Source organism: Anomaloglossus baeobatrachus, chromosome 6, assembly GCF_048569485.1.
Source record: "Anomaloglossus baeobatrachus isolate aAnoBae1 chromosome 6, aAnoBae1.hap1, whole genome shotgun sequence".
NCBI classification, from domain to species: Eukaryota; Metazoa; Chordata; class Amphibia; order Anura; family Aromobatidae; genus Anomaloglossus; species Anomaloglossus baeobatrachus.
The window spans coordinates 467547937-467822167 of NC_134358.1; the positions used below are offsets into that span (position 1 = coordinate 467547937).

Genomic DNA, 274231 nt, shown 5'->3' on the forward strand with positions numbered 1-274231 from the left:
ATCCAGGCCAGTACTTCTCCCTCTAGATGGGACATCATGAACGCGACCTTGGCTTGGTCAGAGGCAAAAAGGTGCAGCAGCAGCTTGAAATGGAGGGAGCATTGATTTATGAATCCCCTGCAGGTCTTGGGATCTCCGGCGTACCGGGGTGGTGAAGCCAAACGAAGTTTGGAAGCATCCGAGGAGGCTGCCACGGGAGCTGCGGCCGTGGATTGTGCAGTGGAAACCTGAGATGCCAAGGACGTGGCCGTTGCTTGTAGCGTGTTCAGGCGGGCATCCACAGAAGACATGAAGGACAGCATGCGGGTCTGGGTCTCGCGCTGTCGTACGAGTTCCTGCTGCAAGGCCGCTAGTGCTTCGGCGGGATCCATGGCCTGTTCTAGCTGTTACGTCCGGGTGGTGGAAACTCTGGACCGTACACCGGTTTCCCCTGAGGAGGCAGCCAGGCCGGTCACCCCGCCAGAGGGTCTTGATGCACGGCAGCCGAAGCACTATTGGTAGCCAGACAGTCCGTAGGGGAGCTGGAAAGGTGGATGTTGCTGAACACACGGAGTTCTGGACGGTAGTCCGGGTGACGAGGCTCAGGGTCCAAGGCCGGGTTGAAGGGTCAGGCGGGATCCGGAACCTGCTGAGCGATGGGACGGGTCACCCAACGGAGCCAGGGACTGGAGACTGGCGGAGCTGCAGAGGTGGTGGAACATCCGCCGAAGTCACCGTCAGGGTAGTGGCACGGACGTGGTTCGGAGCGGCTGGCGTGGCAGGACAGGCTCTGCGAGACAGACAGGGTTAATACAGGGCAAAGCAATACGGGGACCTGAACTCCTAGCTTACTAAACACGTAGAACAGGCCCCGCCCACCAGGAAAGAGAATCCTAATATACCCTGTACCTGTCTATGCAATTTCCTGTTTGAAGGTGCTGGCCCTTTAAGAAAGGGTCAATGACCGCGCGCGCGCCCTAATGCGCATGCGCGAGGCCCGTGTGCCAGAAGCCAGTCCAGGGAGCGGTGCATAGGAAGCAGGGGTGCCCGGCAGGGTGTCCCACGTCGATGAGGAGCGCCGGGAGAGGGGAGCTGCAGGCATGGAGGGCGCAGGCGAGGAAGAGGGGACCGGGACCGGAGTGATGAGTCGGGGACGCCGGCTGGAAGCGGGGAGCGGGCCACGGGGACCGGGAAGCGTGACAGCTGGGTACGTCATTTGGATCATGTGACATGTAATATTCTGTATATAATAGGAATGTTATGCAATGAATTCGAACTTCCACTATTTTCACCATATAACATTACATAACCTTTATATTACAGTATGTTCTGTACCTACAATATAAATTTATAGAAAAAGCATATCAGGATTTTGTTTATAGCATCCTATTTACCTGCACTATAGCTGTTATGACTGAACTCTAACACTCTCATGGGGATGGACAAACCAGGGGAGATGTAAAAACTGAAATCCACAGGTCCCAAAACAGGCTAGTACTTGCCCTAGACCTGACCCTGGTTTGTCCCTGCCTGAAAACTAAGGTTGGTACCCTAAGATCACATAATGGCTCTTACACTTGTCGACGACTGACCCTGAGTGTCCTTAACTGCACCCTAAACTATAATCCAAGAGTAACACAAAAACAACACTAAACATAAATGAAGTGCACACAAGCAGAGGGTGAGACACAGGGATAGGAAAGTGCAAACACAGTTGTAAAGGAACGATGGAATAAAAGAAACCAAAAAGAATACCAGAATATGTGGAAACCCTCCTAAACCTAAATGAAACAAAATAGAAGAAAACTGGGAAAGGATTCACACAAACAAACTGCAGGGAATAACAATAGAAGTCTCTCAGGAAGAAAACCTTAACGAAGGAGCTGGGACTCCAAACAACCATCCATCAAGAAATATAGCCAGCACTGAAATATATGAGTAGTAAGTATAAAAAGCTTGTCCCAAAATGTGATTGGGCAAACCAAACAAAAAAGTGCACAAACGTGAATAGAAAGGATACGGGAAAGCAGAGAATTAGAAAGACAGATCAACATAAAACAGGCTGTGGTCTTGTAGGAGGTGGTCCAATTACTCCCACTCCTATTGTGTTTACATAATGTCTAAGTGTTGCTGCTGGAGAATATGGACTGGCTATGTAACAGAGCTGAAGCAGTGTAATGGTAGGCGCCATCTAACGGCCAAGAGTTAAAAGTGTTTTTATGGAAGAATGTGTTTTATTATAATGTTTATTTTATAGTAATTTCATGTAATATATAATCTATTATGTGTAATTAATGTATTAATGGTGTAAAGTAAAGTATAAGAATGTTCAATAGGAATGTAAGCCGGATAGGTATTAGCGTAAAAGAAGGTTTTAGTATGTACAGAAAATAGATACTTCCTGGTTGCTGAGGAACTGAGGGTCAGGATAGGAGGAGTGTCTTTGAGCACTGGGCTGGCTGGGGAGACAGGCAAGAGAGTTAGTTCTGCAGAGAACTTCCAGGAGTGCAGATGGTGCTTCATAATTTGGGCCCATCGGGGAACCCTGAGGTATCCCCCATTGTGTCCGGAGCCTAAGGCTCACCTCAGGATGGGCTTGGTGCAGCCTTCTGAGGCAGCAATTGAACATGGGAAGCTGCAGAGACAAGAGTGGGGAAGAATAGGGGTTTAGACTCAGCCACTGGAAGGCTAATACCCATGGCGAGGGTTAGATAGAAGAAATACCCCAGAGAACAGCGGCAGCAGAACGGGATTGTACTGGCCATGTATGTCAAGAAGGTTGAAGCACGAACAAACCAGTTCTTGTTGTTTTGTAAAGAGACTCTTTGTGTCATGGGTTGCCCCGCCACATCTACGATGGTGACCGGCTGCGGGATGGTGGATGCACCTCTGAAGACCAAAGTAAGTGTTGCATCCCCCGTCCGGCACAGATCACAAACACATGTTAAGTCCAACCAAAAGAGAAACTGACCAACAAGAGATCACTGATTAGAACCCCAGAGTGGAGCCATGACAATAGGACAGACATTACATTGACATGCAGGAAATTAATTCTGTATTAAAGAAATTGCAGTGTGGCTTGTAATAATTGGATGTTGGGGCAACAAGATCTGCCCGATTTTGATCTGATTACATAATGTCTTGGCCCTATGTTTTCTGTAAGTGTCAGGAAAGGTCCCAGTCAACATATTTAAAGAGCTCAATTCACCATAGTGAGGCTAAAACAAAATTGGGTTATATGCCTAATGTCTAACAGTGGGCTCATTGAAGAGGTGAACATAGCCATTTGTTGTTTTACCCTTCTTTTTTTTAACACGTCTAACCTATTTTGAGATTTTAGTTGACTATACTAATGTGTTCCACAAAAAGCGAGACACCAACAGAAAGGAGATCAAGGAGAAAGGAAATCAAATGTCTCTCCTGATTTCCCATCTGGAGGAAGAGATGGCGATTTGGTATTTGTCATACAGTCTTTAGTCTCTGATGGATTAAACAGTTATTTGTGGCGCCCCTGAGGCTTCAGTTGCCACAGGATACTGCATTTACTTAAGATACAGCTCAGTTTTTTTGGTGTTTTTTTGTAACAAAAAAAAAAAAACAGTAAAGATGCACGTTCCAAGCATGTAAATGGCAGCCTTTAGACAAGAAAAAAACAAGGAGAAAAAATGTATGAAAAATACCCTGAATAATAATGAATAAAATGCAAGTGCTTACTAACAGGGTACTTAGTATATACATTTTTGCAAAAAGGTAAGAAGCCGTCCCACCTCGTCACAGTGTACCCATCTGGGACGGTCCCTAACCAACTAAAGTTAAAACCATTATATATACCTGACTTGTGTCTATCAAACCTCCAATGTGGATGGTAACAAGTGGTCAGCTGGGTCCCAGATTAAATACACAACAAAGTGGGAAGCAATTGGTTGTTCAGCCTCAGTATTAGGAGGGCTGCACCCCCAACTTGCAGTAAAGCAAGATAGCAGACAAAAAGACAGCAAAAAAACTGAGCTGTAACAAAAAAAAAAAACAGTAAAGATGCACGTTCCAAGCATGTAAATGGCAGCCTTTAGACAAGAAAAAAAAGAAAGAGAAAAATTGTATGAAAAATACCCTGAATAATAATGAATAAAATGCAAGTGCTTAATAACAGGGTACTTAGTATATACATTTTTGCAAAAAGGTAAGAAGCCGTCCCACCTCGTCACGGTGTACCCATCTGGGACGGTCCCTAACCAACTAAAGTTAAAACCATTATATATACCTGACTTGTGTTTATCAAACCACAGGGTACTGGGTACTGCATCTCACTTAAGATGTAGTACTCATCCCAGGTAAGGAGAGGTTAATCGCTGGTGTTTCTCACATACACACGCCAAACACAGTTAGGTACTTTCCCACTAGGGGGATGGCCTGGGGTAGATAGGGAGGGTGGCCATCAAGAGGCATGGGACTTTCCCAGTCACTAGGACAACCACCTGGGGGGCGGGCACCATTTGGGGAAAAGGGAAGGAGCATCTTCACACTTAGTCAGTCAACCCCGGGCACAGCTTGAGGTGAGGGACACAGTTAGGACCTCGGTTCAATTTACTTTTACCTCACACTTCTGGGAGCGCCATAGGACCCGCGGCTTCAAGCAGAAAGTTCAGCCTGGGTTCTCTACAGCTACATGGGATTCCATGGTCTGCGGAGAGTGCAGGAAACACCCGCAGCCTATTCCACATTCCACATACACCAGGATTGGAGGGACCCTGACCAGAAAGGACTCACAGTGGGAACACCAGTGGTGACCTCGAATTGCTTGGGATCGACTGGGGCCCAGCACGGTGGAGACCGGTACTCCGGGAATGTGAGTAAAGAAACCTTGAAACCGCAGAGACTGTCCGTGCTGTCACCATCGCCCTGCGCTTCGGTGCCAACAGCCACAGCTCCCCTCACCATCCTCCCCGGGGCCCGCTCCTTCTTGGGGAGCAGAAACATCTTAGCTGCTACAACCAATCGCCCTGGAGGACAGCGACTGGCTGTGTACCGCAGGTGGCGTCAAGAGACAAACATCCTTCTTCATCATCCCCTCTTTTATTGTACGCCTGGTGGTGGAAAAATTAAAACTATTATTTCATAGTGTTGTGACAAGCTACTACTAACATCACTTTTGATCACTTTCTTTTAAAGGCTGGACAGCAAAAGACAATTTTGTTGTATATAAATAGCTAAGTCAGCTCCTTTGTCATGGCCAACTCCTCTGAACTTTGCATTGGTGGTAACAAAGAAGGTGGTTGACTTAATGATTGAAATGAGCACTCATCCAGCCCTCATCACTCACAGTTCTGGTCAAGTGCTGGTGTAGGAAATGCTGTTCTGTATTAAGCATAGGGCCATAAGTGGAGCTGCCAAATGTGGGACTAGAGAGGAAAGCTAAACATCAAGGCACCTGTGATAATAGAAATATGTTAGTAAATTGCAGAACGTGCTATTTTAAATGAAGTTTGTCATCTCTAAAATCCACCAAAGCAAGCATATATTTGTAGGTGACCTTGCACTAGGAGGAGCCATACATTTAGTTTAAAAATCTGCTGGATAGTTTTAAAGGAAACCTTTGCTATATTCATGTTTAAATGGCGTGCTCCAGTGGATTTTTAAAATAAAGGTATAGCACCTCTTAATTGAAGTACCCAAGCAACAACTTGCCTTTGTTTGATGCAAATTTCCTAGCTTACTCCTTTTAAGCTCATTTAAGAATATCTTTATACACTGGACAAAACTTTTAAATGTAATAAAACAGGGCCATATTTCACTGGTGTTTTTGTAGCAAAGTACCACTGTGGCTAGATGATGGCTAGAAGTCACTAGGGAAATATACAAAGCATTACAAATTATGTTTTTGTGTTTGTTTTGTTATTTAGTTTCCTATAAGCAACAACTTGCTATTCATTGGTTCAGGCTTTTAAATCACTTTAGGTATCTAAAAACACCAAGCAATTAAAAGAAGTGACATGTCCATTCTTCTGGCAGTTTCTGCTCGGAAGATGCTCTGTAGTTTAGTGTGTCGCCCAGGGATAAGGGGTACTCAGATCCAGGCCAAGTGGTGCTGGATGAAGCTGGATTGATGTGGAGGGTCAGGAACGCAGATGGAAGAAATATTCAGAGTCTTTTGTAAACCAAATTGCTGGTAACTGGTGCCCACAGATGCTGTGAGGACGGGTCCCACACCCGTGCGTGTAATTCAGGTGTTGTTCTCCTGCCTGATGTCTGTGTCTGTTTTGTACACAGGTCCGGACTGGGTCCCGACAGTCGGCACCGGGTGGCCACTACCCTCTCTTGGTCCACTTCGGGTCCCACAAGCGGCTGGCCTATTCCTGAGGCTCTTACTGCCACTTTTCCTAGCTCCCCACAGGGGCTGCTTCCAGACCGCTCTCCTCCTGCAGACTGACCACAGCTCAAACTCTGCTCTGCTCTTTCTAAGCTCCTCTCGCCCCCCTCCCTTTTCCTGGGGAGGGGGCGAGTGGGGCCTGATTAGCTGGTGTGAATCTGTGTGGGAAACTCCCCAAGGGAGAGTGAGATCTGCACCAAAAAGATGGATGCAGACCTCTGTGACACCCTGCTTTTGCCAGGGCGGCACACTCCCCCTTGGTAAAACACAGCCCGTCCTCAGGCTGGCCAGCTACCAACATTTATTTATTTTTTTTAACGGGAAAGGAAAAGTTAAAACATTACAATCATACATCTTCCCACATCGGGAGGTACATTTGCTTAAACATTACAAACATTAACTCTGCTGCCGGCGCAGCCTCCTCCAGCCACTTTCCCACAGTCCACCACAGGGCAGCACGGGTCCCCAATGCCACATTCACTCACGGTGACACTGTCCAGAAAGTCCCCATCTTCCACTGCCTGCAGTGCGGGTACGGTAACTGGGCTCTGGAACGGGAACTGTCCTCACTCCTTTAACTCCTTGCCGTCCTCCACCAGGGGCTCCGACCCCTGATAGCGCCCTCTGGGACTCCAACTGCAGCGGCGTTCAACAAGTCGGACAAGGTCCTCCTCCTTCCACCCGTGTGCAAGATGGCATATCCCAGGAACATGGGGATGTTCAACAAAGGCAGGAGGTTACTGCAGGAGCGGGTCCTTTAAACTTTCTTAACTTCAACTCTTAACTTCGGGGATCAACTTACAGATGCGGCTACCACTGCTGCGGCTACCGCCACTCCCAGTATGGGGCACGGGTTCCGTGCTCTGCCTCCTGCTCAGGAGCCAGGGCCACTCGTATGCCCTCAGCGTCGGTTACAACCGGCCTCGCTAACTGCCGAGGACCCCATCGCTCAGTGGTCCGCTCCTCCTCTCTGCAGATGCACCCCGGCTGCTCCACAGGCGGGACGGGGTACCTGAGAGCGGCTGGCGCCACATCTTGGGCAGACTTCCGGTCGGGTGCTGCCGACGTTGCGGCCAGGCGGACTGCCGGAGCCGACGTCATCTCTGTTGAGGCCAGGGATGATGTCATCGGGGTTGCGGCTCACTTGTCCAGGAACGAAATTAGGCAAAGTCCTGGTGTCCCTGCCTTTACAGTCCTGGTTACATTTCGCAGTCTCCGCCTTCTTGCTGCTCCCCCTTGGTACTTGGGAGCAGTCCTTCTAGCAACTTTTAAAGTTTTTCTTTCGCTTCCGGTCCTCCGGAGCTTCACTTCCGCCACGTTCCCAGGGGGGCGGAGCCTCTTTTTCGCGCCCACCGCTCGGGGAAGAAGGCGCCAAGCTGTTGTTTTTGGCACCTAAAATGGCAGACTTTGGGATTTTTTTCTCAGCGGGACGCAGCTGACGGACGGGACAAGGCGCACTTCCACCAGTAAGTGGATGGGTTCAATCCTGTTCATGACGCCAATTTGTGTCGCCCAGGGATAAGGGGTACTCAGATCCGAGCCAAGAGGTCACTTCTGTGAGTCTCACTGTGGCGTGACCCAGTCTGTGATCCCAGGCTCCACAGCAAAAAGGGGATTGGGTAAGGGAGATTGTCCGTGATGCCACCCGTGGGTTGCGGTGATGAGACGGTGGCACCGCCGCTGCCTCTGGGGACCGTACCCGGGACTGATGGTGTGGGGCAGCAAGGTGGGATCCCCTCCACGGGTAGGGGAGGTGTAGTCCCGGGGCTCAGTTGGGAGTTGTGGTGGTGGTAGGGATTGCAGGGAATAGTACACTCACAGTTTGGTTATCGTGGTGCTGGATGAAGCTGGATTGATGTGGAGGGTCAGGAACGTAGATGGAAGAAATACTCGGAGTCTTTTGTAAACCAAATTGCTGGTAACTGGTGCTCACAGATGCTGTGAGGACGGGTCCCACACCCGTGCGTATAATTCAGGTGTTGTTCTCCTGCCTGATGTCTGTGTCTGTTTTGTACACAGGTCCGGACTGGGTCCCGACAGTTGGCACCGGGGGGCCACTACCCTCTCCCGGTCCACTTCGGGTCCCACAAGCAGCTGGCCTATTCCTGAGGCCCTTACTGCCACTTTTCCTAGCTCACCACAGGGGCTGCTTCCAGACCTCTCTCCTCCTGCAGACTGACCACAGCTCAAACTCTGCTCTGCTCTTTCTAAGCTCCTCTCGCCCCCCCTCCCTTTTACTGGGGAGGGGGTGAGTGGGACCTGATTGGCTGGTGTGAATCTGTGTGGGAAACTCCCCAAGGGAGAGTGAGATCTGCACAAAAAAGATGGATGCAGACCTCTGTGACTCCCTGGTTTTGCCAGGGCGGCACATTAGCATAGAAGTCAATGGGATAGTTCAAAAGACGCCTGGACGTCTTTTGGAGAGTTTTGCTTAAGAAACTCATAGTGTTTGCTTCATTAATCAATAGAGTGAAAAGAAACAATGTAAAAAAAGATTTTACAAAAACAATCGAAAACCATTCCAAAAAAACTTTGAAGGTCAAAATAATTGAAAATGTGATCAAGACATAACCAAAAAAAACGGATACAAAGTACGCCTCAAGATAAAAAACCTCTGTCCTAAAAACACTTTTCTGCTAAAAACCCTGCGAACAAAATCACCCTAAAGTTTTTTTTTCTTCTTTGATGTGGTGTGTTTTTCATGTGTGAATCCATAGCAAGCCATTTGAAATAGAAGGGGTTTTCTAAGCTTATTTATGATATTGATGCGCTATCTCTTAGATTATCTAAGGACAGTTCATCATAAATATTGGACTGATGGAGGTCCGATACCCAGTACCGCCTTTGATCAGCTGTTCACAATTCTGGTGTCGGCCGGATGTGTACAGTGAATGAAGCCAGACCCATACTCTTATTCACTGTGTACAGATTGTTCCCGTGAATGTCAGCTTAGCACCTATTAAAGTCAATTAGAAGCAGAGCTGCAGTTGGGGTAATCACCATTAGGGTAGAGTGACACTAGGGTATGGCATCCGATGCAAGAGCAGCGACTGCTATATACTAATGACCCTCGGCTCCCGCTTTGCTGCGAGCATGAGCCGAGTGTCATGCGACTGTGATCTGATCTTGCAATCGGATCACAGCAGCAGAGGAGAGGGAGGGATTAATTTATCCATCTCCTCCATTGTCAGCTTGTGCGTATATCGTACTGCACTTGGATGTCATCCAAGTGCAGTCTGATGTTTCACTCACACCCATAAACTTGTATGGATACGAGTGATGAGAGACTTGCAGACAATCACAGCATGCTGCAGTTTTTTTTTCCTCAGTCCAATTAGAGCTGAGGAAAAACTTGCAGATGTGAGCTGCAGCATTGTTTAACATGGGGTTGAGTGCAATGCGAGAATTTCTCGTATTGCATTTGTGCGAGTCATACACCAGTGTGACTCTAACCATACACAGTAAATAGAGCACTACAGATCCAGTTCTGGTCCTATTTACAACTGGCCGGTGGCGGCGCTGCAAACAACTGATTGGCGGGTGTTGGACCCATTCCCCCCTGTTTTACTAATATTGATGACCTAAGTCATAAATATCATAAGCCTTGGTAACCTTTCAAATTTCTAAGGATACTGCAGAAAGCCACTATTAAGAACGGTCTTCAAAGCAGTCTCATACAGGATAAACAAGGACCAAACCCTAAATGGTGCCCTAATCTAAGAAATGCTTTTTTAGGGAGAAAAACTTGAGGTTCACATGAGCAAAAAACCACAAGGTAGCACAAAAATACCATGCCAAGAGCATTCTGTGATACAGGGCAGGTGACAACTGTGTTATATCCATTCTAACGAATGATTACAGGACATGTGAACTGCAAAGACCGGAGTTAGCTTTGATTGCTGCTGTTTAACCATTTAGGCTATGTGTCCACGTTGCTTTTTACCTGCTTTTTTGCTGCTTTTTCAACTGCAGCGTTTAATGCCAAAATGGATGTGTTCTGCTTTTCAAGCATAGTCTATGGGAATTTGGGTTTCTTGTTCACACTATGCTGTTCAAAAAGGTGCCTTTTTGTGGCAGAAATTTGGGCAAAAACTCTGCTTTTCAAAGAAGCAACATGTCAATTGTTTTTGCCATTTGCGTTTTGAACTGCAAAGCAGAGGTTTTGTCCAAATTTCTGCCACAAAAAGGCACCTTTTTGAACAGCATAGTGTGCACAAGAAACCCAAATTCCCATAGACTATGCTTGAAAAGCAGAACACATTCATTTTGGCACTAAACGCTGCAGTTGAAAAAGCAGCAAAAAAGCAGGTAAAAAGCAGGTAAAAAGCAAAGTGCGGTCGCACCCTTAAAATGGCTTTCCCAGTTCTTCACAATGGCATCTAAATGGTATGATCGTATAGCGCAGTCATTCCAGTGTTCATTCAAGTAACCGGGATCAGATACTAGGAAGCCGATGGGTTGCCATGGCAGCTGGAGGCCTACTACAGGCCCTGCCATCTTGGTACTCGTCTGAAGCCCAGCCACTGATTGAGTGTCATAGGCAATTGTTAACTTTACTAGAAAATACAATACTGTCGTCTTGCAGTATTTTGCAACTATGATGAAACAATCTCGGTAACATATGTTTGACTCTGAAACTCTGTGGTGTTTCATAAAAGAACATTGTTTTGTCTTATGATATAGTTGAAGGTTTTTTTTACCAAATTCTTAAAGGGGTACACACAGTTCATGAATTTTTAAAAAATAAAAAAAATGTCTTCTACTTTACCTTCTTTGATACTTTTTAGCACAAAAAAAGTCATATATTTCGCAAAATAGCGAAGAGATTACATAAAATACTCCAATGGGGGACCAAAGTACATTTGCAACAAATTTTTCAACTTTTCAAAATCTTGCAAATAATGAATTAGGCTATGTGTCCACGTTGCTTTTTACCTGCTTTTTACATGCTTTTTTGCTGCTTTTTCAACTGCAGCGTTTAATGCCGAAATGGATGTGTTCTGCTTTTCAAGCAAAGTCAATGGGAATTTGGGTTTCTTGTGCCCACTATGCAGTTCAAACTGCAGCCTTTTTCTGGCAGAAATTTGGGCAAAAACTCTGCTTTGCAGTTCAAAACGCAAATGGCAAAAACAATTGACATGCCATTTGTTGTTTTTTTTTATACAAAAAAAAGTCTGGAAAACACTGAGAGAAATATTGTATCTTATGTATTAAAGTTCATGTTCTTGTACAGATGATGGACAGACAGGTATTGCTATATAAAAAGGGGACATACTGCTGGCGCAACCTTCGCAACATGACAGGGTCAGGATAAAAACTGTTTACTATTAATATATTGCATGTAAGGCTTTGAACTAATAAACTTCATAGCTCCCAATAACCGGAGGATAGTTAGAGAGAGATATTTAGGTCTTTTTTGCCCAGCTATGGTATAAGAGAGGCACATTTACATTTCTTGCACGGGCCCACTACCGTCTGTGTCTGCCCAAACAAGTAGGCAGAACTTTAGCCAGTTTTTTATACAAGGGTCACAGCTTAGGTAATTAGTGGTCACCTTCCTGTCACGTTATTGAAAATTAGCCATTTTTGATGAGGACAGCTGGTCAGGGGCAGACATATCATTGGTGCAACCTGTGCAGCCGCACAAGGGCCCAAGAGGTGAGCGGACATATTTACACCTCTAAAGTAAGTATAATTGTGCATTATAAGGAGCTATTGGATTACAAAGGGCCCAATTACTGTTCTTGCACAGGGGCCCTCTTCCGTCTGCAGACCTGGTTATTTCTGACAGGATTTTGTAGGTGACGCAGACTCCTCAGTCAGCCCGGTGATCATGGCTGCTGCTTCCTATTTTGTATTACCTAGACGTGAGGTAAAAATACGTTTGTGCTCGTTGAAGGGGTCCCCTTTCTGAGCCGTAATTCAATAGACAGCCGAGCTGTGTGAGTTAAATATATCAGCAGGCTGCCTCCTGAGGGATTGCCATTGAGAGTGTCCTCACTGCGGACAGACACACACACAGGAGGGTCACACTGACAGCACAGCGGAGACTGAACAGGAGCAAAGCCTGGCCACAAAATATAGACCCCCTGACAGCAAGTGACACAGTGAAGGTGGCAGAGCCAGCAGGCTGCACTCATACACACCCACTCTGGGTGGAGGCAGCAGGGTGCACACAGACACACTGGCACATACAGTCACTCCTGCACACACAACCCCCTCAGCCTGGGCTCAGGGGCTCTTCCTGACAACATGCTTGTGCTCAGACTTATGGCAATGGGATTTTACATCCAGCTCTTTTTCTGTTTCATCCTCTCACAGACTTCCTTCATTGACAGTGTCTTCCCAATTCCTGCAGGTAATGAGCAGTTTTCTGTTCTTATGCATGTGCAGCCCCCTGAATGATATCATAGGGCTGCATTATCACTGGGACCCCCAAGGTCTGGGCAGGAGAGCTGTCTGCATGTTTCCTTCTATTTTGGGCTGGGGTAGCCAGAGATCTGAATGAGGAAGGACAATTATCTCTATTAATAAACCTATTACAAGACTCAATGTGAAGTGTATGGGCGCTTGGAAGAATAACCTGAATTTAGATAAGGCTTATTTTAGGCAAATCATTCATTATAAGCCATGCATGGGAATGTGGACCAAGGGATCAGGCTTATATGCAATATGCAGTGTAATCTATGGAGTATGAGCTGCTGTGTATCTGGTCATCTGTATTGGTATACTATACTGCAGTGATTATCATATTGGGATGATTAAGGCTGAAAAAGCCACATAGGCAATTAATCCAAAATATAACTTTATTTAACCCCAATTTTTTTCCACTGGACTGAAATGTATTTGATTGCGATAAATAATGTAAAATCTAAAAAAATAACCTTATATATGTATATTTAAAGATTAAAGGTCCTGGGGTGGAATAGATGCTAAATATTTCAGTCCAAGGTATAAACTGGTTCTTGTCTGCAATGAAAGTTCATTTTGTCTTAGGATATATTTACCCCTCACGGATACATCTGCAATTAAATAAAAATCCTTACAATTCATCTGAATGGATTTTTACAAATCCCTTTTAATTTAATGGACACTCATCGACATTTGTGCAACAAACTTAGGAACATAGTGTTCGTTGGTTGTCCCTAGGATGCCCTTATCATAGTGACTTTTGTGAATAGGGGCCGACCTATTGATAAATGATTCTAATAATCCCCATTATTATTTTTGGAGCAGCTTTCCATTTTTCTAATGAACTGTGATTTTGACTTTCCTTTGTGTACAGTGCAGACGAGAATCCTAATAATAAATATTCAGCCCTTCTATATGATTTGGATGGAAATGATAATGGTGAATATGTAATATCACGCAGGGGTAGATTTACTAAACATCATTTTGATACTGGCTGCACAAAAAATGGAGTATGCCAGATTACTGATATGTTTTAGACACTTTTTTTACATCTGTACTTACAGTTTTTAAATAATTGATGAAAACAGTAAATTTAATAAAAGGTGTGTGCATTTTTTTTTACATGAACTGGTATATAAAAGTACCAGCAATTAAAAAAAATAGGCTAAATACCTTGCACAGCACATTTAGGATGACGTCCACCATTTGTGCTGACTCGTAAAATGATGCACCCAACAAACGGATTAAAAAAAAAAATCCCCCCCCCATTGTCTTATTGGTCCTGGCCGATGGGACATCAAATCTTGGTGATCATAGATGTGGCTGTATGAATGACACACAGTAGAATGGTTACTTTTGTGAATTGATAACGTTAAACATTTTATGTCTTTTGCAAAAATTGTAGCCGAACCGGAGAGGTTTATACCTTTACTAGATTTCATCTCACTGCCATAATGTGATCATTGATCCTGAAACTGATGACATTTGTCTCCCTTAACTGGTTTACTGAGTGTAGATTGTAGCAATAGGATGTTTTGTCTTTGGGTTGTAACATTGTTACTAAGCACCGGAAGCTTTTTAGATTTTATTTTTGGATAATGAGTTTCTTATGAAGTCCTAGACTTGGGCGTCTTGTTTTGCAAGCAGTATTCCTAGAAAGTAAAAATATTTTTGGTACACACCAAACAATAATATTCTGTGGTTTATGCTTTTAGTTACTTCTAGTAAAAACGTCCTTCATAACTCACTGACTTTTATTACGGACAATTTAGGCTCGTCTGCTTTTATTATGTTTATAAAATGTTAATATTTAGTGTTTTAAGATCTTTTAAGATCTTAGATTTATTGTAGGTGTTAATAAATAAATTATTATAGACCCTGACATGCATTATTTATTTTACAAAATACCAAAATACTGATTAAGTACCACCAGTAATACTAAAGTAACACTAAAGAATAAAGAATAGAAAACAGCACTGGTACTGCATTGGTGTCCAGTGCCAAACAGCAGCCTCCAGCTATAAGATGAGGGTTCCTAGACCAAAGCTAATAGTGAATTTCATTATTTTTTAATTTAATTATTTTTAACATTTTTTGTTGGTTGATATTTAAACAATTAGTGTGTGATATATTATATCTTTCTATGTTTACTAAGCCTGTACTTACACTTGCAGATTTTTGGGTGTGCATAAGCCTTCCCTAGTGGTGGATATAAGACGTCCTGCAGACCCTGGTTTATCAGTAGAAAATATATTTGTTTTTTCCCTTGGAGAATGCTCATTTTAGGCTATGTTCACACTTGCAATTTGACATTATATTTTGCTTTTTTGTTATTAGTAAGAAGCAAAATTAATCAATGTCAACAATAGATCTTTTTCATAATAGATGAAAAGAAAGACAGAGGCACTCTAATAATTACTATGTTGTTCATCCAGTCACCTATTGCTGCATTGGAGAGTACACAGTTCAGGTCAGAGGCAAGACAATACCGCTGGTCTGATCTGCCAATCTTGCAGGAGCACTCCGCCCCGCAGCTAGCAGGGGGTCAGGAGACTAAAAATAAATTATGGGACAACTACTTTAAGTTACCTAAATTTCCCTAAATTATGTCATTATGACATGTAAAAGGAAGATCAATGTTTGATAAAAAGCATCCCAATTGTATATCTAATGTCATAGCCCCTTAAATTCCAGCAAGCCTCAGCCTACAGCTCCCTAATACCCTCACAGTTAAACAAACATTATGATACCCATTAGTTCCTCACACAGTATGATACCCCCACAGCCCCCCACATCTTGTATAATGCCTCCACATCTCTCCCCATACTGTATGATGCACCTCTACACACAATATGATGGCCTCCACAGCTCACACCTCTCCCCTTGCCCACAGTTTCCACCCACAATTACTATAAAAATAGCAACAAAAAGAGGATAATGTCCTCCAAAAATCAAGTATTACTCACAGCAAGTTGGGCTGCAGTGTGTACATCGCCCAGGCCAAAAGCTAATGCTCTACCAGGATACAGCTAAACCCCCACTAATGTGGAAGCGTCACAGGTGCAGGAGAAGCAGATCACACACACACCTCCATGGAATGGAGGGGAGGCAAATGCTAGATGATAAAACTGCACACTGGTGACTTGCATAGAGCGCTGTTCACATGCAGATGACACAGTCACAAACCCGCAGCCTATTAGGTGACGCCCTTCTATTAGATCAGGCGGGCTGCCAAGCCGTACCCCACTGTGTATCATGCACGGACAGACACTCTACAATGCAAGGCCCAACAGAAAGGGGCCTGGCTGTATCCTGTACAAACAAAAAAATATGAGGTTTTTGTTGGTATTTATGGCCATAAAACGTAAGCCTACACCCTCGTCACGGGACCTCATGTCTGTAGGTCCCTACACTAAATATAAAAATAGCAACAAAAAGAGGATAATGTCCTCCAAAAATCGAGTATTACTCACAGCAAGTTGGGCTGCAGTGTGTACATCGCCCAGGCCAAAAGCTAATGCTCTACCAGGATACAGCTAAACCCCCACTAATGTGGAAGCATCACAGGTGCAGATGAAGCAGATCACACACACACCTCCATGGTAGCTGTATCCTGGTAGAGCATTAGCTTTTGGCCTGGGCGATGTACACACTGCAGCCCAACTTGCTGTGAGTAACACCCACAATTACTAAATAAAAAATAAAAAATACTGTGTTTCAGCGAAAATAAGACAGCATCCTATATTATTTTTAAAGGGAACCTGTCACCACTTTTTTGGTGTATAAGCTGTGGCCACCACCACCGGGCTCTTATATACAGCATTCTAACATTCTGTATATAAGACCCCAGGCCGCTGTGACAACATACATTTTTTTTTATAATACTTATCTAAAGGTCGCTCTGCGGTGGATGAGGGCCTAATGGGCGTCTCCATTGTCCGGTGCGGGCGCCTTCCCTTTCGGCCATCTTCGGCTTCTATCTGAAGCCTGTGTGCATGACGCGGCAACGTCATACACACTTGCCGGTCCTGCGCAGGCGCACTACAATACTTTGATCTGCCCTGCTCAGGGCAGATCAAAGTGCGCCTGCTCAGGACCTGAATGCCGGCGAGTGTGTTTGACGTCGGACCCGTCATGCACCACGGATAGAGAAGAAGGAGAACAAAGATGGCCGAAAGAGGCTCTGGCACTGGACAACAGAGACGCCCATTAGGCCCTCATCCACCGCAGAGCGACCGTTAGGTAAGTATTATAAAGTGTCTTTTATGTTGTCACAGCGGCCTGGGCTCTTATATACAGCATGTTAGAATGCAGTGGATTGCTTCCCCTGGTGACTGGAAGCAGTATCACTCTCGCGGAGGGTTTCTGGTACCCGATCTGTTTGCGAGAGCTGCAGTGCAATACAGCTGCTACGGTGTGGGACCTTACAGCAACGCAGATCTCTGTGTGACAACCCATGCACCATCGGCACTTGCCAACTGTAATTGTTTGGGGTTTGGTGAGTGCAATTTTTTAGGAGGGTTGTCTGCTTTCTTTTGGGGGTGTCCGCTCTCTTTGATGAAGAGTCCTACTGTATTCTTTAACTAATATAACTCCTTGGACACTTCCTTATGTAACTGCAACTAGGGCTTATTTTGGGAGTAAGGCTTATATTTTAAGCATACTCAAAAAAGCTCTAAAAAGCCTTCTAGGGCTTATTATCAGCGAAACAGAGTATTGTACTCACTTTGCTCTGTTCCCCCAATACACTTCCTTAGGCCTCTGCCACACTCACGTGAAAATCACGCACGTGCCGAGAGACACGTATTTCCCCTGCGTGTTGCGTGCAGGTAAGTACGTGTCTCTGGTACGTGCAGGCCACGTGTGTTCTACGTGTGTTATCCGCGATAGCACACGTAGAACCGGTAATTAACATACTCACCTGGTGCTTCCTGATGTCCGCGCTGCTGTCCGTGGTGCTGATCCTCGGTCTCCAGCCCTGCCGTCTCCACGCTGCTGCTGCTGCCAGGCAGTGAAGTGAATATTCTATGAGATTAATGAGCGGCGGTCGGCAGCAAGAGGCAGCAGTGGCAGAGACAGGAGGGCAGGAGAAGGTGAGTAAATGTTTTTTTTTTTTCTCTGACACGTGTGTTTTCTCCGGCGCGTGTCACACGGAACCGCATCCACACTACACGTGTGGTACGGGTGCGGGCCGTGTGACACCCGTGCTGCGGGAGAAAACACTGACATGTCAGCGCTTTGAAAAACGCACACACGTACAAACGCACACGGACACACGTTCCGTGTGGTTTAACATGTGTGTGCCTGCTACAATAGGGTAGCATTGCTGAACGTGTCTCCGTGCTGCCGGTACGTGTAAAAAATGACAAACACGTGCCGGTGGCACGGATGTGTGTCGCAGGCCTTAGTCTGTGCAGCATGTGGACTGAGGTGCCGCTCATTAGGCCTGATCTAGTGATATCAGTTCAGGTCTGATGAAAAGGACATTGTGCAATTAAAGGGTTAATCCTCCTTGTCGGTGTGGTTGGATCTGTGCAGCACCTGGATTACCGCCCTTTTTGTTTGAATCTACGTGTGCTATTTAAAGAGAATTTGTCAGCAGGTTTTTGCTATGTAATCGGAAGACATCATACTGCAGGGGTTAAAACATTTTTATCAGTGATGAGTCTCTTTTCACACTGTGGGCTGTTGTTTACCTGCAATGTTTGTTTTAATTTCAGAAGGTTATTATTGCTGGACTACGTCATCTAGAGGTCAGCTAGTCTGACGCCCCCTGCTGGGATTAGTACTTTCTATGGACATTATACATACAGATAGGGTCCCGTCAAAGAAAGGTCACCTTTTCACCGTTGATGAGCTCACATGAATTGCCCAATTCATGCGTTAAGTACCTTCATTTTCTAAGTATATTCCATATAGCATTAATGCAGTTTAAATTTTATATATTCTATAATTGCATATATCTTAGCGCTTGCAGAGTGCTGCTGTATTCTTTTGTTTGCATTTCGTATAGTTATAGCAGCTGGCACCTGCTCACACTTGCTATGTTCTAGTGGAGATGCAGGTTTTTGGGGTTTTTTTTGCATTACACATACACAGCCTGGTGTGGGCAGGGGCAAATATCTAAAAACTCTGTGTTACAACTGCTGCACCTGGTAATCTAAGTGATACATTGTTGGATTCAGGGCAAAATTATGGTGACAGATTCCCATTAATTTTATAAAATTAAAAAGTGCATTATCTATATATATATATATATATATATATATATATATATATACAGTGCCTACAAGTAGTATTCAACCCCCTGCAGATTTAGCAGGTTTGATAAGAGGCAAATAAGTTAGAGCCTGCAAACTTCAAACAAGAGCAGGATTTATTAACAGATGCATAAATCTTACAAACCAACAAGTTATGTTGCTCAGTTAAATTTTAATAAATTTTCAACATAAAAGTGTGGGTCAATTATTATTCAACCCCTAGGTTTAATATTTTGTGGAATAACCCTTGTTTGCAATTACAGCTAATAATCGTCTTTTATAAGACCTGATCAGGCCGGCACAGGTCTCTGGAGTTATCTTGGCCCACTCCTCCATGCAGATCTTCTCCAAGTTATCTAGGTTCTTTGGGTGTCTCATGTGGACTTTAATCTTGAGCTCCTTCCACAAGTTTTCAATTGGGTTAAGGTCAGGAGACTGACTAGGCCACTGCAACACCTTGATTTTTTCCCTCTTGAACCAGGCCTTGGTTTTCTTGGCTGTGTGCTTTGGGTCGTTGTCTTGTTGGAAGATGAAATGACGACCCATCTTAAGATCCTTGATGGAGGAGCGGAGGTTCTTGGCCAAAATCTCCAGGTAGGCCGTGCTATCCATCTTCCCATGGATGCGGACCAGATGGCCAGGCCCCTTGGCTGAGAAACAGCCCCACAGCATGATGCTGCCACCACCATGCTTGACTGTAGGGATGGTATTCTTGGGGTCGTATGCAGTGCCATCCAGTCTCCAAACGTCACGTGTGTGGTTGGCACCAAAGATCTCGATCTTGGTCTCATCAGACCAGAGAACCTTGAACCAGTCTGTCTCAGAGTCCTCCAAGTGATCATGAGCAAACTGTAGACGAGCCTTGACATGACGCTTTGAAAGTAAAGGTACCTTACGGGCTCGTCTGGAATGGAGACCATTGCGGTGGAGTACGTTACTTATGGTATTGACTGAAACCAATGTCCCCACTGCCATGAGATCTTCCCGGAGCTCCTTCCTTGTTGTTCTTGGGTTAGCCTTGACTCTTCCGACAAGCCTGGCCTCGGCACGGGTGGAAACTTTCAAAGGCTGTCCAGGCCGTGGAAGGCTAACAGTAGTTCCATAAGCCTTCCACTTCCGGATGATGCTCCCAACAGTGGAGACAGGTAGGCCCAACTCCTTGGAAAGGGTTTTGTACCCCTTGCCAGCCTTGTGACCCTCCACGATCTTGTCTCTGATGGCCTTGGAATGCTCCTTTGTCTTTCCCATGTTGACCAAGTATGAGTGCTGTTCACAAGTTTGGGGAGGGTCTTAATTAGTCAGAAAAGGCTGGAAAAAGAGATAATTAATCCAAACATGTGAAGCTCATTGTTCTTTGTGCCTGAAATACTTCTTAATACTTTAGGGGAAGCAAACAGAATTCTTGTGGTTAGAGGGGTTGAATAATAAATGACCCTCTGAATAAACGTTTCACAATTTAAAAAAAAAATAAAAAAATAAATAACATTCTTTTTTGCTGCAGTGCATTTCACACTTCCAGGCTGATCTACAGTCCAAATGTCACAATGCCAAGTTAATTCCGAATGTGTAAACCTGCTAAATCTGAAGGGGGTTGAATACTACTTGTAGGCACTGTATATATATATATATATATATATATATATATATGGTATTAAAATGTAATGGAACATAAGACTTCTAAAGCAAATTGTACAGTTTTGGCAGGTGATTAAATCTTTTAAACCTTTATTTTTTTTTTACAAATCCTTATTTGTGCCAGCAGCAGATGGCGAGATAATTTTCATCTGCATTAGCAGCCATTGCACAGAAACTCCTTTTGCTAATTAAATATGTTTATAATAATCATTATAATAATAATGAAAGCATATAAATATAAACAGTATAAACTAGAACACTGTCTAAATACATAACAATGATTAAATCAAATATGTCTGCTTTCTTAGAATTATGCAGCCTAGGATAACATTAGGAGAATGAGAAAGATGATTGGATCTAAAAATAGTATGATAGGGAACTTCCAGTGAAAAAAAAAATAAATTGCTTATTACAGTGTTTCAATGCCTTAGTGTAAGTGCACGTTGTAAAAAATGTGTGCTGTCTGTATTTGATGTTACAATAATTAGGTATTTCTAAATTCCCATTATACAATTTTTCTTGGACAATCTGGTGTTGTAGAGGTGTTTATTTCATTGTGAAGAGGATGGGTAAAAACAAAATAATTAAACACTTGATTTATGAATACTAAAGGCTATATGCACATATTGAGTATTTGGTTGCAGACATTTCTGCACCATTTCTGCATGTCTTAGCAGGAAAAAAGCAGCAGTAAAACCCGCGTTTTTTCCCCTTTTTTATGCTTTTTTGCATGTGTTTTTCAGTTGAATTCTATGAGTGAATATCGCTGCAAGCATTGACATGTTACAGATTATTTTCTGCACCACATTTCCAGAAGAAAATACATGTGCATTAAACTTCAGGATTCTCATTGACATTGATGGCATCAGGATTTGCATGCAGTATCGTGACAAAACTGCACTCAAATACATATTAAAAAAACACAATAAAAAGCAATGTCTGCACACAGTATAAGGCCCCCTTCATACGTCCGTGAAAATCACGCACGTGTTTCACGGACGTGTCAAAGGTGCGTTTTCCCCTCCGTGTGCTGTGTTTATGGCACTACGTGTGTTCTCCGTGATACCACATGGAGAACGAGAACTTTCAACTCACCTGTCCCTGGTGTCGCTGTCCCTGGTGCTGATCTTCGGTCTCCAGCCCTGCCGACTCCTCGCTGCTGCTGCTTCCGCCGCAGTGAAGTGAATATTAAATGAGCATAATGAGCGGCGGTCGGCAGCAAGTGACAGCAGCGGCAGAGACAGGAGGACAGGAGAAGGTGAGTAAAGATTTGTTATTTTTTTCTCTGACACGTGTGTTTCTCCGGCGCGTGTCACACAGGACAGCATCCACACTACATCCGTGTGGTACGTGTGTGGGCCGCGTGACACCCGTGCTGCCGGAGAAAAATGGACATGCATCCGTGTGGAGCACACAGGCTCACGTCTGCTCAACACGGAGGCACGGACCAATGGCTGCACACGTGCGTGCACATAAACCCATTGATTTTAATGGGTTTACGTGTGCCCGTATCTCCGGTACATGCGGGCACGGACCTAGCACGTACCGGAGACATGTGCGTGTGAAGGGGGCCTAAGGGTGGATGCACAAGATCAGGACACACTGTGTTCAGGATGCAGCATGTCTTCTCCTGTGGGGCCGTGAGTGCTCTCCACAGAAGACCGCAGCGGTCTGTGCCTACGATCAGTGTTCGGGGCGCTGCAGACTTTGTCTGTGTTCTCCCTGCAGAGAACACTCGCATATCCACAGCATAAATTGACATTGTCCAGCACGGAAAGCCGTGCCGCATGTCATTATACGCTGCCAAGCAAAGAAACACAGTGGACATGGATTTCTTTAAGGCTCGAGTCACACTTGCGATTGGAAAATCGGACCGATTCTCATGCTAGAAAGTAGCATGAGCTCTGTCCGAGTGTTGATGCGTGTGCAATGCAACTGCAATGCGATTCTGTGATTTTTCTCATGATTGTAGTCCATGTGCAATCCGTGTGTGATCCGTATGTGATTCGTTTTAATTCTCAGCAGCTATGTCATCTGCCATTCAGCTCTGCTACATGGCCGCTGACAGCAGACACAGACAGAGCCACGCGATCAGAATGAAGTCGGATGAACTACACCCAACTTCATTGTCATCCCGCGGCTCTGTCTGTGTGTCATGGCCTGATTTTCGGTCACCGGTGAAGGTCTCACCGGTGACCGCAAATCCCCTGAGTGACTTAAGTGATCTGCGCTATCAGCGGTGCCATCACTGAGGTTACCTGCGGCCTCCACCCTCCACCTGAGATCTGTGGCCGCGGGTAACCTGAGTGACGTCATCGCTGATAGCGCGACTCACTTCAGTCGCTGCGGGGAGCTCACAGAGAGTGGTCATGGTCTGTGAGCAGAGCTGAAAGCGTCATGGGACCTCTGTGGATTACGTCGGACCTGGAGGGGTATTTGGGGACTTGAATAAAGTGGTGAAAGAGGGTGGTTTTTTTTTGTTATTTATTTCAAATAAAGGATTTTTGGGTGTATGTTTTTATTTTCTTACAGGTTAATCATGGAAGGTATCTCGGGGAGACGCCTGCCATGAATAACCTAGGACTTAGTGGCAGTTATGGGCTGCTGCCATTAACTCCATATTACCTCGATTGCCACTGCACCAGGGCAATTCGGGATGAGCCGGGTACAGTCCCGGGACTGTTGCATGTAATGGATGTGGCAATTCCGGGCGGCTGCTGGCTGATAGTTTTAGGGTGGGGGGCTACCCATAACGTGGCGCTCCCCATCCTGACAATACCAGCCTCCTGCCGTATGGCTTTACCCTGGCAGTCATGAAAATTGGTGGGATCCGCACGCCGTTTTTTTTTAAATTATTTATTTAATTTACTGCATGATACGTGGGGGCGTGTCTGACTGCAACCAATCATAGGCGCCGGTGGGCGGGGAATGCAGTGAATACTAGATGGAATAATGAGCGGCCGGCTTTTTCAAAAGAGGAAAAGCCGCCGGAGCTTTGTGACAGCTGTGCAGCACCGCGCCCTTGATCGGGGATCGGTGAGTATGAGAGAGGGGGGGAGAGGGAGAGACCGACAGAGAGAAACAGGCTGACAGAGATAGAGATTGACCGACATCGACAGACTTCACTCATTTCCAGTGTTTTCTACAACATGCGATATAAATGTATTTAGAAAAACGTATGTCACTAGGATGGTGTGTGAGCCATCCGTGTGACATCCGTTTTTTTTCACGCACCCATAGACTTTCATTGGAGTGACTCGCATGTGAAACTCTACAAAACGCAGCATGTTGTGATTTTTTTTTCTCAGTCTGATTTGGACTGAGAAAAAAATAGCAGATCGGAGCTGCCTCATTGCTTAACATTGGTCCGAGTGCAATGCGAGATTTTCTGACATTGCACTCGTGCTAGTTAATCGCAAGTGTGACTCCAGCCTAAGTCCCATCCTCTGTGCTTTTACTGTAAACACAGCATTTTGGATGCAGTGGAAACATACTGCATCCAAAACATTGCTATTACTAATCATGGGCACAAACTCTTATAATAATCGTAGAATGACTTCAAAAACTGTCTCTTGTTGGAGAGGATCTGGCACGTTCATGCATTAGGCCTCTTTCACACGTCAGTGATTCTGGTATGTATGTGATAGTTTTTATACGTACTAGAATCACTGACATAAGCAGACCCATTAAAATCAATGGGTCTGCACACACATCAGTGATTTTTCACTGACTGTGTCTCTGTGCAGCATACACGCGTGTCCATGTGTTCCACACGGAGACAAGTCTGTTTTTTTTCTTGCAACATTGATGTCACACGGACCACACTATGGTGTGATCCGTGTAACATGTACAAGAAAAACACGTACATTAAAAATAAAAAGCTTTTTATACTCACCTTCTCCAACGACGCTGTCTTCAGCTGCTGTGCTCCTCTGCCTCCAGGCTGGATGATTATTCTCATGCCTATGCATTTATACACAGCACAGCCGACCCGAAAGTAGCTGCAGCGGGGGGTCAGCGGTGGCCGGAAACACATCAGAGTCAAAGAGTTCAGCACCACGGACAGCAATAGTGGGAACAGGTGAGTATACGTCCATGTGCTATCACAGATGACGGATCACAGATAGCACATGGATAACCCACGTGTGCCGTGAATCACGGCACATGGAGGGACATATACGTTTTTTACATGTCAGTGAAAAACGTCTGTGTTTTTCACTGACGTGTGAAACAGGCCTTACTCAGATAATATACTGATTTCAATGGGAACTATGTAATTCTTTTGTGCTTCCAAGTTTCCCCACTGATTACAGCTAATATAGTGACGGCAGTTAGATAAAAGGGTTTACATGACTAAGATTTTTAAGTGTAACCGTCGTTTTAACTTTTATTTCATAAATCAATAGTACACCTGAAAATAAGAAACTTTGTAATATATCTTATCAGGAAAATCTGCTTCTTTCTCTGCCAAATTAATCAGTCATTATCAAAATTCTCAATTCTGAGGTAAAATCTGTATTCAGTGAAGACTTTCCCATTACAGAGATAGGAGATGGCAGTTGGTGCTGATGAGATTCTATGACAATGGGAGGAGGGAGGAGCTAGAGGCAGAGGGAGGAGCCTCCCCATTGCCAGAACTTTGGTCCCGACTTAATTAACTGTGTGAGTGTGTTGCGCCTTCCTCTATCCCCAGTGGAACCCGTCCACAGGTGGCTGGCTTCAGTAACCGGGGAGTCCCATGACCATTAGGGCCACCCCCCCTGCACCAACCCACCCTATGTGAAGGTTTCTAAGCTGCATGTGGTGTGTGAATGTGGAACACCGGTAATTAACCCCCTCCTTACCTGAGATAGATACCACACCTTAATTGAGGTGCAGTACCCTGTGGTGCCCTGAACCTCAGGGGTGCCACATATACATGTTTGGTGCTTTCTTCAACTGGTTTATAACTTGACTAGAATCATTCGTGTAGCTAAGAGAAACTGGAAAAGAACTACTAATAGGCTATATTCACACGTTGCATTCTTGCTGCTTTTTTTCTGCAGCAAAACCTGCTCTCTTGGCAGTAAAAAAGCTGCGATTTTGCTGTCTTTTGCTGCGTTTTTGGTGTGTTATTTATCTACAGTACATGTTTAAATAAAGTTAGTTTCATTCACCACAAAAGCAGCAAAAAAGGCAGCAAAATAAAAACAAAACAACAAACGTAGTAAAAAACGCAGGTGCGTTTTTGTACTCACATTGCTTTCAATGGTGAAAATAGCAGTAAAAATGCTAAAAAATTGACCTTCTTTAAAAAAAATGCAGCAGTTTTCCATTTCAGTCAGGGAAAGAAAAGTGTGTATGAGATTTCTGAAACCTCATAGCTTTTGCTGGTACTGTAAAAAGCAGAAAACCATTAAAAACAACATGCAAAAAGGCAATGTGAACATAGTCACAGAGTGTGGTATAGCCTTTGGAGAAACATGTAGGTATAACAATACCATCCATGAAGTGTCATGGGAAAAAAAACGTGTCTAGCATGTCTAAAAAGTTTGCATTGTTTTCAATCTGCAGCAATCTCTGTCTGGTTAAGGTCTCTTTCACACGTCCGTGTTGCACATGTGATATATCAATATTTTTCACATTTACAGCATATACCAATTCTAATCTATACAAAAAACTAAATAGTTTTCAAAGCCAGCTTACCCGTACACTCCTGTGTGTGGATTCTAGTATCAATCCAGAAGATAGTCCGCACGGAAAACCAGAGCAGGAGCCAGCCACGGGAAATCCAAATGAAAAAACTTTATAATTCCAGCGGACAAATTTGAGGATGCAGATATATATTAAAAAAATTTTTGCATTTGCAAATCTTTATTTTGAAAAACTTCCATAAAATTGGAGTGTGGCTCAAATTTTCTGGAAGTTTTTCAAAATAAAGATTTGCAAATGCAAAAAAATTTTTAATATATATCTGCATCCTCAAATTTGTCCGCTGGAATTATAAAGTTTTTTCAATTATAATCTATGGTGCTATTCACATCTCCGTTTTTTTCACGGACCGTGTATCCATGCAAAACACACAGACACATGTCCATTTTTTTTTTCGGCAGAATGAAGGACAAGAGACAACACAAGCCTATGAGTCTGTGAAAAACATGCACAGCACCTGGATGGCAACCGTGTGTGCTAGCTGTATTTTACATTGCAAGTGACAAGAGAAGCTTAGTCATTTCTTTATTTATCTATCCTTGAAAAACAGTGATGGTAAAAGGCGACACACCGACTGTACACTGATCCTGAACACTGATGACACTGGTACCATTTTGTCACCGACGAGTTGAAAGGGAACTTGTCAGGTCCCCTATAACCTCCAACCCAGCAGCATTCACATGTGTATGTCTAAATTCCCTGATTAACTAGCCCTATGTAATACTATTCACTAAAATCAATGTTTTAAAAAAGCGTTTATAAAGTGCGCAATTCCTATGCTAATTAGTCCTTCAGCTAGTGGAAGGTGCGTTGCTTCCTCAGAGCAGTCGGCCTTCTTTCAACATTATTACGCCCCTGTGGGCGTGATAACATGAGTTCCACAAGCAGGCGCCACCACAGCTCCGGGAAATCCTGCGCATGCAGCTCAGAGAGGCACACTGCGCATGATTGGAAAACAGCTTCCATACTTCCGATCATGCACAGTGCGTAATCCGAGCCTGGAAGCATACACTCGGCTTCTGAAGCACACCGATGCTGCCAAAATGAGCCACGTATGCACAAGATTTCCAGGGGCTACGATGTTATAACAGGGGCGTGATAATATATGGAAAGAGGGCTGACTAGTCTAGGGAAACAACACCCCTTTGACTAGTAAAAGACCTAAAGGCCCCATCACACACAGAGATAAATCTTTGGCAGATCTGTGGTTGCAGTGAAATCATGGACATATTGTTCCATTTGTACACAGCCACAAACCTGGCACTGATTGTCCACAATTTCACTGCAACCATGGATCTGCCGCAGATTTATCTCTGTGTGTGACAGGGCCTTAAGGCTATGTGCCCACGGGACAACATACCTGCAGATTTTGCCATGGAAAACCTGTGGATTTATCTGGGTTTTCTAGATAAATCCACAGTTTCTAGCAAGTACAGACACTCCCCATGTTACCCTATGGGATTTGGGGAGTGCTGTATCAATGGTGAGGCTGCGGAAAATGCTGCGGATTTCCCGCAGCCACACGTAAATCCATGTCAATTATTCATGCGGAAGTATCTGCGAAATTCCCACTCCTCCACAATGGAGATACATGGCAGGAAGTCCGCAGGAATTCTACACGAAATCGGCACTGTTTCTTCAGGTTTACCACAACAACTTTGCAGAAATACCGCAGCAATGGATAGCTGCGGATTCCGGGCAGCAGCTGCGGTAAACCTGCGGACAAACCTGCGGCAAAATCCGCGGGTACGTTGTCCCGAGGGCACATAGCCTAATAAGCATAGGAACAGCGCACTTTATAAATGCTTTTGTTTAAATGATGATTTTAGTAACTAGCCTTATACAGGGCTTTGTAGGCAAATGCTGCTGGGTTGAAGGACATAACGGACCTGACAGGTTCCCTTTAAGCACAGACGTGTGAATGAGGCCTTATCCTGGTGGAAAATGAACTGATTTTAGATGCTATGCCTTGAAGCCTTTATGACCTTTGCCTATGGCCATATCAGATATTTGTGCATAAATTGTATATGCAATTGTGACGCCCTGGGCAAGCCAGGGGTCAAAGGTAATGACATCACCACACCCTACACCCCGGATAGGTACACCAAAGCTAAACCAAAAACCCTTGTTGCCTTCCTCCAGGGGCTGATGTTCACACCAGGGGGTGGGCCAGGCGGTTGGCTCCGGCCACCGAGGAGTTCACAGTCCTGGAGGCGGGAAAAGACAGTGAGTCTAGGTTGAAGAGAGATAGAGTTTGGAGGAGGAAGTGGAAGGAAGAAGTGAAGTGAAGGAGAAAGTGACAGTTGAGAAAGTCTGAAGTTGGTCCGGGTGCGTGCCTCGGACTGAGACAGCAAGGTTAGCAGACGGCGGTGACCGTCAGCAGGAGAGGCTGATCGGAGGTTGCCGAAAGGACCGTGGACGGGTGGTGGCCCAGCGGTACCAGACCGGTATACAAGGAGAAGCCAGCACCATTGGCAGGGGCCTTTCGGATCCCGGCAAGGCTAGGAGTCGCCGTGAATTTGCCAAATCCGTCAGTGAAGGGGACCTCCGGGTCTCCCAACAACTAAGTCCCGATTGAAGGCAACAGTCCAACCGTAGGAGAGAGACACCGCCACCGCCAAGGCACTAGTTTCTCAGGGCCAGCACCTGCGGGCAAAGAGGTGCTCCTCCGGCCCATATCCAAGCCGGGGAGCGGGTTACCGGTGGGAATCCATCGCTACCAACATTTCACTAGGTGCAGGGACAGAGACCGTCACCATCAACTACCGGGGAAAAGCAACAGCAGCTGTCCGTGGGAACCGTCTTTACAGCCGTGTGTTTTACTGAGAACTGTGTCAACGTCTCAGGCTGAGTGAGTACCACTGTGCCGTGCGGCACAGCACTGCCCCCGCGACCCTGCACCTCACCAGGCCCCACAACTGGCCTGCCATCCATCCCTACCCCATCACCGGGCCCCGGGACAACCAACCCCCTACCCACGGAGGGGAGGAATAACAACAAAGCTGCTCCCTGTCACCGTCCCCGGGATCCCTATACAGAGCAGCGGTGGTGTCCACACAATCACCACAACCGTGGGTGGCGTCACGGACAACAATAAATCCCCAAAACCAATACCCCTTTCACTCACGGGCGAGGAGCGCCGCTCGAGTCCCCGGGATCCGGCCCATCGCTCGAGCCACCAAGCAGCAGAGGCCGCAGCAGCAGCGGCAGCCGGACCCGAGCAGTGGGAGAGCGCAGCGTCCCCTCCTCCGCCCGCGACAACTTGGCGTCACGAACAGGATCTTACCGCTCTGCCGTTGGGTAGAGGTGCGCCTTGTTACTGCCGGAGGTGTCCGGCCGGAAAATTTCAGAAGCCGCCATCTTTGGCGCGAAAAGTTCCCGCTCGAGCGTCTTCTCGAGTAGCGGAGGCGCGAAGGCCAAAACCCCGCCCCGATAGAGGAGGGGCCGGAAAGAGGCTAAGGGGGACGGAAACAAGATGTCTGCGCCCGACGGAGCCGCTGGAGGAGCGGTGGTCGCAGCCGCAGTGGCACCCGTGGATGGGAATGGGCCTGCCCAGGTCCCGGACGCGTTGGCGGGAGGTGCCGCGGTCCCAGCTCTCGCTCAAGTGATGCCGTTCTCCTTGCCCTATGTGCCCGGAGCTACCTGGCTACCGCAGTACGACGGGAAACCTGATGCGTTACAGGTCTTCCGGAAAAAGCTTAACCCGCTCCTGGAGTTGTACCCCCTGACTGATAAGCAACGTGCAGCGGTAGTGCTGGGCCAGCTAACCGGCGCGGCTGAGCAGGAGGTGGAGACCTGGGCCGAGGGGGACCGGTTCTCTGTAGCCACCATCTTTGAGAAACTACAGACTGCCTTTGAGACCCGTACCGAAGTTGAGCTGAGGATGCAGTTTTACCAATGCCGGGAACGGTCTGTGGATAGCATTCGGGACTACGCTTTACGTCTGCAAACCGCCCTCCGCACACTAAAGCGGGTGGACACCATCAATGAGGCGGACAGCAACAAAATGTTAGTAGAGCAATTTGTGCAGGGGATGCGGTCCCCTGAGGATCGCAAACAACTCCGGCTGTGGGCCCTGAAACACCCTGATGTGGACTTTGCTGTGTTAAAGGAACAGGCCATTAAAGCTTTGCAACCCCCAGCTTCGGAAGTCTTGGAGCCAGCCCCGTGGCCAGTTGAGACTGCCCCTGTCGTGGTGGCCCCTGCCCTACCAGCCTCTCCAGTACCTACAGCTCCAAGCAGCACGATGGAAGAACTGGCTGCCCAGGTCCGCCGCATGGACGGAGACCTCACCAAGATTCTCGCTGCACTCCAACCTCTGACCAGATCCCAGCTGCCAACCAAGATACAGCTCGCCGACAGCCCTGAGGATGTTCCCTGGATGCAGCGGAGAAGTGCTAACAACTCGCGGGACAGACCTTCAACCTGCTACAGGTGCAGCAAGCTTGGCCATTACTTCCGACAGTGCCCATTAAACGAGCAACCCCTGGGGCCACGGGCCAATCCTCAGGAGTAGAACCCCATGGCCCCCCAGACTGGCGGGACCAGTATATCGGGGCCCGGCCCATCATCCCCGTGGCTGTGGACGGCATACCGGTGATGGCTCTCTTGGACACTGGATCACAGGTAACCACCATACCATACACATTGTACCAACGGTATTGAGGGACAGACGAGCTGGCTCCCCCAGATACTAGTATAACACTGATTGCTGCTGATGGACTCCCACTGACCCAAGTGGGGTATAAACAAGTGGCCATGACAGTGGGGCGAGCTGAACTGCAACACCAGGGTACGATTGTGATCATGAATGAACCCAGTGATCATAACCCGAAGATAGTGCTAGGAACCAATGTGATGGAGCACTGTATGAGTGATGTGTTGGCCCTACTGCAGCAGCTAGCCGCCACGGTGGCGGGGAGCCGACAGAGAGCTGTGCAGCGTGAGATCCGAGCCTTAATGTACCGCCAGCATGTAAACTCAACAGGAGGAGAGATTGGTGGGGTGAGAGTGATGGATGCTGCTCCGTTGATTGTGCCCCCTAGGAGTGAGATGATGATTTGGTGTAGGGCAGCAGTAGGGCCCCAGGGGCGTGACTACCCTGCCATGATAGAGCCCATGCCCTCCGAGCACTGGCCCACAGTAATGGCCGCCCGAGGGGTGGTAGATGTAAAGAAGGGGAGAGTGCCCGTGAGGGTGCTGAACTGTGGGGAGGAAGAAGTCAGGCTTCCCCGGTATGCTACCCTTGCCAAGTTACTAACCCTGGATCCCCACACCATCCACGGGGCAGCTCCTCCGGTTTCCCCACCTGCTACCAGCACTCACCCGCCCCAAGGGGAGTTAGACGAGTGGCAACAACAGCTACACGTGGGCACTGACGATACCCCTACACATCACAAAGAAGGGGTATACAGGGTGGTACGGGAGTATGAGCAAGTTTTTAGCAAACATCCACTAGACTTTGGGCAGATCAAAGGGGTCCAACACCACATCCCCACCGGTGAGCACCCCCCTATCAAAGAGAGGTATAGGCCTATTCCCCCTGCGCACTACCAATGTGCCAAAGACATGTTGAGGAACATGAAAGAGGCAGGGGTTATTCGGGACAGCTGTAGTCCCTGGGCCGCCCCGTTGGTACTGGTCAAGAAGGACGGCACCATACGGATGTGTGTGGATTACCGGAAGATTAACCAGATAACGCATAAAGATGCTTACCCACTGCCCCGTATTGAAGAGTCTTTGGCTGCACTAAGAACTGCGAATTACTTCTCTACCCTTTACCTTACCAGCGGGTACTGGCAAGTGGCGGTGGCACCGGAGGACCAGGAGAAAACTGCCTTCACCACCCCAATGGGGCTCTGTGAATTCAATAGTATGCCGTTCGGGCTGTGCAACGCCCCCGGAACCTTCCAACGGCTGATGGAGTGCTGTCTGGGGCATCTAAACTTCGAGACTGTCCTGTTATACCTGGATGATGTGATTGTGTACTCTCAGACGTATGAGGCCCATCTGGAGCACCTGGCAGAGGTGTTCGCGTCCCTTGCCAAATACGGGATGAAGTTGAAGCCCTCTAAGTGTCACTTGCTGAAACCCAGAGTGCAGTACCTGGGGCATGTGGTGGGTGCAGAAGGTGTCGCCCCCGACCCCGAGAAGATTACTGCCATCCAAGACTGGCCGAGACCAACCACAGTGAGAGAAGTAAGGCAGTTTCTGGGTCTGGTGGGGTACTACCGACGTTTCATCAAGGGGTACACGAAGATGGCTGCCCCCATGCAAGACCTCCTCGTGGGACAGACCAAAGGTGGTAGACCCATCGGAGCCCCACTGGTGTGGGAGGAAAGGCATGAGGAATCCTTCCGCCAGCTGAAAGCGGCCTTGACCGGAGAGGAGGTCCTAGCGTACCCTGATTACAGCTGCCCATTCATCCTCTACACTGATGCCAGCAATGTGGGTTTAGGGGCAGTCCTATCCCAGGTCCAGGACGGGAAGGAAAAAGTGATTGCTTATGCTAGTCGAAAGCTCCGGCCGACTGAAAGGAACCCTGAGAACTACAGCTCCTTCAAGCTCGAGCTCCTGGCACTGGTATGGGCTATCACCGAGCGGTTCCGTCACTACTTGGCCGCAGCAAAATTCACCGCTTTCACGGATAACAATCCGCTGACTCACCTGGACACGGCCAAGTTGGGCGTGTTGGAGCAGCGGTGGGTGGCTAGGCTAGCCAACTATGACTTCGCAATCAAATACAGGGCCGGTCGTGTCAACATTAATGCTGATGCACTCTCTCTGATGCCCCCTCTGTCAGAAGAAGGGTGCGAAGATGACGACCTTGAAGAGATCGAGTTGCCTGCATTTCACCAGCCGCCAACTGAGAAGGTACATGTCCACCAACAACAGGTGAACCTGGACCCGCTGCCAAGTCAGGAGTGGCAGGAAGCTAAACACCAGGCTCCCGCTGTCCGCCTAGTCAAGACCCTGGTGGAGCGAGGCGCTGCTGGAATAGACCCTGCCGCCCCAGCTGAAGCCCAACGCTTGTGGAAGGAACGGACCCGGCTGTGTTTACACCAAGGGAAGTTGTACCGTGAGCTGATTAACCCGAAGACTCATGAGAAAATCCACCAGTTGGTGATTCCCCAAGCTAATGTACCCACCGTTCTACAAGCATACCATGATGGTGCCGGACACTTCGGATGGAAGAAGCTGGAGATGCTGTTGAGAGAGCGGTTCTATTGGAGTGGGATGCGGGAGTCTGTGGAGGCCTGGTGTCGAGAGTGCGGTCCTTGCACGCTGAGGAGAAAGGACGAAGCTAGCCAGAAGGCGCCCCTACACCCGATCGTTACACATCAGCCGCTGGAGCTGGTCGCCTTGGACCATGTAAAGCTCACCCCCAGCCGAAGTGGGTACACCTACACTCTGACCATAGTAGATCATTATTCAATGTTCATGGTAGTTGTCCCGGTCAAAGACCTAACCGGCCGTACCGCCGCTAGAGCGTTCCAAGCTTACTTCTGTCGACCACATGGATACCCTGAGAAGGTGCTTACTGACCAAGGCCCAGCCTTTGAAGCAGAGGTGTTCCATGAGTTCTGTCAGCTGTACGGCTGCAAAAAGATCCGGACCACGCCTTACCATGCCCAAACCAACGGTATGTGTGAGAAGATGAACCATTTGATCCTTGGCCTCCTCAAGACATTGCCGCTAGAAGAGCGGAACCTGTGGCCGGAGAAGCTGCCTGACTTGGTCGATATGTACAACAATATCCTGTCCAGCTCAACGAAGTGCACCCCAGCATATCTGATGCAGGCTCGCCCCGGCCGCCTCCGGTGGACCTGGAAATGGGACTGGAAGCCCCAGAAACACTCCCCTCGACGGCTGAATGGGACACCCGGCGGAGGGTGCAGTACCGACAGATTCAGGAATATGTGGAGAGGAATTTAAGTCGGAGTCGGGAACAACAGGAGCGGCACTTCAACCAGAAGGTGTCTGCTGGCCCTTTCCACCCTGGAGATGTAGTGCTGAAGCGGAAGAGGAAACCCACAAGCTGGATGATCAATGGGAACAAACCCCATACGTCATACAGCCCACAGGATGGGAAGATGGGAAGGCCTACCAGATCAGTCGTGACCAAGGGGGCACTTTGGCCACGGTTTCCCGGGACCATCTGAAAAGGTGCCCACCAGCATTGAGGGCAGCGGCTGAAGTACCGGTTCCTCCACCAGCAGAGAAGGCAAAAGAGGTAATCCACACCGTGATGGGTGACTTCCCAGTGGATTGGCCTACACAGAACGGCGCGGTGATTCTTCCAGTGATACTATTCCCACAACCCGTGGATGAAGAAATGATGGAGGTGGTCAACCGTGAGCCAGAAGGAACCCAGGGATGAACCTGTGCCCAGCTCCCCTATGCCTCCGCCTGCCCCACATGATAACAGGGAAGAGAGACTGATTGTTCCCTCTCCCCCGCTGCCTGTCACCACTGACACCGGACCCCGGAGGTCCGCCAGCCCCAACCTAGGTAGACCCCCACTTAGGTACAGGGAAACCGTTCTTTAAAAAGGGGGGAGAGTGTGTGTGTGTTTTAGAATTTTAAAAGTTATGAGAAAATGAAAATGATCACCGAAGTCTCATCTGATTGTCTGCAACCGTGATTTGAACCGGCCGTTGCCGGCACCGTTGTCCCCGTGGGGACCGTTTGAAAAGTTTTGCATAGGAACTCCTATGAACAGGCCCGAGAACTTGCAGGGCAACCAAAAACGTTAGTGGCTTGTAAATAAAAATGTTGTTGTTGCAGCCTACCGTTACCGCCTCCGGAGAGGCAAGTTGGAGGGAGGGCCCGCAGTGGAGCAGGCTGGGGCCCAGCCACCACCGGAACCGGTGGCTACCCACTGGAGGGGAAGGACAGATCCCGCTCGGGTGACTTGGTTCAGGACTGGGGTCAAGGGGTGCTGCCTGGTTCTTAGGGGCAGCATCAGGGCCAGGTTATTTGGGTGGGAGAGAGCGGCAGCCGCAACCGTTAAAAACCGTTTTTGCAACGTTTAAGAAAAGTGCCTCCCGTTGTGGGATGATGTTACTATAATTGTATATGTTACCGTTTTTTTATCTTTTTCAGAAAAATAAAACCGGTGTTGGACAGGCAGCCCGCGGACGGTCTGCACTTTGCTAAGGGGGAATGTGACGCCCTGGTCAAGCCAGGGGTCACAGGTAATGACATCGCCACACCCAACACCCCGGATAGGTACACCAAAGCTAAACCAAAAACCCTTGTTGCCTTCCTCCAGGGGCTGATGTTCACACCACGGGGTGGGCCAGGCGGTTGGCTCCGCCCACCGAGGAGTTCACACTCTCGGAGGCGGGAAAAGACAGTGAGTCTAGGTTGAAGAGAGATAGAGTTTGGAGGAGGAAGTGGAAGGAGGAAGTGAAGTGGTAGAGGAGCTAGTGAGAGGAGTTGAAGTGAAGGAGAAAGTGACAGTTGAGAAAGTCTGAAGTTGGTCCGGGTGCGTGCCCCGGACTGAGACAGCAAGGTTAGCAGACGGCGGTGACCGTCAGCAGGAGAGGCTGATCGGAGGTTGCCGAAAGGACCGTGGACGGGTGGTGGCCCGGCGGTACCGGACCGGTATACAAGGAGAAGCCAGCACCATTGGCAGGGGCCTTTCGGATCCCGGCAACGCTAGGAGTCGCCGTGAATTTGCCAAATCCGTCAGTGAAGGGGACCTCCGGGTCTCCCAACAACTAAGTCCCGATTGAAGGCAACAGTCCAACCGTAGGAGAGGGACACCGTCACCGCCAAGGCACCAGTTTCTCAGGGCCAGCGCCTGCGGGCAAAGAGGGGCTCCTCCGGCCCATATCCAAGCCGGGGAGCGGGTTACCGGTGGGAATCCATCGCTACCAACATTTCACTAGGTGCAGGGACAGAGACCGTCACCATCAACTACCGGGGAAAAGCAACAGCAGCCGTCCGTGGGAACCGTCTTTCCAGCCGTGTGTTTTACCGAGAACTGTGTCAACGTCTCAGGCTGAGTGAGTACCACTGTGCCGTGCGGCACAGCGCTGCCCCTGCGACCCTGCACCTCACCAGGCCCCACAACTGGCCTGCCATCCATCCCTACCCCATCACCGGGCCCCGGGACAACCAACCCCCTACCCATGGAGGGGAGGAATAACAACAAAGCTGCTCCCTGTCACCGTTCCCGGGATCCCTATACAGAGCAGCGGTGGTGTCCACACAATCACCACAACTGTGGGTGGCGTCACGGACAACAATGAATCCCCAAAACCAATCCCCTTTTCACTCACGGGCGAGGAGCGCCGCTCGAGTCCCCGGGATCCGGCCCATCGCTCGAGCCACCGAGCAGCAGAGGCCGCAGCAGCAGCGGCAGCCGGACCCGAGCAGTGGGAGAGCGCAGCGTCCCCTCCTCCGCCCGCGACACAATACAAGGACAGGATCTGATTGGAAACTAAAGTTTTCCTGACCCTGTGTTTGGCATTATACGTTTATGCTCCAGATCATTGTGTATACAGATGAATGGCTCTCTTTCCTAGATGTAACCTTTCAGCTACTGTACGCTTGTTATTACTTTGGAACCCGCTTGTCAATGCATTTCACGTCCACCAGCTGTCCCTCTATAAAACAAGTAACACATTTGTGAAAGGAAAATACAGCAATCTTGTAAAGCATTAGGTTAATCACATCTAATAGTGGGTCCATTCTTGAGTGATGACTTGTTTTTCCATGTGTTACGAAAATACATTTGGATTATTTCCAATTATGCTTGAAAATCAGTGGCCTTAGAACACCTTTTATTTATGTCCTCACATGTCTTTCCATGGCAACAGATGTAAACAAATATTGTATAGGTGTTACAGGGTCACAAGACAGTAACTAAGAACGACAGATAAACATCTCAGAGGGAAATACTCTCATGTATTTCAAATATTTCCCTGCATGTGACTGCGCAGGATGACGGGCAGGAGTTCACTGCGCTGCCACACAGTCATTATATTTTACAGCATATGTTTAATTAATCAATATCTTTTCAATCAACGTTCGAAAATATTTCACCAGTACATTGGATAAATACAGTATGTTGTTTAGTAATGAGTTCATTATTGCAAGTAGAAATCAATTTTTGCAAATGCCGCAATTAAAAGTACAGGACCGATAATGGGATTAAAAAAGATTTATTAGAAAAATGCTGGACATGGTTTTTTTTTTTTTTTCTTAAAAAATGTGGTGGTTACAAAGGGATGTCCTTCATATGTGAGCCTTGTTCGAGCAATAACAAGACCTTCGCAATGAAAAAATAATCTAATATATAAAGCTGAGTGTACGTACTGTATGTGTATGTCCGCTAAAGGAATCCACACCGTCTCATGTAGACTATGTGTGGACGGTGTGTTTTTCGGGTGCGTTTTTAATCTTAAAACTGCATGACTTTGCTTCCCCAACAAAGTCTATGAGTTTTAATTTCTGCTGTCCGCACAGTGCAGTTTTGTTTTTGGTGCATTTTTGTGGTGACCACAAAGATGCAACATGTCAATTCTTTCCGCATTTTTGCCAGCATTTGTCACCCATGCAATGCATTGGAAAAAATGCAGCAACAAAAGGCGACAAAAAAATGCGGTAGAACACACAAAAACGCATGCGTTTTTTAATGCGTTTTTTACCGTGGGTGCGTTTTTGTGCGTTTTTTAGCGGCCAAAAATGCTGCATCTTTGTGGTTACAAAAAAAAGGCAACGTGCTTACATAGCCTTACTGTCACAACATTTTGCACAGCCGCCTCATTTGACTCAGGGAATATCATAGACTATGTTTTGAGGGGAAATTTTAACCCCGCATTTTACAGTTATTCTAGAAAAAAACAATGCTTACTTACTGTTTGGATGTATGCGGTAATATATTGGCTGTTTTGACAGCCTGGATATTTATTAGTTGGCTTATAGCAACCAATCACAGCTCTACTTCTATTTTGCTACAGGTCATTAACAGGAGCTTTGATTGGTTGATATAGGCAACAAAGTACATTCTTAGTATAAGACAGCTTATGTGTCAGTTAATATGATTTTGGGAGTGAGCGTGGTAGAGGAAGAGAGGGAACGAGAGCGAGGGAGAATGGTAGAAAAAGAGAGGGAGAGTGGGAGCGTGGAAGAGAAGGAGAAAGAAGGAGCGTGGGAGAGAAGGAGAAAGAGGGAGTGTTAGAGAGAGGGAGAAAGAGGGAACGTCGGAGATTTGGAGTGAGAGAGAGGGAGAGAGGGAGAAAGAGGGAGCGTAGGCTAGAGGAAGAGTGGGAGAGAGGGGGCTTGGGAAAGAGGGAGTTTGGGAGAGTGGGAGAGAGGGAGAAAGAGAGGGGGAGAAAAAGAGGGAGAATGGGAGAGAGGGAGAGTGGGAGAGAGAGACTTAGTTACTATCCCGGGCAACGCCGGGTAGTACAGTTAGTTACATAATAAAAATGACAACTAAATATTTTCAGTTTTCTGCACAACCCCTTAGCCTGGCAAATTTCTGCAGACAAAAGCACCTTGTAACTGGAGGAAGGCTATAAGCAGCGTTTTTACTACTGTTTTTTTCTGCAGCTAAAACCTGATCTCTCGGCAGTAGTAAATGCATGACTTTTGATATTTTGGCTACGTTTTCTGCAGCATTTAATAAGTGGGTATTACACGTGTGTGTTGTCTACAGTACATGTTTAATAAAATTAGTTTTATTCCCCAAAACACTTAAAAAAACTGTTTGTTGTGTTTTTCCAGCATTTTTTCACTTTCTTGTTCACTTTCTTGTTGCTTTCTATTATGCAAAAATGTTTGTTGTGTTTTTGCAGCATTTTGATAATAATAAAAAAAAATGTATGGCCCAAACGCCTTTTTCCTTCTCCTTTTCTCTAATACAGTCTATGGAGTGGTCTACTCATTAGTTACATACAGTATATAATGCGCCTGATGGATATTTTGTTTCTCATGATGTGCTAACACGCAGTTCCAATTATAATAAAATAAAAGTTACATTTTAGCTAAGAATTTCTAGAATTGATAAACTGTAGTGAGTATGTTGTCCAGTTATGTCACACACAACTTTATCAATTTAATGATAACTACATTTATTTTATAATGAAAGCACTATTGATGGAGAAGAGCTTAGGCGTTTTTCTGTTCAAGAGCAGTGGCCCTACTGATTGTTTTCGGGTTTGTCTGGTTTCTTTTTGGTGCCTTTTTCTCTATATTTTTATGTTGTTCCAATACACACAAAGGAAATAAACGTGAATAACAAAACGTGTAATTGTAATAATTTTCTAGGAGAAATATTTCATTTTCTGGAACAATTTCAAGGGAGTAAACACTTTTGGCCATGACTGTATATCTAACAAAGTAAAAGTAAATAAAAAATAACATTAAATCTACATTTTTATTTTCATGTAGGGCATGTTCATTTTGTTTCCCTAATACAACCATGAAAAATGATAATAAGAGAAAAAAAAAATAAGTCTTACATTTTTCTAAAAAAATAGTGGCAGGGAGTTTTATAAAATTACTAAATCATTCTGGGTATAAAACTGTAAATACCTTACTTAATCCTTAGGCTGTATTCACACATTGTATTTTTGCGGCTTTTTTTATTTTTTTTTATTTTTCAGAAAAGAAGCTTCATTTTACAGTGTCAGTATGAGATTTCATGTAAAAGTTTGTTGTTTTACAGAATTTGAGAACTGCATAACTTTTGAATTTCTGCAGCCTGTTAATTCTTTCAGTATTTTTGCAACATTTTTTTTTTCAACCATAGAAAACAATGAGAAAGGGAAAAAAAAAACGCTGCCAGAAATGCAGCATAACAATTGTGTATCATACTATACATAATATCTTCTTAATAAATAACCTCTTGGTTGAAAACTGAGCATTTATGTTTTCATTACAAAAAGCTGCTTTGTTTTTAGGATATCCAGTGTAAAATCAGAAAGTGAAGCCTATTAAATGAAATCTGTAATTTTATACAATATCGTGAAAAATACTTGATGACGAGCCAGAACATACACTGCATCAAGTGACTTGTAATTATTAATTTTTCGGTGTATAAAATGAATGAGGGTATTTTGTGTCCCATGTAATTCTCTATGCTATGTAATTGAGAGAATGTGCTATTTTGCACTTTTTGCACAAAGCAGCTGCTAATAAATACTATTTAGTGTTTAAAAAAATTTTAGGCAGATATTTAATTTGCCATAGCATATTTTGTAATATTGCCTTAATTATTTCTAGTTATGGTTAGACTTGTAAAGGGGATCTATCAATATGAAAATGTTGTCCAATATTTTGCAATATGTTGTAGAGTACTAACAGGTGAACAGATTGATATGGAGGTTTAAGGGAAAATAATCACTATTAGGCTGGGGCCACACGGGGATTACTGCGATCCCCTCGCATGACACTCGGCTCACGCTGGCAGTACAGCAGAGCAGAGTCTCATGCGAGTGTCCCTTCGACTGAGGTCCGACCGTGCGAACGGACCTCAGCTGCGGGGGTTGAGCCAGCACCGAGGAGGGGCGGGCCGGCACTGAGGAGGCGCAGGCCAGCGCTGCGGAGGGGCGTGCCGACACTGAGGAGGGGCGTGCCAGCACTGAGGAGGGGAGGGAGGGATTTATCTCCCTATCTCCTCTATTGCCAGCTATTGCCGGTACACCGGTGTACTGCGAGTGCAGTGCGATTTTTCTCTCCCCCCATACACTTGAATGGGTGCAACAGAAAGAGTCTCGCATTGCACCCGCAGCATGCTGCAAATGTTTTCTCGGTCCGATTAGGGCTGAGAAAATAATCGCTCATGTGCGCTGACACACAGGCTAATATTGGTCCGAGTGGAATGCCATTTTTTTATCGCACTTCACTCGCACCAATTTTCATGCTGTGTGGCTTAGGCCTTAGGCTTGGGTTACACATATTAAAAATTGGTACCATTTATCATCCAGAAAAGTAGGACAATTTTTTCTCACTTGTCATACGTGTGCTCTCCATATGCAATCCGTTTTTTCTCAGCAACTATTGTTCATTTACAGGACTCTTTACAGTGTTCTGTGCTACAGAATTGTAATGTATCCATAAAAAATGGACGCCATTACGATGGTCCGTGTGGCGTCCGTTTTTGTCCTCGCAACTATTGACTTGTATTGCTTGCTGCAACTTTTTTCTCTTCCAGAATCTGGATGAGAAAAAAACTGACCATCTGCTCCAACTGATTGACTAACATTGGTCAGAGTGCAATATGAGATGTTCTTGCATTACACTCATCTGATTCATACACTGGTGTAAGTGAGGCCTAAAGGCTGCTTTACACAAGCCAATCCATCGTGCGATTTCTTTGGCAAAGTCTTTTTTTTTTTTTGTTTGTATCGCTGATAGGTAGTTGTCCATGTGTCACACGTTGAGTGTTGTTAAACGACCCCAAAGCGCTCATCGATATATTGATTGGCCATGGCGGACGTCCAAAAGGCTTCACACATGTTTTTCTTTGGTCAATCTGTCTTTTGTATGGGCGTAATTAGGCAAACTATACACCCCTCCGTGACGTTGTCTGGATTGTTGCACGCCCTGAATTCTTCTGACCTGCTCAATCCAGTTCTGCTAATGTGGTTGATTGGTTAGATCCCATATATATTGTTTCTCTTCTGCGTCTGTCTTTGTTGCCTCATGTGTCCTTAGCATCAGTCTTGTTTTTTGTTTGTGGTATGGTTTATGTCGATTTCAGAGTATCTATCTTCAAAAGGTGGGTTAGTTTTGTTTTTTTATGGTTTTTTTATTGTGTTATTTAGCCATTCACAATGTGTCTCTTAGGCTATGTCCGCACGTTGCTTTTTACCTGCTTTTTTGCTGCTTTTTCAACTGCAGCGTTTAATGCCAACATGGTTGTGTTCTGCTTTTCAAGCAAAGTCTATGGGAATTTGGGTTTCTTGTCCGCACTATGCAGTTCAAGCCTTTTTGTTGCAGAACTTTGGTCAAAAACTCAGCTTTGCGGTGCAAAACCCAAATGGCAAAAACAATTGACATGTGAATTGTTTTTGCCATTTGGGTTTTGCACTGCAAAGCTGAGTTTTTGACCAAAGTTCTGCAACAAAAAGGCTGCAGTTTGAACTGCATAGTGCGGACAAGAAACCCAAATTCCCATAGACTTTGCTTGAAAAGCAGAACACAACCATTTTGGCATTAAACGCTGCAGTTGAAAAAGCAGCAAAAAAGCAGGTAAAAAGCAGGTAAAAAGCAACGTGCGGACATAGCCTTAAGGTTTTTTGTTTGTTTTTTTTTGTTTTATCGTGTATTATGTTTTTTGCAACATAATAAGGTTTTGGTTTTTTTGTTAATTTTTGTTTTATTTCGTTTACAAAAACATAAAGATTACATGTTTCTTATAACAGTGTAAAATAAAATGTTCTCATATATTCCTGCACAGATGACGGCTCATCAAAACGAATTATTTTTGCGTGATTTCATTGAAAAATATCGCACATCAACCTGTCTTTGGAAAATTAAATCGCCTGTATATAGTAACAAACGCATCAAACAAGCAGCTTATGCGGATCTGATTAGTATCTATAAAAAACATTTTCCTAAGGAGCCTGTGGATGTAAATCTTATCAAGAAAAAAATACAAGGAATACGCACTGTATATAAAAAGGAACTCAATAAAGTCGAGGAGTCACGACGTTCAGGGGCTGCGACTGACGATCTTTATGTCCCACGGCTGTGGTATTTTGATCTACTTGACTTCACAAGAGATCAAGAGATTCCAAGGTCATCAACAAGTATGCTTTCCATTCAGGAGTCACAAAATGGGGCGATTGGCAGCGAACATACAAACGTAAAAAAAATTAGGACTAATGCACTAAAAAACACTGTGCATGACGCCAAGGCTGAATGTTGACACATCATGACTACAGCTCCGTATTTTATAACAGTAATAACCAATCAAAACGCATCTGCTACAACCAATCCGATTAGATTAGGCGTGATTATTTAAAACCACAAATACGCCCTGAAGGTTTAATGACGTCACAAACAACTACGAGGATGGCCGATTACACGGTGTCACACTTTGCAATGTGTCGTTCATGAAGACTAAAATGAACGATTTTATGGAATTAAACGATGAGTACACGATGGCCGAATTTCAAATGATTAGGCATCGGTTGGACTCGCAAGGAGCTGTCACATGAGAAGATGTCGTTACGAATGACGGAAGTGCGTCACAAAATCCGTGACCCCAACGATGCATCGCACAATAGATCGACTCGTGTAAAGCAGCCTTAAGTGATGAGCTAGTACTGCCTTGCTCAGATGCTCTGTACTCATGATGAGCGGTTGGACGCTCGGATGGGCACGACTTGACTACTAAGTATAATGGAAGTCAATGTGAAACTCGAGCATTTTTCCAGAAGATCTTGCAGAAAATTGCTTGAGTTCCTCATTAACTTCCGTTATACTCGGTAATCGTGTCAAGCTCAGCTGAGCATCTGACTGCTTGTTACGAGTTCCAAGCATCTGAGAATGGTAGTGCTTGCTCATCACTAGTTACGAGTACCGAGCATCTGACCATGGTAGTGACCGCTCATCACTAGTTACAAGTACCCGCTCATCACTAGTTACAAGTACGGAGCATCTGAGCATAGTAGTGCCCGCTCATCACTAGTTACAAGTACCGAGCATCTGAGAATGGTAGTGCTCGTTCATCACTATACATTTCAATCTCAGCTTATTCTGGGCTTAGGGGTTAAGTGGGCAGATTTATCATTGATTGTCAGGTATCTCTGTTCGCATGCTTACAATGAGAAGACTGTCAGTCACCAGGTTGGATTGCCCATTTAACCTCAGTAGACATTATTAAATGAATACAAAACAAGTCACTGAATCATTTGGCGATAAACTGTATATCAATCTGCTTAACACCTCCCACGCTTTAAAAAGATGTTCCTTTTGAGTATGGTATTTCTTTATATATTGGACAACTGATGTTTGTCACTTAGGTATGACCTTACAATGTCTGATGCTATGAGTATAAGCACTGATTGGACAGTGTTACACTGACATGTTTAGTTTACCCAAGATTTGGATGCCCTGTGCTAGCTAAAATCGAACGTAGTGTGATTATTGTATGCAACTTAAACTGTTCTCGTTATTATTTATTAACCTTTATGTAAAATGTTTTTTAATCACCTTTTGACAAACTATTTCAAATTATTATGAGTACAACAAATATGCAAGTGTAATATCCACTGTAACATCCAATATTCATAAGGCCTCATTCAGACATCTGTTTTTCACATACATATTCTATTCATATTTTTAATGGATAGAACACATACAAATTATAGTCTATGGGGCTGTTCACATTTCCGCAGTTTTTGGGGGGCACAAAGTGTCCTCAAAAAATAAAAGCAAAACGAAATGAAGACGTCCAATTTTGATTCAAGTCACAGGACAGAATTGCACACTCAAGTCTGTGCATCCATGCAAATCTCAAGACAGCACATGGATGGAATCCAAGCTCCTTCCTATTCTGTTCATTTGTCACTGACTGCTAGGAGAAATTTGGGAAACTTATATCAGTTTTCTTTCTTTATTATTTTTTTGCATATGAAAAAAACTGGTGATAAGAGTTTGGTACCACTTACGATTTGTACGGACGAGTGCAATTCGATACAACATCGGATTGTACTCGCACCAGTAAAAAAGTATGGGGCATTGTCCATCTGCGATTTATTTCTCATGCCATAGAGGCATGCGGAGTGAATAGCAGCATGTTGCGTTTGACAGTGAGTCTCGGCTCATGCATCCCCATACCAAGCCTATGGGAGCTTGTGAAACATTGCACTGCACTTGCATGTCATCCGAGTGCATATATTAAATAAATATGTAAATGAAAAAATGTGGGGCCCCCCCTCGATTTTTGTAACCAGCAAAGGTAAAACAGACAGCTGTGAGCAGATATTATCAGGCTGGGGTTGTCCATGCCTTCCAGCCTAAAAATAACAACCTTCATCTGCCCCAAAAGTGGCACTTCACATTAGATGCATCAATTCTGGTACTTTGCCTCAGCTCTCCCAATGCCCCAGTGCATTGGCAATTGGTGTAATGGTAGTTGGGATTGATGTCAACTTTGTAGTGTCAGCTGGCATCAAACCCTGGTGTTAGTAATGGAGAGGTGTCTATCAGACACCTCATTACTAACCCAGTAAGTAAAAAGAAAAAAAACACACAAAAAAATACTTTATTTCAATAAACACTCTGCCACATTTTCCCTTATTCACCTTTGTTTAAACAAAAAACAAAAAAATTCAGGTCTGACGTAGTCCAGGGATTCCAATGTATTCCACAAATATAAACCTGATAGACATAAAAAGAGAGAAGTAAAAACAAAACATTGTCCCTCATTCACCAATTTATTAGGAGGCAAAGTTCCCAGGTCTGATGTAGTCCAGTGGTTCCCACCACGTTCCTTGACTACATAGATCAACTGCTCTGGAGCCTCAGAGCGAGGCTCCATTGACTTTGAGCAACAGGCAGTTCCAGTTCACACTATGGACCACAAGACCCGCGACACTGATGAGCGGTGATGTCAGGAATGTCACCGCTCATCACTCTGATACCCTGCGCCTGTGATGATTGGTCTAATCACTGTAATGAACGATGACATTTCTGATGTCACTGCTCATCACAGTTGCTGGATCTCATAGTCTGCAGAATGAGTTGGGAATGGCTGCTTCTCAAAGACTATGGAGACTTGTTCTGAGGCTCCATATTCTTTGATCTAGGTAACTGAGGAACGTTGTGGGAATTGCTGGAATATGTTGAACCTGGCAAATTTGCTTCCTAATAAATTGGTGAATGAGGGACAATGTTTTGTTTTTATCTCTCTCTTTTTGTTTTTTTAGGTTTCCATTTGTGAACTACTGGAACCTGGGACTACGTCAGACCTACATGGCTTTTTGGTTTTTTTTTTAATAAAATAGTGAACCAGGGAAAGTGTGGGGAAGTGTTTCTTTAAATAAAGTATTTTTTGTGTATTTTTTTTTCTTTAGATCTACTGACTTAGTAATGGAGGTGTCTGATAGAGGCTTCATCCCAGCTGACAATTCACAGCTGACATCAATCCCAAGTACCGTTACCACGATTGCAACGGCACCAGGGCAGTCGGGAAGATAATATCAGCCTTCAGCTGTCTGCTTTACCTTTGCTGGTTATCAAAAATGAGGGGACCCACATTGTTTTTTAATTTTTCTTTATTTAATTATAAAAAGCTTTCCAATAAGCTCCACAGGCTGCAATTTTATTATATGTGGGGGTGTGGGGGGGGGGGTTGTCTCTATCCATCTATCTATATTATCTATCTCTACTATCTACAGTGGTAGAAATAATTATTTGATCCCTTGCTGATTTTGTAAGTTTGCCCACTGACAAAGACATGAACAGTCTATAATTTTAAGGGTAGATTAATTTTAACAGTGAGAGAGAGAATATCCCAAAAAAATCCAGAAAATCATATTGTATAAATTATATAAATTTATTTGCATTTTGCAGACAAAACTCAGTATTTGATCCCCTACCAACCATTAAGACTTCTGGCTCCTACAGACCTCACTTAGATGCTCCTAATCAACTCGTTACCTGCATTAAAGACAGCGGTCTTAAATTGTCACCTGTATAAAATACTCCTGTCCACAGACTCAATTATTCAGACTCTAACCTCTACAACAGGGACAAGACCAAAGAGCTTTCCAAGGGATAAGATCATAGATCTGCACAAGGCCAGAATGGGCTACAAAACAATAAGTAAGACGCTGGGTGAGAAGACGACAACTGTTGGTGCAACAGTAAGAAAATGGAAGAAATATAAAATGAGTGTCAATTGACATCAATTTGGGGCTCCATGCAAAATCTAATAGGGTATCCAGGATCATGATGAAGGTGAGAGATCAGCCTAAAATTACACGGTGGGAACTTGTTAATGATCTCAAGGCAGCTGTGACCACTGTCACCAGGAAAACCATTCGTAACACATTACGCTGTAATGGATTCAAATCCTGCAGTGCCCGCAAAGTCCCACTGCTCAAAAAGTCACATATGCAGGCCCATCTGAAGTTTGCCAATGAACACCTGGATGATTTTGAGAGTGATTGGGAGAAGTTGCTGTGATCAGAAGAAAAAAAAATTGAGCTCTTTGGCAATTACTAAACTTGCCGTGTTTGGAGGAAGGGTAATGTTGCCTATGACCCAAAGAATATTGTCCCCACTGTCAAGCATGGAGGTGGAAACATTATGTTTTGGGAGTGTTTCTCTGCCACATACTGCAAAATCCTGAGTGACAACCTCCTTCCCTCTGCTAGGACATTAAAAATGGGTTGTGGCTGCGTCTTCCAGCATGGCAATGACTCAAAACATACAAGCCAAGGCAACAAAGGAGTGGCTCAAAAAGAAGCACATTAAAGGGAACCTGTCACCAGATTTTTCCCTATTAAACTAAAAGAATCACCTTCTGCAGCTCCTGGGCTGCCTTCTATGAAGGTGCATCTTGGCCCTGACTCCCCTTCCAGACCCCAAAAATAACTTTATAAAACTTGGCCGTTAGGTATGCTAATTACATGTGTTGGCCAGATGGGTGGGCTCATTTTCTGCTCCTTTCCCCCCTCCTGCCTCTGATCGCCGTCCTCCTTTCTCGATTGACGGGATGACGCCCTCCGTCATCATCCTCGTCGCATTTTCAAATCTCGCGCCTGTGCAGTTAGGTCGGCTCACGCAGGCGCAGTTCGCTCTGCCATATCGCAGGCAGAGCAGAAAACATGGGTGCCATCGCTCGCACCGGTGAGCTAAATGCGCAGGCGCGAGATTATGGGCGGGTACGAGCATAGCGCTGGTGAGACACACTACATAGGCTACCAATAGACATAGTAGCACTTGGAACACTGATTGCAGTATCCCTATTAACCATCCTCCTATTCCCTTAAACCAGTTTGCGGGGTTAAACATTGAAAAGGTATTGCTCCACCAAGCATCTGAGCTTCTAAGGACCTCCTCATCATGTTTTTTCCTCAGCTTTTGTATCTCAGTTAAGCTGGCTTGCGCTTTTAAGGTTCCCTTTGGGTCTATGTAGTGACAACAGCTAGGGCCTATTATTTGGCACATCCCCCCTTGGGCAGCTGTGAGGTAATCCAGTACCAAAGTATGTTGGTTGGTTACAATGATTAATTGTCTCTGTATGGCAATAGTACTATTTACTGCTTGGAGAACCTCGAAAATTTGATCATCAAGAAAGTCGGTGCTTTCCACCAACTTATCATACATCTGCATTACCATAGGATGGAGGAAAAGGGTGCTGAAAAATTTGTTGACATGGCTCATTTGAATTACATGGGGTCGGCCACTAGGCCTGTCTTTGTTATCTGCCGCTCTCTTTAACAGTAGGTAGAGGGGCATTTTTCCTGCTGGTATATCTGTAGTATTAATAATGAAAGTGGCAGTCGTCAAATGGGCTAGGGTGCAAGTACCATTTACTCCCACTGGTAGCCATTTGTAGGCGTTGTAGCCACAGATCCAGTAGGTTTGCGGTGGGAGATCCCAGATGGCAGAATGTTGTAGTATTAGGGGCCCTTTGCACACTACGACATCGCAAGCCGATGCTGCGATGCCGTGCGCGATAGTCCCCGCCCCCGTCGCAGCTGAAATATCTTGGTGATAGCTGGCATAGCGAACATTATCGGTACGGCAGCTTCACATGCACTCACCTGTCCTGCGACGTCGCTCTGGCCGGCGACCCGCCTCCTTATTAAGGGGGCGGGTCATGCGGTGTCATAGCGACGTCACACGGCAGGCGGTCAATAGAAGCGGAGGGGTGGAGATGAGCGGGACGTAAACATCCCGCCCACCTCCTTCCTTCCGCATAGCTGGCGTGAGCCGCAGGACGCAGGTAGGAGATGTTTCTCGCTCCTGCGGCTTCACACACAGCGATGTGTGCTGCCGCAGGAACGAGGAACAACATTGTAACATCGGTCATTTCCAAATCATGGAAATGACTGAAGCTACACCGATGATACGATTACGACGCTTTTGCGCTCGTTAATTGTATCAAAAAGGATTTACACACTACGATATCGACAGCGAGGCCGGATGTGTGTCACTTTCGATTTGACCCCACTGACATCGCACCTGCGATGTCATAGTGTGCAAAGTGCCCCTTAGTCTATGCACTATATCTATAAAAGCTGATACATTTTTCAGCATGCACCATTGGTTGGCCTAGGGGACTGGTATAGCTAAGTAAGGCATAGAGGAGGCTGTCACAGGTGCGTGTGTACATATCCAACAGTCTGTGACCTCAAGTTTTTCAGCTAACACTTCATGGTGGGTCTCAAATGAATTCTGCCGTGGTGTAGAAGGCCCCAGAAAGGAAGTACACATAGAAATACTTATCAGCAGTGTTAGGCATTCTTGCAGTGGCTGGCATGGACCCATGTCGATATCCCCTCTAATTTGACGGAGGTCGGTGTGGTCAGCTGGACTGTCAAAGGTCCTTCGAATCGGGGCTCGAGGGTCTTTCTCACGTGCTTCTTTATGTAGACCCAGTCACCAGGCTTTAGGGAGTGGGTTCCTGGAACGGCATCAGGGTCGGGCAGAGAAGAATAGACCCTTTGGTGGGTTTCAGTTAGTATCTGCTGCAGGGAGACAACATAAGATGTTAGGCTATCACATTGCATTTGTAATTCCTGTGGAAAGTAGCATCCTAATCTGGGGGCACTTCCAAACAGTATTTCAAAAGGTGAGAGCCTGTGCTTTCCTGCGGGGTGGTCCTTTATAGAGTAAAGAGCTATGGGGAGACATTCTGTCCAAGGTCTACCAGTCTCCTCCACTGCCTTGGCTAGTTTGAGCTTTACAGTCCCATTTAAGCTTTCCACTTTCCCTGATGACTGTGGGTGGTAAGCTGTGTGTAAGGCTGATTGAATGCCTAACAGGGAACAGGTATTCTGGAAGACTTGTCTAGTGAAATGGGTACCTCGGTCTGACTCTATGACTTCGGGGAGTCCAAACCGGGGTACCAGCTCACAGGCCAATTTTTTTGCTGTGATTTTGGCCGTGGCTGAGCTGACAGGGTAGGCCTCTGGCCATCCTGAGAAGAGGTCTACACAGTCAAGTACAAACTCGTAGGTGCCATGTCTTGGCAGCTGGATATAGTCTATTTGTACTCTTTGGAATGGGGAAAACGTCTTTGGCATGTGTCTTTCCGGGGTTTTTGTTAGCTGGCCAGGATTATGCTGTTGACAGATGTGACAAGCTTTTATTCTCTGGGAGGCGTATTGTCTGAAGCCGGGGGCTACCCAATGAGGTTGCATCTGGTTCATGATTGAATTTGCGCTACCGTGCGTAGGGTAGTGGAGTATTTGGAAAATGGCAGGGAACCAACTGCGTGGCAGGACGGAGAGTCCATTTAGGCGCCAAATCCCCTCCACATTTTGTGCCCCCTTGGCCAGCCATCCGGCCTTTTCTTCCTCAGAGGCTTTTTCCTGTGTCTCAGAGAGGTTCTGCGTCTTTTCCTCTGTCGTTGACACTGCTTCCTTCTCCTTCAAAGGGAGCAAGGCTGCTTGTTTTGCTGCTTGGTCGGCCAAGTGATTTCCCCTAGCCTCAGGTGTTTGGGCCTTGGTGTGGGCAGCAGCCTTTATGATTGCCAACTGCTTTGGTTTCGAGGCTGCTTCCATTAGTTTTTTCACTGAGGCTCCATGCCTGATGGGATTTCCTGTCGCTGTGAGAAATCCTCTAGCTTGCCAGATAGTGCCAAAATCGTGCACAATGCCGTGTGCATAGGCTGAGTCCGTGTAGATGTTCGCTGTCCGTTCTTCCAGAAACTCAATTGCCCAGACAAGAGCGAGAAGTTCTGCTTCTTGGGCAGATATGTGCGGAGGTAGTGGTTGCTTGGTTATGACTTCATGTAGGGTTACTACCGCAAATCCGGTGTGGAATTTGCCTATTTCATCGGCATATCTACTACCATCCACAAAAAGTTCAAAGTCTGGATTTGTAAGTGGTGTTGTTTGAATATTGTGCAGGGGCTTCGTCTCATGTTGGATGAGTTCTTGACAATCGTGGTCAAATGGTGCACTGGTACGTTTGTCACTCTCTTCCTCTGTCCCCCCTTCTAAACTTGTGAAGATCAACAGATCAGCAAGGTTTAGACTGGTTACTCGAGCGAATGAGATGTTTGGGGGTAGCAGTAGCGCACATTGAAGCCTGACTTGTCTTGCCATGGAGAGGTGTTTCAGCTGCACTTGGTTGAGAACAGCATAGATGTCATGGCTGGTAAAGATGGTGGTCGGGAAATCAAGTGACATTTTGGATGCTTTCTGCAGTATGTTTGAAACTGCTGTGACAGCACGGACACAGGTAGGTGCTGCTCTGGTGACGTTGTCGAGTTGAGAGGAGTAGTACCCAATTATATGATGTTTTTCCGTCTTCTGGGCTTGTCCATCAAAACTGGATACTATAGTAGACTCGGATGAGATGGATCCTTCAGGAACCAGGTCCCTGGGGAGTACGGAGCGAGAGGCTCCTGAGTCCACCAGAGCCCTTATTTCCTTGTTGCCAATTTGAAGGAGGACGTGTGTAAATGGACCTCTGGCATCCCTATCCCATGGTGCCGCAAGTCAGGCAGTCTTTTCTTCCTGACTCTCGGGTTGGTTTTGACCTTCCCTCTTTTTCTTTCTGCAGTCTCTGATCACGTGTCCTCTGATCCCACAATGGTAGCAGGTCGGTCCCTTTTTTCTTGTGACTTCTGGCTGACCGTCCAATGCCGCTATGATGACTTTCTTGGTCCTTTTATCCTTTGCGTCGGTTTCCAATCCACTTGCTTTGTTGACTAGAAGATCTATGTCTTCCATGTTTCTCCATTCGGGGCAGCATACTTTCAACCTATCTGTCAGAGGTGCATGTATTCCATCCATGAAGGATCTTACCATGAGGCGACGTATTGCGCCTGCTTGTAAGTCCAGCCCTTCATCTGCGAATGACTGCATCAATCTGTAGTAAAATGAGCTGACATTCTCCACAGGACCTTGATGCACTGGTCCCATTGTGCCCTTAGTTCTTTGCTCCTGGGCGCAGAAAAGATTGAGTGTTCTCATGAAGTCTTGGGCAGACGCCACAGTTGGTGCAGGTCCATCCCTGGGGTCCTGCTGTTTGTGGGGTCGTTGTATGAGTAGCCGATGGGTACAGGGGAGGCTCAAGATCCTTATTAGCCTTTTTCTCAGTTTCTTCCCATGTGTCTGATTCTTCATGCTATAGCCAACCTTGATCGTGGGCTGTCTTTGCCATGTCAGAAAGAGTTCTGACCACTTCAGTCCATGATTTATCTTCTATTACTCCTGCTCTAATAGTTCTTATTTTGTCACATTTGTTGGGGTCCAATTGGTCCTTCCCCTTCAATCCAAATGTCTTAAAAACTTCCTTGGACTGACTGGCTGTTCTTTTTCCATGGTAACATGTAATGAGATGCTGCAAGGTGCATCGAGCTCTGTCCTTTGATATTCCTTGTCCCATTCTTCGTCTATTTAATTTTAGACCCTTGAACGTCCCTTGGACTAGGCTCACCTATCCTGGAAGTACCCGGAGACTGACTCCTTATCTGTATTCCTACCTAAGGTGAGGTCTAGAGCCACCTATCTTGGAAGAACCCAGAGGATGACTACTTATCTGTATTCCTACTTTAAGGTGGTGTCCTAACTTTGTTCAGAGGGGGCTGAGTATGGAGAATGGCGCTGGGTTACCCTTCTTGTACCAGAGATATACTCTATATCCAAGAAAAATGGCAAACAGGGCTCCTCCAACTAACACTAGGGCAGTGAATATCACATCCATTTAGACAGGACAGAAGTACAGAGGCAAAATGCAGAAAAGCAGACACACAGAGACTGAACACAGAAAAAACATCTACTGGCAAAAATTCTTTCAGAGTTCAGTAGTGACACATCAATTACCCAGTTTTCTACTCACAGTATCCCTCTTGCAGCGGTGAGGAGAGAGGACAGAGATGGGGAGCAAAGGAGCAGAAGAAGGCTCAACTCTTACCTGGCCAGGTGTTTTTGGTCCCCACGTCTGGTCCCCTCCTCCTCGGTATGGCAACATGGTCCACTGGATCCTGGGGTAGACACGGGTCCCTATTCTCGGGCGCCAGAAATGTTAGGTTGACCAATAGGTCACAACTGTTACCAGCGATGACCAAATGCGGAGGGAGTCCCAGGCCCCCTCTCAGCTTCCCTCAACCTCAATGAGACACAGACAGACGCTAATATCTGCACATAAGGCAAAGGAGTGTGCGCTCCGAAGACTGCTAGTTTATTATCGCATACAGGGTTTATCAACCTAATAGGGGCGTAGCTATGTCCTATACAAAGACAAAAGTTTCATTTCCCAACGAAGCATAAATGAGTTTCGATTCTTGGCGTAAGCGTAACTTTCCATTTCTCAGTAAAAAACACAACTCTCATTGTCTTAGACTAGGCGCAGATCTCTGTCCTTGGGTCTAGAGTCCTTAAATCTGCTCTCAGCGTCATAGCGCAGCTGGGCTTGTTTGTTCATCTTACAAAACAACATCAATGTCCATCTATTCAATTTTAAGTTAACTCTTTCCTCACAGTTTAATAGGTAAAAATCTGGTGACAGGTTCCCTTTAAGGTCATAGAGTGGCCTAGCCAGTCTCCAGACCTTAATCCCATAGAAAACTTATGGAGGGAGCTAAAGCTCCTAGTTGCCAAGCTACAGCCTTAAAATCTTAAGTTAGTTAGAGATGATTTGCAAAGAGGAGTGGACCAAAATTCCTCCTGACGTGCGCAAACCTCATCATCAACTACAAAAACATCTGACTGCTGTGCTTGCCAACAAGGCTTTTGCCACCAAATATTAAGTCTTGTTTGCCAGAGGGTTCAAATACTTATTTCTCTCTGCAATATGAAAATACATTTTTATAATTTATACAATGTGATTTTCTGGATTTTCTTAGGATATTCTATCTCTCATTGTTAAATTAACCTACCCTTAAAATTATAGACTGTTCATGTCTTTGTCAGTGGGCAAATTTTCAAAATTAGCAATGGATCAAATAAATATTTCCCCCACTGTATCTCTATAGCATACATTGGTGTCCAAAAATGCTAGAAAAACTCATTAAAAACCCATGCAAAAACGCAGCAAAAATGCACATTTTGGCACTGCATTTTTCCTGCAAACAGATGCAGAAATTTCTGCATCCAAATACGTAATGTGTGCACATACCTTTTAAACTAGCTAATCTGATTTTACACCATCTATTGGTTTATTTGACCCCAGAAATTCACACCAAAATATTTTTTGTAAGGGGTAACCACCAAAATGTAAATAATTGGATACAAGACAGGTGAAACAGGGTTTTGTTTTCAAATTTTGCTGTAATTTTGGTGCCCCTTATAGGCTAGTAGCATTTCTTTCTACGTTAGACCAAAAACTGCTTTAATAATAGCTTTGTATTTATGTAGCTCTGACCGGCTCAACTGTTTTATATCCGGAATCCTAAGTCACTCTCTCCAGTAAGCACATAGGGAAATTAATACAAGCAGGATGTCCAAGGGAGTGTGGGAAAATAATGAATGGAGCACTAGAGCCGTGTCAGTACTAAGTACGTAATGTGTATCACCCAGCTTGTTTATTATTAGTTTTGATCTGCTCCCAAGTAGGAAAGACACCTGTGATGTTATGTCAGCAGCGCTCCTCGGAATGGTTTAGCCTGTCAATCAATGTTCATAGAAGCCAATGAGTCACTTGAATTGAAGACAAGCCTTCAGGACAGCTGGTGCTGGGTACATGAATGTGCAACTGTTTAATGAAAATGCCTATGAAAAATATCAGGTCCTTACTATTAACAAAAAAAGAAGAAAATCATCCAGCATTGTGTCTAAAAGCGTCCAAAAATCAAGCAAATCTGAGATTTTTGGACAAAGTATTGAAAACTCATTAAAGGGATGTGTCAGGGCCGGGAGGACTGATGGGCCCAGGAGGTGGATCCACTGGACCGAGTACCCCACCGGGGGGCAGGGTACACGGCAGCCGGAGCACTGGTGTGGCCGGGACGGGTATAACCAGGTCACCAGGGTCACGGAGTTCTTTAGGACAATACAGGAAACAGGCACAGGTACCCGGTAGCAAAAGACAAACAGTAACAGGACACAGCACAAGGGGACCTGAGCACCTAGCTCTAAAGACAAGCTTAAGGACACGTTGATCAGGCCCCGCCCACATGGAAAGGCCAGTCTTATATACCCAGCACAGCCTCATGTCATTTCCTGCTGCAGGTGTGCTGGGCCTATAAGACTAGGAGAGTGGGCGCGGCCTGGTCCTATACAGAACCATGTGGCTAGGACTCAGAGTCAGACTCATAAGACCAGGAGCAGGACACAGGAGAGCACGAGCGGGAGCGGCAGCCATGACCGGTGGACACGTGGAGTGGATCAGTGGGTAAGGAGTGGTGCTGGGACACGGGGAGCGTGACAGTACCCCCCCCTCTAAGCCCCCCCCTCCGAGCACAGAACCCCAGGGGCACCCCGGATCGAGACACCGGACCGGGACCCAACGCAAAGGCGGGGAAGGACCACTGACCCCGTACCGCCTTCTTAGCCGCACGGCGCTTAGCCGATCTCCCAGCAGTGGCAACGGGAAGAGGAGGACCGTCAGAAACAGGACTGGCATCGTGGACGACCGGCCCGGGCGTCTCGGACCGGGCACAGGACAGTGACTCATCCCCGGTAGCCGGTGGCATTAGAGTCTCAATCGTCAGGGACGGTGGAACGACGCTGGAGTGCGTCGTCACTTCTGGTTCTGGTGGCACCACAGGCACAAGTGCTAGGAGCTGTGGTACAACGCTGGACTGCGTCATATTCTCCTCTTCTTGTGACATGATAGGGTCAGGTGCCAGGGGCTGAGGAACGGGCTGTAGACAGTTATCATGGCACGAGGGACTCCAGCGAGAGATTGCGCCAGAGCGCCAACTGATGTCAGGGTCATGGAGTTGTAACCAGGGCAGACCCAGCAGGAGCACAGGAGTCATTCTCGGGATGACGTATAACGCAATAGTCTCAGTGTGCAGGGCACCAATACAGAGTCTCACGGGTTCGGTGGTGTACCGGACAGGTTCGTATAGTGGTTTTCCGTCCACGGAGGCGAACCAGAGGGGTTTTGCAAGCGGGATGACCGGTATCCGATAACGGTCCACGGTAGCTTGTAGGATGAAATTACCCGCTGCTCCCGAATCAATGTGAGCCTCTGCCGTGAACTGGGTCTTCTCGGTCGTGACCTGGACAGTCTGTGTAACCGGGACTGAAGGGATTCCGGTACCAAGGGTGGCGGTTCCCACCATCCCTTGGACTTGGGGTCTACCTGGTCTCTCCGGGCAAGAACGAAGCAGATGTGTACCGCTTCCACAATAGAAACACAGGCCCCGGGCAAGTCGCTCTGCTCTGCGTTGTTCAGCTTGACTCAGTCGGTCGATTTGCATTGGTTCAGGAGTGGAATCGCAGAACGGCAGTGGCGGGGGAACGGTAGACCTCTGCGGGACAAAGGCGTGACGGACTGGTCGCTTTTCCCGGGATACCTCCTTGGACCGTTCCTGAAAACGGAGATCAATCCGGGTGGCTAGTGATACCAAAGCATCCAAGGTACGGGGAACATCACGACCGGCTAACTCGTCCTTAATGCGGCCTGACAGGCCCTCCCAAAAGGCTGCCGTCAATGCCTCGTTGTTCCAGCCTAGCTCGGAGGCAAGCGTGCGAAACTGGATGGCGTACTGGCCCACCGTCAGGGTTCCTTGGCGTAGCCGGAGGAGCGAGGAGGTAACCGCAGTAGTGCGTCCCGGTTCATCAAAGGTACTTCGAAAAGCCTGAAGGAATTCCCGGATGTCGGTCGTCACCGGATCCTCGTTCTCCCACAACGGATTTATCCAGGCCAATGCCTCGCCTTCCAGGTGGGACATCACAAAGGCTATCTTGGCTTGGTCGGAAGCGAAGAGGTGCGGGAGTAATTTGAAGTGCAGCGAGCACTGGTTCAAAAACCCCCGGCAGTTCTTGGGGTCCCCGGCATACCGAGGCGGAGCAGCGAGGCGAAGTTGCGAGGCTGCGGAGACAACAGGTTCAGATCCAGACACAGATTGCTGCGTGGACTGAGACGAGGCGGCAGTCTGTAACGTGTACAACCGGTGGTCCACAGACGTCAGGAACTTCAGAATGCGGTGTAAGGTGTCACGCTGTTGCACCAGTTCCTGGCGTAGTTCGGCCAGCTCAGATGTTTGTGCTCCAGCGGGATCCATGGCCTGATCAATCTGTCAGGGCCGGGAGGACTGATGGGCCCAGGAGGTGGATCCACTGGACCGAGTACCCCACCGGGGGGCAGGGTACACGGCAGCCGGAGCACTGGTGTGGCCGGGACGGGTATAACCAGGTCACCAGGGTCACGGAGTTCTTTAGGACAATACAGGAAACAGGCACAGGTACCCGGTAGCAAAAGACAAACAGTAACAGGACACAGCACAAGGGGACCTGAGCACCTAGCTCTAAAGACAAGCTTAAGGACACGTTGATCAGGCCCCGCCCACATGGAAAGGCCAGTCTTATATACCCAGCACAGCCTCATGTCATTTCCTGCTGCAGGTGTGCTGGGCCTATAAGACTAGGAGAGTGGGCGCGGCCTGGTCCTATACAGAACCATGTGGCTAGGACTCAGAGTCAGACTCATAAGACCAGGAGCAGGACACAGGAGAGCACGAGCGGGAGCGGCAGCCATGACCGGTGGACACGTGGAGTGGATCAGTGGGTAAGGAGTGGTGCTGGGACACGGGGAGCGTGACAGGATGCTCCAGTAATAGAAAAAAATAAATAACTAAAGGAAATATCATCTATATATATATAATTGCCTTATTCTGTCTGTCTGTCTGTCTTGCTCCAAAATTATGTCATTACAGTGACAACCGTCGCCACACCGCGCGCGCTAAAGAGCCGGCGGCCAACGCCTCAGCTAACTGAACAGCCCGAACTACTGGCCGACAGGCTCCGCCCTCCGCATGTATACACTGAACACACACACACCTAAATAGTCACCTGTCCCCAGCCATGCAGTCCCCGGCACTGATGTCCCCGCTCGGCTCCACCCCCACGCACTCCGCCCCCCTCACATATTACCCCGCAGGATGGGGACACATGTCAGGATGGTGGCTGCACCACGATGGGGGCATATACCAGCATTGGGCCACATCACAGCATCAGCATAGTTTTATTCAACTTTACACTGTTCATGGCCTTCTTTGATTACAAGCCATGGACATCATTAAACATTAGACTCATCTATTAAAGCTGTTCCTTCTGTTGTTTGTCATTTTAAAACCAATAAACAATTATAAGAATACTAAATTAAACCTAACCCATCCAGTCCATTCATTACCTTATTATTCAATCTGCTAACCTACATACACATTCTAGACTACCCGATACGTTAGAATCGGGCCACCTTCTAGTTCTAAATAAATTCCTAAATCCATTTAATTAGCAAATCACAACTGTTTTGTTAGGAAGGTAATCATTATAGAGTTAAAATGGCCACCACCTGATAACACTGACAAAAACCTGTTCTAGAATGTTTGTGTAAAGGTGGTGTCACACACAGCGACAACGACAACGACGTCGCTGCTACGTCACCATTTTCTGTGACGTTGCAGCGACGTCCCGTCGCTGTCGCTGTGTGTGACATCCAGCAACGACCTGGCCCCTGCTGTGAGGTCGCCGCTCGTTGCTGAATGTCCAGCTTCATTTTTTGGTCGTCGCTCTCCCGCTGTGATGCACAGATCGCTGTGAGTGACAGCGAGAGAGCGACGAAATGAAGCGAGCAGAGAGCAGGAGCCGGCATCTGGCAGCTGCGGTAAGCTGTAACCAAGGTAAACATCGGGTAACCAAGGTGGTTACCCGATATTTACCTTCGTTACCAGCCTCCGCCACTCTCACGCTGCCAGCGCCAGCTCCTGCTCTCTGCACATTTAGCTGCAGTACACATCGTGTAATTAACCCGATGTGTACTGTAGCTAGGAGAGCAAGGAGCCAGCGCTAAGCAGTGTGCGCGGCTCCCTGCTCTCTGCACTGTGACATGTAGCTGCAGTACACATGGGGTTAATTAACCCGATGTGTACTGTAGCTAGGAGAGCAGGGAGCCAGCGCTCAGTGTGCACGGCTCCCTGCTCTCTGCACATGTTGCAGAACAGCGACGCGTGTCGTTATGATCGCTGCTTCGGCTGCTGTGTTTGACAGCTAAGCAGCGATCATAACAGCGACTTACAAGGTCGCTGCTACGTCACAGAAAATGGTGACGTAACAGCGATGTCGTTGTCGCTGTCGTTTAGTGTGACCCCAGCTTTAGGGGGTGGTCAGAAGAAAAAACTTATCTTCATTGCTCCCTGGCATTTGTACACCAACTTCGCCATGTGCTGGAGGATCAGGGTCACCAGGAACCGATCTTTAAGGAATGTGTTTGCTTGAGGGAACAGTCAAGTGACAACTGTGGTACAATTACAAAATATGAAAAGCTGGGCTAGCAGCAGGAAGGTGGAGCTAGCACCAGTATTGCCAGGGAAGATCATCTGAAAGCGTACTGAGCACAGGGGGCCTCGAACCCTGCATACTGTTGCCAGAGGAACCCGAAGACTGTACACCAGGGGTCTCAAACTCGGCTGGGTGTATGGGCCGCACAGAGGAAAAAAAATAATTTGCAGGACAAAGTGACATTTTTATTGGTACCATATAGAATATATTTTATTGTTTTTTTACACACCTTGGGATCACTGATTTTTAACATTTTCACTTGTTCATTATAGCAAACGTGCACATTCTTTGTTTAAATATAAACATTTTTATATATATATATATATATATATATATATATATATATATATATATATATATATATATTTTATTCCTTTCTTGTAACTAATAGTCTTACAATTAGCACTATATAGAAATTTTGACCAACATCTTTTAGTAATGTTCCCCATCTTGTTGTAACGTGCCCATCCTTGTCCCCTTGTAGTATTGTGCGCCATCCCACAGTAATGTGCTCATCCTTGTCCCCTTGTAGTATTGTACCCCATCCTAGTCCCCATCCCACAGTAATGTGCTCATCCTTGTCCCCATCCTAAAGTAATGTTCCCCATCCTTGTCCCCATGTTATAGTAATGTGTTCATCCTTGTCCCCATCCTATAGTAATAATGTCCCCATCCAATAGTATTGTGCCCATCCTTGTAATGTCCCAATCCTATAGTAATGTCCCCAGCCTTATCCCTATCTCATAGTAATGTACGCACTTTGTCCCCATCCTGTAGTAATGGGTCGACAGCAGCTCCCCTCACCTTCCACAGACGCTGGAGTGAAGCTGAGGGGAGTGGTCTCCGGCCCCAGATCCACAGTAATTGGAGAGATCGGTCACAAGGCCGGTCTCTCCAATCAGAGCTGGGGGCGGGTGAAACTCAGGTCACCCAGCTCCAGCCAATCAGGGCTACAGCTGCACTGATCTTGGCTGGATTTCAATGTTTCAGCGATTTTTCAATGGCTGAAACATTAGTGGCTGTGATTGGCTGATGAACACCGCTCAGCCAATCACAGCCTCCGTAGGTCCGGGGAGGAGACACCACCCCTCCTGAGGTCCCCTCCTCCCCGAATCTAAGGTATTTGCAGCGATCGCAGCCACCGGGGCTGCGATTTCGCCACGACGTACTGGGTACGTCATGGGTCCTTAAGTACCAGGGAGCCATAACATACCCAGTACGTCATAGGTCGCTAAGGGGTTAACGTCACACACACACACACACACACCATTCTTCTCACCTGTCCCGCGCTCCCTCCGCTGCCTCATCTCTGCTTCGTGCGGCCCCCAGGCCCATGCCTCTGTTCACTATCGCGGCAGGTGCAGTGTCACTGTCAGTGATTTATGTCAGATGATTGTATTGCCGGCGCGAGAGCGCAGCGCCGGCAACACATTCATCTGACATAAAGTGCAGGTAGTGGCTGCGGCCCCTGCAGCTGCCGTGATAGTGAACAGGGGCACGGGCCTGGGGGCTGCACGAACTACCCTGAGGGGCCGCATGCGGCCCGCGGGCCGCGTGTTTGAGACCCTTGCATACTGTCATCATAGGAGCTGGAGGGAGATGAAACCCCAGACTTTAGAACCTTTGCCACTACCCTGGTAGCTGCCTAATTATCAGAAGAGGACCCCCAACCCTCAAGAGTACTGAGACATCCCAGAAAAAACCCTGAACTAGTTGAACTACAAAAGTGGGTGACTCTCGATCAGAAGTCTTCCGGGGAAGAGAAAGAAACCCTAACAGACAGTACTCTTCAGATACTTGGTCAGTGGCAGTAGTTTTGCATAACAATAGCTTATTGTACCAAATTATACAGCTACCCAAACAATTCGAAATCACATGGCAGGTGAGGATACCAGAAGGAATAACAGCGGTACTGTCAAAAGAAGCGCTTGAAAATTATGTTGGATCATGACAGACGCCTGGAAACATGTCTATAGTGTGAGAGTGATGATGCCCAAACTCTTAGATCAGGCGGGCTACCCAGCACCATATAAATGCAGTCCACAAGAACAGACACCAATTCACCCAACTAACACTAAAGGGCCCACCTGCATCCTGCATAAAATGGAAAAATGTGCAATAAAAGGATAAAAAAGATGTATAGAATATGTGAGGTATTGGTTGATATTTTACCCAAAGTACGCAAGCTCACAACCCACGTCAAGGGTTGATCAAGGATACCAATACCTCATATATGCTATACATCTTTTTTTTTTATCTTTTATTTGCACATTTTTCCAATTTTATGCAGGATGCAGCTGAGCCCTTTAGTGTTGATTGGTCTATGTGAAGTGCATGTATAGGGTGCTCATCAGTTCACCTGATCTAAAAGTCTGGTCCTTATCAATAGTCTATAAGCCAGACACTGTGCATCACACGTTCCTGCGTGACTGGCGCCCTATGCAAGCTTTACCTGTTTGCATTTATAATACTCGGCAACCACCCCCTTTATGAATGGTAAATTGTGAGTGGTTGTGTAATGAGGTGGACAGGCTGTCACATTCCCTCTGAAGATACCAATTGTATTTGTGTAATGTTTGTATTTCTGCAATGGTTTCCTGTGGTAATAAGAATTAATTTCCCGGTGGGCTGCAGTACTAGCCACCGACCACAAGATCACTGTCTTCCTTTTTACTCTTATTTGGAAAGGACAGGGTTAATATCTAGTCAGCCAGGGAGAGGGGGGAAAGATTGAGACCAGTGTGAGAAGGTTCCTGGTTCAAGTCAGTTCTGTAAGTCGTCACATTCAGAGAGAAGTCAAGTGTTGTGTGTGTGTGTGTGTGTGTGTGTGTGTGTGTGTGTAAGGACAAAGGAGCATCCATGTGGCTGCCATATTTACACATTAAAAGTATAAAATTCATGTGATCAAATACAGCTTACTCTGTTACAGCACACATCTGTATAACACAGGACAAGATTAGATGCACACATCTGGGTGTTACCATCTGAGAAATAAAAACAATATTTTTCTCTCAGCTGTCATCCTAGTTCCATCTAATTTTTCCTTATTCTTTTTTTTCACTGAAGCAGGTAGACTGAACTTTCTTTTTATCCATTGTCTCTTATTAAAGGGGTGTGTTATGAACTGGTAACCGTGGACGATCACAATAAAATCCCATTAATCAGGAAAAAACAAAACCACAAAAGGAGTTGGAAACTAATCTGACTACAATCCCCTATCTATCGGACAACACTAGAAGTAGCAGTGGCATGTTCCTAACCCACCTAGATACCTCGTCACTGCCGGAGAAACTTGCTACACCTCAAAGATAGAAATGAGGAATCCTAACTTGCCTCGGAGCAGTCCCCAAAGAAATAGCAAGCCCCCAACATGTAAACAACGGCGATGTAAGAAATCACAATACACAGATAGAAAATAGAGATTAGCAAAGGTGAGGCCCAACTTATTAGATACAACAGGAAAGATAACTGATTGCGGCCAGCAAAAAAACCTGCAAAAAATACCAAACTCCTGATAGAAAAAAAATCCTAATACCGCATGGTCTCTCCCCCACTATATCAGGTACTCTTGTGCCAGACACTTTAAACAGAACTGCAGATATAATGGGAAGAAACAAAATCACAGAACAAATAATATTCTAAAGTGCAAATAATCCAAACATGAACAGGGAGCAAGCTGCCTTTCTTGCTGGAGGAACTGCCCTCTCAAAAATAGCAGAGAGACAGATCCTCACAAACAAGAAACCAAAACACAGAACAAAATTGAATAAGCAGAAACACCCTTAAGTGCAATTCCAGCAATTAAGCACAGAAACTAGTAAACTTATCTGGAGTAGATTCAGACACAGAATAAATGGGAGAAACTAAAGGGAAAACTCCCAGCCATCTTCAGAAGCAGCAGGAAATACCACTGGCGGCCACCAGGCAGAAACTGCTCTCCTAAATACACTAGGATGATCTGCAATAGAACTTCCTGGATTCCTAATTAATTCCATCACCTGTTTGAGTCACAGATTCAGACTCAGCTTCATTACCATTCCTGGCCACCAGAGGAAGCTCCACACCAGCACCCATTCGGATGACATTCACAACAGGGGTGGTACACTACACAGCATAGTGGCACATTGATGTAAAGCTCATAAAGAAGGCTTTTCTCAAATACTTTGCATAGTCAATTGTACCTCTTATTGGCATTATTTGCAGTCCTCTCATCCTGATATAGTTACCCCCAGGCCTTGTGACCTCTGAAATCTGGTGATGCCACATCAACTTCCAGTTGACCCAACATTACTGAGGCGGGCCCCAGTATCCCTGAGTGACTAGGCTGTGGGCGGAGTTTTACCACTTATCACAGCCCAGCATTTTGCGTGCTCTTTCCTTCACTGCAGAGCGCCTCAAGCAGGAGCGATGCTGGGCTGGGACGAATGGCGAAACAATGCGCACAGCCCAGTCACGCACGGAGACTGGGACCCGCCTCGGGGATGTCGGCTCAACTGGAAGGTGACGCGATATTCCCGGATCTCAGAGGTCACGGAATGCGGGGGTCATATGATGGGGATGAGCAGACCGCAATTGCACTGCTCACTGGCACAATTGACTATGCAAGGTATTTGAGAAAAGCCTTCTTAATGAACTTTACCATGATGTGGCCACTATGCTGTGTAGTGAACCACCCCTTCAATAGATCAGTTAAAAACAGATGAAACTAGGACAGAAAACTGAAATGCAAAGTATGCTTTGCTAATTTGTTGTTTCATCTTTTTTACATGGATCCTCATAGACACAATGGTTCAATCTGATCTGCACAACAGGTGAGAATATTACATTCTGAGTCTCACACAGGAAATACAGATCCATTTTAAAGCTACTTTTACACAATCTTATTTTCGTACTGAGTGCTGTCCATGGAAAAAACTGACAGCCCTTGAACCAATGTTATTCAATAGGACTGTTCAGATGACTGTTTACAGTATTTTACACAGACTCAATGTCCATGTGAAAATAAATTGCAGCATTCACTATTCTCTGCTGTATTTTGGTATTTTGGATCAGACCTGTGTATTAAAGTCTATGGGTGGGCAAAGAAAATATAACATCACACGGATCAACCATATAGCAGATTTTTATGCATACATTACTGTTATTAATATGACAGTTACTTTATTACTATTTTCCAATCCTCTCCACACATAGGCAAAGCTAAAAATGTAACTATACTAATATAATACAAGCGATTGTACCATTCATGATTATTAAGGAGCTTATTGAGTAAACATCTGACGCGCCCGTGGGGTCTGTGGGGGAAGGGCTACCCGTCTTCGGGCCAGTTTGGGGATGTCACAGCGGCCTGGCCCTGTTCCGTGACCCCTTCGGTGTCAATAAAGATGAGGATGTTGGGAGTAGTAGTTATTCATGGTGCTACCTGTGGTATGCAGCCAGGTATTAACCACCACTGCGGGAGGTCTCTCTCTCTTCTGGGGAAGATGGTGACACAGCTTGGATGTTGCAGCTCTCTACAGGTAGCACTAGGCACCAGGAAGGATGTGGGGAGTAGTAGTCCACTCCAATATGGGAGCACGGGAAGGAATAGACGACATAGAGGTTGCAGCTTTGGTTGTTTACTCACTGAATTGCTCCCGCCGTTGGACTGCCGGACTCCGCTTTGATGGGCCTCAGAGTTGGGAGGTCAGAGCCGGTGGGTTTTCCCTGTGAGTCCTTCCTCCCTGCGCTGTGTTGTACGAGTCCCTATGTTTTAAAGCTACGCTGGACCCGAGTCCTTGGGGTTTGTTCAGTCCCCCGTCCCGTATAGCAGGCAGCGCAAATCCGTCGATGGATCCGCCCTATGGTCACGACTCCTGGCTCTATGTGCTGCTTTGCTCCGGGATCTGTGTGTGGACCAGAAGACTTTTAATCTTCTGCCCAGCGGATTATGCTGGCGGGACTTGCAGTGCCCACCAGCCTAGGGCTCCGCACCCTTAACTGTGCGCCGGTTTTGTCTTGAGGGAGCTATGAGCTCTCCCCTCAGTGACCGTGTTCTCTTGCGTCCCACTTGGTTCCCTCTCCTGGACCAGACTGCTTGTAACTGAGTGTGTGTCACCTTGCTCCCCCATGTCTAGCTCCTCCCCCCGGGTACCTGAACCAGTGAGCAGAGGGTCCACTACATTAGTGATGGCCACCCTCCAATGCCTCTACCCCAGCTCACAGTCCCAGTGAGAGGGCATCTAACTGTGTTGTAGTGATTTGTGGTAGTTTACCAGCAATGACCTCCTCTGTACCCGGGATGAATACTGCACCTCTGGTGAGGTACAGTACCCTGTGGTGACTGAAGCCTCAGTGGCGCCACACATACATACTGCATGGGGGAATTATAAATAAGTAAAATCCACATGTTATTGACTTAGACATAAAGTAATTGGCAAAAGGTGTTTCTGTTAAGAAAATTATACTGAAAGAGTGGGTTCCACAAGTGCTATGGCCAAAAGCCACACAAAAACATGGATATTGACAAAGTAGTTATTCTCAAGGAAGATTGGTTGTTGTGAGCCATGCCTTGAGGCATTCATCAGAGCTCAGAAGATGCATTATAGAGACATCTGAGGCGACACATCAATCCATGCTTGTCGTCTACAAATAGAGACGATTCAGGACTCTACTGCCTGTACCTTTGTGCGGGTCTGGATTCTGTGAATCTAATGATAAATCAAAACACTACACTGAAGTCTATAGCCTGCTTGAGCTGTATACAAAGAGATGTGTACGAGCTCAATATGTCTATGGTTCTGTGCACAGCTCACAGCACAGCACAGAGTAGTGTATGGATGCATAGACTTATTATTAGGTTCAATTCAGACAATGATATGGCATCCGATGCGAGTTCATCAGATGTGATATGCTAATGACCCTTGGCTCCCTCTGTGCTGCCAGCGTGAGCCGAGTGTCATGCAACTGTGATTCAATCCTGCGATCAGATCACAGCTGTGGAGGAGAGGGAGGGATTAATCTCCCCATCTCATCCATTGTTAGCTGATGCGATTATCGCACTGCACTGGGATGTCATCCGACTGCAGTCCAATGACTCGCACCCATAGACTTCTATGGGTGCGAGTGACATGGCTCTGGCTGACAATCACAGCATGCTGTGACTTTTCTCTCATCCAGAATCTGGATGAGAAAAAAGCTGACCATCTGCACTCCCTCACTGAATAACATGCGTCCGAGATTTTGATTTTGAGGATTCAAGGCCTTGGACATCCACCAATCAGCTGCAACCCATATGTGATTTTTTTTTTTCTGTAATTACAAAGTACTGTTAAACAATAGGTCATTTACATATAATAGGATACATTTTCTTTAACACATAAAACTAAATACTGCAAAATATGTCTTTTCACTTTCCTTGTAATGCAATATTTATTGAGAAGTACATATTCCAGTAGCAGCAATAGCACATAAGAGTATGCTATGTTCATGACTTTATTTGTTGTGTTTATTTAGTCTGCATACATGTGTCATGGGTGACAAACAGTCCTGCGGTGTCTAGCAATAGGAGGTCAGAGTGTTTGGCTGAACCAAAAAGCTCCCTGACTTCCTATTATTCCTTCTGTCAGTATTAAGTGTACTAGGTATCTAGTAAGGGATAATTAGGGCAGCTTAGGGATAGTCGATGGTGAGTGGGGGGAGTGCCATATAGAACCTTAGTGTACCGGCCTCTGCTGTCAGGTAGTGCACAGGAGGGAGATCATATTACAGGGTGTATCTATTTTCCGCTCCTATTACCTGTGCACTATAGTTGATTAAGTTGTATTTTTGTTTTGTGTGGGATATTTTAATCAATTCAATAAATCATCTGTTTTTAGGGGTTTTTCATGTTAGCAGTAATCTGTCATGTCCAGAAACATTAACCCACTTATATGGTTAATTTGCAGGTACATAGTGTTAAAATAATTCCTGCCTGTCTTACTGGAGCAGCGGTTACATAAAGAAAATGAAGTCATATCCTCCCTTAGCTTCCAATCACAGAGGCAGTGCAGCGAGCGGGTACAGTCAGCACTCATTAAACAGTAAACATCCTATAATCACTCCTCAGCACTTTGATTGACAGCCAGCTCTGCACACACATTGCAAAACAAGTTGTAAATGAAAGTGGTGGGGAGTGATTCTAGCTGCAGCAAACAATATAGTAAGCAGTATAGTAACAGCTACCCGCAAAGCCACTTTAACTGGAAGCGAGAGGCTGCAGGGAGGATATAGGTTAATTTTCTCTCTGTAGCCATGTTTCCAGTAAGGTAGGCAAGCAGACATTTTAACCCTAGTTACCTGAAGATTAGCCTTATATCTGTAGGTAATCATCGTTTTTTGGATATGACAGGTTCCCTTTAAGAGATTTAATGTTGATACAGGTAAAGTAATACACCTAGGATGGAGTAATCCTATAGCTGCGTTTACATTAAATGGAAGTAAACTCGGGACTACAGAACAGGAGAAGGACTTGGGTATTCTTATTACAAATGAGCTGAGCAGCAGCACTCAATGTCAGGCAGCAGCTGCTAAAGCAAACAAGATTTTAGGGTGTATAAAAAGAGAGATTAGATCCTGTGATCCCAACGTATTGTTATTACCCCTCTATAAATCACTTGTAAGGCCACATCGAGAATATGGGATCCAGTTTTGGGCTCCACATTTTAAAAAGGACATTCAGAAGTTAGAGTCAGTTCAAAGGCGGGTAACTAGACTACTACAAGGAATAGAAGGCCTCCCATATGATGACAGGTTGAAAAAGTTAGATATGTTTAGCTTAGAATAAAGACGTCTCAGAGGAGATCTCATTTATATGTATAAATACATGTGTGGTCAATATAAAGGACTGGCACATGACTTATTCCTTCCAAAGACAATACCAAGGACCAGGGATCATGGAAGAAAAGCGATTCTTGATTAGAGCAGTCAGACTGTGGAATGCCCTACCACAAGAGGTAGTAATGGCAGATACTATAACAGCTTTTAAAAAAGGGCTGGATTTCCTCAGTACACACAACATTGTTGGTTATAAGTGACTTAAGGGCAAAATGTATAATTGGTGGAGGAAGGTTGAACTAGATGGACCCAGGTATTTTTTTCAACCTATATAACTATGTAACTAAGAAGAAATACCAAAAGAGTGCATGTTACAGAAAATAGGTTTTGTCCTCTTGCCATGAGCAACATTATTTCCTGCACACCTCATGTCTGTTCCACGTCTAGACACCAGCATTGACTGTAAGCTGAAACAGCCAAGGAAAGTATGTTAGAAAAATTCTTTGCATAGCAGCTAAAATTTGATGCTTAAAAATATAATGCAGACTCTTGTGACAGAGTTCAATTATTGATGACTGGAAGATATTTGAACTTCTCTAACTATACACGGCATGATTCTGCTTCCAAGATAAGCACTAACTCGTGTCTAGTAGGTCGCCGTCTTAAAGAGTATCTAGGCCAATGAGAAGACAAACTCAAATTGGGGTCTTATCTCAAATTGATTGTTGTGCATTTGGCTTCCAACACCCCCAACAAACAGCCAATAGTGCCAGAGAACATGCAGCTAGCCAGACATCATCTAATAAGGCATATGGCTAAAGCTCGTCTGAATTTTATATTATTGTGTTTCTGATAGTTTTTTTTTCAGAATATTTTAAGTAATATCTATACAATTGTGCTCAAAAGTTTACATACCCCAGCAGATTTTTTGCTTTCTTGGCCTTTTTTCAGAGAATATGAATGATAACACTAAATATTTTTTTCCACTCATGGTTAGTGGTTGGGTGAAACCATTTATTATTAGACTACTGTGTTTTCTCTTTTTAAATCATATTGACAACCAAAAATATCCAACTGACCCTAATCAAAAGTTCACATACCCCAGTTCTTAATATCGTGTATTGCCTCCTCTAACATCAATGACAGCTTGAAGTCTTTTGTGGTAGTTGTGGCTTTTTATTTTCTCCGATGGTATAGCTGCCCATTCTTTTTGGCAAAAGGCCTCCAGTTTCTGTAAATTCCTGGGATTTCCTGTATGAACTGCGCGCTTGAGTTCTCCCTAGAATGGGACAATGATATTGAGGTCAGGAGACTGAGATGGCCTTCCAGAACCTTCAATTTGTTCTGCTGTAGACAATGACAGGTCGACTTGGCCTTGCGTTTTGGACCGTTGTCATGTTGGAACGTCCAAGTATGTCCCATGCACAGCTTCCGGGCTGATGAGTGCAAATTTGCCTCCAGTATTTGCTGATGACGTGCTGCATTCATCTTTACTTCAACTTTGACCAAGTTTTCTGTGTCTTTGTAGCTCACACATTTCCACATCATCAGCAATCCAGCTCCATGCTTTACAGTAGGAATGGTGTTTCTTTCATCATACGCCTTGTTGACACCTCTCCAAATGTAACATTTATGGTTGTGGCCAAAAAGTTCGATTTTGGTCTCATCACTCCAAATTACCTTGTTCCAGAAGTATGGAGGCTTGTCTCTGTGCTGTTTGGCGCATTGTAGGTGAAATACTTTATTGTATTTGCACAGTACTAGCTTTCTTCTGGCGACACGACCATGCAGCCCATTTTTTTCAAGTGCCTCCTTATTGTGCATCTTGAAACAGACACACCACTAGTTTCCAGTGAGGCTACTTTCCCACTTGCATTCAGCGCAATCCGCCGCTATGGAGAATAGCGCAGTCTGTTAACGCACTGCGCTATTCTCCATAGACTTGTATTGACAATGCACTGTAACGCAAGTTTCTGCATTGCATCCGCTGGACGATACTGTGTCGTTATTTTGACGCAGCGTCGAGCGGAGGGAACGCTACATGTAGCGTTTTTTGGGTCGTTAAATTAACGCACCTTCACGGATTCCGCTGGAATCCGCCAAGGTGTCTAATGATTGTCTATGGGGCGGATTCCGTCACTATGCGCTAAGCGGCGGAATCCGCTGACGGATTCCATCACGTTCTACTGAGCATGCTCAGCATGTCCAGCAGAACGATCAAAATCGTTTAAAATCACTCCTGATCTCTCTCCCCCATGTTTCCCCCTCTCTCATACTCCCCGATCATGGGCGCGACGCTGCACAGATGTCACAAAGCTCCGGCGCCTTTTCCTCTTTTGAAAATGCCGGACGCTCATTATTGCATCTAGTATTCACTGCTTTCCCCGCCCACCGGCGCCTATGATTGGTTGCAGTCAGACCCGCCCCCACGCTGAGTGACAGCTGTCTCACTGCAACCAATCACAGCCGCCGGTGGGCGGGTCTATATCGTGCAGTAAATTAAATAAATAATAAAAAAAGAACGACGTGCGGTCCCCCCCCAATTTTGATACCAGCCAAGGTTATGTCACACGGCTGAAGGCTGGTATTCTCAGGATGGGGAGCCCCACGTTATGGGGAGCTCCCCAGCTTAAAAATACGAGCCAGCAGCCACCTGGAATTGCCGCACCCATTAGATGCGACAGTCCCGGGACTGTACCCGGCTCATCCCGAATTGCCCTGGTGCGGTGGCAATCGAGGTAATAAGGAGTTAATGGCAGCAACCCATAGCTGCCACAAAGTCCTAGGTTAATCATGGCATGTCTATGAGACACCCACAATGATTAACCTGTAAGTGAAAGTAAATAAACACATACACCCAAAAAAATACTTTATTTTGAATAAAAGATAAAAAAAACACCCTCTTTCTCCACTTTATTAAAATCCCCAAATACCCCTCCAGGTCCGGCGTAATCCACACGAGGTCCCGCAATGCTTTCAGCTCTGCTACATGAAGCTGACAGGAGTAGTGCGTAGTGCCTGTGTGTGCAGTGATGATGATGAGTGCGATAGTGCCGGGATGTGTGTGATGATAATAAGTGCGGTACTGCCTGCGTGTGCGGTGATAATAATGGCTGCGGTAGTGCCTGCATGTGCAGTGATGATGAGATGGCTGCGGTAGTGCCGGGATGTGTGTGACGATGAGTGCGGTAGTGCCTGCGTGTGCGGTGATGCTGATGGCTGCGGTAGTGCCAGGATGTGTGTGATGAGGATGAGTGCGGTAGTGCCTGCGTGTGCGGTGATGATGATGGCTGTGGTAGTGACGAGATGTGTGTGATGATGAGTGCGGTAGTGCCTGCGTGTGCAATGATGATGATGGCTGTGGTAGTGCCGGGATGTGTGTGATGATGAGTGCGGTAGTGCCTGCGTGTGCGGTGATGCTGATGGCTGCGGTAGTGCCAGGATGTGTGTGATGAGGATGAGTGCGGTAGTGCCTGCGTGTGCGGTGATGATGATGGCTGTGGTAGTGCCGAGATGTGTGTGATGATGAGTGCGGTAGTGCCTGCGTGTGCAATGATGATGATGGCTGTGGTAGTGCCGGGATGTGTGTGATGATGAGTGCGGTAGTGCCTGCGTGTGCAATGATGATGATGGCTGCGGTAGTGCCGGGATGTGTGTGATGATGAGTGCGGTAGTGCCTGCGTGTGCGGTGATGATGGTCTCTCTCTCTCTCTCGCGGCTAGAAAACTTAACACAACGCGTTATTTCCCAGGAATCTGTTGCCTTTATGTCACACTATTTGCAAGGAATCCGTTACATGCGTCACACAACGCAATGCAACGGATGTCGTTCAACGCAAATGTGAAAGTAGCCTGAGTTCTGTATTTTAGCTGATGTTACTTGTGGGTTTTTCTTTGCATCCTGAACAATTTTCCTGGCAGTTGTGGGCTAAATTTTTGTTTGTGGTTTGGTTTATACAGAGACCCTGATTTTCCATTTGTTAATCACAGTTTGAACACTACTGACTGGAATCAATATCAATTCCTTGGATATCTTTTTGTATCCCTTTCCTGTTTTAGCAGTTTGACAATAAATGTCTTCACCCACTATCCATGAGTGGAAAAAAAATTGTGTTATCATTCATATTCTCTGAAAAAGAAGGCCAAAAAAGCAAAAAATCTGCTGGGGTATGTAAACTTTTGAGCACAACTGTATATATGTGAAACTGAGCATTGCACTTGCTTTGATTTCATGCCTCATGAGCGGTAGATACTGTAGTTTAGTCCATATACATCAGAACATTTTCTCTTTATTATTTTTATTATTTTTGAAGTCTAATAAGAAAGTAATAAGTATGCTCCGGTGCTTGGTCCACGAGTCGAGCAGGTCAAACAATATGAAGGTGCTCATCTCAAGTTGAGTATGATGGAAGTCAATGATTAGACTGTTCTGGTCTCCGCCTACATATAGCAAAGCCAGAAAAAGAGCATTTCCGGGCAGAGGGAGGGCATTTTTGTTTTTTTTCCTTTTGACCCCATTCAGAGACTGCAATGAGCACTCCCTAGGGTACCTGCACACATCATGCATTGAAGAGAGCCTGTGCGTTGTGGTCATTGTTTCACAGAAGAAACATAAAAGTACCCGCGTTACTCGACCGAGCTCCACGAGTACCCAAGCACCTCGATGCTCAATCGAGTAAAGAGAAGTGGCGCGCATGCTCACTCATCACTAGTTACAATATAATAAACACATAGGATAAAATGAGACAAACAAATGTACTAATTACTATAAGAAAAGGGGAAGTATTTTCATTGAAAGTACATTTTATTGAAGGGGAATTTTAGCTCTCATATTAAAAATGTGTATAAACTATGCAAAGATATTGAAATTTGTAATATTTACACCATAGGTTATGTTCATGTCCCATATATACTTTATATTTGGGGAAGGTTTTAGTACATATAGACATATTCTTATGGCATCATTATTCATACATGTCCAAAAGGTGTCTTTTTTTTCAGTCCAGTACACATTTTTATAGCAGGAAAATCCAGCTCTCTCTTGTAGAGTGCAAGTGCTGTTCGGAGCACAAACAGCGTTTTTCTCCAGTCCTAGCAAGTAATTGCGAGAATCATGACTAAGGGTGCCATGAGTTTTGTACTTACACATTGAATAAAAGAAAATTGCTTGCTCGTGTAGCTGGACTTATACATTTTTATACCTTTTTTAACTGTAAATACAAGAGTAGTCAACTATGCTTCTCTATGCAAGAGCACCCTGCAGAATAAGCTGTATATCTTTTTTTAACATTGGTGACATACTGTATGTCACTATATGGCTATAGAGTGGTATATCATTGGGATAACCATTTCATATATACTTGTGATAAAAGGCTTCATTTTATATGAAAAGAGTCTTAAATTGTATAGGAGGTTGAACTAGTTTATTTGCATTCTTAGCTTTGGAAAATGCAAAACGGTTGTTCTGTGATACATTCTTAATATTCTTTTTTTCTCCAGCTTTTCCTTCTTTAGAACAGAAGAAGCGAACTAATAGTGGAGGATGTTGCCTCCTAACGCCTCCACCACCACCAATATTCCCACCGCCACCATTCTTCAGAGATCGCAGAAACACAGTAAGTACCTAGATACATGGAGATTAGTTCAGTATGTTGTAGTGAAGCACAGAAGGAATTTTTGTTTTCATTTAATGGACAGAACTGAATATATACAGTTGAAACCAGATGTTTACATACACATACATGGTGAAATCAGAATAAACCTTTCCCGTTTTAGGACAATTAGGAACCAAAATTATTTACGGTATATTTGCCAAATGCCAGAATAATGAGAGAGAGAATGTTTTAAGACAATTTTATTACTTTCTGCAAAGTCAACATTTTACATACACTAAGGGGTACTTTGCACACTACGACATCGCAAGACGATTGTAGCGATGCCGAGCGCGATAATCCCCGCCCCCATCGCACATGCGATATCTTGTGATAGCTGCCGTAGTGAAAATTATCGGTACGGCAGCTTCACATGCACTTACCTGCCCTGCGACGTCGCTATGTCCGGCAAACCGCCTCCTTCCTAAGGGGGTGGGTCGTGCGGCGTCACAGCGACGTCACACGGCAGCCGGCCAATAGCAGCAGAGGGGCGGAGATGAGCGGGACGTAAACATCCCGCCCACCTCCTTCCTTCCTCATTGCAGCCGGGACGCAGGTAAGGAGATGTTCCTCGCTCCTGCGGCTTCATACACAGCAATATGTGCTGCCGCAGGAACGAGGAACAACATCATTCCTGTCGCTGCAGCGATATTATGGAAATACCCAACACTACACCGATCATACAATTTCGACACTTGTGCGCTCGTTAATCGTATTAAAAAGGATTCACATACTCCAATGTCGACAACGACGCCGGATGTGCGTCACTTTCGATTTGACCCCACCAGCTGCGATGTCGTAGTGTGCAAAGTACCCCTAAGAGTACTATGCCCTTAAGTAGTTTGGGACAGCCTGTATGATGATGTCATGTCTTTGGAAGCTTCTGATAGATTTATTGCCAATATCTGAGTTTATTAGAGAGACACCTGTGGATGTATTTTAATGCACACCTAAAACACATTGTTTCATTGTGTAACTGCTCCGCTAGAGCTTCAGAAAATATTTCGATAATCCTGGCTTTCAGGTAACAACAGAATTCTAAGGTCCAGCAGAAGACAAACCCATTGGAATGGAATTTGGTTCAAATCACCTTCCAAAAAGGTCAATTTATAACAGGTTGCTTCACAAATGGCATAAGAGAGCTTTTTGAGGACATGTCCTGTGTACAATCTCGACATCAAAGTCTAAGGAGCATTTCAAAATTGATGCGCACATGTTGTGTATGGATGAAGAATCAGTATAGTTTTCTGTAATGGGTTTAAAGAAGACCAGTCTGGCACATCTTGATCAGATATTTGACAGTGAATTGTTATTACTTTGCTGCCCCCACTGCAGAATCAATAGCAATTATACAATACACGTACAATAAGTTTAATGAAACCACAGTTCTAAAGCTACAGAGGAAAGGGTTACAATCTATCCGTAAAGAAAAAAATCAATTTCCATATTTCGATTAATGATTTCAGGAATCTGTGATTCTTCATCTGGTCGGTTTTCTATTCTGCCCTTGAAAACAATTACTCATGTGAAAGCTGCCACTGAAAGCTTGGTCCAATCTAGCTAATAGAACCTAGTGAATTTCATTAGCTGTATGTGCAGCCTTTCCTTTACAGAATATTATATAGGCTACTCTTCCAGAAGGACGTTCCAGTAAAATGCAACCTCTCCCCAGGGTTCATTGGGCTGTTACTTTATGCTTCACTGTTTACCAGAACAGTATATGTGCCTTGTGTAATCATTAACATGACAAAACATACATCATCCATATGTCCAATCATGTCAGTGTCATTAATCATAGGATGCCGTGCACACTGTGCTCAGGATTGATGTATTGTGATGTGACATTACATGTATGTAATTCAGCAAGTGGTTTAAATGAGAAAATAAAAAAAAAGTATTATATGTTTAGAAGCTGGAATATTCAGAGCTCATTGTTGAAGAAAAATATCAAAAGGCTTTTGTTAGTGCAGATTTGGACACGGGTTAAGAATAACCTTAAAATAATTTAAACTGTATATACAGTGGGTACGGAAAGTATTCAGACCCCTTTCAATTTTTCACTCTTTGTTTCATTGCAGACATTTGGTAAAGTCAAAAAAGTTATTTTTTCTTATTAATATACACCCTGCACCCCATCTTGACAGAAAAAAAAACAAAAATGTAGAAATTTTTGCACATTTTTTAAACAAGAAAAACTGAAATATCACATGGTCATAAGTTTTCAGACCCTTTGCTCAGACACTCATATTGAAGTCACTTGCTGTCCATTTCCTTGTGGTCCTCCTTGAGATGGTTCTACTCCTTCATTGGAGTCCACCTATGTTTAATTAAACTGATAGGACTAGATTTAGAAAGGCACACACCTGTCTATATAAGACCTCCCAGTTCACAGTGCATTTCATGCCATATGAGAATCATGAGGTCAAAGGAACTGCCCAAGGAGCTCAGAGACAGAATTGTGGCAAGGCACAGATCTGGTGAAGGTTCCAAAAGAATTTCTGCAGTACTCAAGGTCCCTAAGAGCACAGTGGCCGCCATAATCCTTAAATGGAAGAAGATTGGGACCACCAGATCTCTTCCTTGACCTGGCCATCCAGCCAAACTGTGCAATTGTGGGAGAAGAGCCTTGGTGAGAGAGGTAAAGAAGAACCCCAAGATCACTGTGGCTGAGCTCCAGAAATGCAGTAGGGAGATGGGAGAAAGTTGCACAAAGTCAACTATCACTGCAGCCCTCCACCAGTTGGGCCTTTATAGCATAATGGCCAATGGAAGCCTCTCCTCAGGGCAAGACATATAAAAGCCCGCATAGAGTTTGCAAAAAAACACATAAAGGACTCCCAGACTATGAGAAATAAGATTCTCTTGTCTGATGAGACAAAGATAGAACTTTTTGGTTATAATTCTAAGTGCTATGTTCGGAGAAAACCAGGTACCTCATCACAGTGAAACATGGTGGTGGCAGCATCATGGCAGGGGGGTATTTTTTTAGCTACAGGGACAGGACAACTGGTTGCAATTGAAGGAAAGATGAATGTGGCCAAGTACAGAGATATCCTGGAAGAAAACCCTCTTCCAGAGTGCTCTGGACCTCAGATTTGGCCGAAGGTTCACCTTCCAACAAGACAATGACCCTAAGCACACAGCTAAAATAACAAAGGAGTGCCTTCAGAACGACCATTCTTGACTGGCCCAGCCAGAGCCCTGACCTAAACCTAATTGAGCATCTCTGGAGAGACCTGAAAATGGCAGTCCACCAACGTTCACAATCAAACCTGACTGAACTGGAGAGGATCTGCAAGGAAGAATGGCAGAGGTTCCCCAAATCCATGTGTGAAAAACTTGTTGCATCATTCCCAAAAAGACTCATGGCTGTAGTAGCTTAAAAGGGTGCTTCTACGCAATACTAAGCAAAGGGTCTGAATACTTGTGACCACGTAATATTTCAGTTTTTCTTTTTTATAAAATTTGCAAAAATTTCTACATTTCTGTTTTTTCTGTCAAGATGGGGTGCAGAGTGTACATTAATGAGAAAAAAATAAACTTTTTTGAATTTACCAAATGGATGCAATGAAACAAAGAATGAAAAATTTAAAGGGGTCTGAATACTTTCCGTACCCACTGTACAATATATAATGAAAGTATGAATGCATTCCTGACAGTCCACAGTGGAGTCCTGGACCTTCTATCGCCAGACCTTTCAAACATTTAAGGCCCGAATTATTATGACCAGCGTTGTTCGTGCCAGTCTTGAGGAGATGTTCTGGATTGAGATCCTCCTGGTTCATGAAGAGGAGCACTCCTCTTCATAAATCAGGAACGTTGGACGAGTGGTGTGCACCTATATGTGCACCTCCCCAAAAATCCTACTCCAGTCCCTGATGGAGTAAAATATGCGGCATAGTAAATGCCGCTGCTTGTCATGAATTTGATGAGCGGCGGTCATCAATTGTCATCCTACCCAAAAGAATGCCAAGTCTTAAAATTTTAGTGCAGCCTCAAGGTGTGCCAAAATTATGTGACTTTTCAAAGCTTTTTATGCCAGAATACTAACGTAAAAGTGTTAAAGAACCTGGCCCTTAGAATATCATTTCTACAAAAATAATAATAATCCTTGATTCTTTGACACTTATGCGGGCGTCACATGGCACGATCTATCGTGCAATCGCACGAGCGATCGTACCCGCCCCCGTCGTTTGTGCGTCACGGGCAATTAGTTGCCCCTGGCTCGAAAAGTCGTTAAACCCCCGTCACACGTACTTACCTGCTGAGCGACCTCGCTGTGGGCGGCGAACATCCACTTCCTGAAGGGGGATTGACGTTCGGCGTCACAGCGACGTCACACAGCGGCCGGCCAATAGAAGCGGATGGGCGGAGATGAGCGGGACATAAACATCCCACCCACCTCCTTCCTTCCGCATTGCCGGCGGGAGCCATGGGACGCATGTAAGCTGTGTTTATCGTTCCCGGGGTGTCACACGGAGCAATGTGTGCTGCCCCGGGTACGATGAACAACCGGCGCCATTAAAAATAAGCGACGAGTACGCGACTCACGATTTGTGAGCGATTCTGCATCGCTCGGAGGTGTCACACGAAACGACGTCGCAAGCGATGCTGGATGTGTGTCACGAAAACCGTGACCCATACAATGCATCGCGCGATAGCTCGTCTCGTGTGACGCCCGCATTACACGCCATAACATTATAGAGCCATTCAGTTCACACAACTTTTCCTTGCTTGTTAGTTATCAGCAGTGTAAGATAAGGAAATGGTTACATATAGAGCATGATTTAAGCGCATTTACTCTGCAATATAATAGTGAACGAACGTTGCTAAAAACATCTGTTTCATGAATGGCTTGCCATATAAACAGGCTGCTGATCACATGATGAAAGAGAAAAACACTCGTTCATGGGGTGAGATGATCTTTTGCGCAGCTCAAAAACTCATCATTATCAGCAGTGTATTCTCCTGTGTAAACATCGCATTACCAATAACCATGGCAGCCTAAGAGCACAGCAATAGTATACGTTGCTCAATACAGATTGTTTACTTTGGTCTGCCTGGGTAAACAGGCATTTAAACTGTCAATTGATAGACGCTTACCGTTTGGTGGTCTATCTTGCCTCTGGTCGATCAATGTAATCGGACCCTTAGGGGGCAACGAGACAATATCACCAAGAACATATGATGTGCTGAATGTTTGATCAAAGCATGTATGATCTGGTGTAAATTTTATCATATTGACATATTTTTGTGGTTTTTTTTTTCAAGATGTATGACCTGGATTACACAAACTCCGGTCTGGAATTAAGTCCCACAATACCTTTATGTGTACCAGGCCCACCTGGACCTGAAGGGCCTCCAGGACCGCAGGTATGTATATTTCAGGACTTGAAACAAAGAAAATGACAGGATGTTTTTTTAGTTATCTCCTAAGTAACAGATAATGCACTTACCTACAATATGATTCGGACTGTTTAAAAATCTGACAACTTAGATGTATACGAGTATTTTTAAAGAGATCATGTATGGATCGTTAATGCAGAAATGAAAGTACCTTATGAGAGGCTTCTCTAAGTGTGACATACTGATTTTTAGATGATTTTGATGTCAAAGACTTGTTTTATGTACACTGCTATTTATATTATGTGAGCCCCTGTTCATAAGTCAAAATTTCCAGTATGTCTGGTGTCTGTTTTCGCACGTACTGGAGACACGTTCACAGCCATACTCATTAGAATCTGTCTTGATTTTCACATATCCGTGGTTTTACATAGAGCATGTGTGTCCATGATCCACAAGGAGACATGTCCATTTTATAGCATCAGCACGCATGAAAAGGGCCAATAGCAGGGAGGTTTGCAGGACTTAACTGAGAGTGCCAACTGATTCCCCGGCGATTGCGGTTCAGTTCATGAGAGCTGCGGACAGGCCGAGCTGCACGCGGAGCTCAGGTGAGAGCTCCGGAGTTCAAAGCAGGTAACCGCAGCCAGGACTGGTATTACTGGTGGTTTCTCCGGTAGCCAGTCCGACTCTGAGCACACGGATGATTTCTGTGTGCTGTCCATGTGCCTTCCGTATGACACGGACTAGAATTAAATGCATTAAAAAAAATAAAGATTTTTATGTGTTAAAGATATGCAAAGATGATAGATAGAGATATTTTACTATTATTAGCCAAATAAATAAAAAAGTTAAAGGAAAAATTGACATATGGTTCCCCCCACTTTTGATAGCTAGCAAGGGTAAAACAAACAGCTGAGAGATGATATTATCAGGCTGGGAAGGTCCATGGTTATTGGGTCCGTCTCTGTCTAAAAATACCAGCCCACGGCCACCCTAAAAGTTGCGCATCCATATTAAAAGCACCAATTCTAAGGCCGGCGTCACACGGTACAATCTATTGTGCAATCGCACGAACGATCGTACCCGCCCCCGTCGTTTGTGCGTCACGGGCAATTAGTTGCCCGTGGCGCACAAAGTCGTTAACCCCTGTCACACGCACTTACCTCCCAGACGACGTCACTGTGGGAGCTGAACATCCTCTTCCTGAAGGGGGAGGTGCGTTCGGCATCACAGCGACGTCACACAGCGGCCGGCCAATAGAAGCGGAGGGGTGGAGATGAGCGGGACGTAACATCCCGCCCACCTCCTTCCTTCCGCATTGCTGGCGGACGCAGGTAAGCTGTGTTCGTCATTCCCAGGTTGTCACACGGAGCGATGTGTGCTGCCTCGGGAACGACAAACAACCGGCGCGCAGAAGGAGGACCGACATTTTGGAAATGAACGACATGTCAACGAGCAATGATAAGGTGAGTATTTTTGCTCGTTCACGGTCGTTCGTAGCTGTCACACACTACGATATGTCTAACGATGCCGGATGTGCGTTATGGAATCTGTGACCCCAACGACATATCGCCCAATATATCGTAGCATGTGACGCTGGCCTTAGCTCTTTCCAGTTGACCTGGTGCATTGGTAATTGGCGCAATTGTTTATGGTGTTGATACCATCTGTGTGTGTGTAGTGTCAGCTCGCATGAAGCCCTGGTGTTAATAACGGAGGGGTGGCTATCAGATATCCCCATTATAAACCCAGTAGTCCAAAAAAAGACACACATACACAAAGAAATAAGTTATTTCAATAAACACTCCCCAAAACTTTCCCTTGTTTACCATTTTATAAAATGAAAAAACCCATGCAGCTCCGCCGTAGTCCAGGGAATCTGACATAGTTCACATAATCAATTGTAATTCAAAAAAGGATATCTGAAAACAACACAAACATACAAACACAGAAAAATAAAAGAAGACACTTACCCTCATTCACCACTTTATTCAAAAGAAAAAAAAAATCACAGCTGGCCTTACATAGTCCAGGGATTCCGACGAACAAAGTCTATGGAGCATTGGAGCATCATTCTGACACTCCATAGACTTTCCTTACAAGCAATTCCAGGTCATGTTGTGTGACACCCATCGCCTCTGAAGAGTGGTGAAACCAGCAACATTACCACCATCCAGGGTTGCCTGATCACCAGGTCACTCCAGGTCAAAGTGCACTTTGCGTGACTGATGACCGGTAACGTTAATAATGTCACTGCTCTTCAGAGGTGCCAGCTGTGTAACTTGGTGACCCTGAACAATGGTAACATTACTGATGTTAGCGCTCATCAAGGTCGTCGTGTCTCACGCAGCGCAGCGTGACCTGGAATTGCCTGTAAGCAAAGCCTATGAAGTGTCAGAACGATGCTCCAGAGACTTTGTTCGTCAGAATCCCTGGACTACGTCAGGGCATTTTTTTTTCTTTTGACTAAAATAATGAATGCGGGTAAAGGTCCTCTTTTATTTCTCTGTATTTGTATGTTTGTGGTTTTTTTCAGATATCCTATTTTGGACTACGACAGATTCAGTTAACTACGGTGGATTCTATGGACTATGGCAGAGCTGCATAGTTTTTTTTTAATAACCTGGTAAATGAGGGAAAATTTCAGGGAGTGTTTATTGAAAGAAATTATTTTTTTCGTGTGTTTGTGTCTTTTTTTGGGGGATTGAGTTAGTAATGGTGGTATCTGATGGACACCTCTCCATTACTAACACCAGGGCTTGATGCGAGCTGATACTACACAGCTGACATCAACCCCATAAACCATTACCCCAATTACAAAGGCTAAGCTCTACAATTAGTGCATCTAATGTAATGCACCACTGGTTGGGCGGCTGCAGTCTGGTATTTTTAGGCTGGCAAGGACCAAATGACCTTCCCAGCCTAATATTATCAGCTCCCAACTGCCAGCTTTACCTTTTCTGGTTATCAAAAATGGTTCGGGACCCCGTGTTGTTTTTTCTTTTAATTATCTATCTATCTATCTATCTATCTATCTATCTATATAACCACATCTTTAACACATAGAAAAACCTTTCATTTCAGTGTCATGCATTTTTTTTCCTGTACGTATGACATGGATAACACATACATACACACAGACAGCACACGGATGACATTCAGGTGACACATAAGTACACATTGATGGACATATGGAGGGTTATAATTGAATGTGCAACACATACTTTTTTTAGACGGACTTGTGAAGGAGGCCTGAGGCTTATTATCCTTATCCTTTATCACATCCTCATTGTTCTCACAGTGACCTGTCCATGGTGCTGAATTTCTTAAAACTGCTATAAATTAAAGTGTTACTTACCTTTCTCCATGTAAAGGGATTGACCAAATTTCTATGAAAGGCACTCAACTCCCATAAAATAAGAAGTCTGAGTTGTTGATTGAGTGTTGTAGAGAAAGACTTGATATGACAAGGGATGGTCTTAGTAATGGACAACCCCTTTAAGTTCTATAATCTTGACAATATCTTTAACTGTATATGTCTGTATATGCTCTCCCTACTGCTCGGGTCCGGCTGCCGCGGCTGCTGCGGCCTGCTGCTGCTCGGTGGCTCGAGCGATGGGCCGGATCCCGGGGACTCTAGCGGCGCTCCTCGCCCGTGAGTGAAAGGGGATTGGGTTTTGGGATATAGTTTATTGTCCGTGACGCCACCCACGGTTGTGGTGATCTGTTGGCACCACCGCTGCTCTGTAGGAGGATCCCGGGAGATGATATGAAGCAGCTAGTTGTTGTGTTGCCCTTCCGTGGGTAGGGGTTGGAGATCCCGGGGCCCAGTGATGAGGTGGGAGATGCAGGGCTTGGTGGGCGCAGGGACGCGGGGGCAGCGCTGTGCCTTGCGGCACTGTGGTACTCACTCAGCCTGAGACGATGACACAGTTCTCGGTAAAACACACGGCTGGAAAGACGGTTCCCACGGACGGCTGCACTTGCTTTCCCCAGTAGGTGACGGTGACGGTCCCTCTGTCCTGCACCTAAGTTGATAATGGTTGCGATGGGTTCCCACCGGTAACCCGCTCCCCGGCTTGGATATGGGCCGGAGGAGCCCTACTTTGCCCGCAGGCGCTGGCCCTGAGAAACTGGTGCCCTGGCGGTGGCAGTGTCTCTCTGTAACGGTTGGACTGTTGCCTTCAATCGGGACTTGGTTGTTGGGAGACAGTCGTCCCCTTCACTGACGGATTTGGCAAATTATTGCGACTCCTAGCCTTGCCGGGATCCGAAAGGCCCCTGCCCTGGTGCTGACTGTTCTTCGTATACTGCTCCAGACCGCCGGGCCACTATCCGTCCGCGGTCCTTCCAGCAACCTCCGAGCAGTCACCCCTGCGGACAATCACCGCCGTCTGCTGACCTTGCTGTCTCTCAGCCCGGGGCACACACCCGGACTAACTTCAGGCTTTACAAACTGTTTCTTTTTTCACTTTACTTCAGCTTCTCTCCTAAGCTCCTCTACCACTTCACTTCCTTCTACTTTCACTTCCTAAACTCATCTGCTTGTTTACTCCTTCCACTTCTCCCTCCAAACTCTATCTTAGCTGTTTACTCCTTCACTTCCCTAACTGATCTGCCTGGTTCTTCCTGCCTCCAGGGCTGTGAACTCCTCGGTGGGTGGTGCCAACCGCCTGGCCCACCCCCTGGTGTGGACACCAGCCCCTGGAGGAAGGCAACAAGGATTTTAGGTTAGCTTTGGTGTTCCTAACTGGGGTGTAGGGTGTGGTGGTGTGATGACCTGTGACCCCTGGCTTGCCCAGGGCGTCACATATATAAGGTAAAAACTAAATTATATTGTGGCATAACTTAAAAAGAGACTTTTAATGTTTTCTATTACATATAAAGTTTGATTATCATACATATAACTTATAAGCTTTAGTTTTTGTTCTCTTCACTAGGGGCCTTCAGGTTTTCCAGGAACAACTGGACCAAAAGGAGAAAAAGTATGTTGTGCATGCCTTTCCTTCTGACAGCCACGTACAGCTCCGATGAATTATTCATCAGCTTTATTTATTGATGCTGTGTGACCTCTTTAATCTGAGTACTGGTGCCAGACTACAGTCAATGCAGCTTGGTTAAACTCTCTTGTGTACATGTAATGTAGACTTTTCCTTTATTCGAAAAGCCATATTAAAACGGTCTCCATGTGGTTACAGTATTGTAACCTATAGTTAGACTTTATGTTTTTATCATGCTTAGCAGCAAAATTAATAGACTGAAGAAAAACCACAATATATAAGATCAGTGCTCCATAATCAGTGTCTTGGGAGCCCTTAATGTGGTAAACATCAATACTATTGTTTGCAAGGATGTCACATAGTCTTAGCATTAGGATAAAGTCTATATCACTAGCATTAAAGGGAACCTGTCAGGTCCCATATGCGATCTAATCTAGAAGCAGGGTGATGTGTGGCCTAGTAACCCCTTCTTTCCCATCCCTGTGTTTTAATATTGTGTAATATGAATGTATAAAAATATGTTTTATTACTTACATGTTCCCTATGTAAATGATCAGAGGCTCTAGCCCCCAGGGCATCACATTGCCTGTGAGCTTTTGCATGCTTTCTGTGGTATCACACCCCTGTGGGCCCCTGATCATTTACGTACGGAACAAGTAAGTAATAAAGCATATTTTTATATATTCATATTACACACTATTACAACACAGGGATGGGTAGGAAAGAGTTACTAATCCACACATCACCCTGCTTCTAGGTTAGAACGCATATGGGACCTGACAGGTTCCTTTTAAGGTAAGACTTGTGTGTGAGTTGGTTATATACTTAATAGACTCTTTCTATTTTAAATTCCATATGGCTTAGCACATAGAAGTAGAAATGGTGGGGGACAATTTTGTTATGTAGTGTGTGTAATGTATTGGTTGCAAGCACTTTAAACTTATAGAAACAGCAAGAGTGCAAAAAACTCTAGAGGTGGTGATGAGGTGCAAAATAGGTACAGTACAAGTCAAAAGTTTGGACGCACTTGTTCATGTAATGGTTTATGTTGTTCTTATTGGAATGTGAACATTGTAAATTCAAAATGAAAGCAGCAAAAAAGAAATATGTGTAAACACTGGAGGACAGAGATAGCAGAGGGCCCCTGTGCAAGAACACTATATGGGCCCTTTGCTGTCCAATAGCTCATAATATTACACAATTCCACCTACTTTGCATATGTAAATGGGTCCCCTGTCTCTAGGGCCCCTGTGCGGCCACACAGGTTGCAAAAATGATATGTCCACCTCTGTGTGTGAAACACACCAGAAAATGTGTTAAATCTTAGATTCCTCAAAGTACCGCCCTTTTATTCTGATGACAACTTTACACCCTCTGAACATTCTTTCAAGCATCTTTATCAAGTAGTCATATGGAATGGCTTTCCAACAGTATTGAAGGAGTTCCTAGGAGCTTGGTACTTGTTGCTTCCTTTGCTTTTGCTCTGCAGTCCAACTCATCCCAAACCCTGACCATTGGGTTGAGGTCACGTGATTGTGGAGGCTACCTTATCTAACACAGAACTTCATCCCTATCCTTTCCTTGGTCACATAGCCCTTATATAGCCTGGATATTTGTCTTGGATCAATGTATAATTGAAATACAAATAATTGTCCCATTAAGCACAAAGCAGATGGGATGTCATGTAGTTGAGGAAAGCTGTGATAGCCCTGCTGTCTTAGTCTTCCTTGAACTTGGAATAAATCACCAACAGTGTCAAACTAAATTTCATTCTAAATCCCTATTTATTTAGTGCCATGATCAAAGCTATTTTCTAATATACTTTTATTAAAAATTCCCTACTGCTATTCTATATTTTTTTATTTTTCCTGTGTCATGATGCTTCATTTTAGAATCACAGTGCATGCTGGGATACTCAAACAAAGCATCATCAGAGTGGCTGTGGTCACTGTAAAGGTACCGTCACACTAAGCGACGCTCCAGCGATCCCACCAGCAACCTGACCTGGCAGGGATCGCTGGAGCGTCGCTACACGGGTTGCTGGTGAGCTGTCAAACAGGCAGATCTCACCAGCAACCAGTGACCAGCTCCCAGCCAGCAGCGACGCGTGGAAGCGATGCTGCGCTTGGTAACTAAGGTAAATATCGGGTAGCCAACCCGATATTTACCTTGGTTACCAGCGCACACCGCTTAGCGCTGGACAAGCCAGGACGTCACAAGCACTACACCAACACACCCCACACCCCGGTCAGGCACACCGAAGTCAAACAAAAACCCTTGTTGCCTCCCTCCAGGGGCTGATGTTCACACCAGGGGGTGGGCCAGGCGGTTGGTCCCACCCACCGAGGAGTTCACAGTCCTGGAGGCGGGAAAAGCAGATCAGATCAGTTAGGGAAGTGAAAAGTAAAGTGGCAGTTGAGCAGTCTGAAGTTGGTCCGGGTGTGTGGCCCGGACAGTACAGCAAGGTTGGCAGACGGTGGTGACCGTCTGCAGGAGAGACCTATCAGAGCCAGCCGTAAGGACCGTGGACGGGCGGTGACCCGGCGGTACTGGACCGGTACGCAAAGAGAAGCCAACACCATCCGGCAGGGCTTACGGACCCCAGCAAGGCTAGGAGTCGCCGTTGAAATCGCCAAATCCGTTAGCGAAGGGAACCTCCTGGGTTTCCCAGCAACCAAGTCCCGACAGAAGGCAACAGTCCAACCGAGAGAGGGAAACACGGTCACCGCCGGGGCTGCAGTTCCCAGGGCCAGAGCCTGCAGGCAAAAGGGGCTCCTTCAGCAATCTTCAAAGCTGGGGAGCGGGTTACCAGTGGGAACCCATTGGAACCGTTTACACTACACAGGTGCAGGGAAAGGCAGTCACCATCAACCTGCCGGGAGGAACAACACCGCAGCCGTCTGTGGGACCCGTCCATCCAGCCGTTTGTTTTACCGGAGACTTTGTGTACATCATTGGCTGAGTGAGTACCACCGTGCCGTGCGGCACAGCGCTGCCCCTGCGACCCTGCACCTCACCAGGACCCGTAACCCGCCTGCTATCCATCCCTACCCCTCACCGGGCCCCGGGACAACCAACCCCCTACCCACGGAGGGGAGAAAACAACATCCTAGCTGCTCCCTGTCATCGCTCCCGGGATCCCCGTCCAGAGCAGCGGTGGTGTCACAACCTCACCACAACCGTGGGTGGCGTCACGGACAATAAACCCCCAAAACCATCCCCCTTTTCACTCACGGGTGAGGAGCGCCGCTCGAGTCCCCGGGATCCGGCCCACCGCTCGAGCCACCACTGAGCAGCAGCAGCCGGACCCGAGCAGTGGGAGAGCGCAGCGTCCCCTCCTCCGCCCGCGACAACTTGGCGTCACGAACAGGATCTTACCGCTCTGCCGTCTGGTAGAGGTGTGCCTTGTGACCGCCGGAGGTGTCCGGCTGAAAAATTTGAGAAGCCGCCATCTTGGGCGCGAAAAATCCCCACTCGAGCGTCTCCTCGAGTAGTGGAGGTGCGAAAGCTGAAATCCCGTCCCTGTAGAGGAGGAGCCGGAAAAAGACTAAGGGGGACGGAAATAAGATGTCTGCACCCGACGGAGCCGCTGGAGGAGCGGTGGACGCAGCCGCGGTGGCACCTTCAGATGGGAATGGGCCTGCCCAGGTCCCGGCCGCGCTGGCGGGAGGTGCTGTGGCCCCAGCGCTCGCTCAGGTGATGCCGTTCTCCTTGCCCTATGTGCCCAGAGCTACCTGGCTGCCGCAGTACGATGGGAAACCTGATGCGTTGCAGGTTTTCCGGAAGAAGCTTAGCCCGCTACTAGAGTTGTACCCCCTAACCGATAAGCAACGTGCAGCGGTAGTGCTGGGGCAGCTAACTGGCGCAGCTGAGCAGGAGGCGGAGACCTGGGCCGAGGGGGACCGGTTCTCTGTAGCCACCATCTTCGAGAAGTTACAGGCTGCCTTTGAGACCCGTACCGAAGCCGAGCTGTAGATGCAGTTTTACCAATGCCGGCAACGGCCTGCGGATAGCATTCGGGACTATGTCTTGCGTCTACAAACCGCCCTTCACACACTGAAGCGGGTAGACCCCATCAACGATGCGGACAGCAAAAAAATGCTGGTGGTACAGTTTGTACAAGGGATGAGGTCCTCAGAGGACCGTAAGCAACTTCGGCTCTGGGCCTTAGAACACCCTGATGTTGGCTTTGTCGTGTTAAAGGAACGGGCCATTAAAGCCCTGCAGCCTCCAGCAGCGGAAGTCCCTGAGGCAGCTCCATGGCCAGCTGAGACGGCTCCCGTCGTCGTGGCCCCTGTCCTCCAGGCACTGCCAGTACCGGCAACCCCAAGTGGCATGATGGAAGAACTGGCTGCGAAAGTCCGCCGCTAGAGCATTCCAGGCTTATTTCTGCCGACCACATGGGTACCCTGAAAAGGTGCTTACCGACCAAGGCCTGGCCTTCGAAGCAGAGGTTTTCCAAGAGTTCTGCCAGTTGTACGGCTGCAAGAAAATCCGGACCACGCCTTACCATGCCCAAACCAATGGCATGTGTGAAAAGATGAACCACCTGGTCCTGAACCTCCTTAAAACGTTGCCGCTGGAAGAGCGGAACCTGTGGCCGGAGAAGCTACCCGACTTGGTTGATATGTATAACAACATTCCTTCCAGCTCGACGAAATGCACTCCAGCATACCTGATGAGGGCTCGCCCCGGCCGGCTACCAGTGGATCTAGAAATGGGGTGGAAGCCCCGGAAACACTCCCTTCAACGGCTGACTGGGACACTCAGCGGAGGGCGCAGTACCGCCAGGTCCAGGAATATGTTGAGAGGAACTTGTGTCAAAGTCGGGGACAACAGGAGCAGTGTTTCAACAAGAAGGCGTCTGCTGGTCCCTTCCAGCCTGGAGATGTAGTCCTGAAGCGAAAAAGGAGGACCCACAAGCTGGATGATCAATGGGAATGTACCCCATATGTAATAGAGCCCACAGAATGGGAAGACGGGAAGGCTTACCAAATCAGCCATGACCAAGGAGGAACCTTTGCCACGGTTTCCTGAGACCATCTAAACAGGTGCCCACCAGCATTGAGGGTAGCGGCTGAAACTCCAGTTCCCAGACCGGCGGAGAAAGAAAAGGAGGTAATCCATACAGTGATGGGTGATTTCCCGGCAGACTGGCCTACACAGAACGGTGCGGTGATTCTTCCAGTGATACTGTTCCCACAACCCGTGGATGAGAGAGTAATGGAAGTGACCGACCATAAACCAGTGCCCAGGGATGAACCTGTACCCAGCTCCCCTACGCCTCCACCTGCCCCACATGATAGCGGGGAGAAGGAACTGATCGTTCCCCCTGCCCCATTGCCTGTCACCACTGATACCGGACCCCGAAGGTCCACTCGTTCCAACCTAGGTAGACCCCCACTTAGGTACAGGGAAACTCCCCTGTAAAGGGGGCTTTGTGTGTTAAAAATACCGTTTTAAAAGTTTGAAAGAATGATAAGTGAAAGAATGATTACCGAAGATGTTACCTGATTTGCAGCTTGATTGGAACCGGTCGTTGCCGGCAACTGTTGTCCCCGTGGGGACTGTTTACAACCACTGCGTAGAAACTGCTATGGACAAGCCCGAGAACTGGCAGGGCAACCACGAACTGGTGGTTTGTAAATAAATATGTTTAAGGCTTTTACCGTTGCCGCCTCCGGAGAGGCTGATTTGGAGGATGGGCCTGGAGGAAAGGGATGGCCCAGGCCCGCCACTACCGCAACCCCTGAAAAGGACAGAACCCGCTCGGGCAGCTTGTGCTGGACTGGGGTCAAGGGGTGCTGCCCGTTTGCTTAGGGGCAGCATCAGGGCCAGGTTGCTTGGGTGGGAGAGAGCGGAAGCCGACACCGTTTTAGTAACGTTTAAGTACCGTACCTCCCGATGTGGGAAGATTGCAAATGTATATATGTGTTTTACCGTTTTCTTATCTTTTCCAGTTTGTGAAAATAAAACCGGTGATGGACGGGCAGCCCGCGGACGGTCTGCATTTTACTAAGGGGGAATGTGGCGCCCTGGACAAGCCAGGACGTCACAAGCACTACACCAACACACCCCACACCCCGGTCAGGCACACCGAAGTCAAACAAAAACCTTTGTTGCCTCCCTCCAGGGGCTGATGTTCACACCAGGGGGTGGGCCAGGCAGTTGGTCCCGCCCACCGAGGAGTTCACAGTCCTGGAGGCGGGAAAAGCAGATCAGATCAGTTAGGGAAGTGAAGAGTAAAGTGGCAGTTGAGCAGTCTGAAGTTGGTCCGGGTGTGTGGCCCGGACAGTACAGCAAGGTTGGCAGACGGTGGTGACCGTCTGCAGGAGAGGCCTATCAGAGCCAGCCGTAAGGACCGTGGACGGGCGGTGGCCCGGCGGTACCGGACCGGTACGCAAAGAGAAGCCAGCACCATCCGGCAGGGCTTATGGACCCCGGCAAGGCCAGGAGTTGCCGTTGAAATTTCCAAATCCGTTAGCGAAGGGAACCTCCTGGGTTTCCCAGCAATCAAGTCCCGGCAGAAGGCAACAGTCCAACCGAGAGAGGGAAACACGGTCACCGCCGGGGCTGCAGTTCCCAGGGCCAGAGCCTGCGGACAAAAGGGGCTCCTTCAGCAATCTTCAAAGCTGGGGAGCGGGTTACCGGTGGGAACCCATTGGAACCGTTTACACTACACAGGTGCAGGGAAAGGCAGTCACCATCAACCTGCCGGGAGGAACAACACCGCAGCCGTCTGTGGGACCCGTCCATCCAGCCGTTTGTTTTACCGGAGACTCTGTGTACATCATTGGCTGAGTGAGTACCACCGTGCCGTGCGGCACAGCGCTGCCCCCCCGACCCTGCACCTCACCAGGCCCCGTAACCCGCCTGCCATCCATCCCTACCCCTCACCGGGCCCCGGGACAACCAACCCCCTACCCACGGAGGGGAGAAAACAACATCCTATCTGCTCCCTGTCATCGCTCCCGGGATCCCCGTCCAGAGCAGTGGTGGTGTCACAACCTCACCACAACCGTGGGTGGCGTCACAGACAATAAACCCCCAAAACCATCCCCCTTTTCACTCACGGACGAGGAGCGCCGCTCGAGTCCCCGGGATCCGGCCCACCGCTCGAGCCACCACCGAGCAGTAGCAGTAGCAGCCGGACCTGAGCAGTGGGAGAGCGCAGCGTTCCCTCCTCCGCCCGCGACACAGGGAGCCGGCACTGACAGCGTGAGAGCGGCGGACGCTGGTAACGAAGGTAAATATCGGGTAACCAAGGAAAGGGCTTCTTGGTTACCCGATATTTACATTGGTTACCAGCGTCCGCAGAAGCCGGCTGCTGCTGCCTGCACATTTAGTTGTTGCTCTGTCGCTGTCACACACAGCGATGTGTGCTTCACAGCGGGACAGCAACAACTAAAAAATGGTCCAGGACATTCAGCAACAACCAGCGACCTCACAGCAGGGACCAGGTTGTTGCTGGATGTCACACACAGCAACATCGCTGCTATGTCACAAAAGTCGTGCCTCAGCAGCGATGTTGCTAGCGATGTTGCTTAGTGAGACGTGGCCTTTACAGCCCCTGCTGTCTCCCTGAAACAAAGCTCATTTCTGGGGCTGTGTTGACTTGTGCTGTGTCCCTCCCTGCTCGCTGTGCACTGTACAATCTGCACAGTGACTGCATCCACTCTGTTGTTAGCTCAGATCAGTAATAATCAGCCTGCAACAGAGCAATGTCACTGGTATCTTGCATGCCGGGTATGGTCACTGTGCTGCTGCTGCCTGATTGACCTGAATCAAGAACACAGTGGATGCTGTCGTAACTGTGACCGTAGCCTCTGCCTCTTGCTTTGATGATACTTTGTTTCAGTATCCCAGCATTCATTGGGATGCTTAACAAAGCATCATCAGAGAATAAATAAATAGAATAGCAGTGTAGTTGGGTTGGGAAATGGTACGAAATTTGAAATACAAGTGTATTAGAAAATAGCTTAGTTTACTGCACCAAATAGATAGGGATTTAGAATGAAATGTAGATTGACATCAGACCACCCCTTTAAGAAAAAGGAGAGATGTAAAGCAAAAATGACTGAGCTTTTCAGGGAAACACTCCCCATAAAAACTGCACATGAGGATCTATGGTTTTTATTTTCCACAGGCCGTGCATTTGAAAACATTTTTATATATTGTCACTAATTCTAACCTTTTTCTGTTTTACAGGGTGAAATTGGTAGGCCAGGAAGAAAGGTAAAGTGAATTTTCAGTCCTCTTAATACCCTTGTGCATATAATGTGCTTTTCTGAAGTTTAGATTTCGAGGTTATAGTTCATGCTAAAAGGAATCTGTTACATCGTACATGCAGTCTGATCTGTGGACAGCGTGGTATTCAGATGAAGAACCTGAGAAGAATGACATATATAGGTTTGTAGTAAATGATTCAGTATAACTTGTGTTCAGGGCCGTATTTGGGGTTTTTGCTGCCCTAGGCACTGTCAGTGGTGGCGCCCCCTTCTGATCAGTCAGATTAAGGGTATGTGCACACAGCATTTTGTTTTCAGACAGATCCGCCCTGTAACCCGCCCAAAAACCCCAAATTCTAAATATTAAAGAAATGAACTCATACACTGCAGTGTAAAAAAGACTTGCTGTCCATATATTCAGTCTTTGAAGTTTTTTAAGAGCGTCAGGTTTCCTCAGACATGAAGCGGCTGACAGTGACCGGTCCATTATATGGCGGCTGCTGCTTGGATGCCGCTTACTAGTTCATTTAAAAAATAAGTAAAATCCAGTAGCTAAAAGATGTTGGAAAAAACAACCAAGAAGCAACAGCAAAAAAAAAATATATATTTGCTTCAGGATAAAATGATGACTGTCCTGAAGTGTTTTCTGTCTGAATAATTCCAGGGGTTCACCGAGAACTACAAGAGGTGTGCACATTCCCTGATAGAGCCCAGAGCCTTCAGATAGTAGTACACATACACATTAAGCTAAAGTGGTCTAAACCCACCAATATCGACAGGTTCTGCTGACAGCCCAATGTGAATGGGGGCTCTCAATTCTGATTGCCGGGGGGGGGGGGATAAGGATCCAGCATGTCCGATTACGGAGGCGTAGATCCTAATATCCTCTAAATGATAAGCTGCTGCCGGAGATGTCCAGCAGCGGCTCTAATAGAGAACACAGAAACACTTGGCAGAATGAGTGCTCCTGTATATGGGAGAGCCGAGCAAGATAGCTGTCGGCTGAAAGATCAGACTATACTGTATGGGGGCTTTAGTCTATTACTTATTCGGCTGACAGACATGCAGATAGCTGTATTTTTAGTCCAGCACACTGACCCTATGTTTTAGGATCAAGACTGATAAAGTAAAGATTACAACAGCCACATGACTATCACCAGAACCACCATCAGTACAGTAATACATAACTAAAACCACACTAAATACAAGAATACATAACCAAAACCAGTTAGTACAGTAATACATCAACAGAACTACTGTCAATACAGTAATACATCACCAAAACCACCCTAAATACAATAATACATCACCAAACCCACCCTAAAGACAATAATACATCACCAAAACCACCATCAGTACATGAATACGTTGCCAACTTCGTACAGCAATCAAGTGCAGTGTTAGGTTAGACCCATATACATATATGCATTGCATTAACGTACACCTCCCAGTATGTCCTTAACAATGGTTAGGAGATGCTGGTAGTTGTTACCAGCCATCATTAGACTGTGGACCATATAAGAACCACAATACTGATTAGTCCCAGGCAGTAGACTTAACTTTTGGAGGAGATCTTATATGTTTAGGTCCATTAATTCTGAGGAGATTAGTAGGGCAGAGGTGGGCTCAGTAGGGAGAAGGGGCATCATGGGGTGGGACTTGAGACCCCCACCAATTGCTCAAAAGACCTCTTAAGTGCACAGCTCAGGAGACAGGACTATGAAATTTTACTCCCGGAATCCATTCTGTCTGCATGTTATGGTTCTCGGAAACACTCGGGGCCACGGTAGTCGGACCCCCAGCGATTGGAAAGTTATTCCCCATCCCAAGGATAGAGGGTAAGTTTCCAATGTGAGAAAACCCCTTTAAAGCAGCATTCACACTGCAGCCAAAGATGGGAAACTGATTTATCTAAAAGTATAATGTCATCGTTCTTAGCAACACATTGTCCTGCGTCTCCCAAGACTTCCCTCTTGTTTGGTCTGCTGCAGCACATACTGCAATGGTGCCCGTATAGGGAATCTGTCACCAGGTTTTTGCTCCCCCAGCTGAGAGCAGCATAATGTAGAGACAGAGACCCTGATTCCAGCAATATGTCACTTACTGAGCTGTTTGCTGTCATTTTCTCTGCTGCAGATCTCGCAGCTACACAGAGCTCATGAATATGCTGGACTACCTGCAGCACACCAAGTAGTCCTGTAATGATAACTACTGCTGATTAAACAGTGATTTTATCAAAACTACACTAAGCAGCCCAGTAAGTGACAACACTGGAATCAGGATCTCTGCCCCTACATTATGCTGCTCTCAAATTAGGTGGCAAAAACCTGGTGACAGACTCATAATTCTCCTCACTAAAGAGTAACCAGGCTGTGCCCAAGAATAAATAACTGCCCATCACTGAGCTCACTGCACAAAAAATGACCTTACACCGCGTCACTTATAGTATACAGCCTCCACATTCTCTCCTATTACATTTCCACTACACTTCCCCCTAAAATGAAAACCCCCACTGTCCTCAACACTGAATTATACCCTCCAGACCATCCTCACTTATGAACTATGACTCCACTGTCCCCACCTCTCCATGCAGCCCCCACTTCACTGTCCCCCTCATGCTGTCCCCACTCTATAATGAACCTTCTGCATCGCATTCTGTATACCGAGCCCTCCCAGGCTCCTAACTGAGCGCTCCCCATGCTGCCCCTTCTCCATACCAAGCCCCCCCCCATGGTTCCCCTTCCATACCGAGCACCCCCCATGATTCCCCATACCATGCCTCCTATTCTCCATACTGCAACTCCCATTCGCTATACTGTCCACCACCCTCATTTTCCCTCCCCCCCCATTTTCCCATTTTGCTCCATCACCAGTGCAGATGCACCCCTATCCTGCTCCATCCTCCATATTGCGCCCCCACATCATGCTTCATCACCCCCATCCTCCATGTTGCGCCCCCACATCATGCTTCATCCCCCCCATCCTCCATGTTGCGCCCCCACATCATGCTTCATCCCCCCCATCCTCCATGTTGCGCCCCCACATCGTGCTTCATCCCCCCATCCTCTATGTTGCGCCCCCACATCGTGCTTCATCCCCCCCATCCTCCATGTTGCGCCCCCACATCGTTCTTCATCCCCCCCATCCTCCATGTTACGCACCCACATCGTGCTTAATCCCCCCATCCTCCATGTTGTGCCCCCACATCGTGCTTCATCCCCCCATCCTCCATGTTGCGCCCCATAACGTGTTTCATCCCCCCCATCCTCCATGTTGCGCCCCCACATCGTGCTTCATCCCCCCCATCCTCCATGTTGCGCCCCCACATCGTGCTTAATCCCCCCCATCCTCTATGTTGTGCCCCCACATCGTGCTTAATCCCCCCCATCCTCCATGTTGCACCCCCACATCGTGCTTCATCCCCCCATCCTCTATGTTGCGCCCCCACATCGTGCTTCATCCCCCCCATCCTCCATGTTACGCACCCACATCGTGCTTAATCCGCCCCATCCTCCATGTTGTGCCCCACATCGTGCTTCATCCCCCTTCCTCCATGTTGCGCCCCCACATCATGCTTCATCCCCCCCATCCTCCATGTTGCGCCCCCACATCATGCTTCACCCCCCCCATCCTCCATGTTGCGCCCCCACATCTAGCTTCATTCCCCCCATCCTCCATGTTGCGCCCCCACATCATGCTTCACCCCCCCCCATCCTCCATGTTGCGCCCCCACATCATGCTTCATCCCCCCATCCTCCATGTTGCGCCCCCACATCATGCTTCATCCCCCCCCATCCTCCATGTGGCGCCCCCACATCGTGCTTCATCCCCCCCATCCTCCATGTTGCGCCCCCACATCATGCCCCATCCCCCTCATCCTCCATGTTGCGCGCACCCGCCCCCCGGGTTGCTTGTTCGGCGCTGTCTTCGGCTGTAAAGCGCTTACCTGCTCCAGGCTGCATCTCCCGTTCTCGGCGGCGGGACCTCCCATCTTCCTCTGCGGCGGCTCTATCTCCCGTTCTCCGCAGTGGTGGTGGCGGCGGCGGCAGGAGCTGACATCTTGCTCGGCGGCGGCTCCATCTCCCGTCCTCCTCTGCGTCGCGCTGCCTCACGCTGCTGTGACCTCTGCACAGTGAGCGCACGGCAGCATGTCGGGGCGGGGAGCTGATTGCAGCTCCTCTGACCCCGGAACTGCCGGCGCGCTCACAGTTTCATTTATATTCGCGTGTTATAGACGTGACTATAAATGACTGCGGCACCCCCTCCCTCCTTCAAAAAGGCGCCGGATTTAATAAAGAGTTTGGAGGCGGGAGGAAGATTTAAAAAAAAATAAATATTTTTTTTAAGTTTTGGTCTGGGCGCCGCCTGGAAGGCGCCGCCCCAGGCACGTGCCCTCAAGTGCCTAATGGTAAATACGGCCCTGCTTGTGTTTTATTCATTGAAATCCCTTGTGTTTGTACACATAGGAGTCCAGTGGGCAGTTTTATCTCTGAATGCGAAATCATACAAGGAAAACTGTCAATCATTGAATAGGACGGCCCACTGGACTACAAACAAAAGAGATTTCAGTGAATTAAATTAAAACTTTACTGAAACGTTTTCCATAAAAATGTACAGTATATGAATCTGATCAGCCCCTACTGCTCTATAGCATCAGATACCATTTTCATCTTGCCAGGTTCCCTTTAAGTTCCCTTTACATACATTGCCCCATCCGCCCTCCTCTCCTCAGCCCAGAATCATAATACAGGTTGTTGTGTATTGAAGTTTTAGATAAACATTGGGCAGACTGGGCAGTGGGTAACAGGAAAGGCACATGAGGATGGTCATGATGTCACTGCCACAGCCAGATCCTATGTTAAATGGAATTGTAAATAATACACTTTTACAATAGAGTTGATATATCTAGTCTCCAGTTTTGAGATAACATTATATTATTCGTCTCTAATCTCTGCTATTTTTAATCTATCAGTACCCCTATTTCTATTACGTTCACTTAGCAGCGTGCGATGTGCTGGCAGTCACAGTGCATCATAAAAATACTTTGTACAGGCTGCTATACAAGTGCGGAGTTTAGATGCTCACATAGTAGATACCATGCTGGCAAGCTACAAATATCTTAGGTCCTCACATGGTCTGCACATCATATACATCCTCTCTCTGTCGGAAGTGCTCAGATTTAGAAGCAGAAGTAAGAAAGTGTTATTTATAAACTGCAATGTAACTACTTTCACAGAATAGGACAACAGTGTGTGATCTCTGGTGAGCCTCAGCTAGAGAGAACTCAAAGATGGGACTGCTCTAAAGTGAAAACTGTCATGACAAAAAACTCCTGCAGATATGGGGTTGACCTGCCCGTCACCTGCATTTTCAACCCTGCTGCCGGTAGCGTTTGTGTTTTAGTTGCGGGGGGCTACACCGGCTTCGGTTCAGTCACCGCTCTGTGTATCAAGAGCAGCAGCTTTAACGGTGCCTCCCACACTGACTGACAGTATCCTCTAATGTTGAGCAGCTGTCAGTCAGTGCTGGGGGCGCGGTTAAAGCCGCTACACAGAGCGATGACTGAACCCATCGCCAGCACCACCCTCGTGACTAACATCTAAATGCTGCCGGGAGGATTAAAGTTCATTTCCTCCCGGCAGCGTTATTCAATATGCAGGTGCCAGGCAGATTTTAAACGCTAATAACCTGCAGAATAACCCTATACCTGCAAGTTAGTAACATTTTTTTAACAAGACTGGATGCCTTTGACACAAAGATCATTGGTATATAATTAAAGGAGTTTTCTGTTTTTACATTTTTTTATTGCAAAGGCTTTCTGTATGTAAAAATAACAAATTCAGCCATTCCTACCACTTTCCGCTCCAGCGCTGGCTCTCCTGTGTTTCACTAGTTTTTTTTTTACATAGCTGCAGCGGTGACCGCATGACAACATAATGTTACTATTGATTGTAGCCAATCATTGGGCTCAGTGGTCTTGTGCCATCTATATCGGCATCACTGTTGAGGCTATGATTGGCTAAATTTGTGATATCACTGCTGCAGTCACATCAACAGTAGCCAAGAGTTTGCATCAGTCATTCCAATTTGTTTCCTAAATATAGACACAACCATATAATATTCAGCATAGGAGGGTTAGCCTTGATAGAATGTAAAAAAAAAAAAGTAAAGTAAAAAAAAATCAAGATTAGAAGGCAGAAGAAAATATTTATCTGACCTTTGTAAAGAGCTTAGTAAATAAAAGGTTGGTTTGAAAGAGGAGATGTAATAAATGTCCATGTTATAATCTGTTCTATACATCCTCAGCTATAAAGGTTTTCAGATGTGAATTAAGGGAGTTGGCCACTACTTTTTATTGATGACTTATCTTTTGGATAAGCCATGAATATCTGATCGTGGGGGTTCAGTCTTGGCCACTATAGAAATCATGGAGCTGCAGTGTTCCGGCAGCATCCGAGAATTTCCGGATGGCACCAGTGACGGCTGATCGGCAAGGGTGCCAGGTGTCGCACCCCCACTGATCAGATATTGATGACCTATCCTAAGGATAAGGTACCAAGAAAAAGTAGTGGCCAACACCTTTAAAGTGTCTTTAAAGGGAACCTGTCAGATCCCCTATGCACCCAGGACCACGAGCAGTTCTAGGTGCATATTGCTAATCCCTGCCTAACTGTCCCTGTATCTAGTAGCATAGATAAAGAGATCTTTACAAAAAGTATTTCTAAAGATCTTTTATAATATGCTAATTAGCGCATGGACTAGTCACAAGGCCGTTACTTCCCCCCAACTAGTCCGCCCTCTTACCATGTTAGTACGCCCACAGGGGTATACTAACATGCTATTTACTGCAGCATCACCAGCAGTGACACATGTACCTGTGTACTCTGTGACCGGTGAACAGAAGTCCTGCAACTTCCAGTATGCTACTGGATACAGGGACTGCTAGGAGGGATTAGGGATTAGTAATATGCACCCAGAACTGCTCATGGTTCTGGGTGCATACAGGACCTGGCAGGGTCCCTTTAAAAGGATATCTCAGGGCAAATGAAATACTGAAACTTGTGATATGTATAATTCCCAGTATAACAATTAAACAGCATGGTTTTTCTAATCCTGTACAACCCATGTTCCCTTGTAGTGTGCTTGGTTCAGATGTTATATTCTTTGTGTGTGATTTTTAACTTCTAGGGAAGGACTGGTCCTCCTGGTGTCCCAGGGATGCCAGGCCCTATAGGACCTCAAGGACCAATGGGACAAAAGGTTTGTGTTTTACAACTACCATATAAGAAATATAGACATAAGGAAGCATTTTGTGAAACGTTTGTGCCACAAAATTAACAATAGATATTGTTACTAATAAAACTTATTGTAGGCAATCGCTATTTTTCAGTACATCTTTGTGATACATTTTTTTTTAACCTGCGCTGTGTATTTATTTCTATTTTAGCATTTTTAATTCATTAGATAAGACAAATAGGGAGCATTTGACTTTTAAAATATAATATACTCTATATATTAATGAGTGTATGATATAACAATATTGAAATACTTCATACTGACAAAAACTAACAAACTGACAATATGCTATTGTAGAACAAGCCAGGAATGTAATGTGCAATAAATCCAACTCAGTAATATCTCCAACAGGGTTTTCTTGTGCAGGAACAGGGAGACGGAAAGTAATGGGAAAATGGAAGGCGGTATAGAAATTCAAAGCGAACAAATTAAATCAGAGTTGACATTATTCACAGTTACAATCAACTGATCAGGTGCATGCAATCACTGAAGATTATGATGAAAAAATTACCTTAATTATGACCCAATCCTGATCCTTCGTTTAGGGGGGCGTCAGTGTCACCCTACTTGTAGTCACAGTATACACTTAGGCAAGAAAACTTAAGCTCTATACAAGTCTATCTATGTTAACAGTAAGCTAAACTTAGCGCAATTGTGTTGCAGTTTACTACATTGACAGTCTAACTCTAGTAGTTGGCTATTCTCTCCTATTACCGTACGTCAAGACAGGAAGTAATGGTCCGGCTCACTTTGATGCTGTACAGGAGCAAATGTTTGCTTTCCCAGTCTCCAGATTCCTCTGGAGACGGTAAGGCTCAGGTCTTCTTGGGACTCAGTATGCTTACAGAGCCTACCACTACAAACAACATGGACCCATACACGTCTTCTCCCTTGGTAGTCGTGGTGCCATGTCCACCTCCTTGCTGTTGGCCCATTGTTTTATATTTTGTAACTCTACCACAGCTGACCCAGCATCCCCTTCTAACTGTTCCCCTGAGGAAACACACTCCTTACAGTTCTGTTCCTGGCATTTCTGGTTCATCGGCAGATTGCAATGTTGATCTACAAATGTCTGGCAGGTTTCAGCACTGCAGAGAGTTCATAAGTGACCAACAGTCACCGGGAAAGATCACTCAGGAAGGGAACAGCAGTCAGGTGGCAGGCCGGCTTTACCCGGAAGGTTGTTCTGATTACAGTTCTCCCTCCGGCAGCAGTCTCTGAATGTCCAGCACTTAGCTGAGTGGTCTCTGCTTGCCCAGCATTCAGCAGGCAGTCTCTATCAGCCCAGGCAACATAGACCAATGCAAAAAGGAAAGCCGGCCATCGCATCTCAGATTCTTTCTGGCTTGTTCTGCAAACTTGCTGCTTTCTCTCTCTTTCTTCTTCCACACAAATCCTTCTTCCAGACTGAGCAGACACCCCTCTGGAGGACGGGAGGAAACACTGCAACTGAGACATGAGCACTCTCACAGTGTTCTTAAAGGAGATCTTACAATATATCAAACTAATGTCACAGGAGATCATAGACTATACAATAGACAAAGCTATGGTGCAATCAAGTACAATTTGTTAAAGAACTGGACAGGAACATTTTATTAATTTACACTCAATGTGTTTCCAGGGTGAAAAGGGGGATTCTGCATCACAGGCAGGAACAGGATCAAGAGGACCAATGGGCCCAAAGGTTTGTTAAAACTGTGTGAAAATCATGGTTACTGCCATTTTAATGTTTTTCAACTTCTTTCTGGAAGATGCAAAAAGTCAACGGCTTAGCAAATAAAACAATAATCCTTAAGTCAAATGGAAATTAATTCATAGATACTACTGCATGAAAAAACACATTTGTAAAAGTGAAATCTGAAATAATATGAAAAGATAACCAGGCTAAAATAGCATGGCGGTGAAGGATGGTAAAAAAATAAATATAAGCTGTTATATAGCATAAGAATTTGTTTGACTATTACATGTATACTGCATGAGGATTTCTGTCTACTTTCTTTGACTTTCAGGTCAACTAAAACCCCTGTCATGTCATCTTAAACAGCTGCACTCAGACGTCTACACATACACAGCAATATATATATATATATATATATATATATATATATATATATATATATAAAATATTGGGTATATATATATATATATATTCTTTTTTCCAATTTAAGATTTTATTAATTTTTCCAGGAAATACAAAATTAGAACATACAACCATACTATTGCAAATGAAACAGATCAGAAGTTAATGCTAAACCAAGCCTTCGCCGGCTTCGCAACATTCTATGGATGGTATAAATGGAACATAGATAATCACTTAAAAAAAAAAAACAAAACAATAAAACGATAAATCAAGGAGAAGATATTCAAACAAGAGGAAGTCACAGAGTCTAGAGAAATAGGGGTAGTGCAGAGAAGGGAGAGAATAGAAAGCAGAGTGAGGCGACCGGGACTGATGCAACGTCCGTTGAGCTGAAACTTTGTCAAAAGTGCGGTGTGAACTATCTGGAAAAGAAAAGGCCAGAGTGCCCCCCATCCGGAGGTTAAAGTAGTTCAAGAAGTGTTTTACTAGACAAGAAGGAGTCCCATTGGAACCACTTGGAGGCCGTTTCCACCGTCTGCCCTCGAGATTGGGCCATCACCATTTCCATGCGGTGAATAACATTTACCTCTGTTATCCACTCATCTACCGTCGGGGGGTTAGGATCTTTCCACCGCCGAGGAATCACGGTCTTGGCGGCCTGGAGAAGGTGGCCTAGGATCGATTTCCTAAAAACCTTTTCTGATACGTCAAAGATATACAGTAAAACTGCCTCCGGGCGACTGGGGACCACAATTCCTGTGGCCCCCCGTATGGCTGCCAGTACCTTGCTCCAAAAGACCGACAGGCTCGGGCAGTGCCACCAGATGTGGGACATGGTGCCTCCCGAGGCTCCACATCGCCAGCAAGAGTCAGGTATTTCGGGGCACCACGCGTGTAGAGACGCCGGAACCCTGTACCACCTGGAAAGTATTTTATAGCTAGTTTCCTGCATCCTAGAGGCAATCACGGACCTGTGGGTCAGGCGATAACAACGTTCCCATTGGCTCCCGGTAATCGGTTGGTTGAGCTCTAACTCCCAAGCTTTACAGAAGCGAGGAGGCGACGCCTCTACTGTACTCGTCAGAAGCTTGTACACCCTTGATATAGCATGGCGCGTATTAGAGGAACCTGTGCATAGATTTTCAAAAGGGGTTTGGGGTGAGGGGTGAGTCATGATAGTATCTTGGGAAGTCAAGAAGTGCTTGAGTTGGGCATATTCAAAATGAAAACGTAGTTTAAAATTACAACTCTCTACTATCTCCTGAAGTGGGATAATGGACCCCCTCGGAATCACTCGATTTAGCCTCAAGGGGTTCAATTTCGTGCTTCCTAGAAAATTGTTGGAAGATGCCCCCGGCAGAAACTCCGGGTTGTCCGTCAGTGGCATAAGGGGCCCTCTAGGTTGGATCAGGAGATTACGTGACGGCCCAGAATGCACCGTTTTTAGAGTCTGCTTGGTGCTATAAGACATCTCAATCTTATGTTTGGTGAGGAGTGGCCAGGTCCACGGCAGGGTCGGAATTGATAAGGGGCATATTTCTTGTGCCAGGCTAACCCACAGTTTAGAGCTAGAATTATGTAGAAGATCCAAAACCCTGGCATGAGCTGCCGCCAAGTAGTATCGCCTACAATCGGGCAGCCCCGTTCCTCCTGCACCTTTGGTCCTAGTCAAGACGCCACTTCCAATACGAGGGCGTCTTCCAGACCAGACAAATCTACCGAACATGCGCTGCATCTTGGCCCAATAGGTTGCCGGTACATAGACCGGGGCCGTCTGCAGCAAATATAGCAATCTCGGGAGGGCCGTCATCCTGAGTGCACTGATCCTGCCAAACCATGAAAGAGTGCCCCCATGCCACCGAGTCAGATCCCCCTCGAGCCGTGACAGAAAACTCTGGTAGTTTAATTGAAAGAGTCTGGATAGGTCAGATGGAATCTTGATGCCTAAGTATCCGATGCTACCATGGGGTGGCCATCTAAAGGGGAAGTTTGGTTTTATAACATTTACAGTCGATTGGGGCAAGGAGATATTTAGGGCCTCTGATTTATCAAAATTAATTTTAAAATTGGACCACTTACTAAACCGGTTTAGTTCCAACATTAAGGACGGGAGGGATGTGGTGGGGCTACTTAAATATATCAGAAGATCATCGGCGAAAGCAGCGCATTTATGCTCCCGATTGGCAATCCTAATTCCCCGTATGTCTGGGTTAGCCCGGATGGCTGACAACAAGTGTTCCATGACTAATACATATAGTAACGGTGACAAGGGGCAACCCTGTCGTGTCCCGTTTCGGATGGAGAAGGGTTTCGTCAGAGTGCCATTAATCCTAAGGAGAGCAGTCGGGGAGTGATATAACGCCATAATTTTAGACGAGAAAACTGGCCCCAGGCCTATATGGTCTAGGGTCTGTGATAACGACTGCCAGGAGACTCTGTCGAAAGCCTTCTCAGCATCCAAAGACAGTAACATCATGGGCAGCTTTTTATTGTGTGCATGTTGGATTAAATCCAGGGTTTTTATGGTATTGTCCCTTGCCTCTCTACCTGGGACAAATCCAACCTGATCAAGGTGGATCAAGTTAGGGAGCAAGGGGCTAAGTCTGTTTGCCAAAAGCTTGGCATAAATTTTTAAATCTACGTTAAGTAGTGATATTGGTCTATAACTGCTACATGTCATGGGATCTTTTCCGGGCTTTTGAATTAGGGAAATATGAGCTGTGGTGGAGTGGGGCGGAAAGGGGACTGAGTCCGAGATTGAATTGAAGGAAAGGAGCATTAGAGGCGCTAATTGTTCCGAGAAGGATTTATAAAATTTGGCGGGGAACCCGTCAGGGCCAGGACATTTATTGCCCGGGGTATCGCGAATCACTGCCAATAAATCTTCCAGTAAAAATGGACTTTCCAGGTTGTCTATTATAGAACTGTCGGGACATCTAAAAGGTGAGGGCATTGAGGGATTTACATCACTCGGTCTATGGGGCTCGACAGGTAGATTATACAACTTGGAATAATAGTCATGAAAGGTATTTGAGATGTCTGGGGTGGCGTAAAGTAATTCGTCGCGTGAGTTCTTGATGCAGGGAATGAGGGTGTGAGCTCTGCCCTCCCTCAACGCGTTTGCTAACAACCTGCCGGGTTTATCCCCAAACTCATAAAACTTCCCCTTCCCTACCTGTATCAAACGCTGATATGAGGAATCAAGCAGTTTCTTAACCTCGAATCTAGCCTGCAGGAGTGCCCGTAAGTTCGTGGCCGATAAAGCTTGCTTGTGGATGAGCTCCAGCTCAGATACCCTATGGAGAGCTTTTACTATGTCTTGGGCTTTCTCTTTCTTGATTCGAGACCCATGCTTAATAAAAATACCACGTAGGACACATTTCAGTGCCTCCCACTTATACGTGGGGGCTGTGTCATCTACTGAGTGGTCCTCCATGAATCTTGCAATGGAGGTCTGGATATCCGAAACGCAAAGCTCATCCAGTAGCAATGACTCGTTCAGCCGCCACGACCCCCTAGGAGCCATAAGGGAGGGGATCTCAATCGTGCAATATACCGGCGCATGGTCTGACCATAATATATTATCCATTCTCGTGCGTTGGACCCAAGGGAGCGCGCTATGTTGTATCAGTATGTAATCAAGACGGCTATATGAATCCTGGGTGTGGGAATAGAAACTGTAGTCTCTGTCCGATGGGTGTTGTATTCTCCAGGTGTCGAACAGCTGCATGCGTAGTAAAGCTTTTTTAATTCGTTTGATAGTGGTGTATGCAATACTGGATTTCCCTTTTGAGTTGTCTAAAGTAGGGTCCAGGGTGATATTAAGGTCCCCACATAAAATCACCGTACCTTGTATCAGGGGGATCGCGGTACTGATCAGGCGGGAAATAAAACTATCCTGTTTTTGGTTTGGGGCGTACGCGTTAATTATCGTGAAGATGTGGGTCCCCACCCTCAGTGAGAGAATAATGTATCTGCCAAGACTATCTGTCGTGCACTTTATGATTTGATGTGGGAGGGATTTATGGATGGCTATTGCCACACCTTTTGAGCGGGAGTCAGGGTTATCCGAGGATACCCATGTCCGGTAATATTTATTTTTAAGAATAGGGGCATGTCCTTGTTTAAAGTGTGTCTCCTGTAAACACGCTATTCTCACCTTCTGTTTATGAAGATGATACAATATCTGTGTCCTTTTCTCCGGAACATTGAGGCCCCTGGCATTGAAAGAAGCGATGGTTAAGTCCGCCATCTATAAAAGAATAAGTCATTAGAGATATTTAAGAAAGAGAATCGGACACGTTCATCCCGGCCGCCGAAGATATGGAGAAGGGGAGACTTGAGGAAAGTAAGAGGTAGTGGGAAAAAAAGGAAGAAAGAGAAAAAAACAAGAAGAACAACAGGCAAAAAAAGCCTATCATAGTTAACTGAATCCGAACAAACGTTCCTAGGGAACATATCCGCCTCATCTAGGCAGGACAGAGGATCCCAACCTATTTGGGGAAAAAGGAAGTCCGACATATCCGAGCAGAGCTCCATATATACTAAGAAAGAAAAAACATTATGGATAACCATAGACGCCGGTAAAGGAAATAAATTCTTATGGGATACGGGCTATGAATAGACTGAAGGGTATCATGTGGAAGCCACGTGAGCCTCATTACTGTAAGAGATATAAGTCATACAGGTGTTGTCAGCCTTTGGTTTCCTCGGGATCAGCTAACGCGGGCGGCCCGCCCTGCGACCCCTTTCTCCTCTCGGAGGCAACCCCCTGCTGGACTCAGTAGGTGGAGGTGGTCTAGAGGAGGTAGGCCGTCCCCTGGGCACCCACGGCTGGAGTAGTGTAGTCGGCCAGGCTGCAATAGACATTGCAGGCAGATTCAGACTCTTGATAAAAGCCGGGAGGTCCTCTGGAGAACGCAGGGTCATCCATCGGGAGTCCTTCTGTACCGATAGGGAAAACGGAAATCCCCACCGGAATGGCAGACCTCTCTCTTTCAAGACATCAAGGAGGGGTTTAAGAGTCGCACGTTGGGCCAGAGTGTGTCGTGAGAGGTCAGGCATTATGCGAAAGGTAGAGCCATTGTATGATAAGTTCTGTTTTCTCCTGGCTGCCTGTAGAATGGCCTCTTTTACAGCAAAAAAGTGTACTCTGCATACGATATCTCTTGGGCGGGAGTCATCCGGATCCGGAGGGCGTAGAGCTCTATGGGCTCTATCAAGTTCAAGGGGAGCTCCTGGTGGCCTCTTTAACAAATTGTTGAAGATGGAACGAAGAGCAGCAGGGATATCAGGGGCGGCAATAGATTCCGGAAGACCTCTAATCCGCAGATTGTTTCATCTGTTTCTGTTCTCTAGGTCATCCACATGCTACTGGAGGGCAAATAGTTGCTTAGATTGGTTTTCAGCAGTTTCTTGGATAGATCGGATAGATACCTGAGAATCAGATTGTTGCTCTGTCAGGGTATCTACCCTGTGAGTAAGTGAAGAGAGATCTTGTCGCAGCTGAATAAATTCTTGTTTGCACTCCGCCACTACTTGATTAGCCAGAGCTGCAATGTCACTCTTGGTGGGGATTGCTTGTAACAGGGACCGTAGGTCTGCCAGAGATGCCGGGCGCTCGTCGCCCATTGAGGCGGCCGCGTGAAACATATTTGGGTATGCGTAAAAAGAGTCCTGAAGGGCTGGTCCATATGTCAGCATCTGCGTGTTCTGGGGATTTTTGATGCCGTCCCATACTTGTGGTGCAGATGTGAGATGTATTGGGGGTGTCCCCAGTATTCTGGGTCCCCCATTCACAGGGATTAATGGGCCCCTGTCTAGGTCCCTGACAGTGGCTGTCGGACTCTCAGCCCAAGAGGACCCCGTGGACCATGTATCTGGTGAATGCGCCTCTCTCTGAGGTGTCCCCCAGGGCTCATTGGTAGCCATCTGAGATGTAGGTGGCCCTCCTCCATTGCCTGCTCCCCCTGAGGATTGTATAGCTCTTGGTGAGTGACTGGGGGTGTTGTTCCCCCCACTAGAGTGCACTCCGCTCCCCAGGTCTAACTGTGGGCCCTGTACCTGATTCCTGTAGTACAGCCGGCCCGTAGGGTTTACTGCTGCTCCCTCCTCACCTCTGGTCCCTGCGCTTGCTTGTGTGGACACGAGCGGTGGTGTCAGAGCTGCAGCTTCTCCCTGTGTCGTCTGCTTCTTCAGTGCTCGGGCTCGCAGCGGTGAGTCATCTCCTGGGCCCGAGCACCCATGCGTCCCGCTCCCGTACGCCGCACTCCTAGCTTCACGATGTACGGCTGCAGGCATGTCGCCGTAGCCGCCCGGACGCAGCGGAGGCACAACGGAGGGTGATGCAGGTAGGGTCGCTGCCGCGGGAAACCTGTCTTCCAGCCCTAGGCTGCCAGCTAGCGTCCCAGGATCGCGGCCGCCATCTTGGAATGGCGCCGCTGGAGGTAATGCCGTCCCAGTTGCGGGGGGTACATCAGCTCCTGCCGCTGCCGTTGGACTAACGGAGGGTCCTCCCGGGCCACGGGGGATCTTCATCTCCTCACCCCTTCTTTGGGTCCCCTGGATTGCTGCCCTCATTGGCGTTGTGGCAGGGCTTCTTTCAGGCCCTGTAGGCCGCAACTCTTGCTGTGGCAGTGAGCCGGTCTCAGGCTCCCGGGAGCGTGTTAAATATGCCCCGATGGTGCCCTGGGGTGGAGGAGGCTTCCCCGAGGTGCTGGGCTTACCGGGCTTGTTCTTTTTTACTGCAGATTTGCCCATTGTGGCTAATAAACCGGTTCTATGGGGGATTATTTAGAGGAGCTCTAGCAAGTAGCGTCCTCACTCAGCCATGTCCGGCTCCGCCCCCCATATATATATATTCTGAGTGCTGGTATAGTTTGTTTTTCTTGAATATGTTTGTATTCAACTAAAACCATGTATAATATAATGGATAATATTCAGTGGGTGAAATCTGTACTCAATACGTCAAACATTTTCTAAGTAAATATATTTCTAAAGGTGCTATTCACATCAATTTCTCACCAGATGTCAGTAACAACCCATACAATTAACACAGGCAAAGAAATGAAACCATAGATGTCCATAAATTAAGTTATGTATAATAATGAGAAATGACAGAGGGAAAATGTATTGAACAGATGCAGAAAGAGAGGTGCAAAAAGTAATAGAAAGTCATGGAAAGTGATGACACCAGCTGAATTCTATCAGTAATTAGAAAGCTACTTAGTGAAATTAATATCAGGTAGTTGAATTGATGGCCTATAAAAAGTATCTCGTGACCAAGGTGCCACACAAGAAACATCTCATGATGGGTAAAACCAGTGAGCTGTCTCAAGACCTTTGCAACCTAATTGTTACCCAACATATTGATAGCATTTGTTACAGAACAATTTTTTTAACTACTGAAGGTTCCAATGAGTACTGTTGGGGCCATAATCCAGAAGTGGAAAAAACATAATTTCACCATGTACCGGCCACAACCAGGTGCTCCCTGCAAGATTTCAGACAAAGGAGTGAAAAGAATTATCAGAGTCGTTTTCAAAGATCCAAGAGCTAACTGTGGAGAGCTACAGTAAGACCTGAAATCATCAGGTACAATTCTTTCAAAGAACACACTAAGTAATGCACTCAGCGACCATGGCCTGTATGCACGCTCACCATGCAGGACTCCATTACTGAACGAAAAGCATATTCAAACGCATTTAAAGTTTGCTCAACAACATTTACATAAGCCTGCAAAATACTGGGAGAATATAGTCTGGTCAGATGAGACCAAAATTTAACTCTTTGGATGCCATAATACACAATGTATTATGGCATGGTTCAAAGGCACTGCATATCACCTTAAAACCACCATACAAACAGTGACATTTGAAGGTGGGAATATCATGGTGTGGGGCTGTTTTTCAGTATACGGCACTGGCAAACTTCATATCATTGAAGCAAGGATGAAAAGACAAATGTACCTTGACATTTTTGATAAAAATCTGCTGTCATCTACCATGGATGATAAAAATAAACTCAGGGTGGACATTTCAGCATGACAATGAGCCCAAACACACCACCAAGAAAACTCTCAATTGGTTTCAGAGAAAGAAAAGAAAGCTGTTAGAATGACCCAACCAATCTACTGACCTGACTCCAATAAAAAATTTATGGAAAGAGCTAAAGCTCAGCGTTCATAGAAAGAGCCCATGAAACCTCAGGATTTGAAGAGTATTTGTGTGGAAGAATGGACCAAAATCACATCTGAGCAATGTATGCAATTAGTTTCTTCATATAGGAGGCATCTTGAAGCTGTCATCACCAGCAACAGCTTTTGAACAAAGTATTATATTTCAGTAAACGTGTTCAATACTGTTTCCCTGTGTCATTTCTCATTATTACACATTACAAAATGTATGGAAATCTATGTTTGCTTTTTTTGCTTTTATAGGTTAGAAGGGTTATTATGAAACCTGGAGAGAAATTCATGTCAATAGCACCTTTAGAAATATATTTATTTAGAAAATTAGTGACGTGTTCAATTTTTATTTTACCCGCTGTATATTTTGCAAATAAATAAAACATACAAATACCAATTCTTCGACTCTATTACTAAATTTTTGTTGGTTTAAAATGTATTGCTTAGATACTAATGAAGGAAATGGAAGCTGAGTTACATCACATATACAGTGAACAACAGAACTTTGCTTTTACGTACTTTCGGCGGCTCCATGACTGCAAATAGCTACTCCATTGAGGTGCTTGATGTGGAACCACACCAAGATAATATTGATGAAATATCCTGGTCAACCCCTTAAAAAGACACTACCTGGAAAAAGTTAATATTTACAAGCTAATATCTTGGCTTAGTTGAGATTTGTTAGGGTCCATTTACACTGCAAGATTATGGTGAACATGCATTCTGAGGAACGCTCATTTCATCACAATCTTACAGTCTAAACAAACTGGCGATCACCCGAAGAACAAGCTTTTAAAATACTTGTATGTCTGGAGAACTGTTATTTTGTACTGTACAAAAGACTGTCATTCTCGGCAGCTTCTCGTCATGTGTAAACAGGACTTGTGGTGCTGAGAATAATTGCAGCCTATGCGCACTGAACTATTCAGTGCAAATCTAAAGCAGGACTCACCTCTGTAAACAGGCTACTATATGACTGTCAATCAGCAAAAAAAGCTGATCAGCAGTCATTTAGTGCTCCAGGTTGGTCTGTGTAAGGGCACAAACACATCAGCGGTATTCTGCCGCACTGCCGGTTCCGGCATAAGGGCAATACAGTACAATACAGTTCACAGACAGTGCGGCAAGCCCCGGTCACATGCTGTCACATGCTCCGGTCACATGACCGCATGTGCCTGGAGCTTGCCAGTGAACTTTAATGTACTGTACTGTCCTTGTGCCAGATCTGCGAGTGCGGCAGGAAAACGCTGATGTGAAACCAGCGTAAGGCCTCATTCACATGTCCAGAAATAAAAAAATAGAGAAATAAAAAAAAATTCCCCACCTTCTCCATGCTGACAGTCCGTGAAAATCAGACCACATTCAGATGTCATCCGAGTGTAGTCCGATTTTTTTCATGGACCCATTGACTTGCCTTGCTGATTTTGATCTGATCAAAATTGGACATGTCTCCACAATTTTCCGCTGACCTACAATGGGAATGGTTCCATAGACTGTCAAAACCACAGATACCACTTGTATGTGAAAATCGGACTTGTGAATGAGCCCCCATACAGATATAGGTATTGATTCGGTAATTATGACCTACAGGCTACATGATTTTATGTTCTTATAATTCATTCATGGGTTTATTTTCATTTTAAGATTGTTTCCAAGTGTTTCAATATAGTTCTTTTCATGGCAATAGAATAACTTACTTCTAATAAGAAAAATGTATAATATGTGATTTTTCTTTATTTATATCAATTTTTGCTGTTCAAAAGATTTCATTATGTAAACCTTTCTGCAGAATATTCACCGTTTCATTCATACCCCAAGTATAACTCATTTAGTATTACGTTTTTGCATTCCAGTCATAAATTCTCATTTATACCACTAATAAAAAAATATGGCATCAGAGGCGCTGTGTGGGATAAAATTCTAATTCCGTAAAGGCTTGCAGATGTAGAAAACAATAAATTGAGAACCCTTTGGAGAACCAAAAATCTGTCCCAGACAACCCTTATAATGTCAAGGCGTATATGCCATCAAAAATTAATAATACTAATTCTTCTTGTGATTGAAATGTCTTAATGCATTGTTTGGAACTTTAAAGGCCGCTTTACACGCAACGACATCGCTAACGAGATGTCGTTGGGGTCACGGAATTCGTGACGCACATCCGGCCTCGTTAGCAACGTTGTTGCGTGTGACACGTACGAGCGACCGCTAACGATCAAAAATACCACATCGTTGATCATTGACACATCGTTCATTTTCAAAATGTCGTTGATCTTCTGGGACGCAGGTTGTTCGTCGTTCCTGAGGCAGCACACATCGCTATGTGTGACACTCCAGGAACGACGAACAACAGCGTTCCTGCGTCCTCCGGTAACAAGGTGGGAGTGACCTTCATGCGGCTTCTCTCTGCCCCTCCGCTTCTATTGGTTGGCTGCTGTGTCACATCGCTGTGACGCCGCACGAACCGCCCCCTTAGAAAAGAGACTGTTCGCCGGCCACAGACACGTCGTTAGGCAGGTAAGTACGTGTGACGCGCACTACCGTTTTTGTCCGCCACGGGCAGCGAGTTGCCCGTGACGCACAAATGACGGGGGTGGGTGCAATCGCTAGCGACATCGCTAGCGATGTCGCAGCGTGTAAAGCGCCCTTAATGAGGAAGTATCAGGAATTAAGTAATAAATGTAACAATTTGACAGCCTAATCCATTTATAGAATATAATTATTATTTATTTATTTATTTTATTAATTTATTTCCACGAACTTCTTAAGGCAATACTAACCTGGATTTTACAGCTGTTTTGCATGACAAAATTACTGCAAAAAAATAATAATTCTGCATCATGATAGTTACATTTGGTCATATACAGTGCTGGCCAAAAGTATTGGCACCCCTGCAATTCTGTCAGATAATACTCAGTTTCTTCTTGAAAATGATTGTAATCACAAATTCTTTGGTATTATTACCTTCACTTAATGTGTCTTCAATGAAAAAAAAAAAAAATTGTCATAAAGCCAAATTGGATATTTCCACACCAAACATAAAAAAGGGGTGGAGAAAAGTATTGGCACTGTTTGAAAAATCATGTGATGCTTCTCTAATTTGTGTAATGAACAGCACCTGTAACTTACCTGTGGCGCCTAACAGGTGTTGGTAATAACTAAATCACACTTGCAGCCAGTTGACATGGATTAAAGTTGACTCAACCTCTGTCCTGTGTCCTTGTGTGTACCACATTGAGCATGGAGAAAAGAAAGTAGACCAAAGAACTGTCTGAGGACTTGAGAATCCAAATTGTGAGGAAGCATGAGCAATCTCAAGGCTACAAGTCCATCTCCAAAGACCTGAAAGTTCCTGTGTCTATGGTGTGCAGTGTCATCAAGAAGTTTAAAGCCCATGGCACTGTGGCTAACCTCCCTAGATGTGGAAGGAAAAGAAAAATTGTCGAGACATTTCAACGCAAGATTGTGCGGATGGTGGATAAAAAACTTCGACTAACATCCAAACAAGTTAAAGCTGCCCTGCAGTCCAAGGGTACAACAGTGTCAACCCGTACTATCTGTCGGTGTCTGAATGAAAAGGAACTGTATGGTAGGATACCCAGGAAGACCCCACTTCTTACCCCGAGACATAAAAAAGCCAGGCTGGAGTTTGCCAAAACTTACCTGAGAAAGCCTAAAAAGTTTTGGAAGAATGTTCTCTGGTCAGATGAGACAAAAGTAGAGCTTTTTGGGAAAAGCCATCAACATAGAGTTTACAGGAAAAAAAAAGAGGCATTCAAAGAAAAGAACACGGTCCTACAGTCAAACATGGCGCAGGTTCCCTGATATTTTGGGGTTGCTTTGCTGCCTCTAGCACTGGACTGCTTGACCGTGTGCATGGCATTATGAAGTCTGAAGACTACCAACAAATTTTACAGCATAATGTAGGGCCCAGTGTGAGAAAGCTGGGTCTTCCTCAGAGGTCATGGGTCTTCCAGCAGGACAATGACCCAAAACACACTTCAAAAAGCACTAGAAAATGGTTTGATAGAAAGCACTGGAGACTACTAAAGTGGCCAGCAATGAGTCCAGACTTGAATCCCATAGAACATCTGTGGAGAGATCTCAAAATGGCAGTTTGGAGAAGGCACCCTTCAAATCTCAGGGACCTGGAGTAGTTTGCCAAAGAAGAATGGTCTAAAATTCAAGCAGAGCACTGTAAAAAACTCATTGATGGTTACCGGAAGCAGTTGTTCGCGGTTATTTTGGCTACCAAGTATTAGGCGGGCTTTACACGTTGCAAAATCGCTAGCAATTGCTAGCGATGTCCAGCGCTATAGCACCCGCCCCCGTCGCACATGCCATATGTGGTGATTGCTGCCGTAGCAAACATTATTGCTACGGCAGCTTCACACGCACATACCTGCTCGGCGACGTCACTGTGACTGCCGAACTATCCCTCCTTCAAGGGGGAGGTGCTTTCGGCATCACAGCGACGTCACCGCGACTTCACTAATCAGCCGGCCAATAGAAGCGGAGGGGCGGAGATGAGCGGGACATAACATCCTGCCCACCTTCTCCCTTCCGCATTGCTGTCGGGACGCAGGTAAGGTGATGTTTGTGTACCGCTCCGGGGCTCAGCTGGCAGCCGAGCTGCTCGGATCCGAGCTCGTCGGTGGGTGGCTCGAGCGCCTCCAGACCCGGGGGTAACATCACTCTGTAGGGAAGCTGGCGCTACGTGAGGGGGTGTGGTCTTTGGTGGGGAGGTTCTCGGCTGGGGCCGTGGTGTTTAGGGATCTAAATTTGTGACACCACCCACGGGTTGTGGTGAGTGTGGACACCACCGCTGCTGTTAACTAGGCTCCCAGGGACGGTGTTGTGCAGCCTGGTGTTGACCCCTCCGTGGGCAGGGGGTGATGGTCCCGGAACCCGGTGGTTGCGAGGTGCGGGCGTGTTAGTGCGGTTCGGTGCGCGGCCCGAGGGCACTGTTGTACTCACTATGACAGATACACCAGAGTCTCTGGTAAACCAAAAAGATGGTGGTCGGTGCCCGCAGCCGGCTGTGTCTGGTCCGCTACCCGGTTCGGTGGTTCCCGCCTTTCTCCTGCACCTCGTTTTGTAGATTTTTGACTGCCTATGCTTCAGCGATGGTAATCCGCTCCCCAGCTTTGTGTGGGCCGGGAGAGCCCATTTGCCCACAGACGCTGGACCGTGGGATCTCTCTGCCTGAGCGGTGGCTTTCTATCCCCCTCATTGGGCTTTTGTCTTCAGTCGGGACTTGGGTGGGAAAGAACCTAAGGTCCAGACCCCAATCAGGGAATTTGACTTGGTCCAGTGGCTTCTGGGCCTCATTCTGGGTCTGAGTACCCCTCCTGGTGCTCCGATTTCCAGTCGGTTCCCCGGTTCGATACCGGCGGGCCACTATCCTGTCCCGGTCCCTTACGGATCCACCAGCCATCTTCCCGGCTCTTGCAGGAGGCAACCACCGTCTGCCTCCTGGCCACAGGGTATCCGGGCTACGACCCAGATCCCTGACAGACGTTTTCTCCTCTTAACTCCTCTCCTTTCCAACTCTCCTCTCCCTCCTAACGGATCTGTTGTGTTTTCCCACCTCAGGTTATCCGAACTCCTCGGTGGGCGTGGCCAACCACCTGGCTCCGCCCCCTGGTTTGACCGTCAAGACCTGAGAGGGGTGACTCAGGGTTTTAGGTTGGCTGCTGTTACCTTGTTAGGGGACGGGTGTTTGTGCAAGGGCCTGTCTGTGACTACCTGGCTAGTCCAGGGCGTCACATTTGTCGCTCCTGCGGGTTTACACACAGCGATGTGTGAAGCTGCCGCAGGAGCGACAAACAACATCGTACCTGCGGTCGACCCGACATTATGAAAATGAACGACGCTACACAGATCACCGATTTTCGACGCCTTTGCGATTGTTTATCGTCGCACCTAGGATTTACACGTTGCGATGTCGCTATCGGCGCCAGATGTGCGTCACTATTGACATGACCCCGACTATATTTCGGAAGCGATGTTGCAACGTGTGAAGCTCCCCTTAGGCTAAAGGCCACTTTGCACACTGCGATCTCGGTACTGATATCGCCAGCGTGCGTACCTGCCCCCATCGGTTGTGCGCCACAGGCAAATCTCTGCCCGTGTCGCACAACATCGCCCGGACCTGTCACACTACTTACCTTCCCTGCGACGTCGCTGTGACCGGCGAACCGCCTCCTTTCTAAGGGGGCGGTTCGTTCAGCGTCACAGCGACGTCACAGCAGCGTCACTGAACCGCCGCCCAATAGAAGCGAAGGGGCGGAGATGAGCGGGACGAACATCCCGCCCACCTCCTTCCTTCCGCATTGTGGCCGGGAGGCAGGTAAGGTGAGGTTCCTCGTTCCTGCGGTGTCACACGGAGCGATGTGTGCTGCCGCAGGAACGAGGAGCAACTTCGTTACTGCTGCAGTAACGATATTTGAGAATGGACCCCCATGTCACCGATGAGCGATTTTGCACGTTTTTGCGACGATTCAAAATCGCTCATAGGTGTCACACGCAACGGCATCGCTACAGCGGCCGGATGTGCGTCACAAAATCCGTGACCCCAACGAGATCGCTGTAGCGATCTCGTAGCGTGTAAAGCCCGCTTAAGGGTGCCAATATTTTTGTCTGGCCCATTTTTGGAGTTTTGTGTGAAATGATCAATGATTTGATTTTTGTTTCATTCTCTTGTGTTTTTTTCATTGCAAGCAAAATAAATGAAGATAATAATACCAAAGAATTTGTGATTGCAATCATTTGATCAAGAAGAAACTGAGTATTATCTGACAGAATTGCAGGGGTGCCAATACTTTTGGCCAGCACTGTATGGCCAGTTTAAAAGGGATTTCACTGTGGCGGCTAAACTGTTGTAGCAAAATTTCTTCAAGTTCTAAACATTGTCTTGGATACTAGGAAAAAAAAAGAACCAAATGATCATGAAAAAATGTCACTTGCTATGGATGAAAACAAATTTTCAGTATTAGCCATCGATTGTGTGCTGGAATTATCCAGCAGCTCTAGGTTATTGGTTTGGTTATACAACTTTACTCACTGTTTAGCTGCAGCATGTTTGATATGTTGTTTTTGTTGCACATTTAGATAATTTGTCTGCCATTTCTTTAAGGGTTTTCCTGGCATGAAAGGAGAAAAGGTTAGTGGCCGAGCATAAGTACTAACCAGAGTTTGTGCTAATTATCTGAGAAAAGAGCTCTTTAGGTTGCAGTTGTCCAGGATAATTACTAAAATCCGCCTGTTATTCAATGTTTCATTGTTATACGAACTACAATTGGTTTTGTATCCTGAAAAACTGTGACCAGGAGATTCACTAAACTGCTTTTCTAAAGCTCACGTACTATAAAAGTAGAGCGATAATGAGGGAAATACATTAATTCCATATGAACACATCTATTAGGCCTCCTTTACACTTTCGTGCAAAACACAAACGTTTTACATGGTCCGTGGTGAAGGTGCATATGTGTGTGCATGTGTATGTTCCACGTGTGCTGTTCCTGTGCTATCCGTGTGACATCCAGATAGCACATGAACAGCAGGAGCTGGTATACTTACCTGTCTCCTGTGCTGCTGTTACTTCCGGATCTGCGCTGAGTGCAGTGAATATGCATGAGTTTAATGAGCGGTCCCAGAAGCCAGAGCATATGCAGAGACAGGAAAGTATAAAAATTCTCTATTTTTATGTGACCTCTGTTACACGGATCACATCAGTGTGCGGTCCGTGTGACACACGTGTGCTCCACGCAGTCCATGTCAAAACACGGACGTGTGCACAACCCTAGTGATTTTAATGGGTTTACATGTGTCCATGTCTCCATTACGTGTGAAAACGGACATCACACGTACCGGAGCCACGGATGTATGAAGGAGGCCTTAGAAACTGCTAATACTGTAGTGATCTATTGACATTAGGGCTTGAAAACTAGCAGTTAGCATAACTTGAGGTGGCAACAAAATTTTGCAACTTTTGTCATGTTTACACCATTTTTCGTAGATCAGCCAGAATGTGCAGAGATCGGGCAGGACAAGGGCATGGCGGCGGCAGGGTTGCACAGCTTGTCTAATTCATTTTCTACAATAGAAATTTCACTCCTGTCCCAGACTGGAGCAAGATTCAGGGTGCAACGAATGGAGGCAAACACTACTCGTCAGACGCTCCTGAGTCATGAAGATGCGTCCATGTCTTCATGGATCGGGAGCATCTGGTTCCAGAACACCCCTTCATCAAGATCGGTAAAAAAAATTACCCTTCTTTATGAATTTGGGCTTTTGTATACTTTGTTGAAAATATTTAAACATCAGCGTACAAAATTGCGTTATCATCTGAGGGCCACAGAAGTCTATGATTTGGGCCTTAAGTGTCCTGGTTAAGTCCATGCATCTTGTGTTTATAGAAAGCAGTATTAAGGCCTTTTTACATTGAGCAATGATCATCAGAATGAAAATTCTTAGGGACAAGATTATGTAAATATGCCTAGCAATTAATTGACAAAAAGTTAACATTAATTTGTCAGATGATGGCACCTTTTTGCAGGCGTGTAGATCTTTGAACATATTGTGCTGCTAACAGTAATACAAACTGTTTGGGCAAGAACAATCTTTTCATATCTCTCCATTGTTATGTTGTAATGACTAATGATGTATTTGAATGGGGCTGTCTGCCTTGCGCAGTTTAGTGACTAAGCCAGCCCCCTTCTCCATAACTGATACAGAGACAGGAATGAAGGATGAATTTGCTATTAAATAATTTTTCTGCTTAGATATTTCAGAGTAGGCTATTGATAAAGAATAATGTAGTTTCTTGTGTATGCTTTGTGTATACCTGTTTTTGTTGGGGTTTTTTTGCCATTTCTGGGTTGCCTACGTTGATTTTTTTCTTCATCTCGGTTATGGTTTTCCCAGTGCAGACTTCATTTTTTTGCTTTTTAGCGTGTTATAGTTTCATTTTGATGCACTTAGCTCTGAGTCCTATCTGAAGAGCAGCAAGTGATAGATCAGCGATATAGAACTGTTTTCTCCTGACTCACAATGTATAGCATCAGTGTATTGTTTGAGATGGTTTTTCAGCCTGTGTCCTTTGCTTCCTGCTTGTAAAAGGTTTCTCCCTGTCAGATTTTACAAGGAGGAGGCAAGTAGAGCAATCTGAAGCTACGTCTAAAAGGATAGACAGAGCAATGTACACACATAAATTATAAGTATGGGCAGGCAGTATGAGAGAGGTGAGCTTTATAACTCTGCAGCTAGATATTATATAGACTTACTAACTGGATCTGCTCTCTTATATGAGGCAGAAATATCTTCAGCTTCACTGTGAGCTTATAAAGCTGAGAGCTCAACTTGGAAAGGAGGGAAGGGGTTTGAAGCTGCAAGTAGGGAGTCGGAACTTGATACAGTAGGTGAGGATGTCATCCTGTGGTTTTCAGGAAGTCAGACACTGACCTCCTATCTACCCAGGAGAAATCGGAGATCACAAGACCCAGACGCCCAAAATGAAAGGGTATTCAACTGGGATGCAGCAACAAAGAGATGAACATATTGTACGGGAGATCCAAAAATATGCAGTTAATTTATAAAGATTTAATCCAAAACAATTAAGAACATACCATTACATACTTACATATTTTCAGAACAATAAACATATTTTTCATGACCATATACATAATTTTTATTTTTACATGTTTACATACCAAAAATTCCATAGTCATAGAATATTCTGCTGTTGTAGGTTTGTTATACAGTACACTGAATATTACCTGTGGCATAATAGCTGAGTAAATTGTCTGACTATAATTGCTTCATGTGTATAGATTGATTTATAGTATATAAGTGCCTTAACATTTAATATCTTTTCTAATACCTTTATATCCAGGGTATAAAAGGAGACATGGGAGAAATGGGTCCCAAAGGTGAACAGGTATGATACTCTATTGAATGTGTGTAGAAGTTTTCAATGATGTTGGATATATATATATATATATATATATTTATATATATATATATATAATACTGTATATCATTAGTCACCTTCTGGCAAACAAGGTGGTCATCATAGCAATTTCTGACACTTAAGTAGATATTGAACTGTTCTTTTAACATGTGATTATTGTCTCTAATCCCTATTCTTATGTCTGTGTTCATCCTTTAACAGGGCTTTATGGGTCTTCCAGGAATGCTTGGACAAAAAGTAAGTGATTTCTATGCTTAAATGAGCCAACACTGCAATACCTAAATGTATGGTGTCTAGGTAGACAGACCAATGTAAACAAGAGTCTGCTCACTCCAGCAAATGCTGGGACCTATGTTGTATGTCTGCCACTCTGTATACGGAGGCTGGGCAAAGTAAACATGAGTTCTTTGGAAATTTGGAGGACTAAATCAGGGCACACTTAACAAGTATCTAGTATATATGAGGTGATGTAACAGTTTTCAGAAAGCACACAGCTATATAACACTGCTCCAGACAGTAGTAGATGGAAGGCATACATGTCAGTCTGTTCACAGAACATCTTCTCTCCTTGCACAGAGTCTTTCTCCTTACACAGTTGATGTACACAGAGCAGAATACTGTACCTTATTATGCAGTGATGTGAGGAGGAGGAGGTGTGAATTCTGTACTTGGTCACTTCTCTCCTCTATACTTCTGCTCAACAGAGTTTGCTCTTGAAATGTCCTGGCTATTCTCCACTTCTGACAGTCTATTTCCTGGACTGGCTGGCCTCTGTAGTTTGACTCTTCTCAAAATGCAAACACTACACTCTCTGAGCACTACTCCTTCTTTGCAGAGAGACAAAAACATCTCTTTCCTTTTGCAGAGTGACAAATACTTTCTGTCTCCTGCTGCTGCCTGAACTCCACAGTTGCTGGATAATTTTAGGTCATCTGTGCAGTTACTACTTGTTACACCTATTCAAATTTGTGGTATGCTGAGAATCAAACCCAACCAATTTGATTTTGATGGCCCAAGATTAGAGATGGCCGAACCTGCAGATGTTTGGTTTCAATGGCCAGACTTTAAAAAAAAAAGTCCAGTTCAGGTTCGGACTTGAACCCGATTCATTAGTCTGGACACCGAACTCCATATAAGTCTATGGGGACCTGAACTATGTGCTGTAAAATGGTGTTAGTAAGACGTAAGGTGCTACAAAACAAAGCAAAATGGGGATTAGACCAGTTATACCTATTGAGTTTCTGTGCAACTGACACACTGTTTCCAGGTCCACTGATTAATGCTCATGAATATGCATTGCTTCCCCTGCCCACTCTCTGTGACAGCATCAGTGATTGGTTGCAGTTGCAGTTGTTGAGTGTAAAAATAAATAAATAATTGGAAAAAATAGCCCTTAACCATGGTCCTCCCCAGCCTTAGGGGCACTTTGCTCACTACGACATCACAGCTGCGATGTCGGTGGGGTCAAATCGAAAGTGACGCACATCCGGCGTCACAGTCGATATCATAGTGTGTAAATCCTTTTTGATACGATTAAGGAGCGCAAAAACGTCCAAATCGTATCATCGGTGTAGCGTCGGTCATTTCCATAATTTCGGAAGGACCGATGTTACGAAGTTGTTCCTCGTTACTGCGGCAGCACACATCGCTGCGTGTGAAGCCGCAGGAGCGAGGAACATCACCTTACCTGAGTCCTGCGGCTCACGCCGGCTATGCGGAAGGACGGAGGTGGGCGGGATGTTTATGTCCCGCTCAGCTCCGCCCCTCCGCTTCTATTGGCCGCCTGCCATGTGACGTTGCTATGACGCCGCACGACCCGCCCGCCGGCCAGAGCGATGTTGCAGGGCAGGTGAGTGCATGTGAAGCTGCCGTAGCGATAATGTTCGCTACGGCAGCTATCACCATGATATCGCAGCTGCGACGGGGGTGGGGACTAGCGTGCTTGGCATCGCAAGCATCGGCTTGTGATATCGTAGTGCGCAGAGTGCCCCTTAGACTACCAGAACCCCAGCTATCGCTTTATCTTGGTTGGGTATCAAAAATGGTCAAGATCACACAGTGTACTTTTTTTAAGTTATTTATTTAAATAATATTAAAAACGCATGGAGACCCTTGTATTTTAATTCACAGCCAAGATTAGTGCATGGCTGGAAGCTGCAGCCTGTAGCTGTCTGCTTTATCTGTGCTGTGTATCAAAATACGAGGGACCCTACGCCATTTTTTCCAATTTTTTATTAATTGTTACACTCCAGCTCGGGGACCCAGACAGTTAGTGTGAGGGTAACCACTCACAGACGCTGTCACACAGGGTGGGCCAGGGAAGCAGGACTGCAACTAATCACAGACACAATTACAGAGGGTGGGCGGGGGAAGCAGGACTGCAAACAATCACTGACACGGTTACAGAGGGTGGGCGGAGGAAGCAGTTCATATTCATAAGGGTTAATGAGCAGACCTGGAAGAAGTGTTACAGCCTCGGGGAAACTCAGTGAGTGCAATTCTCCTGCTTTAATGAACGCACGTCATATTTTTTTCTCACCGTGCCTGCCAATCACAGTAAAGCGAGTAGCAAAGGTGACTGCAGCATTACTGTGATTGGCAAGCGAACCTCGCATGTTTAGTATCTGAAAATCAGGCACAAAATATGTGGGGAGAGGTCTCGAAACTCACAAGGTGAATACCAAAATTCTCGTCGATATCGCAAATACCGTAGTATTTGTGCAAGTAATGAATAGTGCCAAGTATATTCGCTCATCACTATATATAATCTGTATTATATTTTTCATGGGTATATAGTTTATAACCTTTTACCTCTCCAAGTTTAGACTTGCATTGCAAAAACCAGAGCAATATTACCACTAACATTTATGTTGGCTTTAAATGAACAGTGATATTCTGTTGTGGTTTATCTTGAATAACCTATAACCACAGCTGACTACAGGGAGAGATGGAAGTATGTCTGCTTGGTGGCGCTTGAGGGATTCCATACTTCATTTACTGTCTCATGTTACAATCATTTACCCTTTGCTTTATGAACTTATGTCACCTCCTGGCCTGTTTTCCATGCACTTTTGACAGTGAGGAAACTGCAGTGCATTGCATTACCCGCATTACCGTTCTTATTAACTAGCTAAATATAGCATTACTTACTGGCAGCAACTCTGATTATCTGTGATAATCATATAATTTCTAAATAAGGATCATGCTAAGGAAATGTGTTCTGTTTCTCTAACTTGAGAATGAACCCAACAAGGGAAAATGATATAATGAGTATAATTGAGTCTAGAAGTAGAAATCAAATTGTATTCATGTTGACTTTGGAAAACAGACTGAGAAGGTAATTTCTGTTAAGGTGTATTAACTTCAACTTGCCCAGGCAGTGAGATGAACAGAAATAGATGCATGTACTGAAACCTGATATACTGTGTTCAGGGTACTTCATTTATTGCATACAGATCCTGAAATTAGATAAAGGTATCTCCTCTGTCACACTGACTCTAGCTGTAATAAAAAGCAAAATCCCCTGGTAACATTGTTATCCCATATTTCTTTCTATCCATTTTCTTGTAATCTTAGGCCGAGATCACATTAGCATAGAGAATCAGATGCGACATGCTAATGCCACTCGGCTCAGGCTCTGCTGTGAGCGTGATCAGTGTCATCTACTGTGCTCCGATTTTCTCACATGTGAGAATCATATCATAGTTGCAGAGGAGGAGAGATTAATTTCTCCATCTTCTCCATTGCCTGTCTCTGCATATACTGCACTGACATCTGAATGCAGTCCGATATTTCACACCCATACATAGACTTGAATGGGTACGCGTGATCTGATATTCACTGCCAATCGCAGCATGTGAGAAAAAATCTTAGATCTTCTCTGCCTAATTGAATAACATTAGTCATAGTTAGTTATGGGCAGACCTGGTCTGAAAAAGTCAGGTTCCACATGGTTTCAAACGTAAGAATTCCGGCTAATGATCCAGATCCTGAACTCGTGAAATAAGAAAAAATAAAGGAAAAATAAAGAAAAGAAGAATTAAGCAAGCGCTTCTTACTTACCGAGGCTCCAGCGCGGCTGTACACTGCTCCCGTGGTCGCTCATTCACTTCCAGGGCCGGTCATTATGGCTCCTCCATATGCACTGCTTCCGCCGCCCACCGTCTGTCCTAGCGTCTGTGATTGATTGCAATCAGACACAACCCCCAGCCTGTGTAACACCATCTGACTGCAACCAATCACAGGTGCTGTCTGCGTGTCACTATCGTGGTGTAAAAATAAATAAAACATTTGGCGTAGAGTCATCCCATATTATGATACCCAGCACAGATAAAGCATAAGGCTACAGGCTGCAGCCCTCAGCCGTGCGCTTATCTTGGCTGTGTATCAAAATAAGAGGAACTGCATGTGGCTTTTTTTTAAATTCTTTAAATAAATAATAAAAAAAACAGCATGCAGCAAACCCAGCCATGTTAAAGCCTGACAGTTGAGGGCTGGTATTCTCAGGCTGGGGAGACCCATGGTTATTGGACCACCCCCAGCCTAAAAATAGCAGCCTACTGCCACCCAGGATTGCCGCATCCAGTAGATGCGACAGACCCTGTGCTTTACCCAGCTCTTCCCGATTGCCCTAGTACGTTGGTAATTTGGCTACTAAGGGGTTAATGTCAGCTCACAGCTGCTACTAAGCCCTAGATTAGTAATGGGAGGCATCTATGAGACTCCCTATTAGTAAATTAGTAATCTGTAAGGGAAAAGAAATTAACACAAACACCCAAAATACCCTTTATTTTAATTAAAAACAAAAAACACCTTCTTTTACCACTCTACTAACCCCATAAACACCCCTGCAGGTCTGACGTAATCCACACGAGGTCCCACAATGATTCCAGCTCTGCTACATCTGAAATTCACACCGAGCAGCCATAGAACATGACTGCCCACTTTGAGGGATTACTCTATATCTGGAAAACAGACACAAACCACATCATGGGCCCCAATCCACAGTTTGGTGACTGCTTCTTTAAATATCTGTGACCAGTGCTATCTGTAGTCTCTTAGACCAGCTTCACATGTTCAGGACTCATGGCCATTGTAAAGACCGAGATTTACGGACCATTCGCAGGTCTCCTGACTCAAAATCAGCAGCCAATGGCTGGTCAAGAAATCCTGGTTCATGCAAGGACTGTGCAGAATGGATATGTGAAACCTGTCAAACTCATTGAGGTTTAACACTAGAAGTCCCAGAAATTTTGAGCTCCCCCATGAAGTCCCGAAAGAGGGTCAAATGAACTGAATAGAACTGAATAGAACTAACTAGAAACTAAATGGCTAAACTCAATAGAAAACAACAACCTCCTGTGGTGCGACAGTAATGGCCTTAATTACAGAACAAAAGACCGTGATTATAGGATGTTAGCTAAAATCCTTCAGGTCATTCGACCCGTCTCTGGGTTCCAAAGGTAGAAATGTTAAATGACCCCTCTCTGGGACTTGTAGTGTTAATTTATATTTTCACTCTTTGAATTCCCTTCATACTTCAACTATATTTTGTATATCAATGTTTTTTCCTGTCCAGTGACATGAAATAGTGAAAGTATTTTATGCAAAAGTACCCATGGGTTCTGTAGAACTATTATAATATTGGTGAATGAGGATTGAAATGCTATTGTTAACTAATCATTTATTCATTTTCTGCACCAAAAGGGAGAGATGGGTCCAAAAGGAGAACCTGGAGTTCCAGGAAATAGAGGACCTACTGGTAGACCTGGAAAACGTGGCAAACAGGTATAGACAGACTCTAAATTTCTTCTTATTGTGATGCATTGCAATGCTCTGTATTTTGCATTAGTGTTTGTAAGCCAAAATTAGGAGTGGAACCTATAAATAGAAAAACTATAAAGGAGTCACACTTATTCTGAATTTTCCAACAACTCCTGGTATTGGCTAATAAATACTGATTGATTAAATACTGACCAAAAATATGATGTGAATATGGTCTTTAGGTTTCTATCATTATCTCTGCATTATTAAAGTGAATAGGCTTTATTAAAGTGAATAGGCTCATTGGAGGAACAGTCCAGCAGTGTATTCTGTTAATTCTGTTAAGGAATACAGTATGAACTCACGTTACCTTGGTGGATTCAAGACTTTGGCTTCAACCCTAATCCCACACAGTAACAAGACATGCAGGGTAACTAGAATACAAATCAGCGCACCCAGAGGACTAAATGATTGTTTCACTTTGGGATATTTTTTAGGCCTCCTTCATACGTTAGTGATTCTGGTACGTATTTTACTATCTTTTAATCACATACCAGAATCATGGGCAACGCAGACCCATTAAAATCAATGGGTCTGCACACACAGTGCTTTTTCCCTTATCGTCAAGTCCGTTTTTTCTGGCATTACTGATGATCCACGGACCACACTATGGTGTGATCCGTGAAACATGTACCAGAAAAATCACGTACATTTAAAATAAAAAGCTTTTTAAACTCACCTTCTCCAGCGATGCTGTCTTCGGCCGCTGCTATCTCCTGCTTCCAGGTCGGCTAATTATTCTCATGCATATGCAGTTATGCACTGTACAGCCGACCTGGAAGTAGCTGCAGCAGTGAGAGACACAGGAGATATCAGCACCATGGACAGCAGGAGCGTGGACAGGTGAGTAGCTCTCCGTGTATTATCACGGATAGCACTCGGAAATCACACGTGTACCAACATCACAGCACACGGAGGGACATATGTACCTTTAACACGTCAGTGAAAAATGTCTGTGTTTTCACTGATGTGTGAAAGAGGCCTTAGCTGTAAGCAACATTTGAAGTGGAACTTTTGGATCTTCATTTCCAATAAGTAATGATTCTTAGTGAATACACTTAGTGAAAAGACATTTGTCCTTGAAGGGGATTCGTTATAAACCTCTCTTTGGATTACACATTTACACATTACACTCCTGATTGCCATTACTATTATACCAGTAAATACTGTATAAATTATATGTCTCTTTTTTTTTTTTTTTTTTTTTTAGAAAAGTGAATGTGTTTCAGGGCTTATTATTGTACACTGTGAATGTCACTATTGTACCACAATTAGACTGGATAATGCCCGTGTGCTCTTACAGCACTGGGGTCTAGGATATCACCTAAATTACCTATAACATTGTTATGCTCGCAGGGCGAGCACGGTATTAGTGGGTTCACTGGACAGAAAGTACCATTAACTTTCCTGGAGGAGCGAACTGGATCAGCCACTGAGTCTTCACTAATGCCACTGGAGGTGGCAGCAGGTACACATGCTGGTAAGCAGTCAGCAGAGGGCAGCCCCAGGGGATCTGCAGTACCTCGGCAGCTGGTGCCTCGGATACAATACAGTCTCTTGTAATAGCAGCAGCAGCCTGAGACATGGATTTGGCTGGGATGCATGGATGCAGTAGCAGTCGCCGATGATGATACTTGTGGCAGTGGGTATTGTGGTAGGCGGCCGACGTGGATACTTGCAGCATTGTTGTGGTGGCCGGTTGGCGTGGCCCGTTGCAGCAGCAAGTAAGAGACTTGTAGAGCACTGAAACACAGATATGGGTCAGCAGTAGAACACAGCACAATGACAGAAACAGCACAATGGGACCTGAGAACTAGCAACATAGCAACTCCTTGCCCAGGCACCAACTTAAAAAGTAAGGTGCCTTAAATACCAGAAACCTCTCAGCTGACTTGAGAGGCATTTCCGGGTCAGGGTGCACTAGAGGTGGCAGCAGGTACACACACTGATAAGCAGCCAGCAGAGGGCAGCCCTATGGGATCTGCAGTACCTCGGCAGCTGGTGCAATGGATACAATATATTCTTTTGTAATAGCAACAGCAGCCTGTGATGTGGATTTGGCTGGTATGGATGGATGGATGGATGGATGCAGTAGCAGCAGCCAATAAGGATACTCGCGGCAGCAGGTATTGTGGTAGGCAGCTGGCGTGGATACTTCCAGCAGCAGGTATTGCGATGGCTGGCGTGGATTGTTGCAGCAGGAAGCAGTCTGGTAAAGCACTGAAACACAGATACGAGTCAGCAGCGGAACACAACACAATGACAGCAACAGCACAATGGGCCCTGAGAACTAGCAATGTAGGAACTCATTGCCCAGGCACCTACCTAAAGGTGAAGGTCTCTTAAATACCTGAAACCTTTCAGCTGACCTGAGAGCCACTGCTGGGTCAGGGTGCACTGGCCCTTTAAGAAATGGTGCGTGGCTGCGTGCACTCTACGGCCAGTCCCAGGAGGTGGTGTGTGTGTGTGCTGCCCCCGCGACAGCTGATGGGCTGCTCGGATCCGGATCCGCAGTGGCTCGAGGCATCTCCGGACCCAAGGCGGGGTCGCGCAGCCTCTCGAAATTAAAAAGGGGGTTTGAAGGGGTGGATTGGATAGTGTTCGTGAGGCCACCCAAGGGTCATGGTAAAATAGGATACCACCACTACTGCATTTAGGAGAGCGGGAGAGCACCTGGGAGCGATAGGATGGCAGCTGATGTTAACCCCTCCGTGGGCAGGGGAAGGTGTCCCGGAGCTTGGTGATGGTAGGCTGGGGACCCATTGGAAGCAAAGGGGCACAACGTACTCACAGAGTCCAGAGATGCTGACACTGGCACCAGTTAAACCAAAGTCTTGAACTCCCTGCAGCTTTAAGTCGAACACACTGGGTCCGTGCCCTTTTGGCATTGCTGGTTGGTCTGAAGCCTTGCCCCTTGGCACTGTGTTTACATTTGATGGATCCCTTTAGCCTAAAACTACTCGGGTCCCGCTCACCTGCGTGGCTAGCAGAGTGAGCTTGCTTTCAGGGTTCATGCTTGGTATTTTCTGGACGGTTTTGGGATGTCCTATCCCTCTCGTTGCGCTTATACCCCGATTTTGGAGCGGGTGGAAAGCGATTCATGAAGATTCCGTCCTCGTCGGGTGAATTACTGGGCTGCATAAAGCTACTCCCCAGCCTAGGGTCCGCGTACCCCGTCATACCCTGGCCCCTGCCCGGTTGTAGCACAAGGCCGCCAAACTGCCCTCCGTGGCAGTACCGTGCCCCTTGACACTACCCCCTGTGACCGGGTTTCCAGCTCCTTCCAGGCCAGGCCAACGTCTGGCATCTGGGACGGGTACAGGAGCCAAGCTCCGCAGCGTGACCTTTCCTGTCACTGCTCACTGACACTCTCTGACTACAACTGACACTTCTGGCCCTCCTTCTACCATCCCTCCATCTGGGCGGCCCCATTCCACTCAGGCTGCCCAATGGGTGTCTGGTGGGTGTGGTGCAGAGTGTTCCTTAGGATTTGTGTATACCTGTTCTTAGCAACACCAAAGGGACAGGACCTGTAACCAAGGAGGAGCGGGTACCATGCAGAAGGGCAGATTGCACGGCACCCTTGTGACGACCTGAAAGGCCAGGGCGTCACATGTGCAGGCCCTGAGAGACAGCAGCATGAACCAAGGATGGGCCATCCACTGCAGGACAACCAGGCAGAAGATAGAACTGGAAGAAAGGATGGAGAGAAGGAATATGGCTGATATCCTGGCCATATGTTTGGAGACGCCCTGCTGTAGAAAAAATTTGGAGTCAATCAGACACCTCCCTCATGGTATTACATGATCGATAAGTATCTGCTTGTATTTCTCAGCACTGAGGACAGCATTAATCCTGACCAAATTCTCAACTTTATTTGCTGAAATGCAGCCCTAAAATTGCACGGACTCTCCCCATGTTTCACTGATGTCTCCCCACACTCATTATGCCATGAGTGCTTCTACTTGGTTTGAACAGTCATTTTGTGCTGACAGAGTCCTTTTAAGTGGCTTTGCCTTGTTTCCATGTAAAAAGGTTTTTTTTTGGGGGGGGGGGGCACAATTGTTTCATTAAAACACCACTTATTGCTAGACTTTGGTGTAGCTGGCTCCCAATGGCTGATGGTCCTGCTGTACGTCTTACAATTTCAAAAGATATTCATCATGTTCCTTGGCCGACGTTCCTCAACATTGCCCATTTTTTGGTGTTTCTTCAAAAGAGCTTGAACAACGCATCTTGGAATTCCAGTCTGCTTTGAAATCTTTGCCTGGGAGAGACTTTACTGATGCAATGTAATTACAGTGTGTCTTATTGCTGTTCTCATGTTGTGGATAAACACAGCACTTCTGTGTGGTAGGTGTTCAACTAGGATCCAGTCCCGTACGTGGCAAAGAGCAAATACTTGGCACTGAAATAGTTGAAGAAACTGGTATTATATTGAGTAAGCTTGACCAGATACAGCACAGATGTTTTGGTCTAACATAGACCTTCATCATTGTGCAGTATAGACGGTCTGCTAAGCTTGTGAGTGAAAGTAGCGCTGATGTAGATCACAGTCTCTGTGTGGCAAAAGCGGTGCACTGCACACTGTTGAAGGTCTATGTTAGACCGAAACGTCTGTGCTGTATCTGGTCAAGTTTCTTCAACTTATGAGTGCCAAGTATTTGCTCTTTTCTTTATTGCTGTGCTCAGTCTTGCAATGGTGTATGACCTGTGACATGAAAAAAAAGAATAAATTCATGGAAGTCGTTGTATAGCCCCACAGAGCCCTGATCTAAACATCATTAAGTTCATCTGAGATTACATAAACCGACTGAAGGATTTTCTCAAGCCTACATTCACAGAAGATCTGTGGTTAGTTCTCCAAGATGTTTGGAATAACCTCTCTGCTGAGTTACCGTACTTCAAATACTGTGTACAAGCGTACCTAGAAGATTTAATACCGTTTTAAAGGCAAAGGGTGATCACATATCGATTTGATTTAGATTTCTCTTTTGTTCATTGACTTTACATTTTGTTAATTCCGAACAATTTTTAAACACATTTTTAATATGCAGCATTTTTTTTTGAAGTGCCAAAATACTTTCCACTGTGCTATATATAAATGAATTTCAGTGCTGTATACTAAGGAAACATGATGACAAAAAATTATATAATTTTCTTTCATTGCTGCCAGGTCCTAAAAAAAGTAAATAAAAGAAGACAGGTTTTTCAATGAAAAGCATAGTACCCATTTTTTTTTTTTTTTTTTTAAATACAGCTCTGGAGTAACCTAATGAAAAGCTGATATATTATGTTACTAAGTCAATGTCCACCAGTGATCGACTCCCTGGAGTGTAATATGATTTATCCTATCCATTAAAAAAATAGACACAAATTCTAAACCTTCTGTTCAGATGATCATAGTAATAAGATATTATAAGAGTTCTGATATCAAATGAAAGATTAACACATTTTTGGCTTGTGCTGATTCAGCACAAGAGACTTGATGACGTCATGCTGTCAGTTATATATAGCTTCTGGTTAGCTTTTTTATCTTCATTTTTTTACATTATGAGTGTATTAAGTTACCTATTTGAAAAAAACTATCCTTTCAAAGTGCTTTTTGTTTTTTTAGATAATTTACTAAAGTCTCTAGAGAATAGATTCCCTATGCTTGCCTTTCTGTTTCATGGCAAGATGTAATCTGGAGGACATTGGAAGACTACAATGCTAAGCATTTTGTCTTCTGACAGATTTGCAACTATAAGGGTATGTACATACTTAAGCGGGCTTTGCACGCTACGATGTATCTTACGATATGTCGTAGGGGTCACGTTGTAAGTGACGCACATCCGGCATCTTTTGATACATCGTAGCGTGTGATAGCTACGAGCGAGTGTGATCGAGCAATAATACTCACCTTATCGTTGCTCGTTGACACGTCGCTCATTTTCTAAATATCGAACGTCAGGTTGTTCATTGTTCCCGAGGCAGCACACATCGCTCCGTGTGACACCCCGGGAACGATGAACTGCAGCTTACCTGCGGCCACTGGCAATGTGGAAGGAAGGTGGGCGGGATGCTTACGTCCCGCTCATCTCCGCCCCTCCGCTTCTATTGGCTGGCCGCTGTGTGACGTCGCTGTGATGCCGAACGTCCCTCCCCCTTCAGGAAGTGGATGTTCGCCGCCCACAGCGAGGTCGTTCGGGAGGTAAGTACATGTGACGGGGGTTACAACATTGTGCGACATGGGCAACAAATTGCCCGTGCCGCACAAACGATGGGGGCGGGTGCGATCGCAAATGCGATCGCACGATTAATTGAAACGTGTAAAGCAGGCTTTAGCTTCTGCTTCAAAAACTCAGTGTGAACATACCTAAGATAGTTTGAGTCAAGGTTAGCAGTCAATGGACCTATTGGTAACCACTCCACAGAGGAATGGTGTAGTAGGGAAAAGTCAAAAGGCCAATATGAATTGTTCTAACAGAACTTTTTTACATAAAGGCATTACACTTAATGGTTACAGACATCCGGAATACTCTTGTTGGTTCCAAAATATAGACATCTTGCTTTTTCTTGGTTCAAGGTAGAATTATATACAGTTTTAGATACAGGAACACTGTGGCAGCACTGTTTGTATGGCCCCTTGAGTTTTTCCTAGTTCACTGCAGAGTTATGGACATTTATCCATCTATGGTTGGCTCAGTTTGTGATACTGAAGATGGTGATCTGTTCCTCAGCTTTCAGTTGCCCAGAATCATGATGACTCCCTTTTGTGAAATGGTGCTACAATGTCTACATGCAGTCTGGCCCCTGACTCCACCTTATGCTGGCACATTGTCCCGCATGACATATCAATATAAGCTATCTAGAAGCTAAGGAATTCCTCATCATTAACATTATTTATGGAATCACCCAAACAATATATACTTTTTTTTACTGCTATATAAAGTTACAGTAGGTGACCTAGATTACATTTTGTTAGATATCATTTTGGACATGAAGTTATATAGGCTATACCAGAACCGCAATCTATTTGAGCTGCACTTATCAAAGCATATTACACAACATGCACACCTAACTCAAAGTCAGTCACCTACAAGTGCTCTAAAGATATGACATGTGAGCATGTCATATACCTATATGCATAGATTCTTTACTGTCTTAAAGGAAAGGGGCAGCATTATCCATACCACCAGAGTAATAGAAAACGGGCAACGCAACTGTGTAATCCTTCAAATAAACAAACCCACAGTGACATTTCTCATTTCACTATGCATATAAGTGCCCTTTCACATATCCGTTTTTTGCCATCCATCACAATCTGTCGAAATGTGAAAAAAAACAGATTCAGTACTGGATCCATTTTTTCTCATTGACTTGTATTAGCGACGGATGGCCTCACGTTACATCCGTCGTACGACGGTTTCCTCAACAAATGTGATGGAAACAACGTCCATAGTAATGTTTTTTGTATGTATGGAAAACGGACCACGACGGATCCGTCGCCATCCATCGTTTGTTGCAATGGAAGCCTATGGGCACAGGATCCATCATCATCCGTCAAATGACGGATCTGTCATCGGATTCCGTTTTTTATAACCAAGCATGCCCAGAAGTGTTGTAAAATCACTGCTGGTCAGGAAAAAATAGTACGAAGGATCTGTTTTTTTACAGGATCCGTTGCATCAGTTTTACCACAATCTGCAACGTATTGTGCAGTGTGGAAGTTTCCCACTTGTCTGTTTACTTCATCGCTTTTGTGTTATTTTCCCGTGTCACACCAGTCACAAAATGGATTGTGACTGATGCAAAAAACTGATGTGTGAAAGAGGCCTAAGCCTGAAACGCAACATATTGAAATTGATTGCATGAGGCATACCCTACACATAACTTACTAAAGGATACAAATCTGAAAACTTTCACTGTAGCAGCAACCGATGGATAATAGTCTTAAATACATAAGAATTTCTGCACAAAGGGTAACCTAATTTAGGCACACCCATGTTTCATACTAATAAAAAGGATTCCGCACCCTTAATCTCCACATCTTTTATCAGTGGTTATGAATGCACTTATCAGGGGTGTCATGGGGCATTGTCTTGCAAGAACATTTCCTTAAAAATAGAGCAAACATATGCTTCATGAAGCCCTGCTCTTGATCATACAAAAAGGCACAATGCTGCTAAATAACAATATATAAACCAAAAACTATACCCTAAAATAGGGTAATTAGCTCCAAAGCACTAGCACAAAGCGGAGACCAATGATAATATAGTGCAGGACAGGAAAAAAAAAAAATAATAATAATAATAACCAATTAAAATAAATAACTTTTATTTCCAAAAATAATTGAAAGACAAAAATAACAAAGAAATAAATAATTAGTCTCAACACGCAGGACAGAATTGACACAAAAGGAAAAACATCCCTGAGATAATTATTAGTCCTAATGGAGAACATTGAGGAATCAATACAAGATTAAGTGCGTTTCAAAATATGGCATAGCAAAGGAGGCACATATAGATAATATAATAAACAAAAATATAAACACAACACTTTTGTTTTTGCTCCCATTTTTCATGAGCATTAACTCAAAGATGTAAGACTTTTTCTATGTTCAAAAGACCTTTTTCTCTCAACTATTGTTCACAAATTTGCCTAAATCTGTGTTAGTGAGCACTTCTCCTTCACTGAGATAATCCATTCACCTCACAGGTGTGCCATATCAAGATGCTGATTAGACAGCATGATTATTGCACAGGTGTGCCTTAAGGCCACGACTCACTAAGCAACATCGCTAGCAACATCGCTGCTTAGGCACAACTTTTGTGATGCAACAGCGATGTTGCTAGCGATGTTGCTGTGTGTGACATCCAGCAACAACCTGGCCCTTGCTGTGAGGTCGCTGGTTGTTGCTGAATGTCCTGGACCATTTTTTAGTTATTGCTCTCCCGCTGTGAAGCACACATCGCTGTGTGTGACAGCGAGAGAGCAACAACTGAATGTGCAGTGAGCAGGGAGCCGGCTTCTGCGGACGCTGGTAACTACGGTAAACATCGGGTAACCAAGAAGCCTTTACCTTGGTTACCCGATATTTACCTTCGTTACCAGCGTCCGCCGCTCTCAGCTGTCAGTGCCGGCTCCCTGCTCCCTGCACACGTAGCTGGAGTACACATCGGATAATTAACCCCATGTGTACTCTGGCTAGGAGTGCAGGGAGCCAGCGCTAAGCGGTATGCGCTGGTAACCAAGGTAAATATCGGATTGGTTACCCGATATTTACCTTAGTTACCAAGCGCAGCCCATGAACTGAATGTTCATTTCTCTACCATAAGTTGTCTCCCAAGGTGTTTCAAAGAATTCGGCAGGGCATCCAACTTTGGTCATCAAAAGTTGAAAAGATAGATCAAGACTTGGAGAAAGCCCATTTTCAGATTTGCTTCAAATTCATAAATCATGAGTACCATTTTGATGAATGTGTTACCAAAAATGGCAATTAACACCGCAATTACACTTTTTTTGCTGTATCAAATTTCCAGACTCATTCCTTACTTCTGAAAGTTGGATGGAGGATAGCAATTTCATTTTTTCAGGGGCCAAAATAATTTTATGGGTAACCAAGCACAGAGGAACAGAACGGACATAGTGCCTATGAAATACAGATCAATTACTCTTCTTATCCTCATGTGCAGAGCCATAATAATTAAGAATAGATTCAAATGGAAAGTGATAATTTTATATAAATGTGGTGTGCAAAACTTTATGGAAATTTCAATGTGTAAATGTACTAAATGTAACAGTGAATGTGGTGTGCATTACAGTTGAAGATTAATGAGTGTGTTGATGGGACATCTGGTGAGCTTGTCCTCTTCTAGTGTACACATTAGTTTTCAGTGTGTGTCCAGCATACATCTCTATTTAAATATCCTTACTGAAACCTCATCTAAATTAAGAAGTGTTACTTCCCCATCCAGTTTAAGATCCATCTTAAGATGACACCACCCCTACACTTTGTTTTGCTAAATGATGAGTGACATCCTAATGGATTCAGTTATTCCTTTTAACACATTTTTGTGTATCAGGATCCTAATTTATTCCAATGCTTGTTCTTGAAGTAATGTGACATTGTGAATTTGTCCTATAGATGGAATCGGTAAGAAAAAAAAAAGATTCCATGATTCAGAAAATGTAAGTTGACACATAGCTGTCACGCAACAAGCAAGGCGAGCACGTTCAGACCAACAGATGTCTGAAGCACAGCAAAAAAACACCCAACAACTACACCACAAACAAGGTGAAACACCAGGAATTCAATAACAACGTTGGGCCCTGGCACTAGTAAGAGGGTAGATGGACACCTCCTACCTTAACCTGGCGCTGTACCCTGCACTTCTAGCCAGACCCTATACAGGCTCTGCACCTGTCACTGAGCAGGAATACCTGAAGCTCTAAAAAAATCCCTACTATAGTCCCAGCTAAGGAGTGGGGAGGTACGGCTCACTAGGCCCACCACTGCACTACAACACTGCAATACAACAGGGTAGGTGAGATCCAACTTCAGGACGAATCCCCAGCAGCTCTTTCCCCAAAGGGGCCAGCATACAAATGGCTTTGTATAATCAGCAAGGCTTGCTTGCTGGGAAACCTAGCTATTTAAACATAAGTGGGCAAGGCTACAGAGCAGCTACAGCTGACCTTAAGTGCAGGAGCGCTGCTAGTAGAAAAAACGGCATTAACTACTTCAGGACCAAAGAAAACATATTTAAATATAGAATCCCACACAGAGATGAGGAGTTCTAATCAAAAAGCTGTCATAGTCTACAAAAACTCAGGCTCTGTTCACACTGCAAAGCCTGACAGGCAATTTGATGTCTCCTAGTTGTTCAGCCATGCTGGGCGTCGGCTGTTTCATGTGCACTGTTCCTCAGTCCTGCAGGAGTTAATTCCTGCTGTCCTGGGGAACCTTGCTAGGAGCTCAGCTTTCTAATTACTATTCACAGCAGTCTCCTGCCTATATAAGATTCTGGATTATGCTACACAGTGCTGATAGCTCCAGCTTGTGCAGCAATTCCGGTCTTGTTGGGATCCAATTTTGGTGATCTGTGGTGTGCGTATTGTGCAGTGTGGAAGTTTCCCGCTTGTCTGTTTACTTCATCGCTTTTGTGTTATTTTCCCCTGTGCACGTATAGTCGCTCCTTTGTATTTGATTACCGTGTGTACATGTTTTGTTTATTCCCCTGTCCGTGTATAGTTGTAGGGTTTGTGACTATGGTCCCGGCTCACCCCTTGTGTGGGGGAGGGGAATTGCACCAGGGCTTGAACAGGAGTTAGGGTCACACTACCATCAGGCATAGCTCTAAGCTAAGGGACAGTGCAGGGTCCCCAGTATGAGGGTCAACTTAGGTGTCCCTGTCCAGTCATCCCATCCCTGTGACAGAAAGCCACTGCCAATTATCTCTGGCGGTGGTTTATGTTTTAGAGAACAAAAGGATCATCGGCCAGATCCTTATCTTCACCGACAATCATCTGTCACAGGCCCACATACACATTAGACTTTTGGACGACCCCTTGGAAAACAAACTACTGAGGTTGCAGAAGAGATACAATTGTTGGGGGTTTTTTTCACTCTCTTTGCTTAGGTTGAATTTATTGTAAGGGTCGGAGTCAACAGTAGCGTGAAATATTGAGCTCCACATTCGTTGGATTTTTTTTGTGCTAAAGTTGATGAAACCAGTTACTAATTCTTATGAGACAGTTGATTTTTAAACATACTCAATATTGATGTTTTATTTTTCCTCTTATTTTAGGTACAATCTTTACATTCAGCCTTTAGGTACTTTACATTTGTATTTTAAAACCATTCAGTGTCTGTAATGGAAAACCTCAGATATCTAATCCAAGGCTGAAACTCTATCCTGCTCATTCCTTAATCTTGTTGATGACAAACTTTAATTACCTCATAAGTAAAGGACAGAGTGGAGCAAAATGCTATCCTATCAGCAGAGATTAGTGACGTACAAGTTTGTGATGACCACTTAATGTCACCTCTCATTTAACTACTCTACTTTGTGGCGTACTAGATTATTTTAGAAAGATTTACCATTATTCAATCTGGCGATATTGGTTCTCAAATGTGTAACTTTTTCCAAATATATATTTTAACAACTTTTTTTATTATGTTTTCTTGAGTCTTGTTTGATCAGGACATAGGTATTGATTCATCAAGACTGTTGGTTTGTATGCCAGTCTTAAGGCCGGGGCCACACGGGGATCTACTGCGATCCTCGTATGACACTCGGCTCACGCTGGCAGCACAGCACGAGCTGAGTGTCATGCAAGTGTCACTACGACTGAGGTCCGATCATGCGATCGGACCTCAGCTGCGTGGGGCGGGCCAGCTCTGAGGAGGGGCGGGCCAGCGCTGAGGAGAGGCGGGCAGGCACTGAGGAGGGGAGGGAGGGATTTATCTCCCTCTCTCCTCCGTAGCCGGCTATTGCAATTCTCGCCCTGCACTCGCGGTACACCGGTGTACTGTGAGTGCAGTGCGATTTTTTTCTCTCGCCCCATAGACTTGAATGGGTGCAAGAGAGTCTCGCATTACAATCGCAGCATGCTTCAATTGTTTTCTTGGTCCGATTAGGGCTGAGAAAATAATCGTGAATGGGTGCTGGCACATAGGCGAATATTGGTCCGAGTGGAATGCGATAAAACATCGCATTCCACTCGCTCCGATTTTCATGCCGTGTGGCTTAGGCCTTATAAAGAGAGAATTGGAGTAAGATGTGCCAAATTACTTAAGAAGCTTGCCTCGCTTAAGGAATTTGTATCTGTTAGCTACCATGCCACCAGAAGAGATGTCCTCCAATCAGAGTTTAGAGTACAATTATGTCATAATTTACACTGAGCCCCGCCACGACCCTTCCTGGCAAACCTGGCCAACACTGGCATAAAAATGCCAAACGTCTCAAAATTTTTACAAGTTTTGAGTAAATTTTGCAACATTTCAAGCAGTTTTGTGCCAGAGAAATGAATAAACTGCTTGCTGTATCGGTGCCATAGTCTTTTTGTAAATATTTTATGGTAACCACTTAAAGTTTTGCTTGCTGGTGCAAGTAGTTGGGCATGTCACATTGGTGAGATGGGAATTCCCTTTGCTTCTTAAATAAGAATATGAACAATTAAAAAATGTGTTACTAAAGGCTGCTTTACACGTTACAATATATCGTGCAATCGCACCCGCCCTCATCAATTCTTGCCCGTGTCGCACAATGCTGTAACCCCCCGTCACACGTACTTACCTCCCGAACGACCTCGCTGTGGTCGGCGAACATCCACTTCCTGATGGGGGAGGGACGTTCGGCGTCACAGCGATGTCACACAGCGGCCGGCCAATAGAAGCGGAGGGACGGAGATGAGCGGGACGTAAACATCCCGCCCACCTCCTTCCTTCCGCATTGCCGGCGGGATGCAGGTAAGCTGCAGTTCATCGTTCCCGGGGTGTCACATGGAGCGATGTGTGCTGCCCCAGGTACGATGAACAACAGGACGTGCAATTTTTAGAAAATGAGCGACATGTGAACAATGAACGAGAAGGTGAGAATTTCTGCTCGTTCATAGCTGTCACACGCTACGATATCACTAACGATGCTGGTTGCACTTACCACGTGACCCCACCGACATCCCGTTAGATATATCGTAGCGTGTAAAGCCCGCTTAAATCTTTTTGTCTGATGTTTTACCCAATATTACAATTTGCTTTCAGAAATCATTCTGAGTGAAAAATATGCAATAACAGAGAATACTTAAAAAAAAAGAAAATGCCTTTTCAGTGTTGGCTGTAACAATTACATTGCTTTATTGCTTTGGATATACTTTTATGTTGTGCAAGAATAAGCACATCAAGTCCATTTTTATGAGTACACTTTACGGACTCTTTATCTAATGGCTTTTATAAAGATCAATCAATAGCTTGTGTTTGATTATCCACTAACTTGATATAGAGCTGGATACTGCTTACAACATACATCACTATTTTCAGCACAAGCAGATTAAATTGTGTCAGGGGATGATGACCAAGTTCTTCTTCTTTTTTTTAAATACTGTCAGGAAAGAATGATGTTTAATATAAGCATGGTTCTGTAGACTTGCCTCAGCTCAGTGGTACGACAGTCATCAATGTATAGGACTAGGCAGGGGCAGACACTGAGAGCAAAGGGTCCCTGTGCAAGAATTGACTATGGGCCCCACCTGCCTCTTGGGGTCTTCCACTTTAAGTTTTATTGAGCACATCATGTTGCACTAGGAAAAAAATAATAAAATCAGAGTTACTCATTTTCACCTGGCCTAGTGATGTCTCTGCTATTGGTTTGTCTATGATTACAAGCTGCAGAGATAATGTCACACGTGACCACTATAGCTGATCTCACAGGGCTTAGCAACTTGTGGCATCTACCTTGGTGTGACTGCTGAGCTCAGTGATTGGCTCCACAAGTCACGTGTTTCAGTCATGACATCACGGCTGCAGCCAGAAGACATAGACCAGAGCAGTAGCACATATACTAGATTTACACACAGGCACATATACTATATATAAACACAGCAATATACACATATACTATATATAAACACAGGCACATATACTATATACACACATGCAGGCACATATACTATATACACACATGCAGGCACATATACTATATATACATACACAAGCATATATACTATATACACACATGCAGGCACATATACTATATATACATACACAAGCACATACTATATACACACAGGCACATATACTATATATACACACAGCAATATACACATATACTATATATAAACACAGTCACATATACTGTATACACACATGCAGGCACATATACTATATACACAGGCACCGCATACACACATGCACTTACACAAATATATTATACTAGAAGGTGGCCCGATTCTACGCATCGAGTATTCTAGAATTTACGTATTGTGTAGTTCATGTATGATTTTTGTTATATATATATATATATATATATATATATATATATATATATATATCTATATCTATATATAGATATATATATATATATATATATATATATATATATATATATATCTATATATAGATATATATAGATGTTGTTGTGTGTAGTTACCAAGTGTTTGTGTAGGCGCTGTACATGTTCTGGGTGTTGTCTGGGTGTGATGGGGGGTGAGAGCGGTGTTGTTTGTGTGTTGCGTTGTTTGTGGAGCGCTGTGTGTCTGTAGCGTTGTGTGTGTGTTGCGCAGTTTGTGTGTGTGTGGTGTGTTTTGGGGGGAGGTATGTTTTGTGCAATGTGCGTGTTGTGCGGTATGTGCATATATTTGTGTGTGCAGCGTTGTCTGTGTGTGTGGGTGTCTGTGTAGGGCAGTTGTTTGTGGTTCCCAGTGTGTGTGTGTGGTGTGGTGTGTTGTGCAGTGCGCGCACGCGCGTATGTGTGTGTGTGTGTTGGGGGGAGGTGTGCACTTCCCATCGTGCTCCATCCCCCATGCAGCGCACTCCCCATCGTGCTCCATCCCGTATGCTGCGCACCCCCCATCGTGCTCCATCTCCCATCCTGCGCACTCCCAAACGTGCTCCATCCGCTATGCTGCGCACTCCCAAACGTGCTCCATCCGCCATGCTGCGCACTCCCAAACGTGCTCCATCCGCCATGCTGCGCACTCCCTATCGTGCTCCATCCCCCATGCTGCGCACTCCCAAACGTGCTCCATCCGCCATGCTGCGTACTCCCCATCGTGCTCCATCTCCCATGCTGCGCACTCCCAAACGTGCTCCATCCGCTATGCTGCGCACTCCCAAACGTGCTCCATCCGCCATGCTGAGCACTCCCAAACGTGCTCCATCCGCCATACTCCGCACTCCCCATCGTGCTCCATCCCCCATGCAGCGCACTCCCCATCGTGCTCCATCCCCTATGCTGCGCACCCCCCATCGTGCTCCATCTCCCATGCTGCGGACTCCGAAACGTGCTCCATCAGCCATGCTGCGCACTCCCAAACGTGGTCCATCCGCCATGCTGCGCACTCCCAAACGTGCTCCATCCGCCATACTCCGCACTCCCCATCGTGCTGCATCCCCCATGCTGCGCACTCCCAAACGTGCTCCATCCGCCATGCTGCGCACTCCCAAACGTGCTCCATCCCCTATGCTGCGCACCCCCCATCGTGCTCCATCTCCCATCCTGCGCACTCCCAAACGTGCTCCAGTCGCCATGCTGCGCACTCCCAAACGTGCTCCATTCGCCATGCTGTGCACTCCCAAACGTGCTCCATCCGCCATGCTGCGCACTCCCAAACGTGCTCCATCCGCCATGCTGCGCACTCCCCATCGTGCTCCATCCCCCATGCTGCGCACTCCCAAACGTGCTCCATCCGCCATGCTGCGCACTCCCCATCGTGCTCCATCTCCCATGCTGCGCACTCCCAAACGTGCTCCATCCGCCATGCTGCGCACTCCCAAACGTGGTCCATCCGCCATGCTGCGCACTCCCAAACGTGCTCCATCCGCCATACTCCGCACTCCCCATCGTGCTGCATCCCCCATGCTGCGCACTCCCAAACGTGCTCCATCCGCCATACTCCGCACTCCCCATCGTGCTGCATCCCCCATGCTGCGCACTCCCAAACGTGCTCCATCCGCCATGCTGCGCATTTCCAAACGTGCTCCATCCGCCATGCTGCGCACTCCCAAACGTGCTCCATCCGCCATGCTGCGCACTCCCAAACGTGCTCCATCCGCCATGCTGCGCACTCCCAAACGTGCTCCATCCGCCATGCTGCGCACTCCCAAACGTGCTCCATCCGCCATGCTGCGCACTGCCAAACGTGCTCCATCCGCCATGCTGCGCACTCCCAAAGGTGCTCCATCCGCCATGCTGCGCACTCCCAAACGTGCTCCATCCGCCATGCTGCGCACTCCCAAAGGTGCTCCATCCGCCATGCTGCGCACTCCCAAACGTGCTCCATCCGCCATGCTGCGCCAGCATCAGCCTCTCTACCTGCAGCATCAGCCTCTCTCCTCCCAGCATCAGCCTCTCTGTCCCCAGCATCAGCCTCTCTGTCCCCAGCCTCCATATCCCAGCCTTCCCCAGGGTCAGCCTCTCTCCTCTCAGCCTCCTCCAGCACGCCGTGCTCCTCTGCTGACACTCACAGATCCGATCGCATACACTCACACACACCCACACACACCCACCCGATCGCATACACTCACACCCACCCGATCGCATACACTCACACACACCCGATCGCATACACTCACACACACAGACACTGACGATATTGCACATACGCGCTGATACTCACAACATCCGGGGATATCACATGCTTCTGGCCATGTGATCCCCCGGCAGGTCCTGGAAGCTCACAACAGCACAGTATCGAGGCCGAGAAGCAAGCGATATCCCAGGATGTTGTGAGTATTTGGATGCGATGTGATGTGTGAGGTGTGTGTGAGTGTGATCTGATTTGTGTGTATGTGTGTGTGTGTGTGCTGTTATGTGTGTGTATGTTCCGCAGCTGCAGGACCTTGATGTGTGGATGCGATGTGATGTGTGTGTGAGGTGTGTGTGAGAGTGAGTGGGAGCCGGTGTACACTGGTAACTATGATACACATCGGGTAACTAAGGGACCTTAGTTACCCGATGTGTATAATGGTTACCAGCTTTCACGGCCTCCGTCAAGATCCCAGCATCGCAAGGTTATGTCTGGCGCTGCCGGGATCCTGACGGAGCCGGTGTAGAAGCAAGCGATATCCCAGCATGTTGTGATGTGTGAGGTGTGTGTGAGAGTGAGTGTGAGAGTGAGTGTGATCTGATGTGTGTGTGTACTCACCTGGGAGTCGGGGCTCCGTGTCAGTTGGGCCAGAGCGAGCGTGCATTGCGTGAGGGGGGCGGGGCCTGCAGAGAGCCGGGGCGAGAGGCCAATCCGTGTGGGGGGGCGGGGCCATGGCGAGCCCAGCGGCCAATCAGCTTTGTGTCACCGTAAGGACACAATTTCGGAGCATGACAGACAGACAGACAGATAGACAGACAGACAGACAGACAGAATAAGGCAATTATATATATAGATATACACGCAGGCACATATACTGTATACACACATGCAGGCACATATACTATATACACAGGCACTGCATACACACATGCACTTACACAAATATATTATATATACACACAGGCACATATACACATAAGCACATATACTATAAATACACACAGGCACATACACATATATACAGGAATATACACAGGCACATACAGTATACTATACATGTACAGATGCACATATACTACCAGATGCTTCCCTCATGGAATAACATGCTGGATAAGTACCTACCTGTACTTCACAACATGGAGGACACCAATAAAAGGGCGACATTGAGGTCAGTAGACACAGTCATCCAAGGCATCTTAGTGCAGCAGATGAATAGAAGATGTACATCAGCTCAAAACTGAAAGCAAGCATCTGATGTTGGGAGAAGTCTGTCCAGAAGTGGTCTTCTAAGAAGAAGTGTGTCTAGAAATCATACCTTTCATATACCAATTGCACAAATCAAGCTTCACAGCTCAGTTAGTATAAAATTAAGAAATTATTCATCTAGCTGAATAAAAACCATCATGAGGTCCAAAGAGTACAAACTAAAACAAAGATCTAACCAATGTGTTTCAGACTACAAGTCTTTAGTCAAACCTTCAACACACAAACAAGGCAAAGTGGCTCAGTGGGTAGCACTGCAGTCTTGCAGCGCTGGGGTCCTGGGTTTGAATCCCACCAAGGACAATATCTGCAAGGAGTTTCTATGTTCTCCCTGTGTTTGCATCGGTTTCCTCCCACACTCCAAAGACATACTGATAGGGAATTTAGATTGTCATCCCCAATGGGGACTGTGTTCCTGATGTATGTAAAGTGCTGCGGAATAGGTTAGCGCTATATACAAATAAAGATATATTTATTTCTTTTTTTTTAAGTGACTCAGCTATGCACAAAAATGTAAGAATTGAGGTACAGAAAATTGGCAGCAGGTGCTCTGGATCATGATTCAAAATACATATTTGACTGTAGCAGAAGATAGTTTGTCAAAGGGTTGGAAAGTGAAGCAATAATGAGTGACTGTGGGTAACAGTGACGTATGGTAGAGGTTCCTTACAAGTTTGGGGCTGCATTTCAAAGAATGAAGTTCAGAATTTAGTCAACATTAATGGTGTCCTTCATGCTGAGATTCAGGTAGATACTTATCCATCATGTAAGACCATCAGGGAGGTTTTTGATTGGCAATTTTTTTCTGCCACAAGACAATGATCCCAAATGTACAGCCAGTGTATTTAAGGACTATCTTCAGCTTTATTATCTTACTATCTTCAGCTTCAGCTGTATTTTGTATACACTATTTTTTTTTTCCCCTCTAAATATTGTATTTCTATAACTGTTACTTGTTTGTATATGATCCTCCTGAATTGTAAAGCGCTACGGAATATGTTGGCGCTATAGAAATAAAGATTATTATTATTATTATTATTATTCAGCTTAAAGAACAGTCCTGGAAGTGATTATATGGCTACCACAGAGCCCGAATCTCGAGATCATTGAGTCTGCATGTTGATACATGAAGAAACAGAAGGGTTTGTGCCAGTCTAGATCTGTGGTTAGTCCTCCAAGGTGTTTGGAACAACTTCCCTGCCAAGTTCCTTCAAAAACTTTACAAGTGTACCTAGAAGAATTGCTTCAGTGCTGTTTTGAAGGGAAAGGGCAGTCACATCAAATCTTTATTTGATTTAGATTGTTCTTCTATCCACTCATTTTTCATATTTTTAGAACAAAATAATAATAAATATGATTAAAAATTATAAATATGATACAAATCAACAATTAACATTTCTGGGTTTTTTGTTTTTTTTTTTTAATCATTATTACATTACAGCCTAAAACCTTTGAACAGAACTGTATATAATTTTTAGTCAGATTAGCAAGGTGTTATTTTTGTGAACCATGGACTTTTTTATAGTACATAAGCAGGTCATATTTTGTTTCTGTACCCATCCTTCATGTATTACATGAATTTAGTGCCTGAAATTAGTAGACCATGCATGCCAATATAAACTTATGGATATTTCTATTTAGAAGACTATTTAGGTACGTAAGTTTTAGTTCAATGATGGAATTTAATATTTTATTGTCTCCACAGAATATTATTATTCGGTACTGTTTAGTGATGTAAGCAAAAGAGATATGGATGGGACAATTAATTATTGGCACCTATATTACATTTAGAAAGACCCGTTGATAGTATACATATGTGTGAATTTTTTATCACATTTTCTACATTTATAACGAGTATATATTTTCTTCCACTAATTCTAAATCGATTTCTCCAAAGGTTGGTTTTTTTTTCCTAAACTTTATTACACTGTACAATCATTCTGTATACCTGTTATACGGTAACTTAAACATTTGTCAAATATATAGTATTTTTTTTTTTACATAGAAATTATTAATTATTATACATTATAATTATATTGACTTTTATTATTTTATAGGGAGACAAGGGAATGACTGGTGCTATGGGAATTATGGGTCCCCCTGGAAGACCAGGATCTACAGGTCAACCTGGACCGCCAGGACCAGGTAAAATGAATAATAAATCCAACATAAAAAGTATAGCCTAATCAAACAATATTATAAGCAATATTTTTTTTATTGTCTGTAACAAAAACAGATAAAAATAAGTATTTACAGTCAGGGCCAGAAATATTTGGACAGTGACACAAGTTTTGTTATTTTAGCTGTTTACAAAAACATGTTCAGAAATACAATTATATATATAATATGGGCTGAAAGTGCACACTCCCAGCTGCAATATGAGAGATTTCACATCCAAATCAGAGAAAGGGTTTAGGAATCATAGCTCTGTAATGCATAGCCTCCTCTTTTTCAAGGGACCAAAAGTAATTGGACAAGGGACTCTAAGAGATGCAATTAACTCTGAAGGCGTCTCCCTCGTTAACCTGTAATCAATGAAGTAGTTAAAAGGTCTGGGGTTGATTACAGGTGTGTGGTTTTGCATTTGGAAGTTGTTGCTGTGACCAGACAACATGCGGTCTAAGGAACTCTCAATTGAGGTGAAGCAGAACATCCTGAGGCTGAAAAAAAAGAAAAAATCCATCAGAGAGATAGCAGACATGCTTGGAGTAGCAAAATCAACAGTCGGGTACATTCTGAGAAAAAAGGAATTGACTGGTGAGCTTGGGAACTCAAAAAGGCCTGGGCGTCCACGGATGACAACAGTGGTGGATGATCGCCGCATACTTTCTTTGGTGAAGAAGAACCCGTTCACAACATCAACTAAAGTCCAGAACACTCTCAGTGAAGTAGGTGTATCTGTCTCTAAGTCAACAGTAAAGAGAAGACTCCATGAAAGTAAATACAAAGGGTTCACATCTAGATGCAAACCATTCATCAATTCCAAAAATAGACAGGCCAGAGTTAAATTTGCTGAAAAACACCTCATGAAGCCAGCTCAGTTCTGGAAAAGTATTCTATGGACAGATGAGACAAAGATCAACCTGTACCAGAATGATGGGAAGAAAAAAGTTTGGAGAAGAAAGGGAACGGCACATGATCCAAGGCACACCACATCCTCTGTAAAACATGGTGGAGGCAACGTGATGGCATGGGCATGCATGGCTTTCAATGGCACTGGGTCACTTGTGTTTATTGATGACATAACAGCAGACAAGAGTAGCCGGATGAATTCTGAAGTGTACCGGGATATACTTTCAGCCCAGATTCAGCCAAATGCCGCAAAGTTGATCGGACGGCGCTTCATAGAACAGATGGACAATGACCCCAAGCATACAGCCAAAGCTACTCAGGAGTTCATGAGTGCAAAAAAGTGGAACATTCTGCAATGGCCAAGTCAATCACCAGATCTTAACCCAATTGAGCATGCATTTCACTTGCTGAAATCCAGACTTAAGACGGAAAGACCCACAAACAAGCAAGACCTGAAGGCTGCGGCTGTAAAGGCCTGGCAAAGCATTAAGAAGGAGGAAACCCAGCGTTTGGTGATGTCCATGGGTTCCAGACTTAAGGCAGTGATTGCCTCCAAAGGATTCGCAACAAAATATTGAAAATAAAAATATTTTGTTTGGGTTTGGTTTATTTGTCCAATTACTTTTGACCTCCTAAAATGTGGAGTGTTTGTAAAGAAATGTGTACAATTCCTACAATTTCTATCAGATATTTTTGTTCAAACCTTCAAATGAAACGTTACAATCTGCACTTGAATTCTGTTGTAGAGATTTCATTTCAAATCCAATGTGGTGGCATGCAGGGCCCAACTCGCGAAAATTGTGTCACTGTCCAAATATTTCTGGACCTAACTGTATGCCTATATTGTAAATATAAATAAAAGAAGGAAAAATTTGCCATCAGGAAATATACCATAAATAAATATTATTCTGCTCATATCACTGATAATACAATGCACAAACTACACTAACCTCATTTGCTGTCTATCATTATACAATGCTTTTCTTATCTCTTTGAGTTTTAAGACAGAAGATACAGTAAATATTTTGCTACTTTTTGTAACTTTTCTTCTTCTTAGGACAACTAGTCGTAGGACCAAAAGGAGAGCGAGGTCTTCCTGGACCTCCAGGGAGATGTCATTGCAAACATCCTCAGTCTGTGATTGATGAATCCCTCAATGGTTATAACTACGCCAAGGTAATACTGTAATCATTTATGTAACGAGGCTCAGTCAAGAATGTTGTATATGTACATATACAGTGCCTTGAATAAGTATTCATACCTTGTGAACTTTTCCAAATTTTTTCACCTTACACCCACAAACTTAAATGTATTTATTGGGATTTTATGATATACCAACACTAAGTAGCAATTATTTGTGAAGTGTAAAGGAAATTATACATGGGTTTTTCTAAATATTTAAAAAATATAAATCTAAAACTTGTAACCTGTATTTGCATACAGCCCTCCTGAGTAAATACATTGTAGGACCACCTTACGCTGCAATTACTGCTGCAAGTTTTTTCGGGTTTGTCTCTAACAGCTTTGCATATTTAGCTGTAGAGGCGGACATTTTTGCCCATTCTTGTTTGCAAACTAGCTCTAGCTCAGTAATATTGGATGGAGAATAGCTATGAACAGCAATTTTCAAGTCTTGCCACAGATTCTAAATGGAGTTTAGGTCTGAACAGTGACAGGGCCATTCACACACATAAATATGCTTTATTCTAAACCATTCCATTGTAGCTCTGACAGTATGTTTAAGGGACTCTGTTACCAGGTTTTTGCCACCTAATCTGAGAGCAGCAGAACATAAAGGCAGAGATCCTGATTCCAGCGATGTGTCACTTACTGGGCTGCTTTGTGTAGTTTTGATAAAATCACTGTTTAATCAGCAGTAGATTATCATTAGAGGACTATTTGGTGTGCTGCCAGGTAGTCCAGCATATTAATGAGTTCTGTATAACTGCTAGATCTACAGCAGAGAAAACATTAATTTTATCAAAATAACAGCAAACAGCTCAGTAAGTGACACATCGCTGGAATCAGGGTATCTGTGTCTACATTATGCTGGTCTCAGATGGGGTAACAAAAACCTGGTGACAGAGTCCCTTTAAGTGTTGTTGTCTTGCTGGACGATTAACCTGTGCCCCAATCTCAAGTCTTTTGCACCCTAACAAGTTTTCCTCCAGGATTGCACTATATTAAGCACCATCCATCCTCCCATCAACTCTAACCAGCTTCCCTGTCTTTGCTGAAGAAAAGCCTCCCCACCGAATGATGCAGCCATCACCATTTAGCCCAAAAAGTTCAACTTTGGTCTCATCTGACCAGAGCACCTTCTTCCACATGCTAGCTTTGTCCACTACATGGCTTTTTGCAAATTGAAAACTGATTTCTTATGGCTTGCTTTTAAAAATAACTTTTTTCCTGCCAATTTTTCATAAAAGCCAAATTTGTGAAGTATACGACTAAAGGGGGCTTTACACGCAGCGATATCGCTAGCGATATCGCTGGTGTAAGCACCCGCCCCCGTTGTTTGTGCGTCACGGGCAAAATCGCTGCCCGTGGCACAAAATCGTTAGGAGCCGTCACATGGACTTACCTGCCTAGCGACATCGCTGTTGCCGGCGAACCGCCTCCTTTCTAAGGGGGCGGTTCGTGCGGCGTCACAGCGGCATCACTAAGCGGCCGCCCAATAGAAGCGGAGGGGCGGAGATGAGCGACCGTAACATCCCACCCACCTCCTTCCTTCCTCATTGCCGGTGGCCGCAGGTAAGCTGCAGTTCGTCGATCCCGAGGTGTCACACGTAGCGATGTGTGCTGCCTCGGGAACGACGAACCACCTGCATCCTCAACAATCAACGATTTTATGAAAATGAACAACGTGTCAACAATCAACGGTCAGGTGAGTATTTTTGATCGTTAACGGCCATTCGTTGGTGTCACACGCAACGATGTCGCTAACGATGCCAGATGTGCGTCACGGAATCTGTGACCCCAGTGATATATCGTTAGATACGTCGTTGCGTGTAACGGGGTCTTAAGGCCAGGATCACACTGATTTATAGCATCCAATGATTGTCTCATGCAAGAGAATATGCTATATGCTGATGACATTTGGCTTGAACTCTGCTGTGAGCGTGAGCTGATTGTCATTCACTGTGATCCGATTTTCAGCTTGCGAGAATAGAGCACAGGTGAGGAGAAGATGGAGAGCTTATTTTCTCCATCTTCTCCATTGTTTGTCTCGGCATATATCTGATCCATTGACTTGAATGGGTGTGCGCCGTCCAAGATATGCTGCCAAATGCAGTCTACTGTGATTGTATCTCATGCCTAATCAGCATGACTAAAAAAAATTGCAAATCTGCACTGCCCACAGTATATCATTGGGCCGAGTGTTATCTAATAAAATATTATACACTCATCTCAGCGAGCTTTAATAGTTAACCTGGTGACAGACTATATTTTACTTTGTGTTTGTATATCACATAAAGTCCCGATAAAATACATTTTAGGGTACGCTCACACGAGTGTTGAAATCGGATGAGTGCAATGCGAGAAATTATCGCATTGCACTCTGACCAATACTAGTCAATGAGGGAGAGCAGTTGGTCAGCTTTTCTCGCATCCAGGTTCTGGATGCGAGAAAAGTAGCAACATGCTGCGATTTTCTGCGAGAGCTGTATCCCTCGCACCCATTCAAGTGAATGGATGCGAGAGATACATCGGACTGCACTCGTATGTTATCCCAGTGCAGTGCGATATACACACAGGCTGACAATGGAGGAGCTGGGGGTATTAACCCCTCCCTCTCCTACGCAGCGCCCGCCCTCAACTTCGCAGCTGTGACCCGATTGCAGGATCGGATCACAGTCGCATGACACTCGGCTCAGGCTCACAGCAGGGTCATTAGCATATCGCATTGGATGCCATACGCTCATGTGAGTCCAGCCTAAGTTTGTGGATCTAACGTTAAAAAAAAAATGTGCAAAAGATCACAAGGTATGAATACTTTTTCAAGGCGCTGTACATGCCTTACTTTAATGATAATAGGTAGCACTTGGAGTAAAGAACAAAACCACAAGAACTGTAGAGTAATATGGCTGTTTACCAAGAATATTCACATATTTATATACATTACGTTTGCCAGGAATTTTTGGTATGTAGTAGGTATTAGATATTTAGGCTATGTGCGCACGTTGCGTACAAGCCCTGCAGAAATTTCTGCAGCGATCTGAAGAGCACATGTGCGCTTTAGATCGCTGCAGAAATGTCCGTAGTGAGCGCCGATTCCATGCGCTCTGCCTGCAGCTCCTGCCATAGACCGTGCAGGAGCTGCCGGCAAAGCGCAGGAAAGAAGTGACATGTCACTTCTTTTTGCGCAGCGCTTCGGCAGTAGCCGAAGCGCTGCGCTCTTAAACGCCACGTGCGCACGGCCCCTACACAGTCTCCATAGACTGTGCAGGGGACGCAGGACGCATGCAGTTACGCTGCGCTACAAAGCGCAGCGTAACTGCATGTTTTTACGCGACGTGCGCACATAGCCTTACGGTACAATTAGATTACCAGCTCCATTGTCATAAAGCACAGCTTCTATTAAAAAAAATACACTACTCCCTTTACCAGTGTGGCCTGTTTTTTTCTTCCCTTATTTCCATTTTTCCTTTTCCCTCCAAAATAGATAATTTCAGTAACAAAATAATGTGAATTTTGCACTTATATTTTTTTGTATAACAGATTTTTCTAGTCAATAGTCAGGAGGAGCTAGACCGGTTTGATATTGAGAATGCATTAGTGTTCCGTAAGGACCGAAGATCCCTTTATTACAGAGATACAAATGGATGGTTCCCTATACAGGTAAGAGACTTGTATTTTGGAAAAATGGTAACTTCTTTCCTATTGTAGTTCTAACATCCCTTAACTTTTGCACTGCTGACATAGCTGTTTACAGCAACTATTAGTATAATTTCTTAACAACGAATGTCTGATAATATTATACAGTGGAACCTTGGTTAACGAGAACAATCCGTTTTGGGAGTGCGCTTGTTAACCAAGTTACTCGTTCAGCAAATCAAGATTTCCCAAAGGAAATCATTGCAATGCATACAATTCGTTCCATTGCAATGCAGACAAATGTCCACTCCTGGTGCCTTATTGTGCCATTCCACACACGTACAAACACGTACAAACATGCACAAACACGCACAAATACACACAAACACATATGCATGCACACACACATATTATGCTCACCTTACCTTCCGTTCCATCGCCGGCCTCCTGGATCTTGCAGTTCGCCAGTACAGGATGTGTATCGGGTAACCATTGTGACGAGGGAGGAACTTCCGCTGCCAGAGCGCTGACGTCAAAGGCATGAGCCACTTGTCTCTGATTGGTCAGCGAGTTGGCTTTGAGTAGTGGCTGACAGCGGAAGTTCCTCCATCATCGCGATGGTTACCGATACACATCCTGTAGTGGCGAACTACAAGAACCATGAGGCCGGCGATGGAACGGAAGGAAAGGTGATCATAATATGTGCGTGCTTGTGTGTGCTTGTGTGTGTTTGTGTGTGTTTGTGCGGACTGCAAGAGCGGGTTAGAGCGCGGTGGATGTACGGAACCGGAAGTGTGTGCGGTGAGTATTATGCTCGTACGGCAAAGCTTGCTCATAAACTGAGTTACAAATTTACAGCAAGCTTTGCTCGTTAAGCAAAATACTCGCTAACTGGGTTACTCATTAAGCGAGGTTCCACTGTACAAGCAAACAGCAGAACGTTGTTTCAAGTTCACCAATGTCACATTAAAAAAACAAAATTAAATTAAATTCAATAAAGTATAAAAAAAAAGTATGTAAAAAAAATCACTTCCCCCAAAAAATGGTTCAGTGTAAACAAATATACATATTTGGTACCATCACGATTTTAACAAACCACAGAATAAAGAAATTTTTTTCATTCATAGCTCATGACACATTTTGTAAAAAAAAGTATTCAATATATGTGCCCTTACCCCAAAAGTGTACCATTACATTTTTCAGAAATACATATAATTTTATGTCTATGATAAGAAGTGAAAATATAGAAAAAATATATAGGTATATATCTATACTGTCATATGAAAAAGTTTGGGCACCCCTATTAATGTTAACCTTTTTTCTTTATAACAATTTGGGTTTTTGCAACAGCTATTTCAGTTTCATATATCTAATAACTGATGGACTGAGTAATATTTCTGGATTGAAATGAGGTTTATTGTACTAACAGAAAATGTGCAATCCGCATTCAAACAAAATTTGACCGGTGCAAAAGTATGGGCACCCTTATCAATGTCTTGATTTGAACACTCCTAACTACTTTTTACTGACTTACTAAAGCACTAAATTGGTTTTATAACCTCATTGAGCTTTGAACTTCATAGGCAGGTGTATCCAATCATAAGAAACGGTTTTTAAGGTGGCCACTTGCAAGTTGTTCTCCTATTTGAATCTCCTATGGAGAGTGGCATCATGGGCTCTTCAAAACAACTCTCAAATGATCTGAAAACAAAGATTATTCAACATAGTTGTTCAGGGGAAGGATACAAAAAGTTGTCTCAGAGATTTAAACTGTCAGTTTCCACTGTGAGGAACATAGTAAGGAAATGGAAGAACACAGGTACAGTTCTTGTTAAGCCCAGAAGTGGCAGGCCAAAAAAAATATCAGAAAGGCAGAGAAGAAGAATGGTGAGAACAGTCAAGGACAATCCACAGACCACCTCTAAAGACCTGCAGCTTCATCTTGCTGCAGATGGTGTCAATGTGCATCGGTCAACAATACAGCGCACGTTGCACAAGGAGAAGCTGTGTGGGAGAGTGATGCGAAAGAAGCCGTTTCTGCAAGCACACCACAAACAGAGTCGCCTGAGGTATGCAAAAGCACATTTGGACAAGCCAGTTATATTTTGGAAGAAGGTCCTGTGGACTGATGAAACAAAGATTGAGTTGTTTGGTCATACAAAAAGGCGTTATGCATGGAGGCAAAAAAACATGGCATTCCAAGAAAAGCACTTGCTTCCCACAGTAAAATTTGGTGGAGGTTCCATCATGCTTTGGGGTTGTGTGGCCAATGCCGACACCGGGAATCTTGTTAAAGTTGAGGGTTGCATGGATTCAACTCAGTATCAGCAGATTCTTGACAATAATGTGCAAGAATCAGTGACGAAGCTGAAGTTACGCAGGGGATGGATATTTCAGCAAGACAATGATCCAAAACACCGCTCCAAATCTACTCAGGCATTCATGCAGAGGAACAATTACAATGTTCTGGAATGGCCATCCCAGTCCCCAGACCTGAATATCATTGAACATCTGTGGGATGATTTGAAGCGTGCTGTCCATGCTAGGCGACCATCAGATTTAACTGAACTGGAATTGTTTTGTAAACAGAAATGGTCAAATATACCTTCATCCAGGATCCAGGAACTCATTAAAAGCTACAGGAAGCGACTAGAGGCTGTTATTTTTGCAAAAGGAGGATCTACAAAATATTAATGTCACTTTTATTTTGAGGTGCCCATACTTTTGCACCGGTCAAATTCTGTTTACATGCGGATTGCACATTTTCTGTTAGTACAATAAACCTCATTTCAATCCAGAAATATTACTCAGTCCATCAGTTATTAGATATATGAAACTGAAATAGCTGTTGCAAAAACCCAAATTGTTATAAAGAAAAAAGGTTAACATTAATAGGGGTGCCCAAACTTTTTCATATGACTGTATATATTTTACTCATTTTTTTCCCACAGTTTTTCTTCATTATCTTGGCCCCCCCCCAAAAAAAAATGAAACAAAAGCTGATCAATAACTTATATGTACCCACAAAAGGTGATAATGAAAGTTGAAACGTGATTACTAGAATCGCAGGCAATGAATCTGGTAGGCATAGCAGCTGAAGGCTCTTGTTAAAGATGCCTCAAAAGTGAGAGGAAGTTATTGATGAAACTGGATGATAGAGATGGAGGGTGACACTAGATTACTCAGCAAAAGATGAATTCTAAAAAAAAGTCAACTACAGTGATTGTTATAGGGTTTTTATGTTTTTTTTTAATGTTTATTATACATTAATTTGTGTTATATTTTTGTTACAGTAAGGTATAGAGCTGTATAGCAGTAAAAGTTTAATTGATTATAATATAATTTAAATTTTTGGTCATTGTCCTGCATTTGCAATTTATTTTCAGCCAACATCTACCCTGTCTGATGCCAGTGTCACGTGTGGGGATGGTATCATTCAGCCAGGAGAGGAATGTGATGATGGCAATAGAATTGTTACTGACAGCTGTATAGGTAAGTGCATTGCATAGACAAAGACAGAATATGGATTTTTGTTCTTTTTTTATTGCAATTATACTGTCATGTGTCTGCATTTGAACTCTGGAGTCTGTGGTCGGCTTCTCTGTCCACGGGACCACAGCAGCTACCTCATTTCTTCGGGTGTTTAGTTTCTGTTAACCTTTCTCTACTACTATAAGGGTAACAGGTATATTAATTTACTCATTTGTCTGCCCAATCACCTTTTGAGTGTAGCTTTAAATACCTTCCTCCTTCTGGTATTTCCAGCTGGTGATATATTCCCATATTGCAGGTATTTTCTGCCAGTCTGTGGAAGACTAGCTAGGATAAGTCTCTGCTGTTTATGTTCTCCACTCTGCACCTATCGTATGTTTGTTGCCAGTAAGTAGGCAGCATATTCTTTAGCAATCTACACCCTCTTTGGTATTTTGTTGTTTGTCTTACTCAATCTGGGATCACCTTCTACGTCAGCACACCTTCCGTTATGTAGGTAATCTGCACTCTGCTCTGCCCTTTGGTTCATTAGGAGAAACGTGAAGTGCTCGATGGCCGATCAGGCAGCATAGGCCCGAGTTACATAATTTAGTCTGTGGTCAGAGCTATTCCAACTCCCACAGTAACCACTAGGGACTGCAGGGTTGGGATCTCAAGTTTGTACAGCAACTGGCAGGGTCAGTTGCAGCTTTTTAGTGTGTGACCTTTACCCCTTGTGTGTTGCTGTGCAAATTTAACATATATCTTGGATATCAAGCAGCTGTAAAAATGTACTCAATCAAGAAAGGCAGTAAAGAGACAAATTTATAAAAATATTGCCAAGTAAATGCAATGTTTTATGGATGTAGCCCAAATGATGATCAGCTGATAACACTGGAGAGCTGCTGGCAAACTGTATATTTCACTGCAGGGGCCATTATGGCAAGAGTAAGTCCTAAGTGGGGAATATGACTTTTTAAATGATTTTTCACTTTTTCTGTTAATTTAACACAGATTTTGCATTTCATGTATGCTGTTCTGCTGTCCATTTCCTCGTCAGTCTCCCCAACATTTTTCTACTTTTCTTCTAATGCTGTTGTCGCATGATCCCTTCCAGCAGCCAATCAACGGACACATGGAGACATATTGTTCACGCAATGTGGCCACTGATTGGCTGCAGTGATCCTCTGCTGACACTGCCGGAAGAAAAGGAGAGGATACTGGTGAGAAACCAAACCATCAGAGGCGAGGTGGAGCATCCATAGGTGTGTATATGCTATATATGTTTTTTCTGCACACATAGGCCACATGAAAACCCAGCCTGAAAAATATAAAAAATATTCTCTTCAACATCGAAATTGCAAGACCAAAAAGGAAAAGTCATGGAATTATGTAAGTCACAAGATGGAAAGACATGTAAATGATATGCAGATGATGAAAAAATGAAAACAAAATTTTCAAACATCTCGATTTATTCCATATTGAGTATTTGGGCAGAATGCTATCATTAAGGTTATCAATGTTTTTTGGATGAATATTCTGTCATGCGGAATGCACTAGGGCACACAAATCTTCAAGATCTGCTTCTGGCAGTTCCATTTGCAATTGCCAAACAATAGCGGCCCAGATGTACTTGATGGTAGACTAGTCCAAAGACACTGCAGGGCATGGTAGCACATTTAGACCATGCATGCTGTTCACAGTAGTGCAAGCAACATGCAGCCTGGTGTTTTGTTGAAAGACAACTCCTGAGACACTTTAGAGAAATGGCAGTAGCACTTTCCCCTCGATTGATCCATTCTGTACTGCCAGTGAAATTGGATGTCACATACTAATCCTAAGACACCAAACAATGTCTACCAACAGAGGTAGTTTGTACAATACTGAGTTACGAACCAGACATCCAGTTACATGTGCTGCATTGATATCATGTCACCAGTATCAAAGACTATCATAGTGCGAAGCAGAATGGCAATGGAGGCTGGTATGGAGGTCCATCTTCAGTGATGAGTCTTGTTTTTTGTGTTGGAGTTAAGATAGCTGGAAATTAGTCTGTAGATCTTATGGGTAAAATTCTACCTGTTCTACTCCTAGGATTATGGTTTGAGGTAGCATAATGTACTGTACCAGACACCTCTAGTCTTCATTCCATGTACACTAACATCACTGAGTCACATTGATTTGTTCTTAAACTAGTGTACAGCAACTTCTCAAGTATCCCAGGAGATTTTCTTCAACACAATAACACCAGGCCATGTGTTGCCCATGCTGCTGTGATCAGCATTCACGGCCTAAACATGCCACCATGGCCTGCAGTGTTTCTGGATTTGTCTTGCATCGAGTACATCTAGGACATCGTTTGTTCGCAACTTTAAAGGGAGCTGCCAGCAGCAGATCTTGATGATTTGTGTGCCCAACTGCATTCAGCATGGCAGAACATTTATCAGATAACCATTAATCACCTCACTGATAGCATGCCAAAGTGTGTGTTCGTATATCTGCTTTTGACGCTCATACTCAATATTATATATATATATATATATGTATATATATATATATATATATATATATATATATATATATATATACATAATACTATATATATTGAGATGTTTGGAAAGCTGTTTACATTTTTTTTATATTATGCGCATATCACTAACATGTTTCCCGACCTTGTGATTTCCAAAATTCAACAACTTTTCCTTTTGATGTTGCAATTTAGTTATAAGGCATTTATACTAGATGGGTTAAATCAGTGCCTCTCAAAGAGTAAAACCCTTAAGTTCTGGGTGAGGTTCTGCACAGGAGGCAGTTTTGACAAAAATAACCATAAGGTCTATCTTTGGCATTGCTGATATCTGGTTTGTGCTCATTTTATAATGTTTTCATATTTTCAGGAGATAAAAGTTAAGCAAAATTTTTAGTTTTCTCATAGACTTGAACCAGAGGTGTTAAAGCAAAGGCATTATAATGCTTTAGCCATTCGGACGTTTCAGCAGGAAGTCAGCGCAATGCTCACATCCTGCTAAAATGTCCCAAGGCGGGGAGACAGATGCTGGGCGCTGATTGGTTGTGGGGCCCGCATGTCATAACAATGTCATATGCGCCCCGGGAACGCAGCTTCAGATATCGTTGGAACCTCCCCGGCACCAGAGGTAATTATAGGCTTATTTATGTTTGCAGGGGCGAACAAGGGGAATGAGAAGGGGTTGTCCAAGTAGTGGACAACCCCTTTAAGGTTTGGAGTAAATTCTTGCCTTCTGTGCTCTACTTTACAGAAAGTCCACCAAATGGGACTCAGCCATGTTTAGACAGGAAGTTTAGTTAGTATTAATAGAGAGATACAGCATGAGTGAAGTGATTATTGCCAAAATAAAGCTCTTAAAACAACATTGCAATTATATCAACCTTAGCCAGCCCATGAATAGCCAGCTGTATGATATCAATGTCACCAAGGAAATTATATACGTATGACATTTGCAAAAGGAACTATCCCTCAATGTGATATATTACGGCAATAACATGTTACAGTCTCACTGCCGAGCTGCGGGATCTAGACACCACAGCGATTCTCTGAACTCTATACATCCAGCGTCATATCTCGTTCGTACAGAATAAAATTCACTTTGACTTTGTCAATTGATTTAAGTGTGTTTGATCCAGCAAACAATTATCTATAAAGTTTGGGGGCTCCTCATCTGATGCCAGAGATAAACATGAATACATGAATACTGAGCAAAGGATGATCATTTTATGATTAGGATAAGTCGTACTGTAGCTATCTAGCAGCTGATTATTAGAGATGGGCGAATAGTGAAATATTTGAGTTCGGATTATTCGAGCCAAATAATTTCTATTATTCGTATATTCGGCACAAATAACAAACCCAATGCAAGTCAATGGGAAACTCTAATAATTTACAGGAGGACCTTGGAAGGTCTGGGTGGGCTGTAAAAATGCTGAATTGGATGGAAAAGTGTTGGAACTGATTGGGAACAGCATGAGGAAGGTACCTGAATACATTTCTGACTCACATTTAGTTTCTGGGAATAATGTTGTCAGAGTAGTATGTGGATTAAAAGCATGAAAATAACACTTATTGAGATTCCCTGTCACACAGCTTCGGTCACACTACTTCTGGGACAGTTTATTAGATCTCATACATATTCACTACTTCCCATGACCACCCTCTCTGTTGTCATCTGTGAATGGCAGCAGTCAGACTGACAGCGTCTCTGATTGGCTGCCCTCACAGTAGCTGTCTGGGTCCCAAAATGGAGTGTAAACAAAAATAAAATGTCAGAGGGTCCCCCGTATATGGATACCCAGCACAGATAAAGCAGACAGCTACAGGCTGCAGCCCTCAGCTGTGTGCGATATCTTGGCTGTGTGTTAAAATAAGAGAGATCCCTTGCGCCTTTTATTAAGTTATTTAATTATTATTTTTTTTTTTAAATGTGCGGTTGCCCCTAATTTTGATACTCAGCCAAGATAAAACCGACAGCTGGTGGCTGGTATTCTCAGGTTGGGGCCCCCCAGCCTAAAAATACCAGCCTGCAACTGCACAGAATTGTTACACCGTTAGATGCGACAGTTACAGTGTTTTACCTGGCTCATCCTAATTTCTCTGGTACATTGGCATTTGGGATAATATAAGAGGTTGATGACAGCTGTGATTTGTCAAAAAATATCGCAGCTGCCATCAAGCCCTGGATTAGTAATGGCGAGGGGTCTATGACACCCCCATTACTAATCCTGTTAGTCAAAAGCTAAAAAAATGAAAACACAGAAAAATCCTTCATTTTAAATTAAAAAAACACACCCTCTTCACCAATTTATTAACCCTAAAAACACCCCTGCAGGTCTGATGTAATCCACATGAGGTTCCACGATGATCCCAGCACTGCAACATCCAGAGTCTGCAGTGACCAATAACATGACCAATCACGTCAAACTCCGACTTTTTAAAAATTGTGTAAATAAACATTTAAAGAAAAAAAAAAGTTCAGTCCCCCAATCTTAATACCCAGCCAAGATAAAGCCAACAGCTGGGGGTGGTGTAATCAGGCCAAGCAGGCCCATGGTTAGTAGTCCCCCCAGCTTAAAAATAGCAGCCCACCACTGCACAGAATTGTTGCATCTATTAGATGCGACAATTCCAGCTCTTTACCTGGCTAAATTGCCCTGGTGCTGTGCAATTGAGGTAATTTTAGGAGGATAATGACAGCTGTGATTTGTCAAAAATCCCAGTTGCCATTAATCCCTGGATTAGAAATGGGGAGGGATCTATGAGACCCGCAATACTAATCCTGTAAGCAAAAAGAAACACAAAGCACAAAGAAAAATCCTTTTTTAATTTATTAACCTCCAAAACACCCAGATCCGAAGTATCCAAACCACGACATCCCATGACAATCCCAGCTCTGCTACATACTGAAGTCGCAGCTCTCAGGCACATTAGAGAACATGACTGCCCGCTGTGACTTCAGACAGACACTGACTGAGCCACAGCTGTGAGCGGTGATGTTTACCTGCTGTCATAGCTGGAGGTTCCCACAGTACCCCAACAGTGACTGATTTGGTGTATATGTCCTGCACCAAATCTGCATCCCCAGGTAGTGTTGATGCCAACTCTGCCTTCCAGTAGTTGGTTCAGCCTTTTATACTTTGCAACTGTGCCACAGTTGTCAGCTGACTCAGTGCTCCCTGCTAATTCTTCATTCGAGGAAACGCACTCCTTACTATCTGGTTCCGATCAGCTCTGATTTACCAGCAGAAGGTGATGTAAGTCTTCAAACATTGTACAACACGAAACATAGATATCTTCTGCTGGCCAACCTCTTACAACAATATGGCTGCACTTCTGTTTGTCATTTTGTGTCAGCGCTTGTATGAGTATTGACAGTAATGTGTTTCTTCTTTTAGAATGCAAGCGTGCCTACTGTGGGGATGGCTATCGGCAGGAAGGTGTGGAAGAATGTGATGGAAAAGACTTTGGCTACCAAGCATGCAGAACATATCTACCAGGGTATGTAGAACCAAACTTCCACAATTTTACTAAGAATGGGGCTGGGGATATAGACTGACGTGTCGCATGACAGTAATTCTCAGATCAAAAAGATTTGTGAATCTTGCTGTTGTGTGATTGTTTTAGAGCTACGATTTTGTTGTAAAAAAACAAACAGTCAAATTGCATTCAGGTTGCAGTCGCATGTGATTTTGCAAGAAAATCATTTTTCGACCTAAGACAAACCTCTTGTAGTCCCTACTCTATGATGTGCTAATCTGGTTTGATGCTTCTTTCTTTTACTAACAATGAACTGTGGACACATAGGTTTGCTCCTTCACATGTATGTATTAAGTAAAAGCAAAATTGCCAGGGGAGTTCAAATTGCACTAGTTATTCTTCCCCACAAATACGCAGCAATTTAAAGTACAATACAAGTAAAGGGTTTTTCAAAATTACATTCACACATAATGGGAAAAAAATAAAACGATAATGAAATCATGATGCTGATTTGAAATCTGCAGCATAATGATTCATGTGCGAATTTTCTTTGTGGATTTCACCCTATTTAATGGTTAGTAATGGAGTAGAGTGAAATCCACAGCCAAATCTGCAATGAAGTCTGAAAGTTTCAGATGTTGACCCTGTCTGCCAATCAAGGCCTCTTTCACACGTCAGTATTTTGCATCAGTGTGTCATCAGTATTTGGATGCCAAAACCAGGAGTATCTCCAAAACACAGAACAGGTGTCAGTCTTTCAATTATAGCGCCATAAGTTCCACTCCTGGTTTTGGCATCCAAACACTGATGAAACACTGATGCAAAATACTGATGTGTGAAAGAGGCCTAAAGGGAATCTGTTAGCAGGTTTTTGCAATGTAATCTGAGGACAGCATGCTGTAATGGTTAACACACAGATTTTAGCGATGCGTCTCTTATCACACAGTATGCTGTTGTTGACCTGCAATGTTTGTTTTAGCTTCAGGAGATTATCATTGCTGACTAGGTCAGCTAGAGGTCAGCTAGTGTAGCCCACCTCCGGCTGTGATTAACAGTGCATTGTGGGGTGGGCGGGGCAGCTTCCTTGGCTATGCTGCATTGTTAAGACTAAAAACTCTCAGTCATAACTGCTGCGACCAGTAAATTAAAAGAGTGGTTCACCCATATTTTTTACTGTCTAGTTCGATATTATATTGAGAAACAATGTTTCTCTCAAATACCTTGTGTTGGCAATAGTGCCTGTGAGAGGCACTATTGCAGACCGCTGTTCCCGATCCAGTGAGGTCACCGTCAAGTGCCGCACACGTCACATCCCTGCGGCCAGCTGCAATCTTCCTGACTCACTGGGCTCTGGGCGGTGTTTCACCGCCTGTCACAGCGCAGCGCGTCTCCTGCTTGCAGCGTTCTGCTGTGAGGGAGGCGGGAGGAGGGAGCAGAGAGCAGATGGGCTGTGACAGTGGTGAAACACCGCTCACAGCTCAGTGAGTCAGGAAGATTGCAGCCGGCCGCACGGATGTGACGTGTGCGGCACTTGACATGACCAGAACGTCACCAGAGCGGGGAATAGCGGTCTGCAATAAACAAATGTGGGTGAACCACCCCTTTAAGTGTTACATCTTTGGATTCAGGATCTCTTTGCCTACATTTTGCTGCTCTCAGATGAGGAAGCAAAACCTGCTGACAGATTCCTTTTAATTGCAGGTTTGCACCAAATTTGCAATGGAAGTTTTCTGCAATGAGTAAACATGTCCTTATTACCTACATACAGAATAGATGATAAATGTATAAGTGCTGAGGCCCCTACTGATCCCCCATATGAATGGAGCAATTGCAAGCATGTAAAGGAACAGAGGATACAGATGCTCACTACCTCCCCAGGTGGATAGAGGATAAATGTTGTTTATGAGACAATAACAATCTTTCTGGATTATGTTACAAGGAATATTAGGATCCACAACCCAAAAGGCAGTAGAGGCAATGTAGGGTAATGTAGGTAGGGCAGCTAGAATATATACAGTACATATCCATGTCTGATATTGGGGGTTTTTCTTTTATCTTTTCAATAGATCATATGGACAACTACGATGCACAACTTATTGCTACATTGACTCCACACAATGTCGATATTTCACATGAGAAAGAAGTGGAAAGATAGAATGATTCACGGTGTCACACATACATCAGGTGCTATCGTACAAGAAATTCAACAAGACTTAGCAAATTGCTAAACTTATAGTCTGAGTGAAGGAATAATCTGCTGCTGATGGCTGCTTAAGAATCGTTACAATTATATTTGACTGGAAGAAATTGGACCACTGCATCCTGTCTTAAAAGACCATGCCAAGCAAAACTTGCCAGCGAAGCCTGTGCATGGGAAAATCACTGCAGGACTAACTGCTGGGACAGCAAATTTAACTCTTTGGGAATATTTTATTAATAAGACAACATTACCTCGACTTAGCACTGTTATATGTGGAAATCAAACTTTTTTTTTATTTTGTTCTTTTTTCTGCCAACTGAAAGTGTGAAAACCAAACCTACTCGGACTTGTCTTGTTTGCAAAGAACTCTAACCTCTTAATAAGAATAATAATGTGAAAATGGACCGTACTGTATGGACTTTGTCAATTAGATTCGTAGAGAAAGAGATCATGCGGCTCCTTGTTATCGTGCACAGACAGTAATCGAGAAGACGAGGAATGGAAATACTCGGAAGGAAAGCTGCATGGAGCCGAGAATCAGGGCCTTGTCGTTTCATGTGGTCAAGTTGGACAAAATGTTGTAGACCAAAGACTTGAATTTTATGACGCAAAAGTGTAATGATGTTACCAGTTTCTTAACCCACATAATAGAACTAGGGGGCAAACATTAAATATATAGGGCAAAGCAGCAGAGAATTAAGAAATGTTAACTGTTAGGTAAGAATTTGAATTATTTAGGTGAATGAAATATTTTATAACTAGCCGTATGTATATAAGTATTTGCACCCAGCAAATAGTTCTAACTATCTTTCCTTTGATGCTTAAAATGATTGCAGAGAGCTGGAGAGCTGACAATAAGAGTCAGTAAACTGATATCAGTAAAGGGGTTGTCAAGGCCTTGATTTATAAAAATTGGGTCATCATCTGCTTTCTTTCCAAAAATAACAACACTCTTGTCCATAGGTGGCTCTACCCACGACCATGAGTGGTACCATTTCTGGAAACAAAGTTGACCCTATTTTTCTAATCCTGGGCAAGTGATTTAAAATTTTGCTCTTTTTGTTATTCCCCCTCCATTTTCTGTATGTCTTGTTGCTCCAGTCCTTCAACTCTTTCAATTTTATTTTTGCTCCTCACTTTAGCCTATGTACTAGTCACATGTTCTGTAGTGTTGTCATCATTTTGTATAGTTTGGCGTCTGTTTGTCAGGTACCAAATATCTCTGTATTGTGCATATGCTGTGTATCTGCTATTTGGTGTACATGCTGCCTGTTCAATGAACATTTATTTATCCAGTATTACAAGGTTTGACTTGACTGAAGAGCTCTGGACTGTTATATTTAGACTTTCAAACAAATGTTCCAATCCCTGCCTGATCTCACCACAAATGAGTCAGTTTACAGACACAAGTTGTAAAATTTGTAATAGCAGGTGAAGAATTGATGTGCATGTGTTTACTGATTTGGTGATACCATAAGCATCTAAACAACAAATCAAAAAGAAATGAAATGCAAAGAAAATGCATTAATATATGTAGTGTTTGTATGCATTGACGTCTTTGTATCAAATGGAATCTGCTTTACCTGCATGCCCTTGACCTTGGAACTCCCCAATAAAAGAAAACATGCTGCTGTATCAAACACGTTTGTGTGTACTACATACTATATAATAAAATTACAAAAATCTAAGTCCCAGATAAATGGTTTGGGCTGTTCATCTCTTTTACCCGATTGTATATATTTAAAGGCTGTACTTCTTCTCAATTACATTGACCCACTGACTTCAAGATTAAGCGTCTGACTCGTTCATCGAACAGGTGTGAACAGGTGCTAGCTGTAAACACAATATAACTATAAAATACATACAGCTGCACTCTAAAATGCTAAATTTGAGAAAAAAAGATACGTAGCTTATATATTGGCCAATGCATGTAAGCCCGGTCACCACGGCAAGGTGTATCTCAATATACCAGAACCCTAACTCAAATGCCTCAATATAACGTCACCTATACCTTGTCGCTGGTTACCAGGCTCACATGCATTGGCCCATACATAAACTAAGTATCTCTTTATTTAAATATTCCTATAGCAGTAATACAATACAAAAGTAACCTTATTCATTGCTACCATTCTAGAGTGCAGCTGTATGTATTTTTTAGTTATATTGTGTTTTCAGCTAACACCTGTTCACACCTGTTAGATGTGCGGATCAGTCTTTTTGATATATATGTATGGCATTTCTTTCTGATTGAGCACTCCGCCCTGTAACCAAGCTGTGTTCATTCCCCTTTATAGCTGGATCCTAGCTTCCCAGACATGTAGGTTTTTAACCCAGATAGAGGCATTTGAGTTAGAGTCCCGATATAGTGAGATATACCTTGTTGTTGGTTATCGGGCTCACATGCCTTGACCAATACATAAGCTAAATATCTCTTTTTTTAAATATTTGTTTAGCAGTAATGCAATACCAGAGTTCCCTTATTCATTGTTAGCATTCTACAGTGCAGCTGTATGTGTTTTGTAGTTCAAAATGAAGAGTATTATGATATTTATGGAGTTACTCGGTTGTACACAATCTATTTATTAATTCAATTGTGGAAGGGAACAAAAGACAATTGGGGGGTGGGAAGAAAACAAACAGTGGCAAACAAAACAGACAAATCGTGCCAGAGCCAGTGAGTGATTTAGCTTATCCCACAGCTGGATTCACAGCCACACAGCTCAGTACCATTTTATAATCTCATCCATGTTTTTGCTTATGATCATGCCCTAAACACAAACAGAAGCAGGAATCCATCTGTGTGTACAATATGTAAGACACATCATAACAGTTAGGCTCCACCCATTAGCTTATAGAGAACTTAAAAGGATTTTCCCACAAAGTACATGCAATAGATCTTGGAATTAAAATAAGTACCACTATTATATATGTTAAAAAATGTTCCTGTGCTGAAATAATCTTATATATATGCCCCTGCTATGTACTGTGTAATTGCCGTGTCTCACTGTGCAGGAACATGGTCTGAACATACCAAAGCTCCTGCCTCTAACAGCAACGACTGGCAAACCCACCAATCACTACTGTTAGTTTCCTAAATGCGGCTGTGAACTGGCCTAAACATTAGTTTGAGCGGCCATTGGATTCCTTGCAACAAAAACACAGGAAGCCAATCGGTTCGTGTGACCAGCTCTAAAGCGGGCTTTACACGCTACGACATCGCTAATGCGGAGTCGTTGGGGTCACGGAATTCGTGACGCACATCCGGCCGCATTAGCGATGCCGTTGCGTGTGACATCGATTAGCGATTTTGCATCGTTGCAAAACAGTGAAAAATCGCTAATCGGCGACACGGGGGTCCATTCCCAATTATCGTTACTTCAGCAGTAACGAGGTTGTTCCTCGTTCCTGCGGCATCACACATCGCTGCGTGTGACGCCGCAGGAGCGAGGAACGTCTCCCTACCTGCCTCCCGGCCGCTATGCGGAAGGAAGGAGGTGGGCGGGATGTTACGTCCCGCTCATCTCCGCCCCTCCGCTGCGATTGGGCAGCGGTTCAGTGACGTCGCTGTGACGCCGCACGGACCGCCCCCTTAGAAAGGAGGCGGTTCGCCGGTCACAGCGACGTCGCCGGACAGGTAAGTATGTGTGACGGCTCTGGGCGATGTTGTGCGGCACGGGCAGCGATATGCCCGTGTCGCGCAACAGATGGGGGCGGGTACGCACACTAGCGATATCGGGACCGATATCGCAGTGTGTAAAGTAGCCTTTAGCCTATCATGCTTCTGTGACATCTGACGTCCAGCCTGTAGTTGGGCATCATAAAAGACAGTGATTTTTACTACATACTGTGGTACTGCTGTATATACCGTAATATAGCTCCTAACTGTTCTGGATTTAGCGGTACTGTCCCAATTTGAGGGGTTAGTGTTGCTGTCAGGGATATTGATGGGCGAACCCCCTGATGTTTGGGATCGGGAGTCTCGTCCGAACATTTTGTAAAGTTGGTGTTCAGGGACGGAGATAACGCGAACTTGCATCCGAACCACGAACGTGGACTTCACAGTTATGGGATGGAGCGGGGGGCTATAAAATAAAGAATATAGTTAATAATAAACATTGTCATTATACTTACAGGTACTGCGACGCGTCCTGAAGACTCTATCTCCTGGCCGCTTCTGCTTCCCGGTTTGATCATTGCTGTGCCCCCAGGTAACCACCACTGACTACAGGACCTTTCAAAACGTCATTGCCATGTGACAGTCTGATGTGAATATTATATTACCTCGTGGGTTACAGACTGGTCACATGGCTTTGACGTCATGGAAGGTCCTGTAGTCAGTGGTGGTTACCCGGGGGCACAGCAATGATCGGACCGGGAAGCAGAAGCGGCCAGGAGATAGAGTCTTCAGGACGCGTCACGGTACCTGTAAGTATAATGACAATGTTTATTATTAACTAACTGGCCTCAGCTTTGCACTCGGGTGAAGTCTCTTACAGTTTTCAGATGAGTTTGTATGAGCAGACCTGTGTTTATCTCCTCGCACAGATGTAGCAGAGCTGAAGATGCTCACCCGCCTTTGGACTATGTTGAAGCAGAGACAGCAATGTCAGGTCTGCTTCATCGCTCTGAGCAGACAAGTGTCTATACAGAGCGAGAAGCAGGGAGAGCCATGTCAGCTCTGCTTTATCACTCTGTTCAGGGACTTTGCCCAACTTCCAATAACTCACTTCTCTCGCCGTGTGATGTCTATTCTCCATGGTCTTCACTGCATCGTAGCTCCTCTTTGGGATAAGGGTTCTGCACACTCAATTAAATAAACCCACAACCTCCATCTTTTAAGGCAGTAGGGAAAGCTATGAGCCATAGCCTACATTGATCAACCTAAGTGCCATGGCCAACTTTATATATCTGGAGACTTGTGACAAGATTTGGGTGAGAGTATCTCTTTTCCATCTGAGACTCCTCAAATTAATGACATTTCCTTTCCTTTGGTGCTGAAAGGGTTAATGTCAGTTTTCCTTTCCAGCAGCTTCTGATTCCTTGCCTCAGGTGCTTCTGGTTGGTGACCTCTTCCTTCCGCTATATATTATCACATCTCCCAGTAGAGGGCACTGGATATTTTCATTCATTCTGAAGCTAGGCCTCAAGGTGGAAGGAGCTGCTCGAGCCCTTGTTGTGTGAAGCGGTGTAGGTTGCAGTCCTGGTGTCTGAGTGCAACCGTGAAGTTGGAAGTTATCTTTTGTTGTTTACCCTGTCTGTTGTACTTTCCCTTCTTATTGTATTAGTGAAGCAGTGGGACTAGCAATCCTCACCTGCCAGATCACTAGCAGGGTTATTATAGGGACTCCCAGGGCTACAAGTATCCTGCTCGGCAACAGGTGCAGACCTAGTATAGGGACTGGCTGGGAGAGTAGGGTACAGCCGCAGGTGAGTGCAGGAGGTGTTCTACCATACTCCTCCCTAGCGCCAGAGCCCACTGTTGTTAACAAGTCACTTGTGTACCCCTTGTTTGTTGTGGCGAACCCCTTGTTTGTTGTGTGTCTCATAGTGCGCTGGACCTTCCCCAAGTCTGTGCATGACACTAAGATACGTTTTTGAATAGCTGAAGCTACATAGCTGGCAGCGTCTCCAAAGCAAATTATACTGATACATAGAGGTACCTGTAAGCCCAGTGAACAAAAAGTCAGATTGTTTTTGTTCCTATAAAACCACCTAAAAATAATGATAATAAAATATTTTGAATGTGATTTAAAAAATGCTAAATACCACAAATCTGAAAATAAAATGGATATATTTGGTGCCGCCTTAATCATAACAACCACTACAACACAGCAAATAGATTATGTAAATGGTGTAAAAAAATGGTGTGATTTATTTTTTCTTTATTAAACCCACAAAAAAATATAATAAAATATAATGCTGAGGCTGTGTTCACATGTTGTGTAAATGCTGCGTTTTTCTTTCTACTGCTTTTTTCCTGCACATTTGTTTGCAGGTGCCTGGACTATATGATCCAATTATAATCTTCTCTGATTACACAGGTGTGCAAAATTTGAGTTTATCAACATTGTTTCAAATCTCATGACTGACCATTATTTTCTAATGCTTTGATTTAAAAAACAAAACAAAAAACACTTCAATCAATTTTTAACCATCACTTATGAATTTTGCACAAAACACGCGTGAAATTACGTACAAGTGAGATGAACAAGAAAAATATTTTATGAAGTAGGGAGGAGGAGTGCAGCACAGTCATCCAGTGGGTTAAAATCACAATTTTATTTTAATACATTAAAAAACTAAATAGGTGACACGACGCGTTTCTGGTGAACAAGCAGCCTTATCTGTAGTATATTTGAGATTAAAACAATGGACAAATTTATAGTGGCATAATACCAATCATGTGAATGAACAAATCAGATTGCAGGACTTTGGTAAGATATAAAAACATTTTTGAAGCAATTATTATTAGAGATGGGCAAATAGTCAAATATTGGGATTCGGATCTTCATGCCGAATAATTTCTATTATTCATGTATTCGTACTGAATAATGAACCTTGTGCATGTCAATGGGAAACTCGAATAATTTTCAGGAGGACCTTGGAAGTAGATCTAGGAGGACTGTAAAAATGATGCAATGGATGGTAAAGCGTTGAAACTGAATGGGAACAGCATGAGGAAGATGCCTGGATGCATTACTGACTCACAGTTGGTTTCTGAAAATAATGTTATCAGAGTATTTGGGATATCAAAGCACTATTTCTTATATCTAACATATAAAGCTGAGAGTATGTAAGTGTGAATGTATGTGTGTATGTGTGTGTGTGTGTGTGTGTGTGTGTGTGTATGTCCGCTAAAGAAATCCGCACCGTCGCATTTACAATCACGAAATTTTGCACAAACGCCCCATGTGACCCAGGGAACGTCATAGACTATGTTTTGACAGGAAAATTTAACCCCGCGCTTTACAGTTACTTTCCAAAACACATACCTCCATTAAAGTGAATGGAGCTGTGAGCTACAGGTCATTAATATGAGCTGTCATTGGTTGCTATAGGAACAAAGGAAATTGTTAATATAAGAAGCTTATGTGTGAGGTAATAAGATGTCGGTGGGGAGACGGATAGAAAGACAGAAAGAGACAGACAGAGAGGGAGACAGACAGACAGACTGAGAGAGACAGAGAGACAGACAAAGAGACAGACAGGGAAAGAGACAGACAGAGATAGACAGGGAAAGAGACAGACAGAGACAGACGGGGAAAGAGACACAGAGATAGAGAGACAGACGGGGAAAGAGACACAGAGATAATGAGACAGACGGGGAAAGAGACACAGAGATAGAGAGACAGAGGGGAAAAGAGATACAGAGATAGAGAGACTGGAAGAGAGATCGAGAGACAGTTACTATTCCAGGCAATGCCCGGGTACTACAGCTAGTACAAAATAAAGAAAAAAGTAAAAACAAAAATGTATAAAGTGTGAATACAACTGTAGCAGTACCAAAATTAAATCTACTATATATACAAAAGATCATTCTTAAAATTCATACCTTGTGGGAACTTAGTATCCAAAGTAAGTGCCTAATAAGCTTTTCAAGTGGCAACGTGTTTCTGCAAAGCACCCCCTCTATTGGGGCACCTAACTTTCTCAATTCCCTAAAAACTGAAATCAGTAAGATCACTGTGTACTATAAATTTACAAAATGTTTCAGTCCCAAAATAAGAACCATTTCAACTATTACTTTTTGACACATGCTTAGCAATGCATCACTTTAATTTTCTGATGGTAAATACCACATATTTTACATTACATTTGCGGCATTCAATGCAGTACACAATATAATGAGTATTACAATTAATTAAATCATCAATTACATATTTTTTGCCATGGGATGATGTAAAATTTAGTGTTTTATTTTTGGCAAAGATGCATATATTGCAGGCATTGACTACACATTTACAACCCCTGGCAAAAATTATGGACTCACCTGGCTCGGAGGATGTTCATTCAGTTGTTTACTTTTGTTTAAAAAAAGCAGATCACAGACATGGCACAAAACTAAAGTAATTTCAAATGTCAACTTTCTGGCTTTAAGAAACACTAAAACAAACCATGAAAACATAATGTGCTAGCCAGTAACAGTTACTTTTCAAAACCAAACAGAGGTAAAAATTATGGAATCATGAAAAACAAACAAACAAAAAACACTCCAATACATCACTAGTATTTTGTTGCATCACCTCTGGCTTTTATAACAGCTTGCAGTCTCTGAGGCATGGACTTAATGAGTGACAAACAGTACTCTTCATCAATCTGGCTCCAACTTTCTCTGATTGCTGTTGCCAGATCAGCTTTGCAGGTTGGAGCCTTGTCATGGACCATTTTCTTCAACTTCCACCAATTATTTTCAATTGGATTGAGATCTGGACTATTTGCAGGCCATGACATTGACCTTATGTGTCTTCTTTCAAGGAATGTTTTCACAGTTTTTGCTCTATGACAGGATGCATTATCATCTTGATAAATGATTTCATCATCCCCAAACATCTTTTCAATTGATGGGAATAAGAAAAGTGTCCAAAATTTCAATGTAAACTTGGGCATTTATTGAAGATGTAATGACAGCCATCTCCACCAGTGCCTTTACCTGACATGCAGCCCCATATCATTAATGACTGTGGAAATTTACATGTTCTCTTCAGGCAGTTATCTTTGTATTGTTTAACTTTTCTGTATGTAAATCCCATTTCCTTTAGGCGGTTTCTTACAGTTCAGTCACAGACATTGACTCCAGTTTCCTCCCATTCGTTCCTCATTTGTTTTGTTATGCATTTCCTGTTTTGGAGACATTTTGCTTTAATTTCCCTGTCTTGACGCTTTGATGTCTTCCTTGGTCTACCAGTATGTTTGCCTTTAACAACCTTCCCATGTTGTTTGTATTTGGTCCAGATTTTAGACACAGCTGACTGTGAACAACCGACATCTTTTTCAACATTATGTGATGATTTACACTCTTTTAAGAGTTTGATCCTCGCCTTTGTTTCAATTGACATCTCTCATGTTGGAGCCATTATTTATGTCAGTCCACTTGGTGCAACAGCTCTCCAAGGTGTGATCACTCCTTTTTAGATGCAGACTAACAAACAAATCTTATTTGATGCAGGTGTTAGTTTTGGGAGTGAAAATTTACAGGGTGATTCCATAATTGTTTCCTCATAATTGAGTGATTCCATAATTTTTCCCCCTGTTTGGTCTTGAAAAGTAACCGTTAGTGGCGAGCACATTATGTTTTCATGAAATTTTTTTAGTGTTTCTTAAAGCCAGAAAGTTGACATTTGAACTGACTTTATTTTTGTGCCATGTCTGTGCTCTGCTTTTTTTTTTTTTTAAACAAAAGTAAACAACTGTGTGGAGTCCTGGTGGAATTGGATTACTCCCTGCTGGGAGTTTCTGTGTACCTTGCTCCGTGTTCTGTTATGTATTGTGTTTTGTCTGCTTGGTACTATATTCAGTCCCATCTCTATATCAATGTTTTTCTTGGATCCCAGTAACAACAGAGTAGTACTGATATAGCGGGGGAGAGCCTGTTCAGGCTCAGTATTTTTCCATGTCAGGTGTGCTGGTATTTATTAGGGTTTTTACAGTTGCAGTCAGTGCTCTTTCCTATGAAGATAGTTTTTGGGCTAATCTTTGCTGATTCTGTGCTCTAGCTACGTATTGTGTTTTCCTATATCACCGTAATCTTTACCTGTGGGGGGCTATCTATATCTTTGGGGACTACTCCGAGGCAGATTAGGTTTTCTACATTTCTTTCTGTTAGAGTATTTAGTTCTCCGGCTGTGTTGAGACGACTAGGTCATCGTAGGCTCGTCCCACGGCTACTTCTAGTTGTGTGTCAGTATTAGGTCTGCAGTCCGTTAAGGTTCTAGCCACTCTGGTTATTTTCTGGGTTTCCGAGTTATTGCTCTTTTTCTGATCCTCCTCGGTCACAGGATCACAACATCTTCCTATATAATTAATGATGTTGCAAAATAGATAGCCATCCAGCATGATATCCAAGAACGGGACAGAATCAGAGGGTGAATTAGAAATAAAATGTCAATTTAAATTATTGGAATTCAAATAAGAAACGAAGAAAGGTATGGTCGATATGTCACCTAACCACACAATGAGGAGGCCATCCACATATCAACCATACCATATTAAATTTTCAGAAAAAAAGGATTGTCAGAATTAAAGATGAACAGTTGCTCCCACCAGGCCATAAATAAAATAGCCATATATGGTGAGTATTTTACACCCATGGGGGCGTCCACTATCTGTAAAAAAAAAAAAATCAGATTGGAACATGAAAAAGGATACATCACATGTGCTGATGTGCTGCATGAAGGTGACCGGAGCTGCAGAAGACACCGCCGCTCCTGTCAGCTCCACGCAGCTAATGAAGGGAATAGCGCGATCAGCTGTATTCAGCGTTGGCCGCGGGTAACCTCAGTGAAAGCTCAGCTGATCGCGCTATTCCCTTCATTAGCTGCGTGGAGCTGACAGGAGCGGCGGTGTCTTCTGCAGCTCCAGTCACCTTCATGCAGCAGAGCTGGAAGCGACGCTGGAGCATCCTGGATTACGCCGGACATGGAGGGCTTTTTTGGGCTTATAAAATTGGTGAGCAAGGCAATTTGTTAGTGTTTTTTTTCCAATAAAGGATTGTTCGGGTGTGTGTGTTTATTTACTGTAATTTACAGATTAATCATGGAAGGTATCTCGGGGAGACGCCTGACATGATTAATCTAGGACTTATTGGCAGCTATGGGCTGCCAAAAACTCCTTATTACCCCGCTTGCCAATTCACCAGGGCAAAATCGGGAAGAGCCGGGTACAGTCCCAGAACTGTCGCATATAATGTATGTGGCAATTCTGGGCGGCTGCTGACTGATATTGTTAGGCTGGGGGGCTCCCCATAACGTGGGGCTCCCCATCCTGAGAATACCAGCCTTCAGCCGTATGGCTTTATCTGGCTGGTATTAAAATTGGGGGGGACCGCACGCCGTTTTTTTTTAATTATTTATTTATTTTACTGCACAGTATAGACACGCCCACCGGCTGCTGTGATTGGGTGCAGTGAGACAGCTGTCACTCAGCGTGGGGGGCGTGTCTGACTGCAACCAATCACAGGCATCTGTGGTGGGGAAAGCAGGGAATATGAGATTGATTAATGAGCGGCCGGCATATTCAAAGTAATTGTTGCCGCGTATTCCCTGCACAGCTGTTCCTCGCCGCGCTGGTGATCGGGGAGCGGTATGAGCCGGGGGAAGAAAAAACCCGAGCGCCAATGTAAGTATGACTGAGAACAGCAGAAAAAAAGGTAAGTATACTGAAATTAATTTAAAAAAAAATAAAAATAAGATCGCTAGTGTAAAAACGCACACGCACGAAACGTGCTGAACACGGACATACTCCGTGTGCGGTCCGTGCAGACACGGACCCATAGACTTTAGCGGGTCCGTGCCTGCGTGCTGCAGGCCAAAAACGGACATGTCGTCCGTGCAGAAAAGCGCACACACATACTTATCACACGGACAAACGTTCCCTGTGATTTTACGTGTGTGTGCCATCTACCATTGAATAACATGGGTCTCCGTGTGTACGTGTCTCCGGTACGTGCAAATACGTACCGCACACGTACAAAAAAAAATGGATGTGTGTTGTGGGTCTAAGCCACACGGCGAGAAAATCTGTGCGAGTGGAGTGTGATAAAACATCGCATTCCCCTCAGACCAATTCTAGCCTGTGTCACAGCACACATGAGCGATTATTTTCTCAGCCCTAATCGGACCGAGAAAACAATCGCAGCATGCTGCGATTGTAAGGTGAGACTCTTTTCTCTTGCACCCATTCAACTGAATGGGGCGAGAGAAAAATCGCACTGCACTCGCGGTACACCGGTATACCGCGCGTGCAGAGCGAGAACGGCAATAGCCGGCTATGGAGGAGAGAGGGAGAGAAATCCCTCCCTCCCCTCCTCTGTGCCAGCAAACCCCTCTGCAGCATCTGCCCGCCCCTCCGCATCGCCGGCTCGCCCCCCGCAGTTGAGGTCCGCTCACAGGGTCGGACCTCAGATGCAGGCACGCTCGCATGAGACTCGGCTCCTGCTGTGCTGCCAGCGCGAGCCGAGTCTCATGCGAGCATCGCAGTAGTGCCCCGTGTGACTCCGGCCTTAAAATTATTAACAACCCAAATTGTTTGAAAAAGACTGAAATTCTGATTGGGTACAAACTTAAGACCTTTGGAGAGAACCTCAAAATGTGTACTGTCAAGAATGGTAAGAGTGAGGACAAATGTGTTGTCAAACGAATCTCCTATTGTGGAGGAATGTTTTTTTTCATTCTCTATACCTTCTCTGCTCAACATTTCCGGATTCGTCTACCACCCTTCCTCCTCTTCTATCTTTTTTTGTCTGAGTTCTATTATTGTCTCTCTCAAAAACAACAAACTGTGCATTCTGACACAGTTAAAAGTGGTGTTTGCTTTAGGTGGGCCTTTCCAAGTGCCCACTCTAGCTATGCCACAGGATGACCACCTCTTATCGATATACCCAATAGCTTGTTAATCCTAATGCAAAATCTACAAAAGAGCCCAAACTATAATGGGTCTTTAGTAGTATAAGTCTTCCTATATGAGTCAAAGGGACCCTTTAGGCCACTGTTGCTCAAAGGCCCAGGTGGAATTGCAAGAACTGCACCTACTATAGTTATGTCACTAGATATACCCTGTGACTAGGCAGTATAGAGGGGGTCTCCCATTTAAATTCTTCTATATAATCCAGAAAATAAAGCTTTTGTAAAGAGTAGACTCAACATAATTGTGTAGTGCAGGGCTTTCTGTGCTTTGATTAATGCTAATGTTCCCTGCAGTGGCTGCCTGCAGTATTCCCCACTAGCAACAGCTCAGTGCAATGTGCTCTAATGCATTTTGGATATCTAATCAGATTAATGCACAATGTCTAATGTCATTATGACACTTCTCAAAATGCAAGTCACCAAAGCAAGCTCCATTTAGATGTTGAGTCAGCATGAATTCCTGAAAGATTTCAACTCATAAGACAGCCAGAGCGGTGACTGCGACATCATACAAGTGAAGACCAATTAAACGGGTTTTTTAGTTCCATGAAATCCTTAATAAAACTGGCAATGATAAAAATAAAACAAACCCTCAAATTGCTTATTCCCCGTCGCTCAAGTGCTAATACTATCCTGGTTTTTGCCGGTCTCAATTTACCTGATTCAGGCAATGTTGTGGCGTGTCACATTACAGGCTGTGGTGTAGACTTGTATCCAGTGACACTTATAAGTTGAGTGATAAAGTAACTACTCAATTAAACTAGTTATATTTTTTTTCCTGGTTGAATGACATGAAGCAGCAAGCATTACCAGCACCCTAAATTTTGACACAAGTTTTTTTCAGGACTGCTGAATTATTTTAGTACTCTACAAAAGTACTTTCATTCATACACATTAGCCACATTCAGACGCTTGGACTATGCGCCTGTATCAGCTCCAAAACAAAAGGAAGAGAAGGTTGAAGTACTGTACACATTTATCAAAACGCAATGTATCTTACGATGTGTCGGCGGGGTCACGTCGTAAGTGACACACATCCGGCATCGTAAGGTACATTATAGCATGTAACAGTTACGTGCGATTGCGATTGAACAGTAAAACGTTCATCACATGTACGTCGTACATTCCTCATGAATTGTACGTCAGATTGTTCATCGTACCCGGGGTTGCACACATCGCAGTGTGTGACACCCCGGGAACGATGAACAGATCTTACCTGCGTCCTGCGGCTCCCGGACGCCAATGCGGAAGGAAGGAGGTGGGCGGGATGTTTACGTCCTGCTGATCTCCGCCCCTCCGCTTCTATTGGCCGGCTGCCACGTGACGTCGATGTGACGCCGAACGTCCCTCCCACTCCAGGAAGTGGACGTTCGCCGCCCACATCGAGGTCGTATGGACGGGTAAGTACATGCGATGGGGGTAACTCGTTTGCGAAATTGCAACGTGTAAAGCTGGCTTAACACTGAGATTTTATGAGATCGCCAGTGGAAATCTTTCTTTTCAATATAGAAGACAAATGGTGAGTCTTCTTAGGAAACTTCGCCTTAACTAATGTGACTGATTGTGTATATAAATGTAAATCACTAATATCCTATTATGTTTTCTAATTCAATGCATAGAAGCTTATATTGTAATATTAACTTATCACTGGTAGCCATGTTGTAGCAGAGGCGAGGAGGAGGTCCTATACAGGAGCTACTAGAAGGAGGTATGTCAGTGTGTAAAAAATTATAGATGAACACCCCGCATCTCATATAGGTGCTCTGGAGAAAAATATAGTAGTCTCAAGGAGGAAATCCGGCACACTACCCCAAGGGGAGGAAAAGAACAAGAAAAAGAAAAACAACGTCCTTGTAGTCAAATAAATGTTATTGGTGTAGAAGTTGAAAAAAATGGTCAATCTGACATATTGATCAGTCTGAAAAATGACGTTTCAGCCTATTCGGCTTTCATCAGACAATCAGACAGGGCTTAATTGGGTCTCTTACAGTGAAGGTGAGTAGTACCCGGGGGGGGGGGAGGGCAGCCAGACGCTTCTCAACCAAACATTACTTGGTTAGGATGGAGCCAAAATAAAGATAGCACTTAAAGATATGTAATGAAATGCCCAGGAAGGAGGTATTTTTATAATATGCGGGTCTGCGACGGAATACCGTCACACGATTTGAAACCTGTTAATTAGATCAGACTCAGGAGCCTGCTGTTAAGGCTAAATATGCCTAACAAGGACAACAGCCTGCAGATCAAGCAGGTTAAGGTGAATATGGGCTATAGCATGCGTGGACCTCAGTATTAGGAACCTCCGTTTATATTAAGAAAAGGCAGCCTGCTGTACAAACTATGAGGACATATAATGAAAGGCCCTGAAGGGCAGGAGCAGAATCTGCTGCCAAATGTGCTTATCGCATGTGGGACCCCTTCAGGAATGCCCCGGGACTCGGTGGTGGTGGCAGGGAGGTGTCGTTGGGGACGTAACGGTCACTTGCGTACTCACTCAGTCCAATAATGCTGACACCGACAACTGTAGTAAACCAAAGTTCTGGACACTGCTGCCGCTGAGGGGGAGCACGTTTGGGTCCCGTTTCTGTTGGTGTTGCCTGTTGATCTGTGACCCTTTCCCGTGGCACCTTGTTTCTCTCTGGTTGGTCCCTGTAGCCTGAAACTAGTTGGGTCCTGCTCCCCAGTATGGCTAACTGAGGGAGCTTGCTCTCAGGGTTCACGCTTGGGATTTCTTGGACTGTATTTGTGGAAAGTCCTATCCCTCTCGTTGCGCTAGTACCCCGATTTTGGAGTGGGTAGAGAGCGGATCTCAAAGGCTCCGTTCTCGTCAGGTGAATTGTCAGGTTGCCTGAAGCTACTCCCTGACCTAGGGTCCACGTACCCTATCGTGCCATGGTCCCAGCCCGGTGATGATACAAGGCCGCCAGCTGTCCTCCAAGACAATGCCGTGCCCCTTGTCACGATCCCCTGCGACCGGGGGTCCAGCTCCTACGAAGCCCAGACCAACGTCTGCTACCAAGTAGTTCCAAGGAGCCCAGCTCCTGACCTCCTCTCACTTTCACTGACTCTCACTGACTGACTGACACTTCTGACCTCCCCTTAACCAACCCCCCCACGTGGGCGACCCTATTCCACTCAGGCCGTCCACTTGTGTGTCTGGTGGGTGTGGTGCAGAGTATTCCTAAGATTTTGATTAGCTGGTCTTGGCAACACCATTTGTTAGGGACCTGTAACCAAGGAGGAGGTGGATATCGCACAGAAGGGCAGATTTCACAATATCCTGTGACAACCTGATAGGCCAGAGCATCACAACATGACTAAATATCCATATGTTACAACGGAGCCTTTCCACTCACACAGGGACAAACAAACCAAAGATGTTAACTACAGGTTCCTATACAGAGCAGGAGTACCCTAAACCTGACCCTGTTTTGTCCCTGCCTGACAGTTGTTCCTACTTGCCCATACACAGGAGTTTTTTAAACCCAGAAAGAGGCTTCAGTTCAGAGTAGGTATCCAGTATACAAGGTATGCCTTCACGTGGCTACTGGTTAGATATAAAATTGGCCATTTTTGTATGCTAAATATCTAAATCTTTTCTTAGATTTCCTTAAGCAGTAATGCATATGTCTATTCTTGCATTCATGGTTTTCATGCTTTAGCATATCAAAGTGCAAGTGTCTCCTTTTTTTTGTCTATTTATGTCATGTTCAGTTATGCACTTGTTCACATTGCAGTTTTGTGAGTGCCATCAGTTTTTTTTTGTCTAGATTAATGGGAGTCATGCCTTCTGACCTTGCACCCTTCCCCCACTAGCCACAGGGGATTTTATGCTCTATAGCAGGTTTCTACTTGCCCATACACAGGAGATTTTTAAACTCAAAGAGAGGCTTCAGTTTAGAGTAGGTACCCAGTATACGAGGATGAAGGAAATAGGAAAAATGATCCGGCACTGATTCTCCTTTTAGGATAAAATCTCCAAAGTCTTTATTAGAAATATTAAAAACATTGTGAAGGCCAAGTATGAATCTTTACATGGGTAGATATAAAAATGGCTGTTTTTGTATGTTAGATATCTAAATTTTTTCTTAAATTTCCTTTAGCAGTAGTGGATATCTATATTCTTACATTCATGGTTTTCATGCTTTAGCATATAAGAGTGCAACTATCTCTTTTTTTGACAGTGGAGGCTGTCACCCTAAAATTACATAATGGCTCCCACACTCAACTTCGGCTGCCCGAGTGTCCTTAACTGTGTCCTAAACTATGAACCAAGTGTAACAACATAAAAGAAGGGTATACAGGCATAGGGTGAGACACAGGACTAAAGATGGGTTCACACAGTTGTACAAGGGAGACGGAGGAAACTGAAAGAGATCCAAAGAGACTTACAGAATAAATGGAACCCCTCCAACTCCGAAATGAAACAGAATGGGAGAGTGCTGGACAGGGAAACACTAACAACCTGCAAGGAAAAGCAAAAGCGATAACTCAGCAAGATTATCCCAAACTGAGGAGCTGAAACTCCAAATATCCATCCACCTTGGAATATAGGCAGCACTGGAGACATGTGCATGGTGAGTATAAATAGCTACTCCCAAGATGTGATAGGGCAAACAAAATTAGGAAATGAACACACCTAAACAGAAATAAAATAGAAAGGCAAGGCAAAGGAAAGGAGAGCCAAGAGAACAGCAGTTGGATGAAGACAAAACAGGCTGTGATCCAATAGTATAGAAAACTGACCACACAATCAAAGTTCACCAGCTTGAGCACCAGAGTTGAGCCATGACACCATAATGATATGCATGAACTTAGCATAAACAAAAGTAATGGGTTAAATAAATTCCACAATACAACAGTCACACCCACACTATACTGTTTTCTGTAGGCTAAAAGATCCCAAGCTGAACAACTAAAAACACCAACTCTATGGATCCTAAGTGGAAAGTGGAGGCTGCTACGCATAACTAACCAAGAGAGGGAGATTGTGCAGAGGGGATGTGGACCCAAGGTGAGGAAACGTAAAGCAGATACACAACAGGGGGAAAAGGAGAAGAATAAATTAAAGCAAGGGAAAATTCTGACCACCAGAGGAAAGGTTATGTGAAGGTAAGTGAGCAAACACAGAGCAGTAACACAACTGGTGTCTGTCTAGCGACTAAAATCCCATAGTTGCAGGGCTGGAACTCCTTAGCGGTAATCCACCTAGAAATGTAGACAGCAAAAAAGACTGGTGCAAGGTGAGTATAAATAGCCTCACACAGGCAGTGATAGGCAAGAACCAAAATAGGAAAGTGGGAAACACCTGTCTAGCAACAAAGCAAGGGAAGAAAAGCAAAGATAAGAGAATCATCAGCAGTTAGAGGGAGACCTACCAGGCTATAGTTCAGCAGGGAAGGGAACAGACTATGCAGCAAGAGGTCACTTGATTAAGTCCAGACACTGAGGCATTACACATGAGAAAAGCTGTCAGCCATTTGGGAAACAGAATTATGTGCTCTGTCAGTTGAGATGGAAATAATTCTCTGTCCTCCTCCTCCTGGACCTGTCCTCTGCCTTTGACACAGTAGACCATTCCCTTCTACTACAAATTCTCTCATCTCTGGGCATCACAGACTTTCAGCATCTCCCACTCTCACACCACTTCCTCATCTCGCCCCCTATCTGTCGGGGGCCCCCAAGGTTCAGTTCTTGGACCTCTGCTGTTCTCCATCTACACCTTCAGCCTGGGACAACTCATAGAGTCCCACGGCTTTCAATATCACCTCTATGCTAATGATACGCAGATCTACCTCTCTGGACCTGACATCACCTCCCTACTAACCAGAATCCCGCAATGTCTGTCTGCTATTTCATCCTTTTTCTCCGCTTGATTCCTAAAACTGAATATGGACAAAACAGAATTCATTATCTTTCTTCCTCCTCACTCAACCCCCCCACCTGACACATCCATCAATGTCAATGGCTGCTCACTTTCCCCAGTCTCACATGCTCGCTGCATGGGAGTAACTCTAGACTCTGCTCTCTCTTTCAAGCCACACATCCAAGCCTTCTCCACCTCCTGCCACCTCCAACTCAAAAACATTTCTCAGATCCGTGCATTCCTTCCTAAGAAGCTGCAAAAACCCTAGTGCATGCCCTTATTATCTCCTGTCTGGATTATTGCAACATCCTGGTCTGTGGCCTCCCTTCTAACAGTCTTGCACCCCTACAATCTATTCTAAACTATGCTGCCCAGCTAATCCACCTGTCCACCCGCTACTCCCCGACCTCTCCTCTCTGCCAATCCCTTCACTGGCTTCCCATTGCTCAACGACTCCAGTTCAAAAACCTAACCATGACCTACAAAGCCATCCACAACCTATCTCCTCCATACATCTGTGACCTAGTCTCCCGGTACTTACCTGCACATAACCTTCGATCCTCACAAGATTTCCTTCTCTACTCCCCTCTCATTTCCTCTTCCCACCATCCCATCCAAGACTTCTCCCGTGCCTCTCCCATACTCTGGAATGCTCTGTCACAACACATCAGACTCTTGCCTACTTTGACAAGCTTCAAAAGGAACCTGACGACCCACCTCTTCCGACAAGCCTACAACCTGCCTTAACCTTCAGTCTGATACAGCGCCACATGACCAGCTCTACCCTCACCTTCTGTATCCTCACCCATCCTTTGTAGTCTGTGAGCCCTCGTGGGCAGGGACCTCCGTCTTGCTGTACATGTCTGTGCCTTGTATTGTTTATGATTGCTGTACTTATCCCTATTTTGTATATCCCTTGTCACATGTAAAGCGCCATGGAATAAATGGCCCCATAATAATAAATAATAATAATATCACTTTGGGAATTATTGTTTGTGGCAGTGTTTCTATATATGTGTTGTGCTGTGTCTGCACACATTGTGTAATGTCTGAGTTGGGTTAAATTCTGACATTGAGTTTTTGACACTATTTTTTTAAAAACTTGTTTTATTGAAATCTCAGGTCAGGAATATTAAACAAAGTGAATAGGAAAGGTTACAATACAGGTTCATCATAAACACTGTCTTATGAACTTAATATGCTCAATATATTCTTATTCAGTGAAGAGCTGTTAATAAGTAGGTACAACATAATATGCTGCAAGGTTACATAAACATACTCATCCAAGTGTGAGAAATGAACATAATAATCTCAATACAGGTTAGTCAATATTGCAGTACTTGTATTTCCTTGGCTCAGGATTCAATTCTCCAATATTGGAGAACAATAAAAACAGTGGAATCACATCAACTCAGACCTCAACATCATGGTCGGAAGATAAAAAGGATATAGATGGAGTCTGAGAGTGTTGGAAGAATAGGAAGTCCTGGGAGATGCACAACAGTCACCCCACACTTTTGAGAATTTCTGAAGGCACCATCTAACCTTGTACACCAGGTTCTTATAGGGAATCACTATGCTAACCAGCATCTTCCACTGAGAGCGATAGGAAGCTTGATCACACATTCATCTAAGAGCTAATCGCCTTTTGAGCAAGTTATGACTGGATTGCACTGTTTTTAATGTGTTTATCTTTGTGTTTATCTGTTGGGTGATTTGCATGCCTTTGGATCGGTACAGTAAGGGTTAATAGTTGGGGACAGCCCAGGATGAGAGGCGTTACATGGGCAATTATTCTGTAGCTTCCTGTTTATTCTCAAGTAGGGATAAGCTTGTAAAAGTGAAAGATCTACTGTATGGTCCAATTACTTGCAGACCATCATATAAATGGACGTTGTGTTCACTGAGGAAGACCACTACACATCAGACAGTACGTTCTAAAGGAATGTAAAGAGACATTGGCAGATTGGATTCCAGGCAGGACGGCTAGCGGAGACTAAAGAGAAGTAAGAGGTACTTAGTCAAGGCCATGAAGGCCTTGTAAAAGGGAAAGAACACCGCTCAGGTGAGCAGTAGGACAAAGTCCTTGATTCAGGCCTGGTAGGCTATTCAAACGGCATAAAACTTTGCCAAGAGGGGAGCACAAGGCTAGGGAGGCCCAACTAAAGAGTATTACTTGAAAGGACGAATTCCTTATCTTGGATTACCAAGACTGAAGTAAATGATTGTTTATATTGAGAGGAAGCTATGGCACAGAGTTCTCCTATGGAGAGCTAAGAGCGCATTAGTACAGCAAGGAGCCTGTGACCCTTCTTTAATGGATTTTGAATGTAGTGGTGAGGAGTTGTACCAATGTACCTGAGTGAATGAGGTCTTAAATTAAATTAGGCAGCTGGGAACTGAGAGTAGCTGTGAGGGGCCATATCATTACACCTCGACCCATACAATCCTGACAGGGGAAGATGGAGCTTCCCATAATAATTTGCTGAACTGTTGTGATTTGTAAGGAAAGTATCACCACATACAGTCATATGAAAAGGTTTGGGCACCCCTATTAATGTTAACCTTTTTTCTTTATAACAATTTGGGTTTTTGCAACAGCTATTTCAGTTTCATATATCTAATAACAGATGGACTGAGTAATATTTCTGTATTGAAATGAGGTTTATTATACTAACAGAAAATGTGCAATCCGCATTTAATCAAAATTTGACCAGTGCAAAAGTATGGGCACCTCAACATAAAAGTGACATTAATATTTTGTAGATCCTCCTTTTGCAAAAATAACAGCCTCTAGTCGCTTCCTGTAGCTTTTAATGAGTTCCTGGATCCTGGATGAAGGTATATTTGACCATTCCTGTTTACAAAACAATTCCAGTTCAGTTAAGTTTGATGGTCGCCAAGCATGGACAGCACGCTTCAAATCATCCCACAGATTTTCAGTGATATTCAGGTCTGGGGACTGGGATGGCCATTCCAGAACATTGTAATTGTTCCTCTGCATGAATGCCGGAGTAGATTTGAAGCGGTGTTTTGGATCATTGTCTTGTTGAAATATCCATCCCCTGCGTAACTTCAACTTCGTCACTGATTCTTGCACATTATTGTCAAGAATCTGCTGATACTGAGTTGAATCCATGCGACCCTCAACTTTAACAAGATTCCCGGTGGCGGCATTGGCCACACAGCCCCAAAGCATGATGGAACCTCCACCAAATTTTACTGTGGGTAGCAAGTGCTTTTCTTGGAATGCCGTGTTTTTTTGCCTCCATGCATAACGTCTTTTTGTATGACCAAACAACTCAATCTTTGTTTCATCAGTCCACAGGACCTTCTTCCAAAATGTAACTGGCTTGTCCAAATGTGCTTTTGCATACCTCAGGCGACTGTTTGTGGCGTGCTTGCAGAAACGGCTTCTTTCGCATCACTCTCCCATACAGCTTCTTCTTGTGCAACGTGCGCTGTATTGTTGACCGATGCACATTGACACCATCTGCAGCAAGATGAAGCTGCAGGTCTTTGGAGGTGGTCTGTGGATTGTCCTTGACTGTTCTCACCATTCTTCTTCTCTGCCTTTTTGATATTTTTCTTGGCCTACCACTTCTGGGCTTAACAAGAACTGTACCTGTGTTCTTCCATTTCCTTACTATGTTCCTCACAGTGGAAACTGACAGTTTAAATCTCTGAGACAACTTTTTGTATCCTTCCCCTGAACAACTATGTTGAATAATCTTTGTTTTCAGATCATTTGAGAGCTTTTTTGAGGAGCCCATGATGCCACTCTTCATAGGAGATTCAAATAGGAGAACAACTTGTAAGTGGAAGTGGCCACCTTAAATACCTTTTTTCATGATTGGATACACCTGCCTATGAAGTTCAAAGCTCAATGAGGTTACAAAACCAATTTAGTGCTTTAGTAAGTCAGTAAAAAGTAGTTAGGAGTGTTCAAATCAAGAAATTGTTAAGGGTGCCCATACGTTTGCACCAGTCAAATTTTGTTTGAATGCGGATTGCACATTTTCTGTTAGTACAATAAACCTCATTTCAATCCAGAAATATTATTCAGTCCATCAGTTATTAGATATATGAAACTGAAATAGCTGTTGCAAAAACCCAAATTGTTATAAAGAAAAAAGGTTAACATTAATAGGGGTGCCCAAACTTTTTCATATGACTGTATCTCTGCATACTTCAACTGACGTACAGTGGAACCTTGGTTTAAGAGTAACTTGGTTTGAGAGCGTTTTGCAAGACAAGCAAAGCTTTTTAAAAATTTGTAACTTGGTTTAAGAGCAATGCTTTGCAAGAAAAGCAAATACTGACCGTGCACACTTCCAGTTCTGTCCATTCACCATGCTCTGACCTGCTCTGGAGATAACTTTCTGTATATATGTACTGTATATTGTATATAGTATACCATTGTACAGTATAGTATATACTATATAGCATGTCTATCAATTTGTATTTGTAGATACAGTATTGTACTTTCTGCTAACCAGTATAGCACATTGCTTGTACTGTAATCTATTTGCCTGTGCAGTATTCCTACCCCACATTTGGCTTAGTTCTGCTCTTATTTTGGGGAGAATAGATTTGGGGTCCGTTTTTTTTGTCTATTGTACTGGAATAAAGGTTGTCATATTTATGTTGCGGACGGGGGCTGGGCCGCTGTAGGGACTGCTCGAATCTGGGTTCGTTACTGCGGCTCGAGTGGTAGCCGGACCCAAGCTCGTACAGCCGTCCGTCCTCACAACCGTAGGAAAGGGGGTATTTACAGGGGATAGAGTTTTTGTCAGTGACGCCACCCGTGGGTTGCGGTGAAAGTTGGTAGCACCGCCGCTGCCTGGTGATGGGATGCCTGGGGCTGATGGAGCAGGGCAGCAGGATGGAATCCCCTCCACGGGTAGGGGAGGTGTAGTCCTGAGGCCCAGGGTGTACGGGAACAATGGCTGCGGAAAATGACATGCAGGGTTGGACCGGGGATGGATGGTGTACTCACAGTTCCAAAGAATTGCACACAAAGTCCAGTGGTAAACCAAATTGCCAGTGACCGGTCGCCTCCGGCAGGTGTATTCAGGTCCCACACCCGGGTGTAGCAAACAGGGGTCCCTTCCTCCTGCACTCAGTGTTTGTGTCTTCAATGGGACAACTCCGCTTGGAACGGGGAAGTCCACTTCCGGTATTTTGTACGTTGGGAGCTGTGGCCCGCGAAATCTGACCCTTGGGATCTGTGTATTCTGGCGGACACCCTATCCCTGCGTTGGGCTTCCGTTTTGCTCTCTGGGCTTACTGTGGAACAAGGCCTGACCCTTGTCCCCGGCTGGTTAATTAACAAGGGGCTTGCAACCTTCCTCGTCCTAGGGTTCAGGCACCCCGACTGTGCATGGCCTCCGGACCGGATTCCCGCTGTCGGCACCACGGCGGGCTACAACCCTGCCCCGGTCCACTTTAGGTCTCCCGCGACCGGATCTCCGTCGCCTGTGGTCCTGCTTGCCGTCTGCCACCTAGTCCGGTAGTCCAGGGACCCCAGCCCCTGACTCCACTGCACTTCACACTCCTCTCTCCTCCTCCCCCATTACGACTCACACTTCAACTGTCGTGTTCTGTTCTGTTCCCGCCCCTGACACCTCAGGACCCCTAGGTGGGCCTGGTCCCGCCCACTGCGGTGTCCCTATTGTCATCGGGGGGGTGACTAGGCTTTACTGGCTGGTGTTGTGCACCTGGGCGTGGGTTTTTTTGTGTTGGACTGTCAAGGAGGATGGAGTATTGTACCTGAGAGATTTGTACAACCTCTGTGACTACCTGGTTTTGCCAGGGTGTCACACTTGTACATCATTTTTTCTCTCCATAGTTCACATCCCGCTCACCAGCAATTCTATTGTACGCTAACATGCAGTTTAATTTGTTTTATATGTTTTTACTGTACAGTATTTTGTATTGTGTACTGTAATAATTTTATATGAACAGCACATTATTTTGTATTACTGTAATAAGTTTGTATAAATACAGTAAATAGTTTTGGGCTGTGGAACGAATTGTCTGCATTTCAATTATTTCCTATGGCAAAATTTGCTTTGATATAAGAGTAACTTGGTTTAAGAGCACACTCCCGGAACCAATTATGCTCGTAATCCAAGGTTCCCCTGTATTCATAAAGTGTTGTGTCTACAGTCTGATCTACATAACATTAAGTAAAGGAGACACTATGACCAAAGTCAGGTGCAAAAAGTCATAATCTTTATTTAGTACAAAAAAAATCCACATAAAATAACACCAAGACAGTCATCCAAGAGTATATAAATAATCAATTAAGAAACCAGGGAAGAGGTAAAAACCCAGAGCACATGAGGGGGCAGTCAGGTCAGAGGAATCACCATGAGGGAGAACTATGTGATCAAATCACACATGTGGGGAGACATTCCCAGTGAAAGACACGTGTGGATAAATAATATTGAAGTTACTTTACTTACTCATGGTGAGACCTCAGACGGACGAACGCCACCACACACCGACGCGTTTCAAATCTTCTTCAGGGCAGTGCGGTATGATGTGTAACGAAAGGGGGCCCTTTATATATGTCTGAATTATGAAAGAAACGCCTGCGGCCATTACGGTCGCGTGCAGAGGCGGGATTTCGTCCAGAGCGTGAGTACTCGGGCAATCCCCGGAAGTGACGCGGGTAGCAACAGTGTCGTCACACTGAACCCGCCCATTCCGATTCGGAAGCCGTCATTCCCACACGCTCAAGAGGAAGCCGCACTGCGCACGCGCACCACGGCCGCGGCCATCTTGGTCCAGGGCACATAAGAGGGAAAGTATAGGAACATGCGCAGAAGTCACATCCAGAGCCTGAGAGGCCAGACAGTAGCCGGAAATGACGCGGGCAACAGGAATAACGTCATATTAAAGCGCCCAACACACATCCGGGAATCGTCCGTATAACAGGCTCAGGGGGAGACCACACTGCGCACGTGCATAACTAATGCGACCATCTTGGTCCAGGGCACAGAAAAGGGCAGATGTACAAATCGGTATGTGACACAGACATACATCATCTCAGGACAGATCACCAAAGAAAAGGTGATAATAAGAAACTACACACCATGTGTTAATCTTATAGGAAATATATATATATAATATGTCCATTATAGTTCGTCATATACCACAGTCATAACACAGGTATAAAAAGGAAAAATCATGCATATCCTCCAAAAGGCAGCAAAATGATGTCATAGAGGTGCTGTCCTGGACTTTGCAGATGTGAGCTGCCCGTGAAGGTCACATATCCGTATGCCACACTGAGATGTCATAAAAGTATTGTCATGGACTTTGCAGATGTAATCAGCCCATGAAGATCACATATCCATATGCCGCAATAAGGAGGTAGAACATAGAAAGGGCTCACTCTCGTTCAAGGATGGGTGATAAAACTGATACAAAGAAAAATAGGATAAAAAGTTAAAAAAGAAAAACACACATCATAAAAAGAAACAGACAAGAACTGGCAATAGCATGGACGCTTGACTTATGTTTTATAGGAACGGGGCAAAAGAAAGTTTTTCGTTCAATCCAAAAGGTGTCATTGTCCCCAGTGTGACAATCCAACGACATTCAAGTTTGGCTAAGGCCTTCTTATGGTTGCCCCCTCTGATTCCCAACTTTAATTTGTCAATCCCTCTTACTTTCAAGGATGAGGGATTACAGGCATGATGTAGCTTAAAGTGTCGGGGGATGGTTTTCAAGGATTCAAGATCAGACACCTCCTCTGCAGCAATGATGTCCCTCACATGCTCACGCACCCGGATGCGGAACTGTCTGGATGTTAGACCCACATAGGTCAATCCGCATCCGCACTCGGCCGCGTAAATCACGTATTCTGTGCTGCAGCTAATGAAGTGCCTGATATCAAAAGTCCTGTTCCCATCCACCGACGCAAAGGTTTTTGCCCTAACGATATTCCGACATGACAAACATGTTCCACACGGGAAACAACCCCAACGCGGAGGTCCAACATTAAAGGGAAAAGGATTCTTGGGAGCATAATGGCTCTGCACCAAATAATCCTTTAGGTTACGATTCTTACGGGCTGTCAATGCTGGATAACTTGGGAGCGCCAATCTTAATGCTGGCTCAGTCATCAAAATAGGCCAGTGTTTGCGCAATATTCCCCTGATATCTTCCCATTGATTGTTGTATGTTGATATGAAACGTATAGTAGAATCGCAACCTTTTTTGTTTCCCTTGTGAACAAGGAGTTGATCTCTGGGAGTATTTTTGGCCCTACCATAACCTCGTTTAATGTCTCTACGGCTGTAACCTCTATCCCTAAATCGGATTTTAAGATCAATTGCCTGCTGCTCAAAGGATTGTTCCGTAGAGCAAACTCTACGAGCACGCAAGAACTGCCCTGTTGGAATTGCTCTTATAGTAGACGGCAGATGTGCTGATGAGGCGTGCAGGAGACTATTGACAGAGGTTTCTTTTCTGAAGATTGTCGTTTGAATAGTCCGATCAGGCAAAGTCATCACCTTAATGTCCAAAAAATCCACCTCTATTGGGTCCCATTTATAGGTGAGTCTGATATTTAAATCATTGCAATTCAGGGATGTGATGAAGTCCCGGAGTTCAAGGTCGGTTCCCCTCCAGAAAATAAGAATGTCATCAATGTATCTGAGCCAGCACTGCACTGGGGAGGCGGCGCAGGCCCCGTCACCGAGAACCTCCCTCTCCCAAAAACCGAGAAAGAGGTTAGCGTATGACGGGGCGCACGCCGCGCCCATTGCAGTGCCGCGTTTCTGGAGGAAGAACCGATCCTTGAACAGGAAGAAATTATGAGAAAGTATATATTCCAACAACTCCAGGACAAGATTTTGTATCTCAACATCCCAATTGCTCATCCTAAGAAAACACCTCGCGGCGGCCAATCCATCACAGTGGGCAATACAAGAGTATAGGGACTCCACGTCAACAGTCACCAGCAACACACCACTCTCAAGTGAGATACCATCAATCCTTCTCAGGACGTCCGAGGTGTCTCTAACAAAGGAGGGCAACGTTTCAACTAAGGGATGCAAATAAAAATCAATAAATTTACAAACGTTATCACACAGCCCTCCAATGCCAGAGACAATCGGACGCCCTGGAGGGCAAGTGGAGTTTTTATGTATCTTTGGTAATAAATAGAAAGTGGGTGTTACCGGAAACATGACGTGGAGACCATCATATACCTTTTTAGTAATGACACCACGTGAAAAAGCCATCGCGAGAATGTCCTCTAGTTCTGACTCAAACCCTTTAATGGGATTACCAGATAGGGGGCTATAGGTCTCCCGATCTCGTAACTGCCTAAAGGCCTCACGTTCATAAAGGTCCGTGGGCCAAATTACCACATTTCCCCCCTTGTCCGCAGGCTTTATCACAACACCCTCTAAAGATTTTATTTCATCAATAGCTTTTTTCTGTCTAATGGAGAGGTTGTGACCACCAATTGGTTTTTTGAGGTTCCGAAGATCCTCTAGAACCAATTTGGTGAAAATATCCACCTGCGGACAAAGGGAGGAAGGCGGAAACGCAGTAGAACGAGGAAAGATAGAGGTTGGAAATTTACCTGAAGGGCCACCAGTGGACTCATCCTCAAGCTCCTTCAGAATTTTCAGCACTTCAAGGTCTTCTGGTGTCAGTCCCTGAGTATCAATGTTATCTTTTGAGTGGAGTTTACACAGGATCAACTTCCTTGCAAAGAGCTGCAGATCTTTAGTCACTGTAAAATAATCCAAGTTAGCATCAGGGGCAAAAGAAAGACCCAGGCTCAGGACATCAACCTGAGTCTTAGTTAGCCTATGTTTGGATAAATTGATTACCTCAAGTTGTTTAGTTTTTTTGTCCTAAAGGTCCAGTCACACTAAGCAACTTACCAGCGATCCCAACAACGATAAGGATCGCTGGTAAGTTGCTAGGAGGTTGCTGGTGAGCTGTCACACTGCGACGCTCCAGCGATCCCACCAGCAACCTGACCTGGCAGGGATCGCTGGAGCGTGGCTACACGAGTTGCTGGTGAGCTCACCAGCAACAAGTGACCAGCCCCCAGTCTCCTAGTTACAGCACACATCAGGTTAATTAACCCAATGTGTGCTGCAGCTAAATGTGCAGGGAGCAGCGCACACTGAGCGCTGGCTCCTTGCTCTCCTAGTTACAGCACACATAGGGTTAATTGCCTGATGTGTGCTGCAGCTATCTGTGCACAGAGCAGGAGCCGGCAGCACAGGCAGTGAGAGCGGAGGAGGTTGGTATCAAAGGTAAATATCGGGTAACCAAGGACAGGGCTTCTTGGTTACCCGATGTTTACATTAGTTACCAGCCTCAGCAGAAGCCGGCTCCTGCTGCCTGCACATTAGTTGTTGCTGTCTCGCTGTCACACACAGCGATCTGTGCTTCACAGCGGGACAGCAACAACTAAAAAATGGCCCAGGACATTCAGCAACAACCAACGACCTCACAGCAGGGGCCAGGTTGTTGCTGGATGTCACACACAGCAACATCGCTAGCAACGTCACAAAAGTTGTTCGTTACCAGCGATGTTGCTAGCGATGTTGCTTAGTGTGACGGGGCCTTTAGACTGAGGCGGTGTCAATTTCCTTTTTATCTGAGGATTTCTTTCCCCCTGATGTTTGGATCTTGTCTGTATTCCCAGTCTCTCCGCGAATTGCTCACCAAGACCACTACCTGATGGTGTATCATCTTCAATAGAGGACATAGATGAGAAGGAACCAGAGCGAGAACCCATATTTCTATTCTTTCTTTTCGGAGTTCTCCTCCATCGATAAACGGTTCCATTCTTATAGTCTGAGAGGTCTCTCTGATATTTTTTGGTTTTAATATTAGTTATCTCTTTTTCCCACTTAGAAAAGTCCCTCTCAAGTTCCACGTTGAGAGCTGACAACTTCTCTTTAGAGAGACACCCAATGAGTTTTGTCTGAATACTCTCAATCTCCAATTCCACCTCTTTCAGAGTGCTTGCATTCTGACCCACAAGCAATTTCATGAACGTCATGGAACAACCATTAGATGCCTCCTCCCATTCTTTCCTGAAATTATCCTCCTTTATTTCAAAGGAGGGAAATAATTGTACCCGAAGACCTCTGGGAATAAGGCCCTTCTGGATATACCGCTCCATAAATGTCATGTTCCACCAAAGTCTCGTTTTTTGATTGAGCAGCTGTTTAAGTCTGCCAATCAATTTACCATTTTCCTCTGTTTCAACATTAAAAACAAATTCTGGATTCTCACTAAAAACCTGGTTAATTTTAGTCAACCACGCGTCTTCACGCGCTTTATGGTCCATATGTCCTGTAAGAGCAGCTGTGAGAAAACACAGAGAAACAATTATAAACCAGGATAGGACACATGTAGACCAATTCCACATTGTAAGATAGGGGGAACCCCTCATAAGACTATATCGAATCAAGGAGCGACAGGAGGGAAAGAGAGTACCCCATAAGTGCTATTCAAGGAGACACTATGACCAAAGTCAGGTGCAAAAAGTCATAATCTTTATTTAGTACAAAAAAGATCCACATAAAATAACACCAAGACAGTCATCCAAGAGTATATAAATAATCAATTAAGAAACCAGGGAAGGGGTAAAAACCCAGAGCACATGAGGGGGCAGTCAGGTCAGAGGAATCACCATGAGGGAGAACTATGTGATCAAATCACACATGTGGGGAGACATTCCCAGTGAAAGACACGTGTGGATAAATAATATTGAAGTTACTTTACTTACTCATGGTGAGACCTCAGACGGACGAACGCCACCACACACCGACGCGTTTCAAATCTTCTTCAGGGCAGTGCGGTATGATGTGTAACGAAAGGGGGCCCTTTATATATGTCTGAATTATGAAAGAAACGCCTGCGGCCATTACGGTCGCGTGCAGAGGCGGGATTTCGTCCAGAGCGTGAGTACTCGGGCAATCCCCGGAAGTGACGCGGGTAGCAACAGTGTCGTCACACTGAACCCGCCCATTCCGATTCGGAAGCCGTCATTCCCACACGCTCAAGAGGAAGCCGCACTGCGCACGCGCACCACGGCCGCGGCCATCTTGGTCCAGGGCACATAAGAGGGAAAGTATAGGAACATGCGCAGAAGTCACATCCAGAGCCTGAGAGGCCAGACAGTAGCCGGAAATGACGCGGGCAACAGGAATAACGTCATATTAAAGCGCCCAACACACATCCGGGAATCGTCCGTATAACAGGCTCAGGGGGAGACCACACTGCGCACGTGCATAACTAATGCGACCATCTTGGTCCAGGGCACAGAAAAGGGCAGATGTACAAATCGGTATGTGACACAGACATACATCATCTCAGGACAGATCACCAAAGAAAAGGTGATAATAAGAAACTACACACCATGTGTTAATCTTATAGGAAATATATATATATAATATGTCCATTATAGTTCGTCATATACCACAGTCATAACACAGGTATAAAAAGGAAAAATCATGCATATCCTCCAAAAGGCAGCAAAATGATGTCATAGAGGTGCTGTCCTGGACTTTGCAGATGTGAGCTGCCCGTGAAGGTCACATATCCGTATGCCACACTGAGATGTCATAAAAGTATTGTCATGGACTTTGCAGATGTAATCAGCCCATGAAGATCACATATCCATATGCCGCAATAAGGAGGTAGAACATAGAAAGGGCTCACTCTCGTTCAAGGATGGGTGATAAAACTGATACAAAGAAAAATAGGATAAAAAGTTAAAAAAGAAAAACACACATCATAAAAAGAAACAGACAAGAACTGGCAATAGCATGGACGCTTGACTTATGTTTTGCCCCGTTCCTATAAAACATAAGTCAAGCGTCCATGCTATTGCCAGTTCTTGTCTGTTTATTTTTATGATGTGTGTTTTTCTTTTTTAACTTTTTATCCTATTTTTCTTTGTATCAGTTTTATCACCCATCCTTGAACGAGAGTGAGCCCTTTCTATGTTCTACCTCCTTATTGCGGCATATGGATATGTGATCTTCATGGGCTGATTACATCTGCAAAGTCCATGACAATACTTTTATGACATCTCAGTGTGGCATACGGATATGTGACCTTCACGGGCAGCTCACATCTGCAAAGTCCAGGACAGCACCTCTATGACATCATTTTGCTGCCTTTTGGAGGATATGCATGATTTTTCCTTTTTATACCTGTGTTATGACTGTGGTATATGACGAACTATAATGGACATATTATATATATATATTTCCTATAAGATTAACACATGGTGTGTAGTTTCTTATTATCACCTTTTCTTTGGTGATCTGTCCTGAGATGATGTATGTCTGTGTCACATACCGATTTGTACATCTGCCCTTTTCTGTGCCCTGGACCAAGAGGGTCGCATTAGTTATGCACGTGCGCAGTGTGGTCTCCCCCTGAGCCTGTTATACGGACGATTCCCGGATGTGTGTTGGGCGCTTTAATATGACGTTATTCCTGTTGCCCGCGTCATTTCCGGCTACTGTCTGGCCTCTCAGGCTCTGGATGTGACTTCTGCGCATGTTCCTATACTTTCCCTCTTATGTGCCCTGGACCAAGATGGCCGCGGCCGTGGTGCGCGTGCGCAGTGCGGCTTCCTCTTGAGCGTGTGGGAATGACGGCTTCCGAATCGGAATGGGCGGGTTCAGTGTGACGACACTGTTGCTACCCGCGTCACTTCCGGGGATTGCCCGAGTACTCACGCTCTGGACGAAATCCCGCCTCTGCACGCGACCGTAATGGCCGCAGGCGTTTCTTTCATAATTCAGACATATATAAAGGGCCCCCTTTCGTTACACATCATACCGCACTGCCCTGAAGAAGATTTGAAACGCGTCGGTGTGTGGTGGCGTTCGTCCGTCTGAGGTCTCACCATGAGTAAGTAAAGTAACTTCAATATTATTTATCCACACGTGTCTTTCACTGGGAATGTCTCCCCACATGTGTGATTTGATCACATAGTTCTCCCTCATGGTGATTCCTCTGACCTGACTGCCCCCTCATGTGCTCTGGGTTTTTACCTCTTCCCTGGTTTCTTAATTGATTATTTATATACTCTTGGATGACTGTCTTGGTGTTATTTTATGTGGATCTTTTTTGTACTAAATAAAGATTATGACTTTTTGCACCTGACTTTGGTCATAGTGTCTCCTTGAATAGCACTTATGGGGTACTCTCTTTCCCTCCTGTCGCTCCTTGATTCGATATAGTCTTATGAGGGGTTCCCCCTATCTTACAATGTGGAATTGGTCTACATGTGTCCTATCCTGGTTTATAATTGTTTCTCTGTGTTTTCTCACAGCTGCTCTTACAGGACATATGGACCATAAAGCGCGTGAAGACGCGTGGTTGACTAAAATTAACCAGGTTTTTAGTGAGAATCCAGAATTTGTTTTTAATGTTGAAACAGAGGAAAATGGTAAATTGATTGGCAGACTTAAACAGCTGCTCAATCAAAAAACGAGACTTTGGTGGAACATGACATTTATGGAGCGGTATATCCAGAAGGGCCTTATTCCCAGAGGTCTTCGGGTACAATTATTTCCCTCCTTTGAAATAAAGGAGGATAATTTCAGGAAAGAATGGGAGGAGGCATCTAATGGTTGTTCCATGACGTTCATGAAATTGCTTGTGGGTCAGAATGCAAGCACTCTGAAAGAGGTGGAATTGGAGATTGAGAGTATTCAGACAAAACTCATTGGGTGTCTCTCTAAAGAGAAGTTGTCAGCTCTCAACGTGGAACTTGAGAGGGACTTTTCTAAGTGGGAAAAAGAGATAACTAATATTAAAACCAAAAAATATCAGAGAGACCTCTCAGACTATAAGAATGGAACCGTTTATCGATGGAGGAGAACTCCGAAAAGAAAGAATAGAAATATGGGTTCTCGCTCTGGTTCCTTCTCATCTATGTCCTCTATTGAAGATGATACACCATCAGGTAGTGGTCTTGGTGAGCAATTCGCGGAGAGACTGGGAATACAGACAAGATCCAAACATCAGGGGGAAAGAAATCCTCAGATAAAAAGGAAATTGACACCGCCTCAGTCTAAGGACAAAAAAACTAAACAACTTGAGGTAATCAATTTATCCAAACATAGGCTAACTAAGACTCAGGTTGATGTCCTGAGCCTGGGTCTTTCTTTTGCCCCTGATGCTAACTTGGATTATTTTACAGTGACTAAAGATCTGCAGCTCTTTGCAAGGAAGTTGATCCTGTGTAAACTCCACTCAAAAGATAACATTGATACTCAGGGACTGACACCAGAAGACCTTGAAGTGCTGAAAATTCTGAAGGAGCTTGAGGATGAGTCCACTGGTGGCCCTTCAGGTAAATTTCCAACTTCTATCTTTCCTCGTTCTACTGCGTTTCCGCCTTCCTCCCTTTGTCCGCAGGTGGATATTTTCACCAAATTGGTTCTAGAGGATCTTCGGAACCTCAAAAAACCAATTGGTGGTCACAACCTCTCCATTAGACAGAAAAAAGCTATTGATGAAATAAAATCTTTAGAGGGTGTTGTGATAAAGCCTGCGGACAAGGGGGGAAATGTGGTAATTTGGCCCACGGACCTTTATGAACGTGAGGCCTTTAGGCAGTTACCAGATCGGGAGACCTATAGCCCCCTATCTGGTAATCCCATTAAAGGGTTTGAGTCAGAACTAGAGGACATTCTCGCGATGGCTTTTTCACGTGGTGTCATTACTAAAAAGGTATATGATGGTCTCCACGTCAAGTTTCCGGTAACACCCACTTTCTATTTATTACCAAAGATACATAAAAACTCCACTTGCCCTCCAGGGCGTCCGATTGTCTCTGGCATTGGAGGGCTGTGTGATAACGTTTGTAAATTTATTGATTTTTATTTGCATCCCTTAGTTGAAACGTTGCCCTCCTTTGTTAGAGACACCTCGGACGTCCTGAGAAGGATTGATGGTATCTCACTTGAGAGTGGTGTGTTGCTGGTGACTGTTGACGTGGAGTCCCTATACTCTTGTATTGCCCACTGTGATGGATTGGCCGCCGCGAGGTGTTTTCTTAGGATGAGCAATTGGGATGTTGAGATACAAAATCTTGTCCTGGAGTTGTTGGAATATATACTTTCTCATAATTTCTTCCTGTTCAAGGATCGGTTCTTCCTCCAGAAACGCGGCACTGCAATGGGCGCGGCGTGCGCCCCGTCATACGCTAACCTCTTTCTCGGTTTTTGGGAGAGGGAGGTTCTCGGTGACGGGGCCTGCGCCGCCTCCCCAGTGCAGTGCTGGCTCAGATACATTGATGACATTCTTATTTTCTGGAGGGGAACCGACCTTGAACTCCGGGACTTCATCACATCCCTGAATTGCAATGATTTAAATATCAGACTCACCTATAAATGGGACCCAATAGAGGTGGATTTTTTGGACATTAAGGTGATGACTTTGCCTGATCGGACTATTCAAACGACAATCTTCAGAAAAGAAACCTCTGTCAATAGTCTCCTGCACGCCTCATCAGCACATCTGCCGTCTACTATAAGAGCAATTCCAACAGGGCAGTTCTTGCGTGCTCGTAGAGTTTGCTCTACGGAACAATCCTTTGAGCAGCAGGCAATTGATCTTAAAATCCGATTTAGGGATAGAGGTTACAGCCGTAGAGACATTAAACGAGGTTATGGTAGGGCCAAAAATACTCCCAGAGATCAACTCCTTGTTCACAAGGGAAACAAAAAAGGTTGCGATTCTACTATACGTTTCATATCAACATACAACAATCAATGGGAAGATATCAGGGGAATATTGCGCAAACACTGGCCTATTTTGATGACTGAGCCAGCATTAAGATTGGCGCTCCCAAGTTATCCAGCATTGACAGCCCGTAAGAATCGTAACCTAAAGGATTATTTGGTGCAGAGCCATTATGCTCCCAAGAATCCTTTTCCCTTTAATGTTGGACCTCCGCGTTGGGGTTGTTTCCCGTGTGGAACATGTTTGTCATGTCGGAATATCGTTAGGGCAAAAACCTTTGCGTCGGTGGATGGGAACAGGACTTTTGATATCAGGCACTTCATTAGCTGCAGCACAGAATACGTGATTTACGCGGCCGAGTGCGGATGCGGATTGACCTATGTGGGTCTAACATCCAGACAGTTCCGCATCCGGGTGCGTGAGCATGTGAGGGACATCATTGCTGCAGAGGAGGTGTCTGATCTTGAATCCTTGAAAACCATCCCCCGACACTTTAAGCTACATCATGCCTGTAATCCCTCATCCTTGAAAGTAAGAGGGATTGACAAATTAAAGTTGGGAATCAGAGGGGGCAACCATAAGAAGGCCTTAGCCAAACTTGAATGTCGTTGGATTGTCACACTGGGGACAATGACACCTTTTGGATTGAACGAAAAACTTTCTTTTGCCCCGTTCCTATAAAACATAAGTCAAGCGTCCATGCTATTGCCAGTTCTTGTCTGTTTCTTTTTATGATGTGTGTTTTTCTTTTTTAACTTTTTATCCTATTTTTCTTTGTATCAGTTTTATCACCCATCCTTGAACGAGAGTGAGCCCTTTCTATGTTCTACCTCCTTATTGCGGCATATGGATATGTGATCTTCATGGGCTGATTACATCTGCAAAGTCCATGACAATACTTTTATGACATCTCAGTGTGGCATACGGATATGTGACCTTCACGGGCAGCTCACATCTGCAAAGTCCAGGACAGCACCTCTATGACATCATTTTGCTGCCTTTTGGAGGATATGCATGAATTTTCCTTTTTATACCTGTGTTATGACTGTGGTATATGACGAACTATAATGGACATATTATATATATATATTTCCTATAAGATTAACACATGGTGTGTAGTTTCTTATTATCACCTTTTCTTTGGTGATCTGTCCTGAGATGATGTATGTCTGTGTCACATACCGATTTGTACATCTGCCCTTTTCTGTGCCCTGGACCAAGATGGTCGCATTAGTTATGCACGTGCGCAGTGTGGTCTCCCCCTGAGCCTGTTATACGGACGATTCCCGGATGTGTGTTGGGCGCTTTAATATGACGTTATTCCTGTTGCCCGCGTCATTTCCGGCTACTGTCTGGCCTCTCAGGCTCTGGATGTGACTTCTGCGCATGTTCCTATACTTTCCCTCTTATGTGCCCTGGACCAAGATGGCCGCGGCCGTGGTGCGCGTGCGCAGTGCGGCTTCCTCTTGAGCGTGTGGGAATGACGGCTTCCGAATCGGAATGGGCGGGTTCAGTGTGACGACACTGTTGCTACCCGCGTCACTTCCGGGGATTGCCCGAGTACTCACGCTCTGGACGAAATCCCGCCTCTGCACGCGACCGTAATGGCCGCAGGCGTTTCTTTCATAATTCAGACATATATAAAGGGCCCCCTTTCGTTACACATCATACCGCACTGCCCTGAAGAAGATTTGAAACGCGTCGGTGTGTGGTGGCGTTCGTCCGTCTGAGGTCTCACCATGAGTAAGTAAAGTAACTTCAATATTATTTATCCACACGTGTCTTTCACTGGGAATGTCTCCCCACATGTGTGATTTGATCACATAGTTCTCCCTCATGGTGATTCCTCTGACCTGACTGCCCCCTCATGTGCTCTGGGTTTTTACCTCTTCCCTGGTTTCTTAATTGATTATTTATATACTCTTGGATGACTGTCTTGGTGTTATTTTATGTGGATCTTTTTTGTACTAAATAAAGATTATGACTTTTTGCACCTGACTTTGGTCATAGTGTCTCCTTGAATAGCACTTATGGGGTACTCTCTTTCCCTCCTGTCGCTCCTTGATTCGATATAGTCTTATGAGGGGTTCCCCCTATCTTACAATGTGGAATTGGTCTACATGTGTCCTATCCTGGTTTATAACATTAAGTAAACAAAAGTTTATTTTCGGACTTTGGTCTCCCTCAATTAGTTCTAATCCATCTGGTCCTTGCCTTCTATGTCCAATGGCAGCATGCAGTCTACCAACAATACACACATCCTGCCACGCCTCCCATTTTCATGCAGCGTGGTGGGACATGGAAGACGAGTACTTTAACCAAAACTACTGCCCCCTGGCAATGTAATAATGGGTCCATAAGGACTCATCTAAGATACCCAGTAAACAGATCTCTGCTGTGTGTGAGATGGGAATTCCCAAGATATCCTCCAGTAACTCTACGATAATACTTCTTCCCAGAATTATCGTATATGAGAAAGGTCCTATGACAAGTGCCAAAAGGCCACACCAAACATTCCACAACAATGACAATAATAATTAGATACCCTACCACTTTTCTGAAGCCATGAAGGGGACAAATAACATTGTTGTAAGAAGTATAGCTGTATCATTTTGTTATCAATTGCAGAAGACAAATGCATTGGAGAATCCAATACGTCCGCCCAGTCTTTTGTGGTCAGATGCGGGATCATAGATCATCTCCTATCCTCTATAGGGAGCTGTTTTGTGGCCACTCTTGCCCCTAGTAGATGTTTCCATAACATAACAATCAACCTTTTAGGTCCCTGGGTAATAAAAGAAAAAACCCTATTATAGGAGGTTGGGCTACCGGGTATAGAGAATTGACTCTGTAAAGCATGAAGAGGATGTAGATAGTTATAACAAAAAATGTTCTAGTGATATTATGTTCTTCTTGTAATTGGGAGAATGACATTTTCAAAAAAGATTAAAAACATTTGCAAATGCGCTACCTTCTACTATAGACAGATGATAAACAATAGGGTTTTCCCAAAGGGGAACCACAGGAGGGATACCCCTGTGACTACCTACACACTTGTGCCTCCTTCACACATCCATGTTTTCCGTATGTGTGGTATCTGTGTCTTTCATGGCTTTTTGAGGGCAGAGTTTCCCCTCTTCTCTCACCAGTCCCTGGAAACCCGCTCCCCTGCACACCCCATGCCCAATACTTGGAATCACTGGAACTCTCCATCCTCCTCCCATCTCAGGGATCCTGGTGAGTCCCAATATAGAAACTTTCTTTTATGTATATACAGCAGCCGCAGTAACAACTGTATAATGTATATAGACTGCTGTATATACATTATATATGAGACTAGCTGTGCTACCCGGCTTCGCCCCGGGTTAATAACTGCTGTTAACAAAATAGAATGTATTAACAAAAATTTATTCTGCACACAAAAATCACAAAACAAATAGAACTGTAATTGTTAAAAGGCAAAACTAAGCTAATAGAAGCATTTCACAACATATATTTCAACACCACAGATATTCCACACAGATTTAACTAAATTGGCCAAGTAATGTGCTCCGTCTGTCTCTTTCCAGGTCTGCCTCTTTCCCCGTCTGCCTCTTTCCCCGTCTGCCTCAGTCTGTCGCTTTCCCCGTCTGTCGCTTTCCCCGTCTGTCGCTTTCCCCGTCTGTCGCTTTCCCCGTCTGTCGCTTTCCCCGTCTGACACTTTCCCAGTCTGACGCTTTCCCAGTCTGACGCTTTCCCCATCTGCCTGTCTCTGTCTGTCTCTTTCTTTGTCTGTCTTCCCGTCTCTTTGTCTGGGTCTTTTCCTGTCTGTCTCTTTCCCTGTCTGCCTGTCTCTGTCTGTCTCTTTCCTTGTCTGTCTCTATTTCTCTGTCTCTTTCCCCCGTCTTTCTCTATCAAGGTTTGTGTCTTTCCCCATCTATCTTTGTCTGTCTCTCTGGCTGTCTCCTCCTTCCCTGTTTGCCTGTCTCTGTCCCTGTCTGCATGTCTGTCTGGCTCTTTCTCCATCTGTCTCTCTCCCCATCCGTCTTTTTCCAGGTCTGTCTCTTTCCAGGTCTGTCTCTGTCTGTCTCTCTCCCTGTCTGTCTCTTTTACCGACTGTCTCTGTCTGTCTCTTTTACCGTCTGTCTCTGTCTGTCTCTTTTACCGTCTGTCTCTGTCTGTCTCTTTTACCGTCTGTCTCTGTCTGTCTCTTTTACCGTCTGTCTCTGTCTGTCTCTTTTACCGTCTGTCTCTGTCTGTCTCTTTTACCATCTGTCTCTGTCTGTCTCTTTTACCGTCTGTCTCTGTCTGTCTCTTTTACCGTCTGTCTCTGTCTGTCTCTTTCACCGTTTGGCTCTGTCTGTCTCTTTCACCGTTTGTCTGTCTCTTTCACTGTTTGTCTCTGTCTGTCTCTTTCCTGTCTGTCTCTGTCTCTTTCTCTGTCTGTCTCTGTCTCTTTCTCTGTCTGTCTCTCTCTCCGTCTCCCCATCTCCGACATTTTATTACCTCACATATAAGCTTCTTATACTATGAATGTCTTTTGTTCCTATAGCAACCAATCACAGCTCCTACTAATAACCTGTAGTTCCAGGCTCCATTTACTTTAATGGAGGCATGTTTTTTGGAGCGTAACTGTAAAATGCGGGGTTACATTTTCCTGTCAAAACATAGTCTACGATGTTCCCTGGGTCACATGAGGTGTCTGTGCAAAATTTCGTGATTGTAAATGCGACGGTGTGAATACACTTTTCGCTTCACTTTTTCCCCATTATGTAGATAGGAGCAAAATTGATTGGTAAATTGGAACGCGCAGGGTTAAAAATTCACCTCACAACATAGCCTATGACACTCTCTGGGTCCAGACTTGCGAGTGTGCAAAATTTTGTGGCTGTACCTGCGACGATGCAGATTCCAATCCCGGACACACACACCTTTATATATTAGGTACTCCGAGTACGAGAGCGGCGGGGGGGGGTTAGGGTAGTGGCGGCGGCTCGGCGCCGGTACTCACACAACCCGAATAGATGACAGGGGGAAAGTGCAGCACACAGCATACGATGTGTGCGCCACAAAGATACATATAACAGGATAAGGCACAGCCACAGTGTAAGAGATGTTGAGGTGCACTTGTAGATTTCCACACCATATGTCCAGAGAATTAGAAACAAGGCTGTGAGGGCAGTGGTAAAGGCAGTGGTATCCACCACTATGCTGCCTTTACCACTACCCTGACAGTCTTAATAACAAGTTGTCTGATGAAGGCCACCTAGCCGAAATGTCACATGTTGCTTTAAGACTTATGGAATAAATTCTTCATTTGTATCACCATTTGAGAGTGCCTTGCTTCTAATTCTCTGCGCCACAAAGATGGCGCCGATCTCCTCCCTCTGCTGTGATCTGGACATCTCAGGGGGAGTCTCCAGGTCACAGCAGGGAGCAGTCTCTGTGTTAAAGGGGTGGTTCACCCATTTTTTTTTTTTCCCCAATGATTCTCACTTACCATTGTCTGCATCTTCTGCATTGGCTTCCGTTTCCATTTCTGGCACTGAGCGGCGCTATGCTGCACGCTCAGTGCCTGTCACATGACCCCCTGGAGCTGTGGCCGCCGGCATCCTCTGACGTCCCGGCATTTCCGGGCTCTCAAACAAGACGGGTACGTCACAGGATGCCGGCGCCACTCAGATTGAGTGACAGGGCTGTGGGCGGTGACTACCGCACGTCACAGCTCAGCATCGAGGGGAGGATCCGGAGGACGTCTGTGTGGAGCCGGCGTCCTGCAGATGGTGAGGCTGAGTGCCAGTGTGCAGTGCAGGGGGGGGGGGTCTTCAGCTGAATCCCCCCCTGCACGTAAGTATGTGATCACACTGTCCAGCCGCCCGCTCTGCTGCGATGTCAGAGAGCGGCCGGTGTCGGGCAGTGTGATCGTGTGCTCCTCCCAGCAGCAAGACACTGACAGGCATGTCACCGCTGTGCTCTGCCATCTGTCCTGCTGCATGGGACCAACTGTCTGCACTCTGTCACCTGCACCACAAGTCACAGAGTGGAGACAGTTGGTGACAGAGCACTTCCGCCCCCCCCCTCTTCTTTCCCCACTCTCTTCTCCCCCCCTCCCTCCCTCTCTCTCCCCCCCTCCCTCTCTCTCCCCCCCTCCCTCTCTCCCCCCCCTCCCTCTCTCTCCCCCCTCCCTCTCTTCTCCCCCCTCCCTCTCTTCTCCCCCCCGCTCCCTCTCTTCTCCCCCCCTCTCTCTCTTCTCCCCCCCTCTCTCTTCTCCCCCCTCTCTCTCTTCTCCCCCCTCTCTCTCTTCTCCCCCCCTCTCTCTCTTCTCCCCCCCTCTCTCTCTTCTCCCCCCCTCTCTCTCTTCTCCCCCCTCGCTCTCTTCTCCCCCCGCTCGCTTTCTTTTCCCCCCCGCTCGCTCTCTTCCCCCCCGCTCGCTCTCTTTCCCCCCCGCTCGCTCTCTTTCCCCCCCGCTCGCTCTCTTTTCCCCCCCGCTCGCTCTCTTCCCCCCCCCCGCTCGCTCTCTTTCCCCCCCGCACGCTCTCTTTCCCCCCCGCTCGCTCTCTTTCCCCCCCCGCTCGCTCTCTTTCCCCCCGCTCGCTCTCTTCTCTACCCCTCTCTCTCTTCTCCCCCTCTCTCTCTTCTCCCACCCTCTCTCTCGTCTCCCCCCCTCTCTCTCTTCTCCCCCCCTCGCTCTCTTCTTCCCCCCCGCTCGCTCTCTTCCCCCCCGCTCGCTCTCTTTTCCTCGCTCTCTCCTGGCATGGTCAGTACAGAAATCTCTCCATCATGGAGGGGTGAGAGGGAGTAATAAACATGGAGTCCCTACTGTGTCTGTGTATTTATTTCTAATAAAGTATTTTTCTCTGTGTGATGTCTTTTTTTTTTTTTAAACCCTTTGTTGGAGATTCTTAATGGCCAGGTTAAACTTGGCCTGACATTAAGAATCTCGGGCTTTATACCAGCTGGTAAAACATAGCTGGTATTAACCCCTTATTACCCAGCGTGCCACCTGCCACCAGGGCCACTGGAAGAGTTGGATACAGCGCCTGAAGATGGCGCTTCTATGAAAGCGCCATTTTCTGGGGCAGCTGTGGACTGCAATTCGCAGTGGGGGGGCCAGAAAGTTTGGCACCCTGCACTGTGGATTCCAATCCCCAGCTGCCTAGTTGTACCTGGCTGGACTCAAAAATTTGGCGAAGCCCACATCATTTTTTTTTTTTAATTATTTCATGAAATTCATGAAAAAAAAGGGCTTCTCTATATTTTTGTTTCCCAGCCGGGTACAACTAGGCAGCTGGGGGTTGGGGGCAGCCCGTAGCTGCCTGCTGTACCTGGCTAGCATACAAAAATATGGCGAAGCCCACGTTATTTTCTTAAAAACGTTTTCAGGGAAAAACCTTTATAAAAAAAAAATGCTTCCCTGCATTTGTATTGCCAGTGAAAGTAACACCAAGCAGCGGGGGCTAGCAGCCAGTAGCTGCTTGGGTTACCCTTAGCAATAGAAAATGCAGCGGGAGCCCACAAACAATGTGATTTTTTTGTTTTTTTTATTTTTAATGAATTTTTTTTAAAAAAATCGGCATGGGCTTCGCCCATCGAGCACCAGAGCATTTTACTTCTCATTCATCCCAAGTAATCAGATGACTCCAGTGTCGGCCGATTACTTGTTCTGTGTCCCCCTGCATCCATCGCAGCGTGTACGGGCTGTGAGGTCAGCGGAGTGGAGACAGTGACATGCTCTGACACATAGTGTGCTGCATGTCACTATCTTTCTCCACTCTGGCACTTGTTGTGCAGGTGACCGGATGCTACATGTCACTAACTGTCTCCACTATGGGACTTGTTGTGCAGGTGAGAGTGTATACAGTTGGTACTATGCAGCAGAAATCACAGAGTGGGGCAGTTAGTGACATGTATCATCCGGTCACTTGCACAACAAGTCCCAGAGTGGAGACAGTGACATGTAGCATCCGGTCACCTGCACAACAAGTCCCAGAGTGGAGACAGTGACATGCTCTGCTCTGACACATAGTGTGCTGCATGTCACTATCTTTCACCACTCTGGGACTTGTTGTGCAGGTGACCGGATGATACATGTCAATAACTGCCCCACTCTGAGACTTGTTCAGGTGAGAGTGTATACAGTTGGAACAATGCAGCAGAAGTCACAGAGTGGAGCACGTTAGTGACATGTATCATCCGGTCACCTGCACAACAAGTCCCAGAGTGGATACAGTGACATGCAGCACACTATGTGTCAGAGCAGAGCATGTTACCAACTTGCTCTGCTCTGTCACCTGCATGTCACGTTTTTGCCGCGATTTGGTGCCTTTTTTGCTGCGTTTTTGCTCACTGCGTTTTTAATCAGTGCACAATGCCATTAAAGATTGTTGATGAAAAAAATAAAAAAGGTCTGATGTCATTTCCTTATTCAAAATGTTCATTGTATGCAGGAGAGCAGACAGCAGCTGCAGGACTACAAGGCTCAGCATCCTCCATTCACTAGTATATGCAGGAGAGCAGACAGCAGCTGCAGAACTACAAGACTCAGCATCCTCCATCCAGGACTGTATGCAGTTTTTTACCCAAAAAGAAAAAAAAAATGACATGGGCTTCGCCATATTTTTGTATGCTAGCCGGGTACAGCAGGCAGGTACGGGCTGCCCCCAACCCCCAGCTGCCTATTTGTACCCAGCTGGGAACCAAAAATATAGAGAAGCCCTTTTTTTTTTTAATTATTTCATGAATTTCATGAAATAATTTAAAAAAAAAATGACGTAAGCTTCGCCTAATTTTAGTGTCCAGCCGGGTACAACTAGGCAGCTGGGAATTGGAATCCACAGTGAAGGGTGCCCAAGCTTTCTGGGCACCCCCACTGCGAATTGCAGTCCGCAGCCACCCCGGAAAATGGCGCTTTCATAGAAGCGCCATCTTCTGGCGCTGTATCCAACTCTTCCAGCTGCCCTGATGCCAGGTGGCTAGCTAGGTAATAATGGAGTTAGGGCTAGCTGTATATTATCAGCTAGCCCTAAGCCCGAAATTCATGGTGTCACGCCAATATTAGACATGGCCACCATGAATTTCTAGTAATGATAAAAAAAAAAACACAACACAGAAAAATATTTTTATTAGAAATAAAACACAACACAATTAGTGACTACATCTTTATTGAAATAAAGAACCCTCCCTCCGCAGTAATCCTGGGTTAGGGTCCCGCGCCGTCCAATCAGGATCCAATATCATCTGATCGGTTTGCTGGAAGGCAAAGCGATCAGATGATGTGTCAGGTTAAACTACGTGAATCACATGACACATCAGCTGATTGTATAAAAGCCGATTATACAATCAGCTGATGCATCAGTAGAAAATAAATAAATAAATAAATAAAATACTCACGTCTGTGCTGATTACCGGCAGCTCCTGCAGCGGAGTCTGATCCTGGCCCATCACTGCAGGAGCTGCCGGTAATCAGCTGATGAAGTCCCCTGACGGCAGGATCAGCTGATAGCCGGCCGGGCGCGAAAAAGCCGGCGACACCACGAGAATCGATCAGCTGATGCGTCAGGTGACTGCATCAGGTGATCCACAGCCAGGTCCTGCAAGCAAGGTCCTGCCCTGGGGAGACTGCACACAGCCAGAGCGGCGGTACCGAGACAGGGGCTGGAAGCGGGCATGGCACCGGGACCCTGCAGACAGGTGAGTATGACATACACACACACATACACACTCACACACACACTGTATATACACACACACTGTATATACGCGCACACATACACACACACACTGTATATACGCACACACACGGTATATACGCGCACACATACACATACACTGTATATACGCGCACACACACTTTCTTCCCCTGGCTGTGTAGAGCTGCTGCTGTCTCTGTGTGATTTCTCTTAGTGCACATCCACTGGGAAGAGGCAGGGAGGAGGGTTTGGGTGGGAGCAGAGTGGGTGTATTAGACACAATGGGTGTGTTAGATAAGCCAGACACCGCCCTAGAGCCACAAAGAATTCTGGGACTTGTAGGAACCGAACACAGGAAGTCAGAGGAGAGATTAACCCCATCAGAGCTGGAGCCAGCAATGAGCATGTGCTGCTAGTGCACAATAAAAGGTAATTTTGCTGAAAAAACATAATAGATGTGTTGAGGGGCACATATTAGCAAGATTTATCAGAAAAAAAAAAATCAGTTTTGGTAACTGGACAACTTCTTTAAGTATAGGGGTCGGAGACCGACAACTGTCTTCTATGTACAGGGGCTGTCGTTACTCACAGCAATTCCAAGATGGCAATCCCCAGTGTTTCAGTAAAACTAGAATTAAATAAAAACTAAATTAACAGTGAATTTAATTTTGTATAAAAAATAATGGATTTCATAATCACTATTATTAATACAAAAATAAAAAACTGCGACACCTTACCTTTAAGCTAAACAAATCTAACTTTTCCAACCTCTCATCATATGGGAGATCTTCAATTCCTTGCAATAATATAGTTCCTCGCCTTTGAACTGACTCTAACTGTTAATATCCGTTTTAAAATGTGGAGCCCAAAACTGGATCCCATATTCCAGATGTGGCCTCACAAGTGATTTATAGAGGAGTAACAATACGTTGGGATCACGGGATCTAATCTCTCTTTTTATACACCCTAGAATCTTGTTTGCTTTAGCAGCTGCTGCTTGGCATTGAGTGCTGCTGCTCAGCTTATTTGTAATAAGAATACCCAAGCCCTTCTCCTGTTCTGCAGTCCCGAGTTTACTTCCATTTAATGTATATGCAGCTATAGGATTACTCCATCCTAGGTGCATTACTTTACATTTATCAACATTAAATCTCATTTGACAAGTGTCTGCCCAGTCCAAAATGTTATCCAGATCGTTTTGTAATATTGTACTGTCAAAGTCCATTTTTAATATCTTACATAGTTTGCTGTCATCAGCAAAGACTGCCAGAATCTTATGAGCACCAACCATCATTTCCTATTTCAGTATTGGAAAAACCTGTCTTCACCGAACACAGATTTTATACCAGGCTTGTAAATATTGAGAATGAATGATCACTCCTGGCAGAGACACATCTCTACTTCTTTCTTATAGTCAGTTTGGCTTCACCTTTACCTCTTTGGTGGCCATGACCACTTTTCTAGTATATTTTCACATTCGTCGAGAAAAGTTTTTATTTTTGGCCGACTGGAATACACCTCTAAATAAATGTGGGCCACAGATGCAAAAACTAGTGTAATGTTATGATGGCTACAATTTTAGGATACATTTAAATTTTTCCCATGGGGAGATATGTGACACCCTGGCCTATCAGGTCGTCACAGGGTATTGTGCAATCTGCCCTTCTGCACAGTATCCAATCCTCCTTGGTTACGGGTCCTGGTCCTTTGGTGTTGCTAAGAGCTTAGCCAGTCAAAACCCTAGAAACACCCACCAGACACACCATTGGGGGCCTGAAGGGAATAGGGCCGCCCACTTGGGGGGTTGGTAGGGGAAGGTGAAAAAGTGAAAGGAGAACTGAGAAAGGAGTGAAAGGAGTTGGAAGTAGAGTGGTGACTCTCTGAGAGGGAGAAGTCACCGGGTTGGAGCAGGACTCCTTGAGTACTAGGTGGCAGACGTTGGTCTGGGCCTGGTAGGAGCTGGAACCCCGGTCGCAGGGGATTGTGTCAAGGGGCACGGATTGCCGAGGACAACCGGCGGCCTTGAGCCATCTCCGGGCAGGGGCCAGGGCACAACGGGGTACGCGGACCCTAGGGCGGGAAGTAGCTTCAAGCGTCCTGGTAATTTACACGACGGGGGTGAAGCCTTCAAGATTCATCCCTCACGCGCTGCAAAATTGGGGTACTAGCGCATCGATGGGATAGGACTTTCCCTGACACAGTCCACCAAATCCCAAGCGTGAACCCTTAGAGCAAGCTCACTCCGTTAGCCATACGGGTGAGTGGGACCCGACTAGTTCCACACTACAGGGTCCAAACAGCGAACAAGGTGCCACGGAAAAGGTCACAGGCTAACAAGCAACACCAAGGGCATGGACCCAAGCGTGTTCCCTCCTGGCTACAGCGGTGCTCAGAATTCTGGTTTACAAGCTGTCAGTGTCAGTATTCTTGGACTGAGTGAGTACGTAGAAACCCTTCCTTTTCCCAACGGCACCCCCACTCCTGCACTACCAACACCGGGCCCCGGGGCACAAACCCCCTACCCACGGAGGGGCTAAACACCTTGCTGCCGCACCATCGCCACTGGGCTCCCCCTTTCCCCGACAGCAGTGGTGGTATCTCACCTTACCACGCACCGTAGGTGGCGTTGCGAACTTCTAACTCCCCTGTACATACTCCCCTTTTCAAACTCGAGTGTCCGCACAAACCCCCGGGTCCGGAGACCCTCCGAGCCACCGTGGTTCCGGATCCGAGCGGCTCGGCCGCTGGCACGGGGGCGGTACAGATACATTAGTGTTGGATAACTTTTTTTCTTGCTTTGATTTGCCGCACTTTGGGGCCAATGACAAGATGTTATGCACCCCTAAATTACATCAGTATTACTAATACACTCTAAGAGCTACATCTTGATCCCTATAGCTACGGTCCAGAAAATTAACCCTTGGTGTCAGCCGACTATGTGTCTAATGCTGCTCAATACTTCTATAAGAAATTGAAGCAGAGGCAGCACTTCCCAAGAGTCATTATATAAAGTGATTGTGCCGTTCCCATAGATCCATTCAATTATGCTAAAGACATTGAGTTATGGTTTATTGACTTATCTGCCTTTTGTCAGGTTTATGGCGCTACTGGTGATGCAAGATAATTCAATAAAGCACAAATCTTACAGATATTAGAAAAACACAAAATCGGTTACAAAATACTGATGCACAGATACAAAGAGATAACTAATTCTGCACTCAGTAGTAAAAATGGGCAGCGCTTCTATCCCACTGACATTATATGGATGATATATGAACAGCAGTTTCTCACTGAGATATCCTCCAAGGAGTAATTCTTGTCTTTTCATTTGTGTATTGATGGCTGGCCAAAGGCCAGAGACTAGTCGGCTAAAGCGAGAGCAAGTTTGCCGCATTGTCATTATATCTGCAGTTCCTGGGATGCAGAGTGATCAGCAGCCAATATGCAGAGAAAAACAGCCCGTCTAAGCGATGTTAGAGGAAAGCACTCTTACATTAAACTAATTAGACATTTCTGATGCTCCCATACTTTTCATCGTGCCCTGCAACAAGACATTAACTCCTTTATTGCTGGATGGAGAGGAAAAATAAAACTTACCGAGAACCAACCAGCAGGATTTTCATATATAAAGTAAAGCCAGTGCTATACTGGCGCTACGATCCTGAATATTATCTATTTTCTATGTTCTTTCTATCTATTCTATCTATTCTAGCTATCAATTATCCCATCTTATCATATTTTATTTTCCTTTAAAAAACGCGCTGTCAAAAACGCATGCGTTTTGGATGCTTTTTTGGTCAAACGCAGTGTTTACAGTTGTTAAGGGTGCATTTTTGTTGTCAAATCAATGCAGCATGCTGACATACCCTAATTCCGGCACAGGCAGGCAGACAGGGGCGGGAATAGATAGCAAGACCTGACCCACATATTCCCTTCCTGTTGCACCTGTCAATCAAATAGCAGTGCATTGCTGGAACTTTACTTGCACATATTTCTGAAATAAAATATCCAATCTCTCAACAAAAGCTATTCTTACATTCAGCATCCGGTGATCGGTGAGTATGAAGCAGAGACAGACAGAGAGAGAGAGAAAATGGAGAAAAGTTGGTGACCTGCGTTTTTGTTGATAAAAATGCATCCAAAACGCAACTAAAAATGCTGTGCAAACGCACAGCACACACCTCATTCATTTCCATGAATGACAAAACGTGACCAAAATGCAAAAATAATAACCATGCTGCTTTTTTTTTTAGACAAAGATTTTGACAAGTATTTGTCAAATAAAACGCAGGCTATAAAAAAAAAGCAACGTGCGGATGGAAATTTCGATTTCTCAGACATTGCTGGAGAAGCAAAAGCATGCAGTTTGTCAATGACACACTGCAGTTTAAAATGCAACCAAAACGCAAGAAAAAACGCAACGTGCGGACATACCCTTAATGTTTATAACGGCGACAGTGGGAGGAAGGCCAGGCAGACAGGGGCGGGAATAGATTGCAAACACTATTTGCCCAATGGGCAACAAGAGGTACCCTAACTAAAGACCTAATCAAATAAACTTTATTAAATTATATAAATGGACAAGTATTAAAAATGGCAGGTGGGAAGCCAATTCCATATTAGATAAGTGCGTCCGCGGACCGACACTGCTCTGGATAAATTCCTAAATGTTATATGGCTGGCTATCACCTACACTGCCTGTTAAAAACTACCTAACAGCTAATAGCCTCCCCGAAATGTTTCGCCATGACTGGCTTCATCAGGGGGCTGAGGCTATCCTCAAATAGCTGAGGCAAATAGTGTTTGTATAATTACCCCTACGCTGACCGGGTGTGACAATCAGAGGTTAGTGTTTGGGAATAGATTGCAAGACTCGACAAACATATTCCCTTCCTGTTGCACCTGTCAATCAAATAGCAGTGCATTGCTGGAACTTTAGTTGCACATATTTCTGAAATAAAATATCCAATCTCTGAACAAAAGCTATGCTTACATTCAGCCTCCTAGTGCCAGTATAGCACTGGCTTTACTTTATATATGAAAATCCTGCTGGTTGATTCCCTCTAATGATATAGGAATGTGAAAATCCAGCTTTTTTTTTTCTCCACAGGAATCTCTCACCTATATGGGGTCAGTTTTATAGAAAAAGTAAAGTGCAGTTTACTATGTTCAGAAATTGATACATTAGAAGACGTGTTAGGTGTGAGGATCTGACCAACCTTGACGAGCCAAATTTTCAAGAGGTTGTCCACTGCTTTTACATTGATGACCTATCCAAAAGGAAACAAACAGATGTATAACAAGACATGTAATTGCAATGACTGTATAAAGAGCCTATGACATGCCATGACTGCTGAAACCCCCCCACAAGTGACCTCAATTTGGAAACTACACCTCTCAAGGAATTTATCTAGGGGAGTAGTGATAATTTATACCCCTCAAGTGATTCACAGAATTGTATAACATTGTGCTGAGGAAATTTAAATGTATCAGGTTTTCCAATGAAGCGTTGCTTTGGCCCAAAGTTTTTTAATTTTCAAAAGGGTAATATGAGGGGCAGTGAGATAATTAACACCACGGATGATTCCCAATATTTTAAACCAATGGGTGGTGAAGAAAATATTACTGTATATACTCAAGTATAAGCTGACCCGAATATAAGCTGAGGCACCTAATTTTACCTTAAAAAATTTGGAAAACTTTTTGACTCGAGTATAAGGCTAGGGTGGAAAATGCAGCAGCTACTGGTAAATTTAAAAAATAAAAATAGATACCAAAAAAAATGTAATGTGCTCCATCCTTGTCCCCTGTAGTAATGTGCAACATAAACAAAAAACTCCTAAAACTTAATATTTATTATTTTAGTTTAAAGTCCCCTTCTTGTCCGCTATTATGCCGTTGTTTACATACTCACACAAAACAATTCCTCTCACCTGCCCTCCATTCCCACGGTGTCCTCTTACCTGCTTCTTTTAGACTGCAGGCACATAGACCCTTCGCTAAGTTTTGCCAGTGCAGGGGACCGTCATTGCCATCAACGCTTTACTTACTTCAGTTAAATAATTTGCGGCACGGCAATCATTCAACTAAAGTAAAGCGTTGACGGCAGCGGCCGCCCTGTGTACTGGCCGAGATTATAGATGGGTATATGTGCCTGCGGTTCGAGTGTTTAAGACCCCTGGGTTAGAGACCTGGATCATGGCAAAGGGGCAGCAGTGATTACTGCACACAGAAACTAACCTGACTCGCTGTCGCCCCTACTGCAGTCTGGCGGCCGGCGCCCTGTGTGATCACACAGGGCGCCGGCCATGAGTGGGATCCTTAGATGAGTATAACCCACGAGGGGCTTTTTCAGCATAAAAAAAAAATGTGCTGAAAAAGTCGGCTTATACACGAGTATATATGGTACATATTTTTTCTACTAAAATGTTGTTTTAACACCAAGTTTATAATTTTTGTTGCTCAGTTTGTTGTGCAATTTCTCCTAAGTACACCAGTACCTCATATGTGGTCAGAAACTACGTTTCAGGCACAGTGCAAAGCTCCTAAGGGAAGAAGCGTCATAATATAGTACATTTCTGAAATGGGTTGTGAGTGCCATGTCACATTGGCAGAACATTTTACAAACTACACCTCTCAATGAATTCTGCTAGGAGTGCCGTGAACATAATGACATCACTGGTGCTTCACTGAATTTTATACCGTGGGGCGGTAAAGAAAACATAATTACATTTTTACTACAGATTTTACATTTTTACAAGAGGGAATAGGTAAAAATGGTACCAAAATTTGTAGTCAATTTCTGCTGAACGTGGTATCATCCTGTACGTGTGTTTGCCAACACGGCAGGGTTTGGAGAGTAGGAACGCCATTTGCCTTGTGAAAAGCATATTTTCTTAGCATACTTTCCAGATTCCATTTGCAGAGCCCCAAAGTGTCAGAAATGAAGAAACTCCTCTCAAGTGACCCTTGATTCATACGTCCTTTGCAAAGTTTAATCTCCCCAATTCGACCATAGAGAACTGGAATAGGGTAATCTTCTTAATGAGTCTAACTTTTAGCTTTGCTCAACACCTGGTTGTCTAATGGTTAGACGGAGACCTGGAGAGACATACAAGCCACAGTGTCTTGCACCCACTGTGAAATTTGGTGGAGGACCGGTGATGATCTGGGGATGCTTCAGCAACATTTGAATTGGGCAGATTAAACTTTGCGAAGGACATATGACTCAAGCCACACAGCTAGGTCAATCAATGTGTGGATGAAGGACCACCATATCGAAATCTTGTCATGGCCAACCCAATCTCCAGACCTGAACCCCATTGAAAACCTCTGGAATGTAATCAAGAGCAGGATGGATAGTCACAAGCCATCAAACAAAAAAGAACTGCTTACATTTTTGCACCAGCAGTGGCATAAGGTCACGCAAAAGCAGTGTGAAAGACTGGTGGAAAACATGCCAAGACGCATGAAAGCTGTGATTAAAAATCATGGTTATTTTACAAAATATTGATTTCTGAATTCTTCCCGAGTTAAAACATTAGTATTGTTGTTTCTAAATGATTATGATCTTGTTTTCTTTGCATTATTTGAGGTCTGAAATCAATGCTTTTTTTTTGTTATTTAGACCAATTCTCATTTTCAGAAAATAACTACAACATTTTTTGTTTGGAAATTCGGAGGCATATTGTCAGTAGTTTATAGAATAAAAGAACAATTTACATTTTACTCAAAAAATATACCTATAAAAAGAGAAACAAAAACCCAAAAACTGAAGCTCTGAAATGGTCTCAAGTAAAGTACCCTAAATGTTTCTTTGTGATGATGCAATGTTAGCATTTGGCACCCCAATTTTCACTTTCGCCAGGGCTTCACTGTGAAAAACCGGACCTGCTCATATGGCTCTACAGTACAACACCATGTTAGTATACATCAGGTTCTTAGCAAATTCATGCAGATGATATTGAAGCATAGACCATGCGGTGATCACCAGGAATACAGACTACACTCAGCCAGGGTAGGATTGTAGTTGGAGCTATACATAAATGTTGACTTATCTGGAAACATAACACAACTGATTTACTTTATTAAATTTCCTACATGCTATTTTTAGTGCTTAGTTACAAATCCTTTTCCACAAGGGAAGATTAGGGATTGAACTCACTAATGTTTTTCTAACCTCCCTCTTTATACCTTCCTTGGAATATAAGCGCCCTCTGCTGGACACAACAAATTCATCATTTACCATGTATTAAAATCATTTTTCTTTGTCTTTTCATGTGGCGTTTGTGGACATTTTTGCACCAAATGCTTGAAAATAACTCAAACAGTTTATAAATTTGGTAAAAGAGAAAAAAAAAAAAAAGACACACTATTTTCATTTTTAAGTTTTGGGGGGAGGGGGAGTTGCGACCTTTTGGGACCAAATGTAATAAATCCTTTCAAAAGTGACACATTTGTCTTATAATCAGCCAAGCTGTGGACTTTGCCCAGATCTTTACTCGGGGTAGGAACTAGAGAGAGATGAGCCAAAAAATATTTGGTTAAAGTTGCATTTTGTGACTCTGTCTAAACTACAGTATCTGTTTAAGAAAAGTGGTCAAGGTAAAAGAAAAACAAAACTTAGCAGGGAAAGAAACTATAAAGTGGAGCAAAAACTGTAGAAAGAATAAAAGGCGCAATTACTAAATCCAGAAAAGAGAAGCAGAGTACTCTAGAAAAATGGACAAACGGAAACGATGAATCGGAGACATGGAGTAGGACAAACACTAATAGGCTATGTGCCCTCTCTGCGTTTTTTAAACGCAAAAAAGCACAAAAGCGCACCCGCGGCAAAAAAACGCATAAAAATGCATGTCTTTTTACTGCGTTTTGGTGCGTTTTTTTTTCTTCAGGGAACAATGCCTTTAAAGATTGGTGAAGAAAAAAAAAATCTGATGTAATTTCCTTCTTCAGGCCGGGGTCACACTTACGTGCGACTCGTGCAAGTATCGGATCGCACTGACCGGACCGGCCGTGGCTCTCCTAACAAGAGCGGGTCAGCATCATAGAAATACATACAGCGGAGCCGCTCCTGGCAGAAGAGAAGCCAGCCGGTCCAGGCAGTACCATCCGATCCTCGCATGAGTTACACGCAAGTATGACTCCAGCCTCAATCTGTTCTTCATTCTCCACTAGTGTATGCAGGAGAACAGACAGCTGCAGAACTACAAGGCTCAGCATGCTCCATCCAGGACTGTATGCTGGAGGGAGAGGCAGGGGGAGCAGAACTACAAGACTCAGCATACCCCATCCAATAGTGTATGCAGGAGAGCGGACAGCAGCTGCAGAACTACAAGGCTCAGCATCCTCCATCCAGGATTGTATGCTAGAGGGAGAGGCAGGGGGATCAGAACTACAAGGCTCAGCATACTCCATCCACTAGTGTATGCAGGAGAGCAGACAGCAGCTGCAGAATTACAAGGCTCAGCATCCTCCATCCAGGACTGTATGCTGGAGGGACAGGCAGGGGGAGCAGCACTACAAGGCTCAGCATAGTCCATCCATTAGTGTATGCAGCAGAGCAGAAAGCAGCTGCAGAACTACAAGGCTCAGCATCCTCCATCCAGGACTGTATGCAGGAGTTTTTTGCCCTAAAAAAAATGACGTGGGCTTCTGCATATTATTGTATCTAGCCAGGTACAGCAGGCAGGTACGGGCTGCCCCCAACTCCCAGCTGCCTATTTGGACCCGGTTGGAAACCAAAAATATAGGGAAGCCCCTTTTTTTTTTTTTTTTTAAATTGTTTCATGAATTTCAAGAAATAATTAAAAAGAAAAAAAAAATGATGTGGGTTTGTGTCCAGCCAGGTACAACTAGGCAGCTGGGGATTGTAATCCTCAGCGCAGGGTGCCCAAGCTTTCTGGGCACCCCCACTGCGAATTGCAGTCCGTAGCCGCCCCAGAAAATGCGCTTTTGTAGAAGCGCCATCTTCTAGAGAGCGCTGTAGCCAACTCTTCCAGCTGCCCTGGTGCCAGGTGGCTCGCTGGGTAATAACGGGGTTAGGGCTAGCTGTGTATTATCAGCTGTCCCTAAGCCCGAAATTCATTGTGTCACGCCAATATTAGACATGGCCACCAATTAGTGACTCCATCAAGGATGTGAATCACATGACACATCAGCTGATTGCATAAAAGCCATTTATACAATCAGCTGATGCATCAGTGGGAAAAAAACCCCAAAAGAAGGGAATTTTGTTTACTTACCGTAAATTCCTTTTCTTCTAGCTCCAATTGGGAGACCCAGACAATTGGGTGTATAGGCTATGCCTCCGGAGGCCGCACAAAGTATTACACTTAAAAGTGTTAAGCCCCTCCCCTTCTGCCTATACACCCCCCGTGCTCCCACGGGCTCCTCAGTTTTGGTGCAAAAGCAAGAAGGAGGAAAAAGAATTATAAACTGGTTTAAAGTAACTTCAATCCGAAGGAATATCGGAGAACTGAAACCATTCAACATGAACAACATGTGTACACAAAAAAACAGGGGCGGGCGCTGGGTCTCCCAATTGGAGCTAGAAGAAAAGGAATTAACGGTAAGTAAACAAAATTCCCTTCTTCTTTGTCGCTCCATTGGGAGACCCAGACAATTGGGACGTCCAAAAGCAGTCCCTGGGTGGGTAAAATAATACCTCTTAAGAGAGCCGTAAAACGGCCTCTTCCTACAGGTGGGCAACCGCCGCCTGAAGGACTCGTCTACCTAGGCTGGCATCCGCCGAAGCATAGGTATGCACCTGATAGTGTTTCGTGAAAGTGTGCAGGCTCGACCAGGTAGCCGCCTGACACACCTGCTGAGCCGTAGCCTGGTGCCTCAAAGCCCAGGACGCGCCCACGGCTCTGGTAGAATGGGCCTTCAGCCCTGAGGGAACCGGAAGCCCAGCCGAACGGTAGGCTTCGAGAATTGGCTCCTTGATCCACCGAGCCAAGGTTGATTTGGAAGCCTGTGACCCTTTACGCTGGCCAGCGACAAGGACAAAGAGTGCATCCGAGCGGCGCAGGGGCGCCGTACGAGAAATGTAGAGTCTGAGTGCTCTCACCAGATCTAACAAGTGCAAATCCTTTTCACATTGGTGAACTGGATGAGGACAAAAAGAAGGTAAGGAGATATCCTGATTGAGATGAAAGGGGGATACCACCTTAGGGAGAAATTCCGGAACCGGACGCAGAACCACCTTGTCCTGGTGAAAAACCAGGAAAGGGGCTTTGCATGACAGCGCTGCTAGCTCAGACACTCTCCGAAGTGAAGTGACTGCTACTAGAAAAACCACTTTCTGCGAAAGGCGTGAGAGAGAAATATCTCTCATTGGCTCGAATGGTGGTTTCTGAAGAACCATCAGCACCCTGTTCAGATCCCAGGGTTCTAACGGCCGCTTGTAAGGAGGAACGATGTGACAAACCCCCTGCAGGAACGTGCGTACCTGTGGAAGTCTGGCTAGGCGCTTCTGGAAAAACACAGAGAGCGCTGAGACTTGTCCCTTAAGGGAGCCGAGCGACAAACCCTTTTCCAGTCCAGATTGAAGGAAGGACAGAAAAGTGGGCAAGGCAAAAGGCCAGGGAGAAAAACCCTGAGCAGAGCACCACGACAGGAAAATTTTCCACGTCCTGTGGTAGATCTTGGCGGACGTTGGTTTCCTAGCCTGTCTCATAGTGGCAATGACGTCTTGAGATAACCCTGAAGACGCTAGGATCCAGGACTCAATGGCCACACAGTCAGGTTGAGGGCCGCAGAATTCAGATGGAAAAACGCCCCTTGAGATAGCAAGTCTGGTCGGTCTGGTAGTGCCCACGGTTGGCCGACCGTGAGATGCCACAGATCCGGGTACCACGACCGCCTCGGCCAGTCTGGAGCGACGAGGATGACGCGGCGGCAGTCGGCCCTGATCTTGCGTAACACTCTGGGCAACAGTGCCAGCGGAGGAAACACATAAGGGAGCTGAAACTGCGACCAATCCTGAACTAAGGCGTCTGCCGCCAGAGCTCTGGGATCTTGAGACCGTGCCATGAACGTCGGTACCTTGTTGTTGTGCCGGGACGCCATGAGGTCGACGTCCGGCACCCCCCAGCGGCAACAGATCTCCTGAAACACGTCCGGGTGAAGGGACCATTCCCCTGCGTCCATGCCCTGGCGACTGAGATAATCTGCTTCCCAGTTTTCCACGCCTGGAATGTGAACTGCAGAGATGGTGGAGGCCGTGGCTTCCACCCACATCAAAATCCGCCGGACTTCCTGGAAGGCTTGCCGACTGCGTGTGCCGCCTTGGTGGTTGATGTATGCCACCGCTGTGGAATTGTCCGACTGAATTCTGATCTGCTTGCCTTCCAGCCACTGCTGGAATGCTTTCAGGGCAAGATACACTGCCCGTATTTCCAGAACATTGATCTGAAGCGAGGACTCTTGCTGGGTCCACGTACCCTGAGCCCTGTGGTGGAGAAAAACCGCTCCCCACCCTGACAGACTCGCGTCCGTCGTGACCACCTCCCAGGATGGGGGTAGGAAGGATTTCCCCTTCGATAATGAAGTGGGAAGAAGCCACCACCGAAGGGAAGCTTTGGTCGCCTGAGAGAGGGAGACGTTCTTGTCGAGGGACGTCGGCTTCCTGTCCCATTTGCGTAGGATGTCCCATTGAAGAGGACGCAGGTGAAACTGCGCGAAAGGAACTGCCTCCATTGCTGCCACCATCTTCCCCAGGAAGTGCATGAGGCGCCTCAAGGGGTGTGACTGGCCTTGAAGGAGAGATTGTACCCCTGTCTGTAGTGACCGCTGCTTGATCAGCGGAAGCTTCACTATCGCTGAGAGGGTATGAAACTCCATGCCAAGGTATGTGAGCGATTGGGCCGGTGTCAGATTTGACTTTGGAAAATTGATGATCCACCCGAAACTCTGGAGAGTCTCCAGGGTAGCGTCGAGGCTGTGTTGGCATGCCTCTTGAGAGGGTGCCTTGATCAGGAGATCGTCCAAGTAAGGGATCACCGAGTGACCCTGAGAGTGGAGGACCGCTACTACAGTAGCCATAACCTTGGTGAAAACCCGTGGGGCTGTTGCCAGGCCGAACGGCAGTGCCACGAACTGCAGGTGTTCGTTTTCTATGGCGAAGCGCACGAAGCGCTGGTGCTCTGGAGCAATCGGTACGTGGAGATAAGCATCTTTGATATCGATCGATGCAAGGAAATCTCCTTGGGACATTGAGGCGATGACGGAGCGGAGGGATTCCATCCGGAACCGCCTGGTCTTTACGTGTTTGTTGAGAAGTTTCAGGTCCAGGACAGGACGGAAAGACCCGTCCTTCTTTGGGACCACAAACAAGTTGGAGTAAAAACCGTGGCCCTGTTGCTGAAGAGGAACAGGGACCACCACTCCTTCTGCCTTCAGAGTGCCCAGCGCCTGCAGAAGAGCCTCGGCTCGCTCGGGAGGCGGGGATGACCTGAAGAATCGAGTCGGGGGACGAGAGGTGAACTCTATCTTGTAACCGTGAGACAGAATGTCTCTCACCCAACGGTCTTTTACCCGTGGCAGCCAGGCGTCGCAAAAGCGGGAGAGCCTGCCACCGACCGAAGATGCGGAGTGAGGAGGCCGAAAGTCATGAGGAAGCCGCTTTGGTAGCGGCACCTCCGGTGGCCTTTTTAGGACGTGACTTAGACCGCCATGCGTCAGAGTTCCTTTGATCTTTCTGAGGCCTTTTGGACGAGGAGAATTGGGACCTGCCCGCGCCCCGAAAGGACCGAAACCTCGACTGCCCCTTCCTCTGTTGGGGTATGTTCGGTTTGGGCTGGGGTAAGGATGTATCCTTTCCCTTGGATTGTTTGATGATTTCATCCAAACGCTCGCCAAACAATCGGTCGCCAGAAATTGGCAAACTGGTTAAGCGCTTTTTGGAAACAGAATCTGCCTTCCATTCCCGTAGCCACAAGGCCCTGCGGAGTACCACCGAATTGGCGGCTGCAACCGCCGTACGGCTCGCAGAGTCCAGGAAAGCATTAATAGCGTAAGACGCAAATGCCGACGTCTGAGTGGTTATGGACGCCACCTGTGGCGCGGACGTGCGTGTGGCTGCGTCAATTTACGCTTGACCTGCTGAGATAGCTTGTAGCGCCCATACGGCTGCGAACGCTGGGGCAAAAGAAGCGCCGATAGCTTCATAGATGGATTTCAACCAGAGCTCCATCTGCCTGTCAGTGGCATCTTTGAGTGAAGCCCCATCTTCCACTGCAAGTATGGATCTAGCTGCCAGTCTGGAGATTGGAGGATCCACTTTGGGACACTGAGCCCAACTTTTGACCACGTCAGGGGGAAAAGGATAACGTGTATCCTTAAGGCGCTTAGAAAAACGCTTATCTGGACAAGCATGGTGATTCTGGACTGCCTCTCTGAAATCAGAGTGGTCCAGAAACATACTCGGTGTACGCTTGGGAAACCTGAAACGGAATTTCTCCTGCTGAGAAGCTGACTCCTCCACCGGAGGAGCTGAGGGAGAAATATCCAACATACGATTGATGGACGCAATAAGGTCGTTCACTATGGCGTCCCCGTCCGGAGTATCAAGATTGAGAGCGGCCTCAGGATCAGAATCCTGATCAGCTGTCTCCGCATCATCAACCAGAGATTCCCCCCTCTGAGACCCTGCACAATATGATGATGTCGAGGGAAAATCTAAGCGAGCTCGCTTAGTCGGTCTGGGGCTGGAGTCTGTGTCAGAACCCTCAGCCTGGGATCCATGAGATACCCCGGGAGGACATTGTTGGTCCAGCTGAGGTGGGCCAGGGAACAAAGATTCAACAGAGTCCCTGTGCTGAGATACCGGCCTGGACTGCAAGGCTTCTAGTATCTTAGCCATAGTCTCAGAGAGTTTTGCAAACTCCGTCCCCGTCACCTGAACAGTGTTAGCAGGTGGCTCCCCCTGGGCCCCTCTTAGCAGAGGCTCCGGCTGAGTAAGTGCCACAGGGGCCGAATAGTGCACACAATGAGGGTCAGTGGAACCTGCCGGTAGCGGGGTCGTACATGCGGCGCAGGCAACATAATAAGCCTGTGTTTTGGCACCCCTGCCTTTCGTGGGTGCCATGCTATTATCTTCCCTGAGTAACACAATAGGGTATATAGCCAGAAATCAACTGTGCACCATACAGTGTAAAACATATATACCATAAACATATAATGTTACACTACTGCACAATGGGGCTAGCACCACAGGTGCTGCTTACCACCCGCCTAAAGCGGTTGTGAGGCCACCAGAGTCCCTGCCTGGGTCTCCCAGACTTTGTCCCCCTCTGCTGCGTCCGAGGAGCTGACAGGAAAGGCTGCCGGAGTCCTGAGGAGAGGAGGGAGCCGTGGGCGTGACCCAGAAAGTGCGGGAACTGGTGCCCGCACTGTGCACAGTGAGGGGGGTGGAGTATGCAAAGCATGCTCCAGCCCTCAGTGCTGCTCGTTCTGTGCAGCGTCCCGCCCTTCCCCTGCCTGTCAGGGCTGTGGGCGGGAGGAAAGGAAACTAGGCCGCAAAAAGCCGGGGACTCTAGTAATAAACGCGGCCGCCGGCGTGAAAGTCCCCGGCGCACTACAAGTCCCAGCCGCGCCGCAGTGTTTCCATGGCCGCAGCGGTCAGTGCGGCAGTCCCTATACATAAACACACTCAGCAACGCTGAGTGTGTAATGGCACATATTAACCCGGTCAGCGCCGTGGTCCCCGGTGCACTAGCACACCCAGCAAAGCTGGAGTGTTGCTGTGCGCGGTCCCCACCGGGATACAGAGTACCTCCAAGTAGCAGGGCCATGTCCCTGAACGATACCCGGCTCCTATCCAGCAGGCTCCACAGGAGTTGTGGATGAAGCGCGGTCTCAGTGCCTGGAGACCGATAGGATCCCACTTCCACCAGAGCCCTAAGGGGGATGGGGAAGGAAAAACAGCATGTGGGCTCCAGCCTCCGTACCCGCAATGGATACCTCAACCTTACAACACCACCGACAAGAGTGGGGTGAGAAGGGAGCATTCTGGGGGCTCTATATGGGCCCACTTTTCTTCCATCCGACATGGTCAGCAGCTGCTGCTGACCAATCTGTGGAGCTGTGCGTGCGTGTCTGACCTCCTTCGCACAAAGCAAAAAACTGAGGAGCCCGTGGGAGCACGGGGGGTGTATAGGCAGAAGGGGAGGGGCTTAACACTTTTAAGTGTAATACTTTGTGCGGCCTCCGGAGGCATAGCCTATACACCCAATTGTCTGGGTCTCCCACTGGAGCGACAAAGAAAAAACCCCAAACACTTCTCTGCAGACTCCCGTCCGATTGCTGCAGGACCCGGCGGTAATAAGCTGATGCGGTCACCTGACGGCATCAGCTGATAGTTTAAGCCGGCTGGGGCGGTATAAAGCTGGCCTCACTGCTGGACTTATACGATCAGCTGATCACCGGCAGGTCCTGCAGCCATCGGACGTGTCCTGGGAGTCTGCAGACAGGTGAATATGACTTTTTTTTTCTACTGTTCACCTTTGATTTCACAGCTGCTTCCACATCTTGTCCAGACACGGCGCAGGGGTGGCGGTACCGGGAGGATTCACACTTCTGTGTTTACTGACAGAAGGAAGCTTCTTCCTGTACATGTCACTTTTCTACCCACCCCTTGCGTTTATAGCTGTGTTTTTAGTCTTAGAAACACACTAAACCGCAGCTATATTTGCAATTTGCATTTTTCATTGCGTTTTTGAACAACTCATTGAACTCAATGGGTGAAAAACGCAGGAATAATGGACATGCTGCGTTTTTGTGGGCACCGCAAAAACGCAGCTAAAAAAAATGCTGTGTGCAGACAGCAAAAATGAAAACCAATAGACCTTGCTGGTGAAGCAAAGTCATGCAGTTTTCTAAACAAAAACGCACCCAAAAAACGAGCAATACCGCCGCGAAAAACGCACTGTGCGCACATAGCCTTATAGTATTTGTAGTGTTAGGTCTTATTCACATAGGTGTATGGTAACAGTATCAGTTATACAGGTCCACTTCAGTAGAACCACAGGGGGAGCAGGTAAACATCTATAATTTGGATTTATTTATTTATTTTCACACAGGAACACCTACCACAGGCTTAGCTTGTTATACAACCACTCAAGAATCCAGCCTTATAATATACAGTGCCTTAAAGTCTTAAACCACCCCCCACTTGGCATTTTACAATGTTTTGTTACCTCAGAACCTGGAATTTCACTGTTGTTGTTGAGCGTTTGTATCAGTTCATGTACAGAACATGCCTCCAACTGTGAACATTTGTTTTTATTTTTATTGTGAAAAAAAACAACAAATACAACAAAATAACTGAAAACGTCAGTGTGCATAACTATTCACCCCCTAAATTCAGTACTTTGTAGATCCTCCTTTTGTGGTAATTACAGCTGCAAGTCACTTTGGATAAGTCTCTATGAGCTTTCCACTGGGATTTTTGTCCATTCCTCAAGGTAAAATTGCTTCAGCTCCTTGAAGTTAGATGGTTTTCTGTGGTGAACAGCAATCTTCAATTCTGACCACAGATTCTCAAAATGGATTAAGGTCTGGGCTTTGACTAGGCCACTCCAGTGGTTTAAGGGGTAATGTGTAAATGTATTGGAGTGTTGCCTTTGCATTAGGACATTGTTTTGTTGGAAGGTGAACCTTTGTCCAACTCTCAGTTGACAAAACAGATTTTGCTCAAGAATATCCCTGTATTTTGCACTATTGATCTTCCCATCAACTCAGACCATTTTCCCTGTCATTGCGGCTAAAAACATCCACACAACATGATGCTGCCACCACGTTTCACTGTGGGGATGGTGTTCTTTCGGTGATGAGCTGTGTTGGTTTAGCGCCAGACATAGCGTTTACCTTGGTGGCCAAAAAGTTCAGTTTCAGTCTCATCTGACCACAGCACTTTCCTCCATACATCTGGGGGCTCTCCCACATGTCTTTTAGCAAAATCAAAATGACCCTTCTAATTTTAGGCTGTAAGTAAAGGCTTTTTTTCTGGCTACTCTTCCATAAAAGGCCAGCTCTATGGAGTGTATTGCTTATTGTGGTCGAATGGACAGATATGCTAGTTTCTGCTTCGGAACTCTGCAGCTCCTTCAGGGTTACCTTTAGTCACTGTGCTGCCTCTTATTAATGCCCTCCTTGCCTGGGCTGAGAGTTTTGATGGAAGGCCTTCTCTTGGCAGTTGTGCTGATGGGATTGGGATATTCTTTTAGAACACAACCCTGACTTGTACTTCTCAACAACTTTTTGTCTGCTTTGTCTAGAGAGCTCCTTGGTTTTCATGAGGTTTGGTTAGTGGTGCCTCTTGCTTAATGGTGTTGCAACCTCTGTGGCCTTTCAGAAAAGGTGTGTATATACCGACAGACCATGGGGCACTCCGATTGCACACAGATGGACTTCCTTTCACCAAGTATCTGACTTATGAAGGAAATTGCTTGCACCAGAAATGTTTAGGCACTTCATAGCAAAAGGGATGATTACATATGCACATGGCAATTTATAATTTATTTTATCCAATAAATTACATTTTTGCCAATTTTTTTTACTTCACTTCCCCAACTTAAGACTATTTTGTGTTGATACCTCGCTTACAAAAATATTTAAACCACAGGTTGTAATGTAACAAAAAATAGGTAAAAAGCCAAGGTGAGTTAAAATATTTGCAATGCACTATATATGATACATACATTGGATATCAAATGTCTACACACCACTGTTAGTTTCATAAAGGTTAAAAAAAAACCCTTATGGGTGACAGTAAGTGAAAAACTGAAAACTTTTCAGGTGGAAAAAGAAATTATTTGGTTGCATAAATATGCACACCCATAAAAACTAATACTTTGTGGAAGTACCTTTTGAACTTATGACAGGATTTAGTCTTTACGGGTAGAAGTAGAAGCATGGCACATCTAGAATTGGCAATTTTTGCTCACTTTTCCTTGCAGTAGCTTCAAATTTTTCAGATTGTGAGGTCATCTCCTGAGTTAATCATTATTTTCAGACAAGCCTAAAGATTTACAAATAGATTCAGCTCTGGGCATTTGCTGGGCCATCCCAAAACTTTGATCTTCATCTGGTGAGGCTATTATTTTGTTGATGTGGAGGTATGCTTAGGGCTGCCATCATGCTGAAAGGTGAAATTCCTCTTCATATTTAACTTTTTTACTAGAAGGCCTGAAGATTTTGATGCAATATTAACCAATATTTGGAACTGTTCATAATTCCCTTCACTTTGACTAAAGCTCGAGTTCCAGGTGCCAAGATGAAAAAAAAAAAAAAATCAGTGCTAAAGTTGAATGCTGCTTCCACCATGCTTCTCTGTGGGTATGGTGTTCTTTTGGTGACAATGCAGTATTGCCTCTGTGCTAAACATAGATTTTGTAATCATGAGAAAAAGTTCAAGGTTGGTCTCATTAAATTAAAACAAATTTTCCCACAAGCTTTTGGCAGATTTGATGCAGGTTTTGGCTAAACATAGCTAGGCTTAGATGTTTTCTTTGCGAGAAAAGGTTTCTGTGTTGCCACCTTACTCCACGGGCCAGATATGTGAGGTATAAGGGAAATTGTTTTCACCTGCAGAACACAACCAATACTTTCCAAAAGTTCCTGCAGTGCCTTTAAAGGGAACCTGTCAAGCGCAATATGCACCCAGAACCACAAGCAGTTCTGGGTGTATATTGCTAATCCCTGCCTAACCATCAGCATAGATAACAACAGCATAGATAAAGGGATCTTTAGAAAAAGTATTTCTAAAGATCTTTTATCTTATGCTAATGAGCGAGGGGCCTAGTCCCAAGAGCATTATATCCCTGACTAGTCTGCCCTCTTATCATGCCCACAGGGGCATACTAACATGCTATTCAATACAGCGTCACCAGCGGTGACGCGCGTACCTGTGTTTGCTGTCTCTGCTGTCAGATCAGTGGAGCACATCCAGTCATGCGCAGAACTCTCTGAAGCCAGGACGCGTACACCCGGCTTCATACTGCACATGACCGGAAGCACCCGGTATTCAGAACAGCTTCACCACTACCGCTGGTGATGCTGCATTGAATAACATGTTAATACACCCACGGGCGTACTAACATGCTAATAGGGCGGACTAGTCGGGAGATATTACACCCTTCGGACTAGTCCCCGTGCTCATTAGCATAAGATAAAAGATCTTCAGAAATACTTTTTCTAAAGATCTCTTTATCTATGCTACTATATACAGGGACGGTTAGGCAGGGATTAGCAATATGTACCTAGAACTGCTCATGGTTCTGGGTTCATATTGCACCTGACAGGTTCTCTTTAATGTTGCTGGAGGCCTCATGGACCAATTTTCTTTTTGTCTCTTCGTCAATTTTGAGGGACATCCAGTACCCAGTGCTATCACTGTTGTGCCAAATTTAAGCCACTTCGTGATGACCGTCTCCACAGTGTTCCATGGTACATCTAATGCTTTGGAATAAATGTTGTACTCTTCTGATAACTTTCAACAGTGAGAGCCCTTTGCTGTGTTGTAACTGTTTGTGAACCATGGCTTTTGCAGGAAAATTAAAAACTAAGAAAATGTCAGGGAAAATCCTACTAGAAGAGCTAAACATTATATGGGGCTAATCAGAATCCCTGTAAATGATATCAGCTGTGTACTAATTACTATTTGACATGAGATTAAATGTGATTGGCTAATTCTGAACACAACCATGTCTAATTATAGGAGGGTGTTCACACTTATGCAACCACAGTATTTGAGTTTTGGTATTTTTAGCCCCCTAAAAAGGATTTCAGTTTTTCAAGGGATTTGTGCAAATTATTGGTCACATTAAAAATGAAAAACTTCTGAAATGATTCTTCTTAGTGGGATTTTTTTACATGACAAAAATCTGACATTTTAACAGGGGTGTGTAGACTTTTTAGATCCAAGGTAGATAGATAGACCTGTTATTACAGTTCCATGTTATGTTACGGTGTTTCCCATATATTTGTGGTGTTGGGCTATGTGCGCAGTAGGCGTTTTTGCGCGTTTTTCGTTTGCGTTTTTGGGCTCAAAACTGCATGACTTTGCTTCCCCAGCAAAGTCTATGACTTTTCATTTTTGCTGTTAGCACACAACCTTTTTTTTTAGCTGCGTTTGAGCTTTAAAAAAAAATTAAGAAAAAATAAAAAATATGGACATGTCAATTCTTTCCTGCGTTTTACACCCATAAAATGCATTGGAAAAAACACAGCAAAACACAGTGATCAAAAACGCAGCAAAACCCAGCCAAAAACGCACTGAAATGCGGTAAAAACACGTTTTTTCGGGTGCTTTGTTTTGCATTTTTGCAGCCAAAAACGCAGAGTCAAAAAAAAATGCTGTGTGCACACATCGCCTAATGGCTTTTTTTTTATATATATATATATATATTATATATATATATACTCGTTTTTAGTTTTTGTAGGGGCATCAATCCCCCACTGTATATATTTAAACAAAGCATAAAAAAATCTGATCTGTCTCCATGAAGAAACCTTCACTTTTTATAAGTATCTCATTTCATACGGTACAGATACAGAAGAATTATGGAGTAGGACAACTGGTGTATGGTGGTGATACATACTGTATATACACAATTTTCTCTAAACTGCTGTTGTGTCTGGTATGTCTGTTTCGTACCATTTAGTAATTTACAAATTCTAATGTCTGCAGAAATGTCAGGGTTTTATACAGAAGATAGAGACAATAGAAGCATTATTTATTTGGAGATATTCTGTCCACTGAGCGACTTAATGAGAACTATAAAAAAAAAAACAAAAGCCGTTGTTGATCTTTGGTCTTCGTGAAAAAACAGTGACGGGTATAAATTTCCTCTTAAATTATTTCAACTAATTTAGCATCTGTTCCCCTGGTGTTAATATTATCAGCTCGTCTGTAGTCTTCCTAGAGTAGACATACCGTACATAGTTTCCTATAGGTCATAGTTTTCCACTTGGTTTTGCTCAACAGCTGGTACCCGGACTCCTTCCTGCAACTGAGAAGTGGTTCATCGTCTGGCTGAGGCCTGCACCGTCTTCTCAGCAGCACACGTACAATCCCTCTACAGTAACACGATATTGGCCTACCAGTATAAGTATACAACACCCTGCTAAACTTGAGTTACAGCCTCTCCCAGGCATCATGTGGCAGCTGAATAGCATGAAGGAGTTGTTTGAGAAGAGGTAAGAAATAAGGAAGAATAATCATATATAAGCAGCGTACCACAAGGCACTATAGCAAAGGTGCTGGGCACTGCATGAAGCTGGAATTGTCACCCCCAGTATACTGGCCTTGGCATTCCACATGTTGGGTTTAAAGGGTTAGTCTGGTGGCACTCACTTCTGCTTTGGCGTGGGAGTAGCACCAATGACATCACAACCCTACCTGCCGAGACCTGTGCATGATCGGCAGGTATTGTGCAAGTGTCCTGTTCGTTAGAGTGTGTAATTGAGCCGTGTCAGACCATCCCTTTAACAGAACATCCATCCTCATCAAAAGACCTCCATCCCATATATCTACCAGGGTATACTGGTGTCAAATGGGAGGGTTCTTTGCTCAGAAATAGTGATGAGTGAATACTAAAAATATTCAGGTTTGGATTATTCATTCTGAATACCTAATATTATTCCAGTATTTGTCACAACTAACAAACCAAATGCAAGTCAATGGGGAACCAGAGCATTTTTCTGGAAAAATCTTCATGAAAAATTCTTGGATTACCTAGTGACTTGCTTTAGGTTCATTATTCGTGACGAATACTGGAATAGTACTAGGTAGGCCGTGCTTTTTTAAACTATACAAATTAGCCATGTGTGGAGCGGAGGCACAAGCCAGAGGCGTATCTAGGGGGGAGCTGACGGGCTGCCTGATACGGCGGGTGTGGAAGTCTGCCGGGGTGGGAGCCAGCTATTCCCTGAGCATGTCTGTCACTCTGACAGCCGCTCTCATAGGAAGTGCAGCGCGCGGCTCCCACTGCTCAATTGTCCTTGTATCTGTCAGACGCAAGGACAATTGAAGCGGTGATCCCTGGCGCTGACTTCCGGGTCAGCGCGACGGCTTTCATGTGAGCAGGTCAGCTGATCACACTGCTGACCCGGAAGCCAGCGCCGCAGCGTGGAGGCGGCAGAGAAACGCTACACTGTGGAGCTGAAGACCAGGAGGAGGAACATTATGGGGTGAGAGGGGAGTATTTATGAAACAGTATGGGGGGGAGGGAACTATCTGTGGACACACTATGGGGCGGGCAGAGGGTGGGGAGGGGGCAATATCTATATACACAGTATGGGGGCGGGGGGAGAGAGGGAACTGTGGACAGAGTATGGTGGGAAGAGAGGATGGGGAGGGGGGGGGGGGGGGGAGTATGTTTGGACACAGTATGGGGGGAGAGAGGATGAGGTTTCATGTATGGGGAGAGAGAGTTTGAGGGGTGATGCATGGGGAGAGAGAGTTTGAGGGGTGATGCATGGGGAGAGAGAGGATGACGGGTGATGCATGGGGAGAGAGAGGATGAGGGGTGATGCATGGGGACAGAGAGGATGAGGGGTGATGCATGGGGACAGAGAGGATGAGGGGTGATGCATGGGGACAGAGAGGATGAGGGGTGATGCATGGGGACAGAGAGGATGTGGAGCGATGCATGGGGACAGAGGATGTGGAGCGAACTGGAAAGAAATTTTGAGGACACAGAATAAATAGTGACATGGTATGAGGAGCAAGTGGGCAGGATGGGGAGTGAGGTGGACAAGTATATGGACACAGGAGGTAGTGAGGAGACAGTAAGGGATGAGAAGAATGTGAGGGACAAAGAATAAAGACTGGGTAGTGGAGGGGGTGGTATGGAGAGGGGGAAGAATGGGAGGACAGTGTGAGGTTATAGCAAGGAGGGAGAGTGTGATGAAGGCACAGTATAAAGACTGGGCAGTATAAGGGGACACAGTGTAAAAGACACTGTAAACAGTAGGCTCAGTATGGAAAGAGGGAATATGGAGAGCATGTACCATAGGAGGGACAGTGTGGGTCATATTTTGTGCAGAGAATACTGTGAGGGGCCATTATTTATTCTGGGGCACAGTGTAGGGCAGATATTTTTTAAGTAGAAGTATTATAATCATTCTTCTACTTTTAGGGGCATCATGTCGGCATGTGTTACAGAAGACCGGAGAAGATGGAAATCTGCTGAGACGAGATGTGACTGAAAAGTCATCATTGTGTCAGGACAAGATGAAGACAAGAAAGAAATGACTAGAGACAACATCATCTATAAAGGTACCTGAATGTAAATATTTATTTGTGATACTGACAATGTCTTATCATTAGGTCTTGGTCCCACTTGTGCATTGCTTCTGATGTGAGCGCAATGGGACCCCCACTGATCAGCTGATTATGGTGCAGGTGGCCGGAAATGCTTATTTCTGGATCTGCTCCGTCCTCTGATGGTGTCCGCGGCCGGGTACTGCACATCCGCCTCATTGATTTTAATAGGAGACTGCTGCCATTATCAGAAGAGTGAGCAGATCCAGAACTGAGCACTTCCAGCCACTTGCTACCACCGACAGATAGAGTAGGGAATTGGCGGGGGGTGCCGGACCCTGACCAATCAGACATTGGTGATATATCCTAAGGGGTACTTTGCATGTTGCGACATCGCTACTGCGATATCGTCGGGGTCAAATCGAAAGTGACGCACATCCGGCGCTGGTAACTACGTCGCAACGTGTAAAGCCTAGATACGCCGATAATCGATCGCAAAAGCGTCGAAAATCGGTGATCTATGTAGCGTCGGTCATTTTCATAATGTCGCACCAATAAGAGATACGATGTTGTTCCTCGTTCCAGTGGCAGCACACATCGCTGTGTGTGAAGCTGCAGGAGCGAGGAACATCTCCTTACCTGCCTCCACCGGCTATGCGGAAGGAAAGAGGTGGGCGGGATGTTTACGTCCCGCTCATCTCCGCCCCTCCGCTTCTATTGGCCGCCTGCCGTCGCTGTGACGCCGCACGACCCGCCCCCTTAGGAAGGAGGCGGGTCGCCGGCCAGAGCAACGTCGCAGAGCAGGTAAGTAGTGTGAAGCTGCCGTAGCAATAATGTTCGCTACGGCAACTATCACAAGATATCGCATGTGCGACGGGGGCGGGTACTATCATGCTCGGCATCGCAAGCATCGGCTAGCGATGTCGCAGCGTGCAAAGTACCCCTAAGGTAAGGTCATTAATGTTAAAGTAGAGGACAATCTGTCTAATAAAGTCTTGTGCCGTCTGACAAGCTAAGGGTTACAATGTTTTTATTTAAGTTGTTAGGAGCATTAAAGGGGTTGTCTAAATTTGTGATGAGTCTGCAGTCACTGCTTGTGTCACTCTGTGACTGCAGCCTTCTGAATTCTCACAGTGTGAACACTGCACGGTCAGGATTCTGTGGTGCCGGCGGTGAGGGTGGGAGGTTATGAAGCTGCAAGTATGCGATTTACATAGATGTGGTCATGTGCTGAACAGACATGCTCAATGACAATGAATTGTCTGAGGCTGGACACATCAAACCAGAATGTGGCCAGAAGTATACAAATCTCATACTTGTGCTCACATGATCGTCCACTCTCTCCACTGGCACGTACCGGCAAATATTTTTTTTTTTTACCAAAAAAAGCACTGGTACTAGGTACTCATTATGAAAAACCTGAACGTGAATATTTAGTATTCGCTCATCACTACTCAGAACCCTTTGCTATTAAGCAGGAGTGGCCTTCATGTCTTAGTCTATTACCCATGTAGTAACCATTGTAGAAGAAAAAAAAAGAAACAAAATGTCCAGCAGGAGATTTGCCTGGCAATAATAGCCACTTTTCCCGCCAGGTTCATGTAATCAGACTTGCCAGGTCAGCTTCAATGTAGAAAAGTGCTTGCAATTTTGAGACAACTTATTTAAATTACTATATAAAGACTGAAAATTTACAAGAAAAGAAAGCAGAAAATAGTAGGCAAGGTGACAATTTAAAAATGCTATATTCCCACTCATGAAATACCCTTTATAAAAGCAAAGACGTATAGCCCATGCTATAGCCGGCAAAGCAGGAACGTCCTGAGAGTTGTGATTACACAGAAGAACGTGACGTTGAGGCAAGTTTCCACCAGAGGTAGGCAGTCCAAAACAAAACTTGCAGGCGGCAGAGAATCAATGGAGAAGTCTCTTTAACACAAGCCACTATGGTCTATAGTGACAAGTCAACGTGTGATCCGTTACACAAAAGTTTTTATGTACTTAGAAACGTCATTACAAAAAGTTGCACCATGTCAATTCGAATTAAATCCATAAATAAAAAGCTTTCAAGATTACAAGGAAGAGAGCACAATGGTGAACGGTGGTGGCCTCTCAGGCATCTCCAACATGAAACCAGTCATAGGTAGAAAACCTGATTGTGAATTGCAGAAGAGTGATTCTGGAAACAACTTCTCTCTACCTGGAGATATAGTCACACAGGATACTGTCCATTCACCTCCCATCCAGTGCTGTGGAAAAGGTCATATCCCTGGACTCCAATATGACTGGTCATACAACTTCATCCGATTCTAGACCATGTTCTTCATACAAAGTGTTCAAAATATTTAGCTGCTTCTCCATAGCTGGCAGATAAATGTTAAGGTCCCTCATCATAGCATCAGTGAATGATTCGTCCTTCTCATCTCCTTCCTGAACAACCAGTGCAGCCACGAATCCCTCATACGTTGGAGCTGCTCTTAATGCCAGCTGTAAGAATTGAGAAAAACGTTACTGCTCAAGAATTAGAAGTTTATTCCCAATTTAATCTTAATTAAACAACTTTTGTGAATAAATTACCATTTTACTAATTTTCCTTTAAAAGGGTAATCTCAAGTTTGAAAATGATCCACTACCCAATCGATAGAGGATAACTTCTGGATCGCCGGGTGTCTGACCATTAGAAGAGCCCAGTGGGAATGGAACGATGGTTGATCATGCACACTGACGCTTCAATCATTCTTATGCGAGTGCTGAAGTCTAGCCAAGTGCAGCTCTCTACCATTACAAGAGGCAGCGCTAACAGCCTCGTTCTAGGGATCAGTGGGGGTCCAAGTGGTCGGAATTCCAGCAATTGGTATCCCGTACCCCCTATCCCATGTATTAAGGGATAATTTCCAAACTTGAGACAATCACTTTTAAGGGTTTTTGTATGGTCACAGTAATGTGCTTCAGCTGTTCATCCAAAGACACGCTGTAAGCCAAAAACAGAACTTCGACAGCCTGGCAAAGTGGCACCATAGGGTCATCGCTATGTTCATGGACTATACCATGCCTCACAGTTAAATAGGCTGCAAACCATGGTAAGTGTGCCCTCTTCAATGACACCCCAAATGGGAGTTTATGAAATAATTTATAAGTTAAGGGCCCTGATGAAGCACAACAGCATGAGCATCTTCTGTATTTTCTTCCTAAAGTGATAAACATAAATAAAAAAAACAAACATTGTGAAACACTGCCCTTAACCCCTTTCTGCTATGTGACATTCTAATAAAAACAGAAACAGTAGGTTGGTGCCATCATTTGTGAGTGCTGTTTGTATTGTATAGCCAACATCCAGCTATAACAGCCGGGATCAGAGCCATCTCCAATCCCATGCATGTCACCACTAGAAGCCATCAATACGGGCCACAGCATCGGAGTGGTTATGCAGAGGGAAAGGGGCCCCTCTGTCACCCTCTTGGTTCCCCTATCCCTCGACCACCGGGTGCTGATGTGTTTCCATGGTATCCAGGACCTAACAAAGTTACTGCCATGTACATCTACCTATTAGATCCTGAAGCAGACAGGTCCTACCAGGTTGCTTGTCAAGAGAGTACTGAAACAATAATATATTGAAATATGGAAGAGATAAGGGGGCCTTATACGCAACGACATCGCTAACAAGATGTCGTTGGGGGTCACAGAATTCGTGACGCACATCTGGCCTTGTTAGCGACGTCGTTGTGTGTGAAACGTATGAACGACCACTAACTATCAAAATTACTCACCTAATCGTTGATACGTCATTCTAATCCCAAATATCGGTGATGTTGCAGGACACAGGTTGTTTGTCATTCCTGAGGCAGCACACATCGCTACGTGTGAAACCCCAGGAACGAAGAGCAGCACCTTACCTGCGTCCTCCGGCAACAAGGTGGGCGTCACTTTCTTTCGGCTACTCTCCAACCCTCCGCTTCTATTGGACGGCTGCTGTGTAACGTCGCTGTGACGCCGCACAAACCGCCCCCTTAGAAAGGAGGCAGTTTGCCTGCCACAGCGACGTTGCAAGGCAGGTAAGTACGTGTGACGGGTCCTAGCGATGTTGTGCGCCACAGGCAGCAATTTGCCCATGACGCACAACCGACGGGGGCGGGTGCTTTCACCAGCGACATTGCTAGCGATGTCGCTGCGTGTAAAGCAGCCTTTACAGAGTATTACATGATCAGTGAGAGGAATGTCTTGGCCATCCTAAAATTACTCTGCAATCACATTTTTTAGAGTGTCATGGCAGAGAAAGCAGCTGCAGGAGTAGGACTTCAGATGTCAGACACAGCCAGACTCCCCATAAACAAGTCAGAGATGGTGTAATACTATCTCTGTCTTGCTGACTGTGGTATACAAGAGCTGAACAAATACTGTGTATACAGTACAAGCAGTGGTAATCCCGCTTCTTCCAGACCCAGAAAACATATGATTGCTGGGTGCTGAAAAGGAGCAGGCACTTCTGGGTCGCAGCAGACACAGATCAGCTTTGCTGTTCAAGCATGAGGCTGGATTTGCCCTGTAAGTGGGTATAAAATGCCAACCCAAGCAACAGGGAAAATCAGCAATATAAAAATATACCTACTGTTCAAATGTCCCCCACCAAAAATGTCTTTTATGACCTTATGTGGGGGCGCAATAAAAAAAAAAAAAAAAAAAAAAAAAAAAGAAGAAACATCCCCTCCCCACCCCCAGAAAAATACTTCAGTGCCAGTCCACAGTTTCTAGCCTCTCACATTTTCAAGAGGGGAAATAAAAAAAAATATATATATAGTTTACAACCAACAGCTACAAATTTCTATGGAATTAATTGAGAGGGCAAATAACAAAAGACAAAATTTAGGCTCCTATATGTCTCAAAAAGAGAAAAGGTTATAGAGCATGCACAGGGAAAATATAAAAAAAAAAAAAATATAAAAAAAAAAATAAAATAATAATGACTACTCATGAAGGAGGATAAATTGCCCCATTTAGAACTTAACATTCTGTATATTATAATTTTTAATCTCCTAAAGACACTGGCTAATTTAGTACTTATGTAGTTAGCATTTTTTAAGGAATGAGGTTTTGGGAAAAGACCTTAAACAAAAAAAAAAAAGTAAAAAAACAAAAACTACCAAACAATTCTATGCTGCCATCTATAGGCCAAAAACAGAATATCAATCTCTTGGACAAGGCGGTGTTCAAAAACTTGTTCATGATAAAACTTAGATTACAACAAATAAGTAGCATACATACTATACTGGTATATACTAATAATACACTGTACAGATAACACACTTACCGCAAATACACCTCTAACCACCCAGCCATGATACTGACGTAGTGTTTTACCATATGCATTACCTGAAAAAAGCAGATACACAGTGACACAATATTACTGTTTGACCAGATGGAGGATTGGACGTGGAAAATTCTGTTTGTTAAAACTTCAAAAGACAGGAAAGTAAAAGGACGCCGAGTGTAAATAATTGTGGAGGTGAATGGTGACGTGTAGGAATCTCACCTAACAAGATTTTACTAACATCACAGATGTTCGTGTGTTTGGACTTGTTCCTCAATTTGTGTGTACAGCCCTTACAATAAGGTTCGGTCTAATCATCATGAGAGAGACCAAACTAAAGCATAATAGCTCCGGTTGTGCGCATGGAAAACATTCCTTCATACATCAGGATCAGTGTCTCTCCTGATGAAGACCGCTGCCACTAAATCGTCAGATACCGTGACATCTTGATTATTAATTCCATTTGCAATATACTTTTTAATCTCCTAGCCACAGGATAGACTGACTGCAAGGACTCAAACTGATCCTCAGCACAGGGCATGTACATCCCTATCAGTCTAGGTTCACACAAGCATAATTTAAGTCCAAGTGCTGTGTAAGAGAAAACACAAAAGCACACGGACCAATATTATTCACAAAGCTGAGTGCTTAAAAAAATAAATACAGTAAAAAGCAGTACGCCCTAGTTTCTTCCATGACAGATGAGACTCGCCAATTCAAGTGGACGAATTTGCAAAAACCGCCTCGCCCCAAAAAAAAAAAAAGCAGAAAACAGATGGAACCACCATATGACATCAGTTTTTGTTCTGAATACATTTCTATTCTTTAATGTATGAATGTATGTCTTCAATCTTGTAAACTTTTAATAAGTGCTGTAAAAATATAGGATTGTATATCGACTGCACATAGATGACGTGAGGAAAGTCAGAATTTTCAGAATGAGAGGTTGATTATTATATATATATATATATATATATATATATATATATGATAGTGTGAACTCTTAGCCTAAGGCCTCCTTCACACATCAGTGCAAAACACAAACGTTTGCAGCGGTTGATGGTGTAGGTGCGTATGTGTGTGCATGTTCCGTGTGCTGTTCCTTTGCTATCCGTGTGACATCAGGGTAACACACAAACAGCATGAACTGGTATACTTACCTGTATCTAGTGCTGCTGTCTGTGGCACTGCTGTTACTAGCAGTTCTGCGCTGAGTGCAGTGAATATGAAATGGACATAATGAGCGGGCCCGGAAGCAACAGCAGAGGCAGAGACAGGTAAGTATAAAAATTCTTTATTTTTATGTCACCTATGTTTTCTTCCGTGTGTGTCACACTGTTCCCATCACTGTACAGTTTGTGTGACACCTGTACTGCTGGCAGAAAATGGACATTTCACCATATGCTCCACACGGACACACGATCCATATCAAAACATAGACGTGTGTGCAGACCCATTGATTTTAACAGGTCTACACATGTCCGTGTCTCTGGTACGTGTGAAAATAGACATCACAGGTACCGGAGACACGAACGTGTGAAGGAGGCTTTAGAATGGGCTGAAAAAACTGTGACAGCCCCATAAGTGATGCAAGTAGCGGCAGTCAAGTATGCATGCTGCTGTTCCATTCTAACGAGGATAAAACTGCCCCATTTTTTCCACTTAAGGGGGGGGGGGGAGCGGGTGTAGTTCTCACTATGAGTAGATGATTACTTCTTGCAACTGGAATACTGTCTTATGTGTCTCTGCTTAAATTGTACACTGGAAAAACAAAGACTATGACTTACAAAAGCTCCTGGGATATGTACCAAATTTGTCTACCGTATATGCTAAAAGTAGGGCAAAAAAAAGCTATATGAATGGGGTCTAAGAATGAGACAGCCAAAGCTCCGGCCTAATACGTCTTCAAGATCTAACAGCTAAAAAGTCTCAGGAATTGGGTCTGTAACTTAAAAATCTATAGTGAAGCAATAAGGCAGATATTTTTTCTCCATTATTACAGATTATATTATATATATATATATATATATATATATATATATATATATATATATATATATATATATATATATATATATAATTATATATATATATACATACATACATACATACATACATACATACATACATACATACATACATACATACATACATACATACATACATACATACATACATATATATATATATATATATATACATACATATACACACACACATATATATATATATATATTATTTCTAATTATTCTTCATTAAAAGTCTGTTGAAATGAAGAAAGGAAAAGAATATCTATGGTATACCCCATCCTTATTATACGCTATAAATCTATAACAGAAGGGGGACATCACTTATCAGACATTTATGATATGCCTTAGGCATATGCCATAAGTGTCCTCCACAGAATACCCTATCAGCACAAGTCACAGGCGAGGGAAGGCTAAAACCTCATACATCACACACTTTAAAGGTTTGGCACTTACTTAATGCAGTCTGGATGTTATTTTCACCATTTTTCACTTCAGTAAGAAACTGAAACAGGAACTTCAAACCTCTGCAAGAAGAAAATAAAGGTAGGATTTTCTGATGTATTTCTGCTTACTCTGCGATTGTTGTAAACATTAAAATGGTGATCATTGCCTTTTATTCTCATTGAGAATGATAATAACCAGACAACAGTGTAAAATACATAAGACAAGAGGCTAGCACTTATTGTAATTTACCTCCTATGACCAAACTCATTTTTACAAGGTGTGCATGAAACATTTGCCAAAGAACAAAAGGTGTGTGGACTTTTACATGGCGCTACTGTAGCATCTGCCTCTACTGCAGGAGCCAGCGTGTACAGGATCAACTCAACTTAGTCATATACACAATATATACAATAGTCACGTGTGCAGTCTGGCCCTCATATTCCCCCAGCTTCTCATACAGCATGGTTTAGTTCAACAGCTGCTGATGGGCTAGAGCCAGCGTTATTTAGAAGTGTAGACACCGCATACTCTAGTGCTACAATGTGCAGGCCTCTATAGTAGCATTGCGTCCACTTTACTTCTGTGCATCATCTCAGAAGGTATAAAAGCTAGAATATCCAATTCTACAGTCACCGGTATCAGCGGCACTTATTTTTTATCACCTTTTCAGCCACAGAAGAGCTTCAGTTGCAGAGTTGCGCACTTGTGCCAGGTTATTGTTAATTTCATGGAGAACAATCTTCTGAAGTGTTGTCAATTCTTCCTTATTGGTTATGTATTTCTGATTTATTTTCTGAGAAATTAAAATAAAAAACTGATCAGACCTGATGAACGATCACATAGGTCAATACACTCTGGTATGTAATGTCAGAGTGAAAAAGAAAGGATCGCATTCATTTTTCAGTTTACACAAATAGTGTAAAAATAAAGTATTTTGTTTTGCATTCGCCAGTTTTGAAAAAGTGGTATGAAACGTAAATGTGATGACCGGCACTGTCCCTCGACACACTGTCCTGAGTCTACAAAATACTGACCACGACAGATCCAAGTACCCTCCCTCACTTCTGCAATGCATGGGAGACAGAGCTCCAGGCAGAGTTCCCTAGGGAGCAATGGGATCGTTGTTTCCACCTAACCCACAAGTCGGCAGTGGCTACGAGGTCCCAAGAGACCTGTTACAAAATCATCTCCCGATGGTATCTGGTCCCAGGGCTGCTCCATAAATGGTGCCCGGACAAACCTGACGTCTGTTGGCAATGTGGAGCCCCTGGGGGTAGCATGTTGCATATTTGGTAGCAGTGCCCGAGCTTGGCGACTTTCTGGAGAGGGGTCCTGGAAATTATTCTTGAGGTCACAGGAGTTAAAGTTCCCAGACGACCAGAGGTGGCCCTGCTCTATATGTTTCACATGCCATGAAAGGCCTATAAGAAGTTGCCTCTCGGGTATCTTTTTCAGGCCGCCAAGGCGGTCATCCTGTGCTACTGGACCTCTGCTGAGCCTCTGTCCTTGGAGGAGTGGGTGGAGGAAATAGGTATGACCTATTGCATGGAACGAGTCAAGGCTCAGTCATGCGGGGAGGCTGTTGCCACTGCCAGAGACATTTGTGTCTTGGACCTCAGTCACTCTTATTTGTGTCGGGACCTAAGTCACTCACATTTGTGTCGGGACCTAAGTCACTCACATTTGTGTAGGGACCTAAGTCACTCACTATGCGGTAAACCCCTGCCTGGGTACCCCTCTGGAGGAGAAACATCCTGTCAGTCCTTTTATTAATCGCTCTGAACTGCTGGTTTTGCTGTGGTCTCCAAGGTCTCTTTCCCACCCCTCCTTACCCTGATTTAACTATCCCATTCTAGCTCTTTCCTACCTATACCTTCTTCTCCATTTTTGCTCTTCTCTTGGTTGCTCAGATATACCTCTACCTGTCGGATTATACCTTCATATATGACTGTTTACAAAACGTTTTTTTTTTTTTAATAGAGACCACAGAAATACCCAAAAGTGACATTTTAAAAACTGCACCCCTCAAAATGCTCAAACCATTAACCCTTCCACTGCTTCACAGGAATTAAATATGGAAGGAAAAAAATGGAAATTTTACTTTTTCAAACAAAAATAATTGCTTTAGCCCCATTTTTTTTTTCATTTTCACAAGGATAACAGAGGAAAATGCAGCATACAATTAATTGTGCAATTTCTCCTGAGTACATTGACACCCCATATGTAGTGGCAAACTACTGTTTGGGCACACAGTAGGGCTCGGAAGGGAAGGAGCACCATTTGAATGTTGAAGCGCCATTTTGGCTAAAAAGATTGGAATGTTGCATTTAAAGATCCCCTGACATGCCAAAAAAAGCAGTAACCCCCCCACAAGTGAACTCATTCTAGAAGTTCATGGAATTCATCTAGGGGTGTAGTCAGCAATTAGAACCCTTAGCTGATTCACAGAATTATATAACATTAGGCTGCAAAAATAAAAAAATACCAATATTCCCCAAAATATGTTTCTTTGACCCCAAAGATGGAAACCGCTGGACAATAGTTTAAAGTGACTCCATCTGCATCATTACAGTGCATTTACCATTGGGAATTATGTCTGAATCCCGTTTTTGTTTTTTTTTCCCACAGAGATTTACACGTAATCACAGGTCTAAGCGCTAAACGAAGAGAGCAAGATAAAATGTGAGCTGAGCCTGACTGCAATCTTTGGGATGCAGAATGAACAATTCAACAGTAGTTGAAGAATTGGCTTTATTTATTACACTACCAGACTGTATGAAGCCCCCAGCCACGTCACAGTGAACCTCTGAGTGGGTCCCTATCTATTTGAAGCCTTAAAAAGGTACAGCGCCATGCTCCAGCAACTTCTGCGGTGACAGTGTACCAGCAGGGCAGGTGATCTGGTGCCTTACAACAACCATGCTACAAGGATGACTCCAGGCCATACCACACAAAGAAACAAAATCACTGCAACAATGACCGCCACAACAAAAACACCATGTGAAAGCTTTTATTCTTCAGGTCACTACAATCACAGCGATACCACATTTATAACGTTTTTTGCATCACCGAATATTGAAGGATCTAATCTTGTTTTCTTTTTGGTCGAGTCATATGGGGGCTTCTCTTTTGCATGACGAGTTGGAGTTCTTATTGATACTATTTTAACACTAGAACTACTGAGGTAGTCATTTTGACTACTTCGCACTATGTAGTTCTATTAGGTGTCACGAGTCCAGTAGTTCTAGTGTTAAGGCACATAATATTTTTTTCATTGAAATATTTTACATTTACCGTATTTTTCGCTTTATAAGACGCACTTTTCCTCCCAAAAATTTGGGAGGAAAGAAGGGAATTTTGTTACTTACCGTAAATTCCTTTTCTTCTAGCTCCTATTGGGAGACCCAGACGATTGATTGGGTGTATAGTACTGCCTCCGGAGGCCACACAAAGCATTACACTAAAAAGTGTAAGGCCCCTCCCCTTCTGGCTATACACCCCCAGTGGGATCACTGGCTCACCAGTTTTAGTGCAAAAGCAAGAAGGAGGAAAGCCAATAAGTGGTTTAAACAAATTCACTCCGAAGTAACATCGGAGAACTGAAAACCATTCAACATGAACAACATGTGTACCCGAAAAACAACCAAAAATCCCGAAGGACAACAGGGCGGGTGCTGGGTCTCCCAATAGGAGCTAGAAGAAAAGGAATTTACGGTAAGTAACAAAATTCCCTTCTTCTTCGGCGCTCCATTGGGAGACCCAGACGATTGGGACGTCCAAAAGCTGTCCCTGGGTGGGTAAAGAAATACCTCATGTTAGAGCTGTAAAACAGCCCTTCCCTACAAGGAGGCAACCGCCGCCTGCAGGACTCTTCTACCTAAGCTGGCATCCGCCTAAGCGTAGGTATGCACCTGACAATGCTTGGTGAAAGTGTGCAGACTCGACCAGGTAGCTGCCTGGCACACCTGCTGAGCCGTAGCCTGGTGCCGTAATGCCTAGGGCGCACCCACGGCTCTGGTAAAATGGGCTTTCAGCCCTGATGGAACCGGAAGCCCAGCAGAACAGTAGGCTTCAAGAATTGGTTCCTTGATCCATCGAGCCAGGGTGGATTTGGAAGCCTGCGACTCTTTACGCTGATTAGCGACAAGCACAGAGAGTGCATCCGAGCGGCGCAGAGGCGCCGTGCGGGAAATGTAGATTCTGAGCGCTCTCACCAGATCCAACAAATGCAAATCCATGTCATATCGATGAAATGGATGAGACAAAAGGAAGGTAAGGAGATATCCTGATTGAGATGAAAGGGGGATACCACCTTAGGGAGAACTCCGGAATCGGGCGCAGCACTACCTTGCCTTGGTGAAACACCAGGAAGGAAGCTTTTGGATGACAGCGCTGCTAGCTCGGACACTCTCCTAAGAGACGTGACCGCTACCAGAAAGGCCTCTTTCTGGGAAAGTCGAGAGAGTGAAACATCTCTCAGAGGCTCGAAGGGCGGCTTCTGGAGAGCAATTAGTACCCTGTTCAGATCCCATGCGTCCAACGGCCGTTTGTACAGAGGGACAATGTGACAAACCTCCTGCAGGAACGTGTGTACCTGAGGAAGTGGTGCTAGGCGCTTCTGAAGAATACAGATAGCGCTGAGACTTGTCCTTTGAGGGAGCCGAGTGACAACCTTTTTCCAAACCAGATTGCAGGAAGGAAGGAAAAGTAGGGAATGCAAATGGGCAGGGAGACACTCCCTGAGCAGAGCATTAAGAGAAGAATATCCTCCACATCCTGTGGTAGATCTTGGCAGACGTCGGTTTTCTAGTCTGTCTCATGGTGGCAATGACGTCCTGAGATAATCCTGAAGACGCTAGGATTCAGGACTCAAAGGCCATACCGTCAGGTTCAGGGCCGTAGAATTCAGATGGAAAAAACGGCCCTTGGGACAGTAAGTCTGGCCGGGCTGGTAGTGCCCACGGTTGGCAGACCGTGAGATGCCACAGATACGGGGACTACGACCTCCTCGGCCAGTCTGTGGCGATGAGGATGTCGCGGCGGCAAACGGACCTGATGTTGCGTAGCCCTCTGGGCAGCAGTGTCAGAGGGGGAAACACATAGGTAGCTGGAACTGCGACCAAACCTGAACTAAGGCATCTGCCGCCAGAGCTCTTTGATCGTGATACCGCGCCATGAAAATCGGAACCTTGTTGTGGTGCCGAGACGCTATTAGGTCGACGTTCAGCATCCCCCAGCGTTGACAGATTTCCTGAAAACCGTCCGGGTGAAGATACCCTTCCCCTGCGTCCATACCCTGGCAACTGAGGAAGTCTGCTTCCCAGTTTTCTGCGCCCGGGATGTGAACTGCGGATATGGTGGATGCTCTGTCTTCCACCCCCATCAGACTTCGCCGGACTTCCTGGGAGGCTTGCCGACTGCGTGTTCCGCCTTGGTGGTAGATGTATGCCACCGCTGTGGAGTTGTCCGACTGAATTCGGATGTGTGTGCTTTCCAGCCACGGCTGGAAGGCTTGCAGGGCAAGATACACTGCCCAGATTTCCAGCACATTGATTTGAAGGATGGACTCCTCTGAAGAGAGTCCATGACCGTCTGAGAAGGGGGACGTTCCTTCTAGGGACGTCGACTTCCCATCCCATTGGCAAAGAATGCCACATTGGAGTGGACGCAGATGAAACTGCGCGAAAGTGACTGCCTCTGCATGAGTCGTGTTAAGGGGTGTGACTGGCCATGAAGGAGAGACTGCACCCCCGTCTGTAGTGAACGTGTCCAGCGGAAGCTTCACTATCGCTGAGGGAGCGTGACACTCCATGCCCAGATATGTCAGCGATTGGGTCGGTGTCAGATTTAACCTTGAGAAGATGATGATCCACCCGAAAACTCTGGAGAGTCTCCAGCGCTACGCTCAGGCTGTGTTGGCATGCCTCTTGAGAGGGTGCCTTGACCAGTCGACCGTCCAAGGAAGGATCACCGAGTGACCCTGAGAGTGCAGGACTGCTCCCACTGCTGCCCTGAACTTGGTGAAAACCCGTAGGGCTGTCGCCAGACCGAAGGGCAGGGTTACGAACTGAAGATGCTCGTCTTCAATAACGAAACGTAGCAAACGTTGGTGCTCTGGAGCAATCGGCACGTGGAGATAAGCATCCTGATGTCTATTGACGCTAGGAAATCTCCTTGAGACATTGAGGCAATGACGGAGCGGAGGGATGCCATCCGGAACCGCCTGGCCTTCACGTGCTTGTTGAGCAGTTTTAGGTCCCCCACAATCAGATTGGAGGAAAAACCGTGTCTTGTTCCTGAAGAGGAACAGGAATTACCACTCCTTCTGCCTGCAGAAGAGCATCGGCTCGGTGGGTAGGTGGGGAAGTTCTGAAGAATCGAGCCGGAGGCCGAGAACAGAACTCTATCCTGTACACGTGAGACATAATGTCTCTCACCCACCGGTCTGTGACCAGTGGCAGCTAAATGTCGCCAAGGCGAGAGAGTCTGCCACCAACCGCGGATGCGGAGAGAGAGAGCTTAAAGTCATGAGGAGACCGCCTTGGAAGCGGTTCCTCTGGCTGCCTTCCTTGGGCGTGATTGAGCCCGCCTGGAATCTGAGCCCCTCTGAGCCTTTTGAGCCCTTTTGGACTAGGACAATTTGGACCTGCCCGAGCCTGGGAAGGACCGAAACCTCGACTGTCTCTCTCGGACAGCATTAATAGGGTAAGTCGCCATGCAGACATTGCGAGGATAAGGACGCTACCTGCGGCACAGATGTACCTGTGCTCAAGACCAGCTGCGCAAGACCAGCTGACATAGCTTAGAGTGCCCATACGGCTGCGAATGCCGGAGCAACCGACACGCCGATAGCTTCATAGACAGATTTCAACCAGAGGTCCATCTGTCTGTCAATGGCATCTATAAGTGAAGTCCCATCTCCACTGCAACTATGGATCTAGCCGCAAGCCTGGAGATTGGGGGATCCACCTTTTGACCCTGGGTCCAGCGCCTGACCACGTCAGGGGGAAAGGGATAACATGTATCCTTAATACATTTGGAGAAACGCTTATCTGGTAAGCGTGGTGATTCTGCACTGCTTCTCTGAAGTCAGCGTGGCCAGAAAAGTACTCAATGTACGCTTGAGATACTGAAATGGGATTTCTCCTGCTGGGAAGCTGACTCCTCCACTGAAGGAGCTGGGGGAGAGATATCCAACATGCCATTGCTGGACGCTATAAGATCAGTCACCATGGCGTCACCATCCGGTGTATCCGGATTGAGAGCGGTGTCAGGATCAAAGTCCTGATCAGCTACGTCTGCCTCATCATACAGAGAGTCCCTGACTAGTGATGAGGCCGAGTGCCGCTCCCAGCGAGCTCGCTTAGGCTGTCTGGGACTGTCGTCCGTGTCAGAGCCTTCACCCTGGAATGCCTGGGACCCCCCCGGAGCACTGATTTTGTTCCAAATGAGGGTGGCCAGGGAGCAATGATCAAGATTGCCCATGGCCTGTCTGGACTGCAAGTCACTATCCCATGACAATCTATCAGCCGAAACTGCAACACCGTCCCTGTCCATGGACAGGGTTCACAGGTGGTTCCGGGGAGCATTGCACACAACGGGGGTCAGTGGAACCTGCCGGTGGAACAGTATCACATGCCGTAAAAGCAGCATAGAAAGCCTGTGTTGCTTTTTTGCTGCTGTAGTCTAGCCATCTAGGAGCATATAGCCGAGAATAGCGACCGCACAGTGCAATGTATAGCATACAAGCATAAAGTACAAATGAGCACTTCAGCACATGGAATATGAGCAGCTTAGAAAGCCTGTGCCTTAGCACCTTTGCTTTTTTGCTGCTGTAGTCTAGCCATCTAGGAGCATATAGCCAAGAATAGCGACCGTACAGTGCAATGTATAGCATACAAGCATAAAGTACAAATGAGCACTTCAGCACATGCAATATGAGCAGCTTAGAAAGCCTGTGCCTTAGCACCTTTGCTTTTTTGCTGCTGTAGTCTAGCCATCTAGGAGCATATAGCCAAGAATAGCGACCGTACAGTGCAATGTATAGCATACAAGCATAAAGTACAAATGAGCACTTCAGCACATGCAATATGAGCAGCTTAGAAAGCCTGTGCCTTGGCACCCTTGCTTTTTTGCTGCTGTAGACTAGCCATCTAGGAGAATATCGCCAAGAATAGCGACCGTACAGTGCAATGTATAGCATACAAGCATAAGTACAAATGAACACTTCAGCACCTGCAATACAAGCAGCCTAGAAAAACTGTGCCTTATCACCTTTGCTTTTTTGCTGCTGTAGTCTAGCCATTCTAGGAGAATATAGCCAAGAATAGCGACCGTACAGTGCAATGTATAGCATACAAGCATAAGTACAAATGAACACTTCAGCACATGCAATACAAGCAGCATAGAAAGCCTGTGCTTTAGCACCCTTGCTTTTTTGCTGCTGTTGTCTCGCCATCTAAGAGGGCATATAGCCAAAAATAGCGACCTACAGTGCAGTGTAAGCATAAAATACAAATGGACACAACGGTATTTAGTGGGGTCAGCACTTCAGGTGCTGCTTACCGCCCGCCTATAGGCGGGTGTGTGGTCGCCAGAGTCCTGTGACTGGCTGCCAGCTCATACTGCAGGAATGGCTGCCGGCGTCCTTCTCCAGCTCGTGTGACGAGGGGCGGGCCGTGGGCGTGCCCCAGGCAAGAGCGGGAAACCGGCGTCCCACTGTGTCCAGTGAAGGGGGCTGGAGAATGCAAAGCAGACTCCAGCCCTCGGCGCTGACTTTCTGTACAGCGTCCCGCCTCTCCCCTGACTGGCAGGGCTGGGGGCGGGAACGAAACGAAAACTAGGCCGCAAAGCCGGGGACTCGAGTAATAAGCGCGGCCGTCCTATGTGCACGGCCAGCGCGGAGTCCCCGGCGCACCACAAGTCCCAGCCGCGCCACAGTGTAAAAACACCTAGCAGCGGCCCGGCGCGGCAGTTCCCAATACATAAATTCACACAGCAAAGCTGCCGTGAATAATAGCACGAGCGCTCCGCGCTGTCGTCCCCGGCGCACTAGCACTCCCAGCAATGCTGGTGTGTGTGTGCGCGATGTGTACGGGGACACAGAGTACCTTAATGTAGCAGGGCCCTGTCCCTGACGATACTCAGCTCCATATCCAGCAGGTTCTCTGGGTCTGTGGATGGAGCCCGGTCTCAGTGCCTGGAGACCTGTAAGATCCCACTTCACCCAGAGCCCTGAGGGGGGATGGGGAAGGAAAACAGCATGTGGGCTCCAGCCTCCGTACCCGCAATGGGTACCTCAACCTTAACAAACACCCGACAAAAGTGGGGTGGAGAAGGGAGCATGCTGGGGGCCCCATATGGGCCCACTTTTCTTCCATCCGACATAGTCAGCAGCTGCTGCTGACTAAAAACAGTGGAGCTATGCGTGGATGTCTGACCTCCTTCGCACAAAGCAGAAAACTGGTGAGCCAGTGATCCCACTGGGGGTGTATAGCCAGAAGGGGAGGGGCCTTACACTTTTTAGTGTAATGCTTTGTGTGGCCTCCGGAGGCAGTACTATACACCCAATCAATCGTCTGGGTCTCCCAATGGAGCGCCGAAGAAATGGGGGGTGCGTCTTATAAAGCGATACCTGGGGGGAATCCTGTCTGAGGCGATCGGGCGGCCGGGTGCCTGTGGCTGCATGCAAGCGGCCGGGTACCTGTGCTTGCATGCGGTGGCAGCCGGGTAGCCGTGGCTGTGTGCGGGCGGCAGCCAGGTGCTGTGTGGGGTCGGCAGCCGGGTACCTATGCTTGCATGCGGTGGCAGCCGGATACCCATGGCTGTGTGCAGGCGGCAGCCGGGTGCTGTGTGCGAGCCCTCACACAGCCATGGGTACCCGGCGGCTTGTACGCAGGGTGGGCGGGCAGCCTGCTGGCTGCCACTCTGTGCATGCGGGGCGGGCGGCTGTGCAGCATGTTACCAGTTGTCCGCGGTCCCACTTTCAAATGATGGCACTGGTGTGGCCCTTGGATGAGAGCTCCATCTGCACACTCGCTGCTCCGGGAGTCAGCACGTGCGCAGATGGAGCCCTTGGATGAGAGCTCCATCTGCGCATGCGTCGCTCCGGGCGCCATTACTTGAATCGGGACCGCGGACACACTGGGAAAACACCGCATCCGTCTGCTCCACCACTGAGCAGTCCATGCCGCTGCAACCACTGAGCAGTCCCCGCCGCTGCCACCACTGAGCCGTCGCCGCTGCCACCACTGAACCGGGACCGCGGACACTCACTGCACCGGCCTGCTGCACGGGTCACCCGCCACGGCTGCTGCCGCCACTATGGACCCCACGGCTCCTGCCACCGCGGACGCCACCGCACCTGCAACCACGGACGCCACGGCACCTGCAACCACGGACCCCGCTGCCACTGACCCGCCGCGCCTGCCAGCACAACCTGTGCCTCCTGTGACCCCGCTTCACCACCACTGCTGCCCCCCTCTGGTAAGAGAACACCGGAGTATAAGACGCATTTTTCTTTTTAATACCTTTTTTTATGTCTAAGTTTGGGGTGCGTCTTATATTCCGGTGCGTCTTATAAAGCGAAAAATACGGTATATTTCGATTTTTGTGAGGCAAAAATCAAGAAGAAACAGAAATTCAGGTATTGTTTTTTTTTCACGTGTTGTAAAAGTGATAAGACAGCTGTATACTTCAGGCTAGTAAAAATACAGTGTTACCACATTAAGGCCCTGTGCGCACTAGAAAAAGGATATTTCTCAAGAAATTTCTTGAGTCTGAAAGATTAGCGCACTTGCGTTTAAAAAACGCACCAATAACGCATGCGTTTTTGATGTTTTTTTTCCGCAGGTTGGTCCCTGCATTTTACCATTATCTATGGCAAAAAACACAGGTACCTGCAGAAAAGAAGTGACATGCTCATAATTTTCTCAAGAAATTTTGCAGAACGAATGTTCGTGAGAAAAAAAACACAGCGTGCGCACAGCTATTTTTTTTTTCATAGGTTTTGCTGAGGAATGTCTGCAGAATGGTTGTAACCATTTGCTCATGAAATTTCTGCAGCAAAAAAAAAAAAAAAAAAAGAAACGCGAGTAAAAATGCAGTGTGCGCACAGGGCCTTATAAATGTTTTTTTTTTATGTTTTGCTGACAAAATAAAAAAAAAGAGAATTTTGTTTACTTACCGTAAATTCTTTTTCTTATAGTTCCGTATTGGGAGACCCAGACCATGGGTGTTTAGCTTCTACCTCCGGAGGACACACAAAGTACTACACTTAAAAGTGTAGCTCCTCCCCCTGAGCTTATACACCCCCTGGTGAGCAGACCCAGCCAGTTTAGTGCAAAAGCTGAAGGAGAATAGCCACCCACAAGTAGAACAGAGCAAAAGCCGGAACAACCGGAGACTCTGTCCACGACAACAGCCGGTGATAACACGCGGAACAAGAAAAATTGCCAACAGGCAACAGGGAGGGTGCTGGGTCTCACAAAAAAGGAACTATAAGAAAAAGAATTTACGGTAAGTAAACAAAATTCTCTTTTTCTTTATCGTTCCTTTGGGAGACCCAGACCATGGGACGTTCCAAAGCAGTCCCTGGGTGGGAAATAAACCAAAAAAAGGCAAGAAGTAGGCAGAACCTAACTTCACAAATGGGCGACAGCCGCCTGAAGGATGCGTCTGCCCAAGCTCGCATCTGCCGAAGCACGAGCATGCACTTGGTAGTGCTTCGAAAAGGTATGCAGGCTAGTCCAAGTGGCAGCCTGACAGACTTGTTGAGCCGTAGTCTGGTGCCTGAAAGCCCAAGAGGCACCAACAGCTCTGGTCGAATGTGCCTTGATCCCCGGAGGGGGAGGCACCTGAGAACTCTGGTAGGCGTCCGAAATGGTCGATCTAATCCAACGGGCCAAGGTCGGCTTAGAAGCAGAGAGGCCCTTGCGCCGAACTGTGGTTAGCACAAAAAGAGAAGTGCACCACCTAAGAGCAGCGGTGCGAGACACATAGATCCAGAGCGCACGCACCAGATCCAGAGTATGCAGCGCTTTTTCAAAGCGATGAACAGGAGCTGGACAAAAGGAAGGTAGGGTAATGTCCTGGTTAAGGTGGAAAGGAGAGACCACCTTAGGAAGAAAATCCGGAGTCGGACTGAGAACCACCTTGTCTTGATGAAAAACTAAAAAAGGTGACTCCGAAGAGAGCGTGGCCAAATCAGAGACTCTGAGGGAAGTTATGGCCACCAGAAAAACCACTTTCTGTGAAAGACGATGCAAAGAGACCTCCCTAAGAGGCTCAAAGGGGGGTTTCTGCAAAACCGTGAGAACTAAATTAAAGGTCCCAGGGATCCAAGGGCCGCCGGTAAGGCGGAATGATGCGAGACGCGCCTTGCATGAAGGTGCGGACCTGAGCCAGCCGAGCGAGACGCCGCTGGAACAGAGCTGACAGAGCTGAGACTTGTCCCTTGAGAGAGTTGAGGGACAGTCCTAGCTGCAGACCGGACTGTAGAAAAGACAGAAGGGTCGGCAAGGAGAATGGCCAAGGAGGATGGTCAGTAGAGCGACACCAGGACAGGAACATTTTCCAAGTCCTGTGATAGATCTTAGCGGAGGAAGACTTACGGGCCCGAGTCATAGTGGAGATGACTTCAGGAGGGATACCAGAAGCCGTCAAGATCCAGGACTCAAGAGCCACGCCGTCAATTTGAGAGCCGCAGAATTCAGCCGGAAAAACGGACCTTGTGAGAGTAGGCCTGGACGGTCCGGGAGATGCCACGGCATCTCTACGGACAGATGGAGCAGGTCTGGATACCAAGCTCGCCTGGGCCAGTCCGGTGCAATGAGGATGACTCGACAGCCCTCCGTTCTGATCTTGCGCAGAACTCTGGGCAAGAGAGCAAGAGGGGGAAACACGTAGGACAGACGAAACTGGGACCAGTCTTGAACCAGTGCGTCCGCAGCGAATGCCTGAGGGTCGTGGGAGCGAGCCACGTAAACGGGAACCTTGTTCTTGTGACGGGATGCCATTAGGTCCACGTCCGGAGTGCCCCATTTGCGACAGATTGACTGAAACACTGCCGGGTGCAGGGACCACTCGCCACCGTCCACGGTTTGACGTCTGAGATAATCTGCCTCCCAGTTTTCCACGCCTGGGATGTGGACTGCGGATATGGTGGACTTGGAGTCCTCTGCCCATTGAAGGATGCGTTGTACTTCCAACATCGCCAGGCGGCTGCGTGTCCCGCCTTGGTGATTGATGTAGGCAACCGCTGTCGCGTTGTCTGACTGGACTCGAATGTGCCTGCCCGCCAAAAGGTGGTGAAAAGCTAGGAGAGCTAGAAACACGGCTCTGGTTTCCAGCACATTGATTGAAAGGGCTGACTCGGACGGAGTCCAAGTGCCCTGCGCTCTGTGGTGGAGATATACCGCTCCCCAGCCGGATAGACTGGCATCCGTGGTGAGAATCACCCAGGACGGGGCCAGGAAGGAATGCCCCTGGGACAGGGAGAGGGGCCGAAGCCACCACTGAAGAGAGCTCCTGGTTTGTGGCGACAGAACCACTAACCTGTGTAAGGAGGAAGGCCGCTTGTCCCAACAGCGGAGAATGTCCAGCTGCAGGGGGCGCAGATGGAACTGGGCAAAGGGGACAGCCTCCATGGACGCCACCATTTGACCCAGCACCTGCATCAGACGCCTGAGGGTATAACGGCGGGGCCTCAGCAGAGAGTGCACCGCTAGCTGGAGGGACTGCTGTTTGACTAAGGGCAACTTCACAAGTGCCTTCAAGGTCTCCAACTGCATCCCTAGGTACGTGAGACTCTGGGTCAGAGTCAGAGTGGATTTGGGCAGATTGACCAGCCACCCGAATTGAGCTAGAGTGGAGAGAGTGAGCGAGACACTCCGCTGACAGTCTGCGCTGGATGAAGCCTTGACTAGAAGGTCGTCCCGGTAAGGAATTACTGCCAACCCCTGGAGGTGCAGAACTGCAATCACTGCTGCCATGACCTTGGTGAATACCCGAGGGGCCGTGGCCAACCCGAAGGGGAGAGCCACGAATTGGAAGTGATCTTCTCCTACTGCAAAACGTCGCCAACGCTGGTGTGACACTGCAATTGGCACATGCAGATAGGCATCTCTGATGTCGATGGATGCCAGGAAATCCCCTTGGGACATAGAGGCAATGACTGATCGCAGAGACTCCATGCGAAAGCGCCGCACCTGAACATGCTTGTTGAGAAGCTTCAGATCCAGGATGAGCCGGAAGGTACCGTCCTTTTTGGGAACTAGGAAGAGATTTGAGTAGAAACCTCTGAACCGTTCCCGGGCGGGAACCGGTACAATTACTCCATTGGCCTGTAAGGCTGCCATGGCCTGTGAGAAGGCGGCAGCCTTGGAGCAGGGGGGAGTTGAGAGAAAAAAATCTGTTTGGCGGACTGGAAGAGAATTCTATCCTGTAGCCGTGGGAGATGATATCTCTCACCCACTGATCGGAGACGTGTTGAAACCAAGCGTCGCCAAAGTGGGAGAGCCTGCCACCGACTAAGGACGTTGCTGGAGTGGGCAGATAGTCACGAGGAGGCTGCCTTAGTGGCAGCAGCTCCTGCGGTCTTCTGTGGACGTGCTTTTGTGCGCCAGTTGGATTTCTGGTCCTTGGCTGAGTTAGCGGTCGAGGCCGAGGGCTTAGAGGACGACCAGTTGGAGGGACGAAAGGAGCGAAACCTCGACTGATTCCTACCCTGGACAGGTTTCCTGGCTTTAGTTTGAGGCATGGAAGTACTCTTCCCGCCAGTAGCTTCCTTAATAATTTCATCCAGCTGTTCTCCGAACAGCCGGGACCCAGCAAAAGGGAGCCCAGCAAAGTACTTCTTTGAAGAAGCATCTGCCTTCCACTCTCGAAGCCACAAGATTGTGCGGAAAGCGAGGGAATTAGCCGAAGCTACCGCAGTGCGGTGAGAAGCCTCCAGCATGGCAGACATGGCATAGGATGAAAAGGCCGAAGCTTGGGAAGTTAAGGCATCCATTTCGGGCATAGATTCCCTGGTGAGGGAATGCATCTCCTCCAGAGAAGCAGAGATGGCCTTGAGAGCCCACACTGCTGCAAAAGTCGGAGAAAACGCGGCCCCCGCCGCTTCATACACGGATTTGGCCAGAAGGTCAATTTGGCGGTCAGTGGAATCCTTAAGGGAAGTGCCATCAGCCACCGACACAACGGTCCGGGCTGCGAGCCTAGACACCAGAGGGTCTACCTTTGGGGACTGAGCCCACTCCTTGACCACCTCAGGTGGAAAGGGAAAACGGTCATCAGAACCACGCTTTGGGAAGCGCTTTTCAGGACAGGCCCTGGGCTTGGTCACAGCGGCCTGAAAACTGGAGTGGTTAAAGAAAACACTTTTTGCTCTCTTAGGCAAGGTAAACTGGTGCTTTTCTGCCAGAGAGGGTTGCTCCTCCGATACTGGCGGATTGAGATCCAGTACAGAATTAATAGAAGCAATCAAGTCACTAAGATCTGAGTCACTTTCGGACAGATCAATGGGGCACATGGAGCTAGCCTCCGAGCCCCCTGTAAAGGCATCCTCCTCATCCTGCGAGTCCGCTCTGGAATCAGAGCCACGGGAGGAGGAGGGAGAGGGAACCCTGCGTCTCTTCTTAGGAGGACGGGGTCTGGGCCCTGATGATGAATCCTCTGTGAGCTCCGGTCCTGAGGGACCCCTAGCAGCAGAGGCACCCTGTGAAGGGGGCTGATGCATATTCATCAACGTCCTGGACAGAAGTCCCATGGACTCAGCAAAAGACTGGGAGATAGACCTAGAAAAGGATTCTACCCAAGCCGGGGGTTCAGCCACAGAAGCAGGAGCAGCCTGAGAAACCACTGGGGGTGAGACTCCAGGCTGTGGCACCGCCAAGGTAGAGCAGGCATCACAATGTGGGAAGGTGCTCGGTTCAAGCAGCAGGAGCTTACATGCAGCGCATACAGCATAAAGCTTTGGGGCCTTGCTCCTCGTGTGAGACATGCTGCTGGAGTGGGGGCTCTGCCAGAGAATGAACCCCAGAGAGTATATACAGAGGTCCACAACCGGAGACCGGTTGTGGCTTACCAGACCGCTGGAGCGGTGTTGTGTGCCCTCCAGATCCCGAAGCCCGGACCCCCAAGCACAGCACCTCAGCAGAGATGCTGCAGACCAGCGCTGCAATGACTGATCGCAGAGAGAACGCTGAGAAAATGGCCGCCGGAGCGAAGAGAGGGGGCAGGACTTGCTGGAGGAGCGGGATCTGGAGGGCCATAGAGACCTACAGGGGAGGGGACACACACTGCAGTGGGGAGTGTCCCTCCCATGTACAGAACGGCCGCCGGGAGGAGCAGAGACTGTCCCTCTGCATGAGTGACATGCGAGGGCAGTGAAACAGAAACTAGGCCTTGGGCGAAGCCGGGGCCTAAATTTGAGCGGCGCGGCCGACGCGCAGGCACCATCGGCGCGGTTCTCAGGCGACAGCTAGAGAACCCGCCGGAAATGTCAGTAAACACAATAAACACACTCTCCCCCAACAATAAAGTACAGGGACCCCGAAATCTAAACGTCTCAGGTACTTAGCTGCTGAGACGCAGGGCCAAGTCCCTGGGGATGAGTGCTCCGGTCCAGCAGGGTCCTGAAGGGCTGCGGATGGAGACCGGTCTCCTGCCAAGCATGGAGACCGTGCTGGCTCCCACTTCAAGCCAGAGCCCAGGAGGGATGGTGAAGGAGCACGGCATGTAAAGGCTCCAGCCTAGGTCATCAACCTTACAACACCGCCGACACAGTGGGGTGAGAAGGGACATGCCGGGGGTCCAGACGTGGACCCCACTCTTCAATCTCGTTCCAAAAGGAAAAAAATCATATGAGAATGCATGTGTGGATGTATGCCTCCTGAACACAAAGCGATAAACTAGCTGGGTCTGCTCACCAGGGGGTGTATAAGCTCAGGGGGAGGAGCTACACTTTTAAGTGTAGTACTTTGTGTGTCCTCCGGAGATAGAAGCTAAACACCCATGGTCTGGGTCTCCCAAAGGAACGATAAAGAAGAAGGGAATTTTGTTTACTTACCGTAAATTCCTTTTCTTCTAGCTCCAATTGGGAGACCCAGACAATTGGGTGTATAGCTTCTGCCTCCGGAGGCCACACAAAGTATTACACTTAAAAGTGTAAAGCCCCTCCCCTTCTGCCTATACACCCCCCATGCATCACGGGCTCCTCAGTTTTGGTGCAAAAGCAAGAAGGAGGAAAAATTATAAATTGGTTTAAAGTAAATTCAATCCGAAGGAATTTCGGAGAACTGAAACCATTCAACATGAACAACATGTGTACACAAAGAACAACAGCCCGAAGGGAATAGGGGCGGGTGCTGGGTCTCCCAATTGGAGCTAGAAGAAAAGGAATTTACGGTAAGTAAACAAAATTCCCTTCTTTGTCGCTCCATTGGGAGACCCAGACAATTGGGACGTCCAAAAGCAGTCCCTGGGTGGGTAAAGTAAAACCTCGTAATAGAGCCGTAAAACGGCCCCTTCCTACAGGTGGGCAACCGCCGCCTGAAGGACTCGCCTACCTAGGCTGGCATCTGCCGAAGCATAGGTATGCACCTGATAGTGTTTCGTGAAAGTGTGCAGGCTCGACCAGGTAGCTGCCTGACACACCTGCTGAGCCGTAGCCTGGTGCCGCAAAGCCCAGGACGCACCCACGGCTCTGGTAGAATGGGCCTTCAGCCATGAGGGAACCGGAAGCCCAGCCGAACGGTAGGCTTCGAGAATTGGTTCCTTGATCCACCGAGCCAGGGTTGATTTGGAAGCCTGTGACCCTTTACGCTGGCCAGCGACAAGGACAAAGAGTGCATCCGAGCGGCGCAGGGGCGCCGTACGAGAAATGTAGAGTCTGAGTGCTCTCACCAGATCTAACAAGTGCAAATCCCTTTCACATTGGTGAACTGGATGAGGACAAAAAGAGGGTAAGGAGATATCCTGATTGAGATGAAAGGGGGATACCACCTTAGGGAGAAATTCCGGAACCGGACGCAGAACCACCTTGTCCTGGTGAAACACCAGGAAAGGGGCTTTGCATGACAGTGCTGCTAGCTCAGACACTCTCCGAAGTGATGTGACTGCTACTAGGAAGACCACTTTCTGCGAAAGGCGTGAGAGAAATATCCTTCATTGGCTCGAAAGGTGGTTTCTGAAGAGCCATCAGCACCCTGTTCAGATCCCAGGGTTCTAACGGCCGCTTGTAAGGAGGGACTATGTGACAAACCCCCTGCAGGAACGTGCGTACCTGTGGAAGTCTGGCTAGGCGCCTCTGAAAAAACCCAGAGAGCGCTGAGACTTGTCCCTTAAGGGAGCCGAGCGACAAACCTTTTTCCAATCCGGATTGAAGGAAGGAAAGAAAAGTGGGCAAGGCAAATGGCCAGGGATAAAAACCCTGATCAGAGCACCAAGATAGAATATCCTCCACGTCCTGTGGTAGATCTTGGCGGACGTTGGTTTCCTAGCCTGTCTCATAGTGGCAATGACCTCTTGAGATAACCCTGAAGACGCTAGGATCCAGGACTCAATGGCCACACAGTCAGGTTGAGGGCCGCAGAATTCAGATGGAAAAACGGCCCTTGAGACAGCAAGTCTGGTCAGTCTGGTAGTGCCCAAGGTTGGCCCACCGTGAGATGCCACAGATCCGGGTACCACGACCTCCTCGGCCAGTCTGGAGCGACGAGGATGGCGCGGCGGCAGTCGGACCTGATCTTGCGTAACACTCTGGGCAACAGTGCCAGAGGAGGAAACACATAAGGGAGTTGAAACTGCGACCAATCCTGAACTAAGGCGTCTGCCGCCAGAGCTCTGTGATCTTGAGACCGTGCCATGAATGTCGGGACCTTGTTGTTGTGCCGGGACGCCATTAGGTCGACGTCCGGCATCCCCCGCCTGCCACCGACCGAGGATGCGGTGTGAGGAGGCCGAAAGTCATGAGGAGGCCGCTTTGGGAGCGGTTCCTCCGGCGGTCTTTTTAGGACGTGACTTAGACCGCCATGAATCGGAGTTCCTCTGATCCTTCTGAGGCCTTTTGGACGAGGAGAATTGAGACCTGCCCGCGGACCGAAAGGACCGAAACCTCGATTGTACCTTCCGTTGTTGAGGTCTGTTTGGTTTGGACTGGGGTAAGGATGAGTCCTTTCCCTTGGATTGTTTAATGATTTCATCCAATCGCTCACCAAACAGGCGGTCGCCAGAAAATGGCAAACCGGTTAAGAACTTTTTGGAAGCAGAGTCTGCCTTCCATTCACGTAGCCACATGGCCCTGCGGACTGCCACCGAATTGGCGGATGCTACCGCCGTACGGCTCGCAGAGTCCAGGACAGCATTAATGGCGTAGGACGCAAACGCCGACGCCTGAGAGGTTAAGGACACCACTTGCGGAGCAGACGTACGTGTGACTGCATTAATCTGCGCATGACAAGCTGAGATAGCTTGGAGTGCCCATACGGCTGCGAATGCTGGAGCAAAAGACGCGCCGATAGCTTCATAGATGGATTTCAACCAGAGCTCCATCTGTCTGTCAGTGGCATCTTTGAGTGAAGCCCCATCTTCCACTGCAACTATGGATCTAGCCGCCAGTCTGGAGACTGGAGGATCCACCTTGGGACACTGAGCCCAGCCCTTGACAACGTCAGGGGGGGAAGGGATAACGTGTATCCTTAAGGCGCTTGGAAAAACGCTTATCTGGACAAGCTCGGTGTTTCTGGACTGCCTCATTGAAGTCAGAGTGATCCAGAAACGTACTCATTGTACGCTTGGGAAACCTGAAACGGAATTTCTCCTGCTGAGAAGCTGACTCCTCAATTGGAGGAGCTGGGGGAGAAATATCCAACACCTGATTGATGGTCGCTATAAGGTCATTCACTATGGCGTCACCTTCAGGTGTATCTAGGTTGAGAGCGGCCTCAGGATCAGAATCCTGATCTGCTACCTCCGCTTCATCATCCAGAGAATCCTCCTGCTGAGACCCTGAACAGTGTGATGAAGTCGAGGGAATTTCCCAGCGAGCCCGCTTAGGCGGCCTGGGACTGCGGTCCGTGTCAGAGACCTCACCCTGGGACCTATGGGTCACCCCAGGAGCACTTTGCTGCTCCAACTGAGGGGGGCCTGGGGTCAATGATTCAACAGTGCCCGGGGCCTGAGTCACCGGTCTGGACTGTAAGGCTTCTAGTATCTTAGCAGACCATTTATCCATACTCTCAGACAGTTTGTCAGCAAATACTGCAAACTCCGTCCCTGTCACCTGGACAGTGGTAGCAGGTGGTTCCACCTGGGCCACCAGTAGCAGAGGCTCCGGCTGAGTAAGTGCCACAGGGGCCGAGCATTGCACACAATGAGGGTCGGTGGAACCTGCCGGTAGTATAGCCGCACATGAGGTACAGGTTGCAAAGTAAGCCTGTGCTTTGGCACCCTTGCTTTTTGCGGACGACATGCTGTTGTCTCCTCTGAGTACAATCCAGGAGGGTATATAGCCAAAAATCAACAGTGCGACCGTACAGTGTAAATGTATAGCATATAAGCATATTATATATATATATATATATATATATGTACACTTCGGCACTCAGTGGGGCCAGCACCTCAGGTGCTGCTTACCGACCGCTCAAAGCGGTTGTGTGATCACCAGATTCCCTGCCTGGGCCTCCCAGAGCCGTGTTGTCTCTCCTCTCCAGCGTCAGAAGTGCTGACAGGAATGGCTGCCGGCGTTCTGTGGGGAGGAGGGGGCCGTGGGCGTGCCCTAGAAAGTGCGGGAATCTGGTGCCCCACTGTGCTGAGTGAGGGGGGAGGAGGATACAAAGTATGCTCCAGCCCTCAGCGCTGACATCCTGTGCAGCGTCCCGCCCTTCCCCTGACTGGCAGGCCTGGGGGCGGGAATATGCGATACTAGGCCGCAAAAGCCGGGGACTAAAGTTATAAGCGCGGTCGGCAAATAAGCGCGGTCGGCGCGGTAGTCCCCGGCGCACTAACACACCCAGCAGTGCTGCAGTGTGTATGGCACAAGCGCTCCATGCGCGGTCCCCCAAGGGGACACAGAGTACCTCACAGTAGCAGGGCCTTGTCCCTGACGATACCCGGCTCCTGTCCAGCAGATTCCCCAGGGGCTGCGGAGGGAGCACGGTCCCCGTGCCTGGAGACCGATTAGGATCCCACTTCACCCAGAGCCCTTAAGGGATGGGGAAGGAAAACAGCATGTGGCTCCTGCCTATGTACCCGCAATGGGTACCTCAACCTTAACAACACCGCCGACCAGAGTGGGGTGAGAAGGGAGCATGCTGGGGGCCCTGTATGGGCCCTCTTTTCTTCCATCCGACATAGTCAGCAGCTGCTGCTGACTAAGATGTGGAGCTATGCGTGGATGTCAGCCTCCTTCGCACAAAGCATAAAAACTGAGGAGCCCGTGATGCACGGGGGTGTATAGGCAGAAGGGGAGGGGCTTTACACTTTTAAGTGTAATACTTTGTGTGGCCTCCGGAGGCAGAAGCTATACACCCAATTGTCTGGGTCTCCCAATGGAGCGACAAAGAAAAACAAATTTTATAAAAAAAAAAAAAAAAACCCTTTTTTGTGCTCACTACATACACTGTAATGATAAGGTATAAATTATAACCGATCCCTATTAAAAGGAATCTATCACCAGGTTTTTGCCGCCTAATCTGAGTGAGCATAACGTAGGGGCAGAGATTCTGATTCCAGCGATGTGTCACTTACTAGGCTGCTTAGTGTACTTTTGATAAAAATCAATGGTTAATCAGCAGAAGATTATCATTAGGAGGACTACTTTTCATGCTGCCAGGTAGCCAAGCATATTTATGAGTTCTGATAGATCTGCAGCAGAGAAATCAGTGATTTTATCAAAATGACAGCAAACAGCTCAGTAAGTGACACATCGCTGGAATCAGGGTCTCAGTCTCTACACTATGCTGCTCTCAAATGGGGTAGCAAAAATCTGGTGACAGATTCTATTTAAGGGCATGTGGACACTTTAAACATATTTAAATACTCTTACCTTGCATAGAGCATACTTCTACATCTTTATTTCCATAACCGTAAAAAAATCCTTTTGCATTATCTGATTAGGCACCATATCTACGTATACTTGTTATTTATGTTTTAGTTCTAATTTGAGAAATAAAAGTTACATCTTAGGCCTTCTTGTTTTTGCTAGGTTTATTTACATACAACGTTTTGATAGCTTTTTATTCCACTTCTTTGTTAATTGTATGATGAAAAGATTTTGCCATCTTTGTTGTTTTGTTTCTTTTACGGTGTTCAGAGCCCAGGGATGAGAGCTCCATCTGCGCATGCGCCGCTCCGGGCACCATTACTTGAATCGGGACCGCGGATACACTTGGAAAACACCGCATCGGTTTGCTCCACCACTGAGCCGCCGCTGCCACCACTGAGCCGTCACCGCCACTGCCACCACTGAGCCGTCACCGCCGCTGCCACCACTGAGCCACCATTTGAACCGGGACCGCGGACACTCTCACTGCACCGGCCTGCTACAGGACTCACCCACCGCCACTGCTGCTGCCACCACGGACCCCGCGGCTCCTGCCACCATGGATGCCACCACGAACACCACTGCACCTGCCACCACTGACCCGCTGCGCCTGCCACTGCCAACACAACCTGTGCCTCCTGTGACCCGCTTCACCACCACTGCTGCCCCCCTCCGGTAAGAACACCGGAGTATAAGATGGACCCCATTTTTCTTTTTTTTTACCTTTTGTTATGTCTAAATTTGGGGTGCGTCTTATAATCCGGTGCGTGTTATAAAGCGAAATATTATATATATATATATATATATATATATATATATATATATACATATATATACATATATATACATATATATACATATATACATATATATATATATACATATATATATATATACATATATATATATATATATATACATATATATATATACATATATATATATACATATATATATATATATATATACATATATATACATATACATATATATACATATACATATATATATATACATACACACACACACACACACATATATATACATATATATACACACACACCCTTAAGAAAGTATTCGGCTCCCTTGAATGTTTCAAACTTTTCAGGCTTCAAACAAAGATAATCATTTTAATGTTATGGTGATGAATCAACAAGTGGGACACAATTATGAAGTTGAACGAAATTTATTGCTTATTTTAAACTTGTTTAAAAAATAAATAACTGAAAATTGGGGCGTGCAATATTATTCGGCCCCTTTAAGTTAATACTTTGTAATGCCACCTTTTGCTGCGATTACAGCTGCAAGTCGCTTGGGGTGTGTGTGTATCAGTTTTGCACATCGAGAGACTGAAATTCTTGCCCATTCTTCCTTTGCAAACAGCTTGAGCTGAGTGAGGTTGGATGGAGAGAGTTTGTGAACAGCAGTTTTCAGCTCTTTCCACAAATTCTCGATTGGATTCAGGTCTTTTGCAAATTCCAACAGGTTTTCTTCAAGAATGGTCCTGTATTTGGCTCCATCCATCTTCCCATCAATTTTAACCATCTTCCCTGTCCTTGCTGAAGAAAAGCAGGCCCAAACCATGATGCTGCCACCACCATGTTTGACAGTGGGGATGGTGTGTTCAGGGTGATGAGCGGTGTTACTTTTACGCTACACATCATTTGGCATTGTGCCTAAATAGTTCGATTTTGGTTTCATCTGACCAGAACACCTTCTTCTACATGTTTGGTGTGTCTCCCAGGTGGCTTGTGGCAAACTTTAAACGACACTTTTTATGGATATCTTTTAGAAATGGCTTTCTCTTGCCCCTCTTCCATAAAGGCCAGATTTGTGCAGTGTACGACTGATTATTGTCCTATGGACAGACTCTCCCACCTCAGCTGTAGATCTCTGCAGTTCATCCAGAGTGATCATGGGCCTCCTGGCTGCATCTCTGATCAGTCTTCTCCTTGTTTGAGATGACAGTTTTGAGGGACGGCCGGGTCTTGGTAGATTTGCAGTGGTATGATACTCCTTCCATTTCAATATGGTCGCTTGCACAGTGCTTCTTGGGATGTTTAAAGTTTTGGAAATCTTTTTGTAACCAAATCCGACTTTAAACTTCTCCACAACAGTATCACGGACCTGCCTGACATTGGATCATTCAGAGATCCTCAATGGAAATTGAAAAGTTTAAAAGAAGCAATAAATTTCGTTCCACTTCACAATTGTGTCCCACTTGTTGTTGATTCTTCACCATAACATTAAAATTTGTATCTTTATGTTTGAAGCCTGAAATGTGGGAAAAGGTTGAAAAATTCAAGGGGGCCGAATACTTTCGCAAGGCACTGAGAGATAGATAGAGATTATATATATCTCCCCTATATTCACTGGAAATCTCCCTCTGATCATACAAAGATTGATCAGAGGGAGACTGACTAGCACAATGAGGAGAGCTGAGCAATCCTGAGAATGCTGCATGCTCTACAGTATGTACAGTATACTGCATGCTCTAATTACCAGACCAGCACCCCTGAATAAGCACCCATTACCACCATCTATCTCTCCACGCTATCCACCACTGTACTAAAATTATTTGTTATTCAAACATGCAAAAGGAAAATTTGCAGTCAATTAGTGGTAGTGCTACAATCTTAAAGGATAATGACAAATTCTGAAGATTCAGTCACAACTCACCTTTATGTTCCCTACAAAATCCATTTTTACAGGTGCAAATACAGTGGATCCAAGCTTGTCTGTGGAGGGATTAATTAAGGTCATCAACAATTTTGAACAAATTCAAGAGAGTAGTTTTTCTTTCATCAAGCAGTTTTAATAACCAGCACATTAAAAAGGGGTTATTCCATCCTTTTAAATGTGCAGTTCCAACAACCATAGGGCTAGTCTATCCATTTTAATAGGTTGGATAACCCCTTAAAGAGGACCTTCCACCAGGATTTTCATATATACACTATAGCCAGGGCTAAAGGGCGCTATCATGCTGATTCTATACATAAGTTTAGTTGTGAGATCGGATGTAAACCGTATTTTTTGTTTTATAAGACACACTGGATTATAAGACGCACCCCAAATTTAGAGATATAAAAAAAAAAAAAAAAAAAAAAAAAAAAAAAAAATGGGGTCCGTCTTATACTCCGGTGGTGTTGTCTTACCAGGAGGTGGGCAGTAGTGGTGGTCAAGCGGGGGTCACAGGAAGCAGAGGTTGTGCTGGCAGCGGCGGTCAGTGGTGGCAGCGGCGGGTCAGTAGGGACAGCTGCGGTGACGGCTCAGTGGCAGCAGCTGCGGTACTGACGGCTCAGTGGCAGCAGCTGCGGTACTGACGGCTCAGTGGCAGCAGCGGCGGTGACGGCTCAGTGGCAGCAGCGGCGGTACTGACGGCTCAGTGGCAGCAGCTGCGGTACTGACGGCTCAGTGGCAGCAGCGGCGGTACTGACGGCTCAGTGGCAGCAGCGGCGGTACTGACGGCTCAGTGGCAGCAGCGGCGGTGACGGCTCAGTGGCAGCAGCGGCGGTGACGGCTCAGTGGCAGCAGCGGCGGTGACGGCTCAGTGGCAGCAGCGGCGGTGACGGCTCAGTGGCAGCAGCGGCGGTGACGGCTCAGTGGCAGCAGCGGCGGTGACGGCTCAGTGGCAGCAGCGGCGGTGACGGCTCAGTGGCAGCAGCGGCGGTGACGGCTCAGTGGCAGCAGCGGCGGTGACGGCTCAGTGGCAGCAGCGGCGGTGACGGCTCAGTGGCAGCAGCGGCGGTGACGGCTCAGTGGCAGCAGCGGCGGTGACGGCTCAGTGGCAGCAGCGGCGGTGACGGCTCAGTGGCAGCAGCGGCGGTGACGGCTCAGTGGCAGCAGCGGCGGTGACGGCTCAGTGGCAGCAGCGGCGGTGACGGCTCAGTGGCAGCAGCGGCGGTGACGGCTCAGTGGCAGCAGCGGCGGTGACGGCTCAGTGGCAGCAGCGGCGGTGACGGCTCAGTGGCAGCAGCGGCGGTGACGGCTCAGTGGCAGCAGCGGCGGTGACGGCTCAGTGGCAGCAGCGGCGGTGACGGCTCAGTGGCAGCAGCGGCGGTGACGGCTCAGTGGCAGCAGCGGCGGTGACGGCTCAGTGGCAGCAGCGGCGGTGACGGCTCAGTGGCAGCAGCGGCGGTGACGGCTCAGTGGCAGCAGCGGCGGTGACGGCTCAGTGGCAGCAGCGGCGGTGACGGCTCAGTGGCAGCAGCGGCGGTGACGGCTCAGTGGCAGCAGCGGCGGTGACGGCTCAGTGGCAGCAGCGGCGGTGACGGCTCAGTGGCAGCAGCGGCGGTGACGGCTCAGTGGCAGCAGCGGCGGTGACGGCTCAGTGGCAGCAGCGGCGGTGACGGCTCAGTGGCAGCAGCGGCGGTGACGGCTCAGTGGTGGAGGAGGCCAGTGCGGTGTGTCCCACTGTGTCCGCGGTCCCGATTCAAGTGATGGCACCCAGAGCAGCGCATGCACAGATGGAGTTCTCATCCAAGGGCTCCATCTGCGCAAGCGCTGACTCCCGGAGCGGCGCATGCGCAGATGGAGCTCTTGGATGAGAGCTCCATCTGCACACGCGCTGACACCTGGCGCCATCATTTGAAACTGGACCGCGGACACACTGGGACACCCGCCGCACAGCCACCGCAGGCCGCCCGCCCGCCCGCCCAGAGAAGCAGCTGGCCGCCAGGACAGAGAGGCAGTCAGCACGCAACCACAGGCACCCGGCCGCACGCACGCACGCACTCAGCCACAGGCACCCGGAAGCCCGCACGAACCCGGACGCCCACACAGACAGCCCCACCGGTAGGATATATTCGGATTTTAAGACGCACCCCTCATTTTCCTTCCAAATTTTTGTGCGGAAAAGACCCAAATGGAAGAAAAGTGCATCTTATAATCTGAAAAATATGGTACTTTCTGAAATATAGGCAAGTAAAGTTTGTGAAATGCACTGTTATTTGATGAGAGGTGCAACAGAATATCTAACAGGTGGGTTGAGTTTTGCTAGTTATTCCTGCCCCCTGTGTGCCTCCCACCTTCCTCCTACCGTAATAACAGAGACAGGGGAAGGAAGGACAGGGAGGCAGACAGGGGCGGGAATAACTAGCAAAACCCGACCCACCTATTAGATATTCCGTTGCACCCATCATCAAATAACAGTGCATTTCACAAACTTTATTTGCCTATATTTCAGAAAGTATACATCTGATCTCACAACTAAACGTATGTATAGACTCTGCATGATAGCGCCAGTATAGCACTGGCTTTAGTTTATATATGAAAATCCTGGTGGTTGGTCCTCCTTAAGTAAAAAAACAAAACTATTGCAAAATCCTGGTGGCTGGTCCTCTTTAAAACCATGTTTATTGCAACAAAACAACATTATCTAGCTACATTGGATCTATTGACACCATAATGGCATGTGGTGCATGTTCTCCTAATACCCTGACAGTGTCCACGGTGAATAATAGAGCTGGATTAGGTGCCTACGGGGCATTGGATGTGAACAGAGCCTTACTATAACCAAGGGTTGGCAGATTTATTCTATCTGTACTTTGCTTAAGTGAATGAGAGAGAATAAGATTCAGTATGTTATGTATACTATCTGCATGGAGTTTGTATGTTCTCCCTGTGTTTGTGTGTGTTTTCTCCGGTTTCCTCCCACACTCTAAAGACATACAGATAGGGAGTCTAGATTGTGAGCCCCAATGGGGACAGTATTGCCATTGTATGTAAAGCGCTGTGGAATTAATAGCGCTATATAAATGAATAAAATTAAAATATTATTATTATTATACTACCTAAACCAGTGCACCACCTGTAAATGGCATCAGGATCTTTGCATTGTGATGCTGAGAAGTCACCCCTCTCTTTTGCGGTGCAGGCCTGTGTGGCTGACTATCTCCTGCCAAAACTTGGTGTTGTAAACGGTTATTGTAACTTAGTTTATATTAAAATGAAAGTACAATTTTAAAAGGGTCGCCAGGTTTTTGCTGCCAATCTGAGAGGAGCATAATGTAGGGGCATATACCATGAGCCAGAGATGTGTCACTTACTGAGCTGCTCGATGTCATTTTGATAAATTCACTGTACTATTTGCTGCAGATCTAGCAGTTCTCTGAATGCTGAGCTCTGTTTAACCCTGCAACACCACCGATTGGCAGTTTTCTGTGTGCACTGTGCAGACAGAAAGCTGCCAATCAATGGTGGGGGCGGCATTACGTAAAGCTTATGGATATGGATGACTACATGGCGGCAGGTTTACTAGTCTAGTCTTTAGTGAAAAAATAAATAAATAAAAAAATAAAAAAATCACTGATGAATCAGCAGGATATTATCAAAACTACAGCAAGCTGCCCAGTAAATGATACAACACTGGAATCAGGATCTCTGCCCCAACTTTATGTTGCTCTCAGAATAGATAGCAAAAATCAGGTGACAGATTCCCTTTAAATGTCTTCTGACAGGTCAATAAGAAGGGGGAGGGGGCAGTATCAAACTTTCACAATTTATTAATGTGTATCAATGAGGTGCAATAATTGAATATTTCCTACATATTTTGTCCCTTTTTTACTTTACCAAATACAAAACACACAATGACAAAAGGACCTAAACTATGTCCCCCTTATGTAAGCCCTGATCTGTACAGGTAACATATAAAGAATAAGCTACAGAAGGAGCACATACCCAAAACTGGGACTATTGCATAGCAGGAGTCCAAGAAATATTCTGAGGGTATACCTTCTTCATCTTCATATACAAGATCACTAAATCTGAAAAGACAAATAATCCAGCATTATAAATGTGGATAAGATCATCAGTATTTGGATGTATAGTCTGGTCCAATTTCATTACAATGAAAAGAAATATGGTATTTATTTCTATGGTTTTCTGAATCCAGACACCCAAAGTTCACATCAAACTGGTCTTAGGGATTAGTATTTTGCATTATAATCTGCTCCGTTGCGATTACATATTACCTATTGTATCAGTGTTCACTTTTTGGATTTCAAGGAAAGGTTTTGGAATCAAAATATATCCCTATTGGTTGCTATGGGCGGCACTGACAATTTTTCACTAAGCGGGATATAAGATGATTGTAAACAACTATTGAAATTAGTTTAACCTCCTGGAAACACGTAGACCCTACTTGCAAACTCTTTCTAGTGATGGGCGCATTGGGCGGACCCGGATTGCAAAAGTTCAGATCCGCACGGTTTCAAAAAGGTACCCAGGTGCTGCACCCGGGATTGCGAGTGTTGATCCGGCAGAGGGGAAATAAAAATTAAAAAAAAAAAACAAAAAAAAACAAAAAACAAGCATGAAGCTAGCACTTTGCACTTACCGAGGCTCAGACGCGATTGTACACTGGCATGCAAATTGAGTGCATGAATATGGTGTAAAAAATGAATCACCCAGTCTACACCTTCTGGCAAAAAAACATCAAAACTGCATGAGGAATGATGCGGTAGTGATGCGATTTTTTTTTTTTTTTTGCCAGGAGGTGTAGAATGGGTGCAGGAATCTGGTGTAAAAATGTCACCACCAAATCTGCATCTCTTGGAAAAAAAAAGTGTTTTCTGCCAGGAGATGCAGGTCTGTGAACCTGAGTTTACTGAAGTCGGCTGAGGTCCGGGTACCTGCGGTCGCAGGTGGAGGACCGTGGGGACCTCCCACTGTGACTGCAAATAACCTGAGCGATATCACCGCTGATCGCATGGCTCATTCATTCTCTGCGTGAAACTCAGTGTTCGATCACGTACCATGATTGCGTGCTGTGACTTAAAACAGCACAGCTGGAATTGTTGTGGGACCTCATATGGATTATGTTGGACCTGCAGGGGTATTTTGGTGGTTAAAGTGGTGAAGGAGGGTGATTTTTTTTTTGTATTTTATTCCAAATAAAAAGGATTTTTTTTTCGGTGTTTGTGTTTATTTACTTTCACTTACAGATTAGTAAAGAGGGCCTCATAGACCCTCCTCATTACTAATCTAGGGCTTATTGGCAGTTGTTGGCTGCCATTAACTTCTTCTATTACCCCACTTTCCACCGCACCAGGGCAAATCGGGAAGAGCTGGCTAAAGCGCCGGGCTTGTTGAATCTAATAGATGCGACAATCCCGGGCATCTGTAGGCTGCTATTTTTTGGCTGGGTGGTGGCCCAACAACCGTGGGCCTCCCCAGTCTGAGAATACCAGCCACCAGCTGTCGGGCTTTATCTGGGCCAGGTGTCAAAATTGGGGGGAACCGCACAACAATTTTTTTAAAAATTATTTAAATAATTTAAGAAGCAAAAAAAAAAAAAAGATGCATGCGGTTCCTCTTGGGTTGATACACAGCCAATATGAGCACACAGCTGGAGTCTGCATCCTTTAGCTGTGGGCTTTATCTGTGCTGGGTATCATAATATGCGGGGACTTACGACAAATGTTTTATTTATTTTTACTGTACGATAGACGTGCACACAGCGCCTGTGATTGGAAGAAGTCAGAAAACACACTGGCACTCAGGGTGGGGGAGCGTCTGGCTGCAACCAATCACAGGCACCAGTTGGCGGGCAAAGCAGTGCATATGCAATTAAGGCAAATTTGTGGCCCCGGAAGGGAATACTCGGCCTGGAAATAGTGTACAGCCGCGACGATGCCTTAGTAAGTACTGCGCGCCTGCTCCTATCAACATTTTTAATCGACGGATTCTGGTACCCACAGACATATATGGGGACCAGAATCTGGCCAAGAAGCGGATTTTAAAAACCGGATCACCTGGATCCGCCCATCCCGGTTATCTGCGAGTCCGCTCATCACTAATCTTTTCAGATCACATTTCTCCAGCCTATACACAAATCTCACATCAAACATATCCATAAATTCACCAATTTCTCAAACGGAAGCTGAGAGCCTGGCCTGAAACTTTTTTTTTTTTTTTTACAGACAAGTATACTTTGCTGCTGTACGCAGGGGGCATTTCGTAACGAATAATATACAGGGCCCAAATTGGCCATTTTCACTTAGGGGTATACTCAATTTTCTGCCTGCGGTTTAGACATAATATGTTATTTAGATGGCACACCAAATTTACAGTCATGGACAAAAGTTTTCAGAATGACACCAAAATTATATTTTCACATGATCTGTTGCCCTCTGGTTTTTAATTGTGTTTGTCTGAGGTTTACATCACATACAGAAATATAATTGCAATCATATTATGAGTACCAAAAGGTTATATTGACAGTTAGAATGAGTTAATGCAGCAAGTAAATATTTGCAGTGTTGACCCTTCTTCTTGAGGACCTCTGCAATTCTCCCTGGCATGCTCTCAATCAACTTCTGGACCAAATCCTGACTGATAGCTGTCCATTCCTGCATAAGCAATGCTTGCATTTTGCCAGAATTTGTTGGTTTTTGTTTGTCCACCCGTCTCTTGATGATTGCCCACAAGTTCTCAATGGGATTAAGATCTGGGGAGTTTCCAGGCCATGGACCCAAAATCTCTATGTTTTGTTCCATGAGCCATTTAGTGATCACCTTTGCTTTATGGCAAGGTGCTCCATCATGCTGGAAAAGACATTGTTGGGTGCCAAACTGCTCTTGGACAGTTGGGAGAAGTTGCTCTTGGAGGACATTCTGGTACCATTCTTTATTCATGGCTGTGTTTTTAGGCAAGACTGTGAGTGAGCCGATTCCCTTGGCTGAGAAGCAACCCCACACATGAATCGTTTCAGGATGCTTAACAGTTGGCATGAGACAAGACTGGTGGTAGCGCTCACCTCTTCTTCTCCTAATAAGCTGTTTTCCAGATGTCCCAAACAATCGAAAAGGGGATTCATCTGAGAAAATGGCTTTACCCCAGTCCTCAGCAGTCCACTCCCTGTACCTTTTGCAGAATATCAATCGGTCCCTGTTTTTTCTGGAGAGAAGTGGCTTCCTTTGCTGCCCTCCTTGAAACCAGGCCTTGCTCAAGCAGTCTCCGCCTCACAGTGCGAGCAGAAGCACTCACACCAGCCTGCTGCCATTGCTGAGCTAGCTCGGCACTGCTGATAGTCCGATCCTGCAGCTGAAACAGTTTTAAGATACGGTCCTGGCGTTTGCTGGTCCTTCTTGGGCGCCCAGGAGCCTTTTTGGCAACAATGGAAGCTCTCTCCTTGAAGTTCTTGATGATGCGATAGATTGTTGACCGAGGTGCAATCTTTGTAGCTGCGATACTCTTCCCTGTTAGGCCATTTTTGTGCAGAACAATGATGGCTGCACGTGTTTCTTTAGAGATAACCATGGTTAACTGAAGAGAAACAATGATACCAAGCACCAGCCTCCTTTTAAAGTGTCCAGTGGTGTCATTCTTACTTAATCATGACTGATTGTTCCATTAACACAGGTGTGGGTGTTGATGAGGAGAGGGCTGGCGATCAATGTTAGCTGCTCCTTTTAAGGCAGGAATGCAATGATGTTGAAATGTGTTTTGGGGGTTAAAGTTCATTTTCTTAGCCAATATTGACTTTGCAAGTAATTGCTGTTAAGCTGATCACTCTTTATGACATTCTGGAGTATATGCAAATTGCCATTAGAAAAACTTAAGCAATAGACTTTGTAAAAATTAATATTTGTAGCATTCTCAAAACTTTTGGCCATGACTGTACACGGTTATACAAGCTGTACACCGATTACTTTACATTGTATCAGAGTGTCATATCTTCAGTGTTGTCCCATGAAAAGATATAATAAAACATTTACAAAAATGTCAGGGGTGTACTCACTTTTGTTATATACTCTATGTGGGAAAATAGAAGTCTATGGACTGTGTGTACCAATATATACCTATACAGGGGTATATGATGGAGCCTTTTGC

General features: G+C 45.5%; 2 protein-coding genes across 3 annotated transcripts in view; one reads left to right on the forward strand and one right to left on the reverse strand.

The window, feature by feature from the left end:
- The first annotated feature begins 12348 nt into the window (after window positions 1-12348).
- Window positions 12349-166025, forward strand: COLQ (collagen like tail subunit of asymmetric acetylcholinesterase). 2 transcript variants are annotated; one of them, XM_075316675.1, is made up of 17 exons: window positions 12349-12704; window positions 74243-74358; window positions 79666-79767; window positions 84681-84725; window positions 92949-92975; window positions 100157-100228; window positions 101886-101948; window positions 117668-117694; window positions 120425-120469; window positions 120704-120739; window positions 126209-126289; window positions 146875-146962; window positions 148947-149065; window positions 152612-152731; window positions 156094-156199; window positions 162104-162206; window positions 164252-166025. In XM_075316675.1, the coding sequence occupies exons 1-17, from the start codon at window positions 12599-12601 to the stop codon at window positions 164319-164321; spliced, it is 1326 nt and encodes a 441-aa protein (XP_075172790.1). In that variant the 5' UTR covers window positions 12349-12598; the 3' UTR covers window positions 164322-166025. The 2 variants fall into 2 exon arrangements, with proteins under 2 accessions (XP_075172790.1, XP_075172792.1); XM_075316677.1 differs by lacking the exon at window positions 117668-117694 and having other exon boundaries at window positions 12350-12704.
- A 64659-nt stretch (window positions 166026-230684) lies between these two features.
- The window catches only part of PLEKHA8 (pleckstrin homology domain containing A8), a 101748-nt gene continuing 58201 nt past the window's right edge, over window positions 230685-274231 (reverse strand). The window contains exons 9-14 of the mRNA XM_075315314.1: window positions 270077-270162; window positions 266078-266136; window positions 242019-242149; window positions 241366-241436; window positions 238883-238944; window positions 230685-236064 (exon numbers count right to left, since the gene is read on the reverse strand). Coding sequence (XP_075171429.1) covers window positions 235867-236064; window positions 238883-238944; window positions 241366-241436; window positions 242019-242149; window positions 266078-266136; window positions 270077-270162 — 607 coding nt within the window. The 3' untranslated portion in view covers window positions 230685-235866. The remainder of the gene's footprint in view (window positions 236065-238882; window positions 238945-241365; window positions 241437-242018; window positions 242150-266077; window positions 266137-270076; window positions 270163-274231) is intronic.

Excerpts from the sequence above, each read along its gene's own strand:
- COLQ (XM_075316675.1), top strand. The coding sequence starts at position 12,599 with ATGCTTGTGCTCAGACTTATGGCAATGGGATTTTACATCCAGCTCTTT. Across the intron at positions 120,740-126,208 it reads CAGGAATGCTTGGACAAAAA|GGAGAGATGGGTCCAAAAGG; the intron begins GTAAGTGATTTC and ends CTGCACCAAAAG. Across the intron at positions 146,963-148,946 it reads ACCTGGACCGCCAGGACCAG|GACAACTAGTCGTAGGACCA; the intron begins GTAAAATGAATA and ends TCTTCTTCTTAG.